This window comes from Coenobita brevimanus, chromosome 101, assembly GCF_032717465.1.
Source record: "Coenobita brevimanus isolate Jiangsu-jjx chromosome 101, ASM3271746v2, whole genome shotgun sequence".
Taxonomy (NCBI): Eukaryota; Metazoa; Arthropoda; class Malacostraca; order Decapoda; family Coenobitidae; genus Coenobita; species Coenobita brevimanus.
This window is the reverse complement of record NC_137054.1, coordinates 6,292,809-6,571,006: the sequence shown is the minus strand read 5'-3', so window position 1 is coordinate 6,571,006 and position 278,198 is coordinate 6,292,809. Positions and strand designations below refer to the sequence as shown.

Below are 278,198 nucleotides of genomic sequence, written 5' to 3'. Positions count from 1 at the left end.
GAAAATATAAACCATGTATTTAAGAGACTCCGACACTGAATGGCCCTGACCTGATGACCTTCACCTGCACCCCTGCATAGCGTCTGACCTCCATTCCCCATATTTGCCGCGGTCCCATCCACCTGCCACCCCACCCACAACCAAACATTATGGCAACAAAATATTTGCTGAGCGTGTTACCACAAGTACACACAGGCATTAACACCAAAAATGAATACCGGTATAGGCAACGCTCACCAGCAAACCGGTAAACTATATTTATTGTATATCTATAAGAGTGACATGCCTACAGCAGAGCAGAGCATGCACGCTCAACCTCCACTCTCCCCCACCCCCACCCACACCACCAGCGCCACATCGATCAGGTGAAAGAGACACGTGTGACGACACCATCCACTCCCCCTCCTCCTCTCCCCGCCACTGCCACCATGACTGGGACGAGGTGGTGCAGAAGCCGACCGCGCCTCCCGCCCGTGGGGCTCGCGCGGCCTGCTGGTGACGGCACCGCGGGCCGGGGCGGGGAGGTGTGGCGCAAGTGTCAAGGACAATGACACGACTGCCTCCCCTGGCAGCCAGGTGCGAGGCGGGACGGCCAGGTGCCTGAACCACACCTGCCCCTGCGCGACAGCCCTACCACCAGAGGTAAAGGTGTGGTGCGCCACACTCCCTGCCAGGATGTGGCCCGCCACCTATCCCCTGCCGTCATGTCCGGGGCGTCCTGACTCACCCTGCACCAGCTGCACTCGTAAGGTGGTCCGACCCCTTACCTCTAAGTTGACTTGGGGGGGGGGGGAAGGAGAGGCAAGAACATAATCATGCAGTGTGAGGGCGGGCGAGTGTGGAAGGGATGAGATGGAGGAGGCGCTTGAGGGACAAGCACGTCACAGGTAATGACAAGGATCATGCAGGGAAACCAGAGATCAAGAAAATGAGGAAGAAATGTGACGAAAACTTGAAGTACAGCACGGGGGAAATGTACTTTGATTGAGATAAACAGAATTTATGCCCGAAATTACAGTGTATTTGTCTCTCGTGATGGGTGCGCCCCCGAGTTGAGGGTTGGAACCCAATTTACGGCGGACACTAAAGTGGGTAGAGGTACTATGCTCATTCATATACTTGCATATGCTCGCATCCTGTCGGTTCTACTGATGGCATACATAAAAACACAGCCATTACAGTACTTCAACAAGCATCACTCTTCCTACCGACACCCCTTCCCAATGCGCACTTCGCCAGCATGGAGAAAGCGAATTCTGGCCATCCTTCTCCTCTCCCCAGGAGAAAGTCCGGTCCTGCGGTGAGTGACAGGGGTATCGCAAGTGGGGACTCTGGGGAGAGCGACGAATTGCAAGGTAAATGCTGGTGCTCTGCTATACTGGTGTGAGGGCTCTGGAAGGACAGGGACGGTATGAAGGGTGCGAGCGTCACTGCACAAGGTGGACTTATAAAGAGATAACCTACGGCTCTGATAATGCACAGTGTGGGAACACCGACATCTGCTCTCTCTCTCTCTCTCTCCTAAACCCTGAACATAATCCCCTCATACATAGCGTTCAGTTTTTGCATCTTCTCACGTGACTACCCTCTCCTTTTTTTCTCTCTCTCTGATTATTCTAATACGACACACTTCTTCATCCTTTTTTTTTTTTTTTTTTGGTGCACCGTAGGGATCAGTACTCGATCCCTTTACTATGTATATAAATAATCTAGACTTAGGAACCACTTATAGTATTACTAAACATGTCGATGGCACAAAAATTGGACATATCATTAACTTGGCTGATTACCGTGTTAACCTTCAATAGGACATCGATATATTGTCCAAATGGTCTGAAGAGTGGTAAACAGAATTTAACCTTGAAAATGTAAACTGCTTAACGTGAGAAAGACCATTGCAGATGCTGCATGACACTTAAATAAAAACAAAATCAGAATGCGAGAGATCACGGAGTCATGTTTAGTAAATACTTTAAACCACGTGAGCAGTGTATTAATGCGAAAAAGTAAATGAGGTCCTACCATTTATTTTGCAAAGCGTGAGCAATAGGACATCTAAAGTAAAAATACAACTTTATCTGACATTAGTATGACTAAATCTAGTGCATACGTAATTTTGGCGTCCGTACTGTAGAATGGATATAAATTCGTAAGAAAAATATATAGGGAAGAATGACAAAACATGATATTCGGAACCAATCCAATTGAAGACAGACTGAAAGTACTAAATCTGCACTCGATAAAAAGGTGTAGAGTAAGGGGAGACTTAAATGAGGTGTATAAGTGGACGAAGGAAATACGTTCTTAGTGTGAACATACAGGGCACAACTCGAACTATTGGTTTTAAACTACGTAAATTCCGTTTTAGTAAGATGACGGGTAGAAACTGGTTTGGCAATAGAGAAGTGGACGAATGGAATCTGCTATCTGTTTCAAGCATAAGCTAAATACGCATATGAAAAATAAGGGTTGAACAAAAAAATCTAAACATGCCAATTCATCTTTTTTTTCCTTTTCAGAGCTTAACTACGATAGTCCTCATTTCACTATTCACACTTTCCCATAAAATAGCCAAGTAAGTGTTTCTATTCTCCAGTGGTGTCCCTTCTCACCTTTTTCCTGCCGGTTTTAGCTGGAGGGCTTAGTGGGTGGAGAGAGCCTTCTTTGCTATCCTTGTCTTATTCTAGTAGTTTAATCACACTTGTAGGGACCTGCACTAGCCCAGGCCAACTGGCCTACCACAGTCATCCTCTCTTATATATTCTTACAAACCTTCTCTCATCTCTTTCCACTCCATCCTTTTCCCCCTCCACATCCACTTCTTTTCCAATCTCCATCTTTACTCTCCAGCACAGGATACATTCTCCATCGCTACTCTCCTTCACTGTTCATACCGTAACTCGTCTCACTCCCGCTTCCTTCCCAACAGCTGGCTTCTATGAGTACATCTTTGCTCCTTCCATACACCCTATTTTCGCTTTTCCCGCAACCATGCTTCCTCTTTCGCCTTGTTCTGGTCACGCTCCCTCTCCTCTTCCTTCCCCACGCTCCATCTTCCCTTCTTTCCCGCCCCCAGCACTCTCTCTCACTCACCTCTCTCTCTCTCTCTCTCTCTCTCTCTCTCTCTCTCTCTCTCTCTCTCTCTCTCTCTCCTGAATACTCGTATTCTGAGGGTAGGCTACATTTTTCTAACTCTTCAGGGCTTCCCTTTAAATAGGCTTTTCACTCCTACCACAGTCATACCTTCTCTTACCCACACAGTACGTCCCCCTATCCCCTCTCCGACATTCCCCTTTCTGCCTCTGCCTCTGCTCCTGCCTCCCCAAGCCAGATTTCGGATATTCAACCCGACCACTCCTGCCACCCTACACTAACGACGACACCGCCACCTCCCGCTTTGTCTCCATTTCTTGACTAAGTCCCCCACCCGGGCCACCCCCTACTTCTTCTCTATGCCTCCATCTACCCCTCCCTTCCCCCTCTTGTGTCTCTACTCCTTCCCCTCCTCTTCCGGATCACCCATAACCACCCTCCCCCTCCCTTTTTTTTCCCTCCCTCCATTTCCTGTTCTTCGCCATCCCGTCTCTCGTCCTCTCATACTCCTCGTGTTCGCTCTCCGATTCTCCTCCATTCCCTATTCATTATTTTTCACTTTTCTCTTTTTTCTTTCACCCTGTTCCTCTTTTTCCTCCTCCCCCCCCTCGGCTTTCCCCCCTTTTCCCTTGCCAAGAGCAGCTGGAGCAGCACTGCTGGAGGAAGTTAAAGACCCAGGAAAGTGGATGCGGGGGGAGGGGGAGGAAAGGAAGAATCACGAGCATAAAGCGAGAGATGTGTGGATTGTGGAGATGTGTAAGCTGGATGTAATGTGGGGTAAAAATAAAGACTGTCTATAGCTAAACAGAGAATTGCCAATCAGTGTCTGGTAGATTGGGGAGAGTATCAGGAAGTATGTGCATTATTTGAAGTAGAGATAGGCTATATAAGGAAGGAGAGAAGAATAAGGAACGCGAGAGAAAGGAGAAGAAGGAATAGTAAGGAATGGAGAGGAAGGCACGAAGAGGAAAAGTGGAGGGAAAAGTGAAAAAATGAAGGAATAGCAGAGGAGAAAGGATGGAGACAGACAATGGGGAGAAAGAAATGAAAGATGAAATGAGGCAGAAATGAAGGGAAAATCCATGAAGCAGGGAGGCAGGATAAGTTAATAAAGGAGATGAAGGAACAGTGAAGCAAGATTTAGGGAGCAGCAAACGAGAGGGTTGGGGAAGATGGAGGGGGGGGATGAAAGCAGCGTAGTTTTCATCTGCTTGGTACTGATGCGTGCTGCAAGTCCTCTTATACTTAACAAGTCATCGTTTTTTCTGCACTCTTTATGTAACGTCTTGTAGTCCCTGATTCCAGATTTTTTTTCGCACTTCCCACTTTTAATTGTTTTTCATAATGTCACTAAATATAATAAAGAGTTCATTTTTTTTTTTTTTTTTACTTCTGAGGGTTTCTTCTCTTTCACTCAACATTCTACTGCACCCTCACCCTTGTGTAACCCTTCATAAACTAAGCCCAAACACAGGAGATAAAGGCAGTGGCGTCACCAGCTTACACAACACAAGCATAAACGTGCGGAACGTATATAACTGCAGCGCACTCTAGTTATTTCCAGTGTTAAATCTCCATGAGGGTTTGTGAATATGAACTTACAGACAAGCTCTTCGTTCTCCAAACCTACTAACTGCAGTCACGAGAGGCTACTTCCCCGCTACAGTTTTGTGGGTGAAACTGACGTAACACTATATTTACCACGCCGGAGGAAACTCTGACAATTTTCAGTTACATTAATCTGACAGTGAGCTGGCTGCCATCCCGACAAGAACTGCGTGCAACAACCTTCCAAGAGGGATGCCAGTATGAGCTGGTGAATACCTGCCGTCTTGTCATACGATACTCCAAACAACATCTTTCATAAGATTTACACAGAAGTCTGAGGGTCAGACTATTTACGAGTATACTTTACAACACTGCTAGAGTAGATTTTGTGAACTAGCATTGAGATATTTCGGCTTTCTCCTCGTATATATTTATTGTACGATGTCCTTTCTTCTCATATCATAACATTTTTACAGAATATTCCTTTTTTTTTTCACTTTAAAGATTTTGAACTGTCCCATACCAATTATATCTTCCCCTATACACCTCTCCCTCGCAGAGCTGTTCACACCTCTAACTCTTTCCTCCTCTACCAAATCTCATTCCTTCCCTCTCTCAGGTTCGTCCCCACTATTTCCATTTCCCTACTTTCCCCATACAACCTTTTTCTCCCAAGGCAAAGGCAGGTGGGGAGACAAGGTGATGATCCAAGGTTACTGGTGGGAGATTACGCTGGGACTGGAAGGTGATGAGGAAGCATGAGGATGAGGGGACGTGGCAGGCGAGATGGTGAGAGGACGAGATAAAGGAAAAGGTAAGGCTCTGGGAAACAAGGCAGGTGGGCCAGGTAGAGGTAGAATGGAGTGGGGATGGGGGAACAAAAAAGGAGTGGTGATGGGGAGACAGCAGGTGAAGTTCGGTAGGAAGGGGGAGGGGGACAAAGGAGGCAGGTGGGATGGGACGAGATGCAAGGCAAGGGATGAGGGGGGAGGGGCAAGGCAGGCGGGGTAGGGGGTCAAGGTAGATGGGATGGAGGCACTAGGTAGGAGGGTGGGGGACAAGGATAGATGAGGTAGGGGACAAGGTGTATAGGTGGGGAGAGAAGGCATAGGTGGCGTGCAGGAAGAGACGACGTCGTGGCTACTGAGCAAGGTCAGAGCTACCTGAGACGCCTTGTGGGTATGAGCTGGCAGGTGGGCTGGCGTAGGTGTGGGTGTGGTGGAAGTAGGTGGGCGTGGGAAGCAGCAAGGTGATCGGGGTGTAAGTGGGTGTGGTTGGTTGTGGACCTGGCGGAATACGATAGGTGTGGCTGAATGTGGAGGATGTGGAATAATGGGTGTGGGTGTGGTTGACATTCGTGTAACCATCGTACAGCACTTAGGATGTAGCCAGGGTGTACGCTGTGGGTGTGTTCAAGTACTGGTGGGTGTGGTGTGGATCAGGCGAAAGTGGTCAGGATGCTACAGATTGTGCGTCCGCGAGTGTAAGTAAAAGGGTGAATCAGGCTATCAGTATCAGATTAGAAACGAAAACATCTCTAAAGACAGGTGAAGGCAGTTTAGTAAAAATGGAATCGCATCGTGGATTGGTGAATGGTATGGAAGGGACGTGTGGCGGTGTGATCTGGTGTGAAGCTGTTAAGTGTGGTAGGTGTGAAGGGGTTGTGGCATGGCAGTGTGATCTAGTGCGAAAGGTTGTGTGGTGGTGTGGATGGCTGTGGTTAAGAGATGTGCGGTTTGAACGTTTCTAAGTAGAATGGACAACGGCATGGCTGTGACGAGAGACAAAGGGATACGCCAGGCAATGGTAGGTGGTGGTTGTGTGATGAAGTGGCACGCGGATGGTGTGGATAACTTAACCCCTTCAGCGACATCTTTTTGTTAAGAGTATTGTTTCACTCGCAAGACGGATTGCTCTGCTTAAGGACGTAATGGAGCAGGACAGTGTCAATCAACCATACAATATGATGACTTATTTATTCCTCCCGCCATATAATTTATTCTATTTAGGACCGAAAATAATATCATAGTGAACGAGGTTAGAAGGAAACTAATATAATCCCTCACGCAATACGATGTTTTTTGTTTTCTTCATTCCTACCGTAAGGGTGATTATATTCTGCTGAGGGGATAATTCCTGTGACAGTGATGGGATTAACTGCTCTGTTGGGTGATGTGTGTGGCTGAGACTGGATTGAGTGCTGGGCCAATGAGGTGGAGTGGAAAGAAGAATATCAAGAGTGAGTGAGTTCTGGGTGGTGTGGATGGCTGTCTGTGGGAGTGAGTGGTACAACAGTGAGGTCGGAGCTGCAAATGACCTCAGACTCACAGTACAAGGTCACAACACACACACACACACACACACACACACATGTACACACACACACACACACGTATACACACACATACACATGTATATACACACACACACACACACACACACACACATGTACACACATACACACACACGTACACACATACACAATGCGCATGTCTAGGTCTGGCAATGGCGACATTTGCACTGTGGCATATTAAATAAGACGATGTTTACTGTGTGTGTGTGTGTGTGTGTGTGTGTGTGTGTGTGTGTGTGTGTGTAGTGTGTGTGTGTGTGTGTGTGTGTGTGTGTGTGTGTGCGTGCGCGCGCTTGGTGAAAGTGAGAGTGAGGAGTCGGCCACGCTTTCACTACTACGCCACGTGTGTGTGTGTGTGTGTGTGTGTGTGTGTGTGTGTGTGTGTGATGTGTGTGTAGTACTGAATGTATGTAGCCTAGTATGTATGTAAGTATGCATATATTATAGGATATGCATATTGTATATATGTTTACAGTATGTTGCTCACTGTGTACTCAAATGTGTCTCCTTTGGTGTAAATTTGTCCCTATATATAAGCATGCATACAGCGGCCTGTACCTGTGCTGCTTGACTGGCCTATGTGTGCTGCCATCAATGTGTGCGTCAGTGTGCATGCAGTAGAGTGGTGTGATGCGATGTGGGGTGCTGTGACGGTGAGAGGGAGGTGTGCTGTTGGGGAATGTGATGTGGTGTGGTGCTATGGTGAGTGTGGAATGCAGGCGTGGTGTGGAACGTGGTGTGGTGTGATGTGTAGTTGCAATGTGGTGTAGTGTGGTGGTGGGAGTGTAGTGTGAAGGTGTGGGACTGTGGTGAGGAGTCATGTGTAGTTCGGGGTGTGGTGAAGAGTGGTGTGGATGTGCAATGTGAAGGTGTGAGAGTCTGGTGTGATGATAAGTGTACTGTGGGGTGTGATGAGGTGTGGTGTGGGAGTGTGGTGTGAGAGTGTAGTGCGTTGTGGGGGTAGCGGCACGTGGATGGTGTACATAATTCACAACTATATTGAAACGTATCGCTCTGTGGTGGCACTGTGGAGGGAGGGAGGCAGAGACGGAGGATATATCTAAGGAGAGGCGATGAAAGGAGATGCTGAGCATTAATAAATCCGAAATGCGACAGACAGAGAGAATCGTGGTTCCGTAAAGACTTTAAACCAAAAGGCAACAGTGTAATAACGCAAAAATCAAAGCAAATATATAGGGTCTTATTATTTATTTCGCGCAGCGTGAGCAATGGGACACCAAAAGTCTCTCTCTCTCTCTCTCTCTCTCTCTCGTACCTCCATCCTCTGAGCTTGTCTTTCCATCACTGCTTACACTCCCAGCCTTGTCACACATACATCATCCTCTCTTTCCCCTCTCTCCTTGCATCACATCTCCTGTTCCCAACTCTCCCCTAAGAACATAACAAGAGAGGATAATTGCAACAGACCACAATTCGCCCATGCTGAGTGATCTCCTACAAGAGTAACTAAACTACTAAAATATGACAAGGGTTACAAAGAAGAAGACTCCCCCTTCCTTTAACAAACCCTTCAGCCGAAACCAGCAGGAAAAAGTGAGAAAAAACATCACTCAGTATAGAAGGGAGTGTGAGGTTTTGTACAGCAGAGGAGAATGCAAAGAAAGGGGTACAGGTGAAGTATGGCACGGAAGGGAGAGGAGAGATGCAAGGAGGCAGGGGATATGGGGTGGATACAAGAGAGGAAAAGAAAGTGGAAGGAACAGTGTGGAACGGTGAGAAGCAAGACAAAGGCAATGAGAAAAGGAATGGCAAGTGTGTGACAACAGGGGAACTCGAAAAGGAAGAAACTGAAGGAAATTACGAAAGTACAGAATGGAAAAAAACAATGAAAACTGGAAAGAATGGAAGGACTTTTGGAATGAAGAAGGAAGGTTTAAGAGACAGGCGATCCGTGGGTGGGGTGGCAGGAGGGGGGAGGGGCTGAGGCAGGGAGCGGCGAGCATGTGGAGCGCAGGTGGTGGTGTCCACGGGCCACCCCCACCACATCCACGGCCCGCCGGGGGGTTACTACTCCCACGCTAGGGTGCGGACGTGGAGTGGAGGGGAGGGGGAGAGGGAGTGGAGAGAGAGAGAGAGAGAGCCCGTACAGGGTGACTACAAACATATTGCCTCCACGTTGCCCTGCTGTCTGCCATTTGGCCGCCCTCCCTCCAACTCATACTCCCTCTTTCTTCATATCTCTCTCCACTCCATCCCTGCATATCATCCTTCTGTTTCCCTCTTCCTCTTTCTACCTGCCATCTCACTCCATACACACTAGAACTATTCCTCCTAATGCTTTCACAATCACATCAACATCAGCAGCACAACGCTTTTTCACCTCGTCATTGTCTCTCACCATGTAGCTACACAATGTCCTCACAAAAAAACTTATTTCTAGTGCTCTCTTGAATGTTGTCCTTCTGACAGGGTTCACACTTCATGCCCACACGTAAGAGTGGTATCACACTACTGTCTTGCAGTGACTTTTTTATTTCCTATGCCCCACTTCCCTATTTCTCATCACTGCTTTCATGCAGCCAGCAACATTTCTTCCCTGTTGTATTGTATCCTTTCACGTCACTTCACTCTCTAAACTTTCAACCCAGGTCCCGCCGATACCGTATATATATATATATATATATATATATATATATAGATATATATAATGAAGAAAAAAAACATAAATTTTATCTAGCACCTACCTAGTAAGGTCACATTTAGACTAGGACATGCAATTATGGTGTCCGTATTACAGAGTGGATATAAATTCGTAAAGAAATGTACCAAGAAAAAATAACAAAAATGATACATGATATTTGGAACTCTTCATATCACAGACAGACTAAAAAGACTAAATTTCCACACTTTTGGAAATAAACGTCCCAAGACAGGCTAGTGAAGGACAGAATAGAAGACACCAAACTATACCAGACAATTATGACACTGTATCGAAAAACCTAACCTACGGTTGGTCCTAACTTACCCTAACCGAACCTAACTCCCCCCCACCAACACACACACACACACACACACACACACACACACATAAACACGGAAATTTACCCGCCATACTGACTAGGATGTTGACACTGGTGGTGCGTATGTTTGTGAGAAAATCGTTTTGTAACCGGTTTCTTTCCTGCAAATATCACGACATAACTTTCCTGCATGCTGATGACTAGTTCCTCCACTTCAAATCACTGAAGCCTTTTTACAGATTATTTACGCCTAACCGTGATTGCATTTAGCTAACACGTGGGGATGTGGGGTTAAATATAGCTTTATGGAATTCTTCCACTACAAGAGGTCTTTTCTTGATCGAACAGAATCCTCCGATGGTCGGCTAATTAGATACAAACACGTCATTGTGTTTAACGTGTTGATTCATATCCAGAGTGAAAGTAAGAAAAAAATACTCCCGTACGAAACAAGAAGCGGTAATAATGCGTATAACCAAAGAATGAAAATTGAAACGTGACAAAGAATGGTGGATGTACGAGACAGAGAATACGGAAGAGAGAAAAACAAGGAAACAAGTATGTGACGGGTTACACGACAACGAAAGAGTACAAAGGAATACAGCAGCTAAAAAGAACTGGAGGAGGGGGAAGAGGAGAGAGGGACTTAAGGATAAAGATTAGTGGAAGGCAGGGAGATCGAGAGTAGGATGGGAGGTTAGTAGTGACGTCATCATGTTCTTGGAAGAGATTAAGAAAAATGGGAAGCAGGGAAGGACAACACTCTGGCATGGACAGGACACAATGAAGGCCTTCCTTTGGACAAGGCAGAGGCGAGGGCAATGGCAGGGAGAGATGTGACGGATGACGGAGAGGGAGAGGACACTGATAAGAAGGGAAAGGGGAGGGAGACAGACAAAATGGGAGAGAGAAACGAGGACAGGAATTTAGAAAGAAAGGAAGGAAGGCAGGTAAGAAGACAGATAGGGAGAGGGAGGTAGGGAGGGCAGCGAAGAGAGAGAAGGGGAGGGAGACGGGAAGGGATGGAAGGAGGGAGAGGTCACTATCAGATACATATAAGTGGGCAGAGCAGCTCGCGTCTGGCCCAAGGTGGACTTATCATGCCATCCTTCACCCTCGCCTCATTGTCTCCGGCAGGCCTAGTTTCAGAGGCTCTTCCCACAGTACGCGGCAGCTGCACACAAGGTCACCCTTCCCACCTATGTCGCAACCTTATATTTACACCAACACTTTTTTTTTTCTTTAAAGTCTGATACTAAAAAGATAGTGTTAGCTCTGAGGGTTCACAGAGGGTATAACGTTATCTCATTTTATCGCAGATGCCTTACCAATGCAAAACAAATACTGAGAGTAGTGTTAAACAGGCTACAGCGGTACTAGATTAAAGTGAAGGACACAGATAAACCACAGAGGAAAAAAGAGGAAAAGAAAAAGAAAGAAAAAGAGCAGAGTATGTACCACGGAAGTATCACAGATATTATGATGACAACTCTCAGTACAGAATACTTATATTACAAAGACACAAGTCAAACACGTAGCCTATCTGTTGGCTAGTACTGTAAATAAAGGGAAGGTAATCAACATAGTCTTTGCTGGCGGTCACTGGGTAACTGGGTAATCGGTGGACAAACTGGTTATTGACGGATCTATTGCAGGAGCTGCTTAGCCAACTATTAGCCTAGTACTGCTGTTTGTGGAGATACTAGGCTGTTGGTGGGGCTACCGAGCTACTGGCGGGGGGCTACTGGGCTACTGGCTGGGCTACTCGACTACATCCGCAAGGGTGGGGAGTGGAGGACCAACCACAACAAATATGAGTGTACGGTTGCCAGAGGAGGAGAGGGGGTGGAGGAGGAGGGGCGAGCGAGAAAGAGGATGGGAGGGAGGGGAGGGGAGGTGGAGGGGAGGAGGAGGAATGGATGGAGCGAGGTGGTGGGGAGGAGGAGGAGGGATGGGAGCGAGGTGGTGGGGAGGAGGAGGAGGGATGGCAGGGAGGTGAGGCGGAGAAGGAGGTGGACGTGGAGATGGTAATGGGGGTGATGAGTGCCGTATTACAGGAGGGAAAGGAAAATACTGTACGTGGCAAGGAGGAGAGAGAGAGAGAGAGAGAGAGAGAGAGAGAGAGAGAGAGAGAGAGAGAGAGAGAGAGAGAATCAGAAAAATGAGAAAAAAAAAATGGCAAAAAGACTTAAACATCCGGAGCAAGAGGCTTGGATGGGTGGGGGTGGTGGGAGGGAGTGGTCAGGGGGAGGGGTAGAGGGGAGGCAGAAGGCAGCGTGGGGGAGGGGTAGAGGGGAGGCAGAAAGCAGCGTGGGGGAGTGAAAGAGAATACGTGATATTAAAAAGTGAGAGCATGGGAAAGGGAGAGGAGGAAGGCAAGTGGACGATGTAGAAAAGGAAGATAAGAGGCGGGCTGGTGGGGAAGGGAGAAGGGGAGCAGGTAGAAGGGAGATGGTGAGATAGGGGTGTGGAGTGGGTCGAGGTGTGCAAAGGAGAAAGGGATACGGAAGAAGCATGTAGCTAGAAGGGAGATGATGTGATAGAGAGAGAGGTGGGAGCGAGACGACGGGCATGATGAAAAGGCAGATGGCTGGCAGATGCACGTGAAAGGAAGAGCAGCAAGAATCACAGGAGCGTAGAGGAAATGAGACAATGAGAGGATAAAACCTTCAAAACAGGACCTGAGGATGAGACGCACGAAAACGAGAGAGGATGGAGGTGCAAGAAGAGAACAGAATGAGTAGGGAGGCAGAAGACGAGAGAGAAAGAAGTGAGGTGAGGGCATGTGGCAGTGAGAGTAAGTGACGCTCCTGGAGGTCTGACGAGGCCTTGAACGGTGGGTGGTGTGGTTGTGTAATGTGGTAAAGTGTGATGCCGCTAAAGGCTGTAGTGCTGGGATGTGGCAGAATGTGACGGTAGCTAGTGGTACAGGATGTCGGCTTCTGGGTATGTGGGTATGGTACTAGGATGTGGTGGTGTGTAATGGTAGTAAGAGTGCAAAGGTGAAAAGTGCTGATGACGGCTGTGTTGTGTGGTGCGGTACGGAAATGTGGTACTGGGCGTGGTGGTGTAATGGTCTGTGTGGTACGGACACGTGGTAGCGCGGTGTGGCAGTGCAATGGTGGATACGTGTGGTAAAGGAAATAGTGCTGCGTGAGCCATGGTGATGTAACGGAGGACGACTGTGGCAACATGTGGTACAGGAAAATGTGGCATAAGACCTGTGGTAGATGACGAAAAATGGATGCCATGATTGGAGTGTACGATGGTGCTGGTGGTGGTGCAGTGGTGTAGGTGGTGTGGTGTGGTAATGTGTAGGTAGTCATGGTGGTCGTGGCAGGGGCTGTAGGTACGGAAGTGTGGTGAAGGTTGTAAGGGTGTGTGCCAAGGAAATACGGCGGGGTGGGTGAAGGCTGCGGTTGAAGAGGTGTGGTGGAGTGTGGTAGGTGCGCTTAACAGGATGCTTACAACAGCGGTGAAAAAAATGCTGTGATGTCCAGTATAGAAGATGATGTTTTAAAAGTGTGTTGTGGTGGAATGTTGTGGTGAATGTTGTGGTGAATGTTGTGGTGAATGTTGTGTGGTGTGGTGTGGTGTGGTGAATGTTGTCTGGTGTGGTGTGGTGTGGTGAATGTTGTCTGGTGTGGTGTGATGAATGTTGTCTGGTGTGGTGTGGTGAATGTTGTGAAGCGTGGTGTGGTGAATGTTGTGAGGTGTGGTGTGGTGAATGTTGTGGGGTGGGGTGTGGTGTGGTGAATGTTGTGGGGTGTGGTGTGGTGAATGTTGTGTGGTTTGGTGTGGTGAATGTTGTGGGGTGTGGTGTGGTGAATGTTGTGGAGTGTGGTGTGGAGAATGTTATGTGGTGTGGTGTGGTGAATGTTGTGGGGTGAGGTGTGGTGAATGTTGTGGGGTGTGGTGTAGGTGAATGTTGTGGGGTGGAGGTGTGGTGAATGTTGTCGGGTGTGGTGTGGTGTGGTGAATGTTGTGTGGTGTGGTGTGGTGTGAATGTTGTGGGGTGTGGTGAACGTGGTGTAATGTTGTGTGGTGAATATTGTGTGGTGTGGTGTGGAGAATGTTGTGTGGTGTGGTGTGTGAATGTTGTGTGGTGTGTTGGTGAATGTTGTGTGGTGTGGTGTGGTGAATGCTGTGTGGTGTGGTGATGTTGTGTGGTGTGGTGAATGTTGTGTGGTGTGGTGTGGTGAATGGTGTGTGGTGTGGTGAATGATGCGTGGTGTGGTGAATGTTGTGTGGTGGTGTGGTGAATGTTGTGGGGTGGCGTGGTGAATGTTGTGGGGTGTGGTGAATGTTGTGGTGTGGTTTGGTGTGGTAAATGTTGTGGGGTGTGGTGTGGTGAATATTGTGGGGTGTGGTGTGGAGAATGTTGTGGGGTGTGGTGTGGTGAATGTTGTGGGGTGTGGTGGTGAATGTTGTGGGGTGTGGTGGTGAATGTTGTGGGGTGTGGTGTGGTGAATGCTGTGTGGTGTGGTGAATGTTGTGGGGTGTGGTATGGTGAATGTTGTGGGGTGAGGTGTGGTGAATGCTGTGGGGTGTGGTGTGGTGAATGTTGTGTGGTGCTGAGTGGTGAATATTGTGGGGTGTGGTGTGAAGAATGTTGCGTGGTGTGGTGTGTGAATGTTGTGTGGTGTGGTGTGGTGAATGTTGTGGCGTGAAGTGTGGTGAATGCTGTGTGGTGTGGTGATGTTGTGTGGTGTGGTGAATGTTGTGTGGTATGGTGTGGTGAATGGTGTGTGGTGTGGTGAATGATGCGTGGTGTGGTGTGATGAATGTTGTGTGGTGTGGTGTGGTGAATGTTGTGTGGTGTGGTGAATGATGCGTGGTGTGGTGTGGTGTGGTGAATGTTGTGTACCGTGGTGTGGTGAATGTTGTGTACCGTGGTGAATGATGCGTGGTGTAGTGTGGTGTAGTGAATGTTGTGTGGTGTGGTGTGGTGAATGTTGTGGGGTGTGGTGTGGTGAACGTTGTGGGGTGTGGTGTGGTGAACGTTGTGGGGTGTGGTGTGGTGAATGTTGTGGGATGCGGTGTGGTGAATGTTGTGTGGTGTGGTGAATGTTGTGTCGTGTGTGAATGTTGTGTGATATTGAGTCGTGTGGTGTGGTGTGGTGAATGTTGTGTGGTATGGAGAATGTGTGGTGTGGTAGCGGTGAATGTTGTGTGATGTGGTGTGGTGAAAACCGGGTAATATGAATACTGTATGGTGAACAGTGTGGTGAAGGATGGTGGAAGGAGGTGACGGATGCTGCGTGGCGTGGCAGTGGTGAGTGCGTGGCGTGGGCCACAGCAAGATATTCTACGCTGCAACACAGATAGCGTCTACTAATGATGAGGTGCGGTTGTCCGTGGTGATATGTGTACCGGACGCTGGCATGGTGGTGGTGACGGGTGTGGGTGTGTGATGAGGAGGCAGTGATGCTCAACGTGAGGGTGGGAGGTATAATACACCCTATGGTATGGACTGACAGTAATATAGTAAGGAGTGAAGGTGCTGAACGATGTCAACAGCCAAGGTTACTGTGTGTGTGTGTGTGTGTGTGTGTGTGTGTGTGCGTGTGTGTGTGTGTGTGTGTGTGTGTGTGTGTGTGTGTGTGTGTGTGTGTTTTCATGGGAACTGCAAGGTGTGTGTGAGTGGCGACTGAGGTATAAAGAAGTGTGGCAATGGGTGTGTTTGGGGAAGGGGTGACGCGAGGGAGTGGAGGTGGTGGGGGAAGAAGAAAGGAGCATAACTGAGATGGGGTGGTGTGAAAGGTGTATGATGAATGGCAGGGGTGAGGCAATGAGGGTGTGTGTGTGTGGGGTGGCAAGGGTGAGCCAATGAGTGTGTGGAGGGTGGCAAGGGTGACGTAGTGCGTGCGTGTGGTGAGGCAGGGGTGAGGCAATGAGTGTGTGTTGGGTGGTACGGGTGATGCAATGAGTGCGTGCGAGGTGGCTGAGGTAGAAAATGGGTGGAGGAGGAGTGACTTGGCTAAGACAAGTATGTAAGTTGTGCCAGGGATGAGTTAGGACTGCTAGGGTGTGCGAAGGTGACAAGAGAAGGCAAAATAAGTGTGTGTGTGTGTGTGTGTGTGTGTGTGTGTGTGTGTGTGTGTGTGTGTGTGTGTGTGTGTGTGTGTGTGTGTGTGTGTGTGTGTGTGTGTGTGTGTGTGTGTGTGTGTGTGTGTGTGTGTGTGTGTGTGTGTGTGTCTGTGTGTGTGTGTCTGTGTGTGTGTGTCTGTGTGTGTGTGTGCGCTGGGGGTGATGCTCTTGGGTGAGGTGGCATGGTAGGAGCGAGAACACATGTTGCCAAGTCTGCTTGTGTCGGCGGGGTGAACCATGCTGTCTGCTGCCTCAACCCTTCCTCCCTCCAACCCCTTCCCCTCCCTCTGCCTCATCCGTCACCTTATCCTCCTAGGGCTGTTACTCCTTCTTTTCTCCCATGCTCACCCCTCTTCTCCTACCTAGCAACCCTCACCCCCTCCTCTGTCACTGAAGTCCCCTCCGTCATCTAACACACACACACACACACACACACACACACACACACACACACACACCACGGGTGGAAGGAGCGGGTGTGGGCAGTAGGGAAGATTGGAAAGTGAACCCAGTGTCCCACGACATACATACTACACTCCGTTCCCAGTAACTGAAAGAGTAGTGGTGTTGGCGGGCAGTGACAATGGGCATGGTGATAAAAGAAAACACAAGTGCTACTGTTACGAAAACACAGATACACCACACCTGTACGCAGGCTTAGCTGAAGGGTACAGTAGTTTATCTGTCTACTGTAGGTGGCTACCTACAGCCACGCGTTCCGTCGTAGAATTCATCCAGATGGCTGCGACAAAATCGTCACAAGCCTCCATCTACAATTCATTATTATTCCCTTTCAACAGCCCACGCCACCCACCATGTTCTGCACGATAGATCTTTATTTTATCCTTCCACCTCGCTCTATCATCAAGGGTTTTTCCCCTCCCCATTATTGCAAAACCTTGGCAAGTGATACCCACTAGGTCTATTTTTTTCAGCTAATCCTGGGACTAGCTATATATGTATATATATGTGTGGCAGCCAGAGTCAAGGACAGCCAAACTACACAAGAAACACGGAAAATCCTGTAGCTCCATGATCCCCGCTGTGACCTAGAGTATGACGTGGGCCAACGCTGAGCTCTGGGTGACGTCAAAGCCGTGACGTCACTCAGGTTTCCCGCCGGTTGTTGTGGCTTGGTCTGCTCCCTCCCGCTCTCCCCTCCTCCCTCCCTTCCGGCCCACACGCCCCTCACTCTCCCACCGGCCGATGGACACGCCTCCCCTTCCACGCCTGCCCTCCTCCCCTGCTTATGTATTCGCTAACAATGTCTCATCGTCACACTCCAGCTTCCTTCCCATGGCAATATGAATTTTCCCTGGCCCACCACCTTCTCCTCATCTCCGGCCACCACTCCCTGTGTATCAGCCAACATCCCCACCACATCCTCATTCCCTTCCTATCCACCTCTACATCCGGCCTAACAGTTACTGTACTTTCCCCGCCATAGCCTACACACTCCCTGGCACCAGCCTTCCCCCCTCCTCGCCACTTGATCAACCTCCACATATCCACTTTCCCCTCCACACACACCTCTCCACCCCATCAATGAACCTACAAAACTCGTCCTCCTCCTCCTTACATCAATTCTCTGTTCTTCCCTCTCCACTATACAGTCGTGGTTGAGCATCATAACTGAACTTTATGTATTAATGTTGGCAAAAGTACTATTTTTACCGCTCGTTCATTCAGCTCTTACATACAACGTCCAATTCATATTTTCCAGCAGTGATGTATAATTTGGTGTAAAAATTCTTATCAGTTGTGGGTACGGCAAAGGGTACAGGCTCAGTGATCTTATGCTTTCCTATCCCCCACGCTCTTATCACGCATTCTTCATCTTAACTGAGCTACGGTACCACTTTCTTCGACATTAACTGTGAAGGAACTAATTAAGGTTACATCTAACCCATCCAGTTCTAAAAGTCACTCCTAAGCTGAATGAAATCGTCTGGAAGTTGAAAAAAAAAAAAAAAACTGGCACGAAGTGGCTGCAAATGTCTCATGCTGGCCGGATCACCTCACCTCGCACCCCAAAGATCATGCACGGTAACCTGTGTATCTGTGCAAGTACCGTAACCTCTATCTTCACTACTCGCTCGTCCCTTCCTCATGCTCTTACCTTCTCCAAACTCTTCCTCTCTCCTTTTCCCTATCAGTATCTTATTCCAAACCCTCCACTTCCCTAGTTTTCCAGTTCCTTCCTTCCTCCAAACCCGTCACTTTCCTCCTTCCTCCAATGCCTTCCTCCCTCCAAACCCTTCACTTTCCTCCGTATTCCAGTGTCTTTCTTCCTCCTCTCGCCCCTAACCTAAACTCCTCTAACTTCTGACATGAGCTACAAGGAAGGTGGAGGCGAGGATGGACACTTCAGCATGCAGGGAAGGAACGGGGGGCTGGTAGGAAGGAAGCAATTGGAGAGAGAGAGAGAGAGAGAGAGAGAGAGAGAGAGAGAGAGAGGGGGGGGGGGGATGTTGAAAATGAGGTGGGGGGAGAGAGGGACAAAATACTGGATGAAGGGAAGGAGGGAAGGAAACGGGGAAAGTTTTGGAGATGGGGAAAAGAATGTTTTAAAATACTGGAGGAAGAAGGGCAGGGAAGAATGTTGGATGGATGTAGGGAAGGAAGGAAGAAGACAGGGAGGAGAAAATGTTAAGAAAAAAAAAATCCATGAAGGGAAAAGGAAAAAGAGAAAATTTACAACGCAGGGAGGCAAATGTAACAAAAGTGAAGGCTAGACAAGGCAGGAAAAAGGCGGGAAAATAAGTGTGTGACAAGAAGAGAGGAAAAGCTGGAAAGATGTAAGAAGAGAAAGGGAGAGAAAAAGAAAATGTGGGTGTAAGGAAGATACGAAGATATGAATCAGTAGCGAGTATCAAATAATGTTAAAGAGAAGGGAGCAGAAAGAACGTGGAGTATGGAGTACAAGCTTTGGAAACACACACACAAACACACACACACACACACACACACACACACACACACACACACACACACACACACACAAAGAGAGAGAGAGAGAGAGAGAGAGAGAGAGAGAGAGAGAAACGGAAGTGTACTGTAGAGAAGGCAGGTGGGGGAAGGCAACTGTGGAGGAGAGGCAGGTTGGTGCACGTGTGAGGAGAGGCGAGGCAGGTGAGACACAGGGAGGCCAGTGGCACCAGCACTGATAACGAGCAGCTGATGGCAACGAGGCAGGGGGAGCTAGGGAAGGGACAGGGAGAAAGAAAAGGGGGAGGCAAGGGATGGCGACTGACGAAAGGGGGAAGAAGGGTGAGGAAGGGGATGAGAGCTAACAAGGGGAGTGAGAAGAGGGAGACTGGGAATAACGACTAAGGTCCGAGGATGGGGAATGGGTGAGGTATGAGAGGAAAGGTGGAAGGGGAAGGGGAGAGGATTACGGCTGAGGTAAGGAGAAAGGTGACAAAAAAGTGGTAAGGGGAGGGGATGAGACTGAGAGAGTGCTGAAGGCAGAGAACAGATGAGAGGTGAGGTGGGGGAAGGGATGAGACGGGAGTAAAGGGGTGAGATGGCAGGAGGGGAAGGGGTGAGACGGGGGAAGGGGAGGGTGAAGGTAAGAATGAGAAGGGGAAACTCTTGAAGGACTGAAAGTGATTAAGAACACTAAGGTAGGGAGGAATGAAAATGGACAACGGAGGAGTGGATAAAAGAGAGAAAACGAAAGGGAGGGGAGGTGAATCATGACAAAGAGGAGGATGGGAGAGGGGGACAAAGATTAAGGTGGAGAGGAGTAAACAGGGGAGGGGGAGAGACAAAGAAGGCACGGGAAAGGGAGAAGGAGGGGTGGAAGGAAGGAATGCTGGGAGGGAAAAGGGGAGGATCACTAAAAAGGAAGCAGAGAGTGGGAGAGGGAAGAGAGAGGAAAAATTAAGGTTGGGAGGCATAGTTAAGACAAAGGGGAAAGGTGCATAGGACTAGACAGGAAAAGAAACGACTAAGGTAGGGAGGCAGGGGTAAGAGGGACGGGTAAGTGGAGGAAAAGAGGACAGACAGGGCGATGGAGCATGGGGAGAGGGGAGAAGATGGAAAAAGAAGACGTAAATGGCGGCAGTAAGGGAAAAAGGAAGGGATACAGCTGGGATGAGAGGAAGGGCAGGCAGGAAGAGGTGGTGGGGAGGAGGTTAATGCTCGGAGGTTGACTAAGAGAGGTGACAGAGGGGCGGGGGAGGGGAGAAAGGGAGAAAATAAGGGGAGCGGCAGGTGGAGACGGGTGTACAAGGGAATGGGGGGAGGAGGTGAGAGAAAGAGAGGCAGGTGGGGAGGGGGTGTACTGGGGAAGAGAGCGTGGTAGGTGGATGAAGGGTTGCAAGGGGGAGAAAGAGAGTGAGAGGCAGGTGGGTGGAGGGGCAGGTGTGGGAAAGTGAGAGAGTGAGAGAGACGAAAAATGTATGAGTGGATAGAGCAAAGAGGAACGGAGGGATGGTGTGAGGTAGGGAGTGAGGGAGGGATGGTGTGAGGTAGGGAGTGAGGGAGGGATGGTGTGAGGTAGGGAGTGAGGGAGGGATGGTGTGAGGTAGGGAGTGAGGGAGGGATGGTGTGAGGTAGGGAGTGAGGGAGGGATGGTGTGAGGTAGGGAGTGAGGGAGGGATGGTGTGAGGTAGGGAGTGAGGGAGGGATGGTGTGAGGTAGGGAGTGAGGGAGGGATGGTGTGAGGTAGGGAGTGAGGGAGGGAGGGATGGTGTGGGGTAGGGAGTGAGGGAGGGATGGTGTGGGGTAGGGAGTGAGGGAGGGATGGTGTGAGGTAGGGAGTGAGGGAGGGATGGTGTGAGGTAGGGAGTGAGGGAGGGATGGTGAGGTAGGGAGTGAGGGGAGGGAAAAAGATGGGTAGGGAGGTAGGGGAGGGATGGTGTGTGGTAGGGAGTGAGGGAGGGATGGTGTGAGGTAGGGAGTGAGGGAGGGATGGTGTGAGGTAGGGAGTGAGGGAGGGATGGTGTGTGGTCGGGAGTGAGGAGGGAGGATGGTGGAAGAGGGAGTGAGGGAGGGATGGTGTGAGGTAGGGAGTGAGGGAGGGATGGTGTGAGGTAGGGAGTGAGGGAGGGATGGTGTGGGGTAGGGAGTGAGGAGGCCAGATTGAAGCAAGAGAGAAAGGAAGGGATGCTGGGATGGGCTGGCTACACAGAGGTAATAACAGGGAAAAAGAAAAGATAGGACACGAAAAATAGATCAAGAAAAGAGGATCAGGGATGGAGTGATAAAACACATACACACACACACACACACACACACAGTTCTGTCACCTCTCTTTCCACCTCCCACACGGAATTACACGAGAGAGAGAGAGAGAGAGAGAGAGAGAGAGACTCGATTATTAAATATAGATTAAAAGCAGTGAGGTAGGTAAGAGGACAAGGGAGGAACAAGAAAAAAAAAAAACGTGAGGACGGAAATACAATGTGTGAGCAAGGCAGGGTGGAGGGAAACATGAAGGAGATAATGTGATAAGGGAAAGAAAATGGTGAGAAAGTAAGAGGGAAATGTAATAAAAGTGAAAGAGGATACGAGAGAGACGCGAGAACTGAAGGCCGGAGGGAAAAACTGGAAGGAGGGAGTGAGGGATGGATGGGAGGGAGTGAGGGATGGATGGGAGGGACGAGGGATGGATGGAAGGGACGAGGGATGGACGGAGGAGAGAGGGAGGAAGTGAGTGACGGGGGTGATGGGAGTGATGAGGTAAGGAGGAAACGATAGGATCATGGATAGTTTGGGCGAGGAAGGGATGAGGAAATGATGAGCGTGGGGTGAGGGACTGATAGGGGTGAAGGGGGGAGGGATGAGGGACTGATAGGGGTGAGGGAGGGAGGGGTGAGGGAACCAGCATAGTGGCGTCACTTACCCTTCAGGTGATCAGGTTACTTTACTGCCAGTGCTGGTAGTCACAGTTCCTCTCCCTCCATCACCTCTCTCTTTCCCCCTCTCCCCTCCCGCACACCCTCTCCATACTTTGTCTCACTCTTACTTCCCCTATCGTACTTCTCTCTCTCCTGCACTCTCCCCATTCTACTCCCAGCTTATATGCCTCTACCGTCTTTCAAACAACCCCTGCTTTTCTCCCATCCCTCCCGTTTTTCCCCTTACCACTCTTCCCCTTCCCTCCCTCTTTCCTCTAGTTCTCTCTTCACCCACTTCTCCCCAGTCCTGCTGCCATCTCCCACCCTCCCTCTGTGCCTTCTCTTACTTCTCCCATTTCTTCCCTGAACTCCACATCTCTCTTCCTTCATTTCTGTTTCCCCGCACCACATTACTATTCCGTATCCCTTCATCTGGAGTCATCCTGCTTTTCTATCCTTGTCTTTAATTCACTGAATAGCCTTGTTAGTTATAACCTTCCCCATAACAAACAGCTACTAAAGGACCAACAGGTCTGTTGTGGTTTCCTTTCCTTTGCATTTCATTGTTCTCCTTCCCCTCTCTCCTACATTCTCATCTTTCACTTCCATTCTTCATCTTCCCTATTCCTGCTTCCTGCATCACACTTTCCTAACTCTTCCATATTTTCAACAAAGTCACTGCTGCTCTTACCTCCCTATCCTTATCTCCTATCACCTCTTACTCTTCTCTTCTTAAACTCTCTGATCCTCCCCTAGGCTACCAGTACCTCCCATCTTTTCCCCAGCAACATATCCTGCATACAGCACCCCACAGCCTTATGCATATAGGCTACTCCCAGTCCCAATCCTTCTTTCCTCTAACTCTTTCAGTCCAGTGATGTATGTTTTAATTTTATTTTTGCTGCTAACAGACTATGTAAATCAGCCAAGGAAAGACTTATCGAACTGGTAGTTACCCGGAAGATGCAGGCTTCATTAACTTCATGACGAGATTTTTCCTAATTTGCATAAGACTCGATGGAAATACGGTAGCGAGAAAAAAGTACCATATAAGTCATCGCTTTGGGGGAGTTAAGTATTACTTCATCATTAGCATTTTTATTGTCTGTCATAATCTGTTTCCCACCTATATTTTTCCTCCTCTTTCACTTCTCTTCCCATCACAAACTCCCTTTCTAAATCCTCTTCCTTTCACATCCCACTATCTCTCTTCCTCCAACTCCCAGTCCTTCACCTCGTTTGTGCTGTACTCCCTCTCTCCCTTTCCCTCTCACATAGTCGTCCTCAATTATCCTTCTTCATCCCACTTTCTCCCCATCCTCTCCCATCTTCCCTCCTTTCCACTGCTTTCCAACCCTCCACCTCTTCCCTTTTATTTCACACCTTCCTCACATCTACCTATTTGTCTTAACTGTATCTCGCTGTTTCTCGCCCCTTCCCTTTCTATTCCACTTGCATCTTCTGCCTACTTTCCACTTATTTTGCCATTCACCAACCTTCCACTTTATCCCTCACTCCTTCACCTCTTCCTGTCTCTTCATTTTCCCAGTTCTTCCTGTCTTTTTCTGTTTCTTTTATCTTTTCCATCTCTTCCTCCTCACATTGCTCTTCCTCTCCCTCCCATATCCCGTCCCTCAGCATCACCACCTTGCCCTTCCCCCAACATCCTTATAAATGTTCCAGCCTTCTAACAAACTTTCTTCTCTCCGTCACAAACTTCCGCTCGTGTCGTGGCTGTATCCTTGTCCTCCTCTCTTACATATTCCCATTTCCTCTTTCTCTCTCTTCCCCCCTTCCCTTCTCTCTCTCTCTCTCTCTCTCTCTCTCTCTCTCAATCCACTCGTGGAGGAAAAAATATCTATGGTAAACAAAGGTCCCTGGTGCGTTTATCGGGCAAGGGGGCAACGCGGAACAAGATGATGGTGTTCACTTTTACTCGGCCTACGACTCCTCTGGGGCGGATGTGGGTCAGGGGCCGAGTGGGGGGCGGGGCGGGGCGGGGAGGGGCGGGGGGAACTGAAGGTAGAAAGGAGTAAAACGGCGATTGAAAACGGGGAGGGGGAAGGGGGATGGGACTGTACACACACACACACACACACACACACACACACACACACACACACACACACAGATGGAGGCGTGGCAAGATGGAGAATATGGTGCAATGCCTACGGTATGTCGCCAATCCCAATTTTTTTTTTTCTTTAATTGTGCTCACGCTAGTCAGTCTATTCAACTCACGCACGTCGGTCTGGGCGATGGTGGCTGAAGCGCATGGATAATTTTAGGAACGCTAAGTAAAGGTAAAATGGAAGAAAGAAAACATGACGCAAGGAAAAGCAATGAGAGAAATAAAGGCGTAGGCTATGAAGAGAGAGTGGACATCAATATGCAGCCAAGCACACCCACGTCTACATAACGGCCTTCGCTCGGTAACCTGTTTTGGGTCAGAGTTCATTCATGGGACGCGACCATGGGTAATACAATACCAGATTCTAACGACCAAATAACTCGTATGGCACCGTATACAACTATAAGTCAAAAGTATCTGATCACGGCTCTGGATATGGCAATTGGGTGGAGGGTTGGGAATGTTACGGTGACACACCATCAGTATACGCAGAGCCGTCATGGCCGCGGCCGAGGTGAGGTGACGCGACAGGGGTAATCAACGATGTCAGGAGGGAGGGTGAGGGCCGGGGGCGGGGCGGGAGTGAGGCCCTGGCCCACATCCCGCCTCCCTGACCTGGCTACAGTGGGGGACGCGGTCACCGCAATGCCTTGCAACTCTTAATGTCACAAAAATAAGAACATGAGATACGAGCACCTCCCGCCCTCTCCCTTCCCCTTCTTCCCAAACCCATATGAACTCTAGTCCCACACTCAAGGTCGATCGATCTCATAAGAGGTCAACTAGTCTGACCCTCAATTTGACCCACTGTCTTACCTAGAGTCCTAGACAATCATATTTACAGCCTCAGACGGATGTTGTGGACATCTTCACCGCACCAACATTATTAACAATACAGTACGCCATCGAACAACTACTATCCTTAAGCTATCACAACCGCCACACCCACGGAACCATAAGTATTTTCTGGGCTATGGTACATCAACATATAATAACGGACTGGAAACTAGGGATACTAGTAACTGCTGTTCATGGATTAACGTCATACTGAACAAATCTTTCTGCAATATATATATATATATATATATATATATATATATATATATATATATATATATATATGGTAGGTGGGAGCGCTTACCATCCGCTCACTCGATGTAGTGCTGCTCTCGGATGTCTGCCCGTTCCTCTCCTCCATCTTTCTTTCCTTCGATCCTCTTCTATCTTTTTTCCTTCATTCTTTCCTTGTCCTTCTGCCTACGGGTAACTTTACACTCCCTCTTCTGTCTTTCTTTCCTTCATTCTTTCCTCTTCCTTCAGTCTATGGGTGACTCTACACTGAGTGACAGGCCAAATGGTTTCCTGTACACCAGGAAACCATTTACTACGCTGGGTGGTAACCATATAACCAAATTTTGGCGCCTGGTGGTTTAGTGGATAATTATTGGGCTCCAATCGGATTAATCCGGTGAAGGCGTATATCCAAGGGGTGGTTGGGGTTTACTGCTCACGTAATGCCACTCAGGGATGAGTGAGGCTGGTGACACATCTTAAATGTCAGGACCAACTGCCTAGCCCCGGGCTCCTACACTCCTCGTGGGGAAGTGTAGGATTGGACCCCAGTGTCCACAGTATTGGACGGAACTGGGAATTTTCAAACCTTGATAAAGTAGGGAACCCCCGGGTAAGGACCTATGAGCTTCGCGACTATGAGCCGATAGGCGGAGGGCGGTACGCTTAGCACCCTCCCAGTGCGATGCCTCGCCCAGCAGCTCTGGGATCCAATGGGAAATGTACATATATATATATATATATATATATATATATATATATATATATATATATAAGACTGGACGGTTACTGGGCTAAAATCTTCTGTGATGAAGGTTGTGTGAAGTAGTTTGATGGCGACAACATGCCCACCAGTAGTCTGATAACGAGGTGAAGTGAGCAGCACGGTGGATTAAGTGGGTCACCAGTGCAGTGGGGACCTTGAGGCACCGCGTACCGGTACCCTCTCCCCCTCCCGCGCCCACCCCACCCCTCGTCTCGGCCTCTGCATAGCACCTCTCTCACCAATATACTGGACATCACGTCACAGCTAATCTATCATTCCCTACAACACTCCATAGTAATAATAAACACACCACGCCACACCTTACCATAGCAACACACTCACCACACCCCAAACCTACTTCGCAAAATAACGCAACCTCATCACGCACCACATCAGTACCTCTCTGCATCATCTAAAGCACACACACACACACACACACACACACACACACACACACACCAAAGTATCTATTCCATCCTACCTTTGTTTTTCAACCCTTGCTCTAGCATCTAGTGTGTGTTAGGTTTAAGTGTGCCTGTGCCAACTCCAGGACAGAGCATCCCCCTCGACCCTACCTACGCTGCTAGGAGAGGAGTCAATATTTCCTGTAAACCGCTAACCCACCCCGCCCACACGCAGGATTTACCGGGGAGCCACCTGTAGCGTGATCAATACTACTGCACCCGACACCACCTGCCCCACCCACACGCACACCACCTGTCACACACACACACACACCACCTCCACCACACCCAACTCAAACCCACTCACTTCCCTGCCTCATTCACACTAGGCTATACACCCCAGCCTACATTCACTTCCCTGGTCTACTCACACTACATCCCAGCTCACACTCACTTCCCTGCCCCACCCACACTGATACCACCTGCCCCCACACACCATTTCACATATCGTATCCCCCTTCCACCCCCCCACCTCCCCACACACACCACACCCGAGCTCACAGTCACATCACCTGCCCGTCCCACACTCTATCCTCACCCATATTACATCGTTTCTCTCTCTCTCTCTGTAGATGCGTCCGACTTTAGATGCTTAGCATCCCGTTCCCTCAGACCCTGAAGCACTCCTACTTGCTACACACATCCACACGTCACCACACCCCCATCAGCGCTCACTGTGCCTGTTACACTCAACAATGACGTCCACATTTTCACCCCGTGCCAAAACCGCGTTTATCAAGACACCTATATAAGGCAATACTTGTCCTATTCTGGTATTTACGTTCACACACACACACACACAGTCACTTGGAAAGTCTTCCAACTGTGTCACCGCCCACACCTCACAACGCTATCCCCGCCCTAGTGCCATGCCTGCCACAGCACACACCCAGCCCACCCACTGCCCACACCAGTCGAGAAGGTACGGTAGCTCGGCCACGGTAACCGGCGGTCCCTTACCCCGCTGAGGTCTCGGCAGGAGGAGGCGGGGGGCAGACGGCGGTGCACGAGGCCTCGGGCTGTGGTGGGGTTGGGGCGGCCTGCACCTTCCACCAAAGGTGAAGGGCGTACCCACCCACAACCTCCACCCACCACTTCCCGGCTACCTCGCTCTGGAACGGTGCGTGCTGACTCTCCCCCTCACCCCCCGCCCTCTTCTGCACACACCCTGCTGCTAACTCACTCCAACCGCTGTATACACACACACACAAACACACACACACACACCACTGGTGACACCTGGTCTGGCCGTTCAGCACAGCACACTCAGCCCAGTAACGCTGCGGGTGAGGAGAGGACAGGGAGGAGCGCCCCAGCGGGACTCATCACATCAATGCTTGAACAGTGCTTGTGATGCACGCTGGTATCGACCCCCTCCCCGCCACCTCAGCCTCCACCCCACGCCACCATACCCACCCGCCCTGCCACACCCACACTAAGCCCACCACCATACCACACCAAGCTCGCTCTGCCACTCAAGTATACCGGTACCCAGTCGTTAGGCCAGTCACTTTTCCTGCCACATCATCCAACCTCAGCCTCTCCACTATATCTTATATTAAATACATTTTGTCGTCCCGAACACATCAAACTGCCCTTAGTATACATTTGCACTTTATCCAAAACATTTCTTTCTTGTGATCACAATTCAACATCCATCCAACACTGCCTTACCCATCTTAAGAAAAAAAAAAAAAAACTCGTCCCCGACCTTCTACCAGGCCACCACACCCACTGAAAACTTCCCCACCCCATTCGACGCCACCCAACACCACCACACCCCATCTACCTTCACACATACACTACCTAGTCCATACCAACCCACAAATCAACACATCACAATCACCTGCGCTTCACTTCAACACAGCCTCCTGCCTACCACCACACCACAGCACTACACTCACTACAGGGTGATGTGCCTGGTGAGACGGGAAGTACGCACAGGGAGGAAGGAAATGAGAAATGCGGAAGGGTAAAGGAAGAGAGGAAAAGAGAAGTGCGGCAGGGTAAAGGAAGGGAAAAGAGAAGAGGGGCAAGGCTAAGAGAAGAAGAAAAAGAGAAGTGAGGAAGGGTGGAGAGAGGAAGGGAGGGAGAAATGAGGCACGGCAGAGGGAGGGAAAAGTGAAGGATGGTAGTGGAAGGAACAGATTGAGAAGTAATGCAGGACAGAGGAAGAGAGACAGAAAGGAGGGAGGGAGAAGGTGAGGCGGAGTAGAGGGACGGAGGAGAACAGAGGGAGAATGGGAGGGAAACGCGAGGCAGAATAGAGGGAGGAAGGGAGAGAGAAGTGAGACAGAGTAGAAGGAGGCAAGCCAGGTGATCGGCCTTGCAAGAACGGGAGGAGGAAGCAAATTTGGAGAAATGCCAGAACAGGATGGAGAGAGAGGGACGACGTGAGGAAGGACGGGGAACAGGAAGGAGGGAGGGTGAAGGCAGAGGTGAATAGTGAAGGAGGGAGAAAAAGATGGGGACTGAGGAGTAGACAAGAGAGATCCGAGAGAAGTAAGACAAGAAGAAAGGATACTGAGGAGGAGGGGCTGAAAAAAGAAAGGAGTGGAATGGGCAGCAAATGAGACAGGGTGAGGGGAAACATAAGGATGGCCAGAGAACGGGTGAGAAAGTGGGCTATGGGGAATAAGTGAGGAAGACTGAGAAAGTGTAGGAAAAATGGACAGGATGAAAAGGAAGAGGTGAGAAAATATAGGAAAATTGAATATGGAGGAGATGTGGAAAAAAAAAAAAAAAAAAGAAGGATGCAGTGAGGGGGATGGGATAATGAAAGACAAAGAAGGTAAAAACGGAGTATGAGAAGGGAAAGACAAACAAATCAGGAACAGGAGAAGGACGGGAAAGAGAAGAACAGAGGGACGGGAATGGAAGGCGTCAAGACGGATGGACAGTATCAGCTGACGACACTCATCACCCTCCGTCCTCACCCTACACACCCACTTACAACTCATCTCACCCACTACCCTACTCACCTTATCTAATCTGACCTATTATCATCCAATCAATCTCACATCCATTACCACCTCACGTACCAAATCTCACCCACCCCACTCATAGGCTAACCAATATTCACTTCGTCAACTTGCTTAACAGTCCTCATCCATCTTATCCACCTCCATTAGCTATTCATACTTCCACCCTCTACAGTTCAAACACTGACATCGTATACTTGTATCTCTCCCAATCCAGCCATTTCATCTTGCATGCCTACGCCCACACCTCCTCGCTCCGCCCACTTTCACCTCACACATCATCCACGCCACCATCACCTTTCCCAGCACACACCCGATCCGCACCCACCTTACCTCACCAACACCTTCCACTCATTCCCATCCTGTCACCAACTCCCGCACACTTTCACTCCAGGACCTACACACTCCACTACCTCCCACAGTCCCTCATTCCAACACATCCTACATACTCCAACTCCCATCCCACCACCACCTCCCACACACTCTCACTCCTACGTCCTCCCACCAACCACCGCCTGCCACCATCCTCTGCTCCCCATATACCTAGCATAACTATTGATTCTCAGGCGATATCAGAGGCATGTAGGGAGGCGAGAGGGAGGAAACGATGACTGGAGACGACACAGAATGTGTGTGTGTGTGTGTGTGTGTGTGTGTGTGTGTGTGTGTGTGTGTGTGTGTGTGTGTGTGTGTGTGTGTGTGTGTGTGTGTGTGTGTGTGTGTGTGTGTGTGTGTGTGTGTGTGTGTGTGTGTGTGTGTGTGTGTGTGTGAGAGAGAGAGAGAGAGAGAGAGAGAGAGAGAGAGAGAGAGTGAGAGAGAGAGAGAGAGAGAGAGAGAGAGAGAGAGAGAGAGAGAGAGAGAGAAAGATGGGACTTTCAGGAGAACGGCGAGATACTGAGGAATATAAATAACGTAATACAAACATTAGGGGAGGACAGGAAGAGAAATGAAAAAGGGATTAAGAGGAGGGAAAGGTGTATCATGACTGAGAAGGGACGGACATGATGGGCACGCAGTAATATATATATATAAAAAAAAAAAAAATGAACCTGAAAAAAACATGGGTAAATATAGAAAATGAAATCTGGCAGGAAGGCATGATAATAGCTTCGAAAAGACAGCAAGGGATGGTAAGGGAAGGGCAAGGGAGCTGACTGAGATGGCAGAAGATGGTATGGGGGAGGATGGAACGAGATATAAATGAAAAAAAATAGAGAGAGGAGAAAGGGAGCGAAGGGGAAACGCAAAAGGAACAGAAAGACAGAATAAGTATAAGGAAGACGACGAGAAGTCATGATTAAAGAACTGATGGAACGAGAAAGGGAGAAATTAAAAAATAAAAATAAAAAACAGGGAAAGATAGGGAGAGAAGAGGCACAAAATAAGACCGTGCGAAAGGGGGAAGGCATGGGACGGCGAGAGGCAGGGAAAGAGGAAGGAAGGGGTAGTTTGCAGATATTTAAATGTGATGGGATTATGAAGGTTAGAAATAAGGAAGTGGTGGAGAGACAGAGGGGAAAAGGAAGTCTGGAAAAGGTGAGGAAATGGAATGATGTGGGAAAGATTCCAGGAGATGAGTAATCTAATGGGAATGGAAGGGAAAAAGAATAAGACAGCACCAGATGGGAATGGGAAGGGCCAGCAGGAGAGGGGTATGGGGCAGGGGGGTGTGGCAGGAGAAGGGAGAGAGGACGGTCGGAGCCTCCATCAGAATCTCAGGTATCGACTGGCCCGAGTGTGGCTGCGTCAGGTGGTGGTGGTAGGCGTGGCAGGAAGGACACGCCCACCTTCACCTACCACTCCTTCCTGGCACGACCACCCCATCTGCACCTGCCACCCATACCTGCCACGCCCACAGCACCTTCACTTACCATTCTTGCCTACCACGCCCACCCCACCTTCACCTACCACCCTGTATGCCACGCCCACCCTTGCCTCACAACCAGGTTACATCCTTTGCACAACACCAGTCTCCCACCCCATAACACACGTCAGTCACAGCCTACACATACCCGGTGTACTTCCTACCGTTCCTTTATATAAACCAGTCACCTGCACCGGAACCACGACACCAGTCACCTGCACCGGAACCACGACACCAGTCTTGCACCTAATAACACCCACTTACACAGCCTCCTTTGCCTATTACCAAACCCACTGCCTTCAACCACAACCAATACCATTACATATTGTATGGCATGTACAGTATTTAACAAGCTACGTCCGCTGCTTCATTCAGCCTACACACAGCCTCGTTCACCTGGTTTTCACAGCCTACCAACCACGCCCTCTATACTAGGTTTGACTTGCATACCAATCACTGCTTTAATATTACTGCCACGCCCACATCACCCGTACCCCCCCACCACTGGCATATCACCCTTACCCCCACCACCCCCACATTAATCTTACCCCCACCACAGGTACATCACCCTTACAATAACCACGCCCATATCATCCTTACCCCACCAAGCCCCTATCACCCTTACCCCGACACCACGCCCACATCATCCTTACCCCCACCACGCCCACATCATCCTTACCCCCATCACGCCCACATCATCCTTACCCCCATCACGCCCACATCATCCTTACCTCCATCACGCCCACATCATCCACAACCCCACCACACCCACACCATCCTTGCTCCCGCCACGCCCATGATCAGTAACACTATGACCATGGTACCATCCGTCCTCAGCCCAACACCAGTAATTTACAGGAACACAGTATCACAGCTTTAGTTAAGCCAATACCAGCAACGGCCATACTGCTCAAAATTCGTTATACCAATGCCGAACAGTGCTGCTTGTTACTCTTACCATCACTGATCAGTTACCCACACCAGAAACAACAGCAAAACTACTGGTAAAAAGACGATCATCAGCATGACATTGCCACACACGCCCACTTGCTGGAAAGCCCGTGTGAACCCACGTTGGCCCTGCTCACACCCACAACGCCTTTCAAGTGCAGCGGCCCCTCAACCCGGAGACAAGAACTGCTGGTACACTACCGTACCTGCTCTTACCTTACATCGCCCCCCCCCCCAATGATCCCCCTAGTGTATCCACCTCCCACCAAGACTCTCTCATGTATCCACCTCCCAAGATGACCTTCCCACTTACCAATATGATATTCACGAACCTTCCTCGCACAACGATTATCACGTATCCACCTCCCACCATGACCCCCCCCCCTATCATCCAACATGAACCACACACAAAGGAGTACAAAGGAAAGCAAACAGAAACAGACTGGTCCTTTCGAGGCTGCTTGTTACAGACAAGACTATCACTATGATATCTAATTCTACAACTTGAAGGCAAGGATGGTAAAGCAAGAAGGCATTCTCTTTTCAGGTTATACTATGATAGTCTCTATTCTCCTTTCACACTTTCCTGTAAAATGTCCACGCCAGTTTTTCTATACGGCGTGGTGTTCTTTCTGACTTTTTCCTGCCGGCTTCGGCTGGAGGGTTTGGAGGGCGGGGGAGAGCCTTCTTCTTTGCTATCCTTATCTCATTCTAGTAGTTCAGTTACTCTTCTAGGAGCTGCCTAGCATGGGCCAACAGGCCTACTGCAGTTATCCTCTCTTCTTATGTTCTTATGTACTTGCTAAGGCCTAACCCAAGGTTTCCCTACCACATCAGTCATCCCATCTACTTTCAAAGGTAGGCATCACTTGCACCATCTATTACGCCACTCCAGATCCCTTTCTTGTTGCCTCTTTCCACACACACAAATCCTCCTAGGGTATCCATACTACTCTCTACCAACTCCATCCCATCCACATGCACCCCTGCAACTCAGCTGCCCTCTAATACAATCGCCGTGCGTAGCGTTGCATCCCACTGTAAGCATCCATATGGCGCACCCAAATTACTCCGCCTCCACATTACAGTAGTGACGTACCACTTCCCCGTCGCGGGTCCCAGGCCAGGTGACAGGTGGAGTGTGTGGAGGAGGGGGGTGGGGTGGGGAGGTGGCCATGTGGCTACATGGTGCAGCTGCCAGCTTTCACCCCGCACCACTTCCCCCTCCCCTTCCCTCACCTTCTCCCGAGGTAAAGAGCCCGGGAGCCAACCACCACCACCGCCCACCTACCTCTATTACCTACCACCCCTGGCCCTCCCCACCTTTCACTGAAAAAAAAAAAAAAAAAAAACACTTTCCTGGGCTACCTTATCTAACCCAATAACTTGCTTCATTCTTCACTCATCACCAAACCCTGCCCTTCCTTGCCTTACGCCACACTACAAAGTCGCCTCCCCTTCACCATTAATACTGCACCACAATTATTTTAAAAATGCAATCCCCGGAGGTAGTGTGGTGGTCAGTGTGTGGTGTATCCCACGGTAACATAGTGTCCGCCTCCCACCCTCCACCCGCCTCACTACAACACCATCCACCTTTACATAACCGTGGCGCCAACTCACCTGTGTGTGTCCTCAGATGCGCCTTCAGGTGTGAGGATTTGCCGTATATCTTGTCGCAGCCGGGAAAAGTGCAGGGATGGGCCCGCTTGTCCTCCACCTTGCTCAAGCTGCTACGGCCACGCCCACGCCGTCCACCCGTGCCCCTCGTGCCGCGCCCCCCGCACGCTTCCCTCCCCGCAGCCTCCGCCTCGCTTTTTCTGCTGTAGTCCAGAGGTTGATCCTCGGTGTGGACGGCAGGTGGAGGTGGGGGCGGAGGTTGGTGAGGGTATGGGTCCTCCCGCGCCTCTGGTCGCTCCGGCTGCACCCGCTTCAGATCCGCCAAGATGCGGGCGATGTGGTAAACTGTTTGGTCTGTCTCAGCAGGAGGGCAGTAGGAATGGTCGTCTGAGGTGGGAGTCTGGGGTGAGGGAGGCGTGGGCGGCTGATACATGTGGTGGGCGGGAGAAAGTGGAGGGGCGTGGTGTGTGTACTCAACGGAAGGAGAGTGTTCAGGGCTGGGGGCTGGTGTGTGTGTGGGCGGTGGGTCGTGGTAGGGTCGCTGTACTGGGATATTGGTCTTGATATGAAGACGTGGGCGTTGGCTGTGGGCATCAAAGGGCGCCCATGGACTGACACGGCCACCACCCTTCATAGCTACCAGACAAGCAGCAGCATGCAGGTCCTCCTCCAGTGTCGGAGTAGCCATAGTGGTCACTAGCACTGCTACAAGTATGAGGTCTCACTCTTAACTCACTACTACACGAGCACGAGGAGCTGGGTGCGCAACGAACCTTCCCCGCTGACCCTCACGGCTTAACTACGCCTTCACGTGTTCTGCTGCGTCTCCCCGGTATCAGCTGATGGCGAGGCGCACCATGTGGCTGCCGTCCCCGATCTCCCCGATTTATCAGGTTATTTTATTCACATGACGTTCCAAATATCTCATCTTTACACTTATTTACCCACTATTATGAAAATGTTTCTTTTTCACTGTTCTAAATATTATGTAGTTATTCAAAAGAGGGCCACGATAACACGCACCCGTTTAATGTAATAATTGGCAACACTACCTCGTCACAACGTACTTTGCTGGGAGACTGATGCACGACACACCGACAAGCTTTTTAAAGTCCCTCGCCTACCTCACCAGGAGAATATATATTTGTAGAAGCAATGTCTTTGTGGGAGACATAAGACTGTGTGGGGGTCGTGCCTGTGACGGCAGTAGGGGAGGCGTGGTTTAAATGGCGGAGTGAGAAGGCGAGAGGCGGCCGAGGTAGAGGTGGGAGGTAGGATGAAACCACGTGTTGTGTCGCAGAGAGAAACGTGGTCTCTCTGTACAAAGGATTTCCACAATCTCTCTCTCTCTCTCTCTCTCTCTGTAACTGCATCTATGGCCAGCTCCAGTCATGGCCTACTTAATCAGTTCATTGTGAGCTGGTGGGTACTGTAAGGGTGAAGGCGGATGTAATGAGGGTGCAAGTGGGTGTCAGGAGTTGAGATCTGACTGGGTAGGAAGCGGGAAACAGGATGCCAGGCGGATGCTGGGAGCGGCAGGTCTAGTGTTAGAGGATTTAAATGCAGACCAAATTATTGTTGTCTGACGCTTGCATGCTTGAAAGTCGAAAGTGGATGATGCTAGGTGGGTGTGAGTTGTTGGAATCTCTGTAAATTAAGATGTGTTGAGGGACGGCGCTGTTACCACGGCCAATACTGGATGCTAATAGGCTGAGCTAATAATCTATAGGGTGGGTTCAGGAGACCACATACTGGTCGGTAAAAAGTGATGTAAGTCGTGGTTAAGGCGTGCACATGTCAAGACAGCCAAAGTGTATTCGGTGGTTGCCATGGAGACAGGTGTCGTGGTAAATGGCCATCCAAATCTTCACTCCTGGTGTGGGTGGTGCGGTGTGATGTGAAATGGAGATGTACAGTATCGTACGGTGGTGAAATGTGGTATGGGTGGTGAAATGTGGCATGGGTGGCAAGGTGTAGTGTGAGTGGTGAGGTGTAGAATAGGCGGCGAGGTGTGAAGTGGGTGTGAGGTGCAGTGGGGCAGGGCTTGGCGGGAAGGCCACGTCTGCAGAGTAAGGGACAAAGCAGGTCGCTGCCCGCTGCCCACACCTCCACCTCCACCCTCAGGCCAGGAAGTGGGCGGCCAGACTCCCTGCCTTTCCCTCCCTTACCTTGCCATCCCTCCCGCCCTGCACATACACACACACACACACAAAGAGCCGTTGTTCAGTTATACTTCACTAGTTCATCCCCTTACATATTTACGAGTATTTTAGGAGATGAGAATTCTTACTACCAGCCATCATCATCATGTCTCTCTCTCTCTCTCTCTCTCTCTCTCTCTCAAATACAAGTATCAGTGTTACTTTCTCTGTTAAGCGAGGAAAAAAAAAATCTGAAGGCCTGCTCCTTCACACTAAGCTGCTTGTGTATAACTAGAATATGACACTAAGATTAGGGTAGCAATGAAGAAAGTTCTGTTCCTCCTACCGCACCCTTCAGAGATATGGATTGATCGTTACACCGGCCGCGCATTTTTCGATTTGGTCAGCCTACATTTCAAAACGGCGAAAGATGGTGCAGGAGTGTGGAGTGACTGAGTAACTGAGTGTATTAGCGAAGAATGAGCGAGTTAGTGAATGAGTAAGTGCGAGTGAGTGAATAAGTGACTGATAATGTGTGGAGTGGGTGAGTGGGAAGAGTGAGTGTGTGCAAAGGGTGTGAGTGATTGAGGAAAGTGAATACGTGAGTGAATGGGGCGTGAGCATGTCGGGAGGGGTTGAGTGGGAAGCAAGTGAATGAGTTGGAAATGCGTGGGTGAATGAGGAGTGAGTTAATGAGATAGTGGAGATGAGTGATTGAGGAAGTGGGAAGTGATGAGGAAATGAGTGACAGTGGGTGAATGGGAAGTGAATGATTGAATGAGGGAGTGGGGAGTGAACGACTGCGTGAGGGAGTGGGTGAGTAATTGAGTGAGTGAGTCAGCGGGGAGTGGGCGAGCATGTGTATAGTGAATATAGTGAAAGAAATAAGTTAGGAGCGAGGAAACAGTTGATGCAGGGTTGGACAGTTACAGTTACAATTAGCTACTTTCAGTTTTTAAAACTTACATTTATAATAACAAATACATTTGGGGATAGCAACTGCATTACAATTACAAGTACTGCAAAACAAAATCAATTACATTTCAGTTATAATTACAAATCTCCAAATTTGGGAAAAGAAATATTTTTGGATAAGAAAAAAAAAAACACTAATTTTGCACTGTAAGGATGTCCTTTATTTACAAACAGTGGCATAAACTAATTTGAACACAAATATTAAGGTTTAATTGTTGTAGTTGCTGATAGTAAATAAAAAGTTGGTAGTTTTTCAAATAATTCACTATTGCACTTAATCAATAACACTGAACGGAAAGAAGTGACACGAAGTTGAGCTCTGTTCGCAGTGAAATAATTTCCGGCAATGCTGAAAACTCGTCCCGATGGAGCAGATGTAGCAGTACACCAATTACCTCCCTGGCAAGGTTCCTCATTGGATGCAAGACTTGGTCTCGCCATTTCCGATTGAAGGGGGACAAGGAGCTAGGCCAGGTCCCATGAGAGAACAGACGTTCAGGACAAAGGCAGGAGAACTGTCAAAACGCAGCCTAGGTGGGTTAATCCTGGGGCATATTAATCCCATAATGACAGCATGGTATGGGGTTAACTTACCAGTGCCACTTTCCTCCCCTTTCACAATTACAATTAAATTACAGTTAACTTGTCACTTAATTACAATTACAGTTGATTATTTCAATTTCATTTTCAATTACAACTATAATTACAATTACAATATTTCTTTAATTAAATTTCAGTTAAATTGCAATTACAATTACTCCAACCCTGCAGTTGAGCAGGGATAGAATGAGTGAGGACAAGACAAGTGGGAGTGAGGGAAAAGAAAATGGAAATATGGAATAAGAACATGAGAAAGGACAACTGCAGTAGGCCAGTTGACCCATGATAGGCAACTCCAACAAGAGTGTGACTATGAAAAGACAGGAATAGCGAGGGAAAAGGCTCTCCCCCGCCCACCAAATCCTTCAGATGAAACCGGCAGGAAAAAGTGAGAAGGAAAAACACCCAGTGTAGAAAAACAGACGTGAAATTTTTACTAGAGAAGTGTGAAAAGAGAAGAGACTATTGTAGTGGAACCTGAAACAGGAAAAATGATGAATCAGTAACTAGGTGATTTTTATATCCTTTCCTTACTTGTCATAATGCGTATCTAGCCTATGCTTGAAATTATCAGTGGAAAGGACAATAACTGCATTACTAGGTAGCTCATTCAGTTCGTCCACTACTCTATTTCTTAACAATTTCCGCATATTTCCTTACTAAAACAGAAATTTATCTAGCTTCAAGCCATTAGGTCGAGTTCTATTCTGTATGTTCACTTTTAGTACCTTGCTAGTATTTCTCTTATTTATTCCTTTCCTCCACGTAAAACCCCAGTCAAGTCTTCCCTTACTCAACGCCTTTCTGGTGAGTACAAATTTAGTCTCTTCAGTCAGTCTTCATATGAGAGGTTCTGAATATCATGTATCATTTTTGTCATTCTTTGTACATTTACTAACAAATGTATATCCGTTCTACAGTACGGACACCAAAACTGCACTGCATCGTCTCTAAATGTGGCCTTACTCACGCTCTGCAAAATCAATCCTTGGACCCTATTTGATTTTTTCCTCGCATTAATACAGTGTTGGCTTCATATGAGGTCCTTACTAACCATAATTCCTAAATCTCTCTCGCAGTCCGATTAGTTAATTTCTTTAAGTGCGCGTCCACACGTGTACTTGAACATATGTTGGCAAAAAAGCTGGCAAGATGTTCGGGAACATGTTTGCAGCAGTATTTATGCAACAGGTCAACTCTGGAACTGTCTACCTCTGTCTGTATTTGCTGCTTCCTATGATCTCCAGTCTTTCAAACGCAGTGTCCAGGCATCTCAAAATGATTGGATCTTGAATTTGGCTCTCTCTTGTATTTTGTTTTTCTCATGGAAGGAACAGTTATTGCGGGCACGTGGCCTTTGGTTCCTCCTTCCTCGCATAAAAAAAAAAAAAAAAAAGATGGATGCAAACGTGTTTCAGTGCGGCTTCGAACACTAGCAGTAGAGGTGATGGGATAAGTATGTCCATACGAGGCAGTTGAGACTTCATCATGATGTTGTCAACATGATCTGGAGGCTGCTGCTCCCAACATGTTTGCAGCGTGTTCGTTACTGTGTTGTTTACATGCTGCCAGCACCAGGACCCATATATGGGTCCTGGCCAGCACTTGTTTGAGCACATGTGGACGCGCACTAAGATGTGTCTTGAATCGGCGATGGTTTTGCCCATGTTTAGCTCTTTTGAAGGTGGAATGATGTGAAGAGTCTGAGTGCAGAGAGAGTGAAAATGGAGGAAATGAGGTAAGTGAGAGGGAGGGAAGAAGTGGGGAATGAGTACCGGTAAGCAATAGGGTTGTATGGAAAGTTTTAATGGAGAGAGAGAGAGAGAGAGAGAGAGAGAGAGAGAGAGAGAGAGAGAGAGAGGCGTGGGAAGCAAACTGAAGCTCAGCTTTCCTGGAGGAGGGAGAGAAGAAGGAAGTGAGGAGGGAAAAGAGGGAGGGGGTGAGGGAAGAAAACGGAAGGAATGAGATGAGGAAAGGGTGAAGGAAAAGATGAGGATAGGAAGGGAACCAAAGAGTAAACGGGAGAAAGGATAACGAGAGGAAGAGGCGTGGAGATATGAGGGAAGATGTGACGGACTGAGATGGGAGATGAGGTAAGAGGAGGAAAGTAGGATGAGAGGACGAGGAAAGGGGGTGAGGGGTTAATAAGATCGAGAAGGTATGGAAAGAAAAGTAGGAGATGATGGGAGAAATGAGACATACGAAGTAGAAGCGTCATTAGCGTAAGATGACATGAGGAGAAAAGGGAAGTAGGAAGAGAAGTGGTGGGGGATGTATAAGATGGGGGAGAGTGGGGGACAGGACAGTGGTGGTAACAGTGAGGTGAGGGGAGGGGGAGGGATAATGGGAAACGATGTGAGGAATGGGAGGTAGAGAGAGGAGTGAAAGTCGGGGAGTGGAAGGGGGGACAGGACAGTAAATAAGAATGTAGAGGGGCAGAGGCGAGTAGTTTGTAGGAATACCCGCCTATCGTTTTATTCAGTACGATTTCGCTCAGATGGGTGTGTTGTTGCTCAATTTGTTGTATTGACAAAGCTCACCCCAAAACATAACATGGGAGGATTGTCGCAGTAGGACAGTTGGCCCATGCTAGGCAACTCCTACAAGAGTGATTGAACTACTAGAATAAGGATAACAACGAAGAAGGCTCTCCCCCACCCACCAAATTCTTCATCAGAAACCGGCAGGATAAGGTGAGAAGGAACACCATGCAGTATAATGCAAAACTGGCGTGGACATTTTGGAGGAAAATACGAAAATAGAAAAGAGACTATCGTAGTGAAGCTTGAAAAGGAAAAATAATTAATTAGTAACTGTTACTAGGATTTTTATTCAACGTTTACTTGTCATGTGCTTATCAAGCCTATGCTTGAAACTATCAATGTAAGGGGCAACAATTACATCACTAAACAGATTATTCCATTCGTCCACTACTCTATTCCCAAACCAGTTTCTATTTCCTTACTAAAGCGCAATTTATTCAATTTGAAACCATTACTTCTAGTTCTATCCTGTGTGCTTGCTTTACGTATCTTGCTAATATCTCCCTTATTTATTCCTTTCATCCACTTAAACACCTCAGTTAAGTCTTCTCTTACTCAACGCCTTTCTAGTGGGTGCAAAATTTAGTCTTTTCAATCTGTCCATATGAAAGGTTCCGGACATCATATAACATTTTTGTTATTCATCTTTGCACAGTTTTTAACGAAATTATATCCATTCTATTGTAACGTCACAAAAATTGCACAGCATAGTTTAAATGTGGCCTTACTAATACTAGATAAAGTTGCAGCACTGCTTTACATGCTCTCGCTTCGCGAAATCAGTCCTTGGAACCTACTTGTTTTATATCTCGCATTAACACACTGTTGCCTTGGTATGAGGTTTGTAGTTGTCATGATTCCGAGAGATAGCCTATCTCGCATTGCGATTTATATGTCTTTATTATCTACGTTGTATCAAGAATCTGCGATGGTCCTGCCCACGTTAAGTACTTTACGTTTTTCAACGTTAAATTCCATTTGCTAATTTACAGATCATTTGGACAATATACTGGTCTTTTTGAAGGTTAACACAGTCGTCAGTTAAGTTGATGTTACGCCCTATTTTTGTTTCATCGGCAAATTTGCTAATACTGCTAGTAATTAGTAAGTCTAGATCATTTGTATATACAATACATAATAAGGGACCGATTACTGATTCCTGTGGTACACCGCTAGTTATTATTATAGTCCCCAGTCTGACTTACTACCATTTATAAAGGTTCTGCTTTCGTCCCTTTAGTCAGGATTCTATCCATTTTAATATAACGCAGTTTTTACCGCGTGCTCGAACCTTCCTAACTAACCTTTCATGTACAATCCTATCGAAAGCTTTACTAAAGTCCAGATAAATAATATCGTAAGCTTTATCGCAATCTACCGCCTCACAGACCTCTGAGAAAAATTATAAGTTTTTGAGGCAGGGTCGTCCTTGCATGAAAATGGAGTATATAGTTAGGCCTGGGCTTTCGGGGCTATGGCCCTAAATATGTTACGAATAGCGCCGGATCTCAAATAGTTTTTTTTTTTTTTTTTTTCCAAATATAATGTGAATGTGTTTGAATGGATGAGTAAATGGGGAGTGTGTCGTCCTGTCTCGGCTACCTCCCTTTCCTTAGGGGAAGCAGCCTAGGTATATAGATAGATAGAGATAGATATAAGAAAAGCCCCGGCCGGGGCCAAAACAAAATTTTAGTTTCTTGTTGTTAGTTCTAGAACTGATATATCTCGTACGGAGAACATTCGGCTTGATCCCGTCCGGTTCACGTTCGTTCCTATCACGTATTCACGGCCACTCGCTTGTCGGCCATCAGTCACGCGGTGGAGCCAGCTCACGCACGCATGTTTTTTTTTTTTTATTATGTGAGGAAGAAGGAACCAAAGGCAATGAGCCCGCAATACTGTTCCAAGAGAAAAACAAAATACAAGAGAGAGCCAAATTCAAGATCCATTCATTTCGAGATGCCTGGACACACTGCGTTTGAAAGACTGGAGATCATAGGAAGCAGGAAATACAGACAGAGGGAGACAGTTCCAGAGTTGACCTGTTGCATAAATGAAGGACTGGGTGTAACGGTTAACTCTTGCATTAGAGAGTTGGACAGAAAAGGGGTGAGAGTTTGCTGCTAGACGGGTGCTACGCGCCCGTCGTAGAAGTGGAGGAATGCATGCAGACAGTTCAGAGGAACAGTGACCATTGACGCAGCGATAGAAAAAGAGATAAAGATGCAACATTGCGGCGAAGAGACAAAGGTTGAAGGGAGTCAGTAAGAAGGGGAGAGTTAATGAGACGAAAAGCCTTTGACTCCACCCTATAGAGAATAGCTGTATGTAGGGAGCCTCCCCATATGTGTGTAATTCACCGGGTCGGTCAGGATCACTTGATGGTCGTGATCGTCAGCTTTTACCCTCCCGGAAGGGAGCTGAGAGCTCATATAGTCCGATGTAAGGGCAAGGCTGTGACCTTCACAAACCCACACACCCGTCCCCTTGCTCAAGGGGGACAGTAACCACCCACTTCGTTACTGAAACTTTTTCGCAACCTGAGCGGGGCGCGAACTCTCGTCTACCAGATGACGAGCGAGAACGTTACCACTGCACCAGAGAGAGAGAGAAGAGCATAGGTTACAGGGCTTGTTGACAATTGGTGGTAGCTAGCAAGACATGAGGATATGGATAGCCTTAGGGGCACCATGGGCCAGGAGAGGCTCAATGATCTGGCAGTGTTGTCAATCGAGAGTTGGTTGGATGCCTTGCAATCAATCAATCATTTCCTGTGGCACCCCACGGGATGCCTAAAGCCTCGATGAACCCTCTCAACCAATATTTGTGTCTTGCCATCTCCTTCAGGTCGCACGAACACTCTCTTGCTTCTCTTTTCATTGCCAGGTTTCCCTCGGCCTACCTCTACCTCTTCTTCCTCTAGCAGTTCACTCTGGCACGTCCTGTATTAAACTTCCTTCTTTTCTATATAGCCTATGTGTTCCAGCCACCTCCAGCGAGACAGTCTCACATACTCATCAACTGGTTCCACTCTCGTAATATCCCTTACTCTTTCATTTGTAACTTTATCTTGCCAATTTACCCCAAGAATCTTTCTCAGTATTTTATTCTCAAATCCTAATACTTTCTGATCTGTTGCAATTGTACTGTACCAAGACTCATGCCCATATACTGAAACTGGTCTAACCATGGACTTGAAAATTTTTACTTTAGTATGTACCGAAACATATTATTCCAGACAGATTTCAGCATTCCAACAGCACGCCAAGCCAGTCTAATCCTCTCCTCAATTTCATTGTTTAATGATCCATTACATGATACAATCGTTCCCAGATATTTAAAGTTTTCTACATTCTTCACCACATTATTCCCAATTACACAATCCATTTGTTCTCCTCGTTCATATTAATAATTTCAGTCTTTCCACAATTTATTACCAATCCCACTTTTTCTCCTTCCTCCACCAGACAATAAAGCACCCTTTGCATCTCGTAAATACTTCCGCAAATCAGTACAATATCATCAGCATAGTCCAAATCCATCAGCTTCTTATTTTCTTTCCAGTTAATTCCTGCACCTGTTCTCTTTACAACCTTTCTCATAACATAATCCATAACCAAAACAAACAGCCATGGCGAAAGAACTTGAATCACTCCTGATCTAACTTCAAATGGATCACTCAAAGAACCACCCACCGTTACCTTACAAAAAATACCTTCATGCAGGCTTCTAATAATATTTACAAACTTTTATGGTATACCATAGAATCTCAGTTTTCAACATAACTCCACGTGAAACACTATCAAACGCCTTTGCAAAATCCACAAATCACATACTAAGTGGCATTTTCATCTCATTAGCTTGTTGCATTAGATGCCTTACAATAAAAATGTGATCATTACAACCTCAACCTTTCCAAAATCTCGCTTGTTCTTCTCTTAAAATTATATGAGTTACTGGCTCTATTCTCTTCAACAAGATTTTGGAAAAGACTTTTGCAACTACGGGTGTCAAAGATTCCCCCTCCAATTGCCACACACACTTAAATCTCCCTTATGGTGGTGTGGGACGCGGTAGCACAGTGGTAGCGCGCTGAGCTTGTGATCGAGAGGTCGCAAGTTCGAACCTCGGCCGGGCTACCGCTGCCGGGAGGGGTAGCTCTCTCCTGTAACCCCAGCGGGGATATATGGTCTTAGTTGCCTAGCTCGGGGAATTCATTTCTCCATTTTCCCTTTTTTGGTATTTTTATAATCACTCCATTTTTCCACTCTCCTGGAATTCCACCATTATCCCAAGCCACATTAAAAAGTTTCAAAAGCGCATTGATCAGCTCATCATTTTCCACCTTAAGCATTTCAGGAAATATTTCATCCTCTCCTGGAACCTTAAAATTCTTTAACTCCTTCATAGATTTTGCTACCTCTTCCAAGGATATATCCCCTGTTTCTATCTGCAAATCTCTCTCGGCTGGCAAAATGTCCTCTTCAGCTGAGATTGGTCTATTTAGAACAGATTCAAAATGCTCTTTCCACCTTCTTTTTATATCCAAATCTTTAGAAATCAAGTTACCATATCTATCTCGTACAGGTATTTCCTTCCTTCTCTTTATGAGGACTCCAGACTACTGATGCATACTCCAAGGTTGGTCTGATGAATTATCCTTCTTAGCATGTCTTCATTTATGTATGTGAATGCTATTCTCATATTTGCAAGCAGTGTATACATGTTCCGTACCTTCTCACTGATGTGGTCAGCCGGAGATAGTCTGTTATTGATAATCACACATAGGTCCTTCCCTCTTTCTGATGTGTGTAGGGTTTTATTTCCTAACGTATAATCCCAATCAGGTCTTTTTCCACTTTTACCAAACTTGATTACATGACACTTGTCCACATTGAATTCCATTTGCCATGTATTACTCCATTCATGAAGTTTATTTAATTCTTCTTGTAGCTCTTTACAAGAGTCTGTGTTAGTAATTCTCCTTTGTATTTTTGCATCATCTGCAAACATATTTAGATAGCTTTCATTTCCAGTGTTACTGTCTATATCATTTATATACACTAAAAATATGATTGGTGCTAGCGCTGAGCCCTGTGGTACTCCACTAGTCACTTCTTTCCATGATGAGTAGTTTCCCCTTAGTACTGTTCTCATTTCTCTTTTTATGAGAAAATCTTTCATCCAACAAAACAGTTTGCCTCGAATTCCTCCTTGATGGTACAGTTTCCATGAAAGTCTTTGGTGTGGTACTGTGTCAAATGCTTTCTTCAAATCTTAATAGATACTATCCACCCATCCTTCTCTTTCCTGTATTGTGTTTGTTACTCTGTCATAGTAGCTCAACAGATTAGTAACACATGATTTTCCTTTCCTGAAACCAAACTGTCTTTCTGTTATCATATTGTGTCCTTCTAGATGATTTACCCAAGCTTTTCTTATAAGCTTTTCTAATACCTTGCTTACAACACTGGTCAGTGATACTGGTCGGTAGTTGAGTGGATTTTGTCTGAATAAGGGGACAATATTTGCTTTCTTCCAAATATCAGGTAGTTTACCTTGACTCAAGGATTTCTTGAAAATTAATGGTTTACTTAATTCCTTTGCACATTCTCGTAATACCCAACATGAAATTTCATCGGGACCATTTGCTTTTCCTCTGTCTAATTTACTTAACTCCTCCTGTATTGCTTTTTCTGATATTTGTATATCTGGTAGTATGTGTGGGCATGCATGTTCCACATAATCCCTCTCAAAAATTTTTTTTCTTCTGTAAAAACTGATTGGAAATTCTCATTTAGTACTTCACAAATATCTTTCTCTTGTGTGTAGGTGATTCCCTCGTCCATAATGGATTGTATTATATCTTTTACTTTGGTTTTGCTTCTGATGTAGCTGTAAAATAGCTTCGAGTGTGGTATGTGCTTGGGGTGTCTATGGTACTGGATGGAGAAGACTGTTTGGCGGCCTTGGATAGTTGTTTTCTGTCAGGCATCTATGAGTTGTTCCTGTATGTCATGAATGGGGCACCTGTGATTGCATGCTGAAAACTCCCACAGGTCTTTGGAGATCAGGCAGGTATTTTCCTTAGGAGAGGGGTGCCTTTTGGTAGGGCACTCCCTGGGCATACTCAGTGGTGTTGATGAAACTGTGCAGGTGGGGGGGCGTCCGTGGTTTTGAGGGTTGTGGCCCATTCGTCAGAAGTCTGCTCACTGCGTCAATGCACTGTGGGGTGGTGCAAATGGCGAGAAGGTGTCTGACAATTTGAACATCCCTGTCAACGTCTCCAGTTGGGTCAAAGATCGTGAAGTGTTCTCTGATGGTGCTGGGGAGGATCCTCAGCAGGGTATTGAAGGTGTGTTGACCCTGGGTGGCTGCATTAGCCTCTGGGTAAGAGACGGTGACTAGTTGCCTGGCCTGGATGAGGGTGTCACCCAGGTTACCGTCGTAGGTGAGAGCATCTAGCTGGAAAAAGACAATGACTTTCCCTAGTGATGGCATGACTGCTTGGGTCACGATCTGTTTGAACTGTGCCCATGTCAACTCAGGGAAGATCTTCATAGCAATGCTGGAGAGTGGTTTTCCCAGATGTGGTAGGGTTACTGCAATTTTCGCCCTGTCGTGCTTGAATCCTATGTCTAATAATGGTTTGATCATGCACATGTATGTGTTTCTGTCGCACTGCTCAGGGTCGAATTTTGGCAATTGTACGTGTGGTTTGGCTGCCATTTTGTTAACTTTTCCTTTCGTTTCTCGTTGCTCTCTGATTGGATCTAGAACCACTGCTAGCCACCAGTGTTATGCTGCGTACTCAGAGTTCAACTTCTTGCCCTCTGAGTATGAGTAACTGACTTGGGTTCTTTTCAGGACCAGGTCTAGAGCATGCAACCAAAGGAACAGGGCTCAAAAGCAGGCTAGCCAATCTTACACGTATATCACTACAAACAATACAAGTGCAGGACACAGTACAAATGACATAGAAACAAACACAATATCCATACATAAGAACAGGAGTTGGACTACAGGAGACAAGGTAGTTGCAGGTGTTGCCCAGGTGTGGGAGGTGTCTCATCAGGTATGCGCTCTCAAGAGAGGCGCAGGTCCCTGGTCGTGTGATGGATTGTCTGGTGTGGGCTGTGGGGTGGCGTCAAAGGGAGGGTCCTCTCTGATGGGGCCTTCAATGTGTGTGGTGGCCCTCGGGATTGGGGCCGAATAGGGTGAGTAGGTGTGCTGCTCTGCACCTGCCTTTGGAGGTGAAGGATGGCTGGCTGGTTGGTGTTGGTAGGTCCCGGCCTGGAGTCCAAGGTACGTCCCTCAGCGGCTGGGGGCTGTGGTCTCACTGGCTTCGAGAGGCTGTTAGGGGCTGCCTGTGGCATCTCGTCCTCGGGGAGTCCAGCAGTGGCTGGTGACATCAGGTTGCCAGCTGTAGTGAGCGCACTCCCAGGCTCATGATGGGACCATTCCAGACACTCTCCAACAGGAACTCCACTGGGGAGCAAGCTCCGCCCCTAGGGGTGTGGTGGTAACGAGAGGGGCATCCCACTCGGCCTCTGGAGGAGTGAGGCAAGCAAGGGATGGTACCCTCGAAGAGAGCCACAGGGGTCACAGATGAGGGAAGTACAGTGGATGTTGCCACAGCCCTGCCCACGGTGGGACTGCAGACAAGGGAAGTATGGTGGACGTTCCCTCTCCAACACGTACGGTGGGTGCTGCCGCGGTTCTACTAGTCCCTGGGACGGCAGGTGAGGGAAGTACAGTGGATGTTCCCTCCCCAGCAAGCACGGTGGGTGCTGGCTGTAGTAAGCACACTCCCAGGCTCATGATGGGACCATTATTCTTTTTCTTAAAGAGCTCCTGAACTTGGGTTGGTCATGGTAGTCATTCATGAAAGCTCCACTGCCACCTTCATCCCTGAACACCTAACCCTCCATACCCATCCATCCATCATCCAATCCTGTGTTGCCCCATGAGGAGTGAAGGAACCCTGGGCTACACAAGTTGGTCCTGACATTTAAGATGAATGACCAGCCTTACTCATCCCTAAATGGCATTACGAGAGCAATAAACCCCAACTACCTCTTGGATATAAACCTATACAGGCTCAATCCGATTGGAGCGCCTCAATTACCCACTGAACCACCAGGTGCCATTATTTGGTCGTATAGTTACCACCTAAATATGGTTTCCTGGTGTACAGGAAACCATTTGGTTGTCACTCAGTGTAGAGTCACCCACAGGCAGAAGAAAGAGGAAAGAAAGAAGGAAAGAAAAACAGAGGAGGGAGTGTAAAGTCACACACAGGCAGAAAGAGGAAAAAATAAAGGAAAGAAAGACAGAAGAGAAAGGAAGAGAGAAAGTGTAGACACCCAAAGCAGCACTACATTGAGTGAGTGGATGGGGAGTGCCCCCACCTACGACAAAATCAATCAGTTCAAATGACATCACACTCTTTCTTATGGATTCCCCATCCTGAAACTGACCATGGTACAACTGATGTTCCTGATAAATCTGAAGCCAAATCAAGTTCCCAATCCCACTAGTTACTTCCTAGCAGATGCTGCAACTATAGGGGGTTGTGGGTGAATAAATAATCTGTGCCACTGTCAGTTATGATTCTATTTATCTGTGGCTGATTTTCCTGCCTAAGAGTGATGATTATGAAGCTGATTACCAAACTTGAACCCACATTTCACCCATGGTAATATCTTCCAGTGCTGAAGTTAACCATCTACTGTACTACCTAAAACCCAAGGCTCTACTAGCACTGTCCCCAGAGAAATGGTTCATATTCTGACATTTCAATTTAACTCATGTTCATGCAATTCATGGCAGATCAGAATCAACACAGCTTTTCTGGATGATCATACTTGTGATGATTTTCTGTGGGCTGGAAGATCAATTTTGTGCAGAAACCTTGAGAAAAATGTCTCACATACATTTCTTCTATCCATATCAAAGTAGTTTGCAAGTCAGTGGCAAGTATAATAGTATTTTAACAGTATATGGGTGCTGGAGAGGGACAACTACATTCAGTGGTAATTATATAAGTAGGTCATCTGACTACCATGCTACATCATCATCCTTCAACTCCCTCCCTATACCCTTAAAGGAAGATAGTTGACTGCAGGAGAAGGGAAACTTCAGCTTGCAGCTCACTGGGTTCACATTTATCTGAGCCTGGGATCACAACCACCATCACCATAAGGAAACAAATTAAAGAGCCAAATGGGAATGGAAATTTAATGAATAAAATTGTGCCTTGTCCCTTAGTAAACATGACCTCTTAACCTGCAGACAATGGTCAATAATCTGAGCTGCTTGATGTAGATGTCTCCCTCTTCTTCTTCTTTTTCTTTTTCTTCTTCTTGCTCTTCTTAGTCTTCCTCTTGGGCTCAGAATCAAAGTCTGAACTGTCCTCACTTTCACTCAGCTTCCTTTTTTTCTTCTTCTTCTTCTTCCTGCTTTCTCCTTCATCTGACTCTATATCATCCTCACTCTGATTAACCTTCTTCCTCTTCTTTTTTTTCTTTCTCCTATCACCTTCATCTGAGTCTGAATCATCCTCACTTTCAATCACCTTTTTCTTCTTCTTTTTGCTTCTCTTCTTTCTTCCCTCTTCTCCAGAACTGTCTGTATTGCTATCACTACTGTACTTTTTACTCTTTTTCTTTTTCTTCTTCAGAGCTTTTTTCAAGTGCTTCAGCATCCTCTCCCTTTCCTCATCATTAGTTAAATTCAATTTTTCTGCATTGAGTTCTCTCTTACTAAAATTAGGCAATTCATCTTTCCCTTCTTTCTGTCCACTGTGTTTCTGGTTCCATTCCACACTCTCTCTCCCCTGGGCATGCACTCCCTCCTCATGATCCCTATGGTAACTGGACATATGTCTCCTGACCTGAATTACATCTTCTCTTTGATGTGTACTGTCTTGCCGAATATGTCTTTGATCCAAATGATTGGAGTGTGCCCCTGAGGACTGATCACGTGCATGATTATTTCCCTGCCTGGGTTCACTTCCAGGGTCTTGGATGGGACTGTAAGCATGACCTTTTCTTCCATCAACTTTCCGTCCAGCGTCATCAAAGTACTCAACACCTCGTCCTTTCCCTCGCCATTTAATTTTGGATACTGACTGGCTGAAGTCAACGTGTATTCTTCGGTCATCAATTAAGACATTGTCCATCTTAAAATATGCATCTTCACATGATTTGGTTTCAGCAAATTCAATGAATGCATACTGTAAAGAATTATTTGTTACCCTGTCACGTATAACCTCGCAAGACTTAATCTTGCCAAACCTGCTAAAAATAATTTCTAAATCATCTGAAGTCGTGACTGGATTTAATTTGCAGACAAAGAGGACATTTTCTGGGGGGGCCATGTCAGAGTCTGGGATATCACCAACCATCTCCAGAATTGTTGCCCTGGCCTTTGCTTCTCTTTCTGCAATTTCTTCTTGTATTTCTGTCATTGATTTGCCTTCAGTGTCATCAACACTTTCATCTGCTGCAATATAATCTGACTCTAATATATCTACAGTAGGTCTTGGGGACTCAGCAGGAAACACAACTTCTTTTGGATCAGGGTAAGGGTCATCAAGAATTACAGTGTGGGTGATACGGATATCCTGATATGGTCGATTCCTTTCATCTGTCAGTGTCTGGTTGAATCTGCTTAAAACTTCCAGTCCTTCCACAACCTGGCCAAACACCAAATGCTCCACATCAAGTGAATCAAGGTTTTCACCAAGAGTTATGAAGAACTGTGATCCAAATCTGGAAAAAAAAAAAAAAAAAGTTAGGGCAATCCTTATTATAAGTAAGGGATGAGTTCTAAAATACAACAACTTTTTATGCATATATGCTGCTGAAAGTTGGGTGAAACTGGCAAATCAACTTTATTGGCAGCAATAAGGGGGGGGGGAATGCTACTTATACCAGAATTGCTTGTACCATTATGCAGATAATTGAGGATTTTTTTTTTTTTTTTTTTTTTTAAAAACCACAACAGAGGAAGGAAAAACAAATGCATAAAAAAAAAAAAAAAAACACCGATTACTGGTGTCCTCCATTCATAAAATATCTGTAAAAGTTGGACTTGAACAGCTGTAAGTTGAATTTTGGAGGGAAACAACTCTGAGGAAGCGAGTTCCAGAGAGATGCAGTTCGGGGAATGTAAGAATTCTAACAAGCAGAAGTTCTGGAATATGGCTGAGTGACATTTCAGTCATAAGCGCTACCTGATGCCCGTGTAGCTTGAGGGAAGGCATGGAGAGGTGGCACAACTGACGCAACTTCATCTGAGCAATTGCCATAAAAATATATGTAAAATAATGCAAGGGAGGCAACATTCCTGCTTACTTGTAGGGCAGGTAGTTTATTTGTAATACCAGGGTTATTAATAACTCCAGCAGCTTTGTTCTGAATTTTGTCTAGTTGTTTTAATGCAACCTCTCCACATCCACTCCACAAGAGTGAGTAAAATTCAAGCTGAGAGCACAAAATGACTCTCATAAATTATAGTTAACTGCTCATCAGTGAAGAAGTTACGGACTCTGTACAATAATCCATGTTTCTTTAAAGCGGTTTTAGCAAGTGATCTGACATGAGATGTCTAGTTAAGGGCACTGTTAAGTGAGATGCCGAGAATTTCAATACTTTGTAGATGGGAATATTAGTAGCATTGAGGGTACCGTAATATACGAATCTGGCAATATCTGTCTATCAGTAAATTGTATATATTTGATTTTACTAATACTAAACTAGACAAGGTTGTTTTGTCCCCATTCACTGATCACAGATAAGTTTTGATTTATGGAGATGGCTGTACTGAGTCGAGAGTTAGAGATATTGGACTTCGTAAATGAGTGTCTGAGTGTGAATGAAGTATGAAGTACTGAGCCATCTGCATATGAATGGATGGGATTGTGGGTGACAGATAAGAGATCATTAATATGAACCGGGAACAGGGTTCGCGCCAGAACTGATCCCTGTGGCATGCCGGCGTTAACTGAGTGGAAATTGGAATATACATCATGTACTTTTATTTTACTGTTGCTGTGATATGAGGAAAGCAGAGGAACAAAAGATGTTAGTCCATAGCAAGGGAGTTTGGACAGCAGGGAATGGTGCCATACTCTGTCAAAAGCTTTAGAAATATCATGAGCTACTGCATGAGTTTCTCCATGTAGGTCGATTGATTGATGGATAGCATGAGTCAGGAGACTGAGTATGTCAATGGTGGATCTTTCATGGCAAAAACCATATTGTCTATCACAAATTAAGTTATTGCATTCAAGATGTTTAACTATGTGCTTATTAATTAAAATTTCAAGTACTTTACCAAGAGAAGATGTGACAGCTATTGGTCTGTAATCAGAGGGGTCAGAGGAACTTCCTTTCTTTGGAAATGGGTGGATATTGGCTTCTTTCCATGAATTTGGGAATGAAGAAGTACGTATGCATAGTCTGAATATAGCTACAACAGAGGCAAATTCTGGGGAACAGTTTTTCAAAATGATTGGAGGAATTCTGTCTGGTCCTGGGGCTCTGTTGGTAGGTAAATTGTCTGGGATGGATTTTACGTATCTTGTCTGAATTTTAAGTGGAACAATTTCGGGACAGTCAAGTTCTAGTACTGGGACGTACTGGCTGACTTCCTCTACGGTAGAATTTCTGGCAAATGTACTGGCAAAGATATCTGCCTTCCCATGTAGGTCATTTGTAATGTTGCCATCTGATGATTTTAGTGGGGGAATGGATGATGACTTGCTAAAGTTATTATTGTAAGAATTAAGAGTTTACCAGAATGTTCTATTGTCAGTAGGGTTGTTAAGTAGTTTTGATGCTTGATTTTGAAGAAAGTTTGATTGAGAGAGATTTATTACAGCTTTTGTATGGTTTCAAGCAATTTTAAATTGCAAGAGTGATTCAGATGTTTTTTATTTTAAGTAAGAGTTATATGCTAATGACTTTTGGGCTGTTGCTCTGGCACAGCTGCTATCAAACCATTTTGGAGAGTTCGATCTTTTGGTGAACTATTGACTTGGTATGAATAAATCCATACCAGCTAGTATTAAGTCATAAATGTGGGACTGGGTAGAATTGGCCTCACTAGAGAAGAAAGACTGCCATGGAATGTCAGCAAGATAATTTCTAAGTCCATCCCAGTTTGCCCTATCCAAGTGCCATCGGATCACCCTGACAGGTTCAGAATGGGGAGGTTTGGAGGGGCTAACTATTGAGGCTTTGATGAGATTTTATTTAGCATAAAATGGTGGTAGATGTGGTGGGGGTGTTGATAGCTATGATGAGGATGAGGATGATAACAGTGGTGGTGGTGGAGGTGGTATGGTAGATGTAATAATGGTGACGGTTGCTGTGATGATGATGGTGATGGTATCTGTGGTGGTGGTGGCTGTGGTAGCCATTCAGAAATGGCTCTCATTTGGGCAGGTGCTTTGTGGCCCTGTGGCCCAAAAGGGCCGTAAAGCTTTGCTCCAAAGTAAAGGATGGTTCAGAGATGGCCTTAATTTGGATGAGTGTTGAGTGGCCCAACAGGGCAATGAGGCTCTTGCTGTTTACAATAATTTGTGAAGGACATGATAAAGATGAAACACATCTTTGTTGAATATACTATGTATACCTAACGTAACCAGAGGAGTTCAGGAGTTCCATGAATGGCCGTAAAAAATCAGGGGCTACATTCCACTCTGTAAATTTATGTTTTGGCATAAGACAATGTCATTAAATGAGCAAACATGTTTTTAAAAAATATGAAGTAACTTACAGATGACTTCCACAAGAAACCATGGAGACAGTGCCAAGTTGTGTGTGCTTCATGATGGGCAGTTTCTCTCCTTCGTAGAACTTGGCTTTATCTCCAAACATTTTGCTGTAGATGCATTCACCTGTAAAGATACACATACTGTATCAGTACCAGTATCAAATCATATAAAACCAAACCAAATCTTATGGAATCTTCATATTTAGCTACCATTCAGACTGGCCATGGTAGCTACAGGTGATATTTTCTATGGAACAGGAGCTGCAGAAAATGCCCACATCTGTTATTACTTTCCAGCAGCTGCTGGAAACTGTTGGAGAAGAAATCTAAGATGTGTAAAAACATCCATAACATTTCAGCTTTAATTCTGGCTCTTTATAACTGTGGTTGAGTTGCCTGCCTAGGAGTGACAACTGCAGGTATGGTACTTGCCAAGCTTGTGGCCACACTTTGCTCTCTTCACTGTTTCTTCCAAGGCTGATGGTAACAGGACTGCCAATTTAGCACTCTGAGCACCTCATTCAAATGAACCCATATTTATCCATGACAAAATATTACTTGCAGGTTGTGTGAAAAACAACAATGTTTGATTTATCATAATACAGTAATAAATTAGCAATAGTATAGTGATCATGGGAATTTTCCTGTTACAGATGAAATTTTGTGAACCTGGCAACAATTTAGCACTTCTTTTTATTTGACCCCTATTGATGGTACCCCACCATATACTATCTACAAATAAGTATATTCTCATGGGGCAATGTAGGATGATATATATATATATATATATATATATATATATATATATATATATATATATAATTGTGGTACGGTAGGTGGGGGCGCTCACCATCCACTCACTCGATGTAGTGCTGCTCTCGGGTGTCTGCTCTTTCCTCTCCATCCTTCTTTCCTTCCATTCTCTTCTGTCTTTCTTTCCTTCATTCTTTCCTCGTCCTTCAGCCTGTGGGTGACTCTACAATGAGTGACAGGCCAAATGGTTTCCTGTGCACCAGGAAACCATTTACTACGCTGGGTGGTAACCATATAACCAAATTTTGGCGCCTGGTGGTTTAGTGGATAATTATTGCGCTCCAGTCGGATTGAGCTGGTGAAGGTTTATATCCAAGAGATGGTTGGGGTTTATTGCTCATGTAATGCCACTCAGGGATGAGTGAGGCTGGTCACTCTCATCTTAAATGTCGGGACCAACTGCCTAGCCCCGGGCTCCTACGCTCCTCATGGGGAAATGTAGGATTGGGTGATGGATGGATGAATATATATATATATATATATATATATATATATATATATATATATATATATATACTGTATATATATATATATATATATATATACAGTAATCCCTCCACTTTCCAATGTAATAGAGCCAAAAGCATGTCCGGAAAGTGGTCCCATCCGGAAAGTGGGCCCCAACCTCCTGGACTTGTACTTATGAACCCTAACCTACCCTGACTCGAAAAACACCTATACAACTCCCGACTGGACATGCATAGCACCTATTTAAGACCCAAATCACACCAATAAGGGACATAAAAGACTGAAATAAATGCAAAAGAACCAGAGAATGAGGTTTTAGAGGTGAGTTTAAACAATATTAAACATTCTGGGTACTTACAACAAGTCCCTGGCTCCTGGACTGGTACTGAAGGACCCTAACCCAGCCTAACTTTAAAATCCACCTAAATAACTCCCTACCAGACATGCACAGCACCTATTTAAACCTATTTAAGACCCTATTCACACCAATAATGGACATAAAGCATGAAATAAATGAAAAGGAACCAAAGAATGAGGAATTAGAAGTAGCTAATGAAGAGTTGCGAGGAAAGATGGGACTGGAATTTATTGGTGTTGTCATGAGGAGGGGTAGGCTGAGATGGTTTGGAATGTTGAGAGGATAGAGGATGACAAATGGGTGCAGAAGGTGAGAAATGTGAATGTTGGGAGGTAAGGCTGCAGGAGGCAGCCAAAAAAAAATAAAATAAAATAAATAAATAAATAAATAAATAAATAAAAATGGAATGAGGTCACAGAGTGTGACCTAAGAGATAAAGAACTGCACAGGGAGGCTGCCAGAGATCAAGCCACGAGGAAAGCCACCATCATGTGACCAAGACTGTCGTGTGGAACCACGCTGGAACCATTACAAAAAAATACAATACAATACAATTACTGTATTCCTACTCTAAAAGCACCGGTCAAATAAAATACTGTTTTGTAACATGAAGCTACACCTGCATACCATATTAATGAATTATAAACAGCTATACCATTCTGGAAAAATAGATCTTATAAGGTATCATAACTAAAAATTTGTTCTCATTTATCACCTAGTTAAACAGTGCCAGCATGCAGCAACTAAACTGCAGTTTGCAACTGCAACATGTACAGTATTAGCAGGTACCATAACTTACCTCCTTTACCAGTGGCAGTTGGGTCACCCGTCTGAGCAATAAAGTTGCGTTCAACACTGAAGATCAAGTTAAAGTTGTAGTACTTCATTTTACACAGCTTAAGAAAGTTCATGCATGCTGAAATATAAAGGAACACATTAGTTTGATATATCAACAATGATTATACACATAGGTTATATTGTACAGTATTGTACTGTACACATTACTGTATATTAATGCATGTACAGCTGATAAACTAGGTATCCATGCACACTTACATGAAATATTCTGACACAATGGACAAAGACTTTTGAAGAATGCATGATAATTCCTCACAACAGTCTGAGGCCTCCCCTCTGGCATCAAGTACTCCAACTGGCATGTATTCCTATGGACGTCTGGGCAACTGGATCACCTCTAGTTACCAAGTCTTCTCTGTGAGTAACTGGGAGGACTCCTCTGACACCCTCAGAAGTGAAAGCCCTACTTCAACACCATGAACCAAGAACCAAGGAATAGGGAGGTGGTGGGAGTGTGGGGGGGCATCAGGAGGAGGGGGAAAGGGAGGGAATATGCCTGCCATACACAGCCAATATGGTCTAGAAGGGGTATAGGGGGTAGTTCAGGTGGGAAGGGGCACAAAGGGCAGGATCTAATGGGGCAGAGGGAGGTGAAGAGATGGCCTTGGAGGGGTGGGCCCCCACACCAGGGGAGGGGGCCAGATCATGCCTCCCACCACCAGATCTCTTAGTTTCCATTGGCTAGGTGCCATTTTACATCATAAAAGAGGTGGGGTTACAGGTCTCCAGTTTTATGTAACCTTATTACAGTCATGATACATACAGTAGGACTTCACGTACCAGGCTCGGAAAACAACAATCACGTACACAGAGCTTTATGGGTTAACCTCCCATGTATATGAACTAGGTAAATTTGAACTTGGTATGGTGGGCGGTGAAATTAGTGATGCTGACATTTCGCTATACCTTAACCCTTCTATTATCTCATCTGACGGAAGTGCTCAGGTACTGTGCTGTCCCTGTAACCTACTGAGTAAATTTTTACAAGTTGCCAATACACCCCCCAGGTAGTGCAATATATTTTTCTGGCAGTTTTTTTATGCGATTTGAATGTTTCTGACCTTCATTTTTGCCAGAAATGCCTCATTTCCCCTCTTTTCCAATCATGAACTTGATTGGACAAGTAGGTGAAATCAAGCATTTTCCTGAAAAATGAAGTAAAAAACAACTCAAATCGCATCAAAAACCACCAGAAAAATATACTGCACCACCGGTTACCTTAACGGAAGACGAAACCTAACCAAACAGACGTAACGTAACCTCACCAAATCCACTAAACCTAACCCTACATACCTAACCTATCCTAGGGGGCTTACCCTACTGTAGTGATACGATTGTCCAGGACGAGGGTCAGAAACACAAAAACTACACTGTACCCGTTTCTTGGTTTTTGCGTACTTTTTGTACCGACCACAGTACCACGGATGTCTGTCTTTTCTAAATTTACATAGTTCCTGACAGTCTGGGCAATAAACTTCCGAAGGTAATACACCGCGTCTTCTAAGAAACTCAATAGCCTCCTCAGGTTCCGAGTGGAAACGCTTAATCACCCGTAAATAATCAATATCACACCCGGAGCACACAGCAAGTCTTTCTTCTTCAAAGGACATACCGAGAAGGATTTGGATTTTCCATGCACAAGGAATCAAACACTGCGGTTCAAAATGACTGGTAGAATTCCATTATGTGACCTAAAGTAGGCCTTTGAGTGGGTGAGACAGACCTACAAGACGCATGTGCAGTTGAAAGGAAGAGAAACACACGTACGAACGCACGCATTTTTAACACAGACTGGCCGAGTGAAGATCCAAGGTATGTATTTTTTGGAGTTTTAATTTAAATTCATTATCTCTGAAAATATCAATTTCCGAATGGTGTTATGGTGGTTCATTATGATCCTTAGGGAATATCTATCTATCTACCTATTGCAAGATGCCATAATCCCATAAGGGGTGGCCATTTGACTTCGAGTTATTTGTTTTACGGAGAGGGGCACTAACCCTCCACCAACCCACTTGTTGACATGTAGGGAACACATATGGTTTGGTTATATGGTTACCACCCAGCAATGTAAATGATTTCTTGGCTTACAGGAAACCATTTGACTTGTCACTTAATGTAAAGCCACTAGTAAAGGGAAGAAAAGCAATAAGAAGTGACAGGAAAGAGGGAGAAATAGGAAGAGAGGAGGGGAGGCACAAAAAAAGAATGATAAAGGCTAAGAAAGAAGTAGGCAACACAACATCAAGTGAGTGGATGATGGTCGCCACCACCTACCATGCTATACGTTAATGGTGCTAAAATTCCTGAACTGCGTATTGGCAACTTGTAAAATAATACCACCTATCGGTAATTCTGGCTTACCGTACTGATAAAGAATCTGTTAATACGTAGCTTACCGATAAATCTGACAATGAAGATTATAAAAATAGTAAGGGCATATCACAGTCATGATGACATTCACTGACGTTTCTAATATGCATGTTTACCTTCAAAAATAAAAGAAATTCCACTTACTTTTTGGTCTACAGTCGGTGAACAAATCGACTGTTAAATCCCCCACTGTGGTCTCTATAACCACCGACATCCTAGCGACGATTTGCTTTTACTTAAGACGATAAACGCTCCCCTAATCCGGTCGCCATTGGCCAAACGTAAACATTAGTGCTTGAATTTGAATATGACTAGAAAATTTATCATGTTCTACATCAAATTATTTGAAAAAATAAATTAAAATCTTACTTAAAATAAAGATACTTTTGTAAATAGTTTTAATGGTTTGGAGTCAGTCATCATTTTAAGGTCGCATTCATTGCCTCGTTGAAACTTAATGTGTACTCTCCATCAAAACATATTGTAATATGGATGCAGTAAAAAATTCAGTCAAAAATATTGGTATAAAAGCAGTAATATATGGAATGTCAGTAGTGGCAGCTTTTAATTGAACTCACGAGTAAACACATCAGCACTTTCACGGCGAAGGGATCCAGGTTATACATCTCAGTTCTTGCCGATGAATCTCCGAAGGTTGTGGAAAATCAACAGATGAGTCCCGAAGTCCATGCCAGCTGTCATCTCACGCCCACTTGGTATGATGCAAATGTTCATATGTGTGTAAGAAGCATAAGTTACCTGACCACCAGCTGGGGTTGATGGTGGACCTCGTAATGATAAGCAGTTTCACCATGTGTTTTTATGCAAGGCATTACTGTTTGTGATTTGAATGTGACAGAATTTTAGTGAAAAGTATTCCTCACCTGTGAAATGACGGTATTAGTTTAGATTCAGTCCATGACGTTCATGGGCAAGAAAGTTTCTTCATTTTTATGCTGCCTCTCAGTAACTCAGTTCGGAATTATCCCTTGTCCTATGTTTATTGTCAAAAAAAACGTTTTTCAATGCATTTTGATCCTACCTACCGCCAGACGCCATAATTCCGTAAGGGGTGGCCATTTGACTTTGAGTTAGCTGTTTTAGGGGGAGGGGCACTAACCCTCCACCAACCCACTTGTTAACATGTAGGGAGCACGTATGGTTTGGTTATATGGGTACCACCCAGCGTTGTAAATGGTTTCTTGGCTTACAGGAAACCATTTGGCTTGTCACTCAATGTAAAGCCACCTGTAAAGGAAAGAAAAGCAATAAGAAGTGACAGGAAAGATGGGAGAAATAGGAAGAGAGGACAGGCACAGAAAAAGAATAAAGGCTAAGGAAGGAGTAGGCAGCACTACATCAAGTGAGTGGATGATGGTCGCCACCACCTACCACAACATCGATTTTGAGAATTTTGTTGCAACTGACTCACCCCTACAGCAGTGAAGTCGCAGAATAAAATCAACAGTATCGATCGAAATGCATTGCCAGAAGTCAGATTCGGGATGAAATTCAAATAGATCAGAAAGTTAAAAACCTATCTGAACCAAACCTGTCCTGCCCTAATTTAACTAACATATCATAACCAAACCTAACCTAGTTCTAATGAGGGGGGGGGGGCCTTTGTCTCCCAAACCATCCCACAGTGTCATTAACCAACACAAATTTAAACCAGCAGAAAAACTTACTTGTGATGGAAATGCCATAGAGAAGACTCCGTCTAATTTGGGGATATAATGTCGTAGAGCACACTGAAATACCTGACGGAAATGGGGGCAGCAGAGGAAAATTATTCCCTCAATTCAAGCAAGTTTTAAAATTCAGGGACAAACTGCAAGAGAATTCCCATTAATTTAAGATGAAAATTTTATGATGAGGATTTAGTTTCATAACCCTAAAATTCAGTTATCTGTGTGTAGCCAGAAAGAGGTGGCTGTTTGTCTTTGAGTTAGTTGTTTTATGGAAGGGACACTACCCGTCCACGTACTCACATGTTGACTCATAGGGAACATGTATGGGTTGGGTATTTGGTTACTACCCAGCATTGTAAATGGTTTCCTGGCACACAGGAAGCCATTAGGCTTGTCACTCAATGTTAAGCCACATGAAAAGAAAAAACTAGTAATAAAAATTGACAGGAAAGATGGGAGAAATAGGAAGAGAGGACGGCAGACAGAAAAAGAATGATAAATGTGAAGGAACTAGTAGGCAGCACTACACCAAGTGAGTGGATGATGGTCGTCACCACCAACCACTATATTCACAGTCCTTGTCCAGTCCCTGTTGTCCATGTTACTCGATGATTGAGTGTAATTTTGTAGATACTGTAATATATACTGGTATATCAGAGTACAACACAAACATCTTAACTTGTGGAATACTAGATGGTTACCATCAATCCAGGGAGGTTCTACGACAAGTGAAGTGTGACTACAAACATGGTAACTAGCTATACTGTCCTCACTCTTAGGCAGGAAACTTAACCAAAAATACATATACTGTAGTCAAATCCAAGCTGAGATTCTCACATTATCAATCTCATTACACACCTTAGATTTCATTTCCCACGGTAGTTTTCGGCAACCGTTCAGAAGTACTGACAGTAACTGACTTTGGCACCGGGTTTGGTCCCCAGTCCACAGAAAATGTCAGCTGTACCTTGACCAACCTCATTATGAGGATTTGTTAAGAGGAAACATGACATTTTATTTTTATTTATTTATTTTCTTCCACAGAAACTGATAATGGCTGAGGGAAGTCGAGAGAGGTACCCTGGGCAGAATGTCAGCCAGTACAATGATGGATACCCAGTGCCACCTTCACAGAATTATACCACGTCACAACTTCCCATGTTCCCCATACAACAAAACCTTTACATGCAACCATTCCCCAGGAGTGTACAGTTTCCTCCGTACCAGAACAATATGTATCCCTTTGCCCCTCAGGCTCAGGTACAAACCCGCCACCAGTATGAAAATGGACAATATTATACTGGTAGTCAGCACCAAGGAAATCTTCCCTTTGATAACAGAACAAACATGCAGTTTCAGCCTAATTATGTAATGTATGGCAATGTAAGGCCTCCAGCTAACATAACACCTCCAGCAGTGTATGATAACAGTTATATGCCTTTCAATGCCAATCGCTCATATGAGTTTTCTGGCAGAGAGTACCCTGTGGAGGGTGCAGACCCTCAAAACCAAGATTGGCAGAATAATAGACATAGACAAAATAAATTCCAAAGTGGGAATAATTCTGAGACAAAGTTTGCATCAATGGCTGAAGGGAATGCATCAAGAAATAATGTCCCAAGTGGAAAAGGAGGAAGCCCAGAAGCAAATGATGGGAACTCTCCTAAGACCAGCACCAAGGAACCTTCCCCTGAATATCTTACAAGTGAAAAGAAGAAAACTGAATCATCCAAGACTGAGCATTCCATCAACAACAGTGGGGCTTATGAGGGTAAAGAGAAGAAGAAGAATGATTCATCAGAGTATGGGCATTGCAGAAGTAGTGGTGCTTATGAAGGAAAGTGTGAAACTGGCGCCAGAACCAGGGATCAAGGTTGGGGTAGGGGCGGACGTGGAGGCAGGAGGGGTGGCCGTAGACACAATGACATGAATTTTAACAGCTACTCCAGATTTGACAGCCAGGAAAGTGCTGAGGAGATGAAACGTGAACGAGACAACACATTGGCAGAAACAGCTGCCTTCTTGAAAAACCTGAACTCTGGCTCAAAAAAAACTGAAGGAAATACAGTGCAGGATAGTGGAAATGACAGGATGGGAAGTAGGGGAGGAAGAGGAAGATATGACAGAGGGAGTGATGGGAGAGGAGGCAGCAGGGGGTACCAGCAGAGAGACTACCAGGGGGAAGATAAACAGGGAAAAGAGTGGACAAATAGACAAGTGAGAACAGAGAAGGAAAAAGGTTACTATGATATGCAAAACATGTACACCAGACAGAATAGGGGCATGACAACAAATCGTGGTGGACAGAAATATGAAAGAACTGGTAACAGTTACGAGCATGGAAAGTGGGACAGCCAAAACAGAAATGGAGGTAGAACTTTTGAGAGAGCAGATAATAAGGAATTTAATGTAAAGGAGGCAGAAGAGGAATTTAAACGAAGTGCACCTGTAGGATCGGGAGGTAGAATGGTGAGGGGAAGGGGGAGTAGAGGGAGGCCACAAGATGGGAAACTGTGGGATAACAACAGTGGGGCTTTGTTAGAGAGCAGCAGTGAGCAGCAAAACAGTAGACAGAGAGCCTCTGATATTTCCTCCCCAAACACATCCAGTGTGGAAGAGAAGGAGGCACTACAGGGCCCAAAGAAGCCTCCACAAATGCAATGCAAAAAGAATGTGGAAAGTTATAGTACCAAGCCACAAGCTCAAGGCAAAAAGAATGCTGAGAGTCAAAGTACTGAGGATGAAGAAACTCAGCGTGATCGACTGGCAGAACAGCTAACTAAGGGAAACTACGAATGTATGGTTTGCTGTGACCGCATCAAGCAACAGCAAGCTATCTGGTCCTGTCTGTCCTGCTTTAATTGTTTTCACCTTGGATGCATCAAGAAGTGGGCCAAGAGTTCTACAGGAGGTGAGCATAAATAGGGCATTCCATAATGTATTTTGTATTATATTCAAGAGAGAGAGAGAGTTTGACAGGAAATGAACATGATTCAACCCTTTAATATATTTTATATGTTAGCAACACTAAGTTAATTCTCTCTGCTTTAGGGAGTTGTATCTTGTTTTTAGAAGCGCATGCGTAGACTACATAACTATGCTCTATATCGTGATTTTTTTATTTTTTTATTAACATAATTTATGTACAAATTTAGTTGTAGGGTGAGTCAGGCTTCTGAGGACTTGAATTGTGAGTGAATGAATGTGTGGTTCATTTCAAAGGGTATGCTGTTGACATATTTCCTCATTCGTGTTTTCCCTTTCCTCGCTTTTTGGCCTAGCCTCACTCAATCTTGGGGTGGGAAAGAGAGACTTGAATGATGATGATGATGATGATGATGATTATAATGATGATATTTCAGATCATTACAGTTTTATTGTAAAGTGATGGTAATCAAGAGAGAAGGCAACTCCCAGTGTGATGTTACAGTGACTGGAGAGAGACTGGAATTGGTGAGTTCAAATACCTGGGTACAGTGATAGAAAAGAGAAGAAAATATGCAAAATAAGTGGAAAGTAGAGTGACACAAGGATGGAAAATAGCTGGTGCTCTGAAGGCCTTGGTAAGAAACAGAGGCTTGAGTGTTGCAGCTGCGAGAGGCCTACACAAAGGAGTGTTAGTGCGGACTTTAACCTATGGATGTGAGACTATGGTGTGGCATGAACATGAAAAGTCAGGAGTGAGAGCAGTGGAGATGAGACTGCCGAGGAATGTATGTGGAGTACAGAGAGTGGGTAGGATACAAAATGTGATTTGTGAAAGATGCAGAATGTGGAAGTCTGTGGACACCAGAGTTGAAGAGTGTACTGAGATGGTATGGTCATGTGGAGTGAATGGATAACAATAGAGTGGTGATATAGAGTGGTATATCTGAGAGAATTTGAAGCGGGGAGGAGGTGAGGTAGGCCAAGGAGAAGGTGGAGGGATATGGTGGATGAGTGTGTGAGGAAGAAAGGTATGGAAGTCGATGAGGCTAGGAAGCTGACAAGAGATCGAGCTGGCTGGATGAATGTTGTGAGAAGAAGTGCATTATCAGGGATTTGGTACTGTACCCCTTTTTAACGTGACGATGTTTGGCTTGACTCTATTGGATACGTTTATGTGAAGCTGCAGAGTGTGGTGAAAGCTTTCGGTGTATCAGATAGAGCCAGGACTCTGGGGGCTTGAATGATAAGTGAATGGAAGCATGGCCCATTGGATTGGGCAAGTGTGTGCTGTCTGGACGGTGCAACTCCTCATCCTGCCCTAGAGTGGGAAAGGAGGTCTGGATGATGATGATGATGATGATGATAATTTTATAATTCATTTCTTTTAGAGGGTGGTTGGAGGTGCCCAGCATGTCAAGGGTCCACTCCTAAGGTGCCCAGTGCCTACATGTGTTTCTGTGGGAAAGTACGTGAGCCTGAGTGGAACCGTCGTGACTTGGCTCACTCATGTGGGGAGGTTTGTGGGCGGCGGCGCAAGATTGAATGGTGCAAGCATAAATGTAACATCTTGTGTCATCCTGGCCCTTGTCCTCCATGCACTGCCTTTATTAAGAGGTATGTGGTAGCTGGGGATACCTGCCATCCACTCACTCAATGTAGTGCTACTTTTAGGTGATACTATACTGAATGACAAGCCAAATGGTTTCATTCACTCTAATGGTCACCTTTCATTATGGTGGAGTGGTTAACCTCATAGTTGATGTGTCAGTAATGACATATATCCAAACTTCTGTCAGTATACAGTAATATTTGGCAGCACCAGAGAGCATGAGCCTATGAAGAAACATACTTTGCTTGTCAGGACTTATGTACAGACAGTCCATATTATAATTGAGGGATATGAGCTGAATTATTATAATTATTATTATTATTATTATTATTATCATTAATGTATTATTATTATTTTAAATGTTATTATTATGATGATGATTATTAATTTTTCATTTCGTTCAGGTGGTGTGCATGTGGGGCTGTGTGTCGTGATGTGAAATGCAGCGTAACGGAACCATACCTCTGTGGTGGGACGTGTGGAAAGCTACTCAGCTGTCAGAGTCACAAGTGTGAGAAAACATGCCATGCTGACCCTTGTGGAGACTGCCAGCATATTGTTCAACAGAGTAAGCAGTCGCAATCTGAGAATTTTTTCATATTTGTTCCAAAACTAATTTGTTGATGTTAAAAAACATTCGTACCGGTAATAATACTTGCATAAGGGTGTTTAATGTCCTTATGGTGATGGCGTGTATGACAGACTGCTGAACTTCCAAGGCCATAAGTGTATGACGAGCTACCACGTCAGCCCTCGTGGAGACTACCAGTTTGTTTGGGAGAGTGAGCATTGTAGTCAATTTAACTGGTAATTTTTTTCATCTTTGTCTATGAAGCCTGGTGCTCCAGTGTGTTATGCTACTCCAGCAGTTGCTCATGCACCTGTAGGGATCTTATTCTGAGGGGTGGGTGGGGTTTATTTATTGCTTATGTAATGCCACAAAAGGGGCAAGCAATTGATCACTTTTTCAGTGTCAGGACTGAGTAGCGTAGCCCAGGCCCATACACTCGTGATGGGACAATACAGTACTGGATTGGATGTTTCAGGGTGAAGCTGGTGAAGTTAAAGAGCAGTAATTATCATGCCTTTTTAAGGGTGTGTGATGTTTCCCCAAGGTTCCTAAAATTTGAGAGGAGGGTGGAAAACGCTTGTCGTACAGCGTGTGAATGCAAGGTGGCAGTGCACACAGCCTTTGTTTGTTAGTGTGTCAAGTGGCAGTGTGTAGGGTGGATGCATTCACTGCATGTGTGTGTGTTTATTATTGTTGTGTTTGGGTTAGTTTGCAAATTTTGTGGTCTCAGAAATGGAGAATGTGAAAGAGCAACGTGTGTGCATCAAGAGTCGTGCGAAACTCAGGAAGAATGCAACAGAAACTTATAAAATGTTAAAACAAGCATTTGGTGACAATGCTTTGGGGGTTACACAAACCTACAACTGGTTTAAGGATTTTAAAAACAGACGAGTGTCAACAGATGACAATGCACATTCTGGTCACCCTACCACTAGTTCAGCTGCTGACATTATGATCAGAGTTCATGCAGCAATCCTCGAAGATCACAGGAGGACAATCCACAATGTTTGTGGCATTTTTGGCTTATCATGTGGATCTTGCCAACACATTTTGTCTGGTAACCTTAACATGAGACATATCAATGCCAAGTTTGTCCCGAGGTACCTGACTGACGAGCAAAAGCAGCATCGCGTGGAGGTCTGCACGAAGCTCAAGGAAATGGCCAGAATTATCTCTAACTTCCTTTCAAGTGTCATTATTGGTGACGAAAACTGAGTTTACGGATATGACCTGGAAACCAGACAATAATCATCACAGTGGAAGGATCCAGCTTCACCCTGACCAAGGAATGCATGTCAGGTCAAGAGCAATGTGAAGCCAATGCTCATCATTTTCTTCGTCATTGAGGGCATTCTTCATAAGGAATTCATTCCACAAGGACAGACCTTCAATACAAAGTTCTGTTGTGAGATGGCTCCGTTAGGACATGAGGTGAAAACATCCAGACGAGTGGTGCACAAACAAATAGGTGTTTCACCCTGACAATGCACCTGTGCACACAGTCCTCGTTGTTCAGCAATTTTTGGCATAGAAAAACATGCTGTCCCCCACCCCCCATGTTGACCACTTTTAGTCCCGTATAATTTTTTCTACTATCCGAAAATGAAAATCCAGCTGAAAGGATTAAGATTTTTCATAAGTGAGGAGATCCAGGAGGAATAACAGAAGATCCTGAACAAGTTGACATTCAGGGACTTACAAATCACCTTCTGATTGTGGGAGAAGCACTGGGATCAATGTCTTCATGCCCAGGAAAACTGCTTCAGAGGGGCCAGTGGTGATTAGGACTTGAAAGTTTTTTTTCCTCAAGTCAAATTTCTGGAACTTTTGGGCAGCACCTCGTAAATGTGAGAAGACCCTCCATGCCCACCCTTGTGGAGGTTTGTATCATGTCATCTACAGAGGATCCATCATGCTTACATTCATTGGCCTTGGTCACCTAATGGCGGCTCTCCCCACTGCTCACTATCTGGCAGCCTCCCTATTCAGTCCCTTATCCTTGTGGGCACATTCTCTGACCTCATCCCAGGTACTTTTTAGCATACCTGGCAGTCCACCCTTGACGTTCACATTTCTCACCATCTACGCCCGGTTGTCATCCTCCATCCTCTCAACATACCCAAACCATCTCAGTCTACCCCTCCTCATCACAACACCAATATATTCAAGTCCCATCTTCCATCAGTTTATTGAAAGCAGTAAGCACTTGCAGTTGTGTTCTGCTGTTGTTGCCTCAAGCTCATTTGACTGTGAACCCTGTGGACCACAGTCAGAAGTTGCGCTCTACTGGCTAGCATCCATCTTTCATGGGATAGGTTGGCCTTTGAGGGAAGTGTGTATACTCACAACCTGGTTATATTGGTGCCACAGCATGAGGACATCCCTTTCCAGCACCAAGCACTTGTGTGTTAATGCTTTGCTTCAGGATTCAGTTGTTGGGTTGATGACAGTGATAATGATATTCCATTTTCAGACTGCCCCCAGGAAGAGGAGGCATGAGATAGTCTTCACTCTGGACACATGATAGTGATGACAATAATGATGTTGATTATGATGATATTGTGTTTTCAGACTGTCTTATGAGTTCCTTGCGCACCAGATATGTGAAAATTAGTATTTGCATGATGATGATGATATTTTTAAATTGCAACTGTGGGAAGAGCAGTTGTGATGGTGATAATATAACATTTTCAAATAACTACTGTGGGAAGATAATTGATGGTGATGATGATGGTGATAGTGCCGTTACTGATACGATTCACTGAACCAATATATTGGCGATATTTGTTTTTTTTTCCAATACTGAGCCGATACCAATATTTACTGTCAATATTGGGATACTGAATATGGATGGAAGAAAAATTAAAATTACCTGTACTGAAGATTTTGTTCATTGTTTTGCCTAATTCTGTGTGAAAGTTGTTACCCTGACACTGTTTTGCAGCTTAGTAAAGTCTTACTGAAAAACACTGAAGGTTCAGAATAAGAAGTGGGTGAGTGGGGAAGGAGAAAAGGAAAAGAAAGACAAGAACTGAAGGTTGAAAGCTGCAAGTTGAAGATGAGATATACTGCGTACTCTTGGTGTGCAAGTGTGGTGGCCGTGTGAGTTTGCTGTATGTACGAATTTTTTTTATTATGTGAGGAAGGAGGGACCAAAGGCTGAGCCCGCAATACTGTTCCAAGAGAAAAACAAAATACAAAAGAGGGCCAAATTCAAGATCCATTCATTTCGAGATGCCTGGACACACTGCATTTGAAAGACTGGAGATCATAGGAAGTAGGAAATACAGACAGAGAGAGACAGTTCCAGAGTTGACCTGTTGCATAAATGAAGGTCTGTGAGTAATGGTTAACTTTTGCATTAGAGAGTTGGACAGAAAAGGGATGAGAGTTGTTGCTAGACGGGTGCTACGTGCCCGTCGTAGAGGTGGAGGGATGCAAGCAGACAGTTCAGAGCAGCAGTGACCATTGAAGTAGCAATAGAAAAGAGATGAAGATGCAACACTGCGGTGAAGAGAGGTTGAAGGGAGCCAGTAAGAGAAGGAGAGTTGATGAGACGAAAAGCCTTTGACTCCACCCTATTGAGAAGAGCTGTATGTGGGGAGCCTCCCCACACATGAGAGTTGTACCCTAAACAGGGGCAAATAAAACCCTTGTATAAAGTCAACAACTGTGCAGGGGTAAAGAAGGCACGGAGTCGGCTTAGCACACCTAATCTCTTGGAAACAGATTTTACAAGAGATGCAATATGATCTTTCCAAGTTAGCTTATACTCACTGTTGAAATAAGTGCAAACTGCTTGCACCCTTTACTTATTATATTCTTTATTTAGTCGCAGCATTTACAGTCATTCTCCTCATTGGAGTCTAAATAAAGAAGTGATTTACTGCATATAATAAGAGGCAGTAGATGGGGGTAATAAGGGGACAGTAACTCTGAGACAAGGAGATGAATGACATTGGGAACTTCGCTTGTAAGCTACTAGTGTTCGTGTGCGTAAATGATGCGCAGAGTAGAGTGTAACTTCATAATGAATATTCAGCTTGGCAGAAGACACCGTGACCATGAAGAATTGCTCACTTCAACCACAGAACCTTCAGTGCTAGCTTTTCAAAGCAAATACAGTAAGATATACCAGACTGAAGACTGTCTTTAAATCTAGAAAAGCATGACATTTTTGTGCATGTAATGTGAGCCAGTAGAGTACTATGTACTACCTGTATATGTGGTGGTATACACTGACTTAGTCATTCGTGCCTTATTTAATGGAAAGCAGTTAATCATGATACATATGAGGAGGGGATGGAGGGTGAAACACTGACGAAGAGAGTGTATGTGAGTGAGATGGAAGGGGGAAGTGGGAGGGGGAGGCCGAGGGTGAGATGGAGGGATGGGGTGGAGAGGTATATGAGAGAGGAGGGTGTGAGTTAGGAGCGGGGCAGTGAAATGGCGGGGGACAGAGCGACGCGGAGGCGATTTGTTTGTGGCCACTCCGAACGGGATTGAGGCGTCTAGCGATAGATAGAGTAGTTTTGAGATTTTACATACGGTAATTTCAGATATAAATGACATACATTATTTATTTCATATATCATTGATTACGAAGAGTTGGCATAGAGTTTGAAGTTAAAATTAATATTATGTTTACTATTTGTCTAATGATTGATTGTTGCCTTCTTTAAGGGAAACACAAAAGTTATGGTACCAGGTACGTGCTTTATTTTTCACATTATTTGGCCAGTGGCAAAGATGTTACTTATGAGTATTAACGTGTCTTGTTGATGTTTTAAAATACAAAGGCATAATACAGATAATGCCGTATAGCTTCTTTAGAAAAAATTTACAGCATCTTGAAAATAATAATTCAAATAGAAAAGCTAAAGGGATTGTGATATTTCGGTGTAGTTTAATATTACGGTCAACACTCACAGAACATGCGATCCTGTAGAGCGAAACTCACATAACACGGGAGTCAAATTTTATGTCCAAATTTAGTCACAACGCAAAAATGATAGACATTAAGTGGGTGGAGGAAGCTGCCCATTTTTTTGGACACCATAGTACACGGTGACGATAGACGTAACGTGACCAGAGGCCCCAAATTATGGTTCAAACAGTCATAACATGGCAAACTAGAGTCATAATGAGGTGGGAACATACACAACGCAGCCAGCGATAGTCATAGCGTGGGTTATATCGGCCTATGATATATTGCTATCACGTGTCTGCACGGAACGTTGTCACAATCCACTGAGCATTCCTGCCCCAGTTGAGCCTGCCCTTTCCCCTTGCTCTGGCTGCTTATGTGCTCTGTGTGATCTTTGCTCTTTTTTGGGGAGCATGGAACCTCACTCCACTGCCCCTCAGCAAGCCCACAACCTTTTCCAATGTTTGTATGTGATGAAGTCTGTAGTAGGTAGGTAAATGTCCTGGAAAAAAGCCCTGAAAACTGTCCCAAAAGGTGAACTTGGGGCTGGCTTGAGTACCATGAAACCCTTTAGCATGTAAACATTTGGCCCTATAATGCAAAACTCATAAAGTGGGAGCTTCTGGGTACAATATTTGTGCGTTATGTGGGCGCTCTCTCTATTATAATTGTTTAAAGTATCAGCATTTTTTCATGTTAGTCAAACAAAATTAGACTTGCAAGTAACAATCAAATTTAGCTCTAAATTCCATAAATCAAAGAAAGGCAGTGGTATATAAGCTGTGTATATTATTTAATTATGTACATTTTACTGAAGATTAATAGAAAAGTGAAAAGAAATTGAATCTCTGCTCTCAGCTCTTGTGCCATTGAAATTAAATATTAAGCCTGAGTCATACCATTGATGGAACACTGCCAGTGTGTGTGTGTGTACTGCCTCACTTGCAAGTTCCTACCAGTCCTCCACAGCTCCTTGACAGAAGACTGCTGTCTAGGTATTTGTGTTGACCTTCATTCTAACCACAGTAATATAATGTAATGGTCTAAATGTTTTAGCTCAAGCATTTTACCATTTAAGTTAGGTAGCAGAATTTGGGATACAGTCGTATATGAAAAATAATCATTATTACAGCCTCAGTTCACACCTGGAATGGTGGAAAAAGAAGTGCTAGAGTCTAGGGTCATTGGGTAAAACGAACATTAATATAATTTTCGTTTCCCGGCCGATTCTGATATGATTCCAATTATCGGATAATTTTTCTCTTCTGATGCTGATGCCAGTATTAATTGGCTTTTGCTTGCTGATTTACAGCACTAGATGATGATATTTCATTTTCAGCTTGCCATTGTGGGAAGAACAGTCGTGAAGTAGCCTGCAGCCCAGACACTATTGCTGTTAGCACATACAGTTGTGAGAGCAAGTGCAGTCGGGAGCTAGAGTGTGGGAATCATCAGTGTGAATCCAAATGTCACCCAGGAAACTGCCAGCCATGTCAGAGAGCTGTGGACATCATTACATGCTGTCCCTGTGGCAAGGTAAATGCTTTCTCTTATAATAAGTTGTCAGGGGCAGGTAGCTTGTCACTCTCTCCTTGACTATATATATATATACTGTATATATATACTGGTATATACAAAACTACCTTACCTCATCTTAGGGTGGAGAAAATGAGATTGAGGTGATGATGATAAATGGTTATGTAGAATGTGCTCAAGGACCCATCTTTTTCTGCCATCAAGCAGCAGGAAATTAGCTGCAAAGTGACAAAAACCTTCTGCAAGTTAAGGTGAACTGACTATAGGATTGATACCAGGGATCTGTACTGTAAATCACTGTTGAAGTATTGTGTTGTTTTGCTTTTTATGTATAGGTCCCACTGGAGAAGCTGTATGAACGTGACGGTGCCAAACAGCGGCTCACGTGCTCTGACCCAGTTCCGACATGTAATCAGCCTTGTCAGTTGAAGCTGCATTGTGGGGTACCAGGTGCCTTCCACCAGTGTCAGGCCTTGTGTCACGAGGGGCCCTGTCCACCCTGTCCCCTGCAAACGCCAGTTAGATGTCGCTGTGGCGCCATGGACTGTGACATCCCATGCTCAGAACTCACTACAAAAGCTGATGAAGTGACTTGTAAGAAGCCATGTAAAAAGGTATGGTAATAAATTTGTTCTTATCTTTAAATATGCAAGTGAAAGTTAATGGACCAGTTCAAGAAACAAGGTACAGACTCCCCCCCCCCCAGTCCTATGTTGCCCCATGAGGAGCATAGGAGCCTGAGGCTAGGCAAGATGGTCCTGACATTAAAGATGAGAGTGACCAACCTCACTCATCCCTGAGTGGCTTAACCCTTTAACCGCGGGTGTCATTCCAGAATGACATTGCAAAAACTGGACCAAACCGCGGGTGTCATTCGCGAATGTTTGTGAATATTTTGAATACCCCGCGTTTTTTCCGTGCGCCAATTGTTTCAAGGGAGAGTAGCTATTAAGTTCTTTCACTCCAGCCGACCCCCACCTTCCTCCTCCCCCCCCTGGGGCCCCACCTCCCACCCCCTGGGCCCCCCACCCCACCCCGGACCAAACACGCATCAGTATCTGTCCAGCTGTGTGAGTGACAACACTGCTGATGTGATAGTGAAGTGCAGGCAATTACAGTGCCTTTTACCTGCCTCAGTGAACACAGAGTGGGTGTTTATCGTATGTGCAGTGTTCATATATGTTTATAGTATTATTATCAGAATGAGGTTGGCATTTGGTAATGGTGTGTGAGTGAAAAATAGTGATTATAACACCGCTGATATGGCAGTGAAGTGCGGGCAATTACAGTGCCTTTTACCTGCCTCAGTGAACACAGAGTGGGTGTTTATCGTATGTGCAGTGTTCATATATGTTTATAGTATTATTATCAGAATGAGGTTGGCATTTGGTAATGGTGTGTGAGCGAAAAATAGTGATTACAACACCGCTGATGTGGCAGTGAAGTGCGGGTAATTACAGTGCCTTTTACCTGCCTCAGTGAACACAGAGTGGGTGTTTATCGTATGTGCAGTGTTCATATATGTTTATAGTATTATTATCAGAATGAGGTTGGCATTTGGTAATGGTGTGTGAGCGAAAAATAGTGATTACAACACCGCTGATGTGGCAGTGAAGTGCGGGTAATTACAGTGCCTTTTACCTGCCTCAGTGAACACAGAGTGGGTGTTTATCGTATGTGCAGTGTTCATATATGTTTATAGTATTATTATCAGAATGAGGTTGGCATTTGGTAATGGTGTATGAGCGAAGGTAATGGTGTGTGAGCGAAAAATAGTGATTTTAGATCGCTCACTTCTAATGGCACTGCCCATCCAGTGATAGTCAACGAAATCATAAAACCTACATCATTGCAAAGCCGAAGGTTAGTACTTTCTAATGGTACCTTATTTTTCGCTCTAGATTTGTTCTGTGCAGAGTTATAAAGGTTTAAAGTTTGTTTACATTTTGGTCGAAACCCCCGCGGGAGAGGACAGTCGGGGCAAAACAATGCCCGCGGTTAAAGGGTTAACTTGAGCAATAAACCCCAACCGCCCCTTGGATATACAGTAAACCTGCACCAGCTCAATCCAATTGGAGCGCCTTAATTACCCACTAAACCAGCAGGCCCCATAATTTTGTTATATGGTTACCACCCAGTGTAGTAAATGGTTTCCTGGTGTACAGGAAACCATTTGAGTGACAAGCCAAATGGTTTCCTGTACACCAGGAAACCATTTACTATGCTGGGTGGCAGCCATATAACCAACTTATGGTGCCTGGTGGTTTAGTGGGTAATAATGGCACTCCAATTGGATTGAGCCGGTTCAGGTTTATATCCAAAGGGTAGTTGGGGTTTATTGCTCATGTTATGCCACTCAGGGATGAGTGTGGCTGGTCACTCTCATCTTAAATGTCAGGACCAACTTGCCTAGCCCTGGGCTTCTATGCTCCTCATGGGGTGACATAGGATTGGATGATGGATAGATGGATGGATGGAAGTAAGAAAAAAAAAAAAGTATATATAGTACATGCTTGAAAAATGTGCATTTAAATTGTGCGATTTGCCAGTTATGTGGACACCATCCCAAAAAATATAATTAAATAATTTTCATATTGTGCGCATATTTTTAAATTGTGCAGGCACGACTGGGAAGACTGAGCCATTCCAACTACATTCCTTATTACTTTATGAGGCGGATGGAATGCATAAGGTGCCCGGACGGTTTGGTATTTCATTTTGTTTATCATAATTTCATAAAAGAAGGTCATGTTATAACTAACAGTAACTTTCTAAAAGCGGGAAATTTAAGATATGCACAAAAATCGGGACATTTTAGTTACAATTAAAAAAGTGGGACAGACTTTAAAAAAGCAGGACTCAGGTCATCTAAAGGCGACGTCACATTACACTAATAGTGGCTAACATGCGAGCAGCTTTTGTGAGGCAAAACGGCTAGCAGAGTCGAGACTCGAGTACCTGTCACACTTCTGTGTTTTTCTGAGCCAAAACCGCTAACAGTGTTGTCTGCCTTGGTGCCTCGTGGTCATTTGTAAACACCAACCACGGAGTACCCACTCCCTTTTCCTCAGTTTCTGCAGCCACCTCACGTACTTTAACAACTCCAGAGTCATTGCAACAACACAGTGCTTATTCATATGGAATGCTACCTAGCGCATTACATCAACAGAAAGGAGAACGAAAGAGTGTCGTTGGATGGGTATAAAATGATGAGTAAAATGTGGCAAAAATGTCCCAACTGGGGAGGATGTCGACCATATTCTATTTATTGCATCGTTTATAGTATTTAAATTATGTGCAGTTTCAAAAATGCGGTGTGCATTGTCGACCATATTTGCGCATAACTGAAGGTCTGAGTGTACTTTGTTTTCTTGAATTGGTCCATTGACTTTTACTTGCAACAACCAGTGTTAGCTTAACCCCATGGATGTGGCAGGTGGGGGCACTCATCATCCACTTTCTTATTGTACTGCTGCTTTGGGTGTCTGCGTTTTCCTCTCTTCCTTCCTTCCTCTTTTGTCTTTCTTTCCTTCATTCTTTCCTCATCCTTCTGCCTACGGGTGACTTTACACTCTCTCTTCTGTCCTTCTTTCTTTCATTCCTTCCTCTTTGTTCTGCCTGTGGGTGACTGTACACTGAGTGACAAGCCATATGGTTTCCTGTACACCAGGAAACCATTTGCTGCACTGGGTGTTAACCATATACCTGTAACCAAATTATGTCGCCTGGTGGTTCAGTGGGTAATTAAGCCACTCCATTTGGATTGAGCCTGTGTAGATCTATCTCCAAGGGGAGGTTGGGATTTATTGCTCACGTAATGCCACTCAGGGAAAAGTGAGGCTGGTCTATCTATCTATTGCCAGATGCCTCAATCCCGTTTGGGGTGGCCACAAACAAATCGCCCCCAAGTCGCCCTGTCCCCCGCCATTTCACTCCCCTGCTCCCAACTCACACCCCCCTCTCTCATATACCTCTCCACCCCATCTCTCCATCTCATCCTCAGCCTCCCCCTCCCTCTTTCCCCCTCCACCTCACTCACATACACTCTCTTCGTCAGTCTTTCACCCTCCATCCTCTCCACATGGCCAAACCACCTCAGTGTGTTCCTCATAACGCTGGTCACTCATCTTAAATGTCAGGACCAACTTGCCTAGCCTCAGGCTCCTACGCTCGTCATGGGGCGACATAGGATTGGATGATGGATGGATGGATGGGATCTGGAGTATGTGCATTTTGGTTTCTTCTTGCTTGAACCAGACAGTTTTATTCAGCTTAGGAAAGGCATCTTCTACTAAAAGTCTTTATTAGGGCTATATCGAACCTCACCACATCAAACACTCTATTCAAGCTGAATGAAATTGTTAGGAAATGGCAAGTGTAATGTGGAAAAGATATCCATGGGTTCAGTGTGATAATTCTGTTGTTTCCTGTTGTTACATTATCTTTATATACCACGCTCACTCTCAAACACTTCCCTTGTTACCCACTTACCAGTAGACTTCTCCACTCTCTTCCATGCCACATTAGGTCTCTTTTCCAGCATTACCATTGGTCATGTTTTCAAAGGCTTTGGCACTCTGTGTACATTTTTTGTATATATCCATAGTATCTATTTAGCAATTCCACATGTCACTTCTATTGCCTGCAGTTATGCCACTGTGAGCATCACAAGTGCAACACTAATTGCTGTATTTATATGAACCACCTGTTTTCACGATCAGGAGATAAGTTTATTTGGGTGAGACATTTGAAACTGGAAAGGTTAAAATTAATAGAGCCTTCGTTAACCTCTTCAGCATGAGATGTGTTTTTTAAGCTGAATGATAATCATTTGGTGTTAAAAAAAAAAAAAATGAAGTGAAGGGGTTAATTATAATATTGCTTATACAGTTACGTCACTGTGGCCGTCACAAGTGCAACACCAAGTGCTGTATTGACGTGGACCATCTGTGTTCACTGCCATGTGGTCGTATGCTGAGCTGTGGCCTTCACAAGTGTGAGGAGTCTTGCCATCGTGGAAATTGTCCCAGGTATACTCATACTTTGTTTATAATATAGCTGTTCTTTTGATTAATGAATATACCATTGAAATTTTGAAAGTTTTCATAGTTACCTTTTATCTTACTTGTAATATGCAGTGCTATGTGTTTTATATGAGGAAGCACTGTAAGATTATAATGTAACACATTTTAGATACTGATAGACAAGCTATGAAGAACTGATGTGCCTCTGTGGAACCAGTACTTAACTCTCCTGTGGCCATGTGGAACTAAACCTCCTGTGTGTTTTCATTGTAATATACAGTACTGTATCTTTTAAGAAGTGAGGAAACACAGTAAGGTTATGTTTCATGCAACTGTTGGGAAATAATTTGCAGCTCTGGTACTTGTTTTTGCATCCAGTCTGTTGAAAATATCAACTGTAACATGGCCAACCTCAGAATGGGGATTTGTGTACAAGGAAGCATGGTATCAAATGAACTGATTGATGTAAAATAATGCCTTATAATTTGATAGGTGCTGGCAGACAAGCTTTGAAGAACTGACATGCCATTGTGGTGCGTCAGTGCTATACCCCCCTGTGCCTTGTGGAACTAAACCCCCTGTATGTGACAACCCTTGCCGTCGGCCTCAACCTTGTCCCCACCCTGCCAGCCACTTATGCCACCCGGAAGAACCCTGCCCACCGTGCACCATGTTGGTTGACAAACCTTGCTTTGGAGGACATAAGGTTAGACTATACAGAAAGTATTTTTCAGTGTATGCGTAAAGTATTTCCCATTAATCATGCTTTCACATCATTTTTTTCCACCATATAGCAGTTGTTAATATAGGAAAACTTTTCACATAGCTCACCATTGTTAATTATTAACAAATCCAGGATGTGCAAGGAAGTCTTGAAGCTGATACAGGTCACAGTATCATTCATCTCAATATATCACTTCTTTAATTTGCCTTTGGACTTTAGCATTTAATGAGTTACATACAGATACATTGAATCACACCATTGGATATGTAGGTATCATTTGTAAAGACTCCAACATTCTTGCATGTGTTGTCCTTGGTCACCTAACGATGACTCTCCACACTGCTTGATCTCTGGCAGCCCTTCTGTTCAGCCCCTTATCTATGAGCCATTTGAAAAAGTGTTAGCTAAATGAAGTATTACTGAATGTCACCTTTTATGATATTTTTTTTAGCTGATTATTCTTCAGTACATTACAGAAAATTTACCAATGAAAGTTTCACTGTTATTTTTAAAATTGATGTTCTAGTTTCCCTCTGTTTACAAGTGCCATAGTGAGCAAAGAATTTAAGAATACAGTAATCCCTGTACTCTTTGGACACCCACTTTCCGGACACCCCACTTACTGGACATTGTGGGCCTGGACCTTCGGAACCCAAAAAAAGAAAAAAAATCCCCCCAAAATCTGAATTTTTTCCCACTCGTAATTTGAAATTGCGGCGCAGCACCGAACAGCTGTTTACACCATGGACCCTTCACCCCTTCCTTCCTCCCCCCTCCCTCCTTCCCTGTCAGGGTTGCCATTTGGTATTTTTCATTACCAAATGTGGGCCAATTTGGTAATAAAAAATTCATTTGGTAATGAATCAGAATAATGCATTACCAAATGGATTTTTCACATGTATGAGGATACACAGGATGGAGATGATGGATTGTCTGCTGTCTCTGATTAATTTGCTAGCCTACATAGCGTGAAAATAATCAACATGCTGTTAATTATTAGGAGAGTGATTACATAGAGAGGTGGCCTGCCGTTCTAACGGACCCAGGTTCAAATGCCCGCTGGAGCAGGGAACAGTTTAAGGATTTGAATTTCATTAAAATCAGGCTTTATTGATCTACCAGAAGACCCGCCGACATGTCGTAAAAATACCCCCGCTAATACCAATACACCAGTCCTGAATGAGACAGCCCTAGCATGTATTCAATATGGACGATGGGTGTTAGCGCCGAAGTGGTGACATGCAGAGGTGTATGATACGTAGGAGGACTGCTGGGCCTTGATAGCAGGCTATGAAGCCTATGCCCAGAGTCGGACACATTAAAAAAAAAAAAAAAAAAAAAAAAAAAATGTATTTCCACTTGTATGTATAATTAGTGAAGAATAAATGCTTCCTGTAAGAATTTGGTAATGAAAATTGAGGAGTTTGGTAATGTGGCTGAGTTCAGATCTGGCAACCCTGTTCCCAGTTACTGCCTAACCTTCGTTCAGGGAAGACCTCCATTGTAATCGATGCCACACGTGCTCGTTTTTTGTGAATAAACCGCAGTACCTCGCCACTAGACCACATGGGAATTTACAGTGTTGTGCAGTGTTATGAAATTAGAATTTAGAGTGCAAAGGATTAACTGTGGAATGAGTGTGGAGTGCAAAGTGGTGGTTGAAACTCATGTGGTTCAGTTAAGAAGAATGTGCAGTGTTAAACAATTATAACTCACAGTGCAAAGGATCAAGTGTAGCACAACACTGGATTACTGTATGTGCTCCAAGAGCATTTTCACAACTACTAGAGCCTTAGAGAGTTAGAGGAGGTGGCCACAGATGTTCTGTAAGTACAGTACAGTACCCTGTATGCTGCTAGGCCTAAGTATTTTCTATGCTCACTTCTAATTCCTCATTATTTGGTTCCTTTTCATTTATTTCATGCTTTATGTCCATTATTGGTGTGAATAGGGTCTTAAATAGGTTTGAATAAGTACTATGCATGTCTGGTAGGGAGTTATTTAGGTGGCTTTCAAAGTTAGGCTGGGTTAGGGTACATAAGTACCAGTCCAGCAGTCAGAGGCCCACTTTCCGGACATGCCTTTGGCTCTATTACATCGGATATTGGAGGGATTACTGTACAGTACTTCTGTGACTCATCTGACTTAGGTCTCTCTTCTAGGTGACATTGGATGCATCATACTACTTCATCCTTTGAAGTAAATTTTGCATAATCAGTTTTATACCATTTTCACACCATTTGCATCAGTAACATACAAGAGGATATTAAACCCTACGCACCAGCTGATGTGTATAGCCGTCACAATTCAGGACGTGGAGCACTGCCAGCTGACAGGATATGCCACAAGCACCTTCCCACCACCCTTTGAAATGACAACCGTAGGGTAGGTAGGTACCCAAGGTACCCCACTTACTCATGGCTCTGTCTGTACATGGCACTGGTTAAGTGTAGGGTGATGTCTTCCTTATCCTCCTTGTCCTATTCCTTCCTTCCATGCGCAGGGCCGATTACATCATGTTAGGGGCAGGGTAGTGAGAGGTAGACTGAAAAAGACCTAGGATGAGGTCATTGAGTGTGACCTTAGGGATAAGGGTCTGAATAGGGAAGCTGCCTGAGATCGGGCAGCATGGAGAGCCTCCTTTAGGTGACAAGGCCGATGCATGCAAGCATGTTGGAGCCTTCAAAAACGAAACAAAACGATGTTTGTGTGGCAACCCCCTGCCACCAGGCTGCCTTCATTCGAGGCCACACCACCACCATTAATATACTTGCCCACCCCATCCTATTACCTCATTCCCAGTCTCCCTCTTATTTGCTTGGTCCATTCCTGGCAGATAATGCGTCGCACGCTGTGTTACCTGAAGGCTGTATCATGTGGTGGTGTGTGTGGCAACCCCCTGCCTTGTGGCATCCATCAGTGCCAGAGGGTGTGTCATGAGCCACCCTGTGTAGCCCAGGAGAATGTCTGCCCTCAGAAGTGCATGAAGCCTCGCGAGTCATGTGGTCACCCCTGTGCGAACCCATGTCACTGCGGGCCCTGTCCTGATAATTCTTGTAAGGAAATGGTAGGTATCATGCTGTCTTAGTTGTATATGTGTTTGTCAAGAAAGTGCAGTGTTTATATATACTGTATATGTTGTGTACTGTATGTGTATGTGCACAAGCGCATGCATGAGTGTGTGCATGCTCGAGCAAGTGCTAGAGGGTGTGTCACGAACTCTCTTGTGTGACCTAGGAGAATGTCATTGCCCTGAATCATTTGAAGCATTGAGGGTCATGCCATCACCCCTGTGCAAGTCCCTGCCATTCTGGCCCCTGTCCCAATAACTTGTGCAAGGAAAGTGTAAATAAGATGGAGTCCTGAGTTTTCTGTGTGTATTTTTCATTCCGGGTGCATCGGTGGTGACTGAATGAGTGTAAGGCCCATTTCATTTGGCATGCTGTTAGTTAGTTCCCCATCTTTCTCTTCTGGCCTTCTGGACTTCATCACACCCCATTGTTAGGTAGGAAAAAAGAGGGTGGGATGATTTTTTTTTTTTTTTTTTTTTCCCCCCAAATTGTGGTTGGTGGGGGTGCCCACTGTCAATTCACTTGATGTACTGCTACCTTCATTTGGCTCTGAGCTAAGTGACTCGTGGTTCCTTGTATCACTGGAAACCAGTTACTGTTCTCATACCGGTGCTTACAAACTTTCAGAGTTTTTAAACTTTTTTTTTTTTTTTTTAATTGCTTTTAGAAAATATTGTTTTCTTTGTTTATGAGAGCTTAAGGGAAGTGGTACTGATGATCGTATTTACCTGAAGTGATTGCTGTGCCAGTGGTTTTTAGTTTCACCTCTGTTCATAATTATCACAAGTTAGTTTATCAAACATGGCTTCACTTTAATTATCACAAGTTAATCATACATGGCTTCATTATTAGTGGATTTTTGGGCTACAAACCAACTCTTGAAGCCAGTCATTTTCATAATTAGGTGGTCAGCTGTACTGCAAGTCTGTATCCTCTCAAATATTTAATAGATTATAGTCCAGGGTGGTTCATAGACTGTTCTCTTCAGTCTTGCATATTGCATGAAGATATTCTGGAAGCTTCATGAATTTACTAATCAGCCATACAGTCATTGGATGTAATAAATTGCCAGTGTAAAGTATGAAAAGGGTTATGGAAAGTAGAAATTGATGCACAGTAGACACTGGTAACACTGACTTAGCCATCCTCACAATACATGACAATTATGTTGCTTTAAATATGGACCATCCTGTATTTCGGGTTCGGTCTAGCATGTTGGTACATTGAACTTATTGCTGTGTATACCATGTATTTTAAAGATTTCATGCATGAGTCACCTCTTCAGTCCATTGATGCATTTATTTATTTTATTCAGGCTACATGTAGGTGATATTACTTACCTTAGGAGAAAGGTTTAGAACTAGAAGGTTTAGATTTGTCCTTCATTAACCCCTTCAGTCCAGTTATGTAGTTTGCCATTCTTGCTGTTTGTAGATGATTTTGTTGAATTTAGGAGAGCACCATGGTGCTGAAGAAGTTAATGAAGCTTTCATTTTACTGCAATCCTTCCAGTTGAAAAAGTTTGTTAAAAGGTAAATAAAGTTCTCTGGAAATAGCAAGAATATAGTACAAAATGCATCCTCAGATTGAAGAGGTTAAGCCCCTCATTTTGACAGTTCTCCATTAAGGTGAATAAAAGTATCTGTAGGTAGCTAAAATCCACATGGAATTTACCATTTGTCTCTGGTTCAGTGGGTTAAGAAGTTTGTATATCTATAGCTAGGTGCCTTAATCATAATCCCAGGAGTGACCACTAACGAAATTACCTCCATGATGCCTTAATCCCTAGGGTGACCACTGACAAAATCACCTTCATGTCTTCTTGTCCCCTGCTATCAGACTGCCTCTCCTCCAACTCACACCCCTCACTGACATACCTCTCCAGCTCATCCTCAGTATGTCCCTTCACCTCATTCACATACTCTCTCATTGTCAATTCTCCACCCTGCCATATCAGCACATCCATATCAGTACCAGAATGCACATTAACTCCATCACTTGACTGTCTGTTTCTCTGTGCAACTCCATAAGCTCCTTTATCAATTGGTGTTGGTGCTGATAATGATCATGATGGCAATGATGCTGATGCTGATGATGTTTGTGGTTACAGGTAAAGATATCGTGTCAGTGTGGGCTGAGGAAGACATCACTGCAGTGCTCTGAAAATGATCGTGAGTACCGTGCTGTGGCCACTTCTATTTTGGCCTCACAGATGCAGAGCCTCAACAATGGATGCACAGTTGACCTTTCAGAGATCTTCACAGCCACTGCCAGGCCAGATAAGCTGAAGAGGTTTGTTACAGCACATGGTAGCCTGCCATCTATAATTTCTCCTGTCATGTGCATTCTCCAAATTCATGATGGTCACATACAAGTTTTTTCCCATCTCTTGAGGCTTTTCCATTAATGACAGAGGACTTAAAGAAGAATGGGGAGGTTTTAGGAAGGGAAGAGGTTGTGTAGAGCAGATTAGTAAATGTTACTGAGGATAAAATGAGCTCCATCCATTATTTTTTTTACAGCCATTCCCAGCATATATCTATCCTTCTATCTGTGCCTTCATCTCTAGCTTCCTTTCTGGTCGTTCTATAGCCGCTGTTGTAGACGGCTATCATTCTTCTCCTAGATCTATTAACAGTGGTGTTCCTCAGGGCTCTGTCCTATCACCAACTCTCTTCCTTTTATTCATCAATGACCTTCTAAGCTGTACATCTAACCCTATCCACTCACATGCTGATGACTCCACCCTTCACCTTTCCATTCGATTCCCACAACGTCCATCTCAGCAGTTACTTCAACAGGCAAGGGATGAGGCTATGGCACACCTAATGTCTGACTTGGCTCGTATCTCTGACTGGGGTAAAAATAATCTTTTTTTTTTAATGCATCAAAGACTCAGTTTTTGCACCTATCAACCCAACAAAATCTTCCACAGGTATACCCACTTATGTTTGATAATACTCAACTTAATCCTGCATCATCATTGAACATGCTTGGGGTTTCATTTGCTCGGGATTTGTCTTGGAAAGATCATATTACATCTCTTGTAAAATCTGCTTCCAAGCGATTGGGTGTGCTAAACCAACTCCATTCCTTCTTTGCCCCTGCACAATTGTTGACTCTATACAGGGGTTTTATCCACCCCTGTGTGGAGTACAACTTTCATGTGTGGGGAGGCTCCCCACATACAGCTCTTCTCAATAGGGTGGAGTCAAAGGCTTTTCGTCTCATTAACTCTCCCCCTTTTACTGACTTCCTTCAACCTCTGTCTCTTCGCCGCATTGTTGCATCTTTATCTCTTTTCTATCGCTACTTCAATGGTCACTGTTCCTCAGAACTGTCTACATACACTATTCTTATTGGCAGTTACAGTCTGGTCACCTCATATAATGATATTAATAAAAGAAAGTGCTGGAGAGGGATGCTTTCATGTTAATGCATCAATATAACTGGGTGGATCTGCTGCCCAGTTATACATATGTCTCTGAAATCTCTGTCCATGCAGAGAAGGATGGTAAACTGCAAAAGAGCAACCCTAGTCTGCAGTCAGCCAGGCTCGCATTCAAGTGAGCCTGAGGCCACAACATAATCTGTTACCTGTACTGTTTTGTGAGAGGACTGTGGTATTGGACATCTAGCAATAGAGTATGGGACTGAGTGCTATCTATGTGGCTTGTTTGGAATTCATAACACCTGTTCATCATTTAATTTTGCCATTATACCTCAGTATCCCTTTGTATGTTAATGTAAACTATATCAACATTAAAACATCCATCCATCATCCAGTCCTATGTCGCCCCATGGGGAGCATAGGAACCCCGGGCTAGGCAAATTGGTCCTGACATCTAAGATGACAGTGACCAGCCTCACTCTTCCCTGAGTGGCATTACATGAGCAGTAGACCCCAATCACCCCTTGGATATAAACCTACACAGTCTCAATCCAATTAGAGCAGCTTAATTACCCACTTCGGCTCTCATATTTTGTTTTTCTTGGAAGGAATAGTTTTGCAGGCTCGTTGCCTTTGGTTCCTTCTTCCTCACAAAAAAAAAGAAAAGAAAAAAAAAGTGCCATAATTTGGTTATATGGTTACCACCCAGTGTAGTAAAGGGTTTCACAGTGTACAGGAAACCATTTGGCTTGTCACTTAGAGTAGATTTACCCATAGGCAGAAAGAAGAGGAAAGAATGAAGGAAAGAACATTAAAACAACACAAGAAAATTATGCAGTATAATGTTAAAGTGTAGTATATAAATGAAATCAGAAAGAGATGCTATGAAGCCTCCTGTGCCATGTAGCTTATGTCCAGATAGTGATGAGAGGACCTAAATGGATTTTCACGGCTAGTATCTGTACACTTCACCCTAGATGCTGGATATACTTGTGGTAGAGCATGCAGGTCAGAATGGGCTGTGGCTCACGTGCCGTGGTTTGAATTCTTTAGATGGCCAGAGGTTTTTCTGTCTGACGCCACCTTTGTTGATCATGTAATGCACTACCATGGGGATAGGATGGTCTTATGTCCTAAACTGTTCTGGACCATTGTAGTCTAGCCTAGGGCCTCTGTACCCTGAAGGGGGCAAATGGGATTGGCAGTTAATGATAATTACTATTTGTCTTCCACTTTCACCAGACTGCCCTGCAATGAAGAGTGCCAGATGGAGGAACGTAACCGCCGCTTGGCTCTGGCACTGCAAATAGAGAACCCTGAGGCCAGGGAAAAGTTGGGGTCATCCTCCCTCTACTCAGACTTCATGAAGGATGAGGCACGTAAGGACCCAAACCTGGCCAAGACTGTACATGCTGCCCTGACAGAACTTGTGATGAAAGCCAAGGAGGTACAGTACATGTTTAGTATAGCATGTGTGGGTGATTATGTCTTTGTGATGAATTCAGGATTCCAGGGGCTTGATTTGTTATTGTTGATCAACCCAAATCTGTCTAGCCAAGTGAACCCCTCAACCTCAAGCGAACACAAAAAACAGCTACAATTCATAATTTCACCGCCATCAGACAAGACCAGGCTGACAGCAGTGGCGGTGCACTCATCACCCTGGTACACCAATCCATCAAGTTTTCAAATAGTAGTACACACACAAAATCACTTCTTCCCCCACATGACACCACAACAAAAATCTATCTATCTATTGCCAGTCACCTTAATCCCATAAGGGGTGGCCACAAACAAATCGCTTCCATGTCAACCTGTCCCCCACCATTTCATTGCCCTGCTCCCAGCTCACACCCCCCTCTCTCATATACCTCTCCACTCCATCCCTCCATCTCATCCTTCGCCTCCCCCTCCCTCTCTGCCCCTCCACCTTACTCACACTCTCCTCGTCAGTCTTTCTCTCCATCCACTCCACATGTCCAAACCACCTCATTGTGTTTCTCCTAATGCTTCCTATCACATCACATCCACGCCACAACACTCCTTCACTTCCCTATTTGTCAGTCTGTCTATCCATGCAATTCCGCATGCTCATCTCAAATAACTCGTTTCCACTGCTCTCACTCTTGACTTCTGTCCCTCCAACAAGGTCCAAGCTTCACTTCCATATGTTAGAGTTGGTATCACAATACTGTCATGTAGTAACTTTTTCACTTCCATGCTCACATCCCTTTTTCTTACCACTTCTTTCAAGGAACCAGCAACCTTTCTTCCCTGTTGCACCCATTCAAGCACTTCACCCTCTAAACAAAAATACAATGAATTAAAATACGCACAGACAACAAAGCACATATAACAATTGCCAGTACCTACATTCCCCCCCCCCCAGTCATCCCCCACAGTACCACACAAGCACTCTCCACAAATACACCACATCACTGACATACCCAACATCATCCTGGGTGGTGATTTCAACGCCAAAGCGTCGTCCTGGCATGTCAACAACCCTGACCCAGACAGAGGGCTGGTACTACAATCCCAAACAGATAACCTTTTCAGTCCCAGCAATCTCCATCAACATACCCATATCCTACACCAAGCCCTCTTCCTCCCATCATCCCCAGACACCTCTTGCTTCCCAAACCATGCCTCCACAACATCCTGGAGAGTGGTCAAAACTCATGGCTCTGACCACCTCCCAGTCATCATCACTTCCAAAGCCAGAATCACCCCAGCTGGCCACAGACACACGTACACTAATTATAAGAGCCAGCTGGGAGGCCTTCACAGCTGAAACAGAACAACACTTTGAAACATTAAACAGTACATCCATCACAAACATCAACACTGCTGTGCTCACTTTCAATACCATTATTCAAAATTCAGAGTAAAAACACATCCCTAGCGGCAACAGAAATAGACACAATCCCAACTTCACACCAGAAATTCAAGGCCTTATCAGCCAACGCAGCACAGTACAACACTCCCCAACACCCCATACGCAAGACACCGTACTAAAAATACAAGAACTAAAAACTCAGACAGACAGTAAAATATCAGAGCAGCAAACACTAAATTGGAGTAATTATCTCCATCCACTCATTCAATGTAGTGCTGCTCTCAGGTGTCTGCACTTTCCTTTCCTCCTTCCTTCTTTCCTTCCATCCTCTCCTGTCTTTCTTTTCTTCATTCTTTCCTCGTCCTTCTGGCTATAGGTGTCTTTACAGTCCCTTTTCTGTCTTTCTTTCCTTCATTCTTTCCTCTTCCTTTTGCCCCTGGGTGACTCTACACTGAGTGACAGGCCAAATGGTTTCCTATATGCCGGGAAACCATTTAGTACATTTGGTGGTGACCATATAACCAGTTATGGCATCTGGTGGTTTAGTGGGTAATTAAGGTGCTCCAGTCGGATTGAGCCGGTGCAGGTTTATATCCTAGGGGTGGTTGGCGTTTATTGCTCATGTAATGCCACTCAGGGATGAGTGAGGCTGGTCACTCTCATCTTAACTGTCAGGACCAACTTGCCGTGCCCGGGGCTGCTACGCTTCTCATGGGGCAACATAGGATTGGAGGATGGATGGATGAACCTCCAAACACTTGATCACAAAACAAACACCAGCGTTCGATCCATCCATCCATCATCCAGTCCTACACTGCCCCATGAGGAGCGTAGGAGCCCGGGGCTAGGCAGTTGGCCCTGATATTTAAGATAAGAGTGACCAGCCTCACTCAGCCCTAAGTGGCATTACATGAGCAATCAACCCCAACCACCCCTTGGATATAAACCTTCACCAGCTCAATCCAATTGGAGCGCAAGAATTACCCACTAAACTACCAGATGCCAAAATTTGGTTCTATGGTTACCATCCAGCATAGTAAATGGTGTCCTGGTGTACAGGACTCAGTGTAGAGTCACCCACAGGCAGAGAGAAGAGGAAAGAATAAAGGAAAGAAAGACAGAAGAGGGAGTGTAAAGTCACCCGTAGGCAGACGGACAAGGAAAGAATGAAGGAAAGAAAGACAGATGAGCAAGGAAGGAAAGAAGGATGGAGGAGAGGAAAGGGCAGACACTCGACAGCAGCACTATATCGAGTGAGTGGATGGTGAGCAACCCCACCTACCACAAACTCTACAAAACACCAAACAGAGGTGGTGGCGATAGTGTGGTTGGCAGTGGTGGTAGTAAGATGACTTAGATGGTGGTGGTGAAAGGTGATGACAGGATGACTAAGGTGGTGGTGGTGAAAGGTGATGACAGGATGACTAAGGTGGTGGTGGTGAAAGGTGATGATAGGATGACTGAGCATGAGATGGGAAGATGGTGTGGAAGAGTAAATAATTGAGGAAGGTGGGACATGTTAGGAGAGAGTAGTGATTAGATAGGAAAAGGCTGATGGCATTTTTGTTATGACCAGGCTTGAAGAGCTTTCAAACTGGTATTGATATGGACATGCTGGAAGTGTTAGGAAGAATTCCCTTGAGATGGCTTGGCCATGTAGAGAATGGAGAGTGAGACTGACTGGGTGAGTGCATATGAGTGAGGCAAAGGAGGAGACTGAGAATGAGATGGAGAGGTATATGAATGAGAGTGATGTGAGCTTGAGGGAAGGCAGCTTGATGGCAGAGGAAAGGGTGACTTAAAAGTGCTTTGTTAATGGCCATTCCCTCTGGGATTACAGTAAGGCATCTTACTATAAATAGGTTGATAGATGTTGATGATGATTGGAGCTCTTCATATTACAACCTCATTTTAGTGTTATATACTGGTAGCTGTTTGATGTGTCATGCATCCCTCAGTGTAAGCCTGTATCTCCTACAGTCGAAGCAGAAAAGCTGCATCCATTCCTTCCCATCAATGAACCGAGAGAAGCGGCACTTTGTACACGAGTATTGTGAACACTTTGGCTGTAAGAGCGAGTCTTATGATGAAGAGCCAAACAAAAATGTGGTAGCAACAGCCGTGAAGGGGATGGTGAGTACTTCTTTGCTTTTATTTATGCAACCTTCATGTTAAGACATTTTGTTCCTATTCATCCGTGGAAAAAAAAATGAGAATGACAGTGATAATACTGTACGACAGACAGTTCATGTTACAAGTCTCCAACATGTTCCAAAATGTCAAAAAAATTTCCATTCATCTAATACTGTGAATTGGGGTAATCCGACAAATAAGTTTCATAGAGATTAGGAAACTTTTAATTGGCAATGTATCTGTTGTGTTTTGTTTACATAAGTGTAAAGAAAAAAACATCATTAAGAGTGGCAGTTAATGAGGACTTGTATTGTCTAGAACTTCTGGTGATGGAAATTAGCTTATTGTCGCTGTTGGTTAATCCTGATCTGTCTGAGCAAGCAGGTCTGTCAACCACAGGTAAGCAGCTGCATCTGTGGGACCATCCTACAGGTGCAGTGCAGTTCTATATTTACAGTACACCATGTATGAATCCAGCATCCCTACGTGGACGACAGTGTCTCATCGGGATTGAACAAGGGTCTTTGATACAGTGAGGTGTAGGGAAATAAGAGGAGGTTTGGGTCTCCTGTGCCATCAAATGTAAGCTCTTCATTAGCTGGCATATGAATATGACTAATCTGGTGTCATTTTATCTTGCCAAACTAATTAAAGCACATCTTACTATTACAGTGCACTTATGAAACATACAGCCATTTCTGGGTGCCCAAGATGATGATCATGATGATTTTATCTGGGTCATTTTTGTGGGTTTGCAGTTGATAGTTCTTTCTCTTTCATGTTTTCTCATTCATTGGTTTCTGAACCCAGTCTCACCACACCCGTATGTGGGGAAAAGCGGTTAGGATGATAATGGCATAGGAAGAAGAGGTGATGTTGATGATGATAACAGTGATGATGGCAATGATGTTGATGATCATGGCATGGGGAGAGAAGAGGTGATGCTGATGATGTTGATGATGATAACAGTGATGATGGCAATGATGTTGATGATCATGGCATGGGGAGAGAAGAGGTGATGATGATGATGTTGATGATGATAACAGTGATGATGGCAATGATGTTGATGATCATGGCATGGGGAGAGAAGAGGTGGTGATGATGATGTTGATGATGATAACAGTGATGATGGCAATGATGTTGATGATCATGGCATGGGGAGAGAAGAGGTGGTGATGATGATGTTGATGATGATAACAGTGATGATGGCAATGATGTTGATGATCATGGCATGGGGAGAGAAGAGGTGATGATGATGATGTTGATGATGATAACAGTGATGATGGCAATGATGTTGATGATCATGGCATGGGGAGAGAAGAGGTGATGATGATGATGTTGATGATGATAACAGTGATGATGGCAATGATGTTGATGATCATGGCATGGGGAGAGAAGAGGTGATGATGATGATGTTGATGATGATAACAGTGATGATGGCAATGATGTTGATGATCATGGCATGGGGAGAGAAGAGGTGGTGATGATGGTGGTCCATCCATCCATCATCCAGTCCTATGTTGCCCCATGGGGAACGTTGGAACCCAGGGCTAGGTATAGGAAAAAAGAGATTATGATGATGATGGTGATGATGATCTGTCTGTCTCTCCATAGGCAGACACCTCAGTCCTGTAAGGGGTGGCCATGACAAATTGCCTCATGTTGCCCTGTCCCCAGCCATTTCACTGCACTCCCCCCAGCTCACATCTCCCTTTCTCATATGCCTCTTCACTCCATCTCATCCTCTGTCTCTCCCTCCCTCTTCCCTCCACCTCACTCACATACACTCTCCTCATTAGTCTCTCACTTTCCATCCTCGCCACGTGGCAAAGCCACTTCAGTGTATTTCTCCTAATCTTTCCGTCACTTCCACACCCACACCACAATGTTCCTTCACTTCCTCATTTGTCAGTCTGTTTCTCCATGTAACTCAACATGCTTCTGCTGTCATGCTTGACTTGTGTCCATCCAACAAGGTCCAAGCTTCGCTTCCATACATCAGAGTTGGTATCACAATACTATGATGCAACGTCATTATTGTTTCCTTGCTCACTTCCCCATTCCTTATCACTGCCTTCAAAGAACCAGCAGCCTTACTTCCCTGCTGTACAGTTTCATGTACGTCATCCTTTCAACTTCCATCATTACTTATCACACTACCCAAGTACTTAAATGCACTCATACTGTATTTTCCATTTTCATCACAATCTAACCCCACTGTGTATTCAGTGGCATTTCTCACAGAGACCACAACTTTGCTCTTCCCAACATTCACCTTTAGATTCTGTTTCTAACATGCTCTCCCAAACTCATTCACCAAGTCTTGTAGTTCCCTTTTGTCTTCACTTAACATGCAGTATCATCTTCAAACATCAGAATGGGAAGTTTCCAGATGCCATCCTCTCTCATTAGGGCTGTTCCAACATCCACTGCCCTACCTTGTATCTCTTTTATAACTCCATCCACATACAGACTGAACAACCATGAAGACATGACGCATCCTTGTTTTAGGCCAACATTCAGATAAAAAAATTCACTCGGTTCACCATCGACATGCATTGCAGCCATAGCTTCCTCACACATACTCTTCGTGGCACTCAGCAACTTCCCACTTACACCATATATTCATAATATTTCCACATTCCTTGTTTATCCACTTCGTCATATGCTTTCTCCAGATCCATGAAGGCCACATACAACTTCTTTCCCTTTTCTAGAAACTTTTCCACTAAAGACAATAGGATGAGAATCTGATCTTCACAACTTCTTCCCTTCCTAAAACCTCCCAGTTCTTCAACTGATTCCTCTGTTATTTCCCAAACTCTGTCAATAAGTATCCTACCATATGCATTTCCCATTACACTGAGAAGACAAATGCCCTTATAATTACCACACACATCTTTTTCTGCTTTTCCTTTGTACAGGGTAATAATTATACCTGACTTCCAATCCTCCGGGATTCTACCTTCCACCCAGGCCAATCTGCACGTCTTCCATTTCCACTCGACTACTGTACTGCCTCTCCTCCATGCTTCAGCATTTCACCACACACTCCATCAATCCCTGGGGCTTTCTCCATTTTGATTTTCTTCATTCCTACCATTACTTCCATCAAACTGATCTCTTCCTCCCTTCTCATCTCCCTCCTCCTCCCAGGCATTCCCCAGTCACTTACGCTTGCATGACTTTCATTTTCAGCGTTTAACAGTTCCTTAAGGTGTTCTCTCCATCTGTTCACTTTTTCTCCCTTCTCCACCATCAATCTGCCATTTTTATCTTTCGCTCCTCTACTACCTTCTTCGTGACTCTTTCTAGCTCTCTTTACCTCCTTCCAGAACATTTTCTTACATTCCCTCCACTTTATACTCAAATTCCTTCCAAATTCCTCATTCACTCTCTTCTCACTCTTACTAACCTTTGCACCTCTTCTTCATTACATACAGCAAACCCTCGATATAACGAACCCTTTTATAGCGAACATCAGATATAACGACCCACCATTCCAGAGCAAACTTCTGCCGGATATAGTGACCTTTGGTCACTATATCCGGCGGAAGTTTGCTCCCTGGCATGGTAAGTGTACTGTAACAGTACTACATTACATTATAGACATTGTATTTATATGTACAACATCATACGGGATGGTATTTACTGTACATGTACTGTATAACTACATAAATCATTGAATTCTCCATGGAAACTTCATAGAGTAAGTTGTGGTTGCTCTTGTAGGACCAAACGACTCCACGGATATAGCAACATTGGGTCGGTAATCCCTCAGTTAATGATGACCATCGGATATAGCAAACTTTCGGATATAACAACCCACCCCTCGCCCCAGTTAGTTCATTATATCAAGGGTTTACTGTATAACTCTCTATTCCATCTCTCATCTTCCTCCATGCTCCTGCTTCCCATCCACCCACTGTATGATGATGTTGGAAAAAAGAGACTATGATGATGATAGTGCTGATAATGTTAACTTTATTGGTGTACATTGCAGTGCTACTTGCCACCAGTGAGTGTGTTAGAGCAGTTGCAGCGAGAGCAGGGTCAGAGGAAGGTCCCTGCACCAGTCTGGTCTCGCAAATCATCAGCCATGTAAGTTACCATTCTTGTTGGTTGTGGTTTAGCTTCATGCTCCTCTAGATATGAACCTGATAGACTGTAGGCTGAAATTCCCCTCCTCCTGCAATTAACCATTCTTCTTTCGGCAGATAGGGAGGGAGTTGAGGGACGTTTGTATGACTGGCCATTGGAGCCACGTGGATATGTTGGTGCCACTATGTTGAGGCATTCCTTTTCATTGCAGTGAAAAAATTTGTGTGTGTAGTAGACATGGTATTTCATATATTTTTCATGTCATTCCCCATGTGTTGCAGGGATGGCCTAATCAGCATTACCAGTATCTGCCCTGGATCATCATCTGTTTCCAATATCCCCTTCTGTGCCTTTTAGTGTCAGCTTCTTTGTGTCTACTGATTGTGTGTTTGATTAATAATTTCTGGAAGCATTGTAAATGGCAGCACTCCTCACACCAGCAGGCTGAGCTTGGAGCTGTCCACACTGCATTTATTATAGGAGGGTGAATTTATAGACCATCCTGTATACAGTATTCATCCATTCATCCATCATCTAATCCTGTTTTGCCTCATGAGAAGCATAGGAGCCTGAGGCTAGGTAAGTTGGTCCTGACATTTAAGATGAGAGTGACCAGCCTCACTTATCCCTGAGTGGCATTACATGAGCACTAAATCCCAACCAACCCTTGGATATAAACCTACATAGGCTTAGTCCAATTGGAGTGCCTTAATTACCCACTAAACCACCAGGTGCCATAATTTGGTTATATGATTACCACCCAGCATAGTACGGGGTAAATAGTTTCCTGATGTACAGGAAGCCATTTGGCTTGTCACTCAGTGTAGAGTCACCCATAGGCAGAAGGAAGAGGAAAGAATGAAGGAAAGAAAGACAGAAGAGGCAGTGCAAAGTCCGCAGATGGAAGAGGAATGAATGAAGGAACGAAAGACAGAAGAGGAAGGAAGGAAGAGAGAAAAGGGTAGACACCCAAAGCAGCACTACATCAATTTCCTGTAGCCCAGAAAACCATTTACCATACAGTGAAAGCTCAGTTATCCATGTTCAGAACCTCCGGGTTTCAGCATATCCGGACCGTGACCAAATGATACAGTGGTATGGTAATACATAAAATTATCAGTATTATAGCTCCCATTTAAACAGTGAACAACTGGTTGCTAGCAAATGAGCCACGTGTAAGCAGGAGTGAGTCTATCCCCGACCCACGCCTCCTGCTCACGACCTGCCTTGTCTGACTGGGTCACACGTGTGTGCAACCTTCACCATGGCAAGCACCTGTTGTTCCTCCTGCTGATCCACTGCTATGGCTGTGGATTATTTTTATGTTTGTGATGCTGGTGATGCCCTTCACCATCATATCCATGACACCACCACCAACAAAGAGGAAGAGGACTATCCTGATGCTGCAGCAGAAACTGGAAATGATCAAGAAACTTGAATCAAGTTGGAGTATCACCCACTGTGTAGAGTTTTACGGGATTGGCAGGCAAACTGTTTCGGACAATTGAAAGTCCAAAGCTAAACTCGTGGAATTCTCTGGTAAGATAGCTATTGACTGTAAAGTAAGTGGGTCTTTGTCTGCCAGAAAAAACATGAAAATTGCAGTGGATGATGTTGTGTTTTGTTTCCACCAGATTAATCATGATTTCAAACTATTTGGGCATCCTTCACACTGTATAGCCCAGATAATTGGGCTGTCAGAGTACTTCCTTGAGCAGTAATCATATAACCTAATACTGTAGGTGTCTGGTGGTCTAGTGGGTTAAGGCATTCCAGCCAGATATGGCCTAAAAGGTTTTACATCCAAGGGGTACTTTGGGTTTATTGCCTGCAGAATTCCAATCAGGAGGTGGCTGGTCAGTTGCTTTAAAGGTCAGGACTAAGCAGCCTAGTGTCATACTCCTGTACTGCTAATGGGAGAGTAAAGGAGTGGATGGTGATGATGGTATTGATGATGATGATATATTTATACATTATATTGGCATCTATAGTGTTTTTTATAATTTACAGTGAAAGCAGTCAAGGAATGCAGAAATTAGAGAAGACTCGGGCTGTGAAGAAGGAACCTTCTCCTGCTGCCTCCAAGTCTCCCCCTATTGATTACTTTGACTTTGAAAATTAATGTTGAGCATATTCTGATAGTCTGGTGAGTTAAAGTGTTCCTACCAGATGATGTCCATGAGGCTTTATATCTGAGGGATGGGTGTGGTTTATTGCCCACATAATGCCACTCATGGGTCATCAAGGCTGGTCACTTTTGTTTTAAATATAGGGACAGAATAGCTTAGCCTTGGGCTACATTACTCCTGTAGAGCGAGAGAGAGAGAGAGAGAAAGATTGGATAGAATAAATTAAGAATAAATCAATTTTGAGTAATTTCTTGTACTTTTTTCTTTTTAGACTCCCCCCCCCCCTTCTCATACAGTCTGTTTTCACCCATCTTAAGGCCATGTTCCATGTAGCATTGGAGTTCTTAGTACCATTTTTTTAATGATTAATTTGGTTTATTAAATCTTATTATTCTCACATAGGAATTTTGTGTTGTTTCAATGTGGGTATACGGTATTTTGTATGATTAACATACAAGAGGATATTGAAGTGCTATTGACAAAATGAACTGCCGAGCAGTGGTTGTTATGAAATGTGCACAGCAACTTAAAATATGACTATTAAGATTTGTTGGTAAGTAGAAAATGAGAACCGTGAGAAAGAAATATTTGATTTTAATGAGATATTTCTGAACCCTCTTTGTACATGTGCACTGCATTGTTGATGTTGTGGCCCCAAGCTTATGTTGACATGAGTCCAGTGAATTTCAGGTCAGAGTTGCCCTTCTGCATTCCACCATCGTCTGTTTGAGGGGTAGTGAGGGAGTTGAAAGGTATTTATGTAGCTGGGCATTGAAGCTGCATTTTTATATCAGTGTCACCACATGAAAGCATCTTTCCTGAACCATCAGGTAGGGTAGGAAGCAGAGACAGAGAGAGAGCACAGAAGACATTGTGTGTAAGAGTTCCCATACCTGTGTTCTTTCTATTTTTGGATCCAACCTCACCCAATCTCTTGGATGGGAATAGGGGCTTTTATGACAATATTATTATTATCATCATCATTATTATTATTTTTATTATTATTATTATTATTATTATTATTTATGATGATGATGATTGATGATGATGATGATGATAATGATGATGAATGAATGAATTAATTAATTAATAATTGTTATTTAGATATTAATGCCTGCCATCACTTACCTAACGTAGTGCCACCTTCAGGTATCTCTATATTCAGCGACAGGCCAAATGGTTTCATGTAGTTGCATTGGATGATATTCATTCATTTATAAAGGCTGCAACATGCTTGCATGCATCAGCCTTGGTCACCTAGTGGCGACTCTCCATGCTGCTCAGTCACTAGCAGCCTCCCTATTCAGTCCCTTATCCCTGAGGTCACACTCTGTGACCGTATCCCTGGTCAGTTTTGGTCTGCCTCTTGCAACCCTACCCCCAACATTCACACTTACTCACTTTCTGCGCCGAGTTGCCATCCCCCATCCTCTCGACATGCCCAAACCATCGCAATCTACCTCTCCTCATCACAGCACCAAAACACTCTAGTCCCATCCTTCCTCTTAACTCTTCCATCATAAACCTAGCCCCCCCCAGGCCTCATATTCAAGGACACACTGCCCATCCACCTAATCATTGTCATTTCCGTACATTTGAGCCTGGGAATATCTTCTTTCCCTACTGCCCAGGTCTTGCTACCCTACGGCTTTACACTCCTGACACATGCTGCATACAAAGATCCCTTAGCACAGAGGGAGACCTACTCATTATAAGGAGAGGCAACAGCTCCCTAAACTTCTTCCAACCACTCCCTACTCTAGCCATAGAGCTAGCTTCAGCCCCACATCATGTCTCCCAAGAAACAAAACCCTTCATGTACCCAAATAGATGCCTGATGGTCTAGTGGGTTAAGGCACTACAAACAGATGTGTCCCAGAAGAGTACTGTATACATCTCTTATTGCTCACATAATATCACATGGTAATGAAAGAATATATGATATATAGTTATTATTAGTAGTAGTAGCAGTATTGCCATATTATTGTGTATTACTGAGAAGGTGTAAGAACTGTACTGATGCCTGTGATGTAAATGAATGATTTGTTCTCTTTGAAACACCAGATATTGAATGATTATTGAAACAGAACCTCTTGACTTCCAGATTGGAGTATACAGCGTGTCCACAAACTGTTGCAAAACTAATTGCATGTAAGTGGCTTAACATGTTTATAAGATGCTCTTAGTTACCTCTTGAACAAAACCTCAGAAACTATTATTTCATAAGAAGATTGCATTTCGGTATGCCTACTGTTTCTTTCCAGTGAGGTAATTTTATATCATCCATGCCTTCTTCAGACAGTTTCATCTGTCCATCCATCATTCAATCCAGTATTGTCCCATCAGGAGCATAGTGGGCCAGAACTAGGCTACTCAATCCAAACATTTAAGATGAGTGACCAGTTGCTTTCCCTTGAGGCATTCATTTAGTTTAAAGTGATAATCAGGTTGTGATAAGATTATGGAATCCCTTCAGTTCAAGAAGTCTAAAGATGAATAAAATTGTCCTGAGGTAGGAAATAAAAATAAATTTGTGTCATTACATTGAAGAGCTAAACCATTTACATATACTGTAGTAAAATTTTTAAAAACCATCAGGACTTTATAGACACTCTGTATATCTTCCAGTTAACATTTGGCATCCATATAGTTAGAAATATTGATAGAATACAGATAATATGGGCATATAACTTTTTAATTGTTGTGATACTCAAACAGGCATTCTAATCCACTATAGTTCAGTTGCTCCTCTACTGTGAGCTTAACTGGTTCCAAGAGTTGGTTAATAACTCAAGAAATCTGTGCATTGAAATTTACTACCACGTGAGGCTTAATATGTAATTATAATTGGTGAACACTATGAAAACAGGTAGAAACTGAAATACCATTGTTGTACCAAATGCTTCATGTAAATTATTGAATTATATTAAAAACTTTAGCATTTTACTGGTAGGTGAGTGCACTCGCCATCCACTCACTCGATATAGTGCTGCTGTCGGGTGTCTGCCCTTTCCTCTTCTTCCTTCTTTCCTTCCATCCTCTTCTGTCTTTGCTTCATTCTTTCCTCATCCTTCTGCCTATGGGTGACTTTACACTCCCTCTTTTATCTTTCTTTCCTTCGTTCTTTCCTCTTCCTATGGGTGATGCTGAGTGACAAGCCAAATAGTTTCCTGTACACCAGAAAACCATTTACTATGCTGGGTAGTAACCATATAACCAAATTATGGTGCCTGGTGGTTTAGTGGGTAATTACAGCTTTTCAGTCAGCTTGAGCTGGTGAAGGTTTATATCCAAGGGGTGGTTGGGGTTTATTGCCCATGTAATGCCACTCAGGGATGAGTGAAACTGGTCACTCTCATCCTAAATTTCAGGACCAAATTGCCTAGCCCCAGGGATCTACTCTCCTCACAGGGCAACGTAGGATTGGATGATGGATGGATCAGTAGTTCTAGACAGTGTTTTGTAGACTTTATTGAAAAAGTAATTTGACAAATGCTTCCCTTAAAAAAAAGAAAATCGAAAGTTTGTAACTCAAAGAGTTCACTAGGGGAGGAAATGTATCAGAGCATTTACAAAGATATTACTGAGTTGGTAACCATATAACCAAATCATGGCGCCTGATGGTTTAGGTGTCAGAACATGACCCTGAGTATCCAAGTGTTCATGTTTCACTACCTGGTTTTGGCCTGTATTCTCTGCAGCGTAGGAGGCTTTGAGTGAATTATCTTGCAAGTTACACCATATTGATATGCATTTTACTTATATTTTTCTCATACTGGCATACTGTAAATTCCATATGGTAATCACCATACAAAAGAATGTATTTTGTTGTTTATGTAACCCCAGACTCATCTGAATGTGAACCTAGTGGCCTGCAGGCTGAAGTTGCCCTTCTCCCACTGTCCACCATCCTCCTTTCAGGGGATAGAGAGAGAGAGTTGAGGGGAGTTTTTATACCCAGGCAGCAGAGACATCCAATTAATTCAGTGCCACCATGTGAAGGCATCCATCTTCACCACCAGAAATGTATTCAGGTACCAGGTATAGGAATAACAGTTAAGGAAGAGGTGGTAGAGTTCCTTCTGAACTGGCCAGAATACTAAGCCTTGACATGAATTTGTGACATTATCAAACAGGGACCATATTGGCTGGGTAACTCCTACAACTGTATTTCAGTAGTTGATTATTTCTCATCTTCAATGTCAGGACCAACTTGCCTAGCCCCAGGCTCCTACACTCCTCATGGGGCAACACAGGATTGGATGATGATGATGATGATGGAACTGGGCTACTCCCACAACTTAGTTGTTGTACACTGAAATTCACTGAACCATATTTACAACTCTCCCAATTACTAGTCAAATTTGCACTTCAGTTTACAATACGTGGCTATCAACTGAGCTGAAAGATGGTTCGTAATCTCCATCAGTATAATTTATAGTAACCTCAAAAATTTTGTAACACCCTTTTCTGAGCAGTTTATTTTTGCCTCTTAACATCTGTTAATCCTCTCAAACAATCACCTCAAGAAGTCTGTGCTGCCAGATGTTCAGTGAAAATGGATTAATCCAGTATGAAATAAATATTCTTTACTTTCATCATGTCATGTCAGTAAATTAAATACATGATTTTTCTTGCTGAGAATTATGTCAAATGAGGCAGTTATATATTAGGAGGTAAGACTTTAAGTATTGTGAAGAGTATGTATGATGGTGCTAAGGCTGCAGTGCTTGTGGATGGTGAACTGAGTGAATTTTTCTCTTTGAAGTTTGGGTTGAAACAGGGATGTGTCATGTCTCCAAGGTTGTTCAATCTGTACATGGATGGGGTAATAAAAGAGGTAAAAGGTAGGGGAGTGGATGTTGGAGTGGCCTTAGTGAGAGAGGGTAGTGTTTGGAAACTCACTTTTCTGTTGTTTGCAGATGATACTGTGTTGTTAAGTGAAGACAAAGGGGAACTGCAAGGCTTGGTGGATGAGTTTGGGAGAGTGTGTAAGAAACAGAATCTAAAGGTGAATGTAGGGAAGAGTAAAGCGATGGTCTTTGATAGAGGTGAAGTCAGTGAATGTACAGTGAGGTTGGATGGGGAGGAAATGGAAAATGTGAGTATGTTTAAGTACTTGGGTAGTGTGATGAGTAAGGATGGAGGTTTGGAGGGTGAAGTGCTTGAAAGGGTACAGCAGGGAAGAAAGGTTGCTGGTTCCTTGAAAGCAGTGATAAGAAACAGGGAGGTGAGCATGGAAATGAAAAAGTTACTACATGACAGTATTGTTATACCAACTCTAACGTATGGAAGTGAAGCTTGGACGTTGTTGGAAGGACACAAGTCAAGAGTGAGAGCAGTGGAAATGAGTTATTTAAGAGGAGCCTGTCGAGTCACATGGAGAAACAGGCTGACAAATGAGGATATAAAGGAGCGTTGTGGTGTGGATGTGGATGTGACAGGAAGTGTTAGGAGGAACACACTGACGTGTTTGGCTATGTGGAGAGGATGTAGGGTGAGAGACTGACGAGGAGAGTGTATGTGAGTGAGGTGGAGGGGGGGAGAGGGAGGGGGAGGCCTAGGATGAGATGGAAGGATGGAGTGGAGAGGTATATAAGAGAGGGGGATGTGAGTAGGGAGCAGGGCAATGAAATGGCCGGGGACAGGGCGATGTGGAGGGGATTTGTTTGTGGCCACCCCGTACGGGATTAAGGCGTCCAGCAATAGATAGATAGATATAACACTGAGATACATATTCCAGGGATGAATTTGTAGTGTATTACTCTGCACAGCACAGTCCCGTGTTCCTGAAATATATGTATCCCATGTATTTTCAGCACAAAAGATCCCATAGCCTGGAGGGAGAGCTCTTTCAGTGTTGGAAGAGGCAACAACTCTCTGAACTTCCTCCAGCCACTCCTTATCCTAGCCACTGAGCTAGGTCCAGTCCCACCTCTAGCTATGCATATTACATTGATTTTTAAAATACATTTGGTATAAGTTAACATACAAGAGACTATCAAGTTGTAATAGAATGTATCACTAAGTGAGAGATTTATTTATGTAAAATGTCATAAGAGGTCACCAAGAGGTGACTGGAAGATTTTCAGTCACATAATTTTGTTAAGGGAAGTACGTTAGTCATCTCCTTTTAAGTACTGAGTTACAGTAGCTTAAACTCAGGCCCCAGCACCTTAAAGAGGGTACTGTGGGATTGACTGTTACCATTTCCATATCTCAGAGTTTCCATACATTGCTTAGAAATGAAGGTCTAAGGATAACATACTGTGCATAACATACAGTATATTTGGCTATAGTGAGTGGCGATGCCTATGAGGTGGTGTCACGATTCTGGGGACTTAAATGGCGAGAAAATGAAGAGTGGCAAAATTAGATGAGTGTAGTATTGGTTAGTTCAGTAAAATGCTGAGGAGGAAGTACTACAAAGCCTCCTAAGCCAAGCTTGAATTACACTAAGCCATAACTCACCCACACACCTGCCCATATTCCCTCACTTTCAGCTGCACCACCTGTAGTATAATTCTGATTGGAAATGACTGCAAATCAGAGCAAGTGAGTATGGGTAGGTGTGAGGTATAGCTGGTTGTGATTTTAATTTTGAATGGATTACTGAAGACAGCCTGTTACCCCAGGCAGTGAGTCACAAAACTCCTTCCATCATTCATTCAGTAAGATGGCTGTTCCAGGAATATAAGAGAATGTTATTGGGTCATACACAGGGTGTCCCAGGAAACATGAGATACTTCAAGAGGTTATTTTGGGGGTAATTTTGAGTTTTAAAAATGTAGTGTCAATATGGGTCCCATTGTCGTCCATTATAGAGCTGCAGGTAGTGTGTTTAAGGCTGAAGTATAAGAGATGAATGTTGCCCCGTAGGCCCGTCGGTAATTGTAGCTACAGTGGTTGAGAAGTGGACCCATGTTGATATAACTTTGCTGCTGAAAATAGCCTAAGAATTACCTCCTGAAGTTTCTCACATACTGTACTTCCTTGGACACCCTGTTAATTTTAATATTCAGATTTATTACAACATTTTCCTGTTGTGTATTTAAGTTTGCAATAAAAAATATTCTTTCTAATATGCTCAGTGGGTAGGATGGGCAGCAGAAAAGTATAATCAAATCTATTTTTATATAGATTTTAAAATTCATACAGATTCAGATTTAGAGTGAAAAAACTTTAGTAATTTGCAAAAAAATGTTGTAATGATAATCACTTGCATATTACAGTACTGTTTTGATAAATCCATAGCATCCATTACATTATACTTTGTCACACCTTGTTCAGTACATTCCTTGACAGTAATAAAATTTGTAACATGGGCATTATAATGTAGGAAGTTATTTACATTTGTTTAAGGAAATGTCTCTGTGCTTTGAAGATTATTTATCCTTTGCCTATACTCCAACCTCTGATGCTGCGGGTGTCTGCAGTCCCCCCCCCCTTTTTTTTTTTTTTTTTTTTTTTTTTTTTTTTCATGTAATGATGTACCATCAAGATGCATTTTTTTCCCACTGTAGTATGTATAGAAAAACCTGCATCCCAGTGTTTTAAGCCAATCACATTCAGTAATTTTTTGTAAGCCCAGGAGGACTAATATACAAGATAATTTTTTTTCTTTTTCCTGTATGAAAGATTAACTTTTTTTCTTGTCTTTCCAGTCTAATAAGTATGGAAAAAATTGCATCTCAGGGTATGAAGCCAGTTACATACAGTAAGTTTTTGTAAACCCAGCAGGGCTAACCATTGTATATTATTATGGGGGCTGGGAATGATGTTCCAGACTTGGGGGCAGGTCCAGAATATTTTTGAGGCGTTGCTCATATATCTTTCCAAGGTACTGATGATTTGGTTCCCTCTTTCTCTTGGTCAGCCAAGGTTGAGTTGTATAATATTTGTGTTGGAGAAACAAACACTGTACTGATAGCCAGCAAAAGATGCAATCTGTGTATGGTAGGTAAAAAATGTATACCAATGTAATGTGATAGACCAATGGTTATCTCCCCCGGCAGCATGGACAGTATCCGTGGTTCTGCCCATGAGTCTGGTATAAGCTCAGTTACTGGGTCAGCGCTGATTGTGATACATGAAGTGTAGTGTGATGGATGAATTAATTTTCAGTTTACTGTATTATTCACTGTTGGGTTTGCTTCATATAACAATAAATAGAATAATTCATCTTATATGAATATTGGGCCTCTTGGGCCCGACTGCAGATGTGCCAGATATCACTTGTTATCTAGTTATTGGTATTATTCTAAAACAGTAAAGACAAACCTTCCTTATATTTTCGCAAGATTAGCTTTCTTTTATTTCTTCAACACCATAAGTTAAGTTTGAAGGGTGAGCAAGTTATGAGAAACATTAAAAATTGTGTGTGTGTATATATATACAGTAAATATATATATATATATATATATATATATATATATATATATATATATATATACTAAAAAATTGGTTCTTAAAGGTCTTTTGTAAGTTTTTTTTTTTTTTTTTTTTTTTTTGTCTCCATCTCTCTCTCTCTCTCTCTCTCTCTCTGCTGGAAGAATTCCTGTTATAAAAGGCAAATTGGACTTCATATATGGTTTGCTCTACATACAAAGTGTATTATTTCTTGCCTGCTCATTGGTCCAGCAGTGTTGAAGCGTAGCAAGTATACAATGGAGTGAGAGGGATGAAGGCAACAAGCTTAAAGACAGCCCCCTCACCTACTTGCACTAACCTGCCATGGCCCCCTTAAAATCCTGCCAGGCCTCCTTTAGGGTCATGGCTCCCAGTTTGAGAACCAGTGCACTAGACTTTTCTACCACTAAACATACTTCCTTTCTTTCTCTTCCACTAAACCTCTTACTTCAGGGGAAAAAAAAAAAATCAATATCCAGCAAATCAGCCAAAGGAATGGGAGTTGAGCAATCTCACACACAATCTAACAAAAAACAGAAGCACAAACCTCCTGCACACTTTAATCTCCTACTTCCCTTCATCACTTGCCCCTCCATCCTCTTCCCTACACCCTTCTATCTAGGTAGGTCATAGCTAGCCAGTTATAGCTTACCATTCTTGTTCCCATTCCTGTTGCAAAAGAATAGTAGTAGTAGAGTAGCATTATTATTATTATTATTATTATTACTATTACTATTACTATTATTATTATTAGCAGCAGCAACAGCATCATCAGCAGCAGCAGTAGTAGTTGTATTAGCTGCAGCAGCAGTGGTAGTTGCAGTAGTAGTAGTAGTAGCAGCAGTAGCAGCAGAGGTGGTAGTAGTAGTAGTAGTGGTAGTTGCAGTAGTAGTAGTAGTGGTAGTTGCAGTAGTAGTAGTAGTAGTAGTAGTAGCAGCAGCAGCAGCAGCAGCAACAGTAGCAGCAGCATTAGTAGTAATAACTGTAGTTGTAGTAGCAGCAGCAACAGTAGTGGTAGGGTAGTACGGGCCACCACCAGATGAATTAATTGGGCATACGGGATGTCCTGTAATGGAGAGGTTAAAAGTCCCTGCCACACTGAATAAAACCATCTGAAGGAATCATATGTACATAATGAAAAGCACGTAATTGAACTGCGGGTGTCAGGACCTAGAGCGGTGGCGTCTTCATCATGGGTCCACCCCCAGAGGCTGTCGAAGCGGAGGAGGACAGCACGGGGACCAAAGCACCACAAACCCCCCTGGCCCCTCACAGGGTTGGATGACTCCATCTCTGATGCCTGTCCAGGATGCAACAGAGCGTCCCATACTATTAAGCACATTATGGAAGACTGCATTGCACACAATCGTTGGTGTCAACAACACAACATACATTCCTTGAGAGCTCTGTGGGAAAGCCCGGTCACAGCCATGGCCTTTCTTAGAGACTAGGGGCTGTTTGGCCATACTGCCTAGGGAACTACTACTATTACTGCGGGTGTCAGCATTACGTATATTATGCCTTACTATGCTCCTGTATGCCAATGATATTCTTAGTTTTCATGTCGACGTAGTATGCATCAGTAATTAACGCACAAGAGGACATAGCTTATAGATGTCGATCTACCTTTCTATTGCCAGACAGCATAATCCCGTAAGGGGTGGCCATTTGACTTTGAGTTATTTGTTTTACAGGGAGGAGCACTAACCCTTCACCAACCCACTTGTACTGTGCAGAATTAATCACCGAGGAAGAGGTGTTACGTCTTCAAAGCCATTTAGAATATATAGTCTGACCCCTTAATCTCCTAAGAGGTGGCGACAAATAAACTGTCTTCATGTCATCCTGTCGCTTTGCAACCAGCCTGTGTTTTCTCCTCACACATCTCCCCTTCCCCACCCCTGCACATATTTCTTCATCCATATCATTCTCAGTCTCCCAGCCAGTCCTTCATTCTCAGTCCTCTCCACATGGCCAAACCATCTAAGAGTATGGTAATTATTTAGCAGAAGTCACAACTGGAATTCATGTAGTTTGAAGTTTTTTCAGTTTATCACCATTAGCTGACACTATTCTTCTGTGACACTTCTGTTGCCGATTGACTCCTTCCCCTTGTGGTCATTATCTCCCCTAGGAGTCAGTAATGACTCCAGGGGTCATTTGCGATGGAAGTGTGTCAGCAAATTACAATTTCTTTTGCTGTAAGAAACTCTCCACTGAGCCCGTGAATCCAGCCGGGTGTCCTAGCATGTTTCTTGCGTGGCTACGTGAGGTGGACATCATATATGTGCTCTATAACCAAATTTTTGTTCCAAATTTGCCCCAAATTTATCTAGCCTTCTTTCAAATTTCCCCATTTTTTTTAGATGCTTTTGACAATTTCTGGTAAATCATTGCCCATTTCCACAATTTTACATGGAAATGAATATTTTTTTACATTCAATCTTGATCTTGTATTGAAGATTTTCTCAGGATTGCCAGGTCTTGTTGAATTTTCCTCCCTTTACCGGAACATCCTTTCGCAACAGTCCCTGTCATACTTTCCACCCAAGATTTTGTACATTTCAGCCATATTCCCACGTGATCCTCTGTAAGGCAATGTTGGTAGATTTAATATTCTCAGCCTATTTTCATATGGTAATTCACTCATCATAGCAGCTTGGTAGCCTGCATTGCACACACTCTACTGCCTTATAATATCACCAGATTTAGCCTTGATACTCTGGATCCTCATTTAAAGGGAAATAACAGAAGTAAGCTGGAGAACAGGGAGGTTTTAGGAAGGGAATTAAGAGATTATGTACAGTAGATCAAATATTCATTCCTTAAGTCCTTAGTGGAAAAATTTCTAGAAAAGGGAAAGAAGTTGTATGCGGCCTTCATGGATTTAGTGAAAGCGTATGACAGTGGATAGACAAGGAATGTGGAAGATGTTAAGAATATATGGAGTAAATGAGAAGTTGAATGTCGTGAATATGTACAAGGGTGCCAAGGCTGCAGTGCATACGAGTGTGAATTTTTCAGTCTGAATGTTGGATTGAAACGAATGTGTCATCTTCATGGTTGTTCAATCTGTATATGGATGGGGTTATAAGAGATACAAAGTAGGGCAGTGGATGTCTGAGCAACCCTAACAAGAGGGCAGCATTTGGAAATTCTCTACTGTTGTCTGCAGATGATACTGTATTGTTAAGTGAAAATGAAGGGAAACTGCTGTCCCTGGTGGTCGGGGAAGCCATCAAGAGTGGGCTGTGGCGTCGGCCTCCGTTGGGGTCCGTCAGATGAGGCCTCTCAGGGACCAGCTGTAGTGAGAAGAGCCCCGTGGTGGTCACGGGGCCTCTCCAGTAGTCATCTAGGCTGGGGCCTCCCCCTCTCCAGTAGTCCTCTAGGCTGGGGCCTCCCCCTCTCCAGTAGTCCTCTAGGCTGGGGCCTCCCTGTGGGTCATAGTCTCGTGTAGGGGAGTCAGCACCTGACGGAGGAGCAGCTACCAGCCGTCTCCTCTCGTGGGGCCCGGCTACTGGCCGTGGCCTTCTAGGGGCACGGCTACCGGCTGTCACAAAGGCCCGGCTACTGGCCATAGCCTGGGGAAGGGAGCGACTACAGGCTGACTCGAGGGCACCCTCGGAACGGCCACCGGCCGTCTCCTGGTTACCTCCGGAGCGGCTACCACCTGTCTCCTGCAGGAGGGCCAAGCAGCTACAGGCTGTCTCTGTTAGGGCACCTTCAGAACGGCTACTGGCCATCTCCTGACAAAGGTGGGAGCGGCTACCGGCTGTCTTCTGTAGGAGGGTCAAGCAGCTACAGGCCATCTCTTTAAGGGCACCTTCGTAGCAGCTTCTGGCTGTCTCCTGATGAAGGCGGAAGCAGTTACAGGCCGTCTCCATATTACCTCCAGAGCAGCTGCAGGTCGTCTCTTGTAGGGGGTTGAGCGGTTACCGGCTGTCTCCTGTAGGAGGTTTGAGCGGCTACAGGCCGTCGACTTTTAGGGGACCTTCAGAGCAGGTACCGGCTGTCTCCTGATGAAGGCAGGAGCAGCTACCGGCTGTCTCCTGATTACCTCCAGAGCGGCTACTGGCCGTCTCCTGTAGGAGGGTCGAGTAGCTACTGGCCGTCTCAGGGGTGCTGACTGGAGCTAGAGTAATAGCTCCAATCCAATCTTGTCGGTGGTCGGCTCGCCAGGAAGGTAGTCTCTTTTTCCTGCTATGGTGGCAGCGGACGAGTTCTGGATCATAGGGGCGCATGGCCCGGGCGGACTTAAGTTCTTGTTGCCCAGAGTCAGGTCGCGCTCGGTTCGCTCCTCCATAAGCTCGTCATAGGGGCGCACGGCCCTGGCGGACTTATGTCCTTGTCGCCCGGAGTCAGGTCGCGCTCGGTTCGCTCCTCCATAGGCTCCTGGGGGTGTTGGGATGCCCTCAGCCAGATTATTCGGCATTTTAAGGAGAAATACATCGAGGTGGTGTGGTCATGTGGAGAGGATGGAGAGCGGGAGACTAACGAGGAGGATGAGATGGAGAGATGGAGTGGAGAGGTATATAAGAGAGGGGTGTGTGAGCTGGGGGTAGGACAGTGAAATGGCGTGGGACAGCAACGTGGAGGCGTTTTGTTTGTGGCCACCCCTTACGGGATTAAGGCGTCTGGCAGTAAATAGATAGACTCTACAGTAGATCTGCCCCTACTGCTAATCTACAAAAAATAACACTTGTCACACTTTATTCTAAGAGAAAATCTGGAAATACGGCGTACTCGCCCCCCCCCCCATACGTTATACAAATTGTAATGTTGGCCAGTTGGTATACAGAAGAACGTACACCTACGTACATTTGTATCTGGCGGGTGTATTGAGGACGTGTAGGTGGCGCGTCAGGCTACAGCCAGGCGTACAGCTGGCGGCTGGCCTGCTGATAGTCAACATGACTGTGCTGACGAGGTTCATCGTATTATCCCTTGTGCCGTTCATTTCATCTAAGGAGTGGGACACACACGAGTATATGATAAGGGAACATTCCCTCATCAAACCATACCAGGGTATGTTCGTATTTTGTACTATTACAACAAAGGAATGGGAGAATGAGTGCTTGCTCGTGTTTACCTGCGATTATTATCATGGAGTGATTAAAGTTAAATTATGTTTCGTAGGCTTTGTTTACTGGGATGCAACTGTGCAAGAATATTATTTAGTTAGTCAAGTCTATCTGTCTATCTATTGCCACACGCCTCAATCCCGTACGGGGTAGCCACAAACAAATCGCCTCCACATCGCCCTGTCCCCTGCCAATTCACTTCCCTGCTCCTAACTCACATCCCCCTCTCTCATATACCTCTCCACCCCATCCCTTCATCTCATCCTCGGCCCCCCCTCCCTCTCCCACCCTCCACCTCACTCATACACTCTCCTCATCAGTCTCTCACCCTCCATCCTCTCCACATGTCCAAACCACCTCAGTGTGTTCCTCCTAATGCTTCCTATCACATCCACATCCACACCACAATGCTCCTTCACATCCTCATTTGTCAGTCTGTCTCTCCATGTAACTCCACAGGCTTCTCTTAAATAACTCATTTCCACTGCTCTCACTCTTGACTTGAATCCCTCCAACAATGTCCAAGCTTCACATCCATACGTTAGAGTTGGTATCACAATAGTCATGTAGTAACTTTTTCACAACCATGCTCACTTCCCTGTTTCTTATCACTGCTTTCAGGGAACTAGCTACCTTTCTTCCTTGTACCCTTTCAAGCACTTCACCCTCCAAACTTCCATCCTTACTCATCACACTCCCCAAGTACTTAAACGTACTCACATTTTCCAATTCCTCACCATCCAACCTCGCTGTACATTCACTGACTTCACCCCTCTCAAAGACCATCACTTTACTCTTCCCTGCATTTACCTTTAGATTCTGTTTCTTACACACTCTCCCAAACTCAAGTGCTAGAGTCAATTGGGAAGTGAGTTATTAGAGTTAGGACTAAATGTAGGAGAGCCCCACTGATGAATTACAAAAATTTTATACCAAGAATTAGGTTCCTTAATTCCGTAACAGTTTATGACCCAAATTCTGTGGAAACAGCAAATATGATACTAAGAGTAATAATAATAGGTTTGTTAGCAAGTCGTTCAGGTTAGGTTAGAATAAGTGGTCAGTTTGCAGTTTCGGACAACCATGGATTTGAATTAGGAGTGTATTTTTCCAGTGTTCTTTTTTTTGTTGTATGTGTGTGAATTGAGCAGATTACCCTTCAAACCTGTTTAGGATTGGCATTTTCTGTTATGCCTCTCCCTTCCCTCTTAGTGGTGGGGAATTGGGGTTGTGGGTAGGGGAGCACCCATAAAGACAATTTCTGATTAATGATTTACCAAAAGGGTGCAGGTCTTCCAAATTTCCCGTTTATTTGTCTTTCACAGGTTGACTAGGATAGGTCGGGTTAGAAGTTTAGTTCATATGGGACGGGGCTTCCAACCTTGATTTCAGTGACAGTCCTAGGTTGTTAATATCATAAGGGGTCCGGGGGACAGCCTTCCAGTTAGATTAGGTTTATGAGATTGTTGATGAACAAGATGCTGCAAGCGACCAGACAGCTTCCTTAAATACCCTAAAATGTGAGGCCACCTGTGCCACAACCAAGTGCCACCATGGCCAAAATCAGGTTTATTGCCTACATTACTTCACCAAACTTCTCACTATCAGATGGTGGCATTTAGCCAATTGTGGAGCTAACTCATAAGGTTGAAAAAATAAGGAGAATAGCATCAACGTATTTCCATATGGCCTGGGCCTGCTGCAGTCTGTGGTACTGGGTATCCGTGCCAAAGGTGGTCGAAGCAACTGCACACCTGTATTGTGCGTGGGTCAAGGATACCGTACTACAAGTGGGTTAAGCAACATGTCCACCACATTGTGCCACCCAATGGGAAGATGTGTATCTTAGTGGGAAGTTATGCACAGCCAGTGGGAGCAGGTGTGACATTCCACATACCAGTCAGACAGTGTTGCGAGTTAAAAGGATGCTCAGTTGTGTTCATCACGTGAAACCACCTGGCAGTGCCTATGCCAGGAAGATCCTGCTCAACCTTAATTCCCCTAATGGATACAAGTTGATGGCAGACTATGAGAGTGACAAGGGCAGTGTTGTGAAAGTCAGGCTCAGGCTGGGGAGGCAGAAGTCTGAGAAGAGGAGTTTTGATCTCATCACTGCCAGCCTTCGACCAAAATATTGTGGGTGGCTTCAACTTTCCCACGACAAGATGTAGGACCCCATCGCCTTGACAGCCATCATACCATTCTTCATGAAATTTAGCAGTACCACAGAGGCACTGCCAGTCTTGCTGAAGTGGTGGGTGGCAGGGAGGAAGAGGAGGATGCAGACAATGATGATTTTTAAATTTACTATCATCAGTAAAGGTGAAATTACAAAATAGTAAATTGCCAGATGCCTTAATCCTGTAAGGAGTGGCCACAAACAAATCGCCTCCATGTCACCCTGTCCTGTGCCATTTCACTGCCCTGCTCCCAGCTCACACACCCCTCTCTCACATACCTCTGCACTCCATCCCTCCATCTCATCCTAGATCTCCCCCTCCCTCTCCCCCCTCCACCTCACTCACATAATCTCTCCTTGTCAGTCTCTCACTCTCCATCCTATCCACATGGCCAAACCTCCTCAGTGTGTTTCTCCTGACATTTCCTATCACATCCACATCCACACCACAATGCTTCTTCACTTCCTCATCGTCAGTCTGTCTCTTCATGTGACTCCACATGCTCCTTTCAAATAACTCATTTCCACTGCCCCCATAGTTATTATTTCCAGGTCAGAAAGTATTAATTTATTTCAAAATCATCATTTGCTGTTTCCTGTAGCTATTTAACATGTTAATAGCATTTGACCATAATAATTTTCAGTGGTTAAAATTCAGGATCACTTATATTTACTAATTTTCACACACCATCGTATTTGCCTTTTCAAGATCTTCAGAAAACATTTTTGAAAATAAAGATTACCTGGTTTATGACTTATGCACTGTTTGGTGTTGCTAAACTTCAACAGCATTTTCTCATGTTTTTTTAACATGGCGCTTAGCCAGTTATTGCACGGGTAGCCACATATGTAAAATTTGGGTAACACTTTACCACACACATGTGGCAATTGCAACTCTCTTTTTACAGTGTCATGATCTTTAGGAAAGTAATTTTAGTACAGTATGTTACGCAACAGAGATACTGTAGTTATTTGGTTATGTTGTACTACAAAAGCAGAGAGAAAATAAAATACAGTACAGTACTGTGTACTGTACTTATCTTGGGGTATTTAAGGAAGCTACCAGCTTGCCTGTGGCAACCTATAACCAACAGAATGCAATGATTACTGGAGATCTTGCTGACAGGAGGCATCAGTATATCAAACATTCAAATCTATAGGAAACCTAATGTCCCAGTCAGACCTAACATTCTAACTGCGGATCTTTGCCTCCCAGACCGTCAGTTTTAGCCACCTAGGATTGCCACTTAACATTAGAGTCCCCAACACTACCTATCAGGCCAAATCTCAGTATATCGTAATGTATTAAACCTAATCTAATGTATGATAACCTAACTTATTTTAAGTCAGCCTAACCTCTGCTAACTTGAAATTATTCAAACCAAACATATCGATAGAGAATTTGAAATTACAGTAAACACCCAATTATTCGTTGTAATTCAGCCAAGCCCTATGCCAAATAATGTGAAACACTGGATATTGCATATCCGGCTCAACATTTGGCATTGTGCCAGATAATGTGATTCTATCCATTTTGACCCTCTACCCTAAAAACTTTACTGTGAGTAAAAGATGAAAACTAAACATATAAAAAAATACAATAATGATACAGTACAGTAATACAGTACTGTACATAATGTACTATTGGATGTACCCACCAAGTGTTGGCATCACTGGGCCGAACACCACTGGGGGGTTTGCAGTCGTAAACAGTACAGTACACTGTACAATCACAGTAGGACACTGGGACATGAGCACTGACAGGCCATTAGCGTTGCAATGCAGTACAGTACAGTAGCTCAAAATAGGATGCCACAGAATTTAGACAAAGCACCAGGGTTTGGCAACCACATGGTCAGAAGAGCGGAGTGGAGAGACACGTCATGACTATATGACATCCATGGGCGAGAATGAGAGCATGGTGGTATTCTTTGCGCTTCAGATAAGTCACAACCACAACGGATTCTGATTGGCTGATGCATAGCGGGCATTTTCATTCGCTCCTGAGTTTTGAGATTTCCCCTGGCACCAATTGGCTACCACTTATGAGCCAATTGAAATGCCTCAACACTTTATATTGCATTGGACCTCCTCAACACTGGATATTGCACTGGACCGCCTCAACACTGGGTATTGCACTGGACCGCCGGTTATGTCCTGTTTCGGTGCTGGATGTTGCATAAAATTAGCTGGATATTGCATAACAGAATTATGGTTGATTTAACGGAAATTCCATTATCTCGGACTTCCGCTACATTAGACTTTATTAAATCAAGCATCTATTGTACCGGTATTTGATATTTGCATCATAAAACATTTGTTTTTTTAAATGATGCAACCACTCCATCTATATAAATAATACACCATAAATAACACATCATTGTTAATGAGGAGACAAAATTCAACACTTCCGACTAAAAATAATAGGGAAGCCCATAGCATTTGTTTTGGTATTAAGCCAGTCTAACCTCACATAACCAGAGCTTAAGCTAACCATAATACCTCTTATTTTTTGTAGGAGGGACACTGGAAAATGATGGCCTCATTGCAAGAAGACAGCATTTCCATATTGTTCTATGTAAACAGGAGTGTAGGGGACTAGGGCTAGGCTACTTGGTCCTGAAATTTAAGGCAATGATGACCTGTCTCACTTCCCCTGAGTAGTATTATGCAAGCAATAAACCTCAGCTAAGGGAATGGAAACTAGTCCATGATGGTATTTTTAAAAATTGTTGTATGCATCAGACAGCAACAGGTTATGATCTGAATCTTTATATTTACCATTATTTGTCTCAGGTTTGGGTACATCCATCCCATATTGGGATTTCCTGGGGTCAACTATGGTAACAAACAAGTACATTCGACTGACTGGTGACGTCCAGAGTCAAAGGGGAGCTGTTTGGAACACTGTGGCGTGTTACCTGCACAACTGGGAGATGCAGATACACTTCAAAGTTCATGGCAGAGGGAAAGACCTGTTTGGAGATGGATTTGCATTTTGGTGAGTACAATCTGTTTATCTTTGTCATTTACCACAAAATAATGTTTTCACTGTGCCCCGTACAATCAGGCTGCCCTGCCTTCTGCTCACGCTGCTGTCATTTACACTGTAAGACTGATATCTCTCCATCTCATCCTCGGTCTCCTCATTTAGAGATGAATTTGCATTTTGGTTTGTAAAGTAACTCCCCTTCTTCAGAAACTTCCAAATTTTGGAGGTATGAATATTTTTATTTACGGGTATTGTTATTTTTACTGAAATAAACAAAAAATAGTATTAAAGCCATAGTTAAGCCTGATATACAGTTACAATTTACATAAATCTTTTGGCATTTCAGTTTCTACCTGTGTTCATAAAGTTCACCTGTGGTTTGTATGTACTTGGCCTCAAGCAGCCATCAGTGAATTATGATGTAAGACCTTTGAGAGAGAGAGGGTAACTATCAGTGTGATGTTATGGTGAATAGAAAGTAATTTGGATTGGTGAGCAAGTTTAAGTGCTGGTACCTGTTTGTAGTGATATGAAAAGGTAAATATGCAAAGGGAGTGGAAAGTAGAGTTTCACAGGGAAGGAACTTGACAGTTGCTAAGAAGGCCTGGATATAAAAGAGTGTTTTGAGTAAGGTAGTCATCATCATCATCATCATCATCATCATCCGGACCTCCTTTCCCATTCTGGGGCTGGGTGGGGAGTAGTAATGTCCAGACAGCCCAGATTTGCCCAATCCACTGGGCAATGCTTCCATTCACTCATCATTCAAGCCCCCAGAATCCTGGCACTATCTGATATACCAGAAACATTCACCACATTCTGTAGCTTGACATAAACATATCCAATAGAGTAATGTAATAAAAAGCATATATGTGAGTGAGTTTCAGGGATTTGGCATCCCATTTTTAACCTGACATTCATCAGGTTGACTCTGTCTGATAGGCATTTGTGAAGATACGTGTGAAAGGTGTGCTTGTGAGAGGAGCCATGATTCCAAGGGCATGAATTGTGGGTGAAAGGATGTATGGCCTATTTCATTATGCATATTGTCATTTAGTTCTCCCACTGTTGTGATGAGGAGGGGTAAATAGAGATGGTTTGGGTATGTTGAGAGGATGGAGGATGACAAGTGGGTGCAGGTGAGAAGTGTAAACACTGGGGGTAGGGCTGCTTGAGGCAGACAGAAAAAGATCTGGGATGAGGTCATAGAGTGTGACCTCAGGGATAAGGGACTGAACAGGGAGACTGCCAGAGATTGAGCAGCGGGGAGAGCTGCCATTATGTGATCAAGGCTGATGCGTGCAAGCATGTTGGAGTCTTTATAAATGATAGGATACAAACTCATATTTTTCCTCTTCCATGCTTTTTGGACCCTACCTTAACTCACCTGTGGGTGCAAAGGAATGGTGGGATGATTGACGAATATGATGGTGCTGATGACTGTGACATTGATGATTGATGTTGATGATTGATGATGATGCAGAAGAGGAGAAGGAGGAACTTTTTGATGTATGAACCAACTTTCAAAACCAGTTAGGTTTGTGAGTAGGAGAGAGTGTTTGTTTTGTAGTTTGAATGAACTGTTGATAATTGCAAGCATATGAGAGAGAGAGAGAGAGAGGGAAATAGAGTATTGGATCCTGAGATTGTTAATGAATTGTTGGGTGTTGCAGGTATGTGAAGGAGCCAATGCAGGATGGTCTTGTATTTGGAAGCAAGGATTACTTTACAGGCCTGGCTATCATCCTTGACACGTACAGCAATCACAATGGCCCACACAATGTAAGTCACAGTTTTATGGTACTCCTGCCATAAATACAAGCTCTGCATGCACAGGTTTCCCTTAAACAGTAAAGAAGATGGGGGGCACCCAAGGACCATACCTATTTGGAAATTGCCATTCCCTGCTGAATCAAGCCAAGTCTTATCTCTGTCCAGACTGTGAGAAATCTCACCCTAGCAGCAACCTCATGCCAGTCATGATGCTCTCACAATCCTCTGCATATCTCTCTACCCTGGCTTGGGAACCACTTGTGGAATGGTGACCAAGACCGGACCTGATATACGTGAGGACATGCACACTGTTGTAGCCATGTAACTGGTTTTACCCTATAGGGATTTGTTTGAAGCCCAGTGATTTCTAGGGGTTCAGGGTTAGGAACTAGCACTGTCATTGAGGAGTTGGAGGCACATCTCATCCTCATCTCCTTAGTCTCAGATCCCTGTTTGTTCAACAAGCCAGCCATAGTTATCTTGAAGGTGAGATTTTTCCCACTTACTCGTATTTATTGTTTAAAACCTCTTGAATGTAACAGTCTTATGTCTGCTATACCTCTGTACAGTTGCAGTGCTCCTAAGCATCTTATTTGTATGCAAGTTGGGGTCATAAGGGGCCTTTAGTAACCAAGGGTGAGCATTGAGGGTTGGCTGATGGATCATCCCTATAAGGGATGTAAACTGGATCTCTGTGTATTTAGTATCTACTTCCATGGCACCCCATACTATAGTGATACAGTACTGCAGTGCCTGCATAGTGGTAAGTGGGTGGTTAGGGTTTATTTCTCACGTAATTCCTGGTCTCTCTCATCTTAAATGTCAGGATCAGCTTGCCTAGCCCCAGGCTCCTCCACTTCTCATGGGGCAACATAGGATTGGATGATGGATGGATGGATATATTGTACAGGTATAGATTTCAACACAGTCACCTGTATGTCTGTGCTGTGTTGAACATTGGTAACCTATGATGATGATGTGTGTGTTGTAATTAATTTCATTATGTTTATGGTGTAGCAGTCTCTTGTGATGATGATGATATTTTGATACAAATATCATCACAGCCACTCATACATCATTGCTGTGGTGGTAGCCAGTGATGATAATGATGATGATGATGTGTTTTGTAATTAATTTCAGTGTGTCTGTGCATTGGTGAACATTAGCAGTGTGTGTTGATAGTATTTTAATATTAATTTCAGCATGGTCACCCATACATCTCTGCTATGGTGAACAATGGTAGCCTACACTATGACCACGATCGTGACGGGACACACACACAGTTGTCTGAGGGCTGTGTAGCTAAGTTCAGGAACTTGGATCACGATACCTACCTCTCTGTTAAGTATGTCTACGATACTCTTACAGGTGAGAATACACTTTAGTAGTAGTAATAGAACTAACATAGTATTTAGAGCTGTAAATCGGCAAGCAAAAGCCAATTGATATTGGTATTGGTATCAGGGGAAAAATTATCCGAGAATCGAAATCGTATTGGAATTGGCAGAGTACCGATGAAAAATATGTAAATGCTGGTTTTATCCAATGACCCAAGACTCAGGCAACTCATTTCTCCACCATTTTAAGTGTGAACTAAGGCTGTAATGATGATGATTTTTTAAAGATATGGTCGTATCCCACATTCTGTTGACTGTCGTACGGGGTAAAATGCTTGGACTAAACCAGAGGGAATATTTAGACCATAATATTATATCACTTTGGTTAGAATGAACCTCGACACAAATACTGTAGCGAGAAAACAGTCTTCTGTCAGGAGCTGTGGTGGACTGATAGGAAGTTGTGAAGCAGGAGGTGCACATACATATACTGGTGGTGTTCCATCAGTGGTATGATAGACTTAATGTTCAGTTTTGATGATAAAAGAGCTGTGAGCAATATATATATATATATATATATATATATAGGATTCCGAAGCTGGTAGTCAACCACCGATCATCTACATACAAAGAATCAGCTAATTGAGAAAACTACAGAATATTATAAACCACTGTGCGTAGGTTTTGTTTATTACGAAAAGGCTTTTGATTCAGTGGAGCACATAGCGATTATTAATTCACTGCGAGAACAAGGAGTGAATGAGAACATTGTAAAACTGCTCGAAAATATATATGAAGAGGGAAATGCTACAGTTACATAAGGACTCAGAAAAAATTATGATTGAGAAGGGTGTGTGTCAGGGAGATACAATTTCACCAAAATTATTTACAGCATGCCTTGAAAGTATTTTCAGAAAGCTAGACTGGGAAAATAAAGGAGTGAACATAGATGGAGAAAAGCTAAACCATTTAAGATTTGCAGATGACATTGTCCTAATCTCAGAAACAGCAGAGGCATTGCAAGAAATGTTAAATGACCTGAACAGAGGAAGTCTGAAAGTAGGACTGAAGATGAACTGGAGTAAAACTAAGGTAATGTTTAATCCACAAACACCAAAGAGCGTCATCAGAATATGCGATGAAATTCTTGAAGAAGTTGAGGAGTATAAGTACTTGGGACAAATACTAAAATTAACAAAAGATCATGATAGCGAAAAAAAATGATACTAATATATTAGGCTGTATCGATTTCTTTAGCTTTTCTACTTGGATTTTTATGTTAAAGAAGTTAAGTTGCAGCTGTGCGAGGCTTACATGAAGGAGTGTTAGTGCTAACTTTAACATATGGATGTGAGACTGTGGTGTGGCATGAAAATGAAAAGTAAAGAATTAGAGCAGTGGAGATGGGACTGCTGAGGAATGTACGTGCAGTACAGAGGGTTGATAGACTGATGTGCGTTGTGAATGTTTGTGAGTCTTGGGCTTGGCCCAGCCCAGACTCATAATAACAATGCTTTTGAGCCGAAAAATGTGCTATAATGGGAGGAATGTTGATTTTCATCTTGCAGTGATAAGGAAACCCACTATAATAAAGTGTGCAGTAACCAAGGGATCACTGTACTCAATAAAGCTGCATTGATAATGCACTCTCTGATGAATTTCCTATTTTCAGAGCAATTTGCTTTCAGCATCATGATTTACTGCTTTCTTTTTCTAGACTATTAGAAATGATTGTGGAAAACCATGAGAAAGTGTGAGGGATGAGACTTGACGGATAGTGACAAAGGAGGTAAACAAGAATCTGATTGTAGCCAGGTTTCAGGGGGTTTGAATAATGATTGAATTAGTGTGTGACCTATTTTGCTGGGTATGCTGTTGATTGGGTCACTGCCATCATGTTTTTATTATTTTGCTCTCTGGATCCTGCCTTACCTGGTCCTTAGGTGGGATAAAATAGTTTTGGATGAGGATGATAATTTTATATGTATGTGTTTGTTATTAATTCATCCACCATCATGTTGTTCTCTTTCTTTGTTTTCTGGATCATACCTCGCTCTATCCTTAGGCTGCAAAAAGAGATTGGTGTAATGATTAATTGATAAAGTAATAGACTCTGTTTTCATTTTCTTTCAGTTATGATGGACATTGAAGATAAAGGTGATTTCAAGCAGTGTTTCACGGTGGGTGGAGTGAAGCTTCCTGTTGGCTATTATCTTGGAGTATCAGCTGCCACTGGTGACCTCAGTGATACCCACGATATCATTTCTCTTAAAATGTTCGACCTTTCTTCTCCAGATGATGTAAGTTTAAACGAAATAGTTGTCTGCTATCTATCTGTCTGTCTGTCTGTTTATCTGCATATTTATCTTTCTTCTGTCTGTTTATTTATAAGTATTTGTTCTCTTCTCAAGATGGTGTAGCTTGAAAGTCAATAGTTGGCCATTTCAAAGTAAAATCTTTCTTTCCATATTCTGAGAGGCTTTGAAGGATATGTAAAACACATTCATAGGGATTTATTCTGCACATTATGCATCAGTATCCCTGCGTGTCAAGTGGGGTTGGTGGAGGATTAGTGCCCCTCCCTGTAAAACAATTAACTCTAAGCCCTTGACCACCCCGTTTGGGATACATGGCGTCTGGCAATGGATGGATGGATGGATCTTCTTATATGTTATTAACCCTTTTATGGTTTTCATACGTGTTTGATGCTATGATCTACTTTCCCCCTCACGGTTTTCATATGCATTTAGATGCGTATGAACCTCTGGATCATCATCCACTCACCCGATGTAGTGCTGCTCTCGGTTGCCTGCCCTTTCCTCTCCTTTCTTTCCTTCCTCTTCTGTTTTTCTTTCCCCTTCTGCCTCCGGGTGACTATACTTTGAGTGAAAGCCAAATGGTTTCCTGTACACCAGGAAACCATTTACTATGCTAGGTGATAATCATTTGACCAAATTATGGCTCCTGGTGGTTTAGTGGGTAATAAAGGCACGCCAGTTGGATTGAACCTGTGCAGGTTTATATCCAAGGGGTGGTTGGGGTTTATTGTTCACGTAATGCCATTAAGGGTGAGTGAGACTGGCCACCCTCATCTTTAGGTCAGGACCAACTTGCCTAACCTCGGGCTTCTACGTTCCTCATGGGGCAGGACTGGATTAGATTATGAATGAATGAATGAATGAATGGATGATGAGTCCCTGGATGAAAAAACATGAGAAAGAATGGGTGCATGATTGCTTTTATATGCATTATAGGCTAGCATGTCTGGCAGTGGTTTGCCTAACTGTAAACGTGTGGCTCTATGGTCCAAGTTGCAAGTGACAGTCCTTTACTTTCGTAGCTCATGGCTAATATATTATAGTACAATAAATCTCATTTTAATTGGGACCAGAAAATAGTACTATAGCAAATTTTCATGTACTGTAAACACTTATTTACTCAAAGGCCGCTTAATATATGCTTATATTACAATGGTGTCAGACAGAAGAGGGATTGTATTTATTATAATGATACTTGACTTCCTAAAAAAATTCCAATTTCTTCGTGAATGAACGCAATACAGTATTCACATGCTTTTTCCTACATAAATTTATGAGTTTACAAATTTACAGCCCAAGAACAAAAGAAAGCTATACCATTTTTCTTTCTTACGCAATAATAGAATAATTGGTATCTGTATTAGGGTCCATTCGATAATGAAAAGCACAAACTGCACTTTCAGCACGGTGGAAATTTCTGGGCTGAAACTGGGAGGGGGAGTAGGGATGCGCAGGCCAAGTTTCATGAGAGGGTTAATACAAACTTACAGTACAAGAGAATGTTAAGGTGCAGTATGCATATGAAGAAAAGGGATTAAAGGATGAGTGAGTTAGAAAGTGAGACAATGGCCATGAAGAAGGTGGAAAGATATGGTAAATGAGTGTGTAAGAAAGAGAGGTATTGTATGGAGGATGATGGGGCTAGGGAACTGTCAAGGTATGAAGTAGGTTAGATGGATTTTGTACAGAGAAGTGCATGGCAAGAGTTTAGCTTTTATCTTAAGGCAAACCCATGGGAATGAAGTAAGGACCAGGTGGAAAGAATATTTTGAAATTCTGATGAATGGGAATAGAGAGAGCAGAGTGGCTGGGAACATGATTGATTTTAGGGGTGTGCAGAAAAGGAATGAAGTGCCAGGAAACGTGACACTCGTGGAAGCAAAGAATGCTGTGCAACGGCCGAAAAATGGGAAAGCAGCTGGTGTTAATGTGGTGTAAGTAGAGATGATTAAGTGTAGTAGAGAGAGTGGACTGAAGTGCTTATTGGAGATATGTAAAAAGGCATGGATGAGTGAAACTGCCAGTAGAGTGGAAAAAGATTGTGATTGTACCCCTGTACAGAAATAGAGGTGAGCGAAGTGAGTGCTAGAATTATCATGGCATTAGTCTATTTGGTGTTGTAGGGAAGGTATATGGAAGAATTAGTATATAGAGAATGTAAGAGAAATATCAGAAGGCCTAGTGAGTGATGAACAGGGTAGCTTTAGGAGTGGCAGAGGATGTGTGGATCAAATATTTGCTGTGAGACAGATAGTGGAGAAGGCTTGTGAGATGGACTATAAGGTGTTTATGGCATTTATGGATCTGGAAAAAGCATACAACAAAGCAGGCAGAGAAGGATTGTGGAAGGTTTTACATATGCATGGTGTAGATGGTAATTTGCTAGGTGCCGTTGAGTTTTTGTGATGGTAGTGAAGCATGTGTAAGTGTAAATAGACATCTAAGTGAATGGTTCACGATTATTGTGGGCGTGTGAGAATGTTGTGTGATGTCCCCATGGTTGTTCAATATATATATATGGTTGGGGTGATGAGAGAAGTAAAAACACGAATAATGGAGAGAGGGATGATGCTGGTGATGGATGGAATGTCTCAAATTTGATGTATGCTGGTGATGCAGTACTACCTGCAAATACTGGAAAAGAGTTTGGTAGATTAGTGCAGAGTTTTGCAGATGTCTGTGAGCATCATGCCTTAAGAGTAAGTGTAGAAAAGAGTCAAGTGATGTTTATTGAGAGAAAAGGTGACTTCCAGTGTGATGTTACAGTGAATGGAGAGAGACTGGAATTAAGGAGGGAGTTAGAAAAGAGAGGAAAATGTGCAAAGGAAGTAAAAAGTAAAGTGACACAAGGAAGGAAAGTAGCTGGTGCTATGAAGGCCTTGATAAGAAACAGAGGCTTGAGTGTTGCAGCAGCACGAGGCTTACATTAATTGGTGTTAGTGCCAACTTTAACATATGGATGTGAGATTATGGTGTGGCATGAAAATGAAAAGTCAGGAGTGAGAGCAGTGGAGATGGGCCTGTTGATGAATGCATGTGGAGTACAGAGGGTGGATAGGATACGGAATAATGTGATTCGTGAAAGATGTGGAGTAAGGAAGTCTGTGGACACCAGAATCGTACTGAGGTGATATGATCATGTGGAGAGAATGGATAACAATAAAGTGGTGAAAAAGGTATATCTGAGTGAATCTGAAGGAGGGAGGAGGTGAGGTAGGCCAAGAAGGAGGTGGAGGGATATGATGAATGAGTGTGTGAAGAAAAGAGGTATGGAAGTTGGTGAGTTGAAAGGACTGACAAGAGATTGAACTGGATGGACAAATTTTGTATGGAGAAGCACATGACCAGGGATTTGGCACCCCTTTTTAACGTGACGGAGCTCAAATTGACTATCGGATAGGTTTATATGAAGCTACGGTAGGTGGTGAAACCTTTTGGTTTATCAGATAGAGCCAGGATTCAGTGGGCTTGAATGATGAGTGAATGGAAGAGTGGCCCATTGGATTGGGCAGACTTGGGTTGTTTGGACATTGCTACTCCTCACCGAGCCCTAGGGTGGGAAAGGAGGTCCTGATGATGATGAATGATGATGATGTAACATATATCAGTATTTTATCATTCTTGTATGTATGTACCGGTACATAAACTTAGTTAAATATTCTTCCCTTAAACTGGTATGCTCTTAGCATAGTATATCCATATATTCATCATCTACACCTGTGTTGCCCCATGAGGAGAGTAGAAGCCCTGGGCTAGGCAAGTTGGTCCTGACATTTAAGATGAGAGTGACCAGCCTCATTTATCCCTGAGTGGCATTATGTGAGCAATAAACCCCAACCACCCCTTGGTTGTGAACTGATACAGACTCAATCCAGTTGGAGTGCCTTAATTGCCTACTAAGCACCAGGCACCATAGTTTGGTTATATTGTCATATAATTTTCATATAATTCTCATTATAAAGTCAGTGTTGTTTACTGTTTGAATTGTCTTCTATTAATGTCTACATCTATAACAATTTGGGAGACATCTTATTTACCCAGGGGAAAACAAATGTTAGCGAGCAGATGTTTGTTGCTCATTCGTCATGACTCAGACGCTGTTGGAATGTCACGAATTGGCAGTGACTGGCTGTGTTCTTACCAGATCTGCTGAGGAGACTGTTTTATGTTTACACAGCATAGTCATGACATTGAGCATCACACACAAAAGAAACTCTCTTAGCTTTACCTTGAAAGATTGTGTGAGGGACAGAGAACAGCTAGACTCTGGGGGTTAACACAACTTGCTCCCAATAAGGCATCCAGTAGCAATACAGAGTCTTTAAGATTAACCTGAAATTGTGATCTGCAGGCCAACATCTCACAGCTCCACCAACCCACTTGTTGACATATAGGGAACATGTATGGGTAGGTTATATGGTTACCACCCATGTTGTAAATGGTTTCTTGGCTTACAGGAAACCATTATGCTTGTCACTCATTGTGAATTCACCTAAAAAGGAAAGAATGGTAGTAAAAAGTGATGGGAAGGATGTGAGAAATAGGAAGATGAGGAGGGCAGACACAGAAAATGAATGATAAATTGAGGGAAGAAGTAGACAGCACTACATCGAGTTAGTGGATGATGGTCACCACCATCGACGACCACATGAGTTACCAGGTACTGTTTTTACCCATAAAACTTCACATGAAGCTTTGGATTCAGTTTAACCATTAAAAGTCACTACATATCCACTTTAGAGGTGTATTGGAATGAATTGAAAGTTGGTGGTTTGAGTATTGGTGAAAGCAACTGTATATAATCTACTAAGAAGTACTGTCAGTAAGTAGTAATATGATTTGTACACTGGCTAATCTAATACTGTGAAGGTAATAATGTTGTTTTTATTTCAGGATATTCTGGAGAACAGAGAAAATATCATGCCATCAGCTTCGTACTTTGAGCCACCCCGGGGTAAGAGAGATTATTTTTGAGCTAAAGGGTGAGATTGATCTTGAAATAGGGAAAAAAATGACTTGCAGATAAGAGAAAGTGCATAATTACCTGTAGGGGTCAACATATAGCGTTAACCAGGTAGCTGAGAGGATATTAGAACATTTTATAATAGGCTGAAGATGAAGTAGTTGAGAAAAGATGATGTACGGTGGGGTGGAATCATTGCATCTTTTCATATATGCAGTACATCATTGTCCCATCAAGAAGGTAGAAGCATGGAGCTAGGCTACTAAGTCCAAACACTGAAGGCAATTTACCAGCTAGTTTTCCCTGAGTGGCAGTTTGTGAATAACAAACCTCAACCACATCTCTGATATAAACTTGTATGGTTCATAAATATGCAAACAAACATGGAATACATGAAAGGTGCTGAAGGAGTAGTAGACTATACTTTTGTGCTAATTTGGCCTAAAATTGCAACCCCTCCATCTTGAATGCTGAGTTGTAATGATTAACTAACACTAGAATATGATGTCTGTCATGAAGGAGTGCTGTGGAAAGGATGTGGAACCATACTATTATCTTTTCCTGCCATGGACCTACATGAAATAGGCTGCAAAAAGGTGAAGGTCTGGCCCAGGTTAAGGTAAACAGAGTATAGTTTCTTTGTATATAAGGAAGGGAAGGGTAGTAAGTAATGTGTAAAAATAACAAGGGATCTGTTACTGAACATACAAGGGAAGGGTAGTTTTACAGAGAGAATGCATAGCAATGCAGAAAAAAATAGTTGAGTAACTGGGAGAGGTTAGAAATGTTAGGGGCTTTTTGGCCTAGAGCTTTACAGTGGAGGTTGTGTTGTGGCCCTGGGCTTGTTTGTATGCAAACTCAGTGAACTGTAGGCTGAATTTGCCCATCTCCTTCAGTCCCCAGTCATTTCAGAGGATAGAGAGGGAGTTGAGGAATCTATAACCAGGCAGTGAAACTGCCCTGTTACATTAAAGCCACCCTGTAATGGCATCCCCCTCCAGAACCATAGCATTAACAGAAAACAAAATTATCTCCTGAAAATTATAAGAAATAGGCTGCATAAATTGAAAACTACATTATGATAATAGGTATATCTAAGCAAATTTGAAGGAGGGAGGAGGTGAGGTAGGCCAAGAAGAACGTGGAGGGATATGGTGGATTGAGGAAAAGAGGTGAATTGGTGAGGCTAAGGGACTGACAAGAGATTGAGCTGGATGGATGAATGTTGTGCAGAGTCCTTTTGAGGTTGCTTGTTAGAGAAAAGACTATGACTAGTGAACCTGTTTTGTGAGTCAAAGATAACGATGGCAAAGCAAGAAGACTCCAAGGAGAAAGGTAGGGAGGTGATGAGGGAGATGAAGAAGGAGAGGTGGAAGGACAGAGGACAGAAGAGGGAAAGGAAAAGGGAAACTAGGAGGGAATGGAAGAAAGGGATGAGTAGAGGAGGGGGATGGGAGAAGGAAAGGAATAGGGATATGGGAAGGAAAAAAAAGAAAAGACAAAAGGAGATGAAGGAGAGGGAGAAAAAGGGAAAGGAAGAAGAGGAAGAAAAGGGAGCGGAAGTAGAAGAGTGAGTGTTAGAATGAGAAAGGTAAAAAGAATGTGGAGATGACAGTGTAACTGCAAATATGTTTGGGAGTGCAGGAGGTGGGGTGGAGAAGAAAAGTGGAGAGAAGGAGAGAGAAGTGGAGAGAGGGGAGGAAGGGGGAGAGTGAGGGAATGAAGGGAGGGACAAGAGAAGAGAGAAGGGATGGAGAAGAGAGGAATAGAGGACAGGGAAATGAAAAGGGAGAGAGAAGGGAAGAGAGTAGGGAATGTGAATGGGGAGAGAGGTGGAAAGGGAGGAAGCAAAATGAGAGGGGGAGGGAGAGGTAGGAGAGAGAGAGAGGTGGAAAGTGAGAGAGTGAAGGGAGAGGGGAATGGAAGAGAGGAGTGAAGGAGAGGGGAGAGAAGCAGAAAATGAAGATGATAGAGGAGATAGAGAGGGAAACTGAAGGCTGGGGAATGGCATGGAAGTGTATATTATTATCGGGGAGTGAGAGAATGGGTGGAAGAGAGGAGTAGGAGAGAGGAAAAAGTGGGGAAAGGGGGAAGAGAAAAGGATTGTGGGCACAGAGTGGGGAAGGACAATGAGGGAGAGGGAAAGGTGTTAAAGGAGAAACGGTAACAAAGGGGCAGGGGAGGAAGAGGGAGAGGGGGAGGGAGGGGTGAGAGATCAATATAAGTCATAGAAATTATTTGTTACATGGAAGAAAGGGAAAGTGGAAGTTAAGGGAGGGAGAGGAGAGAGGGATGGAGTTGGGAAAAAGAAAAAGTTGGATAGGGAAAGAATGGCAGGAAGCAGAAGAGGAAAGGGAGAGAGAGAGAGAGTTGAGATGAGTTATAGAATCGTAGGTGTGTTTTTGAGGGCTAGATGTGAGGTGGAAGGAAAGAGATGGAGAAGTGGAATGAACGTATGGGGAGAAGAAGGTACAGAATCAAGGGTAGAGTGGGAGAGACATAATGAAAAAGGTAAAACAAATGAGAGAGAGAGAGAGAAGGGGCCAAGGGAGAGGTTCAGGAAGAGAAGTATATAGGGGAAAAGAGGGATGAAAATATAGAAATACAGAAGAACTAGGGAATGTAGATGTATGACGAAGCAACATATGTGAGTGAGGAAAAAATGTGGAAGGGAATTAGGGAAGAGAGAGGATGGATGGGTAGAGGAAGGGGAGAAAAAGAACGAGAAGAAGGTAGAAAGACCGAGTGTATAGAACTGAGATGTGCCGTACTGAGTTAGAGGGACAGAAGAAAGGGGTGCAAAGGAGCACAATGGTAAGAAAACAGCAACATGTCTGTTGGTTTCTTTGGGGTTATTTGTTTCTTAGGGTTGGCTTATGTAATTAGTTTCTCATAGTTTTGTTTTTGAAGGCTCCATCATCGGCCTTCGTCATCTAGTGGCAGCTCTTCATGCTGGCAGCCTCCATGTTCAGTCCCCAAACCTTGAGGTCACACTTATTGACCTCATCCTAGGTCATTTTTGGTTTACCCCCTTGCAGCCTCACCCCCTATTATTAATGCTTCTCACTTTCTGCACCCAGTCATCATCCCCCATCCTCTGCATATGCCCAGACCACCTCAGTCAACCTCTTCTCATCACAACACCAGTACACTCCAATCCCATTCTACCTCTTAACTCTTCCATAGTAAACCTAGCAGGCCATGCACTCAGGGACGCACTGCATATCCACCCAATCATTGTCATTTCTGTACGTTTGAGCATGCAAATACAGTATAAGCATTTACTTTAAACACGTAGTCGTCATTGTACATTCCACCATAGGCCTGTATCGTCTGTACTGAATACTTGCTCAGCTGCAGGGAGTAAGAATATTGTCATTCTTTGAAAGCAATAGTGGGATGCGTAAATGGAAATGAGTAGAGATGAAAGCAAATGACAGGCTACACAAGTTATGGAATACAAAGGTGACAGCTTGGAAAGAAAATATGCCCAGTTTGATTTGCTAATTCATATTCAACATCCACCAGTAAGTTGTGAAGGAGTATATATTTTTTGGTAAATTGTTTATTTAAAGTGAAAATGTGAATACAGAAATCTTTTACCGCTACCTTGCGTTCGCTAGCCGGTGATCAGCTGACTATTGCTTACAATCTGCCGATGTGCTTGGTGTGGTGCAATCACTCCATGCTCATGTATGTGCCTAATCTGTCCCACAGAATGTTTAGGGTAATGTTTATTTATGATAATGCACACTCATCTCAGTCTGCAGTATTGAAATCTTAATTAATAGTGAGGAAGGCCAACGAGTGATTTGCCTCAGACTGTTGGTGGCCATGGCTCTGATATTTCTTTGTTATTTTGACCGCTCTGGCAAACAGGGGTGTGTTATAATGTGATGGGTAAATTTGGAACCAGTATTTGGGGGGGGAATGTACTCATTATTTGGTGGGAAATTTGGTAACTCATATTTGTTCAAGTAACATGAAATCTGTCCACCCAGGTTTTTTGTCTGAGTTAGTGGGATCCAGGTTAGTGGAGTTTTACCATAATAATAGTAGCTATTAATAATGATGAATGATGATGAGTACTACTACTACTACTGCTATAACTACTACTACAACTACTACTATTGATAATAATAATAATAATAATAATAAAAGGTTGAATGTAGCATGTACTATATTTTTCAGATCACATTGATGACCCAAAACCATCATCGCTAACTACTTGGAAGAAGATTTTGCTGCTCATCTTTGGTGTTGTCGTCATTTGTGGCTGTGTCTTTATAGGTGGCCTCTTCTACACCAAGCAGAAGGAGCAGCAGCGCAAGAGGTTTTACTGAGTGACAGATTTCTTGACACTTCTTTAACAGATGAGCAATGCAGTAAAGAAACAACTGCAGGAGTAGCCTTCCCTATTTTATGCTGATTAGTGCAAAAGACTTTACTAAATGACATATTGCTTGAGACTTCTTTCAAGCTTACCTGGGGAGAAAGGAGTTGCCCAAGAGTGGCATTCCCCTCATTGCACTGATGTGAGTGTTCTGGACATTGGGGTTTAAAGATCAGAAGTGTTTGAATCTACTTAGGATTGTTCCAGATTTTTCTTCTGTTGTGTTGTAAAATTTAGACAGAGTGTCTGTTTCCCTTGTATATAAGATTTAGGTGGAGTTATTGTTGGAGGCATTGCTAGATTTTTAAAAAATGGGATGGCCAGGGGGGGTGGCCCTAGAGCTCTTGGGGGGGGGGGGTCCTTGGATATCTAGACATATTTTAGGGGTGGCCAATTCCACCTGCATGGCTGTGCTACTGGTTATTTTGTATACTGTATGCCTCAAGGATCAGCACTGACAAAGAAAATAACCTCACTTCCTATGCTGTGCACTATTACGTGTTATATTTCCCAGTTCCATCCTCTTCTGTCTTCCTTTCCTTCAGTCTTTCCTTGTCCTTCTGCCTACGGGTAACTTTACACTCCCTCTTCTGTCTTTCTTTCCTTCATTCTGTCCTCTTCCTTCTGCCTGTGGGTGACTCTACACTGAGTGACAAGCCAAATGGTTTCCTGAACACCAGAAAACCATTTAATACACTGGGTGGTAACCATATAACCAAATTTTGGCACTTGGTGGTTTAGTGGGTAATCATTGCGCTCCAATCGGATTGAACCGGTGAAGGTTTATATCCAGGGGATGGTTGGGGTTGATTGCTCGTGTAATGCCACTCAGAGATGAGCGAGGCTGGTCACTCTCATCTTAAATGTCGGGACCAACTGCCTAGCCCCAGGCTCCTACGCTCCTCATGGGGCAATGTAGGATTGGATGATGGATGGATGTTTCCCAGTTCCTTTTTACTTAGGGACAGGTAACCTGCCAGTTTACAGGTCTTACAATGAAAAGGGACACAGATTGTATAATAGTAAACATGTCACTCAGGGTTGTATTCCAAATGGCTATGAAGATTTCATAACATTTCGTAATAGTTTATTTTGCGCATTATACCATAGTATCCCCTTGTACAGTACGTTATTAAGTTGTAATATGCCAAATAAATTGCTAAGAAGTTCTTATGGAATCTCCAATGCCACTTATAGTTGAATTGCTTCCTAGTGTGTGTTGCACAGACAGTTACTCTAAGATTGGAGTGAGTCCTTTCACATAGGTTATACTGCTTGTGCTAACCCTTTGAATCTGGGTGATGTTCTCATTAGTTTACTTGTTGCTTTTGTGATACCCAACTCATCTGAAACATGAACCTGGTGAACTGCAGGTGTAATTTCCCTTCCCCTGCATTCCACCACCCTCCTTTCAGTAGAGGGAGTTGAGGGACATTGGTATAGCTAGGTAGTTGAGGCACCTGGTTATAGCAGTGTCATCACATGAAGGTGTCCCTTTCCAGCTCCAGTATGTCCCTGCGACTCAGAGTTTATGTTGCTTGTATTAATGTTAATAATTTTCCCATCATGGATGCTACAGACAAACAGTGTTCATTAGAAGAAGTCTTTCCTGACATCCCCTCTCCCCCCCCCTGGGGGCACGGTGGCTTAGTGGTAGAGCATCAGCCTCGTAATCGGGGGATTGCAAGTTCGAGCCTCGCCAGGGACTGCCCGTGCCAGGAGTGGTAGCGCATTCCTGTAACCTAGCGGGGCTATATGATCCAATACAGTGTCTAGCTTGGGGGATTGCCATTTCTCCCATTTTCTCCCCCCCCCCCCTTTTTTTTTAACAGTGCACTTTCAATATCCAGAGTTTAATGCTGTATGTTAGCGAGATCTGGGCAGTAAAGGAAGAGGATATTCCTAGGGTCAAACGTACAGAAATGACAATGATTAAATGAATGTGTAGTGTGTCCTCAAATACACAGTTGGGGTGGGGTGGGGGGTTAGGTTTGTGATTGAAGAGTTGATAAGGACAATGGGACTGGAGTGTATTGGTGTTGTGATGAGACTGGATAAGAGGAAACATGGCATCATTTGATTTGATTACAGTATTTGTTAATACCTGTAATAGTGTACATAATTAGTACACAAGAATATTGCAGAAATAAACAAATGGAGAAAGAGTTGCTAGGGATCCTCCCAAGCTGGTGAGAACATAACCTTAGTCAAATAGCAATGTTCGGTCAAGCTTCCTATTACCTTTGCCTAGATAACTTAGCCTGTATACAATCTCTTCCATCTATAAATAAGTGATGTGTTGCATTGTTTTGTTGTGTTATGCTATATTGCATGAAATCTGGCCCACTACTTTTATGCTGATTGCATTAAAGAGGCAGACCTTGTATGGGGTAGGAGAGAGTGAAGCAGTATATTGGTGAGAGGAAGGAAAGAGGAAGACAGGTGTTTGAGAGAATGAGAGGGATATGAGAAAATGAAGTAGCTAAGAGGTAGCTCTCTCTTGGCTTCCCCTGTTGGGTTCTCAGGAATTGGCAAGACATCAGAAATGACGGTGGTGGCATTTTTTCATTCAGGAATGTTATCCACATGTCTGTGTAACAAGAATTCTAAAGTGTATGGAATTATAAAGATCACATATACGTGTGTAACAAGAATTATAAAGTGTATGGAATTATAAAGATCACGTATACATTGCTTGCACCCATGGAATTGCATATTTGCTGAAAATTGTTCAGAGAACTACCCTGAGATGGTTTGGCCATTTGGAGAGAGTGATGAATCAGAGATTGACTTGGAAAATATATATGAGTGAGGTGGTTGGGGAGAGAGGGAAGGGGAGACGGACTGAGGTGGAGACGAGATACAGAGGTGTGTGATTGAGGGCAGTGAGAGTTGGAGGGAGGGCAGCCTGGTGTTGGGGGAAAGGGTGGCGTGAAGACAGTTTGTGCATGACCATCATCTCCAGGATTAAGGCAACTGGCTGTAGATAGACCTTTGTTTTATGGAATCACAAGGAACCATCTCAGAGGTTTGTGTTTGCATTGTTGGTCATTGGATACAGTTGCTGTACGCTGCCTTTCTCATTCTAAGAGCACTTGTTATTCGTGATCATCATCATCCAGACCCCCTTTCCCACCGAAGGGCAAGGTGAGGAGTAGCAACGTCCAGACAGCCCAAGTTTGCCCACTCCAATGGGCCATGCCTCCATTTACTCATCATTCAAGCCCCCAGAATCCTGGTAAGAATGAAGGTTTAAGCTAAGTCTAACACATTGTTACAAATCTTGTTACACATCAAAAGATTTCTCCCAGCAGTTTTCAGCAGCTGTTGGGAAGAAACTAGCTAGTTGTGGCATTTGGTTTAGCTCCCACTCTGTCGAAAACTTGAACTATATTTGGTCCATTTTCATTTTGAGGATTCCTGTTGAGGAAGCATTCATCTTGTTTCTTAATATTGTGAAACTTTTGTTGTTTCCAAGATACCATTGTTGTACTCTTTAATAACTTAATGTCCATGGTCATTATGGTTTCTTAGCTACTCTGGTAAATGGTTGGTGCTGTGAAATGCCATTACCAGCTCATTAAAATAATACATTAAGCGATTGACCTGGGGATGTTATTAATTTTATTCTTACTGATACCATCTTATGAATTTATGCAGCTTCAGATAGTTTGTTTAAAGCAGAAAGAGTAGACATAGGGTAAATAAATGTCTTCATTATGAGGTCATTCCCAAGTTGACTAATGTCATCATAGCAGCAAGAATAAATGTAAAAAATGTTATCGCATGGATTTTGTGCAGATGGGAGGAAAACCCTGTCCGCATACAGTATGTACGGACTTGGCAATTTAGGGTAATATGAGTTAGTCCCTATATATACGGACTTGGCAGTTTTGACACTGTTAGTTTGTCCTTATGTATATGGAAACAGCACAGAACGGGTTAAGTTGTGGTTGTGTGTTGTTGTATGAGACTTAGTTATGAGGTAGGAATGAGTCTCCTTGGTACTAATAAGATCAAACCTCCAGTCTGGTTACACTTGAAAGATATATTGGTAAGTTAGAATGGCCTTTAGTTTGATAAGAAAAATAATGATGTTTAGCAATCACAGTGTGTTAGTGCGTGTATTTCAGAAGTAAGCAAGCGCAAATTCATCATTAAAACTTCAACTTCTGTAGAAGGTTTGCAATCAGTAGAGGACAGTGTGTGCTCGTCTTCTCCAGAAAAGAAATTCCCTTTTGCAGTGGTGGTGGTTGCTTAACTCTAGTCTCTCTCTAGACAAGAACACCTGTCAACCATAGGCAAGCAACAGCTTCTGTAGGACCATTGTACAATTATAGTACATTGCATGCACTGTGTATGGATCTGGTGCCCCCCCCTTGCAGTGGACAGCACCTCACCAGCCTCAGATCAGGGTTCTTTCCATGGCAGGGTGCAGGAAAATATGGGGAAGTTTGGATCTAGGGTGGATGCTGCAGCTGCTCCACCTTGAGTGCACACCACCACCTTTTGTAGGCTCCTTGTCAGTGCTGTGCAGTAAGTGATACTACCTGAGTGTTTTCATCATCATCATCATCATCTAATCCTAGTTGCCCCATGAGGAGCATAGGAGCCCAGGGCTAGGAAAGTTGGTCCTGGCATTTAAGATGAGAGTGACCAGCCTCACTCATCCCTAAGTGGCATTATGTGAGCAATAAACCCCAACCACCCCTTGGATATAAACCTTCACTGGCTCAATCCGATTGGAGCACCTTTATTACCCACTAAACCACCAGGAGCCAAAATTTGGTTATATGGTTACCACTCGGCGTAGTAAATGGTTTCCTGGTGAGTGTTTTAATGAACATAATAAATTCAGTCATTATTTATATCAAACTTGGTGTGATTGATGGTGGTAATAGGAGTGGGATGCCTTCGTTTGGTGGTACTATACTCAGTTTTTTTAATCAAAGCGAAGATGCACTTGACAGGTTGGTGATGATTGGCTGAATGCAACATCCCTTCACAATCTCTTTACTCGTTAGGATTATTAATTGACAACATATATCTGAGGGGGAAATTTGGGTTAGTAAATGTTATTCGGACATGTTGCATTCAGCCAATCATCACCAACCTGTCAGGTGCATCTTCGCCTCAATAAAAATAAGTATAATGTAACTGCCCAGTAACAGTAACATCCCTCAGCTGCTCCCTTATCCCCAAAAGGAGGATGGTGGACTGCAGGAAAAGGTCAGTTTCAGCCAGCAGTCAACTGTACTCATGTTCAGCTGATCCTGGGGCTGCAGCTTCTGGTACATATTGCAGCTCTATTCATTATTTGCATTTTGTTACACATTTCCTTCACATACTTTAGCTTTGTCCTCTTCTTCTACTGTACAGGTATGCTGTAATAATGTACTGTATATTGATATTTTTATTTCCCTAATTTAAGTAGACAGCATTGGTGACTTTAGCTATATGACTACGGCCTGTGATGCATTAGCTTGATGTCTTTTCAATTGTTTATTTATTTATTTTTTTTTTTTCATGTTTGAAACTTGCTGCCATTATGTCATAATTTCAATTATACTCCATTTATCATTATACAGGATGCAAATATTTGGTATTAACATACATGGTTAACCCTTCAGTCAAATGAAAGTTTTCTATTTAATTCTTGAAAGTACAGCATGTGCCAGTTTATTCACTCTAGGAGAGACTTGAAGCAGGAGGAGTTAGATAACTACTTCAGTAATGTCTTCAACATGAGAGGCCTTTTCAGACTTGAGGGGGGGGGGGGAAATAGTCTGCGGGTAGCCAAGTGAAGTACAGTACAAATATGTCATGGTGGTGAAGGGGTGATTTTATATATATATATATATATATGTATGACGCCTGGGGGTTTAGTGGGTAATTACAGAGCTCCAGTCGGATTGAGCCGGTGAAGGTTTATATCCAAGGGATGGTTGGGGTTTATTGCTCACGTAATGCCACTCAGGGACAGGTGAGGCTGGTCACTCTCATCTTAAATGTCAGGACCAACTTGCCTAGCCCCGGGCTCCTACGTTCCTCATGGGGCAATGTACGATTGGATGATGAATGAATATATATATATATATATAAATCCATCAATCATCCAATCTTTCATTGCCCCATGAGGAGTGTAGGAACCTGGGGCTAGGCAAGTTGGTCCTATTATTTAAGATGAGAGTGACTAGCCTCACCTGTCCCTGAGTGGCATTACGTGAGCAATAAACCCCAACCATCCCTTGGATATAAACCTGCACTGGCTCAATCCAATTGGAATGCTTAATTAGCCACTAAACCACCAGCTGCCGTAATTTGGTTATTCAGTTATCACCCAACATAGTAAATGGTTTCCTGGTGTACAGGAAACCATTTGGCTTGTCATTCAGCCTAGTCACCCATAAACAGAAGGAAGAGTAAAGAATGAAAGATAGATAGACCGAAAAGGAGGGAAGGAAGGGGGGAAAGGGCAGGCACCCGAGAGCAGCACTACATCGAGTGAGTGGATGGAGAGCGCCCCCACCTATGTATATGTGCACATATATACAGTATATATATAGGATATATATATATATATATATATACACTGATATGCGCAAGAAAAAAAACGTGAAATATGCTGAGTGCTTTCATATCTTTGGGGGAGAGCTCTCCTCTGAAGATGTGAATACTGTACATGAAATTGCTCGGGATATTTCGATTTTCCCTTTTTTCCATATCTATGAACGTGTGATTTTTTTTGCATGTATATATATATATATATATATATATATATACTGTATATATATACTGTACATACAGTACCATAACACCTCACTATATCGGACTAAATGAGGCCAACTCCATTCCAAAAAAAAGCAAAATTCTGATAAAAGCGACATCCGGACTTCTTCCTGCCAAACTGTACTTTTTCTGATATATCAGACATAGTCCAGATTGCAACAACAGTTTTTAAACATTGCACTGCCATTGCAGTACTGTTCTGTATTATCCCTTCACTACAAAACAATACTGTACTGTACGCTTATAAACATGTCTTTTAATTACCTTACTGTGGTGAACATAGCTGAAGTGGTCAGGCAGTCCGGACTGCTTCTGGCTGTATTGGACTTTTTCCGATATACAGTATAGTAGCTTCTCAATTCCGATAAAAGCAAATTCTAGTCTACTGAAGTCTGTTACACCGAGGTTTTACTGTATGTGTATATATATATATATATATATATATATATATATATATATATATATATATATATACTGTACTGGGTCCTTTATATTGAAGTAGCTGTAAAGAGATAACCAGTTTGTTGTGGTTACTCATGGACTCATGGATACGTATTCTTGTTGGCAAAGGAGGCTTCCTTGTATTTCTTTGTTAGCTTTTAATTTTGTTTATTGAAGCTTACTAGCTTGTTTTTAGTATTAAAATAATTTTTCTGTCAGTTTACTTTCGTACGTACCGGTAATCTACAGAAAGCTGGTAACTAGCCAGCTGCAGAAATAAAACAGTAAGCAAGAGGTACTATAAAGCCTTGTAAGCTGACAAGAGTGTGATCCTCAAGCTGTGTCATCATTTATAAGAAAGCAGGATTTTATTCAGTGTGACTTTGGAGATTTTATAACACATTTTCCTTAACATTTTATTCTGCACAATGCACCTCAGTATCCTCTTGTATGTTATTAGTGCAAACTGTTAATTTTACAATGATATGCATAGCATGCAAGAAAATGTTAATGTTGAATATGCAAAATCAAATGACTAAGAAAGAGGTGCTGCAAAGCCTCCTGTGCCACCTAAAGTGCAGCCCATATATGTAGAGTAAGCATATATACTATGTCTTTCCCAACTTTATTAAAAGACATCTTCCAAGCTGTAAAATGCACTGGTTCATGATGTGTCAGAGTTTTCTATAGGCGACTTTTTAATTGTAAAATACCAAAATAAAGTTTTACATATCTTTTATTATGATTATTTTGTTCTAGTGCCTTGAGTTGGTTGGATGAATTACGTACAGTGTAGAAGAGCTTATGACAGGTTTGGCGCCCTATTTTTTACATGACTCAACAGACGGACTCCGACAAGCAATTTGTATTGTATTTATAAAGAAAACTATTCAAAAAATTTGTATTTGATTAGCTCTTGTGAGGTGGAACCAAGATTCCATTTAACGTGGCATGTTGTTGGCAGTTCGTGTGAGTACATTTGGAGACCATTGAGTGTGAGAGCATATGTAGATTCTGCCACCTGATGGCAGCTCTCCATGCTCTGCAATCATCAGGTATTTCCTGGCCAAGTTCTTAGCCTGGGAATGTCAACACAGGGCCTTACCCTACTTCTTTGGTCAGCATTTAGACATTCTTTGTACATTCATATGTGTGATCTTCCTCACTAAGTGAAATGCATAAAAAAAAAAAAAAAAAAAAAAATGCAGATGGTCAAGTTTCTGAGGTGGAACCAGGATTTCTAAGGCTTCAAAACTGTGTGAATGATTGTGATCCATTTCAATAGCCATGCTTTTGGTAGTACGAATGCCCTGTGAATAAAATGATCAGTACCTGTCGAGATAATGCTTACTGTCATGTGGTAGCACTTGACTAATTAATTTATGAAGGGATTGATTCTGGAAGGTAAGTGGGGGTGCTCACCATCCACTCACTCGATGTAGTGCTGCTCTCAGGCAACTGCCCTTTCCTCTCTTCCGTCCTTGTTTTCCTCTGTCCTCTTCTGTCTCTCTTTCCTTCATTCTTTCCCCTTCTGTATGCCTTGGGGCAACTCTACACTCCCTTTTCTGTCTTTTTTTTCCCCTTCATTCTTTCCTTTTCCTTCTGCATATGGGTGACTCTACACTGAGTGACAAGCCAAATGGTTTCCTGTACACCAGGAAATCATTTACAATGCTGGGTGATAACCATATACCCAAATTATAGTGCCTGGTGGTTTGGTGGATAATTAAGGTGCTCCAGTCAGATTGAGCCTGTGCAGGTTTATATCCAAGGGATGGTTGGGGTTTATTGCTGATGTCATGCCACTCCGGGATGAGTGAGGCAGGTCTCTCTCATCTTAAATGTCAGGACCAACTTGCCTAGCCCCAGGCTCCTATGCTCCACAACGGAGAACATAGGATTAGATGATGATGATGATTGGTGCTGGAAAGGAGCATCTTCCTGTGGTGGTACTATTATGACCAGCAGAGCTACTGTTCTGTGATAAAAATGTCCGAAAGGAGGATGGTAGACTGCAGGAGGAGGGCAGTCTGAAGTCCATTGTGCTCACATTCAGAGAAGTCTTGGGCCACAACAGCAGCAACATGAAGGTCTATCAATCTATTGCCAGATGTCCTAATCCTGTAAAGGGTGGCCACAAACAAACTGCCTGCATGTTGCCCTGTCCCCCAACATTTTCCTGTCCTCTCCCAAGCTCACACACCCTTCTCTCATATACTCCAGTCCATCCCTACATCTCACCCTCAGCCTCCCCCTTCTCACTGATGAACACTCTCCTCATTAGTTTCTCACTCTCCATCCTCTCCATGAAGCCAAACCACCACAGTGTGTTCTTCGAAACGCTTTCTATTACTGTACATCCACATCCACACCACAAAACTTCATTTCCTCATTTGTCAGTCTCTCTCTCCATGCAACTCCATATGCTCCTCTCAAATAACACATTTTCACTGCCGTCACCATTGACTTGTGTCCTTTAAACAAGGTCCAGGCTTTGATTTCATGTATTTGAGTTTGTGTCACAATACTATCATGCAGTGACTTTTTTACTTCCATGCTCACTTCTCTATTTCTTATCATTGCTTTCAAAGAACCAGCAACCTTTCTCCTCGCGGTTCCCTTTCAAGCACTTCATCCTCCAAATTTTCATCCTTACTCATCACATACCCAAGTACTTAAGTGCACTCATTTTCCACTTCCTCATCATCAAACCTCACTGTGCATTCACTGACATCATTTCTTTCGAAGACCATAGCTTTACCCGAAGTTCACATTTAGATTCCGTTTCTCACACATTCTCCCAAACTCATTCACCAAGCCTTGCAGTTCCCTTTCATCTTCATTTAACAGTATAGTATCATCTGCAAACAACAGAACAGGAAGTTTCCAAACACTGTCCTCTCTCATTAGGGTCACTCCAACATCCACTGCCCTACCTTGTATCTCTGTTATAACCCCATCCATATACAGACTGAACAACCATGGAGACATGACACATCCTTGTTTCAATTCAACATTAAAAAAAAAAAAACACTCAGCTCTCCATCTACTGTACATGCACTGCAGCCTTAGTACCCTCATACATATACTTCAGAGCATTCAACAGCTTCCCATTAACTCCTATATTCTTAATATTTTATACATTCCTTGTCTATCCACTCTGTCATATGCTGTCTCCAAATTCATGAAGGCTGCATACAACTTCTTTCCCTTCACTATAACTTTTCCTTTAAAGACCCAAAGATGAATATCTGATCTACACAACCTCTTCCCTTCCTAAAACCTCCTTGTTCTTTCTAACTAATTCCTCTCTTTCCCTAACTCTGTCAGTAAGTATCCTTCCATATACTTTTCCAATCACACTAAGCTTAAATGCCCCTATGATTACCACACACTTTTTTTCCCCCCTTTTTCTTTGTACAGAGAAATAATTATACCTGACTTCCAATCCCTTCATTGCTTCCACTACTTCCATCCTGATCACTTCCTCCCTTCTCACCTCCTTCCTTCTTCCAGCCATTTCCCAGCCACTTACAGGTATACTTTCATTACCTTCATTCTCCGTGGTTGACAACTCCTTAAAGTGTTCTTTCCATCTGCTCACTTTTCTCCCTTCACTTGCAATCTACCATTTTTATCTTTCACTCTCCTACTAACTTCTTTATTACCCTGTCTCATTCTCTTTACCTATTCCTAGAACACTTTCATACATTCCTTCCACGTTACACTCAAATTCCTTCCAAATTCCTCATCCACTCTCTTACTTTTCACCTCTCTTCCTCTCTACTTATAACTCTCTTCCATCTCTCAAATTCCTCCATGCCTCTGCTTCTCATTCACTCACTATACAGTATGCATTCTTCTTCTGCACCACAGCTTGTCTCACCTCTTCATTCCACCATTCTGTACCTTGCGCAGCTGCGCCCCTTTCTTCTCTTCACCCCACACACCACCTCACATGCTGCACAGATTTCTTCTGTGAATATCTTGCACACATCTTCCACCTCCCCCATCTGCTCCTAATCATATTTACCCAATTGCTCCTCCACTTCTCATATATTTTGCCTGTTTTCCATCCACTTGCAACCTTTCTACCCTCTTTGTATGGACTACTTCCTCCTGACCTTTGCTCCTGCTTTTCATCCATCGCATTTGTACCTTGCCTTTCACCACCACCACGAGGTAGTCAGAAAGTCCACTCCCCCAACCTCTGTATGCTCTCGCATTCATTATATACATCTTATTCGCTCATTCACACACATATAATCTGTCATTGCTGTCTGTTCATTCAGTTCACCATCCACCCTTCTCATCACTCGGTAAGTATAGCTGTGGATTGGCTATCACCAACCCCCTCCCCACATAAATGTCCACTAGAACACTGCCATTCTTATCCACATCTTCAGGTCCCTACTATTCCATTCATATCTCCAATCAAAAACCTCTCTCATTACTCTCAAACTTTTCCATGCACGCCTCCACATTTTCCCAGAACTTTCACTCTGCTCACACGGTCTTTCATGACACATACACACACAATGACCCATTTTTGTATTCCTACTTTCTTTCTTACCCACTAAATTCTAGAACCAACTGATCAATAATTTTATATTCTCTTTCCATCTCTTGCACACAACAATACATACACCTTCGTTTGCCCCCTAATACTGACCTACTTCCACATAAGTACCCCATCCATACTCCCACTCTCTCACATTCTCACCTCTCCATCTGTCAATCCACTTGTGTCCACTTTTGCACCATCAAGCACCTGGACAGTCTCTCTCTCTCTCTCTCTCTCTCTCTCTCTCTCTCTCTCTCTCTCTCTCATCTCATCACATCATTCGATCCCCTTACATCCCACGTTGAAATTCGCACCATGTCCTCCCTGGACATGGTGCAAATTTCATCCTAGGGGGTTCTTCCTGCCCTTCCCCATCACTCTCCGAGGTTGAGACTGTCACTGGCGCCAGCCTGTGCCTGTCCCACGTTGCTGTAGGTGTGTTCTAAAGGGCGAGGCCCTCGGTGTTTACGGCGACAGCTGCGTGTGGGAATTGCAGCACACACCCACACCCTTCGGTCGCCTGTAGCTGGTACTGAACTTCATAAGATACGAGAGCTTAGAAGTTCAGTAGATTTGACGGATATCATGTCTCAGTGCTGTCCATATTTCGCTAGTAGATTTACACCATTGACTGCGCCTTGTGTAGCTTAGCCATGAACTACCCACCCCAACGGGAGGCCACGGATGGGGTGGCACAACACCCACCCCGGGGAGGAACCACGCACAGGGTGTCGCAAGTCGCAACTCCCACCCCAAGGGGAGACCACAAGGAGGCACATAGGGCGCACGAAGGGCCCAGGCCAGACGGGCCTATACGTCCCCCCACTACCTTGCGCACCTATTCCCCTCAACAGAGCGAGACAGAAGAACGCTGCCCCGGCAGACTACTCTCCAGCCGGACAAGCACTCGCCAGGATCAGGTTGGGATTTGTACAGTCCCAGGTAGCACCGCAACGGTGGCCACCGTCTGCGTTGGGATGGAGTCGGCCACCGTATGCTTCTCAGCTACTATCCCCCACAGGACTACTGTGATGGATACCGTCCATGCTGTGGAAGGGTCGGCCATTGTACGCCTTTCACCTACAGCCTTCGCTGGGAGCAGCACTGTGGTGACAGCCACCATCCACACCGGGGAGAGATCGGCCACCGTACGTTTCTCGCCTGCAACCCCAGAGAAGGGCAGAACTGCGGCGATGGCCACCGTCCGCGCCAGGGAAGGTTCGGCCACCGTCCTTTTTCGTCTGCCACCTCCGCAGGGAGCAGGACCGCGTCGACGGCCACCGTCTGCGCCGGGGAAAGGTAGGTCACCGTACGCCCTTCATCTGCCGTCCGAGGGGTTAGTGGAAACGCAGCGACGGCCACCGTCCGCGCCGGGGAGGGATCGGCCACCGTACGTCCCTTGTCTGCTACCCCTGTGACGTCCCTCATGGAGGACGTCCCTTGCTTGCCTCACCCATCCAGAGGCCGAGTGGGACACCCTTCTCTCTCTCCCCACAGAGGCAGTCCCCCGGCGGAGTTGCATCTGGAGATCTGGCGAGGCCCTGTGGTGAGTCTGGGGATGCCCTGCAGCTAGCGCCCCTACAACACCCCTTGCTGTTGGACTCTCGAAGGAAGGGATGCCGCAGGCAGTCCCCGAGGCAGCTCGACCCGAGCGAGACCGCAGCCCTCAGTCACCCAGGGGCGCCCCCGGGACTCCAGGGGGGGGGGTGACCTCCCCAGCCCCATCGGCAAGCAGTCCTCCTCTAGGAGCAGGTGCAAACAAAGACGCCTGTTCGCCCTGTTCGGCCCCACTCCCAAGGGCCGATCTCACCGAGGCCCCACCAGGGAAAGGCCTCCCTCCACACTGCCCGGTAGCCCACTCCAGATGACCCGGCTCGTAGCAGTAGTCCCATGCCTCCTGCGGGAAGGCACACCTGATGGGACTCCTCCCACACCTGGACGACACCTGTGAAAGGCCCAAGTCCCCAGCAGTCCAACCAGAGTCCTCCTGTCTTATTGTGTATTTAATCTTTACAGCGTGTTGTATTAAGATTATATTAAGTACTGTGTTGGCATTGAAGCAATGTACTTGTAAGGTTGGTTAACCTGAGTTTTTATGCCCTGTTCCTCTAGTTGCATGCTGTAGTTCCGGTCTCGAAAGGAACCCGAGATCAGTCGCTCATGTCCAGAGGACAAGAAGTTGGACTCTGAACACGTAGCATAACAAGCCATATAGCTGCTAACGAATATACTTCTATAGCCACTGTAAGAGTAGCACATGAGTGTAGCCTTCCAACGAAGGACATTTAAAAATTAATAGGAGAGAGAGAGAGAGAGAGAGAGGGGGGGGGGGAAGGAGTGACCAATGTCATCACTCCTTGCATTAATTTAATACAACACATGGTCGGGCCACCTGGGGTCCTTGTAGAGTGACTGGACATTGAGAAACTCTTGAAGCCCAGAGATCATTGGCTGCCTTGTGAGCTTAAATCCCACCTCATGACCAGACTGTACAGTACACATATATTGTGACGGGTCTGTTGATGGCACCAGGTCTGGGTGTGGGCTGTTCATTAGGGTGTATGGGTCGCCCACACAGTACGTGGACACTGTCATTTCAAAAAGACACCCCGATCGGTGTTTTTGACATCGCTCACTGCCCCCCTACGACTGGTGATAGTGCGGTTTGTTCTCGTATCAAGGCAGGTGCTACTTGCTACTCCTTTCACCTATATACGTGATATATCATATGGATTCCTTTACATTTTATAATATATACTGTATCTACTAAATGAGTATTTTTGCATCTTTAGTTGCTGACGTGATGTGTTGCAAGACCCACCACCTCTTTGTTGTACACTGTATGCAAACATTTGTAACCACTGTGTACAACTGTATATTGTTGTGAGAGGTTTGTGACAAAACCCACCGTCTTTTGTTGTACATGTACTCTGTATAGCTTTACAACAATAAACATTTTAATCAATCATATAAGGCGAGTTTAGAAACTTGAGGAAATTCACATGTTCGGTGACTCACTGTTTATCCCATGTATTTGATATGCTAATTAATTTGTATGCAGCGTAATACATCATAGTAATATATTACTATTGATGTAATGCTTTTTAAATGTAACATTAATATACGAAACTGCTGAAATGATATCACTGGACACGAGTGTGATGATGCAAACAAGAACCAAAGTGCCAGTCCGTGACGCTCAGCTAGTAATGGCGGCTGGAGGTGAAGTACTGTGTTCTAACATCTAGACGCCTTGAATGTATTGCCTCTCCATCTTCTACTTGCTGCAAGAACCCTTTTTAAGCATCCTAGTAGTTTCTCCGTAGAATAGACTAAGGTAAGAAACCCACAGTACCAACAGTAAGTAGGTGAGTGTGAGAGAGCAGCGCCTGGGATGATCATTTGACAGTTCTTGATAATGACGCCGGTGCTAAAGGACTTGATAGTATCTATATGGTCGATTTGGGGACTTTGGAATATATTGCCACGGTGTGGCTGCTTGGGTGATGCCTTGAGGCGTTGTTCCTTTGTGTAAAAGGAAGGGATACTTATCCGAGGTTAGGGTGGAGGCAAGGCGGAGGTTGAGGTCAAAATCCTTAGGCTGATGGGTTGTCGGCCTGGATATTCAAGGTACCAGCCTCGCCCTTGAATATAGTTGGTTTTCTTTCACCAGACGGAACTGTTCCAATCCTAGGCATGAAATTCCTTGAGCCCTGGTTGTGAGGTAGATAAGAGTTCTTGCTAACCTCGTTGGTAAATTTTTATGACTATATTCATGGGTTTCACTAGTTTTAACAACTTCTGTAAATGTCTTGCCAAAAGAGGAAAATTTTATTCCATAAATTGTCTTGCAAAGCAATAATAACTATTTTAATATGGCATAGGTAACCTGTCTCTGGATGTGTTGGCATCCTTCATGTGGGAAACAATGGTAGATGTGGGAGAAGTTTGTTGGAGAAAAGTGTTGATTTTATAATAGATACCTGGTACTGTAGAAAAGCTGTAAAATCTGTGTATGTAGCATCATTTCTAATTTTCCTTATATCAGAAGCATTTATGGTCATGCATTTTTCAGTTGGTTCCATAGGTGGTCTGATTTTAGGAGTTCAGATTTATTGTTTTAGAAATGTATTTATTTTGGCAGATAATTTTTCTTTAAGCAGCAAAAGCACATTACTGAATTAGTTCTTCCTGATACAGTTTTTATCTATCTATTTATTGCCAGATGCCTCAATCCCATAAGGGGTGGCCACAAACAAATCACCTCCATGTTGCCCTGTCCAATGCCACTTCACTGCCTTGCTTCCAGCTCACACTCCCCTCTGACATATATCTCTCCACCCCTCCGTCTTAGCCTCAGCCTCCTTCCTCTCCCCCCCTCCACCTCACTCGCATACACTCTCCATGTTAGTCTCTCGTTCTCCATCCTCTCCACATGGCCAAACCACCTCAATGTATTTCTAACACTTTCCATCACATCCACCCCACAGTGCCCCTTCATTTCCATATTTGTCATGGGAAGAGGTCATTAAGTGTGACCTCAGGGTTAAGGGTCTGAACAGGGAGGCTGCAATAGATCATGCAGCATGGAGAGCCGCCATTAGGTGACCAATGCCGAAGCATGCAAGCATGTTGGAGCCTTTAAAAATGAAATGAAACAAAATGATTCATCAGTCTGTCTCTCCATGTAACTCCACATGCCCCTCTCAGATAACTCATTTCCACTGCTCCCACTCTTGACTTGTGTCCTTCCAACAAGGTCAAAGCTTCACTTCCATGTTTTAGACTTGGTATCCCAGTGCTATCATGCAGTGACCCCTTTTTTTTACTTCTGTTTTTCTTATCACTGCTTTCAAAGAACCAGCAACCTTTCTTCCTTGTTATACCCTTTCAAGCACTTCACCCCACAAACTTCCATCCCTACTCATCACACTACCTACTGGGGTAAGTACTTAAACGCACTCACATTTTCCATTTCCTCCTCATCCAGCCTCATTGTACATTCAGTGACTCATCTCAAAGACCAAAACTTAACTCTTCCCTACACTCACCTTTAGATTCCTTTTCTTATGCACTCCCAAACTCATTCACCAAGCCTTGCAGTTCCCCTTCGTCTTCACTGAACAATACAGAATCATCTGCAAACAACAGTACAGGGAGTTTCCAAACACTGCCCTCTCTTATTAGGGTTGCTTCAACATCCACTGCCCTACCTTGTACCTCTTTTATAACCCATCCATATACAGATTGAAGAGCCATGTGGAACTGACACATCCCTGTTTTAATCCAACATTCAGATAGAAAAATTCACTCAGTTCACTATCCACACTCACTGCAGCCTTAGCACCCTCATACATACAGTACTCTTCATGGCATTCAGCAACTTCTCATATACTCCATATATCTTTAATACTTTCCAAAATCCTTGTCTATCCACCCAGTCATATGCTTTCTCCAGATCTGTGAAGGCCACATACAGCTTCTTTCCCATTTCTAGAAACTTTTCCACCAAAGACCTAAGAATGAATATCTGATCTACCTAACTTCTTCCCTTTCTAATACCTCCCTGTTCTTCTCCAGATGATTCCTCTGTTATTTCCCTAACTTGGTCAGTAAAGTATCCTACTATATACTTTTCCTGTTACTCTAAGAAGACAGATGCCCCCATGATTACCACACACTTTTTTTTCCCCTTTTCCTTTGTACAAGGGAATAATTATACCTGACTTCCAATCCTCCAGGACACTACCCTCCTCCCAGGCCAATCTGCACATCTTCCACATCCATTTTACTACTATCTCTCCCCCATGCTTCAGCATTTCACCACACACTCCATCAATTCCTGGGGCTTTCCCCAATTTAACTTTCTTCACTGCTTCCACAGCTTCTATCCTACTGATTTCTTCCTGTCTTCTCACCTCCCTCCTTCTCCCAGCCGTTCCCCAGCCACTTACACTCGCATTACTTCCATCCTGTATGTTCAACAATTCCTTAAAGTGTTCTCTCCCTCTGCTCACTTTTTCTCCTTTCTGCACAAGTAATCTGCCATTTTTATCTTTCACTCCCCTGCTAACCTCACTTCCACCCTGTCTTACTCTCTTCACCTCTTTCCAGAACATTTTCTTTCAGTCCCTCCACTTTACACTCAGATTCCTTCCAAATTCCACATCCACTCTCTTCTTACTAATATTTTCACCTCTCTCTTTCTTTCTACATATAACTCTCTCTTCCGCCTTTCAACTTCTTCCACGCCCCTATTTCTCATCCATTCATTGTATGCTTTCTTCTTTTGTGCCACAGCCTGTCTCACCTCTTCTGTTCCTTGCACCCCCCTCCGTCTTCTCTTCCTCCCACACACCACATCACATGCGCACATATTTCGTCTGTAAATATCCTGCACACACCTTCCACGTCCCCCATCTGCTCCAATTCACATTTGCCCAATCGTTCCTCCACTTCTCTCTTATACTCTGCCTTTTTCTCATCCTCTTGTAACCTTTCCACTCTCCTTGCAACTACTCCTTCCTCTCGTCTTTGCCTTCTTCTATTTCTCCATCTTACTTGGATCCTAATTCTGGCCACCACCAAGTAGTGGTCAGAAAGTCCACTCCCCCAACCTCTATAAGCTCTTGCATCCATTACACATCTTCGCATCCTTTCATCCACACACACATAATCAATCATTGCCTTCCTTTCATTCAGTTCACCACCCACCTTTCTCATCACTCGCCATGTATACCTGTGGATCATTTTATGCCTGAAGAGGGTATTGGCTATCACCAACCCTCTCCCAGCACAAATGTCCACTAATGCACTGCCATTCTCATCTGTCTCAGCAGGCACACCCCACCCACCAACTATTCCATCCACCTTCACATTCCCTACTTTACCATTCATATCACTGATCAAAAACACTCTCATTCCTTTCAAACTTTTCCATGCACACTTCCACATTTGTCTAGAACTCTTCTCTAACTCTGCTAGCATGATCTTGCGTTGGCGCATACACACACAATCGCCCACATTTGTATTCCAACTTTCAATTTTACCCACACAATCCTTGACCCAAGTGATCCATACTGTCTTATGCTCCTCCATCTTTTACTCACAACTATACATACTCCTTCCTTTGCCCTCTCATTCTCACCTACTCCTGCACATATACCTCATCCATACTCCCATTCTCTCACATTTTCTCCTATCCATTTTGTTTAAGTTATTCCACATACATCCACTTTCGCACCCTCAAGCACCCTTAGTCATGTCTCAATATATTTTGGTGGGAGCGGTTAGGGCTCCGCTTTCCCATGCTGCCTCCGTGCGACCCAACATATCATACAGCCCTTACAGAGGGAAAACAGGGATGTCATAGATGAATAGTGTGTGAAGAATGATGAAGGAAAGATAGTGGTGAACAGTGGCGATATTAAAGATGCATGGAGAGACCATGACAACCATTTGTTGAATGAGGAGTTTGACTGGAACAGGGAAGGTTTGGAGCCAGCAGATCCATTGTTTGGCCCTTGGCATTTGATTGATGCAGCTACTGTGAGCAGGGCAATAGGCAGGATGCAGATGGGGAAGGCAGCAGGTGTGTCTGGGTTGACTGCTGAAATGCAGAAAGTGTCAGTGGGGTTAGTTACCATCTTGATAAATACAATAATATATGAGTGTCTTGTCCCAGATGAGTGGTTGAAGAGTGTAATTGTTACTGTATAGAAGGGGAAGGGTGATGCTCTGGAAAGCGGAAATTATAGAGGCTTAAAGCTCTTGGGCCAGATAATGAAGGTAATGGAGAGTTCTAGCAGATATGATTAGAGAAAGAGCGAATATTGATGAGCTACAATGTGGGCTTATGCCAGGGTCTACTGATGCCATATTCGTTGTTTGACAGCTCCAGGAAAAATATATAGGAAAGAAAAGGGATCTGTACTGTACTTTGTTTTTATTGATTTGGAGAAGGGATATAACAGGGTCCCTTGGGAGGTGGTGAAGTGGACAGTGAGAAAGCTTGGGATCAAGGAGTGGCTGGATAGGGTGGTTATGGCTATGTATGTGGGTGCTCGCACCCAGGTAAAGGTGAATGGAGATTTGAGCGATGAGTCATTTCCCTGGACATTGCCAAAGTCCCTAAAAAAATGCAAGTGCAAATTATAACTTCGTTGCTACTTTTCTAATAGGAAATGACTGTGAAGTTTCCATTTTTTATGATGATAATGGAAAAAAATGCACTGTTCTATGAGGAAGTTGTCATTTTCTGAGAAAAGAATGTGAAAATAATTTATATTGTTGTCTAATATTGCATCTATAGTGACTTGCATTACTCTCACTTTAAAATAAAATACCGTACATTTCAGAAACATGATCATGCCTGAGAACTAGCTTACCTTTTCACAAGAGTTCATATTATGAGGTACCGTATATGAGGTACAGTAGAGTCTTCATACAACACGAGATAGGTTATGCTGAACCTCGTGCAAAATCAAATTTGTGCTTAAATGTGACAAATATTTACATGTGAAATTGGGGGTTAGGTTCTAGGAGCCCTATATTTTTCGTGAAAAATATATTATAGATAGATTACTACAAGTATTTCTGCCTTAAGACACCCAAGACAGTGTGTTTAGATACAATCTCACTGACTGGACAAATCAGTGCATACTAGTACTGCATTCTAACCTGACCTAACCAATTAGTTTTGCCCCCTAATACTCCCTATAAAAATTTTAATCACCAAGGATTGCCACTAAGCCTCATGAAAGTCCTTATTACCAACCAAACAAAAAACTTTTGACCAAAACAACAAGTGAATAATGGCTGCCCAGCATTAGGCATATTTCGCCAAGAATCACTTTCGGCTGTAATTAAAAAAAGAAGAAAAAAAATGCAGTGTAAAACTATTTTTGAAAGCCATTAGTCATCAGCAATAAAGGGAAAAAAAAATGCTATAAAGAAGTCATTAGCATAGAGTGATTGTGTATTTCTCACTTCTCATATTCAAACGAATGCAGTCATGAATAATAAGCAAGACAGCCAAGCAGTATAAATTGTATGACAGTTTAATTCACAAGAACTGAACTCACAGAATTATCTTACCTAACTAGTATGTCAATACGCAGTGTCTTCACACATCGTAAGATCCGAATTTTCTCGACTGAAGACCGTCAGTTCATAACAAACATTGGACACAAAGCCCCCCTCTTTTTTTTTTCCACACTCGTTGCGGCCTTCATAGATTTGGAGAAAGCATATGACAGGGTAGATAGACAGGGATTGTGGGAAGTATTAAGAATATATGGAGGTGATGGAAAGTTGTTGATTGCTGTGAAGAGTATGTATGAGGGTGCTAAGGCTGCAGTGTGTGTGGATAGTGAACTGAATGAGTTTTTCTGTTTGAAGGTTGGGTTGAAACAGGGATGTGTCATGTCTCCATGGTTGTTCAATCTGTATACGGATGGGGTTATAAAAGAGATACAAGGTAGGGCAGTGGATGTTGGAGTGGCCTCAATGAGAGAGGGCAGTGTTTGGAAACTCCCTGTACTGTTGTTTGCAGATGATACTGTGTTGTTAACCCCTTCTTTACTGACCCCTCCCCCAAATGAAAACATTACGTTTACCCCCCATACCGACCTGATAGCTCCCCCTCCCGTAGTGTGAGGGGTGGTGTATATTTTTCGCCACGTTGAAACTATTCACTCTTTTTTATTTGTTCGTATACTGATGATCGCATAAACCCAGCATGATGTTGGTAATAAAAAAATATTATTAAATAAATCATTACGGTATATAAGTTTACATATCTTATGCTGAAGTACTGTTACCCAGGTAACTACTGTACAAACTGGCTTGAAAAAAAATGTCCTGCACAGATGGATGGCTTATTTATTTACCTTGTAAGCTGAGCATGAAGTATGTGGACACACGTGATGGTGATGACAACCTTGACTCACTTGTTGCCGAGAGTGCAACGTCACTAAGCTAGCTACTATTTTCCTCCTCCTTCCTCACTCACATCAACTTCACTATCATTTTCAGGATCACAGTCACCTACTGACATGTCAGACACTGCTGCATCATCATCTGATACATCTAAATAAGTATCCTCATGAGGAATAAACTCGTCACTATCGGAAGCTGCCAGAGATGCCATGAGAGAAAAATATCCTGTACACCCTCTCTCGTGGTCAAGTGCGTGGTAACTGACTCTCTCAGGCAGGCCAAGGGGTGTAAATTTTGCCGTATGTCAACAGAAAATATAGTACGATATCTGTAGTAGAAATTATAAATAAAATAATGATTGGTCTAAAAGAGGTTACATCACAGATGAGTGAGCAAGCCATTGGTGCCACCGCAACTCAGTCATGACGTATCTTATGATGTCAGAATTCGTCAAAACTTCGTCACAGTCTTCGTTGTCTAAACACAGAGCTGTTGCTAACATGAGGTCCTCAGAAACAGCCTTACCGGGCTCCCCTGAGGCCCATCAGCTGCCATTCATTAGAGGGTGTACCAGCATACAACGGTAGCGGTTCCGGTGTCTCACGGGTGTTTACTGGCGATGTACGGGGGTACATCAAAACACATTTTCGGTAAAGAAGAGGTTAAGTGAAGACGAAGGGGAGCTGCAAAGCTCGGTGGATGAGTTTGGGAATGTGTAAGAAACGGAATTTTAAGGTGAATTTAGGGAAGAGTAAAATTATGGTCTTCGAGGGAGGTGAATTCAGTGAATGTACAGTGAGGTTAGATGGTGAGGAAATGGAAAATGTGAGTACGTTTAAGTACTTGGGTAGTGTGATGAGTAAGGATGGAAGTTGGGAGGGTGAAGTGCTTGAAAGGGTACAACAAGGAAGAAAGGTTGCTGGTTCCTTGAAGGCAATGATAAGAAACAGGGAATTGAGCATGGAAGTGAAAAAGTTATTACATGACGGTATTGTGATACCAACTCTGACGTATGGAAGTGAGGCTTGGACGTTGTTGGAGGGACACAAGTCAAGAGTGAGAGCAGTGGAAATGAGTTATCTGAGAGGAGCCTGAGGGATCATATGGAGAGACAGACTGACAAGTATGTGAAGGAGTGTTGTGGTGTGGATGTGGATGTGATAGGAAACATTAGGAGAAGCACACTGAGGTGGTTTGGCCATGTGGAGAGGATGGAGAGTGAGAGACTGATGAGGAGAATGTATGTGAATGAGGTGGAGGGGGGGAGAGGGAGGGGAAGGCCAAGGATGAAATGGAGGGATGGAGTGGAGAGATATATGAGAGAGGGGGATGTGAATTGGAAGCAGGGCAGTGAAATGGTGGGGGACAGGGTGACTTGGAGGCGATTTGTTTGTGGCCACCCTGTATAAAGGATTAAGGCATCTGGCAATAGATAGATAGAGATAGATGAATTTTACTGCTCCTTCATCATTTATTTTTTTCAACAAAGAAAACTATCCACATCGTAAACACACCGGACTCGTATCTGTATGATTGTATGCATTTAAGCTCCCACACCACACGCCACATCGTCCGACAATTTTACATTTTCATTAGAATAAATGCTTTTCTTTTGTTTATATCACTTTCAGAATGTTTTGGCATAACTTAAGTTACTTTGGAACTGCATGCTCAGAATTCTGAGAGGAAATTAGAAGCAAGGAAATAAGGAAATAAACTTCTCATCACTGCGACCATCTACACAACACTGAGGCAGGCTGTGGCAGGTGGTATGGGACATGGGTGACGTGGGTCGGGTTGGGTCGAGGAAGCCAATCAGTGACTGACAAAGGCATAACACACGAGTTGTATCAGGAAATCCAATACAGGTACCTAAACGCACCCATTTCCCACGGTTTCTCTCGCGCAATTGAGTGGTATTACCGTACTATTAAGTAATTATGGGGGAAATTAAATGCCCTTGTTATTGTAAGATCGTTGTTTCGTTTTGTCTTAAATAGCAACTACTGTGTATATTATTATGAGGTATATATCAGTCATGTCACTAGCCATCATTTGGATTCATCTTGGGTAAAACAGATGCAACATGATAATCAGTATGGTTTTATATGAGCAGCCATGTGAATATTATGAGTATTTACATGTTTTTTCTGTATGCTTCTTTAGTGTGGTACTTCTCAAAACATGGTGTTTTACACAGTGGACAGTTGTTTGTCAGCTGTGGACTGTAGTTGCCTGACGCATTATGAAAAATAATTAGTACGGTAACCACAGTCTTTAGTGGAAAAGTTTTTAGGGAAGGGAAAGAAGTTGTATGTGGCCTTCATGAATTTGGAGAATGCATATGACAAGGTGGATAGACAAGGATTATGGAAAGTATTAGAAATATATGGAGTAAATGGGAAGTTGCTGAATGCTGTGAAGAGTATGTATGAAGGTGCTAAGGCTGCAGTGCATGTGAATAGTGAACTGAGTGAATTTTTCTCTTTGAAGGTTGGATTGAAACAGGAATGTGTCATGTTTCCATGGTTGTTCAGTCTGTATATGGATGGGATTATAAAAAAGATACAAGGTAGGGCAGTGGATATTGGAGCAGCCTTAATGAGAGAGGGCAGTGTGTGGAAACTGCCTGTACTGTTTGCAGATGATACTGTGTTAAGTGAAGACGAAGGGGAGCTGCAAGGTTTGGTGAATGAGTTTGGGAGAGTTTGTAAGAAACGGAATCTAAAAGTGAATATAGGGAAGAGTAATGTTATAAGCTTCAAGAGAAATGGACAGTGAGGATGGATGATGAGGAAATGGGAAATGTGAGTGCGTTTAAATACTTGGGTAGTGTGATAAGTAAGGATGGAAGTTTAGAGAGTGCAGTGCTTGAAAGGTTGTAGTAAGGAAGAAAGGTTGCTGTTTCTTTGAAAGCAATAATAAGAAACAGGGAAGTGAGCATGGAAGTGAAAAAGTTGTTGAATGGCAATATTGTTATATCAGCTGTAATACTGTATATGGAAGTGAAGCTTGGACATTGTTGGAGGGACACAAGTCAAGATTGAGGGCAGTGGAAGTGAGTTATTTGAGAGAAGCATGTGGAGTCACGTGGAGAGACAGACTGACAAATGAGGAAGTGAAGGAGCATTGTGGTGTGGATGTGGATGTGCAAGGAAGCGTTAGGAGAAACGCAATAAGGTGGTTTGACCATGTGCAGAGGATGGAGAGCGAGAGACTGACGAGGAAAGTGTATGTGAGTGAGGTGGAGGAAGGGGGAGGCCAAGGATGAGGCAGAGGGATGGTGTTGTGAGGTATATGAGAGAAGGGTGTGTGAGCTGGGAGCAGGGGAGTGAAATGGTATTGGACAGGGCAACATGGAGGCGATTTGTTTGTGGCCACTCCTCACGGGAGTAAGGCGTCTTGCAATAGATAGATAGATAGAGTGGTACCTTCTTTCTAGCACTGTGCTTGGCTGTAAAGTATTCCCTTGTATATTGTATCTGAAATGTTTCTGATCTGCACATCTATCAGAAATGGCATATTTTGCTGTTTTTCCCCCTGCCCCTACCCACACGATGGCAGAATAAGGCATTTGCAAGAAAATTAGTATTAAAAATTGATTGAAACATGTAAAGAACCTTCATAAAATCTTGATCTCTAACTGTGGGAGAAAGGGGCTTTACCTTATCATGACTTAACTATCCAGACCACTGCTAAACCTAACCATGAAAGCCTCTCAAATCTTACATAAGTTTACCATCTTTGGGCTATCCTAACTGTGAAATCACTTACCATAGGGAGAAGGTATGACTTCAGCCTTTTTAACAAACACACCACTCGTATGGGGATGTGAACTGCCTTAACTACCCAAATCATGTGTGCTCTTTGTCTTGGGGAGAAGGTACATACAGTGCCACAAATACAAATCCACCCTGTACCAGCACAAGTACCCCCCTTCAGACACTTACCTAACTCAGTAAAACATGTAATATAGTATTGGAAAATGCCCAGACTTGCTGTGTTATTTCAGAAACACAGGCTAATAATATCATATGGAGGAGGCCAGCACTTGCAACACAAGGTGATTTGAAATGACGCAGTACAGCTTTGCAGAAGGTAGCTCTCGGTCATCTTGTTATCTGTCAGGTTGTAAGCAGCTTCAAGTTGGAGAAAGCTGAGGTGTTGTCATTGGTATGGCAACATCTCAGCACCTTCATTGGCTGATTTACATCAGCTTCCAATAAGTGGAAGAGAAAGATTGATGGGGCAGCATTATTGAAACTCATGTTAAATCAACTGTTAGGGTCAAAACCTCTCCATACTTACAGAAAGTACTTTATATGAATAAAGTAAAACTCCAGTAAAGTACGCATTTCTATTGGAAATGCCGCAAAGACCCCATCAGAATACACAAGAAAAACTTCAGTCTGTTTTGTATCAGTGTCATTATTTATTCTACTTTATGTACAGCATAGACTCATTTTCATTTTTCATTTTTGAGGACTCCAACATGCTTGCACGGGTCGGCCTTGGTCACCTAATGGCGGCTCTCCATGCTGCTTGATCTGTGGAAGGCTCCCTTTTCAGTCCTTAACCCTGAGGTCACATTTAATGACCTTGTCTAAGGTCGTCTTTGGTCAACCCCTCGCAACCCCACCACCAGTATTAACGCTTCTCACTTTCTGGACCCAGTTATCATCCCCCATCCTTTCGACATGCCCAAACCACCTCAATCTACCTCTCCTCATCACAACACCAATACACTCCGGTCCCATCCTACCTCTCAACTCCTCCATTGTAAACCTAGTCCCCCCAGGCCTTGCACTCAGGGATGCACTGCACATCCACCTAATCATTTGTCATTTCTGTACATTTGAGCCTGCGGATATGCTCTTCATTTACTGCCCAGGTCTCACTACCATACAGCATTACACTGCTAACACATGCTGCATACAAAGATCCCCTAGCACATAGGGAGAGCCCCCTCAATGTCAGGAGGGGCAACAGCTCCCTGAAGCCAGCCACTTCTCACCTTAGCCACAGAGCTAGCTCCAGCCCCACCTCCAGCACATAACATGTCTCCCAAATAACAAAACTCTTCCACACACCAAAGAGACTCACCGGCAAATTAAATCCTTTAATGCCTGACAGTCTCCACCTGCTATCTCCCCAGCACACCGCACACATAAAATCAGCATTAACTCACAGTCTACCTCCAATACCACTACATCACTTACGCACCCACTTACAGTATCACAAACACTGCACAAGATGGAATTACTTCCCACACCCTTCTGGCAAATTGCACATGGCCACTCTTCCTTTCTTGGACAGTACCACCACCACCCCTAGATATCATCACTTTTGTTTTACCTGCATTTACTCCTGGTAGTTAACCAGTGGATTGCGAGCCACAGCTCAGGCTATGCTGGCCGTGCATCACCGTAAACAACTCGACCCCCATGCAAAGCTACGCATGGCACCATGCAAAGACAGAGAGAGAGATAGAGATTTTTTTCTTTTCACGAAATGATGCCATGGATATTTATCTTCAAGTTTATAATAAACAAGAACAAAAAACAACAACTTTTTTTACTTCATTTTTTCTGCACCACGGGGTGGGATAAAAAAAGGTAATTGCACAATCCACAGGTTAATTAGTCAGAGAAGCTTCTTTATTATTTCACAGCAAATGTACAATAAAACATCATGAGTTTCATGCAGCCATTGCACTTTATTCTATCTTGGCAAATTCATACACAGAACATTGTGAATTCCATGCAGTCATTGCACAGTATATTTGAAAATAAAAAAAAACGTGAGGGAGTAGGCTGTAGCACCAGCTGATCAGAGCGGTACTCCCAAGGAGGATGGGAATACTGGTGATTGGGAGAGTTAGAGCTCCTGTTTCACAGGCCATCAGGATATCCTGACCATCCCCTTCTGCCGATGTTTTTCACTGTGACACATAGATAGTAGGTAAGGGTACTCTCCCAAATGATATTTCCTGAGTATCTCATGCACTTCACTACGTGCATTGTACCTACCACACAACGTATCTCACTACATTATAGGGTTGATGCCAGCAAGGGCATGCAACCAGAAAACTGCCCCTACCACCTTGTGGCAGAACTGAGGGGTGGCAAAACACAGACTTCACCAGTACAGTCTTTGGGACCTGGATGGGATGGGGCTAGGACCTGAGTCAGAGGTTACAGGGCATTGTGATTCCCAGGCTGCCATTTCTGCCCTGTAGAGAGGAGGTCGATCCAAGAAGTAGCTTCCCAGGAGGCTGCTGAGTCATTGGGTGTATAATGGCGAGGCAGTTCCAGTGCCAAGGTGTGCTTGGAGGGTGTCACTGTGACTGTCATGGCCACAGCCAGTGCCCATAGCTGGTGGGCTGTGGATCCCAGATCCCATGCCTGGACTTGTTACTGTCTGGGTGGGAAGGAGGGACTGTAGGTAGCTGTAAGCTTTTTTGGCAGAGAAGCATAAACAGATATGGTGGTGTGACTGTGCTGGTTGAGGAAAACTGGGTGGAATGTGTCGTGAATGTAGTGAGAAAATGAAGGTTTCTAGCAGAAAGAATATTGTTTGATAAACTCATGATTTCATGTATATCATCCTATGCTTCACGAGCTGGCTTTGATAATGTAGAAAAAGATAGATTCTGGGATGGCTTGATACATGTGATACTGTACATGGTATGGAGAATGACGAGATTGTAGTTTTGGGAGGAAACTGAATTGGTCATATGGGTGAAGCAGCTCAAAGATATGAAGGGGTACATGAGGGAGGCGCATATAGTGCAGTACAAGGAATGTGGAAGGGGGAAGGATATTTGAATTTGGGGAGGGAATGAACATGATTGCGTGTGAGATGCGTTTTAGGAAAAGAGAGAGTAGGTTGATTACATATGAGTCTGGGGGAAATAGTAGCCAGATTGACCATTTCCTGGCCAGGAGGATTGATAGGAGGTTGGTTAGGGATGTTAAAGTTACAGGGAGCAAAGATTGTGTGCAGTAACATAAATAAACTGATAGACAACATGGTGCTGAAGGAGTGGGTGATGAAAAGGAGGACTTATGCACCTAGGAGGAAAATATGGAAGCTGAAAAACCAAGGAGTTAGGGATTTCTTCTATAGTAAGGTGAGTAGAAGGGAGAATCCTGTACTGTACATCAGAAGATGAGTAGAGTTTTGGCTTAACAGGGAGCTGTTGACATAGGTGTTAACAAATAGTACAGAGAGCTCTCAAGAACAGTCTCCTGAGAGTTATATACTGATTTAGTGTATAGATAGGCAAGGGACCCACCAAGACATAAGGTAACATGGTGGTGGGATGAGGGAGTAGAAGTTGCAGTTAAGTGGAAAAGAAAGCTTTTCTGGGAATAGAAAAGGGGTGGTAACAGAGAGGAATACTTGACTTGGCTGCCAAGTGTAGGAGTAAGTCTGAGTTTTATAGACTTTTACTGGATAACCTAAATAGTGTTGAAAGGGAGGGTGTGGTATTTAAAGTGGCAAATCAGATGAAGAGGGAAAGTAGGGATACCATAGGTGAGCAGTGTGTGAAGCATGATGATGGAAAGGTAGTGGTAGATAATGAGGATATTGAAGATGCCTGGAGAGGGTATTATAACTTGGCCATTGGCCTTTGACTGCTGCTGCTGCTGTAAGCGGTAGAGGATCTAGTGTTTGGCCCATGGTCTTTAATTGATGCTGCTGCTGTGAGCAGGGCAATTGGCAGGATATGGTTTGGGAAGGTGGCAGCTGTGTTTGGGTTGACTGCAAAAGTGCTGAAGGCCTCAGGAGATATGGGAGTGGGTTATATTACTGATTTGATAAATATGATTACAGAAATCTCTCAGTTATCCAGACATCCTGCATTTGGACATGCTCCATATCCGAACGTTAGACCTAGGCTCTGTTATGTCAGCATCTGATATCTTTGTCTGTATCCGAACATAAAATTTCCATCACTGCCAGTTGGGTGGCCTATAAATTTAAAAAATCGGTTGGGTGGCCGGCTGGCTTCTCTGGCTGCATGTGGGTAATAGACCCTGACCCACCAGCTGTGCAAAAATGGCCATCCGCCTCCTCACCAAACAGCCATAGTTGCCCGTCTGGCTGGCTGGCCTCTCAGTCCACGTGTGGGTAATACTGTACACCCTAACCCACCAGCTGAGCAAATATGGCTGTCTGCCCCCACACCAAACAGTCAAAGTTGCCTGGCCAGCCAACCAGCCTCTCGGGCCACACGCAGGTACAGGTATACCTCGATATACGATACCCCTAGATGCCATACTGCGGCTTAACAGCGGCAATGCAAGCTGAAATAAAGAACGAATGTTTCCAATTGGTTTTCACTAAAGAAAGAGATTTTTTGGAGGGGGAAGGAGTGACTAGAAATGTAGTGATAAAAGATACAAAAGTGGAAGTGCAAGAAGTGTATAACATACTGGAAACTCAAGATGTAAGGAAAACCCCAGTATTGGACAGAGTCTTTAATTGGGTACTGAAGGAGTGCAGAGAACAACTGACGGATAAGATTCATGGTTTAACTGTATGTTCTCTGGAAGAAGGAAAAGTGCCTTGGGAATGGAAAAGGGCCAGTGTGGTACCAATTTATATGGGAGGAAACAAGGAAGAACCCCTGTATTATAGACAGTGTCCCTGACCAGCATAGTCACAAAATTGTGCATGAGAATCCTGAAAGACAGGTGGATAAAATATCTGGATGAGATGAACATTTTGGCTGAAAGTCAGTTTGGATTTAGAAGTGGAAGGTTGTGTTTTTCCATCTTGTTCAGCTTTTACTCAAGAGCGATTGACGTGCTACAGGAGAGAGGCAGTTGGGTGGATTGTGTGTATTTAGATTTGGAAAAAGCCTTTGACAAGGTACTGCACAAGCGACTAATGCAGAAATTGGAGCACATTGGAGGACTGAAGGGAAACTTCCTGAAGTGGATGAGAGACTTCTTGAGAGACAGACAAATGAGGACAGTAATAAAGGACAGGATGTCTGGATGGAAGGCAGTAACAAGTGGAGTCTCACAGGGCTGGGTGTTAGTGCCAGTAATGTTCCTGATTTATGTAAATGATATGGTAGATGGGATGAACAGTTATGCAAGTCTATTTGCTGATGATGCAAAGATCTTGAGGAGAGTAGAAGTTGAGGAAGACTGTAAAATGTTGCAGGAGGACATGGATAAGATTCATGATTGGAGCTAGATGTGGGAAGTGAAATTCAATGCAAAGAAATGTAAAATATTGGATATGGGTAAAAGTATGAAGAGGCCATCACTGAACTATTGTTGGGTAATAACCAGTCACAAAAGCGAGAGAAGAAAGAGATTTGGGAGCGCTGGTCCAGGATAATTTATCACCTGAAAAACACATTAACAAGTTAGTTAGAGAGGCATATAATCTCTTGACTAACATAAAAGTACAGTAGAATTTCATTACATGGATGAGACGGTGAGAAAACTGATAGTGGCCATGATCTGCCACAGGTTGGAATATGCAGCAGTAGTGTGGACCCCACACAGAAAGAAAGATATAAACAAGATAGAGAGAATACAAAGAACAGCAACCAAGTTGTTCCCTAGCCTGACAGATGTCGTACAGAGAGAGACCGGAAAAGCTGGATTTTGCCTTCCTTAGAGGAAAGGAGAGAGAGGGGCGACATGATTGCGGTGTTCAGGGCCTTGATGGAATTAGATAAAACTGACAGAAAAGATCTGTTTGTATGGGATGGGAGAGTAACAAGAGGACACGGAATGAAACTGAAAAAGCCAGATCGCTTGAAGGATATCAAGAAATATTGTTTTCCATATAGATGCATAGACCTGTGGAATAGCCTGGACACACACACACACACACACACACACACACACACACACACACACACACACACACACACACACACACACACACACACACACACACACACACACACACACACACACACACACACACACACACACACACACACACACACACACACACACACACACACACACACACACACACACACACACACACACACACACACACACACACACACACACACACACACACACACACACACACACACACACACACACACACACACACACACACACACACACACACACACACACACACACACACACACACACACACACACACACACACACACACACACACACACACACACACACACACACACACACACACACACACACACACACACACACACACACACACACACACACACACACACACACACACACACACACACACACACACACACACACACACATTTAATTTTGGGCCAATAATCCAAAAACTGCTGGTTTGAAATAATGCACATGTTCCAGGTGTATGTGGGAGGGGTGGAGGGATTTTTTTTTTTCTTGGAATGTGATGGTGTTTACGGGTACCATTGTTTAATTCAGTATGCGTTATACATTACCTGCTACTGTCCTGAAATGAGGTACAGTAATGAGCACCATTACAAGGTGCAGGAAAGTCAGTTGTCAGTCTGACTAACATGTATGTTTCAGTTTTCTGTAGAACAGCTTGTGATGATGTCGTACTTCTTGGGTTAAGTCTGTTCAGGGTCATGCAGATTGGGTTAAAGGTCTATGTAGGGTCATGCAGATCAAGTTAACCCATACCACACTGGGTGAAAACGAAAACTGATCCCCCTCTATGCTGGCTGATTTTTTTTTTTTTTTTTTGCTAAATCGGCTTAATACATCAATATGTTGGAGTGGCCCTGGTGAGAGAGGATAGTGTTTGGAAACTCCCTGTACTGTTGTTTGCAGATGATACTGTGTTGTTGAGTGAAGACGAAGGGGAGCTGCAAGGCTTGGTGGATGAGTTTGGGAGAGTGTGTAAGAAACGGAATCTAAAGGTAAATGTAGGGAAGAGTAAAGTGATGGTCTTTGAGAGAGGTGAAGTCAGTGAATGTACAGCGAGGTTGGATGGTGAGGAATTGGAAAATGTGAGTATGTTTAAGTACTTGGATAGTGTGATGAGTAAGGATGAAGGTTTGGAGGGTAAAGTGCTTGAATGGGTACAGTAGGGAAGAAAGGTTGCTGGTTCTTTGAAAGCAGTGATAAGAAACTGAGAAGTGAGCATGGAAGTGAAAAAGTTACTACATGACAGTATTGTGATACCAACTCTAACGTACGGAAGTGAAGCTTGGACGTTGTTGGAAGGACACAAGTCAAGAGTGAGAGCAGTGGAAATGAGTTATTTAAGAGGAGTCTGTGGAGTCACATGGAGAGAGAGGCTGACGAATGAGGATATAAAGGAGCATTGTGGTGTGGATGTGGATGTGATAGGAAGCGTTATGAGGAACACACTGAGGTGGTTTGGCCGTGTGGAGAGGATGGAGGGTGAAAGACTTGAAGAGAGTGTATGTGAGTGAGGTGGAGGGGGGAAGAGGGAGGGGGAGGCCGAGGATGAGATGGAGGGATGGGGTGGAGAAGTATATGAGAAAGGGGAGTATGAGCTGGGAGCAGGGCAGTGAAATGGCGGGGGACAGGGTGACTTGGAGGCGATTTGTTTGTGGCCACCCCAAACGGGATTGAGGCGTCTGGCAATTTGTTTGTGGCCACCCCAAACGGGATTGAGGCGTCTGGCAATAGATAGGTAGATAGACATCAATATAAGATCCCTGGCACTAATAAAAGTAATCATCAAAGCCAGAAAGTTGGTTGAATCGAGACAGGTTGGTGCCACTCTACCTGTGAAATCTTCAAGGTTACTGAGAGCCGAGTGTCTGTGAACTTGTGAACCGATTTTTTTTTTCTTTTTTTTTTTTGTGGGTAAATGGGCTTAATACATCAATATGAGATCCCTGGCACTAATAAAAGTACAGTAAGCTCATCCTGAACATGTTGTCGCTGAACGCGCTTGCAATTATATGCGATAAGTGTGGGGATACGTATAAGACAATGTAAGATTAAAGAACCATTACGAAAACTATAAATTTACGCAAGAGAGGCCTTTGAAAGGCCAGACCTCGAACATCATGCAGATTGGGTTAAGGTCTGTTCAGGGTCATGCAAATCAGATGAAAGATCTCTTCAGGTGCAGTATTTAGCCTTTATTTTGGTCTGCACATGCAGTCTGACGTTTGTTCATATTCTGGATAGCAGAGTTGGCCTTGTTGCACCTCTTTTTTTTTTTTTTAATTATTTGAAATGGTATATGAAGCTATGTTATTTCTGCTGTTTTAATCTTGACGTAACCTCCAGAATACAGTTTGACCACCCCGTTTGGGATACATGGCGTCTGGCAATGGATGGATGGGATTACCTTGTTTGGTCCATTCAGGTCTTATTCTGTTCATTTTGGCCTAATCAGATTAGTTTTGCTGGATTATGTTAGGAGAGAACTTAGTTGCTAGGATAAGAAGTGGATGAAAAAATTGGGGAACTTGTCTCCTGAATTTGATGGGGATCTCACTTTGTGCCATGGTTCTCTCTGTTAAATGCGTTAGAAGTGTTTCGCTGTATGGCAGTGAGACTTGGTGTGTAGAAGATACAAGCAGACTGAAATGCACAGAAATGAGAATGTTGAAATAGATTAGCAGAGTTTCACAGTGGGACAGAATTGGGAATGATGTTCCGTGAAAGATTTGACTTATAAAATAAAGAGATGATGCAGAGTGATGTTAAAATGGTTTGAACATGAAGAGAGGAGGAAGGAGAATGAAATACTGAGGAGTGTTGCATTTGTGAATGATGAGGGAAGAGTGCCTAGAGGCAGACTGAGGAAGACATGAGGTGAGGACCTGTGTAGAGTATTTGAGATAAGCTTTCTTAGACCTGCAGTTGAAATGAAAAAAGAGTAAGCAGTAACAGGATGTATGAAAGTCATTAGATGGAGAAAAGAGCAGGTGTGCACTAGGATCACATGGAATGAATAACGAGAAACATAGATAAGAGGAGTAAGGACAGAAAAGCCTTGAAATGCTACATTCATGGCCACTTCCAGTGAGGGAATTTCCAGGAGGGAGCAGATGTCACTGAGCTTCACAAATAGGCTTGAAACTGTGATTGGTGGTTTTTTGATAAATGAGTTATAACTGATGATATGGTAAGGTATAGCTGCCAGTTTCATATGATAGTTGTAGCAGGCAAGGTTTAGGAGCGTTATGTCGTTACTGCTAATACTGTATAATGAGATTTAGTTGCAGGTTTAGTATGCTAATTGTACAGGTGGTATGAAGATTATGCAGTTGCAGATTTGGTATGATTGTGCAGTTGCAAATATGGTATGATGATTGTGCACTAGGAGGTTTGATATGTTTGTGTAGTTACAGGTATGGTATGATGATTTTGGTAGTTCGGTAAGCAGGTTTGGTATGATGAATCTGGTAGTTTGGTTTGCAGGTTTGGTATGATTCTGTTCGGTGAGGTTGAGGAGTGCTGATGTGTTGGTTCCACAGGTACCTCTCACAAAGATGGCGCAGGAGCAGAACCGGACGCTGTACGTGGGCAACCTGGACGCATCAGTCACGGAGGACCTCATCATGATGCTCTTTGGCCAGCTGGGTGAGGTGCGCAGCTGCAAGATGTTCCGTGAGCCTACCACCGACCCCTATTGCTTTGTAGAGTTTTGTGATCATATGACTGCTCTCAATGCTATTACCATGATGAATGACAAGGTGCTTCAGAATCGAAAAATGAGGGTTGACTGGGCCACGGGCCAGGGTAATAAGAATAAATACACTAAAGTAGATACAACTAGGCATCACCATGTATATGTTGGGGATCTTAGTCCTGAAATAGATGAACAGGCCCTCAGAGAGGCCTTTCAGGTATTTGGTGAGATTTCAGACTGTAAGGTAGTTAAGGACCCTCAGAGTTTTAAGTCCCGAGGCTATGGCTTTGTTGTGTTTGTGAAGAAGATGGATGCAGAGACGAGCATCAGTGCGATGAATGGTCAGTGGCTCGGCCGCAAGATGATCAAAACGCGATGGGCCACCAGGAAGCCCACCAACACTCCCACTGAAAATAAACCTGAACAGAAGAAGTTGAATTATGAAGAAATTTATAACCAAACAACTCCTACCAACACCACAGTGTTTTGTGGGGGCTTAAAGCAGGACATCTCGGAGGAAATGCTTCATAAATCATTTCAGCCGCATGGTCAGATTGAAAAAATTAAGATCTTCAAGGAAAAGGGGTATGCCTTTATCAAATATACAAATAAGGAAAGTGCCTGTCAGGCCATTGTTGAGTTACACAATTCTAACTTAAATGGTCAGATAATTAGGTGCTCATGGGGAAAGGACACTGGTGCAGACCAAGTGAATAACCCAGCTCAGGAGGCCAACGGAGCCCAACCCAACATGGCCAGCTTTCCCAATGGAGGAGGGTATCCCAACCAGATGGGTCAGATGGGTTACTGGCAATATTATCCTCAGCAGATGTCCTACAACCAAATGCCATATGGACAATACCCTTATGGTTACCAGCCGAATCCCGGGTACATGTGGATGGGGTGGGGCCAGCAGGGGTGGGGCCAGCCCGGGCAGCCAGCCCCCCCAGCCCCTCAGCAAGGGCAGCCCCAGCAGTGAGACCAAGCCACTGAGGGACGTATTCTAGGACTTTCAGTCTTGTCGGCCGTGGAGGCTTTCTACCACCTTATCATAAGGTATTTTGCATCTTAGACCTCAGTATTCTCTTATTTGTTATTTATATAACTCTGCGATCAACACAGTTTACAATGGTAACATACAGGGGAATGTCAGTATCAGTATACTTAGTGCAGAAATAAATTCATTAGAAAAAGTGCTGAGAAGAGCCTTCTTTACCACCGAGAATATGCAGCCAAGGGTAGTATTCGTATAGCTTAGGAGGAATACAGACACTTCTTCCATACTAGCTTTGTTTTGATGTGACATGTTTGATACCCTGCTGTATGGTATTTATCCAGGCTAAGTTGATATGAGAATTAAATGAATACTGCCTAAGAAATCATTTCTGCATAATACACAAAAAAAAATTAAGAATGGGTGCAGGAATGCCTCTTCAGCTGACAAGAATATGATCTTAGATGGCATAGGAGACTTTGCAGCAACTGTTCTTTAGCAGTTTATTATGCATATTATACCTCATCATTCTCTTGCAGGTCACTTATTTAAAAAAAAAACAAATTTGCATCAGTTAAATACAAGAGGATATTGGAGTACTAAGTGCAGATTGAATTGCTAAGAAAGATGGGTTACAAAACCATGAGAGCCTTGTACAGTATGAGCCTGACACACACACACACACACACACACACACACACACACACACACACACACACACACACACACACACACACACACACACACACACACACAGAGGCTTAGGAGGCTTTCTGGCACACTAAATAATCTGTGTAATCAGTGTAAGCTTGCATTATTACAAATCCATAAATAGTTACAGAACAGTAAGCTGCAGTCCAGCATGCAAAATATACTGTACTGCCAACGAAGAAGTGTGAGACAGCTGCCCAACCCCCACAAGAATGTGATATCAAGCCACTGAATGCTGTATTCATTGTGGCGTAGGAGGCTTCAGAGCACCTTCATTAGTGATTTGTTTTGTATGTTACACTTTAACAATCTCTTGTATGCTACTCATAAAATATTATTATGAGTGCATTTTGCTTGAGTAACAGACAAGTGGGTATTGAGGTGTAATATGTATATTGAATCGCCAAGAAAGATGTTTGGAAATATCCAAAGCCACCTATAGAACGAGCCTGATTGTGTGTGTGTGTGTGCACAAAACACACACACACACACACACACACACACACACACACACACACACACACACACACACACACACACACACACCAGAGGGAGGGAGAGAGAGAGAAACTCCCAGGTGACACTTAAGATAAGGTTTGTGCTTGGCCAGGAAGGGGGTGCTCAGATGCCGTGTGTCCATCTTTGTAGGGGTTGTATTTTGAGTGTCTTTGAAGATCTTGTAACACCTCTCCCATTGTGATTTATTCTTTACATTTCACTCCAGTATCCTCATGTTTGTTATGAAAGCTATATCGATAATGACACACACAGCATGCAGCAAAATGTTATGGTGTAGTATGTAAAATGTATTGCCAAGTAAAGAATGCTGCAAAACCTCTTATGCCCTTTAAAATACAGCTCTATGTGCAAGGACCCTCAGACCAATATAAACTATGTAAATAAATTACATAATTATTAGAATCTTAAATATTAGGGCTCTACTTAATTGTATTTTGTCCATAAGCACTATCGTGTAGAATTAGAAAGGAAAAGAGAAGTGTTCCTTTTGTAAGAAGAAAATATTTTGTAAAGTTTTATATCAGGAATACAGTGAATTGTATTTTATACTGTTTTCTGGACAGGTAAACTAATAGCTTTCATGGCTGGTTAATACAGATTGGTTATTGTAAATATTGTTAAAATGAAAATATCAGTTATCAAGCATAGAAGCTTTATTTCAGTAGGTTGATAGATTTTTTTTTTTATATGTAGGCCATGTAAGTAAATTCTTTATAAATATTTATGTGCCGATTTATTGAGTACAGTTTAAACAGGATTGAAGGAGTGAATGGAATCCTTGCATGTGTGAATGGTTTTTGAAAGGTGTCTGTATTTAGCCTACTGTATACCCATATAATTATTTCTTGCACAGGCTCATGAGTATTACTCTGTATAATCCACATTCCAAAAAAAAAAAAAAAAAGGGTTAATTGGAATTATTTTCCTATTGACAATTTAGTTAGTGAAACCTACGTTATATTATGTTTTGTGCCTAGCATGGAAACTTTTGTACACAATCCCATCCATGTACAGATATTCAGATATGAAAAATAAAGGAATGGTGTGCAAGTTACGTATCACGTTGTCATTTCCTGCTTCTACTACTATCCCACTAAATTTGCAATCTCTCTGTATTTCAGACCAAAGGCAAGGGAAGGTTTGATTCCACAAAATGTATGGTATACATAGGAGAAGCTTGCTAAGTAAACTGGCTGACGCGTTCCTCTCTTGTTGCAGGGGTTGCTGTGTTGCCTTGTTGTGCTATTTGAGTGCAACACTGCAGGTCAGTGGGTCACTCGTTTGTACTTGTTACTTGTTCTGGTTTTGTCTGTTCACAGTAGTTCAACTGCACAGAATGGAACCCACATTTCAGTGGCACAAAAAAGAATTTGCATATTCCCCTCCATACTGAGGGACTTGTGCCACTGAGATGCTTAGCAGTTGATGAGTTAGAGTGCCACGAAGGTCATACATTTACTTCATAAAGGATTCAAGGACAAGTACAGCAATGTTATGCCCTCGTACAGGCAGTTCATAAAGAATTTGAGAACAAGCAAAGTCAGGCCTTAATTTTACATTTTGGGTAAAGAATTTAAGGCAGGTTCAGTTATGTTAGGCCACATGCATTCATTTCATAAAGGATTTAAGGACAAGTAAAGTCACCCTGTTCAGTTCATAAAGGATTGATGGACAAATAGTCAGGCGTTCGCACATTCATAGAGTTCAGGCAGCAAGTGGGCCTTTGTAGAATTAGCTCATAAGGGATTTAAGGACAAAGCCACATCTTTATATACTTAGTTCATAAATGATTCAAGGGCTATCAGTAAATGGCTTTTATTTTGCTTCTTTGGTATGATTTAGTTGATTGTTGCACACATTTTGCCCATAATGGATTCAAGGACTATCAGTAAGTTTTATACGAAATTTCACAATGATATACTGATTATAAGAACTTTTCTTTTTCAGTAAAGTCATTGATACTGTAATTAGGAGCAGAATAAATTTTAATTAACACTCTTGTGACCAGTTCCATATTCTAGAGTTGTGATTGCTGAAGTGAGCATGAGTTTCAGTATCATAACAATTGAAAGGATAATTTAACTGTAAACTGTGACATTATGATTTCCCATCCCTTCTGCAGTGCATTGAAGAAAAATCAGTTTTTTAGGCTCATCAGACACCAGTTTTACTCATGCTCAAGGATGGATTTGTCGAATATTAAGTCAGTATCCTTCACTGTCATGATGTCAGAAAACTTATTTTTTTTTTCTTTTCTTTTTGTCAGTATTGATTATGATCAGATGAAAGAGCATCTTTTCAAGTGTGGGTATGCTAATCCAATTTGTAGGTCAGTATATACTGTTATATAGTCAGGGTGATTGTTTTAAGATTCTGGTTGCTGGGGGAACTGCATTAAAGAATTTAGTAGTTGGGGTTGGGGGTATGGGAGGGCAGAGTGGCCAATATATATATATATATATATATATATACACACACACACACAAAATGAATCAGCTGATTGAGAAAACAACAGAATATAATAAACCACTGTGCTTAGGTTTTGTTTATTACGAAAAGGCTTTCGACTCAGTGGAGCACATGGCAATTATAAAATCACTGCGAGAACAAGGAGTGAATTAGAACATAGTAAAACTGCTCGAAAACATATATAAAGAAGGAACTACTACAGTTAAATTACATAAGGACTCGGAAAAAATTAAGATTGAGAAGGGTGTGCATCAGGGAGGTACAATTTCACCAAAATTATTTACAGCTTGTCTGGAAAGTATTTCCAGAAAGCTAGATTAGGAAAACAAACCAGTGAACATGGATATAAATATATATATATACAGTATATATATATATATATATATATATGTCTCCAGATGATGTTTCAGGTCACTAGCTACCTATTCTAACCAAAGCAAAGCACGAGCAACTAAAATTTTTAGGTTGATCCAAGTGGTGTATGTTGCAGTTCTGGGGTTAAAAGAGTCATTGCTGTATTAAATATTTTAGTTCCTGAAGTGAAGTGAATGTGTGGCCAGGTGGAGGAAGACTCTTCAGCTTGCTAGAGGGGGAAGGCTGCAGGTAAGCCTTACTGCTGTTCCATTTCTTGTTTTGTTTTGAAAGTACAAATGGGATCCTGCCCCTGCTTGGAGAGAGGTATGTCCTGTTGTGCCAGTTTACCTTCCTGTACTGTTTTGTAGTTTGTTTTTGACAGTCATACTGCTTTTGAAATGGAATTTCATCTTACGAGGGAATAATAGTCTTCGAGCATATATAAAGCTTAAGATGTAATGAGAGAGAGAGAGAGAGAGAGAAATTTTTACAAGACAGGGGGGAGTATTGCTGAGTATATGAATTTTTACATTATGGAGAATATAGTAGTAAGCAATGGCTGGATTAACCTCTTCATCTGATGCCATTTTTCCGTTTTATTATTGCAGCTTACATATTTTCATTCAGTTTGGGAAAGACTAACCAGAGGGATTAGCTATAAACATCATTTATCCCTAAGCTATGAGGAGGTGCTTCTAAGCTAAATGACATAACATAATGGTGGTAAGATTTGTTTTATAAGTTGTCACTGCACTGGAGAGGTTAATCATAAGTTGAGTATATTATACTGCTGGCATTGCTAATGCTTTGCAGAACTTAGCGAGTCCCTTAAGTCATCCATGTCCTCTTGTCTTTCATCACCTGCACCTTGAACATACTTTCTTGTGCTGGAGAGGAACACTGTCCTGCAGTGGCATCAGTATAACTGTGTAGCTTTGATGCCTGAAGATACAAATGTTCCTCAGCATCCTCCCTATCCTCCTGCAATCCTGCAGGAGAGAAATGGCTTCAGCCTGCAATCCTCCATGGTCATGTCCAAATGGGCCTGGGGCAGCAATTGCAACATACCTCGCTCTTCATAGGTATTTATATTTTCTCAGGTTTAGATACATAGTTTGAGGTGCAGTCATTATCTACTGGTCGTATTTTCACCTGCAGTACATTCCAGTAAACCCTCAATATACTGAACTTTTTTTAAACAAATTTTGGTTTTAATGACCACCTTGAAGTGGCCTAGTGTTATGTTCAGTTAACAATTTTTTTTTTTCTACTTGATGTAGTGCTGCTCTCAGGTGCCTGCCTTTTCCTCACTTCCTTCCTTCTCTCCTTCCTTCCTTTTCTGTCTTTCTTTCCTTCATTCTGTCCTCTTCCCTTTGTCTATGGGTGACTCTACACTGAGTGACAAGCCAAATGGTTTTCTGTACACCAGGAAACCATTTCTGCCCTGGGTGGTAACCACAAGTCCAAAATATGGCACCTGGTAAGCCACCAGGTGCCATTAAGGCACTCCAGTCAGATTGAGCTGGGCAGGTGTCTATCCAAGGGGTGGTTGGGGTATTTTGTTCACATAATGACAGGGATGAGTGAGGCTGGTCACTTTCATCTTAAAATGACAGGACCAACTTGACTATCCCTGAGCCCTGACACTTCTCATGGGGCACCACAGGACTGGATGATGATGATGATGATGATGATGATGATTGGTAAAAGAACAGACGCATGGGAAACACTGACCAGCGGATGTGTACACACACACACACACACACACACACACCTCTGAGTGAATAACATCATGGGAGAAGCCATAATAGAGCATTTATTGAGAAAAAGCACCATTTAGACCTAGGTGTACATTGTTGTTTATGACTGTACTGCCAAATGATGCTCTGTATTTAACGATCTTAGTATGATAAAAGCTATGACACCTGGGAAATTACCAAACAGCATGGTGTTTGGCTTTAATGAACTGGTAGCTTTAGTGTCAAGGGTCTTGTACCAATTACTGTATATTGTTATATTGACGGTGTACTGTGTGTTAAGTTAATCATAAGGTATGCTTTTTTATCTTTTGTTTTATTTTTGCTTCATATTAACAGTTACAGTACCATGCTTGTTGTGTGTTCTCTAACTCGTGTTTATCCTTGATCAGCTTCATTTAATTTTATAATCTGCCTATTTCCTTCGCTTTCATTATCTGAACCCTAATTCTTTCATATATTGTGGGGCAAGTAAGAGTTAGAGAGAGAGAGAGAGAGAGAGAGAAACTGACAATCTATTATTTATGTTAGTCATACTTACAAGTTAGAGGATCATCTTGATTTTGTCTCAGATGCAGTCATTGGATAGTTAAAAGTTCATGATACTTGTTAAGTAGTTCTCATTATGGAAAATCTATCCATCTTGATTATTTCATGTCTAAATTCTCTGGATAAACTAACATTAATTCGATCAAACTTCTAGTGTTCTCTAGTACTCATCACATATACAGTTTATAACAGTTGACAGGTTGTTTGCATAGGGATGGATTTGTGTGGATGAAAATGTTGTAACCCTAACCCAGTGATGGGAGTTACCAGCTTGTCATATTTAGAAGTGCTTTTATTTCTGAAATGGTAAAATTATACACATCGTCATCATCATCATCATCATCATCATCTTTTTTCCACATAAGGATGGAAAATGGTTGGGTCCTAAAAGCAAGGGGAAAAAAAAATTGATAGGAAAGAAAAAAAAATGTGATAGAGGAAGACCTAATCAGTAGCATGCCCAGTGAAATGGGCCAGGCAGTCAACAAATCACCATTCAGGCTTCCCAGAATCCTGACTCCACCTCACAAGCATAACCATCCACACACATTTTTTTTGTGGTACTGGTCTACTGATCAGGTAGTCATTCTGATAGATGATTTTGGCTTTCTAAAAAAAAAAAAAAAAAAAACTAAAAAGATATAGCATACAGTAAATTTTTGATTATCTAGCATATAGCAGGAAGGGGATGATTGAAACTAATGAATATTGGTGTAGTACCGCCAGAGAGGGTCTAACCCCCAACAAAACCTTATACCTGTACTCTGTAACTGTTCAGACATAGAAGAACACCCATAAATACTGTAATATGCTTGACAAAATGTCATTGTAGTGTACTATACAAGGTCTGTCCGAAAAGATATTAAACTTTTTAAATAGCATGCCAACTAGTCAGTGCAGCCCTTTCACGACGGGAGCTCCGCATAGCAGTAACTTTGAGCATTAGTCCAACACTACCCATATCACGCCACATCACTTAGCCATCAAGGCACTTGCCCTTGAGTGAACATGTGTTTAGTGCACTTGACAGTTTGTTGTAAGGTGAACAATGAAGGATCTTGAAGAGCAGCATGTTTGCTTGAAATTGTTTCAAAATGAGAAAAACTTTTACTTTATGAGAAATGTCATAGCAAGTGATGAAACATGCATTACAGAGTTGGACAGAAAAATGATGGGAGTTTGTTGCTAGATGGGTGCTGCGTGCCTGCTGGAGTGGTGGAGGGATGCAAGCAGACAGTTCAGAGAAGCAGTGACCATTGAAGCAGTGATAGATAAGTGATAAAGAAGGAACAGTGTGGGGAAGAGTCAGAGGTTGAAAGGAGCCAGTACGAGGAGGAGAGTTAATGAGACAAAAAGCCTTTGACTCCACCGTGTTGAGAAGAGCTCTGTGTGGAGAGCCTCCCCACACATGAGAGTTGTACTCTACAGAGGGGCGTATAAAACTCTTGTATAAAGTCAACAATTGTGCAGGGGTAAAGAAGGTACGGAGTCAGCTCAGCACGCCTAATCTCTTGGAAGCAGATTTTACAAGAGATGTACTGTGATCATTCCAAGATAAATCCTGTGAGAATAGAACCCCAAGCTGGATATTGTTAAAAGTTAGAGGGTAGTCCTGTGGAAAATTTTGTTGGGTTGATAGATGTACGAACTGAGTTTCTGATGCATTAAAAACACGGTTATTTTTACCCCAATCAGAGATATGAACCAAGTCAGAAATTAGGTGTGCCATAGCCTCATCCCTTGTTTGCTGAAGTAACTGCTGAGATGGATGCTGCTGGAAGTGAATGGAAAGGTGAAGGGTGGAGTCATAAGCATATGAGTGGATAGGGTTAGATGTATAGCTTAGAAGGTCATTGATGAATAAAAGGAAGAGAGTTGGTGATAGGACACAGCCCTGAGGAACACCATTGTTGATAGATCTAGGAGAAGAACAGTGGCTGTCGACAACAGCAGCTATAGAACGACCATAATGGAAGCTAGAGATTAAAGCACAGGTAGAAGGATAGAGACCATAAGAGGGTAGTTTGGAAATTAAAGATTTATGCCAGACGCGATTGAAAGCCCTTGAGATGTCAAGTGCAATGGCAATGCTTTTGCCAAAGTCCCGAAAGGGGGATGACCAGGAGTCTGAAAGGTAGGAGAGATCACCAGTGGAGCATGCCTGGCAGAACCCATACTGACGATCAGAAAGAAGGTTGTTATAGGAAAGATGCTTTTAAAAATATGTTAAGAACAGATTCGATAAGTTTTGAAATACAGGATGTTGTAGCAGTTGGGTAATAGAGGGGTGGGAATGGTCACCCTTGTTTTGGACAGGTTGAATGAGAGCAAACTTCCAGCAAGAAGGAAAGGTAGAAGTTGATAGACAAAGATGAAAGAGTGTACCAAGGCAGGGTGTAAGCACAGAAGCACAGTTCTTGAGGACAACAGGAGGGACCCCATCAGGCCCATATGCCTTGTTAGTATTGAGGCCAGTGATGGCAGAAAATACATCAGATGAAGAAATTTTAATGTCAGTCATGAGGAGGTCAGAGGGGGAGAAGAGTTAGAGAGCATTAGAACGAGCGTGATGAGACTTTTTTTTTTTTTTTTTTTTTTTTTAGAGTATATGAGAAAGAAATGTATGCTTCCATGGCCAAGAGAATAACCTCCGTAATGCGCATGGCACACTCAGATGGCTCTCGGCCGTGGAAACAATAATCATTCCAGGGAAATCAAAGAAGTACTGCCTCAGGGCCTCCCAATCAGCAGCTCCAAAGTGCCACAACCGACGTTTCTTTGGGGGGTCTGCAGGCCATACTGGAGCAGTAGGACAGGTTAAGGTGATAAGGTTGTGATCAGAGGAGCCCAGTGGAGAGGGAAGATTTATAATGTAAGCAGAAGGATTAGTTATACAGAAGAGGTCAAGTATGTTGGAACTCTTTCCAAGGTGGTCAGGGATACGGGTAGGGTGCTGTAAAAACTGCACTAGGTCATTAAGGATAGAAAAGATGTAGGCTTGTTCACAAGGTGGATCAGTGAAGGGAGAGAAGAGCCAAAGGTGGTGGTGAACATTGAAATCTCTTAGAATGGAGATTTCAGAGACAGGAGAAATGGATAGGATGTGTTCCATTGTAGAAGACAATTTTTCATAGTCAGTAGGATAAATAAACAGCACATATATATTTAATCAGAGAACTACAGGAAAGCCAAAGCCAGAGAGTAGAGAATTCAGAAGAGTCAAGTCCAGGAACACAAGAGCAAGATAAGTTGTTGCGTACATATATGCAACAGCCACTTTTGGTTTTGAAATGAGTATAGAGAAAGTAGGAGGATTCCTCGAAAGGTTTGCAATCAGTTGCCTCAGACAGCTGGCTCTCAGTTAGGAAGAGAAGGTGAGGTTTAGAGGAGAAGAGGTGGTGCTCAACAGAGAGAAAGTTAGATGAAAGGCCACAAATGTTGCAGGAATGAAGAAGTGAGTTGGACAATGGTTCCAGACATCTCGGGCAGTTGTCAGCAGGAGAGGGGCAGATGGTGGGGGCATTTATGGTCCCCCTTCCCCAGGGGACTCAGGCTTGGTTAAATGACGCCATTTTGGTTGAATTTTGAATAGGAAGTGTAGTGGGTAATGTACATGTAATTTGAGTGTAATGTGCATGTAGTTTGGTGTTGACAGAGAAACTTGTATTGGAGAGGATGTTGGCCTTCTCTGTGTGTTACTGAAACACTGAAAAAGTTCAGCAAAGGGGGATGGTGAGCAACTAGTCCCGAGGGCTGATGAAACAGAAGCCTCAGCTCTCCCAGTCACCAGCTTTCCATCCACCTAGGGAGTACTGCCCTGCTCGACTGGTGCTACAGTCTACTCCCCTTAAGTATGGTTTTTCAGTACATATTGGACTGTTTGGTATAAAATTGTACAGTAATCTCTCAATTATCTGTCGTAATTCAGCCAACCCCCACAGCGGATATTGCATAGGTACCCCAAATTGGCCATGCAATTGGCGTTGAGTCAGATAATGTGTCACTTTAAGCTATCCATCTCAACCTTCTCTCCTAAAAACTTTCTTACAATATTACCTTTGATTAAAAGATTAAAATTAAGCATATAACACAGTACATTTGTGCCGGGAGGGGGTTGATGATAGCTAGTACACTCTTCAGGCACAAAATGATCCATAGGTATACGTGGCGAGTGATGGGAAGGGTGGGTAGTGGACTGAATGAACGGAAGGCAATGATTGATTGTGTGTGTGTGGATGAAAGGATGAGGTGTAGTGGATGCAAGAGTATATAGAGGTTGGGGGAGTGGACTTTCTGACCACCACCAGAATCAAAGTCCAAATGAAATGGAGAAATAGAAGAATGGAAGGACAGGAGGAAGTAGTTCATACAAGGAGGATGGAAAAGTTGCAAGAGGATGGAAAAATGGCAAAATATAAGAGGGAGGTGGAGGAGCGATGGGGTAAATATGGATTGGAGTAGATGGGGGACATGGAAGGTGTGTGCAAGATATTCGCAGAAGAAATCTGTGCAGCATGTGAGGTGGTGTGTGGGGTGAAGATGAAAGAGGGTGCGGGGAACAGCATGGTGGAATGAAGAGGTGAGAGAGGCTGTGGCACAAAAGAAGAAAGCATATACAGTAGTGAGTGGATGAGAAACAGGGGTGGGGAAGAAGTTGAGACAAAAGAGAGGAAGAGAGAGGTGAAAAGATTAGTAAGAGAGAGTAAGAAGAGAGTGGATGTGGAATTTGGAAGGAACTTGAGTTTAAAGTGGAGGGAATGTAAGAAAATGTTCTGGAAAGCGGTAAAGAGAGTTAGACAGGGTGTCAGAGAAGTTAGTTGGGGAGTGAAAGATAAAAATGGTAGATTACTAGTGGAGAAGGGAGAAGTGAGCAGATGGAGAGAACACTTTAAGGAATTGTTGAACATAGAGAATGAAAGTAATGCAAGTATTAGTGGCTGGGGAATGGCTGGGAGAAGGAGGGATGTGACAAGAGAGGAAGAAATCAGTAGGATGGAAGTTGTGGAAGCAATGAAGAAAGTTAAAATGGAGAAAGCCCCAGGAATTGATGGAGTGTATGGTGAAATGCTGAAGCATGGGGGAGAGATAGTAGTAGAATGGATGAGGAAGACGTGCAGATTGGCCTGGGAGGAAGGTAGAGTTCTGGAGGATTGGAAGTCAGGTATAGTTATTCCTCAGTACAAAGGAAAAGGAAAAAAGAAGTGTGTGGTAATCATAGGGGCATTTGTCTTCATAGTGTAATGAAAAAAGTATATGGTAGGATACTTATTGACAGAGTTAGGGAAATATCAGAGGAATTAGTTGGAGAAGAACAGAGATGTTTTAGGAAGAGAAGATGTTGTGTTGATCAGATATTCATTCTTAGTGGAATAGTTTCTGGAAAAGGGAAAGAAGTTGTATATGGCCTTCATGGATTTGGAGAAAGCATGTGACAGGATGGATAGACAAGGATTGTGGAAAGTATCAAGAATATGGAGTAGATGGGAAGTTGTTAAAGGCCGTGAAGAGAATGTATGAGGGTGGTAAGACTGTAATGTGTGTGGATAGTGAACTGAGTGAATTTTTCTGTTTGAAGGTTGGATTGAAACAAGGATGTGTCATGTCTCCATGCGTTTTTCAATCTGTATATCGCTGGGGTTATAAAAGAGATACAAGGTAGGGCAGTGGTTGTTGGTGTGGCTCTAGTGAGAGAGGGCAGTGTCTGTAAGCTCCCTGTACTGTTGTGTGCAGATGATACTGTGTTGTTAAGTGAAGACGAAGGGGAGCTGCAAGGCTTGGTCGATGAGTTTGGGAGAGTGTGTAAGAAACAGAAGCTAAAGGTGAATGTAGGGAAGAGTAAAGTGATGGTCTTTGAGAGAAGTGAAGTCTGTGAATATACTGTGAGGTTGGATGAGGAGGAAATGGAAAATGTGTGTGCGTTTAAGTACTTGGGTTGTGTGATGAGTAAGGATGGAAGTTTGGAGCGTGAAGTGGTTGAAAGGGTACAGCAGGGAAGAAAGGTTGCTGGTTCCTTGAAAGCAGTTATAAGAAACAGGGAAGTTAGCATGGAAATGAAAAAAATACTACATGACAGTATTGTGATACGAACTCTGACGTATGGAAGTGAAGCTTGGACCTTGTTGGAGGGACAGAAGTCATGAGTGAGAGCAGTGGAAATGAGCTATTTGAGAGAAGCATGTGGAATCACATGGAGAGAGAGGCTGACAAATGAGGATATAAAGAGCATTGTGGTGTGGATGTGGATGTGATAGGAAGCATTAAGAGAAACACATTGAGGTGGTTTGGCCATGTGGAGAGGATGGAGAGTGAGAGACTGACAAGGAGAGTGTATGTGAGTGAGGTGGAGGGGGGGGGGGAGGCCAAGGATGAGATGGAGGGATGGAGTGAGGAGGTCTATGAGAGAAGGGGGTGTGAGTTGGGAGCAGGGCAATGAAATGGCAGGGACAGGGTGACATGGAGGCAATTTGTTTGTGACCACCTCTTACGGGATTAAGGCATCAGGCAATAAATAGATAGATAATACAGTAACTGACACACAACGTATAGTACAGTAATACAGTGCATAATGTAAGCATAATCATACTGTACTCACTTTGTTATTGATGGAGGGTAGTGTAGTACACTATGCAGTACAGTGCACATAATCTCGTGTGGTCTAGTAGTGAATGGCCTCCACAAAGATTGCTCCAGCATGGGGGGGCCACAGGTTAAGTTACAGCACTAGGAGGTGGCCACCGTGTGGGTCACAAATGCACAATGCACAGATACGTCCTCACTATACTGCGTACACAGGAGAGACTGAGAGAGCAACAGTAGGTTTGGTGCATTAGGTGGGCCACTCCCACAACTTATTGTGATTGGCTGGCGTGTTGCTGTGTTTGCCCTTGTGCCAAATGAGTCCCATGACTGAGCCAGATGATACATCTCACTGCTGAAAAATGCATAGCACTGTCAATTGCTTCATGTTTCTAAGCTGGATAGTCTAATTTTGCTGGATAATGTTTTAATAAAGCCAAGCATAAAGTGTTGGATATTGTGTTGGGCTGGATGTTGTGATGATGGATAATTGAGAGATTACTGTATTCAGCTTAGGATAATCCTAACCACAATGAATTAGCTAAGCATCCCATGTAGAAACAGTCAAGCTTCACATTTGCTCATCTGTTTTGATACCAGGAACAGTAGTTTCATTTCCCAACAGAAACACTGAACATTCTGTCTTATTAATCCTTCATGATCATCCCAACCTCTTCTTCCCACCCAAGGATGTGGTCAGGAAGGATGCAGTTAACAAGAAAAATCCTGATCAATGGAGAGTCATTAAAAGCCTGGCCAGTTAAATGGGCCATACATGTCTAATCACCATTCAGGTCCCCAGAAACCACATAAATGTCCACACTGTGCCTCATTATGTAGAATGTGGCAGTTTCAGGTTTGCATTGTTAATATTCTTGCAGTCACCTTGATAAGTCTTGATGATGATGATCCACTGAGCCTGGAGTTGTTATTTTCATGTTACAGTATTCTTGTCATCTTAGATGATTTTACTTAGCTTTAGATAGACTTCTTGAACTGGAGAGGTTAGATATAGCATTAATAAACCTCATCAGTGCAAGAGATTTTTACTTAGTGGGATGAAATAATCTGTTAGCTGTATGAATAAACTAAAAAGGCGATGATGCCACTCAACTTGAAGGAATTAGCTATTTCTCTCTAATTATGTGTTTTGTATGTTATTATTGGCACCACCTAACAGTTTTGTATAGCTTCAGAAGAGATTTTCCCAGTTGGATGAGACTTAATACAGTAATCCTTGTACTATCCGGACACCCACTTTCTGGACACCCCACTTACCAGACATTGTTGACCTGGACCTTCGGATCCCAAAAATGGCCCAAAAAAGAAAAATATCCTCCCCCCCAAAAAAAGATTTTTTTCCCTCCCGTTATTTGAAATTGCCACACAGCATCGAACAGCTGTTTACACCATGGTCCCTTCACCCCTTCCTTCCATCCCCCTCCCCCCTCCCCTGTCAGGGTTGCCATTTGTTTTTTTTCATTACCAAATGTGGGCCAATTTGGTAATAAAAAATTCGTTTGGTAATGAATCAGAATAATGCATTACCAATGGATTTTTCACATGTATGAGGATACACAGGATGGAGATGGTGGATTGTCTGCTCTCTCTGATTAATTTGCTAGCCTACATAGCGTGAATATTATCAACATGCTGTTAATTATAGGGAGAGTGATTAAATGTATTTCCACCTGTATATATAATTAGTGAAGAATAAATGCTAGCTTTACGAATTTGGTAATGAAAAGTTAAATTTGGTAATGAAAATTGAGGAGTTTGGTAATGTGGCTGTTGCGATCTGGCAACTCTGTTTCCCCGTCACCAACACCAACACTCCAGCAGTTACTGCTTAAATTCGATTGCGAGTGGATGCTTATCGCATTGGCTGTCACACATGCTCTTTTTGTGTGTGTGTGTGTGTGTGTGTGTGTGTGTGTGTGTGTGAATAAACAGTGAATAAACTGCAATACCTAACCAGTAGACCACACGGGAATTTACAGTTTTGTGCAGTGTTAAGAAATTAGAATTTAGAGTGCAAAGCATTAACTGTGGAGTGCAAACTGGCAGTTGAAACTGGCGTGGTGCAATTAACAATGTGCAGTGTTAAACAATTATAACTCACAGTGCGAAGAATTACTGTAAGTGCAGCACAACACTGGATTACTGTACGTGCTTCAAGAGCATTTTCATTGCTGCCAAAGCCTTGAGAAGGCGGCCACAGACGTGCTGTAAGTTACCCTGGCTGAGGTACAGTCACTTCTAATTCCTCATTCTTTGGTTCCTTTTCATTTATTTCATGCTTTATGTCCATTATTGGTGTGAATAGGGTCTTAAATAGGTTTAAATAGGTGCTGTGCATGTCCAGTAGGGAGTTATTTAGGTGGCTTTCAAAGTTAGGCTGGGTTAGGGTACCAGTCCTGCAGGCAGGTGCCCACATTCCGGACGGGACCACTTTCCGGACATGCCTTTGGCTCTATTACGTTGGATAGTGGAGGGATTACTGTATAGCCTTTATTCCCCGTTTGCCCATAGAGAGCCTTTCTAAGTTGGTTCAAGTAGTCTGGTGGTAGCGAAGGTAAAAATTTGATTCAAGAGGTTAAGTGGATGATGCAGGTGATGTAGGGAGTTGCTGTAATATACAGTAGAGCACACTTTGTCACACCCTGACTTGTCTTCTCAAGCATTGCACAGTGAGCGTTTCCTCGTCATTGATCATCTTCATCATCATCATCATCATCATCATCATCGTGACCATTTTCCTTCTACCTAAGGATGGGGTGAGGCAGGGTCATGAAAGCAAGGGAAGAGAAAATGAAGAACTGACCAGAAGTATATTCAGTGAAATGGTCCACACACACATTCACTCACCTATCATTTAGGTTCCCAGTACCATGACACACCTGACCGGTTTGACCATCAGCTTTTTTTTTAAGGAGTGTAATGCTCTGTGGTAGTGACACCTGGGCAGTAAAGAAGATATTTATTGGCTCAGATATGCAGGAATTTCAATGATTAGATAGATATGTAGTGTGTCCTTGAATGCAAAGCCTTGGGGTGGGTGGGTAGGATTGAGATTGAATAGTCGAGAGGTAGGATGGGACTTGCATATATTGATGTTGTAATAAGGAGGGGTAGGTGGAAATGTTTTGGGCATGTTGAGAGGATGGAAGATGACAGTTGGGTGTGGAAGGTGAGGTGTGAACATCGAGGGTAGGATTACGAGAGGCAGACAAAAAGACCTGGCACAAGGGCATAGAGTACGACCTCAGGGATGAGGGACTGAATAAGGAGACAGCTAGAGATCAAACAGTATGGAGAGCTGCCACATGTGACCAAGGCTGATGCATGCAAACATGTTGGAGCCTTTATAAATGATACAACACAGTTGTGAGGATAGTGGCACTGTGCAGTTGGCAAAAGTTGACCTATTATTCTGCTGCATTTTTTTCATATTTGGGAAATGCTAGTCACTTTTTACTCCCTGTTGCATCATATCATCATCTGTTGCATGAGAAACATAACAAGGCTCTCTCAGTTTTGGTAAATAGTAGGTGAACCTTTGTCCATACAATAACTGTACATCATATTTAACTTTCATCATTTTTTCATATTGGGTCATTTATCTGTTGCTGAGCAAGGTTTAGCATATTGTTGTTTTTGATTGCTGTACTGTACTTTGTTTGGTAACTGAACTACAGGGTAAATGAAAATAGCATAATCCTTTCACTTCAGTTTGATGCTTTAAGGGATGTTGCTCAGGCCGCTGCAAGACAGTATTTTCAAGTACGGGAAATTCTAGTAGTCAAGTGGTTCATAACTCTTGATTTTATGTTTGGACTGCTTGAACTTACCTCATGTGAAACAACTGGTTTGGATCTGATGTGAATAAAAAAGCCTAAGTGTGTTTATAGGTTAATAACTTCTGCTATATAATAGAGTATGCTGTGGTTTAGTTGTGTGGGAACCAGGCATATATTTGGTCTTTAGTTTTCTGCTGCATCTCCTTGTACTATTACATTGGAATAATACCTTATCACTGCTGCATTATAATTTAGCACTAATAAGGACATTTTCACATTTCTCCCTGTTGCAAAACATTGGCAAGCTTCATCTCATTTATTACCATTGTACTGCAGTGCCAGGCTTCATATCATTTGTCAGATTTTCATCCTAGCCTTAAATGTTGAGATTGATAATCTAGCTTTAGGCCTCTGTGCTCCTTAAGGGGCAGTAAAGGTTTGAATAATAGATAGTTTATTTCTGAAAGTTTCATATCTCCTTCAGTCATATTTCAGTAAGACTTGTCCATGCTAAGCATTGCATTTCATAACATTTATATGGATATGAAAATAAAAGCTTGAAATTTGTGGCTATTTTTTGAGGGGGCAACTGTGTTGAAGGGCTGGTATTCTTTATGAGCTCAGAAATGTGGTAATGTATATAATTTCCTTTTGAGATGTTACATGTATCAGAGTATCTGAAATTAATAAGTCTCGTTTGCTTACTGCAGTGTAATGATACTATATATTTAATGATAACTTCACCAAGAACACTTTTTTTTTTTTTTTTTTTTTCTGTCCTCTTTGAAGCAAATACTACATTTGCAGCAAATGTTTGGTGTTTGCCATCTTATTACAGGAGAAAACTTCTAATTTAGTACAGGGCAATAAAACATTTGTTGTTGTGGCCCCAGGTTCATCTGCGCATGAACCCAGTTGACTGCGGGCTGAAGTTTCTCTTCTCTTGTAGTCCACTATCCTCCTCTTGGAGGATAGGGAGGAAGTAGAGGGATGTTAGTATAACTATGGATTGAAGTAATCCAGTTATACCATTACCACCACATAAAAGTGTCCCTCTCAACCACCAGTAGAACATCTGTAATATAGTATGATAGTGTGTTGTTAATAGGGAAAAAAGCAAAGCATCATGACAAACACAACCAAGAGGAGGAAAAACAGTCAGTTATTTAGCCCCATGAATCCTGTTGGTCTTTTTTTTAGTTTATTCTTTCTACTACCAGGTAATTTTATTCAGCTTGGTGAGGGCCTTCTGTATTGTATACAGTAGGTTTGTCAAGGCCATGTCTAACCCCCCCCAGTTTGACGAAGCTACCCTAAGCTGAATAAAATCAGCATAAGTTGGTAAGAATAATCCACAGAGGACCACTTAGAGTCTAAGGTTTAACCCCTTCAGTCTGGTTACATTATGTTCTTGCTATTTCTGGAGAGTTTTATTCAGCCTTGGAGAGACTTCAGACTAGAGAGGTTTGATACAACTTTTAATAACCCCATCAGTATGAGAGATCTATCCAAAGTTAAATAAATGCATAAGTACAAGGAATAAAGTTAAGTACGTCACCAGATTGAAGGGTTTAAGTGTGGTGTATTGTGACCAATGAATTTCTAGGGCAGCAGCATGGCAGAAATTTACCTTCAGTTGTATGAGTGACACAAGAAGCAGGGAATTCAACAGTACTGAGTGAGTACTTTGTTTACTGTATGTTGGATTTTATGAGCCTTAGTTCAAAACTTTGCACAATATATATCAGTGCAGTCTGATATTGCAGCTTTAAGAAGATGCTTTTCTTTTTTCCTTGTCAGTTTCAAATGCTGTAAGTTACTTCAGTTGTTTTTCAGAACCCAAGGTAAAGTATCAATTTTGAATTAACTTGCTCTAAGTCAGATCTTTATTAACTGTGGTCAAAGGATTAATGGTATTGGTAGATTGGTTGAGACTTGCTCCTGGGCCAAGATTCACACACAGTTACGATCAGTTCTCTGTCGTAACTAGGAATTCATTTTGAAGGAAGAACAAGAGATGAGAAGATTCTACACTCTTCTTTCCTTGCCTTGCCTGCAAAATGAAACCACCTTGGCTACAACAGGGAATAGACTGGAAGTTTGCTCGTGAATCTAGGCCTTGGCCATTGCTGTGCAAAATATATTCTCACATGCTCATACGATTCAGGTACAGATAAAATAAGTGCCTAGTAAATTGTTAAACTCCTGTTTTTAAAATGCATTATGTAAGTTACTTTGGTACTGTCAGTTGTGCTCTGAGTGACTGGAAATTTCATGACACTCCCTCTTTCTAAATGTTATAATTTGGACAGAACACCTCAGTATCCTCTTGAATGTTATTGATACAGGCTTTGTTGGTATTATAATTATGTAAGTGGCATACAAGGCAATGTTAAGGTGTATTATACAGCCCATTCGCATAGTACACAAACTTCTAAGATGCGAAATGCCTTGAGCACAACAGGGGAGGGGGTGAAAAAATTAAATGATCGGTAGTGGGTGAGTTGATTTTGAAAAGGTGAAATTGAGGTGACAAAGTTAGCCAAATCCAGCGTCACACCACGGAGCACAACCTACCCTTCTAGAGCGCATGAGGAAGTGGTGCAGGTTATGATGTCAGCACGTTGTGTGACGTAGTGGACGTCCACGCAGCTTTTCTCATCTGAGCCTGGGCAACCTCAGTGTATACAGTTCCCTCGTTTACACAAAGCCACGTTCCCTCCCCCCCCATCATCACCATGCCTTCCCTTCAATGGCAGAAGAAGCTCATCACCTACAAGCTTAAGATGGAAGTGGTAGAATAAAAGGAGAAAGAAGAAGGCAATTGAGCCCTTGGAAAGGTTGTAGGTCTGGGTGAATCAACAGTCAGGACAATAGAGTAAGAGGGATGTATTGGAATGATGGTAAAGTTATAATACATTCATACCTCAGTTTATTTATGCAATTGGTTTAGTAAAAACCGAACGCTAGGCAAGGTATCGTATCTCGGGGTAGATTTAATATGTAAAGTATAGGGATGCGTTTTTGAGTCTTGGGTTTCCCTCCCCTCCCCAAACAAATCCTAAACCCACGCAAATGAGTCCAGAAAAAAAGTTTAAAGCCAGTCTAAATGGCCCAACAGCTGTAAAAGAAGCTAACTTAAGCTTAAAGTCAGTGCCTGTCTCTCTTGTATCCCGTCAAGGTCACTCGTATTCAAACTCGGTAGAGAAGAAGCAGCCGCATTATGTACAATACCACCATCAGATGGTCCCGGGACAATTAAATAAACATCTGTTATGCATAAGAATAATGTATGAATGACACAGAATCGTCCCAAGGTGCAAATTGTTGTGACCGAGAATCACTGCTGTTTTGATGGGGAATTTTCTTCACAGGGAATGCGATCGATGAGCCTGTTCAAAGGCCCCTCTTTATGTTGTTTTTGTTACTCTTCTGGTTGCCGAGCTCCTTTATTTTCTTCTCTGTTATTTTCTGACATTTATTTAGAAATTCCTTTGTATTTTCAAAGTGCTTTCCCATGAACAACCTGAATGTAAACACATAATTTATCGATCAGGGTAGCATTTGCAACGGCTCGTCTTTATGTCGTTTTAGCTCCTGTTTTGGTTGCTGAGCTCTTTTATTTTTGTCTCTCTTATTTTCTAACATATACTTAGAAATTTCTTTGTATTTTCAAAGTGTTTTTCCTAGAACAGCCCGAATGTAAACACATGATTTAGCGATGTCACAGTTTTCATCAGTGCACGAAATATTTACTCTCTGAGGTTTCATAAATATTAATATTTATCAAAAATTATTATTATGTAGTCCATGATAGGTTAGAAGACAGTTCAGTGGTCAAACATGAAATATTCTTTGTTAAGTCGCCTAGTTGTCCACACTGTTTTGTACCTCATTTGTTGGGCGAGAATCCGTACCCTACATGACAATGATCACTCCACCTATGACTGAACACATTTATCTAAGTCTAAAAACAGATTATAAATCAACTTAAACACAAAATTTTAGTCTAAAATGTCATCAAAACCCAGATTTATGATGCCTCTAGATGCGATATCCCGGAATAGTGATGGAAGTAGAAATACCACCTTACCGCACCTAGAGTTGGCCTACCTCCAGTTTTGTGATGGGTTTTATTTTTTTTTTTTTACCCATTTTGATGATATTTTAGACTCAAATTTTGTTTAGGTTGAGTTATAAACTGTTTTTAGACTTAGATTAATGTGTTTTAGGCATAGATAGAATGAACACTGTCATTTGGGGTACAGGTTCTTGTCAGATGAGATACAAAGCAATGTGGACAACTAGGTGACTCAACAGAATATTTCGTGTTTGACCATTGAACTGCCATCTAACCTATCATGGAATACATAATAATAAGTTTAAATCAATACTATTACAGTAATCCCTCAAATATCTGACGTAATAGAGCCAAAGGCATGTCCGTGTATTGGCAGTGCCCTGATAATGAACAATATCCTTCCTACTATGCCCAGCCCCTCCCTGTACCCTACCTCCAGCCTACACAGTACCTATTTGTACAGTACCTAGGCTTACTTTGGCAGTGTTTTCTGGTCAGTCATGCATATTTAGACATCAAAACACACATAGGAATATCCAGAGTATTGCTAAACACCAAGGAAACCATGCAGAAAAACATTGAAACCAAGAAAACCATGCAAAAAAAAAAAAAAAATGAAAACCCAAAAACTACTGTATGTACAGTACCCTTCCTAATTTTGGCACCTTTCAGGTCAGTTTGCCATATTAATACATCCAAACACTCTAAGGAATATCCAAAGTAATGCTAAACACCAAGAAAACCATGTAAAAAAAAAAAAAAAAAACTTTGAAAACCAAATACATCCTACTTGTACAGTACCCGTCCAAATTTTGGCACTGTTTTTTTTAGGTCAGTCAGCCATATTTAGACATCAAAACATTCAAAGGAATATCCAGAGTAATGCTAAACACCAAGAAATCCATTAAAAAAAAAAACTTGAAAACAAAAAAACACCCATCCTGTTCACTACTGTACAGTATGTTACAGTACCCCCACTAATTTTGGCACTGTTTTCAGGTCAGTGTGCCATATTTAGACATCAGAACTCAAATAGGAATATCCAGAGTAATGATAAAGAGCAAGAAATCCATGAAAAAAAAAAAAAAAAATGAAAACCAAAAAACACCCTACCTATACACTGCTGTATGTATAGTACCCCTCTTAATTTTGGAACTGTTTTGAGGTCAATCTGCCATATTGGGATGCAAAAACTCTCGAGATTATCCATATTAATGCTAAATACCAAGGAAACAATGCATACAAGAAAAATCCACAAAAAACCTCAGGACGGTTGGGAAATCAGTTATCTGACACCAGTGTAGCTGTTCCTGGCCCACAAAAAAATTACACAGCCAAATATGCCACTGGAAATTGGTTAAATTGTTATAAATGGTATACCATTATCTTCGCTTGTGTTTATGCTAGAAGATAAGCTAATAAAAACATAGGAAACGGATGAGTAAAAGTACAGAAATGCAGTGAGAATAAAAGTGTTCAAGAGTAAAACTTTCCATCATGTAACTTCCCACCATCCTGTGCAAAATTTTGCCAGCACCTTCCAACAGCTAAGCACATGCCTAGATGCAGAATTCCTTGAACTTTCTTGTGGTCACTTCAGAATTTTGATACGACCAATAGTATTTGAATAAATTGTAAAAAATTAAAAAACTCACAAGTCAATACTGTCCGCGGGAATGATGGGAGGGACTGAGCGAATGAGGGGAGAGCTGGGAGGGTATGGAGAAGGGACAGGAGGGAGGAAGAAGTGAGACTGTGGGCAGGATTTTCACCCTTCTCTCATGAGGCGGGTGGGCGCTTTTACTGTACATTTACTTGTAGCCGGTGGTCTGTTAGACGCTGAGTGGCCATGCGGAAACACAACTCCCAGTGACTGGGCGGCTTTGGACGTTCAGTAGAGAGGTGGATGGCTGCTGTCACCGAACATGTACTTGTGGCTTGCAGTCTGTATTGCACTGTCAGTGGTAGTCAAGAAAGACTTGACCCGGTGGCCACACGACTTTGGACATTGGGTGGGGATGCGTATGGACGTTTTGACAGTGCTTATTGGTTACAGTCATATTATATGGGTGCTGGAGGTTCGTTGGGAGTGATCGGACAAGCATGCGACTTTGACCAGTACAGGGACGAACGGACATTTGGTTGTGGGTTACAGCCTACTTGCCGCTCAAGGCTCGAGCCCAGCAGCCACGATACTGAATGTTTGGAAATGTCAGCTGGCTGGCCGAAGTTGTCGGGGACTTTTTACATCAGGATAATAACAAGTAAATTCGGATAATGGTTTAATAGAACCAAGGTCCAAGCTTGGCTTGGAGGAGTGGCTGGTTAGGGTGGTTATGGCTATGTATGTGGGTGCTCACACCCAGGTAAGAGTGAATGGAGATTTGAGTGATGAATTTTCCGTGAATGTTGGTGTGCATCAGGGGTCAGTCCTGAGTCCCATGTTGTTTATCATGGTACTTGAAGCCCTTTCACGTGACTTTAGAAACGGACTCCCGTGGGAGTTGTTGTATGCTGATGATTTGATGTTGATTGCGGAGAACGAAAAGGAGGCGGAGGAAAGGTTTAGGAAGTGGAGAGATGGTATGGGGCACAAGGGCTTAAGGGTAAATGCAGATAAAACAAAAGTGATGATATCTAGGGTTGGTGGCAGTACTGTCAAAGACGAGGGAGAGTGGCCATGTGCAGTTTGCCACAAGGGCGTGGGAAGTAATTCCATCTTGTGCGGTGTTTGTGATAAATGGGTGCATAAGAGATGTAGTGGTATCAGAGGTGGACTGCGAGATAATGCTGATTTTATGTGTACGGCGTGTTGGGGTGAGCAGGTGGAGATTGTCAGACGTGAAAGGATTGAACTTGCTGGAGAATCTCTTGAGTGTGTGGAAGAGTTTTGTTATTTGGGAGACATGTTGTGTGCTGGAGGTGGGGCTGGAGCTAGTTCTGTGGCTAGGGTGAGAAGTGGTTGGAAGAAGTTCAGGGAGCTGTTGCCTCTCCTGAAATTGAGAGGGCTCTCCCTACGTAATAAGGGGTCTTTGTATGCGGCATGTGTTAGGAGTGTAATGCTGTATGGTAGTGAGACCTGGGCAGTGAAGGAGGAAGATATTCGCTGGCTCAGACGTACAGAAATGACAATGATTAGGTGGATGTGCAGTGCGTCCCTGCGTCCAAGGCCTGGAGGGGCTGGGTTTACGATGGAAGAGTTGAGAGGTAGGATGGGACTGGAGTGTATTGGTGTTGTGATGAGGAGAGGTAGATTGAGATGGTTTGGACATGTGGAGAGGATGGGGGATGATAATTGGGTGAGGAAGGTGAGAAGCGTTAATATTGGGGGTGGGGTTATGAGGGGTAGACCGAGAAAGACATGGGACGAGGTCATTAAGTGTGACCTTAGGGTTAAGGGACTGAACAGGGAGGCTGCAATGGATCGTGCAGCGTGGAGAGCCGCCATTAGGTGACCAAGGCCGACACATGCAAGCATGTTGGAGCCTTTAAAAACGAAAACGATATATATGTATACACAGGTATCTATCTATCTATTGCCAGACACCATAATCCCGTAAAGGGTGGCCATTTGAAACTGAGTTCATTGTTTTACAGGGAGGGGCACCAACCCTCAACCAACCCACTTGTTGACACGTAGGGAGCACGTATGGTTTGGTTATATGGTTACCACCCAGCGTTGTAAATGGTTTCTTGGCTTACAGGAAACCATTTGGGTTGTCACTCAATGTAAAGCCACCTGTAATGGAAAGAAAAGGAATAAGAAGTGACAGGATATATATATATATATATATATATATATATATATATATATATATATATATATTTTTCCATCCATCCATCATCCAATCCTACATTGCTCCTAGATGAGTGTAGGAGCCTGGGGCTAGGCAGTTGGTTCTGACATTTAAGGTGAGAGTGACCAGCCTCACTCATCCCTGAGTGGCATTACATGAGCAATCAACCCCAATCACCCCTTGGATATAAACCTTCACCGGCTCAATCTGATTGGAGCTCAATGATTACCCACTAAACCACCAGGCACCAAAATTTGGTTATATGATTACCACCCAGCGTAGTAATTGGTTTCCTGGTGTATAGGAAACCATTTGGCTTGTCACTCAGTGTAGAGTCACCCACAGGCAGAAGGAAGACAAAAGAATGAAGTAAAGAAGAGAGAAGAGGGAGTGTAAAGTCACTCATAGGCAGAAGGACAAGGAAAGAATGAAGGAAAGAAAGGCAGAAGAGGATGGAAGGAAAGAAGGATGGAGGAGTGGAAAGGGCAGACACCCAAGAGTAGCAATACATCAAGTGAGTGGATGGTGAGTGCCCTCACCTACCAAAAATATATATACCGCACACACACACACATATATATATATATATATATATATATATAGTTATCCCTCAATTATCCAACACAATAGAGCCAAAGGCATGTCCGGATGGGGGCAAAAGCTGGATACAAAGCAATATCCACTACTGTATCCATACCCTTCCTATACCCAACCTATATGTACAGTACTCCTCCTAATTTTGGCATTGTTCTCTGGTGTTTCAGCAGTATTTAGATATCAAATGACAAATGAGAATATCCTGTATAATGCTAGACACGAAGAAAACAATGCATAAACAGAAATCCACAAATTTCCTACCAATAATGTACAGTACCCACTCCAAATTTTGACCATGTTCTTCAGTCTTTCAGCTGTACGTAGACATCAAAGCACATGTGGGAGTATCCAATATAATCCTAGAAACTAAGAAAGTAGTGCAAAAAAAAAAAAAAAAAAAAAAAAAAAAAAAAAATTGAAGACGGCGGTTGCAGTAAGTGTTTGTAACCCGCTCGGGAACCATAAGTTTTCTAAAACTTTCTGGGAAAGCAACAGGGTGATTGCTGCTTCTGCGGCACAAAGAAAGCCTTTCCCAGGGCCAAATATGCCTGCGGCAATTGGTTATGTTGGTATAAATTGCATACTATTATCTTCGCTGGTGTTTATTCTATAAGCTAATAAAAACACACAAGACTCGTGAGTAAGAGTACAGAAATGCAGTGAGAATAAACTTGTTCAGGATCAAATAATACCCTCAAATAACTTCCCAACATCCTAGTGCAAACTTTTGCCTGCACGGTGCAAGAGCTAACCATACGTCTACATGCAGAAAATCATGAGCTTTCTCATGGCGTTTTCTAAATTTCAGTACGGCAAGTAGTATTCGAATAAATTGCCAAAAACTAAAAAATTCACTGGGGCGATGCATGGAGGGTGGGAGGCCAGGCAGGTGATGCTAGGGTGGGGGAAGCCTGAGGGACTGGGAGGGAGATAAGCCTGGCAGCAGTGAGCATGGGAGGGGACAGAGGAGGGATGGGGGGGGAGAAGGGCGAGCTTCTGGGGGACTTTTTACTGTTTAATGAGGAGATTGATGGGTGCTTTTGCTCTGCTGGTGGGTTAGACTCTGTTACACTTGCGAGACTAGTTCGTTCCCATTGATCCGGTCGGCTAGGGGACTCTGACCATTCGGTGAGCAGCCGGATGGACGTTTTCAGTCAGCTTGTGGGTTGCAGTCTGTATTACTCTGTATTACTAGTGTGCGGCTGTTAGCATGCAAGTAATCTGGGTGGCTGAGGGACTTTGACCATTCGGTAGGGATTGGGATAGCCATTTTGGCTCAGCCCGTGGGTTATGGTCCCTAACTCGCGAGTGGCCAGTAGCATCCAAGTGAACTGAGTTGGTGGGGGACTTTGACCATTCGGTAGGGATCCAGACAGTCATTTTAGTTCAGCTTGTGGGTTACGGTGTATTACCTGCACATGAACAGAGAGGTTGGCGAGCCACCCAACTGATTTTTAAAACTCGTCGGCCTACTGCTACGACTACTACTACTACTACTACTACTCCTACTACTACTACTACTCCTACTACTACTACTACTCCTACTACTACTACTACTCCTACTACTACTACTTCTCCTACTACTACTCCTACTACTACTGCCACTACTCCTACTCCTACTACTACTACAACTACTACTACTACTACTACTACTACTACTACAACAACAACTACTGCTACTACTACTACTACTACTACTACTACCACCACTGCTTTACTGTTCTATACTATACTGTACTGTACTATACTACTGCTACTACAACGACGATGATGATTGCTGCTGCTGCTGCTATACTACTACTACTACTACTGCTTACTACTTACTACTACTACTACTACTACTTACTACTACTACTTACTACTACTACTACTACTACTACTTACTACTACTACAACTACTACTACTACTCTGCTACTACTTCTCTGCTGCTACTACTACTACTACTACTACTACTACTACTACTACCACTACTACCACCACCACCACTACTGTACTTCTGCTACTATTACTACAATGACGACGACGACGACTACAACAATTACTTTTACTACTACCACTGTGACTAGCACTACTACTACTACTACTACTACTACGATTACGACGACGACTGCAATGACGACTTTTACAACTACCGTACTACTTTTGCTACCACCACCACCACCACCACCACCACCACCACCATTACTACTACTATTACTACTACTACTGCTGCTGCTGCTGCTGCTGCTGCTGCTACTACTATTTTTGCTCTTCTGCATGTGGTCTTTTGAAGCACAGTTGCTTCAAGATTCCCACCTTTTTCCATACAGTATTGCATGTTGCATTTTCTATGGCATCAAAGTACCCAATATAATGTAGCTTATTTTAAGAACCTGTAGACCATTAATAGTTTGGTCAAAACTTACGTTGAAAATCAGATGAGCAGCACAGTTAAATTCAGTCATCCTTGTATATCTTGCTCTTAAATATTACTTTTGCATAAGGTGACCTCTTGCTTTTTTACTGAGAAGTTTGTCCAATAACTATACTTGTACAGTACTGTACATGTGTATACAAGCTGTACTGTATAAGGTAAGAATGTTGAAAATTAAATTCTTACAGTTCTGAGGACATTTGACTACTAATTTGTACTCAGCCAGCATAGCAGGGTTAATATTGGCTGTCATTCTCCCTCAGAGAAGAAGGTCCAGTCCTGAAGTGGACCTTGTATGAAGTGATACAGATACTTGTAGATTCTTTCACCATGTATGAAATGTCATGGATAGGAGTGAACAGACATTGCTTTTAATCTGTTGAACCTGTAAAGTCTTTGCGAAGCTGAATAATATTCTTTGATGGTAGCCAGAATGCAATAAAAAGACATCTTTGGAATAGAAGATTAAGTGCTGAGTAGAGAACTGTTTCTCATTGTGACATAGATACAGTACAATACCAGGGTAAGAACTGGTAGAGAACATATATAGGGTATCTTGTGTAATATGTGACAAACTTGAGGAGGTTTAATGACTGCTGTATGAACATTGATCCAGTTCTCAACCATTGTGGAGTTGCAGCTACTGATGACTGTGACTGTGTGGGCATGTATAGCCCCTCAAAATTCACCTTTAAGGTGGTTAGTAATTGTAATCCTGTAATGGTGGAGAATAATATCTTAGTGATGTAACACTGACTCATATTTATCCCAAGAATAACCTGTTGATGTTTCTTGCATTTTTCCCTGGAATACCCTGCATGGAAAACTGAACTTTATGCATATAATTGCAAGGTGCCATGGAGTTTGAAAAGTCAGGTCAGGGAGTGCTTGTGTTAACACTGGCTTAAATCCAATGGCTGGTTGAAATAAAGCAAGGTTGCCTGTAATAATTTAGTCAAGAACATAAAAATATTTAATAGTTGTGAAATAAGAATGCCAGGTTTATGGTAGTTTTTAATGTGAAAGGTGTCAGGAGTGAAGGTAAAGGAATGGATGAAAACTTGATGTATAATGTGAATGTTCCTGTTGGAACTGAAAAGGAAGGGAAAACTAGGCAGGTAAGTTGCAGTGAGATAGGTATCTAATATTCTTAATTCCCTTTCTTTAGTTCAGCCAGGTTTTTGCATTTTTACGGGAGTTGTATTTACCCAGTTCTACTGTTATCCTTATGTTGGGTCATCTTCATCTAAACTTTCATCCAGTAAGGATGATGATGATGATTGCTGTTGTTGTGGCCCCAAGCTCATCTAGTGGGGAACCTGGTAGACTGCAGGTTGAAGATGTCCTTTTTCTGCAGTCCACTGTCCCATTTTGTGGGCATTGGGAGAGACTTGAGGGATACATCATGACCTTGTTTTACGATAAGGATGCGTTTCCAGAAACCATTGCATAACAGTTTTGTATGTTGAGTCAGTCATAATTTGTTTTAGTGGGAATATATTTTTGGCCAAGGGTCACCCACCCAGCAAAGTCTAAAAACAAGTTTCAGACTCTGAAATTGGCTATTTCACCTCACTGTGCTTCATTTACTGCTTACCACCAAAATAATTTTAAAAACTCTAAAAACAAGTTTCTAACTCCTGAACTGGTAATTATTTTACTTCACTGCACTTCACTTGCTGCTTGAACTCCAACGCTACATTACCAGTCCATCACAGGCACTAACACACTTGATAGTGATGAATGTAAATTCCATCTTGGAACAAACATATGACTGAAGACTTGCATGGGGGTGATTATACAAGCAAAATGGCAGTTGCGTATTTACTGGTGAGGGTTTATTTGGAGTCATAATCATCATACAAGTGAAAATTCTATCACGTACTGGAAAAGGGTCGTAACTTTTTCATCATACAGTATAAACAATTCACCGCATACCGGTTCATCGTATAACGAGGGTCTGTTGTATTTGTAAAATGACACAGCAAAGTGACAGTTAAATCAGTACCACTACATGAAGGCATCCCTCTCCAGTACCAGATGATGATTTACACCCCCACCAAAAACTACTTAAACACCCAGGTATAATGGATGTGCAACTGAGCAGAACATAGCTTGTTTTCTCAAAATGGTTTGAATGTTGGAGTAACACTTTGAGGTCAGTGCATTGGTGTGGTAACCATTACTGATTTAGATAAACATGAGGAGAGCAGTGTATAGATTCTTTGGTTATGTATTTCAAAATGCATAGTATTTTCACCGCTCAGATACTTTTTCGTGAGAATACAGTAATCAGGTAAGATCTGTCAGTTTATGTAGGGAGGTCTCCTGTGGCTCAAGCGATGAGGACGAAGAAAAGAGTAATGCTGTATGGGTTTGGCTATTAACGTATTAAGCCCCAGGGGTTTTAAACATTTTATTCTAGCCATATTCTAATTTTATTTAGTTCAGGAATCTGAGTAGTTAGACATGGCCTTGCTATATGTCTTCAGTATGAGAAGACCACTCCTAAGTTTTAAAAAATTATCTGGTACAGTTAGAGACAAGTTTGCTTAACATTTTGCTGTAATTATTTGTTAGTTATCTCTCATGGGTATTATTCCTGAGAGAAGCTTTTTGTATGTATGTCCTTGTATGATTCCCTTTGGTGTGATATATCGGGGAGAAAAGTGATGGCCATGCCTGAAATGTGAAGTAGATGCAGTGGAATAGTCAGCTAACCTTTTTCTTTGACAGCATCACCAAGATTATAAACATGTAAAAGAGGGGATTCAAGGGGTTAAGAACAATTGCATCCAGAGGGAGACATAGTAGTATGAAATTATCAATAATCATGAGATTAGAGTAGATAAATTGCATTAACTGTACAGTGTGGTTCAGGAAAAGATCACAGATAGAAGTGGTAGTAGTAGTTTTTATTAGCAGTGTAATATAAAAAAGAAAATACAGTAATAAAAATAGTAGTAATGGTTGGTAATCACAGTCGTTGGCATGTTTTGGGCCAATGGATTGTATTATGAGGGTTAGTGTTGTTAACCTTCACATTCCAGCTCCGAATGGTGAACTGTATTATGAAGGTTGGTTGTGATCTTCACAGTATAATTCCCAAATGGGTGGAGGTGTAGAAAAAAAAAAAAAAAAATGTAGTAGTAGTAGTACTGGTAGTAGTAGTAGTAGTAGTAGTAGTAATATCCTAGTTGCAACCCCAGCCTCATCTGGGTGAGGATCCAGTGGACTTCAACAGGGTACCCCTGGAGAACTTCTGTTAAGGTTATGGTGAAAGATTGTATGTTTTGTAGTAAGGACATGCATGAGGTTATGATGAAAAATTGTATGTTTTGTAATAAGGAAGTGCATGAGGTTATCTTGATTATATGATTTTGTTACCTTACTAGAAAACTAAACAGTTAATGAATGATCATATATTGAACATATCATTTGTAACATGGGTTCATTGGAGAAATGTTTCAGGACTTTGCCAACCCCATAAGGATCACTATCCCATCTGTGTAAACGTATGGGTTATAAGAATTAATCATTTGTATTTATTTAGAATTTACACCTGTGGTTTGCAAATTGAGAACAGGTTGTGTGTGTGTGTGTGTGTGTGTGTGTGTGTGTCATGGTGGGGGACTTGCATGCCCTGTAAATCTGGTTGGCTATACCAGTGGGGGAAAATCCCCCCCAAACTCAGCAGGAGGACAGGGTTACTTGTGCTAGTGGGGCCATCAGTGAGGGGGTCAGACTAAGTGTTCCCAGGTCCATTGCCTTGTGGATTGCCCTTGGTTGGGTCACGGAATTAAGCTCTGAATGAAAAATCCTTGAGTGGAATCCCACGGAAGGTGGTGCTCGACAAACAGAGTTCCTGGGAGACTCCTGCAACCCTGCTCGGTTGATGGTTGTCATGAATCTTCATGCCACTATCACAGGCTAGGAAGGGCCAAGTCACATGGTGGTAAGGACTGCACAACCTCACTATTACACCAAATCCATTCATTGTGCAAGCCCACTGCTATACTCACCTCCTTTCTCATCATGTTAGTGACTATAGCAGCCGTTGCTTCTGTAGTTGAGGGACAGCTTCTCTAAGTAAGTAGATTGTGTGTGCGTGTGTGTGTGTGTATTTACCTAATTGTATTTACCTAATTGTGATGTACAGGAAATGAGCTGCGCTCATGGGGTCCCATCTCTGTTTCTCAATAAGTCAAATTTTGTTTCAAACTCGTTGAAGTTTTTAGACTAGACGATCTCTTTGTCCAGGCTGCTCCACAGGTCTATGCATCTATAAGGAAAACTGTATTTCTTGATATCCTTCAAGCAGCTTGGCTTCTTCAGTTTCATTCTGTGTCCTCTTGTTACTCTTTTATCCCATGCAAACAGATCTTCTCTGTCAATTTTATCTACTCCCATTGTGGTCCTGAACACTGCAATCATGTCACCCTTCTCTCTCCTTTCCTCTAAGGAAGGCAAATCCAGCTTTTCCAGCCTCTCTCTGTACGACAGATCTGCTAGACTGAGGACCATCTTGGTTGCTGTTCTTTGTATTCTCTCAATGTTGTTTATATCTTTCTTTTTGTGTGGGGACCACACTGCTGCTGCTGCATATTGTAACCTGGGGCAGATCATGGCCACTATCAGTTTTCTCATCATCTTCCCATCCATGTAATGAAATGCTACTCTTATGTTAGTCAAAAGTTTATACGTCTTTCTAACTGTCTTGTTAATATGTTTTTCAGGTGACAGACTATCCTGGACCAGCACTCCCAGATCTTTCTCTTCTCTCACTTTTGTGAGTGGTTCATTACCCATCAAATAATTCAGTGATGGCCTCTTGGTACTTTTACTCATTTCCAATATTTTATATTCTTTGTGCTGAATTTCATTTCCCACATCCGGCTCCAATCATGTATCCTATCCAGATCCTTCTGCAGCATTTTACAGTCCTCCTCAACCTCTACTTTCCTCAAGGTCTTTGCATCATCAGCAGACTTGCATAACTGTTCACTCCATCTACCTTATCATTTATGTAAATCAGGAACATTATCGCCGCCAATACTGAGCCCTGTGGGACTCCACTTGTTGCTTCCCTCCATCCGGACATCCTGTCCTTTATTACTGTCCTCGTTTGTCTGTCTCTCAAAAAGTCTTTCATCCTTTCCAGGAGGTTTCCCTTCAGTCCTCCTATATGCTCTAGTTTCCACTTTAGTCTCTTAAGGGGTACCTTGTCAAAGGCCTTTTCCAAATCTAAATACACACAACCCACCCAACCCTCTCTCTCCTGTAGCACGTCAGTTGCTCTTGAGTAAAAGCTCAATAAGTTGGAAACACATGACCTTCCACTTCTGAATCCAAGCTGACTTTCAGCCAAAATATTCATCTCTTCCTGATATTTTTTTGTCTATCTGTGTGTGTGTGTGTGTGTGTGTGTGCGTGTATTTTCCTAGTGGTGATACACAGGAAATAAGCTACGATCGTGGGGTCCTGTCTCTGTTACTCAACCAGTGAGACTTTGATTTAAACTCATTTTAGTTTTTGGACTGAATGATCTTTTTGTCCAAGCTTTTCCACAGGGTGACCATTCCCAACCCTCTAACTGTCGTCCAATTGCTTTAACATCCTGTTTCTCAAAAGTTTTCGAGTCAATTCATAATAGAAAAATTTTAAAGCATCTTTCCTATCACAACCTTCTTTCTGATCGTCAGTATGGGTTCCATCAGGGACGCTCCACTGGCGATCTTCTCACCTACATTTCACTCCTGGTCATCCTTCTTTTGGGACTTTGGCGAAAGCTTTGCTATTGTACTTGACATCTCAAAGGCTTTTGATCGAGTCTGGCATAAATCTTTAATTTCCAAACTGCCCTCTTACAGTTTCTATCCTTCTATCTGTGCCTTCATCAATAGTTTCCTTTCTGGTCATTCTATAGCCGCAGTTGTAGACGGCCATCATTCTTCTCCTAGATCTGTTAACAGTGGTGTTCCTCAGGGCTCTGTCCTATCACCAACTCTCTTCCTTTTATTCATCAATGATCTTCTAAGCTGTACATCTAACCCTATCCACTCATACACTGATGACTCCACCCTTCACCTTTCCATTCGGTTCCCGCAACGTCCATCTCAGCAGTTACTTCAGCAAACAAGGGATGAGGCTATGGCACACCTAATGTCTGACTTGGCTCGTATCTCTGACTGGGGTAAAAATAATCTGGTTGTTTTTAATGCATCAAAGACTCAGTTCTTACACCTATCAACCGGACAAAATCTTCCACAGGTATACCCACTAGTGTTTAATAATATCCAGCTGAATCCTGCATCATCCTTGAACATGCTTGGGGTTTCATTTACTCGGGACTTATCTTGGAAAGATCATATTACATCTCTTGTAAAATCTGCTTCCAAGAGTGTGATAAGTCAACTCTGTTCCTTCTTTACCCCTGCACGATTGTTGACTCTATACAGGGGTTTTGTCTGCCCCTGTGTGGAGTACAACTCTCATATGTGGGGAGGCTCCCCACATACAGCTCATCTCAATAGGGTGGAGTCAAAGGCATTTCGTCTCATTAACTCTCCTCCTGGTACTGACTCCCTTCAACCTCTTTCTTTTTGTCGCACTGTTGCATCTTTATCTCTTTTCTATCGCTACTTCAATGGTCACTGGTCCTCTGAACTGTCTGCATGCATTCCTCCACCTCTACGACAGGCGCATAACACCAGTCTAGCAGCAAATTCTCATCCCTTTGCTGTTCAACTCTCTAATGCAAGAGTTAACCGTTACTCCCAGTCCTTCATTTATGCAACAGGTCAACTCTGGAACTGTCTCCCTCTGTCTGTATTTCCTGCTTTCTATGATCTCCAGTCTTTCAAACGCAGAGTGTCCAGGCATCGCGAAATGATCGGAGCTTGAATTTGGCTCTTTCTTGTATTTTGTTTTTCTCTTGGAAGGAACAATTTTGTGGGCTCGTGGCCTTTGGTTCCTTCTTCCTCACATTAAAAAAAAAAATAGTTTGGAAAACTGTATTTTTTAGATATTCTTAAAGCACTTTGTGTACAATATTTAAATTTCTTTCCATACCCTCTTGTTGCTCCCCCATCCCATATAAACAGATCTTCTCTGTCAATTTTGTCCACTCTCATCATGGCCCTGAACTCTGCAGTCATGCCACCCCTCTCTCTTCTTTCTTCTAAGGAAGGCAGAGCCAGCATTTTTAGTCTTTCCTTGTACGATAGATCTGCCAGGCTGGGGACCATCTTGGTTGCTGCTTTTTGTTTTCTCTCGATCTTGTTTATATCATTCTTTTATGTGGGGACAACACCACTGCTGCATATTCTGACCTGGGGTGGATGAGAGTCACTATAAATTTTTCTTATCATCTCCTCATCCACGTACTGAAATGCCACTCTTACGTTTGTCAAATGCTTATATGTCTCTCCGACAGTCTTATTAATGTGTTTTTCAGATGACAGATTATGCTGGACCAACACTCCCTGGTCTTTCTCTTCTCCTGCTTTTGTGATTGGTTCCTTTAAAATTGAGTAATTCAGTGATGGCCTCTTAGTAATTTTACCCACTTCCAGTATTTTGCATTTTTTTGCATTGAATTGCATTTCCCATACGTATGTCCAGTCATAATCCTGTCCAGATCTTCCTGTAACATTGTACAGTCCTCTTCAACTTCCACTCTCCTCATGATTTTTGCATTGTCTGCAAACGGACTTGCATAACTGTTCATTCCATCCACCATTTTGTTTACGTAGATCAGAAACATTGTGTGAGCCAGCAGTGAGCCCTGTAGGACACCATTTGTTACTTCCTTCCACCCTGACAGCATGTCCTCTATTACTGTCCTCATCTGTCTGTCTCTCATGAGGTCCCTCATCCACTGCAAGAGGTTCCCCTTCAGTCCTTCTATGTGCTCCAGTAGGAGCATTCGCAGTAAGGCACAGATACTACATGCTGCCAGGATTTTTAATTTCCTATTTTGTGGGCAATGCAGAATGCTCCCATATGGGAGTTTTTTCATAATAATATTATGTACAAATTTTTCTCATTTAAGTTGAATCCCTTGCCTAATAATCTGTCTATCGTCTGTAGCCAGACGCCATAATTCTGTAAGGGGTGGCCATTTGACTCTGAGTTATTTGTTTTACAGGGAGGGGCACTAACCCTCCACCAACCCACTTGCTGACACGTAGGGAGCATGTATGGTTTGGTTATATGGTTACCACCCAACGTTGTAAATGGTTTCTTGGCTTACAGGAAACCATTTGGTTTGTCACTCAATGTCAAGCCACCTATAATGGAAAGAAAAGCAATAAGAAGTGACAGGAATTACGGGAGAAATAGGAAGAGAGGAGGGCAGACACAGATAAAGAATGATAAAGGCTTAAGCCCTGTCCACATGAGCGGGCAATGCCCGCGGGCACAAGCGAGCAGTTTGCCTGTTGACGGGCTCACCGCTTGTGCCCATCAACAGGCAAACTGCTCACTTGTGCCCGCGGGCATTGCCCGCTCGTGTGGACAGGGCTTAAGGAAGAAGCAGGCAGCACTACATCAAGTGAGTGGATGATGGTCGCCACCACCTACCACTTTGCCTAATAATGAGGTCACGTGATATTTTTTTCATGTTTTCTGGTGTTGGCTATGTACGTCAAGGGATGAAGATTTACTGGTTTTACACATGTACAAATACAGTATTTCTTGATATTTAATTTTATTCAGCTATTCCCAATTGTCACCACCAAAAGTATTAAAAGAAAAAACTTTGTTTCACCAGAGTCTCTGCCTGCAGTATGACATGCTCTGCAGATCAAAACAGCCACATGTTTTCTCAGATGTTTCCCACACTTTTCTTCTTATTGGATCTTGCTTGGCAGATAGGAACTTGGTCTCAATTGGTCTCGAAGACCATAACTTTACTCTTCCCTACATTCATGTTTAGATTCCCTTTCTTAAACTCTCAAACTCATCCACCAGCCCTTGCAACTCCGATCGTCTTCACTTAACAACACAGTATCATCTGCAAACAACAGTACAGGGAGTTTCCAAACACTGCCCTCTCTCATTAGGGTTACTCCAACATCCACTGCCCTACCTATATCTCTTTTATAACCCCATCCATATACAGATTGAACAGCCATGGAGACATGATACATCCCTATTTCAATCCAACCTTCAAATAGAAAATTTCACTCAGTTCACTATCCACACACACTGCAGCCTTAACACCCTCATACATACTCTTCATGGCATTCAACAGCTTCCCCTTTAATCCATATATTCTTAATACTTTCCACAACCCTTGTCTATCCACCCAGTCATATGCTTTTTCCAAATCCATGAAGGCAGCATACAACTTCTTTTCCTTCCCTAGGAACTTTTCTGCTAAAGATCTAAGAATGAATATCTGATCTACACAACTTCTTCCCTTCCAAAAAGCTGCTTGTTCTTCTCCAGCAAATTCCTCTGTTATTTCCCTAACTCTGTCAATAAGTATCCTACCATATACTTTTCCTATTACATGAAGAAGACAAATGTCCATATGATTACCACACACTTCTTTTTCCCCTTTTCCTTTGTACAGGAGAATAATTATACCTGACTTCCAATCTTCCGGAACTCTGCCTTCCTCCCAGGCCAATCTGTACTGTACATTTCCACATCCACTCTACAGTACTACTATCTCTCCTTCATGCTTCAGCATTTCACCACACACTCCATCAATTCCTGGAACTTTCCCCATTTTAACTTTCTTCATTGCATCCACAGCCTCTTTCCTACTGATTTCTTCCTCTCCTCTTACATCCCCCCTTCTCCCAGCCATTCCCCAGCCACTTATACTCGCATTGCTTTCATTCCCATGTGTTCAACAATTCCTTAATGAATGAATGAATTGTTATTATTATTATAATTATTATTATTATTACTGTTATTAAAATTTACTATTATTGTACATCTCTCTGTCACTGCATAGCCAGACACCTTAATCCCATTGGGAGTTACCACAGACAAATTGCCTCCATGTCACCTTGTCAACTGCCATCAGGTTACCCTTCCTTCCAACTAATGCCAGTTTTATTTATGTATCTCTCCATATCTCTCCACCCCATTATTCCAACTCCTTCTCAGTATCCCCCTGCCCCTCTTCCCCTCTCCCCCACTTACTCACACTTTTCTAGTCAGTCTCTCATTCTCCATTCTTCATTTGGTCATATAAGTTGACTTGTAACACTCCAGCACATTCACAGCAAGACCTCAGTTCTTTTATCTTCCTTATCTATCTATCATTATGACAGAATATGTTTTATGGAATTTTCATTGAAGTATGCATATTACTGTGACAATGCTTCTCTTACAGTGTGACTAAGAGAAGCTGAGTTCATCAGTAGAAGCTGCCAGCTACCATGAACAGTGAGAGCCCAGAACTGTGGACAACTGAGGATGTTGGCCAGTGGTTGAAAGCCCAGGGTTTCAGCCAGTACAAGTTTGAATTTATTAAGCACAAGATTAATGGAGAGGCACTTCTTCTGCTAACAGAAAAGGACATTAAGGAGGATCTGAATGTTCGAGTAATAATGTCTACTTTTAGTTCTGCACTGAGCCATAGTATTTTTAGACAGGGGCTCTTGGGAAATTTATGAGAAACTTCAGGTTATCTTTGGGCTAATTTTTAATAATAAAGGCTGTATCAGCATGGGTTCAGTCTCAGCTGGTGTGGAGCTACAGTTACTGCTGTAAAGACTTTTGGACAAAAGTAGTCACCTTTATAAGTCATAATTCACCCATATGCTCCACAGGCAGGCTTCGATGAGATAGAGAAGGATATATTTTGGGATGACAATAAGTGTAGGAAATGGTATGGGGGATGGTGAGATTGTAGTTTTGAGAGGGGACTTGGTCATGTAGGTGAAGCATCTCAAGGATAGGAAGGAATACATGGGAGATGTGCATATGGTACAGGAAATGAGAAAGGGGAAAGGATACTTGAATTTGCAGGGGCAAAGAACATGATTGTTTGCAACACACATTTTAGGAAGGGAGAAAGTAGGTTGATTACATATGTCAGGGGGAAGTAGCAGCCAGATAGACTATTTCCTGGTCACGATGGCTGATAGGTTAGTGAGGGATGTTTCAGTTATAGTGAGTGAGGAGTGTGTGCAGCAACACAAGTGATGGTATGTGACATGTGCTTATGGAGCAGGTGAAGAGAAAGAGGACCTATGCATCTAGGAGGAAAGTGTGGAAGCTGAAAAGCCAAACAGTAAGGGATGCCTTCTATAACGAGATTAGGAGAGTGGTGGCTGAACAGGGAGATGCTGACAGAAGTGTTAATGAGCAGTAGAGTGCCCTCAAGAGCAACCTTTTGAGAGTTACTGGTTCAGCATGTGGATGGACAAGAGGCCCACCAAGACATTAAGTAACTTGATGGTGGGATCAGGGTGTAGAGGAAAGGAGAAAAGAAGACATTTCTGGGAATGGAAGTAGGGTGGTAACCATCCATCATCCAATCCTATGTCGCCCCATGAGGAGTGTAGGAGCCCAGACATTTAAGATGAGAAATAGGAATACTTGGCTGCAAAGTGTAGGGTTAGAAAAGAGGTTTGCAGGGGATAGTCTGAGTCACAGAGACTTTTACTTGATAATCTAAATTGTGGAGGATTACGATATTTATCCATCCATCCATCATCCAGTCTTATGTTGATTCATCCATCCATCCATCATCCAGTCTTATGTTGATTCATCCATCCATCCATCATCCAGTCTTATGTTGATTCATCCATCCATCCATCATCCAGTCTTATGTTGATTCATCCATCCATCCATCATCCAATCATGTGTTGCCCCTTGAGGAGCGTAGGAGCTCGGGGCTATGCAAGTTGGACCTGACATATAAGATGGGAGTGACCGCCTCACTCATCCCGGAGTGGCATTACGTGAGCAATAAACCCCAACCATCCCTTGGATATAAACCTGCACAAGCTCAGTCCGATTGGAATGCCTTAATTACTCACTAAACCACCAGGTGCCATAATTTGGTTATACGGTTACCACCCAGTGAAGTAAGTAAATGGTTTCCTGGTGTATTATACGGTTACCACCCAGTGAAGTAAGTAAATGGTTTCCTGGTGTACAGGAAACCATTTGGCTTGTCACTCAGTGTAGAGTCACCCATAGGCAGAAGGAAGAGGAAAGAATGAAGGAAAGCAAGACAGAAGAGGGAGTGTGAAGTCACCCATAGGCAGAAGGAAGAGGAAAAAATGAAGGAAAGAAAGACAGAAGAGGAAGAAAGGAAGAGTGGAAAGGGTAGACACTCAAAGCAGCACTGCATCAAGTGAGTGGATGGTAAGGTGGCAAATCAGATGAAGAGGGAGAATGGGATATCATAGGTGAGCAGTGTGTGCAAATTGAAGGAATGGTAGTGGTGAACAGTGGGGATATGAAAGATGCATGGAGATTGCATTACATGTGGTTGATGAATGAGGAGTTTGACTGGGGCAGGGAAGGTTTGGAGCCCATAGATCTAGTTTAGCCCTTGGCCTTTGATTGATGCAGCTACTGTGAGCAGGGCAATAGGCAGGATGCAGGTGGGGAAGGCAGCACGTGTGTCTGGGTTAACTGCTGAAATCTTGAAAGCTGCAGGAGATAGAGGAGTGAGGTTCATCACTGACCTGATAAGTACAATTATCTATGAGTGTGTTGTCCCAGATGATTGGCTGAAGTGTGTCATTGTAAATGTGTACAAGGGGAAGGGTGATGCCCTGGAAAGAGGAAATTATAGAGGCATTAAGCTTTTAGACCAGATAATGAAGGTAATGGAGAGAGTTCTAGAAGGTATGATTAGAGAAAGTGAATATTGATGAGATGCAGTTTGGGTTTATGCTAGGCAAATGGACCACTGATGCCATATTCATTGTTCAACACCTTCAGGAAAAATATATGGGAAAGAAAAGGGAACTGCTTTGTTTTTGTTGACTTGGAGAAGGCCATTGACAGAGTTCCTAGAGAGGTGGTGAAGTGGACAATGAGAAAGCTTGGAATCGCGTGGGTGGTTACGGTCGTTATGGCTTTGTATGTGGGTGCTCACACCCAGGTAAGAATGAATGGAGATTTGAGTGATGAGTTTTACATGAATTTTGGTGTGCATCAGGGGTCAGTTTTGAGCCCCATGTTGTTTATCACGGTCCTTGAAGCCCTCACACGTGACTTCAGAAATGGACTCCCGTGGAAAATGTTGTATATTCATGATTTGTTGTTGATTGCAGAAAAAGGAAAGGGAGGCAGAGGAAAGATTTAGGAAGTGGAGAGATGGTATGGGACACAAGGGCTTGAGAGTAAATGCAGGTAAAACAAAAGTGATGGTATCTAGGACTGTTGGCAATACTGTCAAAGAATAGGGAGAGTGACCATGTGTGATTTGCCACAAGAGCATGGGAAGCAATTCCATCATGTGCAGTGTCTGTGCAAAGTGGGTATTTAAGAGATGTAGTGGTATCAGAGGCAGACTGCAAGACAATGCTGATTTTGTGTGTGCGGTGTGTCCAGGAGAACAGGTGGAGATTGTCAGGCATAAAAGGATTGAACTTGCTGGTGAGTCTCTTGAGTGTGTGGAAGATTTTTTTATTTGGGAGACATGCTATGTGCTGGAGGTGGGGCTGGAGCTAAATCTGTGGCTAGAGTGAGGAGTGGTTGGAAGAATTGACAGGGCTCTCCCTCAGTGCTAAGGGATCTTTGTATGCGGCATGTGTTCGGAGTGTAATACTGTATGGTAGTGAGACCTGAGCAGTAAAGGAAGAGGACATTCGCAGGCTCAAATGTACAGAAATGGCAATGATTAGGTGGATGTGCTGTGCATCTATGAGTGCAAGGCCTAGGGGGGCAAGGTTTACAATGGAAGAGTTGAGGGGTAAGGTGGGACTGGAGTGTATTGGTGTTGTGATGAGGAGAGGTAGATTGAGATGGTTTGGGCATGTGGAGAGGATGAGGAATGATAATTGGGTGCAGAAAGTGAAGTGTGTTAATGCTGGGGGTAGGGTGCAAGAGGTAGATCGAAAAAGACCTTAGATGAGGTAATTGAATGTGTCCTCAGGGGTAAGGGACTGAATAGGGAAGCTGCCAGAGTTTGAGCAGCATGGAGAGCTGCCATTAGGTCACCAAAGGCCGATGCATGCAAGCATGTTGGAGCCTTCAAAAACGAACAAACAATATACGAGTATTTAGTGTGAAGTCTCAATTATCCAGCACAATTCAGCCAAGCCCTACGCCAATTAAAACAAAACACCAGACATTGCATAGTAACCCCTATCGGCTCATCATTCGGCTTCGAGCCAGATATTGTGTTGCTGTCTGTCATGACCTTCTGTCCTAAAAACCTTCCCAAAAGTAAAAGGTGAGGACTAATTATAAAATGCAATACAGTAATGATACAGTACAGTAATACAATGCCAGTTGGCTACTGCTAATGAGCTGGTTGATACGCTTTGATGATGGATATTGTATACAACTGCAGGTTACGTCCCGTTTTGGTGCTGGATACTGCATAATTTCATTGCATATTGCTCTAATAGAGCTGAGCCAGCAGAGTTGGATATTGTGACAATGGATAATTCAGAGTTTACTGTATTCATTCATTCATTCATCATATATATACATACAGTATATATATATATATATATATATATATATATATATACAGTAATCACTCCAATATCCGGATCAATAGAGCCATCGGTAGGTTCGGATATTGGTTTTGTCCGGATATTGGGCCCCAGCTTATGGACTTGTACTTACGGACCCTAACACAGAGAAACACCTATACAACTCCCTCCGGACATGCATAGCACCTATTTAACACCCAAATCACACCAATAAGGCACATAAATGACTGAAATAAATGCAATAGACACATAAAATGTGGGTTTAGAAGTATGTTCATACATTAATAAACATTCTGGTACTTATGGACTCTAACCGAACCTAACCTAACCGAACCTAACCGAACTCTGAAAAACCCATTCCTACTGCACATGCATGAGGTAAGTTTAGTATGGAAAGAAGTACAGTATGACACTTTCTGGTAAGTATAGTATGGGAAAAAATACAATATGAAACATTCTGGTAAATATAGTATGGAAAATAGTACAACATGAAACATTTTGGCTACTTACAGCAAGTCCCTGGCCACCTCGATGAATAACCGCCTCCTCTCGGACTCTGACAGTAAGAACGATTTCCTGAAGCACTTGCACTACACTCTTCCTGAAGTCTTGCACTGAACTTAGTCACTAACACACAGAAGTCCGTTCTTTTCACAGTGTTCACTTTAGTCCAAATAATGTTCCATTAAATTTAAGTGTTGCACATTAACTTTTTCCCAAGTTTTTTTAAGTTTCCAAAGCCAAAACAAAGAAGGTTAGTTACGTTAAATTTCTTTTCTACTTAGTCTTTTCTCCCAACTTGAAAACCTTAACACAACACACCGTTTTTATACTGCACAACACTCAAAATTCCCGTGTGGTCTAGTGGAGAAGTTCTTGCTGTTTATTCACTGTCAGAGCCCGAGAGTATCACTGGCAGGCGTCCAAGGGGTGCATCGGTGGGTAGTGGTGATGGCGTACCGACTACAGAAGACTCTGAAGACAGCCGCAAACTCACGTCGAGCGGTGACTCCACTGTAGCTGATGTGCTGGGCTGTGGCTCGGAGCATGAGGGCCTGTCTTGGGGAGGCAACGGAGTGGAACCAGGGCTTGGCACAGCGGGGGTCACGGGCCTGAAAAAACTGTCAATCGTTGACTGACGCAAGGACCGACGATTCTGGCGATTGATGATGCGCTGCCGGAAAGCACGCACTTCCTCCACGAGTCCCAAGGGCCCCATCTCCCTGTCGCAGTCCGGGTGTTCCAGGTAGTCTAGGACGAACTCTAGATGTTCCCGGAGTGCGCTCAGCTTGGGGATGGCTGGAGTAGTGTCCTGCTGGGCGGACTCTGCATCATCATCGCCTTCGTCGTCGGAATCTTCAAGTTCGGGACTGACACCAGCAACCGAAGACGCGATCTCGATATCAGACAACGTCTGATACCCAGGATCGCCCTCGTCGTCGTCCAACCACTCACGAACATCGTCCACATCAACATCGTCGCCGTGCGTACGTGGCCGTGCATGGAAGTCATCCACGTCAAACCCTAGGAAATCGTACTCCACATCTGTTCCGAGAAGCAGACGAGACCAACCATTTTCAAGAGTTTTCACAGGGACTTCCTTCCATGCACTAGCCCAGTTGTACAGCGCAGACTTGATGTTGTAGCGGCGAAAGGTTTTCCAAAGTCCGCTTGCCTCGAGTGTCACGTCCTTCCCTGCGCTCGTCCTCGTCCTCGAGAACCACCATCACCTCGTCCAGGAACTTCCGACGGTACAGGCGCTTTGTTGCCACGATCACTCCTTGGTCCATTGGTTGAATGAGAGCAGTCGTATTAGGTGGCAGAAACATGCACCTAATACGGCCATTCTCAGCAACCAAGTCCTTGTCGCACGGGTGGGCAGGTGCATTGTTGAGGAGAAGGAGAGCCTTTACCTGGTCGCGAGGAATTCCCAGTGTCTTCGTCTGGTAATGTATGACCTCCTTGATGAAGTGATGGTGAAACCAGTCTTTGAAAATCACAGCTGTGAACCATGCTTTCAAAGAATGGTACCATACGACAGGAAGGACATCCATCACCCCACGAAGGCACCGAGGCTTCTTTGCACGGCCAACAATAACGGGCTTAAGCCGGTGCATGCCGTTAGCATTGGCACAACACAAAGCAGATATCCGTTCCTTAGAAAGCTTGCGGCCAGGTACACGCTTCTCCGTCTCATCGGCGAGAGTGTTCGTTGGCACCGAGCGATAGAATAGGCCAGTTTCGTCAGCGTTATAGACTTGACCGGGAGTGAGGCCCTCCCTGTCGATCAAGCCTTTCACCTTGTGCCGAAACTCGCCCACCCATCCTCGTTAGCGTCCAATGCTTCGCCATGTGCTTTACGGTTAGTAAGGCCATGTCGCAACTTGAACGCGAAGAGCCAACCCTCGGATGCCTTGAAGTCTAGGGCGTCGTGAAGCCTTGCAAACTTCTCAGCAGCAGCCTTCAGCTCCGTTCCACGTACCATCACACCAGCTGCACGTTGCTGTCGATACCAAATCAACGTGGAGCGGTCGATCTCTGCATACTTGGGAGTAAACATAACCTTCCTCTCACGTTGCGTTTGCTTCTCGACGAGAAGTCAGCCGTGTACTGCATGAGCTTGTCTCGGGAACGCTTGATATCAAACAAAGTCGACCGGGCCAGGTTGAACTCGCGGAGAATGCGAGAGGAAGACCAACCCGCATCAACCTTCTCCAATATCTCCCGTTTCTTCTCCAGAGTCAACACCACTCTCTTCCTTTTCTCAGGAGGCGGGGCCATCATCACACACACTAAGAGTAGGGCAGAGAGCAGCAGGAGGCCTTGCAGCAAGTACGGCACCACCACAAAAGCGAGCACGTGGGCAGCCATGACGAAGAGCGTAGGTCTTGTCGCGGTGAGAGACAGGCGGGAAGTGGGGAGGATGCAGCGGCGCTCTATCGGACGTTGGAGGAATGACGAACCAAAACAATGCTCTCACGCGGCGCGCGCGGCAAGTTCAAATTACGGACGGCAAAAAATCGATTTTTTTTCCAATTTTTTTGGATTTTCGGACCATTTTGGGAATGTTTGATCCCAGGACGATAAGGTTCGGTTAGTGGGGATGTTCGGTTATTGGGCGTCCGGATATTAGAGGGATTACTGTATATATATATATATATTCCATTGGATCCCAGAGTTGCTGGGCGAGGCACTGCACTGAGAGGGTACTAAGCGTACCGCCCTCCGCCTATCGGCTCATGGTCGCGAAGCTCATAGATCCTTACCTGGGGGTTTCCTACTTTATTAGGATCCAAAACTCCCGGTTCTGTCCAATACTGGGGACTGGGCTCCAATGGGTTAAAGAAACTGATAGATTTGCCAGTCATTAACCCATTGGATCCCAGAGTTGCTGGGCAAGGCAATGCACTGGGAGGGCACTGAGTGTACCGCCCTCCGCCTATCGGCTTATGGTCGCAAAGCTCATAGGTCCCTACCCGAGGGTTCCCTACTTTATTAGGATCCCAAAATTCCCAGTTCTGTCTAATATTGGGGATGCTGGGCTCCAATGGGATATGTGTGTGTGTGTGTGTGTGTATATATATATATACACACACACACAGAGATAGCCCGATTATCCGGTCTATATAGTGTTAAGGGGTGCCCGATTAGTCCGAAAGCACGATTAATCCGGCGGAAACAAAACATACTGTACTGTTAGACTGATTTAATTACTGGTAAATGTACACTTTAAGTACCAGAAAGACCTTTCCAGTTCAATGTATATTCCTCCAGCTTGTTTCAGTATTTTTCAGACTACAGTATATTCAGTTCGGTAAATCACGTTTTCTTACTGAAAGATTTCCTCCCTGTTATTATCGTCACGTTCTAAAGCTGTACCTACGATTGTTTCCAGCACAATGGACGAAACTCATCATACTCAAATGTGGACTTCGTTTCCCAACTGAAGATTAGGTTAGGTTAAATCATTAGGTGCAGTTAAGCTAGGTTAGGCCAGGTTTAAACACTTAGATTAGAACAGTGTCTTCTGCCATTACGTTAACGAATCAAACAAAGAGTCGTCACACCAGAACAGCAAAAAACAGCGGGGAAACAGATTTAGCGAGAAATGTTTATTTACCAACCCAGAAATAATCAGAAAAATATAATAGACTATCAGGATGAACTGATTTGGTTAGGTGCTTTTACTGCTTACAGCAAAGCGTATGTTTACCCCGCTCAAATCCTCAGTGTTCGTGAGTTCAGAAATTTGTGTGCTCCCGTGGCAGACCTTGAAACCATTTTTTCAGGGTTATAAAGTCAGTTTCTTTTTCTTACAGATGTGAAAAGACTCGTCTGGTACACCTGTTTTTTTTTTCCCCTCCTTCCTAAACCCATTGTGTGATTTGCTATGATTCGTGAAAGAATTAATAAAATTAGGGGGCATGTTACATTAGCATTTAAACATAAAGTGTAATGCATGTTACTGTAGCATTGAAACATATCGGTGAAAACATCTGGGATGAAAGGACCGCCTAGCTGTTTGGGATGGTTGAGTAGGGTCGTGTAAACATACCAGTGACCTTTGTTCCCTTCCCATAATTGTTCGCAGTTTTTATGGCTCTCCCTAACTCAACATTACTGACACCGGTACAGTAAAGCATTGTTCAAGGCTGGCAGCCATGAAGGGGTTAATGGAATACATTATTGTTTGTATCAATACTCTCTCTTTCACAAATACACGAACAAACAAAAGAATGTGCAATAAATGTACACTTAACTGTAAGGAGCAGAAATAACTGTATGCTCTGTCGGTCCGAAATGTGTTGGGAAGCGACATCGAACAAAGAATGTGGAACTGAATGCCACCTTACGAGAACACGTGAGATGAAAGTATTTTTTCTTATTAGTAAACATAATTGTTCCATTTCGTCCCCTATAATTGTGAAACTCATAAATTTTCGTCCAAGCATACAGCCTAATAACCTTACCAATTCAATTCATATTGCTCTGGTTTGTTTTCTGAATTTTTCTGCCTATTTTGTGGGTGGTAAATTATGTTTGGCTGAAAGATTTCCTCTCTTATCATAACATTCCTTAAACGTACCTATGATTGTTTCCGGCATAATGGAAGAAACTTACTCATAATTAGGTTGCATGTTACATTAGCATTTAAACATATCAGCGAAAACATCTGAGACGAAGTAACAGGCCGCCTGACTGTTTGAGATGGTAGAGGAGGGTTGTGAAAACATACCAGTGACCTTCGTTCCCTCCCAATAATTGTTCACAGTTTTTTATAGCTCTCCCTAACCCAACATCCCTAACACCGGTACAGTAAAGCATTGTTCGAGGGTGACAGCTATGATAGGGTTAATGGGATGCATTATTGTTTGTATTAATACTCTCACACATACAATACAGTACACTTAAGAACGAACAAAAGAATGAACAGTAAATGTAAGAGGAAGAAATAACTGTGCTCTGTCGGTCCGAAATGTGTTGGGAAGCGCGATATCTAACGAAGAATGCAGAACTGAATGCTAACTTACGAGAACACATGAGGTAATTTTTTTTTTTTTTTTTCTGATTAGCAGACATTCTTGTTTCATTTCATTCTCTAAAACTAGGAAACCCATTACTTTTCGTCTAAGCGTACAGCCTAAAGACTTCACCAATTCACTTCATGTTCCTCCGGTTTGTTTTCTGTGTTTTTCTATTTTGAGGGTAGTAAATTACCTTCTCTTGCTGAAAGATTTTCTCTTTTATCATGTTCTTTAAGCTGTACCTACAATTGCTTCGGGCATAATGGAAGAAACTCATCGTATACAAAAGTGGATTTAGTTTCCCAATTTCCCAACTGGAGCCCAGGTTAGGTCAGGTTAGGTTAAATTAGGTTAAATTATTAAGTAGTTAAGCAAGGTTAGGCTAGGTCAGGAGTATCAGTTGCCTCACCAGACTCCATCCTACCACCCTTGTGATCGAGTTGTGAGCAGGTGTGGGTGGGGGCAGGGTGAGCAGACTCTGGCTTATCCATCCATCTCTCCCTAGCAACTGGATGCTTCCTGTTTAAACCGGAGCTATCGTACGGATAATTCTATGAGTTACTGTACCACTGAACCATTTGGTCACGGCCCAGATATACCGAAAGCTGGATAATCTGAGCCTGGATAATCGAGCTTCCACTTATATATATACAGTAATCCCTCCACTATCCGACGTAATAGAGCCAAAGGCATGTCCTGAAACTGGTCCTGTCTGGATAGTGGGCACCAGCCTCCAGGACTTGTACTTATGGACCCTAACTCAGAAAAACACCTATACAACTTCCTCTGGACATGCTTAGCACCTAGTTAAGACCCAAATCACACCAATAAGGGACATAAAAGACTTAAATAAATGCAAAAGAACCATAAAATTAGGTGTTAGAGGTGAGTTTATACAGTTTTTAAACATTCTGGGTACGTACAACAAGTCCCTGGCTCCTGGACTGGTACTTATGGACTCTAACTCAGAGAAATACCTCCCTACTGCACATGCATAGCACCTAATACCCTATTCACACCAATAAGGGACATAAAAGAGTGAAATGAGGTGTTAGAGGTAAGTACAGTATGGAAAATACAGTACAGTACAATATGAAACATTCTGGGTACTTACAGCAAGTCCCTGGCCATCTTAATGAATAACCGCCTCCTCTCAGACTCTGACAGTAAGAAGGATTTCCTGAAGCACTTGCAGTACACTGTTCATGAAGTCTTGCACTGAACTTAGTCATTTGCACTCAGAAGTCCATTCTCTTAACACTGCTCACTCTTGTCTGGCTTATGCTCCATTGTAATTTTATGAAATAAGTGTTGCACTCTGCACTTAAAGTCTTTGCACTCATAAATCCATTTTCTAAACATAACACACTCTAGTTAATTTTAGCTACATTGAAAGTACGTGGGTAGCCATGATGACGAGCGTGCACTCACGACAAGAGACAGGCGGTAAGTGGGGAGGATGCAGGGGTGCTTTAGCGGACGTCAGAGGAATGACGCACCAAAACAAAGCTGTCCCACGCTGCGTGCGCCAAGTTCAAATTACGGGCGGGAAAAAGTCGGATTTTTTCCGAATTTTTTGTGGTTTTCGGACCGTTTTGGGAATATTGGATCCCGGGACTATGATGTCCGGTAAGTGGGATGTCTGGAAAGTGGGCAGCCGGATAGTACGGGTATTACTTCTATATATATATATATATATATATATATATATATATATATACATATATATACACACATAAATTCATACAGTATTCCCCATTTATCCAGACATGCAGTCTGGACCTGTTCTTTATCCAGACACTGAACCTTGGCTCTATTGAACCATTATCTGAATTTACATGCTATTATTAGGATGTAAAAGTCCCAGAGAACTTTGGCCGAACAGCTGAAGTTCTTTCTTCCTCTCTACATATAACTCTTTCTTCTGTCTCTCAAGTTCCTCCACACCCTTGTTTCTCATCCACTCACTATATGCTTTCATCTTTTGTGGCACAGCCATTCTCTTCTTTTCCTTCCACTGTTCTGTTCCTTGCACCCTGTTTCGTCTTCTCTTCACCCAACACAGCACCTCACACGCTGCACAGATTTCTTCTGTGAATATCTTGGACACACCGTCCATGTTCTTCATCTGCTCCAAATCATATTTACCGAGTCGCTTCTCCACTTCTCACCTGTATTCTGCCTTTTTTCCATCCTCTTCCAACCTTTTTACCCTTCTTGTATGAACTACTTCCTCCTGTCCTTCCCTTCTTCTATTCCTTCATTTCATTTGAACCTTAACCTTCACCACCACCACCAAGTGGTGGTCAGAAAGTCCACTCCCCCAACCTCTATATGCTCTTGCATCCATTACACACTTTCTCATTCTATCCTCCACATGCACACAATCAGTCATTGCCTTCCATTCATTCAGTTCACCACCCACCTTTCTCATTACTCGCCACATATACCTGTGGATCATATTCGGTCAAAAGAGGGTATTGGTGGGGGCGCATACCATCCACTCACTCGATGTAGTGCTGCTTTGGGTGTCTGCCGTTTCCTTTCTTCCTTCCTTCCTCTTCTGTCTTTCTTTCCTTCATTCTTTCCCCCTCCTTCTGCCTGTGGGTGACTCTAGACTGAGTGACAAGCCAAATGGTTTCCTGTACACCAGGAAACCATTTTCTAAGCTGGATGATAACCATATAACCAGATTATGTCACCTGGTGGTTTAGTACGTAATTAAGGCTATCCAATCAGTTTGAGCCTGTGTAGGTTTATATCCAAGGGTGGTTGGGGTTATTGCGCACATAATGCCACTCAGGGATGAGTGTGGCTGGTCACTGTCATCTTAAATGTCAGGACCAACTTGCCTAGCCAGGGCTTCTACGTTCCTCATGGGGCAACATAGGATTGGATGGTGGATGGATGGACTATTATTAATATTATTATTATTATTATTACAAGTGCTCGTGGACCCTTCGGGCCCCTTGCACTTGCTTCTGTGGAGGGCTCTTGCGTTTATGTGCTGTTCTAGTGTAACATTGTCACTTGGATTTTTGCAGCTAACCAATTGATCGTGTTATTTGCAGCTTGAGGAATGGAACCCAAGTTGTCCGAACGCAAGTCCGAAATACTTTAGTTGTTCCTGTGGGCCAAAAAATTTAGCGAGATCCTATGCCGGGTTTTGGGAGCAGCGTTCCCCCCCCCCCCCAAAATATGATCGCTCATTAAATATAGTAAAAGTTCTTCAATCATTATGGGACAAAGATTTTTCACATCAGCGAATTTTTTACGATTTCTGTGCTAATTTTGGTGCGATTTGAATGTGTAGTTTCGGCTGCCCAAAACACACACACACACACACACACACACACACACACACACACACACACACACACACACACACACACACACACACACACACAGGGATGGGGTGGAGAGGTATATGAGAGAGGGGGGTGTGAGTTGGGAGCAGGGCAGTGAAATGGCGGGGGACAGGGCAACGTGGAGGCGATTTGTTTGTGGCCACCCCAAGCGGGATTGAGGCGTCTGGCAATAGATAGATAGATAGATATTATTATTATTATCATTATTATTATTATTATTATTATTATTATTATCATTATTATTATTCTACAGTGGTAGGTGGGGGTGCTCACCATCCACTCACTTGAGGTAGTGCTGCTCTCAGATGCCTGCCGTTTCCTTTCTTCATTCTTTCTTTCCTTCCTTCCTCCTCTGTCTTTCTTTCCTCCCGTCTTTCCTCCCTTCTTTCCTCTTTCTTCTGTCTATGGGTGACTCTGCACTGAGTGACAGGGCAAATGGTTACTTATGTGTCAGGAAACCATTTACTATGCTGGGTGGTAACCGTATAACCAAATTATGGTGCCTGGTGGTTTAGTGGGTGATTATGGCGCTCCAGTCAGATTGTGTTGGTGCAGGTTTATATCCAAGGGATGGTTGGGGTTTATTGCTCATGTAATGCCACTCAGGGATGAGTGAGGCTGGTCACTCTCATCTTAAATGTCAGGACCAACTTGCCTAGCCTTGAGCTTCTACACTCCTCATGGGGCAACACTAGATTAGATAATGAACGATGAATGAATGATTATTATTTTACTATTATTGTTGCTGTAATTGTTGTTGATGTTGCTGTTGATATTGTTGTTGGTGGTGTTTTTGTTGGTGGTTGTTGTTGTTGATGTTGATCTTGTTGTTTGTGATGGTGGTGTTTGTTGTTGGTGTTTTTGGTTGTTGTTGGTTGTTATTGGTGTTGTTGGTTATTGTTGTTGATATTGTTGTTTTTGTTACATGCAGATACTGGGTGATGCAAAACGCCTGTATGCAGCCGTATCAAGATTACAGCACTCCGCCTCATCCTGGGATTCCCCTAACTGCCATCCCAGTGTTCCTGTCAGCACTCCATCCTCCTCCTGCCACTCCCATCACCACCACAACAACCTTCACCCCCCCTCACCACACACACACTTGTACCAGCATGCAAGGGCAAGGTTTGAGCCAAGTGACAACCCTTATTGCTTGGAGTTTGCTATGTACATGTACAGTTGCAGTCAATAATTCTGCCCATTTTTTAGTCAAACATGTATGAAAAGTGCTGATGAGAAGCCTACACATGGTGGTGCTGTGCTCCCTAGATGGAGCTAAGAATCTGTGGCAGTCACCCAGGAGCCAAACTTCCTCATATTTCCTTGCACCCCTCTGTGGAGAAGAATCAATCTAACCCTGGTGAGGCATTGTCTGCCGCAGGGGGTAGCCAGTTCCCTACAGGATATATGTGTGTACTGTACCTGTAACTGGCCCCGTGGAAACAGCTGTTTACCTGCGGTCTGTGGATCTGCTCAGCCAGACAGACCGGGGTTAAGCAACAATAAGATATGTGAAATGTTTACGTAATATTTTGATAAGTCTGATGGACTTCAAAAATTGCATTATGGGTTTTAAAATGTAATTGCTCACTGTTTTGTTATTTCTCATGAGGAAGAGGATGAGTGTTACTATCTACAGCTGTACTGTAACTCTTTATCCATACAACCTCACTCACCTGAGAGGATATTTTAATCAGTATAACTGTTTTCCTATCAGGGGAGGTTTAGAGTCTTACTGCATCCTTCATTGCAGTGAGTTTGAGAATATATTGTAATTGGTACAAGAACAGTGTTAAAGTCAGTTTACAACTGTCATTGCTGTGAAGGAGATTTCCTCCCCCCCCCCGCACCCCATGGAGCTCTTCCAGAATTAAATCATCTGACTATACACATCAGTTAAGTTTGTTGAGTTGTTCTCTGTATTGTATCCCTTATTTGTTTCTGTTTACATTCTCAGCTTACTGTTTTTTTATATTATAGTACAGTCCCAGTTATCCGGTATCTAGATAACCAGAATTATCAGACATTCGTTCATTTCATTCATCATCTAATCCAGTGTTGCCCCAGGCAAATTGGTCCTGACATTTAAGATGAAAATGACCAGCCTCACTCATCCCTGAGTGGCGTTACATGAGCAGTAAACCCGAACCACTCCATGGATATAAACCTGCATCGGCTCAATCTGATTGGAGGGCCTTAATTACCCGCTAAACCACCAGGTGCCATACTTTGGTTATATGGTTACACCCAGCATAGTAAATGTGTACAGGAAACCATTTGTCTTGTCACTCAGTGCAGGGTCACCCTTAGACAGAAGGAAGAAGTTTCAGAGATTGAAGGAAAGAAAGACAGAAGAGGAAGGAAGGAAAGAAGTGAGAATAGGGCACCCGAGAGCAGCACTGCATTGAGCAAACAACCAAGAAAGTATATGAACCGGCAAACATAAAAATAATACAACAATCTGTGCCACTTTGAATCCCCGCCCCTGCATGGAAAAGCCAGGTATCGCGTGAGACTGGGTGAAGTCGTGCAGTGTAAAGTGAAGGCATTTCTGGTCAAGGTTGTTTCCTAGTTATTCCTGTTCTCAGCCCTTCTTCCCCTCTCTGTTTCCCCTCCTCTAATTTAGTCACCCTGCATACCTCCACAAATCACCAGTCAGCTTACCACCCCCAGTTAGTACAAGGACTCTTGCTGCGTGTTGGTAATGAAAAGTTAAATTTGGTAATGAAAATTGAGGAGTTTGGTAATGTGGCCAAGCTCAGATCTGGCAACACCGTCCCCAGTTACCACCTAAACACCGCCGAGTGTAGATGTTCATCGCAGTGGATGCCGCACGTGCTCATTTTTGTGAATAAACAGTGAATAAAATGCAATAACTTGCCACTAGACCATATGGGAATTTACAGTGTTGTGCAGTGTTAAGAAATTAGAACTTAGAGTGCAAAGGATTAGGTGTGGTGTGCAACGTGGTGGTTGAAACTGGCAGTTGAAACTGGTGTGGCGCAATTAAGAACAGAATGTGCAGTGTTAAGCAATTATAACTCACAGTGCAACGAATTAAGTGTAGCACAACACTGGATTACTGTACTACTTCAAGAGCATTTTTCACCACTACCAGAGCCTTAGAGGAGGCGACCACAGATGTGCTGTAAGTACCCTGTACACTGCTAAGTATTTTCCATACTCACTTTATTATTTAGGTGGCTTTCAAATTTAGGCTGGGTTAGGGTCCATGAGTACCAGTCCAGCAGGCAGGGGCCCACTTTCCGGGCAGGACCACTTTCCGGACTTGCCTTTGGTTCTATTACATTGCATAGTGGAGGGATTACCGTTTCACATACTCACAAAAAATCAGTAACCGGAAAGTTAAATTCCTCAAGCTTCCCTGTTAACAGGGATTGTATTGTATACCTGCATATGTTTCTCATTTCTCCTTCCTTTTCTTTTCCTCTTTTTTGGTGTTATGGATGTTTGAGGGTTACTTAACAGTAACTTATAGAACTTGTATTTTCCCAGCATTACCCGTATCACCTTGTATAATAATAACAGCATGGGCATCTGGTACCACTCATGATTCTGACTGTCACACTGCCATGTTGCAGAACTTCTGTCTATCACAATTCCTTTATTTCCCTAACTGCTTTCAAATTTTTTTACATGTATTTCATTTGTTTTCCCTTCCTCTGTTCATCTTCTGTCGAAAAAATAATATTCACATCATTTATGAAGGCTCCATCATGCTCGCATCTGTTGGCATTGGTCACCTAATGGCAGTTCTCCACACTGCTTGATCTCTGGCAGCCTCCCTATTCAGTTTCTTATCCCTGAGGTCACACTCTTTGACCTCGCCTGAGGTCTTTTTTGATCCATCTTTTGCAACCCTACCACCGATGTTCACACCTGGCAGCTTCTGCATCCAGTTGTCATCCTCCATCCTCTCAACATACCCAAATTATCTGAGTCTACCCCTCTTCATCACAACATCAATACACTCCAGTCCAATTCTTTCTCTCAACTCCCCAGGCATAAACCTAGTCCCCCCAGGCCTCACATTCAAGGACACACTACACATCCATCTGATCATTGTCATTTCTGTACACTTGAGCCTACAAATGTCCTCTTCCAGTACTACCTGGGCCCATGCAATGCATACATGAAATCAGCATTATCTCTCAGTCTATCTATGATACCACTACCTCTCCTATGCACCCACTTATCACAAGCAATGCACAGGATGGAGTTACTTCTCACACCCTTGTGGCAAACTGCACGTGGCCACACTCCCTCTTCTTTGACAGTACTACCACCACCAACAGGGATGGCCTGACCGGGGGTGGGTTGGGGGAATCACTTCCCCCAATGTGTGTTCTGAGTTCGTCAAAAAATTACTGAGTTGGTCAGAAATGGAGAGTGGAGACTTTTTTTTTTTTGTTTAACATAAAAGGAGAGGTCTCTAAGAAGACAAAAATTTTTTTTTACATACTTAAATGAGAATAAGAGTAAAGTGATGAAGTGTATGAGGTCGGTAGATGGTAGGAGGATGAATATAGTTTTGAATGGTGAGTTGCTTGAGGAGGTAGAGTGTTTTAAGTATTTAGGGTCACATGTTGCTGTGGATGGAAGAATAGATGCAGAAGCGAAGTTTAGAATGAATGAAGTAGGATAGGTGCTGGGAGGAATGAAAAAACTGTTTAGATGTTATTCACTTAGAATGGATGTAAAGAGAAGGCTGTATGAGGGTGTTGTGGTACCAACTGCGTTATATGGGGCTGAAACATGAAATATGGGCCTCTGATTTACAGGTGCTTCATCAAAGTGGTGGTGATGGTGGTGGTGATTTCTTGCTGTCTGGATGCTACATCCCATCTATGGTGGGGGAGGGAGGAAAAAGTTAATATGATGATGATAATATGGTGATGACAATGATGATTTTCATTTGCAGAAATTACTCATCAGACTCCCAGGCTTCTGATCTACCAGAGCTCCATCGAAGCGGTGGTGTTGGCAGTGGTGGTGGCTATAGTGGTGGTGGTGGTTTGAGACGACCCAGTGGTGTGGCAACACAGTTGAAACCTGAATATGTCAAGACTGTCATATCTTTCCTCTATATGTTGCTGGTCACTTGGATCACTGCCATTGTTATGGTCTTTGTCCATGACCGTGTGCCAGACAAGGTGAGACTCTGGATCATATGTTTGATCAGTTTTACAGATGTTGAGTTCAGTTGTGGACAAAAATATCAGTAAATTTATATGAATAACAAGACAGCATTGACTTTCAGATACTAGTGATGTGGTCTTTGGAGCCCTACAAACTTGTCAGTATAATTTATAAATGTGGAGCGATAATATTGTCCACAGTTGTATAGTGCAGGAAGCCTTGGGAAATGCATGGGACTTCAGGAGGTTATTCTTAAGCTGATATTGACTAAGAGTTGTTGTACCAGCAGGGATTCTTTTGCAGGAATTACAGAGCTGCAGTTACTGATGCCCTTATGGATAGAAGTCTCCCTCATTAATCACCCTCAGGATAATAAAAAGATTGTACAGTAGTTCTGTAATATTTGAGAATTGTACCCATGTTGAAGTAGCTCTCTCTCTCTCTCTTTCTCTCTCTCTCTCTCTCTCTCTCTCTGTGTCTGTCTGTTTGTTTGTCTGTCTGTCTCTGTCTTTGTCTGTCTGTCTGTCTGTCTGTCTGTCTCTCTTTCTCTTTCAGTTATCCTAAGAATATCCTGCTGAAGTTTCTCAAACAATTCTTGGGACACCCTAGATTTATGAATGTTCAGTCCTAGGAGATGATTGTAAGCAATTCTAAAAGAGGCATAGTATATGGAGGCAGAGAATTTTGTCAGTTTACTCATGTAAGATGTCATGTTCAGATTAGCAGCACTTGGCATGCCTTAAGCATCATCTTCATTATCTAAACCCTTTTTTCCTACTTCAGGTTTCGGTGATGTAGGATCCATCAAACAAAAAAGAGGGAGGACTATCAACATCAGATACTTATTCAAAAGCTATTCAAACCCATGGAATCTGGCTTCACCTCACAGGCTTCACCATGTGGACATAATTTGTCTGGGATTTTGACTTTTTAGATTTCATATAAAATAGATATACTGTATGTATATATTCCTAACACATGCCGCATACAAAGATCCCTTAGCACGAGGGAGAGCCCTGTCAATGTCAGGAGATGCAACAGCTCCATGAACTTCTTCCATATACTTATGTGTATATATATATATATATATATATATATATATATATATATACTGTATATACCAGTATATATATATATATATATATATATATATATATATATACACACATACACACATACACACACACACAATATATATATATATATCTATATATATATATATATATATATATATATATATACAGCTACCGCAAATTGACCTAGGACCTCCCCCCACAAGGTATTAAAAAACACAGAAATCATGGTACAGTAATCCCTCTAATATCCGAACGCCCAATATCCGAACATCCCCACTAACCGGACATAATCCTCCTGGGATCCAATATTCCCAAAATGGGCCAAAAACTGCAAAAAATTCAAAAAAAAATCTGACTTTTTTCCCTCCCATAATTTGAAATTCCCGCCTGGCGCCAAACAGCTGTTACACCATGGTCCCTTCACCCCTTCCTTCCTCCCCCTCCCCCCTCCCCTGTCAGGTTGCCATTTGGTATTTTTCATTACCAAGTGTGGGCCAATTTGGTAATGAAAAATTCGTTTGGTAATGCATTAGAATAATGCATTACCAAATGGATTTTTCACATGTATGAGGATACACAGGATGGAGATGGTGGATTGTTTGCTCTCTCTTATTAATCTGCTACCCTACATAGTGTGAAAATAATCAACATGGTGTTAGTTATAAGGAGAGTGATTACATGTATTTCCACTTGTATATATAATTAGTGAAGAATATATGCTAGCTTTACGAATTTGGTAATGAAAAGTTATATTTGACAATGAAAGTTGAGGAGATTGGTAATGTGGCTGTTGCGATCTGGCAACTCTGTTACCCCACCAACATCAACAGTCACAGCTTAACTCCGATGGAGAGCAGATACTCATAACAGTGCAAGCCACAGGTGCTTGTTTTTTGTGAATAAACAGTGAATAAACTGCTATACCTTGCCACTAGAACACACAGGAATTTACAGTGTTGTGCAGTGTTAAGAAATTAGAATTTAGAGTGCAGAGGATTAACTGTGGACTGCAAACTGGCGGTTCAAACCAGTCCAAGACCAAGGGACTTGTAAGTACCCAGAATGTTTAATATTGTATAAACTCACCTCTAAAACCTCATTTTATGGTTCTTTTGCATTTATTTCAGTCTTTTATGTCCCTTATTGGTGTGATTTGGGTCTTAAATAGGTGCTATGCATGTCCAGAGGGAGTTGTATAGGTGTTTTTCAGAGTTAGGGTCCGTAAGTACTAGTCCATAAGCTGGGGCCCAATATCCGGACAGGACCACTATCCGGACCTGCCTATGGCTCTATTGATCCGGATATTGGAGGGGTTACTGTATATCACAATGTTTGTTCATGAAATGCCATTCATTGATATGAAATCATGTTTCCTTTGTTTTTCATGACCAGTTGGATGTGTTTTGGCATGGAATCACTTAGATCTCTAAAGTAAGCTAAGGACATTTCTGAGCACCAAACATTTGTCATTTCAGTTTTGAGGTTGTCCAGATTGGGTGTCTTCTTCTCTGCCATGATTTTCTTCATCTTTGTCCAGCAGTTTTCTGTCGGATTTAGATCCGGACTGTTGCCAGGCCAGTTGAGGACCTCAATCCGATTATCCTGAAGCCATTTTGTCACCTTTCTTGGCTTGTGACATGGAACTGAATCGTGCATGAAAAAGTGGCACTCATGAATAGCAAAAAAGTTTAACAAATCATCTTTCAGAACTTGAATGTACCAGCCACCATTCATCATCAAGCTCTTAGGAAGAAAGTAGAGGCCTCCCCCTCCTATTTCACCTGAGAAACATCCCCATACCATTACTGATTGTGGGTGCTTAATAGTTGGCACCGTGTAAGCAGGGTCATATTGACTACAGGAGGCAGGGCAACGAACCTTGGCAGAATGTACCTGGAACACTTGAAATGTGCTTTCATCAGAAAACATAACTTTTCTTTACTCATCTGATGTCCAGTGTGCATACTTCTTGGCAAACTGAATGTGCTGCTTCATCATGCGGTCAGTGAGAAGTGGTTGCTTGACTGCGGTGCGGCTTGGCAAACCCAGCTCCTTCTCAAAGCGGTGTTGGAAATGAGATGCCTTGTAACAGCTGGGGATGCATTCTCTTTAATTCAGCTGCTGTCAGTCAAGAATTCTTGATTACTTCCCTCTTCAGAAGTGTATCTGTACCTCTGGAAGTTGTCCTCTTCTTTCCACTGCCATGCTTGTGCTCTGGTATGACATCAGGTGGCAGGCCGCGCACTGCAGCAAGAATCTTCATGACGGTTAACTTTGGGCATCCAGTATGTTCACGAATTGTGTTGATATATATATATATACATACAGTACCCTCGCGTCCAACACGCATTTGTCCAGCACGATTCGCGTCCAGCACGAAGAGCAAAAAATTAGTACGATTTAATATGATTTAAGTACTGTAAAACGGGTGCGTAAGCATAACATGGACGGAGCTCAGAGAAGTGGGCGAAATCCACAGAGTTCGCCTCTAGCACGATCACCTCTGGTTCAACACAGTCATACTGGACGTTCCCGTGATGCTGAGAGCCAATCAAAACTTCCGATCAAGTAGCCTCCCTCGCCCGCTATCGTGACGTGATTGTGATGTTGCCCAATGAAAAACACTTCTGCTGTCACGTGATGTTTTGTTTAAATTTCTCCCGCCACAGCGCCACTCAGTCGCATAATTCGCATTGGATGGTGCTTTTTTCTCGCTGCATTTTCTGCCTTTGTTACTGCATTTTACTCAGCTCACGATGCTTAGGAAGCCTTCTGAGAACCCCAAGAAGTGGCGGCACCTCCCTCAGGCTACCAAGCTAGAATTCATCGAGAGGCAGTAGAAAGGGGAGAGGAATTTCGAAGAATTTATGAGGGAAGTTGAAGAGGAGCAGCAGCCATTACCCGCTAGTGACGCCAGCAGCCATCCTCCGGGGACCCAGTAGGACTACCTACGGCCTCGGATACCACCTTCCATTCCCAATAAGCCCACCAACACTATCCTAAAAGGTTAGTTATCATTCATAGTACAGTACCATTCATTATAATTACAGCAGTACTAATATATGTATAGGTATATGGTAGGTATATAGGGTGACTTTTCCTAGGGTTGCTGACATAATTCATTTTTCTCCATAAGCTCTGTTGTTTGTCTAACACGTTTTTGGTCCAACACGGGAACCATGCATGACAAAATTACCGTGTTGGACACGAGGGTACTGTATATATATACATATATATATATACAGCATATATAATCTACACACACACACACACACACACACAGGTATATTCCTGTTTAACAATGCAGTTGGTTAGGTAAAGACCCATCGTTAGGTTGGATATTGTATGTCGGGGTAGTTTTAACATGTAAAGCAATGGGATGCATATTTCAGCTTTGGGTTTCCCCCCCAACCAAGTCCAAAACCCATCCAAATGAGCCTAAAAGCAAGTTTAAAGCCAATCTAAATGGCATAACAGCTGTAAAAGAAGCCAACCTAAGCCTGACACCTGTAAATTTCTCGCTACCAACAAATTAAATCTAAAAATTGTCAAATATAAGGCTAGAAAAAAATCAAGCTTACTAAACTATACCCCGAAATGACAATGTTCACCCCACCTTTGGCTAAAACATATTAATCTGAGTTTAAAAACTGTTTATAAATCAACCTAAACACAATTGTAGTCTAAAATATCAAAATCAGAAAAAAAAAAAAAAATCTAAATCCATTGTTGAACTGGGGTTTGGCAATCAGTAGGCAGGGTTGGTGGTATATATATATATATATATATATATATACACACAGACAGACAGACAGACACACACACTCACACACACGCACACACACACACACACAGTAGAGTCTTCATACTACATGAGATAGGTTATGCAGAACCTTGTGCAAAATAAATTTCATGCTAAAATGTGACAAATTTACATGTAAATTAGGGGTTAGGTTCTAGGAGCCCCATAGTTTTCGTTAAAAATAAATTTAAGGATAGGTTGATATAAATATGTCTGCCGTAAGACACCCAAGATATGTGTTTTCATATGATACTCGCCAACGTGACACATCGGTGCATTCTAACCTAATATGACTAACTAGTTTTGGCCCCAATGCTCCCCATAAAAAATTTAACCACCAAGGATTGCCACAAAGCCTCTTGAAAGTCCTTACCACCAATCATGTAAATACTTCTGACCTAATCAACACGTGAATAATGGCCTCCTAGCATCGTGCATATTTCGCCAAGAATCATTTTCAGCGCACTCATTTAAGAAAAAGTGTGAAACTGTTTTTGAAGGTCATTAGTCATCAACAATAAAGGGAAAAAAAAGCTATACTGAAGTTGTCAGCATGGACTGATTGTGTACTTCTCACTTCTCAGATAAACACAAATGCAGTAATCGTGAATAATAAACAAGTCAGCCATGCAGTATAATTTGTATGACAGTATACAATAATTCACAAGAATTGAGCTGACATCATCATCTTATCTAACTCTTTATGTCAGCACATAGTGTCTTCTCATACCATAAGAGCTGAATTTTCTTGACCAAAGACTGTCAGTTCATAACAAAGTTTGGGCACTCGTTGCACTAAAGGCGAAAACATGAATTTTACTACTACTTCATCATTAACTTTTTTTTTTTTCCCTGACAAAAAAACTATGAACATCGTAAACACACCCGACTCGTTGTATCTATCTGATTGTTTGCATTTAAGCTTCCACACCACACGCCACTTCGTTCAACAACTTTTTGTTTTCCTTTGGAATAAATGCTTTTCTTGTGTTCTTAGCACTTTCAAGGTGCTAAGGCCATCCATCCATTCATCATCCAATCCTACATTGCCTCATGAGGAGTGTATGAGCCCGCGGCTAGGCAGTTGGTCCCGACATTTAAGATGAGAGTGACCAGCCTCACTCATCCGTGAGTGGCATTACATGATTAATCAACCCTAATCACTCCATGAATATAAACCTTCACCGGCTCAATCCAATTGGAGTGCAATAATTACCCACTAAACCACCAGGCGCCAAAATTTGGTTGTATGGTTACCACCCAGTGTAGTAAATGGTTTCCTGGTGTACAGGCCACCATTTGGCTTGTCATTAAGTGTAGTCACCCAAAGGCAGAAGGAAGAGGAAAGAATGAAGGACATAAAGACAGAAGAGTGAGTGTAAAGTCACTCATAGGCAGAAGGACAAGGAAAAAATGAAGTAAAGGAAGACAGAAGAGGATGGAAGGAAAGAAGTATGGAGGAGAGGAATGGGCAGACACCTGGCAGCAACACTACCTTGAGTGAGTGGATGGTGAGCGCCCCCACCTACCACAAGTGCTTAGGCATAACTAAAGTTAGTCTGGAACCACATGCTCAGAGTTCTGAGAGGAAATGAGGAGCAAGGAAATAAGCAAATAAATGCTTCTCATCACAGTGACGATCCACAGAACACTGAAGCAGGCCATGGGCTGGCAGGTGGTATGGGACGTGGGTCAAGTGGTTTGGGTTGGGTCGAGGAAGCCAATCAGTGACCGACAAAAGCATAACACACGAGTTGTAAACAAACGCAGTCATCTGGAAATCCAGTACCTAAATGCACACAGTTTCTGCACAGTTGAGTGAAATTACCATACTATTAAGTAATTATGGGAGAAATTAAATGCCTGTGTTTTTGTAAGATCGTTGTTTCTTTTTGTCTTAAATTGCAACTCTACTATATATATATATATATATATATATATATATATATATATATATAGTGTGTGTGTGTGTGTACACAATTGTTGTGGCAGAAGTTGATTGAGTGTGGTAGGGAAGGTAGATGGAAGAATTATTGTAAAGTAAGTAAGAGAGAAGGGTGAGTGGTGAACTGAATGAAAGGAAGGCAATGATTGATTATGTGTGTGTGGATGAAAGGATGCGAAGATGTGTAAAGGATGCAAGAGTGTATAGAGGTTGGGGGAGTGGACTTTCTGACCACTACTTGGTGGTGGCCAGACTTAGGATGCAAGTGAGATGGAGGAATAGAAGAAGGGAAAGACGAGAGGAAGGAGTTGTTGCAAGGAGAGTGGAAAGGTTACAAGAGGATGAGAAAAAGGCAGAGTATAAGAGAGAAGTGGAGGAACGATTGGGCAAATATGAATTGGAGCAGATGGGAGACGTGGAAGGTGTGTGTAAGATATTTACAGAAGAAATATGTGCAGCATGTGATGTGGTGTGTGGAAGGAAGAGAAGGCGGAGGGGGGTGCAAGGAACAGCGTGGTGGACTGAAGAGGTGAAACAGGCTGTGGCACAAAAGAAGAAAGCATACAATGAATGGGTGAGAAATAGGGCGTGGAAGAAGTTGAGAGCGGAAGAGGGAGTTATATGTGGAAAGGAAGAGAGAGGTGAAAAGATTAGTAAGAGAGAGTAAGAAGAGAGTGGATGAGGAATTTGGAAGGAATTTGAGTGTAAAGTGGAGGGACTGTAAGAAAATGTTCTGGAGAGAAGTGAAAAGAGTAAGACAAGGTGGAAGTGAAGTTACCAGGGGAGTGAAAGATAAAAATGGTAGATTACTAGTGGAGAAGGGAGAAAAAGTGAACAGATGGAGAGAACACTTTAAGGAATTGTTGAACATAGAGGATGGAAGTAATGCGAGTATAAGTGGCTGGGGAATGGCTGGGAGAAGGAGGGAGGTGAGAAGACAGGAAGAAATCAGTTGGATAGAAGTTGTGGAAGCAATGAAGAAAGTTAAATCGGGAAAGCCCCAGGAATTGATGGAGTGTGTGGTGAAATGCTGAAGCATGGGGGAGAGATAGTAGTAGAATGGATGTGGAAGATGTGCAGATTGGCCTGGGAGGAAGGTAGAGTCCCGGAGGATTGGAAGTCAGGTATAATTATTCCCTTGTACAAAGGAAAAGGGGAAAAAGAAGTGTGTGGTAATCATAGGGGCATTTGTCTTCTTAGTATAATAGGAAAAGTGTATGGTAGGATACTTATAGATAGAGTTAGAGAAAGAACAGAGAAATTAGTTGGAGAAGAACAGGGGGGAGGGGGGTTTCGGGAAGGGAAGAGGTTGTGTAGATCAGATATTCATTCTTAGATCTTTAGTGGAAAAGTTTCTAGAGAAGGGAAAGAAGTTGTATGCGGCTTTCATGGATTTGGAGAAAGCATATGACAGGGTGGATAGACAAGGATTGTGGAAAGTGTTAAGAATATATGGAGTAGATGGGAAGTTGTTGAATGCTGTGAAGAGTATGTACGATGGTGCGAAGGCTGCAGTGCGTGTGGATGGTGAACTAAGTGAATTTTTCTCTTTGAAAGTTGGGTTGAAACAGGGATGTGTCATGTCTCCATGGTTGTTCAATCTGTACATGGATGGGGTAATAAAAGAGGTACAAGGTAGGGTACTGGATGTTGGAGTGGCCCTGGTGAGAGAGGATAGTGTTTGGAAACTCCCTGTACTGTTGTTTGCAGATGATACTGTGTTGTTGAGTGAAGCCGAAGGGGAGCTGCAAGGCTTGGTGGATGAGTTTGAGAGAGTGTGTAAGAAACGGAACCTAAAGGTGAATGTAGGGAAGAGTAAAGTGATGGTCTTTGAGAGAGGTGAAGTTAGTGAATGTACAGCTAGGTTAGATGGTGAGGAATTGGAAAATGTGAGTACGTTTAAGTATTTGGGTAGTGTGATGAGTAAGGATGGAGGTTTGGAGGGTGAAGTGCTTGAAAGGGTACAGCAGGGAAGAAAGGTTGCTGGTTCCTTGAAAGCAGTGATAAGAAACAGGAAGTGAGCATGGAAGTGAAAAAGTTACTACATGACAGTATTGTGATACCAACTCTAACGTACGGAAGTGAAGCTTGGACATTGTTGGAAGGACACAAGTCAAGAGTGAGAGCAGTGGAAATGAGTTATTTAAGAGGAGCCTGTGGAGTCACGTGGAGAGACAGGCTGACGAATGAGGATATAAAGGAGCGTTGTGGTGTGGATGTGGATGTGATAGGAAGCGTTATGAGGAACACACTGAGGTGGTTTGGCCATGTGGAGAGGATGGAGGGTGAAAGACTGACGAAGAGAGTGTATGTGAGTGAGGTGGAGGGGGGAAGAGGGAGGGGGAGGCCGAGGATGAGATGGAAGGATGGGGTGGAGAGGTATATGAGAGAGGGGGGTGTGAGTTGGGAGCAGGGCAGTGAAATGGCGGGGGACAGGGCGACTTGGAGGCGATTTGTTTGTGGCCACCCCAAACGGGATTGAGGCGTCTGGCAATAGATAGATAGATAGATAGAAGTAAGAGAGATATCAGAAGTCCTGGTGAGTGACGAACAGGGTGGCTTTAGGAGTGGCAGAGGATGTGTGGATCAAATATTTGCAGTGAAACAGATAGTGGAGAAGGCTTGTGAGAAGGGCTGTAAGATGTTTATGGCATTCATGGATCTGGAAAAAGCATACGACAAAGTAGACAGAGAATGATTGTGGAAGGTTTTGCGTATGTATGGTACAGATGGTAAGCTGCTAGGTGCCGTCAAGAGTTTTTATGATGGTAGTGAAGCATTTGCAAGGGTAAATGGGCATCTTAGTGAATGGTTCACAATCGGTGTGGACGTGCAACAAGGTTGTGTGATGTCCCCATGGTTGTTCAATATATCAATGGATAGGGTGGTGAGAGAAGTAAAAACATGAATAATGGAGAGGGGAATGGCATTGGGAATGAATGGTGATGGATGGAATATCTCAAATTTGTTGTATGCTGATGATGCATTACTACTTGCAGATATCGGACAAGAACTTGGTAGACTAGTGTAGAGTCTTGCTGATGTCTGTGAGTGTCGTGCCTTGAGAGTAAATGTAGGAAAGAGTAAAGTGATGGTTATTGAGAAAGAAAGTGACTCCCAGTGTGATATTACAGTGAATGGAGAGAGACTGGAATTGGTGAGAGAGTTCAAATACCTAGGTACAGTGATAGAAAAGAGAGGAAATGTGCAAAAGAATTGGAAAGTAGAGTGTCACAAGGAAGGAAAGTAGCTGGGGCAGTGAAGGCCTTAATAAGAAACAGAGGCTTGAATGTTGCAGCTGCACGAGGCTTACATGAAGGAGTGTTAGTGCCAGCTTTAACATGTGGATGTGAGACTATGGTGTGGCATGAAAATGAAGTCATGAGTGAGAGCAGTGGAGATGGGACTGCTGAGGAATGTATGTGGAGTACAGAGGGTGGATAGGATACGAAATAATGTGATTTGTGCAAGGTGTGGAGTAAGGAAGTCTGTGGACACCAGAACTGAAGAGAGTGTATTGAGATGGTATAGTCATGTGGAGAGAATAGATAACAATTAAGTGGTGAAAAAGGTATATCTGAGTGAATTTGAAGGAGGGAGGAGGCGAGGTAGGCCAAGGAGAAGGTGGAGGGATATGGTGGATGAGTGTGTGAGGAAGAGAGGTATGGAAGTCGGTGAAGCTAGGGAACTGACAAGAGATCGAGCTGGCTGGATGAATATTGTGAGGAGAAGCACATGATCAAGGATTTGGCACCCCTTATTAATGTGAGAGCGTCCAGATTGACTCTATCGGATACATTTGTGTGAAGCTACAGAACGTGGTGAATGTTTCGTTGTATCGGATAGAGCCCAGATTCCGGGGGCTCGAATGGTGAGTGAATGGAAGCGTGGCCCATTGGATTGGGCAAATTAGGGCTGTCTGGACATTGCTACTCCTCACCCTGCCCTAGGGTGGGAAAGGAGGTCTGGATGATGATGATGATGATATACAGTATATATGTTTTATATAATTTTTTTTTTACTTATGTTTTTATGTCACCAGTAAGCTACAGAAAAGATGCCTACTTAAGTTTCATTGCCAGTGATACAGCTGATTGGCAGTTTCCCCCATTTTATATTACCAGTTGTATGGAAGAGGTTGTGATATTTGAGAAAATATCCTTGTTGTATAACATAGACTGGTGCATCTGTGTCAAGAATGACTTCTTAAATGCTTCTGTCCATAGTTTAAGAGTGTGTAATGGAATGTGATTTTGTTTGCAGGAGCGGCACCCTCCCCTGCCAGACATTTTTCTTGACAATGTGCCGCACATCTCTTGGGCATTCCAGCTGTGTGAGATTACCATCCTTGTATTGACGTGTACCTGGCTGTGTATACTATTCATACACAAGCACAGGTATTTATTTATAGAGGCTTGGGTTTCACAACACTGGTATTTTTTATATCTAATATTCATAGTGGTAAGTGGTGGTGACCATCATCCAGTCACTTGATGTAGTGCTGCTTATTTCTTCCTTCACCTTTATCATTCTGTTTCTGTGTCTGCCCTCCTCTCTTCTTTTTTTCCTATCTTTCCAGTCACTTTTTATCTGTCCTCTCCAGGTGGCTTTGCATTGAGTGACAAGCCTAATTGTTTCCTGTAAGCCAGGAAACCATTTACAACACTGGTTGGTAGCCATCTGACCAATCTGTACACATTCTCTTCTTGTCAATAAGTGGGTTGGTGAAGGGTTAGTGTCCCTCCCCATAAAACAGCTAACAAAGACATGAGGCCAACCCATACGGGATTATGGTGTCTGGCTCTAGATAGATAGGTAGATAATAATCATACTCAGACACAGCTATTTTTTTACAAGATTCATGTACAAGTGCAAGTAAAATCAGGGACAAATATATGCCAATTTGTGTCTTCTGCTTCCCAATTTCCTCTGCTTTCTGATATTCTTAAGCTGAGAGTAGCCCATAGATTCAAAATTTCACTCACTACATTATATTACTTTGCTTATTTCTCACATCTCTGTGCTGGCTGATATTCTTAGGCTGAGAGAGACATAGTATGTTTCTTTGCCTGTAGATACAAAAGTTCTAATATTTCTTATCATCTTACTTCCCACTGCTGACTGATATTCCTAAGCTGAGGGAGGCCTTGTATGCTTCTCTGCCTATAAATTATTCTCTTTGTTATGATGTGTCTGTGCAAAAAGTGAAAGGCATGTCCAAAGTATAAAGTAGACTCACTGGAATAGGAAGAGAATTTTTGTTCCTGACTGTACAAACTTCAGTTTGTCCTAACAAATGGACACAGGTGAGTTAATACTGTACTAAAAATTCACTGTAAATGGATAGTAGTTAAAATGAGATCAGCTTAATTTTCAAGGTTAGATGTGTGTTGCAGTGACCTACATGTACTTTATGTTCCCTACTCTTGCCTTGGCATCATATTTTAAGTGGCATTGAAATTCTTTCTTAACATTTTATTTTGCATAGTTTATTTCATTTCCCTTGTGTCTGCTATTGATGCAAATTACCGTATGTCAGTAACGATGAACTAAATAACATACTAGAACATGTTAATGTGTAATGCCCTAAATAAATCACTGAGAGGTGCTGTGAGGCCTCTTATCCACTTATAATATGGACCTTGGATAAATACTTGAGGGTAGCCCATCTCTGTGGTATGTTATAAATAGCTTATTCCAAGTCTGTTGCCACTGGATACATGATTGTAGTTTTTCGGTTTTAGATATATGATGGTGTTTACATGCTTTAGTGTCCTTCTCTTTTCTTGGTTGGATACATTAATGAAGTTCTTCATTTTAGTCTGGTATGTAATAAGTAACTTATTGCAGGTCTATTGCCATAAGACGGTTCTGTGCATTGTCTGGCTCAGTATTTCTGCTGCGTTGTGCTACCATGTTCATAACCAGCCTCTCAGTACCTGGCACACACCTTGACTGTGCTCCTAGGGTGAGTTTCATTCAACTTTGTTAACTCCTTCAGAGAGAGACTCCACACGTGGTGACACCAATATAACTTTCATTTATACAGATATTTGTCAGATATCTCATTCCCTGTCCTGTGAATGGAGGATGGTGAATTATAGGAGATGGACAGCTTCAGTCTGCAGCCCACTAGGTTCATATTCTGATGAGCCTGGAGAAGAGAGAGTGAGAATGGTACAAGATATCTTTACCATGTTTTAGCCAACATCAGATAATTTATTGCAACTAAGGAGCCATGTTTCATACTTAACCTTAAATCAGATGCAGAACTAGAAGAGAAATTTCCTATTACCCCATCTTAGATGTAAAGAGATAGGATGGTAATGAATCAGCTGTATACTGTATCATGCAGTAGTTACCTCTTTTTTTTTCTTTTTTTTTAATGCAGGAAATAACATTTAATAATGAGATCGTGCATTGTTGATATCCCTCCTGCACGACAGCTAGATGAAAATCGGAACAGTTTAGCCATATTTCCTTCCAGCACTTCCCCCATTGTTTGCTGAATTAGGTGGTAACTGCTTGAAAAAAGGAAATCTTTGAAATATGTAATAAGATCTGTAAGGGTATCAGGCGTCTCAGTATTGACTTCGCCTCTGCATACATGAGACTGAATGATTTTGACTGAAAGTGATGAATGTTTCCAGTGTAAGCTGAAGCATACTGCAAAGATGTTGAGAGTGAAAATGAGTTCATAGTGAGATGATGGTGAAGACAGTGGAAGATGACGGACATGTCTGTCCCTTGATTATTTATGCAGGAAGGGATACCAATTATTGCTTTTGTGTGTACTGACAATGCCTTATTGTGGCCCACAGGATTTAAATGATTTAGGAGTAAAGCTGAACCAAGCCATGATCTTCACAGTGATATGGTAATCATTCATTCACCCAAAAGTCTCTGTTTTATGTGTTACTTATGCACACTGACACATATTTTGTCACTGATGCACTCAAAAACTTACTTTTTGCTACTGATGCAGTCCACCTTTGCATAGCCAGACACATTAATTTCAGAAGGGATGACCACAAATGAGTTGCCTGCATATCACCCTGTCCTGTGCCCTCTCTCCAAGTCAGTCATATTTTTACCCACAGGACTCAAGTGATCTGGGAGTAAAACTGAGTCAAGCCTGGATCATCTGGTGTGGGGGTGGGCTGAGCATTAAAGGAGTTCGGACATGTGGAGACTACATGTTTAGTGGTCACACCACTGCACTCACACTCCTTAATTTCTTCATTACTGAGTGTAAGTGTCTTTAGGTGGTGGCACTGATTTGCCACTTAGTTTTTTTTTCCACTCCATAGAGAATAGCTGTACAATGGCCAACCGTAATATGAGGTTTACTTAAGGGGAAGCATTGCATTGTTTAGTATCTTCTTTCTTTCCCCACAGACACTCCCAGACGACTGTATTACCTTCACATTGCCTCGTGGGTGCTTAACACATTTGGCATCTTCTTCATACTGGCAGCACATGAACATTACTCCATTGATGTGTTCATTGCCTTCTACATCACATCACGTATGTTCCTCTACTATCACTCGCTGGCAAATAACCGAGCTCTTCATCAGAGGGACTCCTTCAGGACTAAAATCTGGTTCCCTATGTTCAGTTACTTTGAGGCACATATCGATGGCATTGTTCCCAATGAATACTCAAATCCACTTAGTAAAGAAAATATTCTGTACTGGTGGAATACCTTGACAGTTATTTTAAAAAAGCTCTGTTTTGGAGTAAAGAAGAAAGAAAAACGTAAGTAATTATTCTTTCAATGCTTTGAAACATTGTGGATGACTGCTTTTGTTTGAGTGTTTGTATAATTATATATTATATATATATGGTACTCTTTGGTTGTGACTGCTCATGCTTTATATTAATATCTTTGTTATTATCCCATTGAATCTGGGTGATGTTAATTTAATTTAGTTGTGCTTGCATGTACCTGACATTTTTTATTTAACTTTGGACTGGCCTTTCATACTGAAGGGGTGTATTTAGGCTGTATCAAACCCCTGAGTTTCAAAGTTTGCAAAGGCTATCCTAAGCTAAATAAAATCATCAGGAGTTGGCAAGAAGAAAATGAAAAGACTTCCTGGGCTTTTTGATTAAATTGTCTCCTTATTTTAGGATGTTTGTGTGTGTGTGTGTGTGTGTGTGTGTGTGTGTGTGTGTGTGTGCGCATGCAAATGTGCACATGCATGTGTGTGTACATGCATGCATGTGTGCCTTTAGGTATAATGCAGGTGTATGATGTATAATACTCTTTAATTACTGTAAATGAGAGCCTCAGGTCAGTTATCACACATTCTGTTTAATTGAACTTGAGTTGGAATTGAAAAAAAATATGTTTGATGTGCAGCATCAGTCCTGCTACAGCACTGGGCTGTGCATAGTTAATGGAATTTAAGACTCCTGGAGTACAGTAATTGCTTTGTTATATAAATTATGTAACATGTAGAGTTTTGTTGATGTATTGTAACACACACAGTGTCCTGGAAAAGTGTAAACTTCAGCAGGTTATTCTTGAAGTAAATTTGAGTTGTAAATGTTAATTCAATATGGATCCATTTCTCTGCTGTTACAGAGCTGCAGTTACAAATGAACTTGGGCAAAATTGGTTTCCCTCACAACTCGTCCTTAGGGTCATTAGTAATTGTTGCTCTGTAATGGCTGAGAATTAGACCATATTGACTTATCATTAACCATTCAGTTGGACCATGTTGATTTGAACCACTCAAATTTAATCTTAGAATAACCTCTTGTGGTTTCTCACACATTTTCCAGGAAACCTCATGCAGATGTTATGCTAGAGCCATATTCTAAATGTCTGTCAGGATTACTTAATAGCCATTCCATGACAGTTTATTTAACACATCCAATTGTAATCTTGTATGTTGGTAGTGCAAACTATGTTTATATTAAAGTGACATAAATAATATACAGGAGAATGTTAAGGTGTAACATTCAAAATAAATCACTAATAAGGTGGTAAAAAGCCTTCTGAGCTGACAAGAATATGGCTCTGAGAATCACTCCTGCATGTAAATCAAAGCTGGATGCACAGTTCTTATTACAGGCATCCTTTTGTTTTTTCCAGTCATATTGCAGGCATCCTTTTGTTTTTTCTACTTCCATGGAATAAGAGACAATATATTTTGACCATGTAAGATGAATTAATCTCTTCACTGCATTGATGTATTTTTTTGTGTGTTCTTGCTACCTTCATGAGGCCTTATTAAGCTTGGAGAGAGAAATTGGGTTAATGAAGACTTTCTGACCCCTCAACTACAAAATCCAAATCTTGAAATTGTATGGAAGTAGCAAGAATAAAATCAAATATACTGTACATCTTGGGATTGAAGGAGTTAAGTGAGCCAAAACATCAAACAAGATATATGCATATCAACGTTATCTCGCAGTCTGCCTCTAATACCACTACATCTCTAACACACCCACATATCACAAACACTGCACAAGATGGAATTACTTCCCATGTCCGTATGGCAAATCACACACGGTCACTCCCCCTTATTTCTGATAAGTGCCACCCCCAGCCCTAGATACCATCACTTTTGTTTAATCTGCATTTACCCTTAAACCCTCGTACCCCGTATCATCTCTCCATTTCATAAATCTTTCCTCCGTCTTCCTTTCATTCTCTTCTGTCAAGACCAAATCATCAGCATAGAACATCTCCAATGGGAGTCCATTTCTGAAGTCACATGAGAGGGCTTCATATACCATAATAAACAACAAGGGACTCAAGACTGATCCCTGATGCATACCAGCATTCACGGAAAACTCCTCACTCAGAACTCCATTCACCTTTACCTGCGTGCGAGCACTTACATACGTAGCAATAACGACCTAAACCAGCCACTTCTTAATCCCTAGCTTTCTCATTGCCCACTTCCCCACCTCTCTAGGGACTCTGTCAAAGGTCTTCTCCAAATCAACAAAAACAAAGTTCAGTTCTCTATTCTTTCCTATATGTTTTTCCTGAAGCAGTCGAACTGTGAATATTGCATCAGCGGTTCCTTTGTCTGTCATAAACCCAAACTGCATCTCATCAGTATTCACTCTTTCTCTAATCATACCTTCTAAAACTCTCTCCATTACCTTCATTATCTGGTCCAAAAGCTTTATGCCTCTAATTTTGTCTTCCCAGAGCTTCACCCTTCCCCTTGTACACACTTACATTACACTTTTTAGTCAGTCACCTGGGACATCACACTCATATATAATTGTATTTATCAAATTGGCCACTAACCCCACTCGTATATCTCTTGAGGCGTTCAACCTTTCCTCAGTCATCCCAGACACATCTGCTGCCTTCCCCGTAGTTATCCTACCTATTGCTCCGTTCACAGCAGCTATGCCAATCAAAGGCCAAACACTTGGACAAACACTGGATCTGCTGGCTCCAAACCTTCCCTGTCCCAGTCAAACTCCTCATTCAACAACTGGTTGTAGTGCTCTCTCCAGGCATCCTTAATATCCCAACTATTCACCACAACCTTTCCTTCATCATTCTTCACACACTGCTGATCTGTGATATCCCTGTTTTCCCTCTTCATCTGATCTGCCATCTTTAATATCCTACTCTTCCTTTCCCCATGACTTAGGTTATCAAGTAAAAGTCTCTGTGACTCTGACTTTGCCCAGTCTGAGTCAAGTTTTTGTGTCTGCTACACCCTTTTTCCACTCCTGTAAAAGCCTTCTTTTCTCCTTAACTGCTGCTTCTACACCCTCATCCAAACCCCAAGTTACTTTATGTCATGGGGGGACCCTTTGTCCATCCACATTCTGAATCAGTAACTGTCAAGAGGTTGTTCTTGAGGGCTCTATACAGTTCATTAAAACACACACACACACACACGCACTCTCTCTTTGTCTCTGTCTGTCTGTCTTTCTCTCTCTCTCTCTCTCTCTCTCTCTCATTTTTCTTTATGGAAGCACTTCACAGGTTTGACACTTGCAAGTAGACTTTTGTTGCTTTCAACATTTCTCATCCAACAGTTCCTTCTCATTTGTATATCCACTGTCCATCCTTAACTGCTGTTTTTCTCTCTTACCATGCATCATCATCAGCATTGTCATTGTCATCACCTGAACCCCTTTTTCCCATCTAAGTATGGGATGAGGCAAGATCCAGAAAGTGAAGACAGAAAAACAATGTAGAGGGAGAACTGTTGAGCAGGTTGTCCAGAAAATTGGGCTGCACAGTCACTCACTCACCATTCAGGCCCCCCAAATTCTGACTCTGTACATGCATATTACATCTGTTCATTTCTTCTAACACATCTCCATTCTGATTGTATGGTTCAAATTCAGCTTTCACAATATTTTGTACTCTTGTCTTTGTGCCACTAAATACTCTTCTCGTAAGTACCATAACTTTACCGTGATTAGCATTTATATTAAGTTTTCATCATCATCATCATCATGATTTCCTACAACCATCTACCTCCTGACAGAACTGCCTCCAGGTTTCGCTGTCCTCACAATCCCCCCCTCACTCTCTGAAACACTCCTCTTCTCCTTCAGTCAGCTTTTTCCTCCTAAACAGATATTTTTTTATGTTTCTCCAGTAATCAGTATTTCTAAACCATAGAGTAATTATCAGCTTGGACTGGATGTTTCCATATGGATATGTTTAAAGGCTGACACAGTATTTAATAATCGTACTATGGTCTGGAAGGAACTAGATGAGTAATCTCTGCAAACCCCCCCCCCTTTTGTTTTTTTTAAATAAAGATGGACCCAAAATTCCTTCATGAAGGAGCTAATAAAGGCTACATCTGATACTTTCATTTCAGAAAGCCTCCCCATAGCTAAATATGATTGCCTCTGAGATAGCAAGAATCTGTCTATCTATCTATTGCCAGATGCCTCAATCCCGTTTGGGGTGGCCACAAACAAATCGCCTCCAAGTCGCCCTTTCCCCCGCCATTTCACTGCCCTGCTCCCAACTCACACCCCCCTCTCTCATATACCTCTCCACTCCATCTCATCCTCGGCCTCCCTCTCCCTCTTCCCCCCTCCATCTCACTCACATACTCTCTCTTCGTCAGTCTTTCACCCTCCATCCTCTCCACATGGCCAAACCACCTCAGTGTGTTCCTCATAACGCTTCCTATCACATCCACATCCACACCACAACGCTCCATTATATCCTCATTCGTCAGCCTGTCTCTCCATATGACTCCACAGGCTCCTCTTAAATAACTCATTTCCACTGCTCTCACTCTTGACTTGTGTCCTTCCAACAACATCCAAGCTTCACTTCCATACGTTAGAGTTGGTATCACAATACTGTCATGTAGTAAATTTTTCACTTCCATGCTCACTTCCCTGTTTCTTATCACTGCTTTCAAAGAACCAGCAACCTTTCTTCCCTGCTGTACCCTTTCAAGCACTTCACCCTCCAAACCTCCATCCTTACTCATCACACTACCCAAGTACTTAAACGTACTCACATTTTCCAATTCCTCACCATCCAACCTCGCTGTACATTCACTGACTTCACCTCTCTCAAAGACCATCACTTTACTCTTCCCTACATTCACCTTTAGATTCCGTTTCTTACACACACTCCCAAACTCATCCACCAAGCCTATAGCAAGAATAAAGATGGGAGGGAAAAAAAAAAAAAAATGATTGAAGGGGTTAAGACCAAGGCCAGTACCAATATACAATGAACACTGCTTAGTATATTTTTTAAGATATCTGGTTACTTTTGATAAAACCCATGTCATCTTCGTACTTGCAGTCATCCTTTCAGAATAGTTAGATAAGGAGCTTTTAATGTGAAAATCATAGCATACTTTTCATAAGTGATTGTCTCACAGTTTGTAAAACTAAAATGTTTTCAGTATTATTTAGTGACTGCTAATGACTAGCTGATATTAAACCCATTGAGCCAAAGGATATCTAATTGATTATATTCCTGCCATCCTCTCATGCTTGTATCTAGCATGAGAGAGATTCTTTGAACTTGGGAGTTAAATAAGCCCTGAATAAACTTCTTCAGTACAAGAGGCCTTTCTCAAGCTGACTGAAATTGTCAGGTAATAGTAAAAATAAACTGAAAAAGATGTCACCTAAATTCAGAGAGTTAATATTCTTGAAAGTAGTACAGTAAAAGGTTGATTAATCAGAATGCATAGGGATTCTTGCATTCCAGATATGGAATTTTCTGGATAATCGAATGTTACTCTTAGAAATTTTCTGGGAGGTCAAACAAACGAAATAGTACCAAACCTGGGACTTTATTTCATAAAGTACATTATTCAGTATTAGTTACAGTACACGTAAGATACAGTACAGGTACACTCACGCTCATTAATATCTACCCAGGGATGTCCCTACTTCAGAATACCCAGGGAAGAGGGGAAGGGGGCATGAAATGAACTCCACCCACCTCTACCCCAGCTCCCAACATCCCCCATACCCCTACCCAACCCCCCACCCCACCTGTCATTCTTAATTAGCAGTTACATCTCAAGCTGATCTCATGCTTAACACACTCCTGGTCCCACTATTAATACAAACAAAGAACATTAGGATATGTTAAAAGAATATAACTTATCAACATGTTGCAGCAAGAAATTAATGCATTATGACGTTGACAGTAAAACAAAAGCATTAACAACGGCCACCTCAGGCCTCCTGTGTCGGGTGCACTGCTTTGCAAACACACACACACACGTATGCACTCACGCACACACACACACACACACACACACACACACACACACACACACACACACACACACACACACACACACACACACACACACACACACACACACACACACACACACACACACACACACACACACACACACACACACACACACACACACACACACACACACACACACACACACACACACACACACACACACACACACACACACACACACACACACACACACACACACACACACACACACACACACACACACACACACACACACACACACACACACACACACACACACACACACACACACACACACACACACACACACACACACACACACACACACACACACACACACACACACACACACACACACACACACACACACACACACACACACACACACACACACACACACACACACACACACACACACACACACACACACACACACACACACACACACACACACACACACACACACACACACACACACACACACACACACACACACACACACACACACACACACACACACACACACACACACACACACACACACACACACACACACACACACACACACACACACACACACACACACACACACACACACACACACACACACACACACACACACACACACACACACACAGTACGAGCTTGACTCATTCCTGTAAAGATACAATTAGGTAAGAACAATTAGGTAAGAACAATTAGGTAAGAACACACACACACACACACACACACACACACACACACACACACACACACACACACACACACACACACACACACACACACACGGCCTGGGATGGCCGTTGTTAATGTTTTTGTTTTACTGTCAACGTTATAATCCATTAATTTCTTGCTGCAAGCATGTTCATAGTCATATTATATACGTTTTACATATCCTAGTGATTTATATTTGTGTATTAGTAATGTGACTATGAATGTAAAGTATGAGGTTAGCTTGAGATATAACTGCCGGTTAAGAGTGATGAGTGGGGGGCTGGGAGGGGTAGGTGTATGGGGGAGGGGACTGAACACAAACCAGCAAACATTATCAAAAATTATTCAAAGAAAAATTTAGCATATGTTACAGGCCAAAATGATTTTGAAAACTTGGCTGCACTACTTTTCCTGTACTGTACAGAACTAATCAAGAATTATAGGGGGACGACCGGTATCTGGAATAGTTTTAACCCCATGTCAGATCGAATTTGCGTTCCGGTTATACGGATGTGCTGATGCATTGGATGCCAGTTAATTGAGCTTTTACTGTAGTGTGTTTGTAAGGAAATCTGTCCGTGCACTCCTTGCCTTTTGTCAACCTGCCGTCCTTTCCCAGTCCTCTGTCCCTCAGGCCTGTACTCTCTTGGACTTACGGAGCTTTCTGTAGTCAGTTTGTGTTCACCTGATGGAACTAGGGCACACTTACAGCTTGAATACTGTCAGGGTTGTATGAAATTTATTTTCTTAGTTATTTTATGAGGTAAAAATGAATCTTCTGAGTTACTATGTAAGTCAATCTCTCTGTATGACTCTACTTGGCCATCAGCTAAGCTGAAAGGGGTTAGAGATCTTCAACAGGCTAGAACTTCCTCAGTTATTTATTTTGCATATTACAGTGTGACATCCTGTTGTATGTAATGTATGTTATTCATATTTGAAAGTAAATTGCAAAAATAACATAGAAAGTTAACAAAAGCAATTGTTTGGTAAGGTAGAGGTGCTAGAAAGCCTTTTGAGCTGACGAGTTTACAACACTATCGTCCACGTATGTGGTTATACCTGGGATGGAATTTCAAATATATTTATGGCTGAGTCCTTGTAATAATTTTAGACACAAGAAGATCTCGTATTCTCATGTTTTGTCAGCAGAAGTTATATATATATATATATACATATACTGTATACATATATATATATATATTTTGAATGTGGCCTTTGGGAAGACTGCACTCACCATTGCTTGTTCTTCCAGTAAAAACAAATACCTCTACTACTTACAAACAGGAAATGATTATACAGGTGCTTTCCTGTTTATATATATATATATATACTGTATATATATATATATATATATATATATATACTATATATATATATATATATATATATATATATATATATATATATATATATATATATATATATATATCCATCATCCAATCCTACATTGCCCCATGAGGAGCGTAGGAGCCCGGGGCTAGGCAGTTGGTCCTGACATTGAAAATGAGAGTGACTTGCCTCACTCATCCCTGAGTGGCATTACATGAGCAATCAACTCCAACCACCCCTTGGATATAAACCTTCACCGGCTCACTCCGATTGGAGCGCAGTAATTACCCACTAAACCACCAGGTGCCCAAATTTGGTTATATGATTACCACCCAGCATAGTAAATGGTTTCCTGGTATATATATATATATATATATATATATATATATATATATATATATATCTATCTATCTATCTATCTATCTTGTGGCTTCTCTTTCTCAATCTTCTCAACATGCTTTTTCAAGTGTGGGTTCCATACTACTGCTGCATAGTAATGTGTTGGTTTTATGAATTATGTAATTATCTTCTTTTCCATTCCCTCACTGATTTACATGAAGGCTACTCTCATATTCGCTAACTGGTTATACATGTTCCTTACTTTTTTATTTGTATGGTCGTCTGGTGATAGTCCGTTACTGATAAGTACTCCTAAATCTTTCTCCTTGTCAGATACTTGTAAGCTGTTGCTCCCTAGTTTGTAGTCCCAGTCAGGCATCTTTACTCTCTTTCTAAATTTTATTGCATGGCATTTTTCTGCATTAAATTCCATCTGCCATTTATGACCCCATTCTTTTCATATAATTTTATTAGATCCATTTGTAATTCCATTCCTGAGTTCTCTTTTTTTTTGTTCTTTGTATTTTGGCATCATCAGCAAACATATTCATGTAACTCTTTTGTCCGATGGTATCATTTATGAATACCAGAAACATGATTGGTGCCAACACTGAACCCTGTGGGACACCACTTACCACCTTTCTCCAGGACAAGTACTTTCCTCTTAATATTGTTCCCTATCGCTTCTGAAGTCCTGCATCTACTTCAGTAGGGTCGCCTGTATACCCTTTCATATTCAAGTTTCCATATTAACCTTTCTTGAGGAACTCTGTCAGAAGCTTTTTTGGAGTCTAAGTATATATACCCATCCATCTCTTTCTTGGATTGTTTCTGCCATTCTGTCATAGCAACTTGAGAGACTTGTTACGCATGATTTTCCTTTTCTAAACCCAAATTGCCTTTCTGATAATATTTCATACTTTTTTAAGCGTTCTACCCATCTCTTTCTAAATAACTTTTTTATTATTTTGCTTATAATGCTAGTAAGTGAACTGGTCTACAGTTCAGTGGGCATTGTCTTTTGCCATATTGATACAGAGGGACTATGTTAGCCTTTTTTCATATTTCTGATAACTTGCCGTGATTTAATGACTTTTGTAATATTATATGCATGGGGTTGCTTAATTCTTCTGCACGTTCTCTTAACACTAAATTGGATATTTCATCTGGTCTGTTTGCTTTCCATTTATCTAAATTTTTTGTTTCTCTTTTATCAAGATACAATATGTTTCCCAGTTTGTGTGGTGTTACTTGTATTATTTCATCCATTTCAAATGGACCTTCTTTAACAAATACTGACTGGATGTTATTATTTAGAGCCTTTGCAAATTTCTTCCTTCTTAACATACTTGCCACCTTTGTCGACTATACTCTGTATCTTGTTTTTGACCTTACTTTTGCTTTTTATATAGCTGTAAAAGAGTTTTGGTTGGTCCTTACTTTTATCTATAATATCTTTTTCAAAAATCATTTGAGCTTCCCTTTTGATCCTGGTGTAATCATTACTTGCCTGTTTATATCTCTCATATGCATGTTCACTGCTGTCTCTCCTGTATCTGTTCCATAGTAGGTCTTTTTTTTTTTTTCTTTGGCTTTTTCATACTGATTATTAAACCATTTATATAACCTCTTCACTGTCTCCTTCTGGTGGTGAATGTGCTTAATATTTTTGCTTTATAAATTTCACAAAATTTTAAGTACTGAGTGTCAACATCTGCTACTACCATTCCTTGTTCCCAGTTAACTTTTTCAAAACATTTCTATCGTTCTTTATAGTTTCCTCTTTTGTAGTTCAATAGGTTCTGATAATTGTCCATTTCATTATGTCATATGCCACAGTAAAATTATATTCAAGTAACACATGGTCATTCTTGTAAAGTGGAGGACTATAGGTTATGCTTTCAGTATCATCCTTTTGCCTTGTGAACACCAAATCTAATAAGGATGGTTCATCTAGTCCTCTCTTCCTGGTACTGGATGTTACATGCTGATATAGAAAAAAATCTTGAGTTAATTCTAAAGTCCTATTATCCCAGTGGTTTTTAGAACCCTTTGTTTCCATACTTTTGCTAGTTTACATTGCTTTGAAAATCTCTATTAGATTTATCCTCTATATTTTGCAGTAATGTTCTGATACTTTTTAATGTATTGTCTACCAACTTCTCTTATCCATCTCCCAGGTCCATGTTTGCTATAATTATGTCTCCCCCTTTTGCTTTTATTTCTAATGTGTGTGTGTGTGTGTGTGTGTGTGTGTGCTACATTTTTTTTTAAATAACCTAGGTAAATAGTATTTTGCACAGAGGTTACTTCCACCCCCAATAACATATATCTGTAGCAAGTTGGGATCAGTGAAGATCCCTATCTACACCTGGAACAGGAGTGAGGCAGATGTAGGTTATCCCACTCCCAGTATTCCAAGTTTACTGCAAACAAAACAGGAGCTACTTGAGTTGTTGGTTAAGGTGGGAGGGTAGTTTAAGTGAGAGGATGGTGTATGTGGGTAGGTAATATACTAAAAAGTAGGTGAGAAGTTGATGTATGTGGGTAGGTAATATAGTAAATAGTAGGTGAGAAGTTGGTGTAAATAGGTAGGTGGTGTAGGTGAGAGAATTGCATAAGTTGGTGGGTGATGTAACTCTTAACATTATTAACCCTTTCATGTTGGGTGGCACATCGACATGCCACTAAGGAAATGTTTTTAGCCATCGGGTGGCACGTATATGTTTTCTGGACTTTTTATACTTGTGTACCAGTACTGGGGGCCCAATAATGGTTCATTATCAGGTGGCAATACTGAAGAGTTGCTCTTGCTGGAGGAATTTTTATTGTCTATCATTTCCGTCACGTACAAGATGTATGTTGAGGTACGCAGTATGAGATGTTTTGCTGCTGCGGTAGCTTTCTTGGATCTGATGGAAGTGATGTCTAGTGACAGATTATGTTGTCAGATGAAAGTGAGAGTGAAGATAAAAGTGCTACATTAAAAAAAAAGTACAGCTTTGAGTTTATCATTATACTGAATGCCATACGTGGTGGCTCCAGCACCACAGGTTTTGACAGCTCAACTCACAGGTAGTTATTATTTTTAATTGTTTACATAATGTTACATATCATTTTACTGAGGAAATTATGGTCTATTTTTTTGTTGTGGAATATTTTATCATAACAATTATCTTTATATATCTCAAAACCCCCGTGTGTGGGACATCTAGCCAAAAAAACACACACCCGAAGTGAAAGTTTAGGGTAGGATAGTAGTAGAGGGATGATGAACACGTCCAAAGTTTTTCACCTTCTGAAACTTTCCAGAGAGATCTTCACTCCAACAAGTTGTTAGGTAGAATGGGACCAGTGAAGCTCCCTATATATACCTGGACTGGTGGGGCTTAACCCCCCCCCCCCAAATAAGAGTTTTATTCCTGGTATTATGTGACACCATTTACCCAAGTGGGTGGTGTAGGTGAGAGGGTGGTATAGGTGGGTGAATGGTGAAGGAAAGATGTAAATGGTGATGTAAATAGGATGGTGAAATAGGTCAAGAGGGTAGTGTTATGTTGGTGGGTGATGTAGGGAAGAGGTAGATTGAGCTAACATATCTGAAGAAAAAAAAGTGCAAGAATGGGTTGGGAGATAATAGAGGAAGGGAAGATGTGGAATGTAGAGATGAAGTACAGGACATTGCAGTAATTGGTTTTCACCTGACAGAGATCCCTGTCCCCTGTCAGCTCAGTTATTAGCCAATAGCGAGATGATCACTCTGGAGAGCTGATTTGACCAGGAACCAAGGATATTCCTATCCTTTAACTAAGACTCATTAAATTTCATGCAGCCACATCATAATACGAAATTAAAGTGTGGATGGTACAGTTGTCATATAAAATGAAATTGACCTGTGGTGGTGACAGTAACTGATTTTTTTTTACTTTGGAAAAAAATGCAGTGTATATCGCCACCTGGATTAAGTTATAGACAAGTTATAACTCCCATGAACCACCCATACCAGGGGAGGTAGGCTCCAAGGGCCCATGGCACTGCTGGTAAAGCTGTAGCTTTTTATCCAGACAATGCTGCTAGCATAATATAAAAATATGTCTTTGGATTGAAGTTAATAATGTTATGTGAATCCGGCTGTTATGAAGGTGCTCCAGTGTTGTGTGCTTTGCAACCAGTGATATTTGCTACTAATATTTTCAGTGTAATGATGTAAAGCATAGTTTGGTTATTTTGTCTAATAAAAGTGGAAAATAATTATTGAATGTATTATTTTTGGTTACATTATTATATTTGTATGTCATGGTAAAGTTTGGTCCTATCAGCAGGATTGCAGGTCATGATGAAAAGAAATGCTAAATAAATTTGCTAAATGGATATATGACCACAGGCCCTGCATTCGGACAATGCCCCTGAATTCACCGGCGTTGTCTGGGGGGAATTAGCCAATCTATTCGGCTACCGTATATCTCACTCCTCCCCATATTGGCTGCAGAGCAACGGAATATGTAAAAGGAGCCACCGCACTCTAATGAAATAAATCCGAGCCCAAATAGAAGAGACAAAGAATGAGGACAGGCCCGTCTACGTTAAGATCATCCAATGGGGAATGAACTCCTGCCCCAGGGAAGATGTCATTTCCCCCCAGGAATGCAACTGGAAAAAAGATAAGGCAATCAAACCATATAAAACCCATGAATTTCAATCCAGGTTTGGGCATGACTTGGATATAAACCACTACGGATAGAAAAAAAAAAATCAGTTTTGCTCGTTAACAGTGCTGGCTGTAGATGCTGTTTGTATTTACTGCCAGTTGCATTAATCCCTTAAGGTATGGCCATCTCGTAATACAAAAAAAAACGCCACTTCTCTAGTGCCTGGTGGCACTTGGCAGCCCCTGGTGGTGCCTGGAGGCCCCAGAGGGCCTCTGGTGGCCCTGGCAGGCCCCCTTGGAGCCCCTTGTGGCCCCTGGGGGCTCCTGGCGGCACAGGGGGTCCCCAGGGGGGCACTTGGTGGCCCAGGGGGACCTCTGATGGCCTGAGGACACTGGGGGACCAATGGCAGCCCCAAGAGGCCCCAGGTAGCCATGAACAGCCCCTGTTGGCCCCAGGGGGTCCCTGGCAGCCATGAACAGCCCCTGGCATCCCCAGAGGGCTCATGGCAGCCCAGGGGGGACCCTGCTGGCCCCAGGGGGCCTTTGAGATCCCTTTAGTTCCCTGGGAGGCACTAGGAGACCCCAGGGGCCCTGCAGGCTCCTGGGAACCCTGGGGAGCTTCTGAGAGCCCCTGGGGGGCTTTGGAGGGTCCCAGGTGGGTTCCATGGGGCCCCAGGAGGTCCGGGGGGCCCTTGGGGCTTCCTGGAGATTCCAGGAAGCTCCTGGAAGTCTTGTAAGGCCCCTGGGGGCCCAGAGGAACCCCAATGTGCCCGTGGAGGCCCCAGCAGGCCCCAGAAGGTTTTGGGGACTCCAGGGTGCCCTGTGAGACCCAAGGGGATCCCGTGAGTTTCCAGGCTGCCACAAGGGTCCCCAAGGTATTCCTGGGGACCCAGGAGAGCAACATACTGTAGATCCTTGGTGGGCGCTGGAAGGCCTTTGGGGACCCCAAGGGGCCCCAAGAGATTTTTTGGGGCCCTAGGGGGCCTGTGGAAAGGCCCTTGCAGGCCCTTGGAAACCATGACGGGCCTCAAGGGGCCTGGTAGGTCCCATTGTGCCCCAAGGAGTCTTGGGAGGTCCCAAGGGATGATTGGGGCTCTGGGGGGCGGGTTTATGAGAGGCTGGGCGGGTTTCTGACGGCCTGGGCGGCTTTATGAGGACTTGGGCGGGTTTATGAGGGCTATTGCGTGTTTATAAGAGCGTTGGCGAGTTTATGAGGGGCAGAGTGGCTTTATGAGGGCGGGGGCGGGTGTATAAGGGGCCGTGCGGGTTTATGAGGGGCTGGGCGGGTTTATGAGGGCCTGGGTGGGTTTATAAGGGCTTCAGAAGGTTTATAAGGGCCTGGGAGGGTTTTTGAAGGCCTGATTCCTCCGTTTCTGAAGACATTGCTACGTCATCGGGTGAACCTGAATCTACGTGGCCTGGGAGGCTTTGTAGACCTCTTCCTATTTCCTTCATTACAAAGTTTGCATAATAATTATTATTTGAACAGCTGATAATATATTCAAGAGCTTCTGTGCATAAAATTTTCCATTGAAAAGTATATAATTTTACGGGTGGATGGTGACGTCACAGGAGCATTGTGGGAGATGAGACGGAGCTGCTGGGGGATGATGAAGGTGAGCGATGACTGCATTTATTATTATTTATGGTGTTTCTTCGCTTATTTTTACGGTAATTATCATGTCTGTATATTTATTAGTATCTGGTGCCTTTATGGAGACTTGGAGTTGGTTGATATAGTGTATAATTCTAGTGCTTCACAAATATCCTTCTCTCCTTTCACACTCCTGTAAAATGTCCACACCAGTTTTTCTATACGGCGTGGTGTTATTTATGACTTTTTACTGCCGGCTTCGGCTGGAGGGTTTGGAGGGCGGGGGAGAGACTTCTTCTTTGCTATCCTTATCTCATTCTAGTAGTTCAGTTACTCTTCTAGGAGCTGCCTAGCATGGGCCAACAGGCCTACTGCAGTTATCCTCTCTTCCTATGTTCTTGTGTATAGGGGATTCCCTTGTCCGTAATGGATTGTATTTTATTTTTTACTTTGTGTGTGTGTGTGTGTCTAATGAGAGAAGAGGGGGAGGAAAGGGGGGGGGAATGGAGGGGAGAGAGGAGGTAAGGAGGGATGGAGGGGAGAGAGGAGGTAAGGAGGGATGGAGGGGAGAGAGGAGGTAAGGGGGGATTGAGGAAAAGTGTTTTTCAAGGAGGAGGAAGAGGGAAGGAAGATTGATGACAAGAGATGGAGGGAGAAGGAGAAGGAAGGAAAGAAAAAAAGAAAAAGAAAGGAGAGGTGGAGGAAAGATGGGGGGGAACTAGTGGGGGTGGAGGGAAGGGAGGATGTAAGGAGGGAGAGGGACAGGAGGAAGAGTGCTTTTCAGGGAGGAGGAAGAGGTGGAAGACAGAGGAGAAGAAAGGAGAGAGAGAGAGTTGGAGGAAAGAGGGGGGGGGAGAACTAGTGGGGTGGAGGGAAGGGAGGATGTCAGGAGGGAGGAGAATTGGAGGAAGAGTGCTTTTCAGGGAGGAGGAAGAGGTGGAAGGCAAAAGGAAAAGAAGGAAGGAAGGAAGGAGAGAGAGGTGGAGGAAAGAGGGGGGGGGAGAACTAGTGGGGTGGAGGGAAGGGAGGATGTCAGGAGGGAGGAGAATTGGAGGAAGAGTGCTTTTCAGGGAGGAGGAAGGAAAAAGAAAGACGAGGAGAAGGAAGGAAGGAGAGAGAGAGAGGTGGAGGAAAGAGGGGGGGAGAACTAGTGGGGGTGGAGGGAAGGGAGGATGTCAGGAGGAAGGAGAATTGGAGGAAGAGTGCTTTTCAGGGAGGAGGAAGAGGTGGAAGGCAAAAGGAAAAGAAGGAAGGAAGGAAGGAGAGAGAGAGAGAGAGAGAGAGGTGGAGGAAAGAGGGGGGGGGAAACTATTGGGGGTGGAGGGAAGGGAGGATGTCAGGAGAGAGGAGAATTGGAGGAAGAGTGCTTTTCAGGAAGGAGGAAGAGGTGGAAGGCAAAAGGAAAAGAAGGAAGGAAGGAAGGAGAGAGAGAGAGAGAGAGAGAGAGAGAGAGAGAGGTGGAGGAAAGAGGGGCTGTGGAGGGGGGGAGGAAACTAGTGGGGGGGATGGAGGAAGGGAAGGAATGTGGGGGTGGATGGAATGTGCCGGCTTTTGATCAGTCAGTCAGGCTGCAGCAGTCACAGGGGGAGGGGCTGCAATTTTGGTAAGATATTTTTCCTTTCTCTTTCCAGTAATTACCTTTCTCTCTGCTTCTGTGGTGATGATATTGATTTTAATGTGTATTGTAAACAGGCCTGAGTGTTTCTAAAGCATACTCATGATTGAAAGGCTAAGAGTGTATCATGACAGAGCTGGGTGTGAACTCTGGGGTGGGGTGTGTGTATGTGGAGCTTGGGGTGTGTATATGTAGTTTTTTGGGTATGTGTGTAGATTTTGGGTGTAGATTTGTATGTGGAGTTTGGGATATCTGTGTGTGTGGAATTGTGTATGGATATTTTGATATTTTTTGTGATTTTCTTGTGATGGCTTATAAGGAATATTCTTTTTCAGGAGTGTGAGTTGGGGAGAAGGCAGCCTGATAATGAAGAAGAGAAAAAAAGATCAGGAGGGTTCAGTAATTGGCTATGTAGCTGTAGAGAGACTGCTACCACAACCACAACTACCACAACCACAACCATCTTTGGGGGACATTTAATTGGATACTTACTAGGTGAATATGCCAGAACCTCAATTTTATTATTATTATTGTTATTATTATTATTATTTTATGCATGCTGCCTGGAGGGGTTAGGTATATAACTTTCCCAGCTAATTTATAAAAATAATTTGTGTTTTTAGTGACAGATTCCCAGCTTTCACAGTTTATGGCCAAGTGTAGCCTGATTGGGAGGGTAATTTTGACTAGTAACCAAGGAGACTCATTCCATACTCATGACCAGGGCTCTCTGTAAAATCTCTAACCCCTTTTCTGTTAATGGCCAGGTGTAGTCAGATTGGGAGGGTGATTTTGACTAGTAACCAAGGAGCTTCATGACCAAGGCTGTTCTTAAAGATCCCTAACCCCTTTTCAGTTACTTTTTGGCCAGGTGTAGTCAGATTAAATCATTCCATAACTAAGGTTCATAAAATTCCATGCAAAGACTTTGTAAAGATTCCTAATTCCCTTATAGTTGCTTTATGGCTGTGTAGTCAGATTGAGATGGTAATTTGGGCTAGTAACCAAGGAGACTCATTCTTTAACTAAGGCTAAAATTCCATGCTAGAATAATGTAAAGATCCTTATGCCTTTTTTCAGTTAATTTATGGCCAAGTGTAGAGATTGGAAAAGTAATTTTGACTATTAACCAAGGAGACTCATGACCAATGCTCTTTATATACTGTATTTATGACCCTTTTATTCAGTTACTTCTTGGCCAAGTGTTGTCAGATTGGAAAGGTAATTTTGACTAGTAACCAAGGAGACTCATTCCCTAAGACTCAAATTTCATGCAACAACTTTTCAAAGATCCCTAACTCCTTTTCAGTTAATGCCAGGTGTAGTCAGATTGATGCTTTTGATGCATATTTTGACTAGTAACCAAGGAGACTCATTCCCTAACCAAGGCTCAAATTCCATGCAGCAATTGTTCAGAGATCTCTAACTCCTTTTCAGTCAGTGGTTGGCCAGGTGTAGCTAGATTGGAAAGATAATTTTGACTAGTAACCAAGGAGACTCATGACCACAGCCCTGTGTAATGATCCCTAGCCTGATTTCAGTTACTTTATGGACAAGTGTAGTCAGATTGGAAGGGTAATTTTGACTAGTAACCAAGGAGACACAACCAAGGCCCTACGTATTGATCCTTAGCCTAATTTCAGTTACTTTTTGGCTAAGTGTAGGCAGATAGGAATGGTAATTTTGACTAGTAACCGGGGAGACTCATTCCCTAACTAAGGAATGGTAATTTTGACTAGTAACCGGGGAGACTCATTCCCTAAGGCTAGTATTCCATACAGGAACTATGTAAAGATCCCTCACCCCTTTTCAATAAGCTGATGGCAAGTAGTAGTCAGATTGATGGTAATTTTGACTAGTAACCAAGGAGACTCATTCCTTACTCATGACCAAGGAGGCTCTTCATAATTTTCAGTTAGTTTATGGCAAAGCTGTCAGATTTGGGGGTAATTCTGGCTAGTAACCAAGGAGACTCATTCTTGACTCATGACCAAGGCTTTGTAAAAATCCCTAGCCCCTTTTCAGTTAATTGATGGCCAGGTGTAGTCAGATTGGGAGGGCAGTTTTGACTAATAACCAAGGAGACTGTCACAATAGCTTTGCCCAGGTGTTCATTCCTTTGTATATTATTTCACATAGTGCACTGGCAGAAAAAAAGCAATGGTATGGCTGTACATTCATCCCATAGCACTTCTTTGTGACTAGCATCATGTTCTAGTGTTTATCTGATAACAATTCAGCATTCAGGATGGAGAGATGGCAATTTTAGGCCAAGGTAGAGTAAAAGCAAGCTAGTAACCAAGGAGACTCATAGCACTTGTTCAGGACTAGCATCAAATTTTAGTTGTAAATTGGAATAGTAACCAAGGAGACTCATCCCTGACTCAAAACCACAGCTCGTCAGATGCAACCACATCTTCGTATTTTGTGTTGGAGTGACCAGTCAGATTATAGTAGTTGTAAATTGGAATAGTAACCAAGGAGACTCATTCCTAACTCATAACTACAGCTCGTCAGATGCAACCACATCTTCGTATTTTGTGTGGGAGTGACCAGTCAGATTTTAGTAGTTTTAAATTGGAATAGTAACCAAGGAGACTCATTCCTAACTCATAACTACAGCTCGTCAAATGCAAACACATCTTGGTATTCTTTTGCAGGAGTGACTGATTCAGAAGTGGCTATAGGTATAAAAACAACTTTCACTTTGAATACCTGGCTTAGAATATGATGCTATGCCCTTCTTTTTTGGTTTAAAATATCATAGCATCATGAATTTTGAATTGTAACTGTAGATGAGTAGAATGTTGCTAGTCATGAAGAAGTGCTGTGGAAAGGGTACTCTATAGCATTACCTTGTTCTGCCACTGAACTGTGTGAGATGGACTGCGTAAGGCAAAATATAGGCCAAGTAGTAGTGCTATATACTGTATAACTGTCTACTCTAAATGTGAATAATTTGTATTATATTCCTACAATCATTGCAGTGGTGTTCCTGTGGCGGCCTTGGGTTTGTGTGGGTGTAAGTGAAGTACAAGAAAGCAGGGTTCCAGAGAGATGGCAGCGTGATGGCGGTTCAAGAGGAGTGAAGGGAGACTGCCTGGAGAACTCAGAGTAGCAGAGGGGCCACGACTGCATGGAGAGGTTGAAATCTGTTGTGATGAGTATAGTACTGTCTCCTGTCTCTCTCGTCTGTTTTTCCTGTCTCTTGTCTTTGTCTCTCTTGTCTGTCTCTCTCTCATGTCACTTCTCATGTCTGTCTGTCTTATCTGTCTCTTTTCTGTCACTCCTGTTTGTCTGTTAGTGTAGGCAGGTAACTATGGAGGGTTGAATTGAGCAAGGACACTCATTCTTACATTATAGCCAAGGATGAGATGGAGCGATGGAGTGGAGAGATGGGAGGGGGTGTTAGTTGGAGGGATGGAGAGTAGATACAAGTAGATATGGGAGAGAATGTGTGTAAGAGGGAGGAGTGTGGGTAGATATGGTGGAGGGAGGGTGTGAGTTGGAGGGATGGAGATGAGAGGGGTGGTGTGAGTTGGAGGGATGGCAGAGGACAGGACTGTGTGGAGGATATTTGTGGCCACACCTTACAGGATTAAGATGTCTGGCAATAGATAGATTAGATAGATACATAACTGAATTTCCATCAAGCACACTGTATTGATGTGGGAGTGGTAATGTCAAGTGAAAACATATAGTAACCAAGGAGACTCATTCCTACCTCCATAACTATAAAATTAATGAAACTAATCAATTCAGTACTAAATTTGTGAGAATAGGCCAGTTCCAGCAGGTGAAGGACAGACTACAGTATAGCTAAGTGGCAAGATTATTTTTTCCTTGGTTAAGAAATCTAAGTGAGATGGAAGCACCGATTTTAGCCCATAAATTGGTATAGCTTTTTGTCCTTTTGTGGAGGGATACAGCTTAATGCCAGATTGACATTACCTTGCCTGTACACCTTTCCCATAGCCCAGAGGTCAGCAACCCTTAAAGCTACAAGAGCCATTTGTTTTAAAGTTTCGTAAAAATGTAGTACTCTTGGAGCCGCAATGCAAAAAATTCTGAAACTGAAATCTGCAGTATTCTAAACAAAACATTACAGTGATACTGTTTGACCTACTTGTAGTATAGATCTTTTGTTTCATAAAAATGTAGTACTTTTGGAGCCGCAATATAGAAAATTCTCATAAACCGAAATCTGCAGTATTCTAAATCTAAACAAAACATTACGGTGATATTGTTTGATCTGCTTATAGTATAGATCTTATCAAAGCTGAATGGAAAATCTAATGTTGCCTTGCATGTGTAATATGATGCCTTTGTTCTGAAAGAATAAATGGTTATTTATGAAGCTCCTGGAGCCATAAAAGTGTCCTAAGAGCCGCGTACGGCTTCTGAGCCGCAGGTTGCTGACCTCTGCCATAGCCCTTCTTTAGCATAATGAACAAGTCATTTAGGTACAGGTGTTAGAGCAGTTAACAGACTATACAGTAGACTATGCAAGAAAGATTGGGGAACGGTTGGTACGTTATGACCTAAGTTTTATTCAGTGTGGGTGAAGGCACTGGTAAAGTATATATCTACAGAGGTGCAGTCATAGAAATTTACTGTCCATTGCATTGGGCATGTGGAGAGAATGAAGGATGGCAACTGGATGCAGCGGGGGAGAGGTGTGAGTGTTGAGGGTAGAGTTAAGGGGTAGATTGAGATGGTTTTGGGAGGCAGGATGGGGCTGGAGTGTATTGGTGTTATGATGTGAAGGGGGTAGACTGAGATAGTTTGGGAGGAAGGATGGGACTGGAGTGTAGTGGTGTTGTGATTAGGAGCGGTAGAGTGAGATGGTTTGGGCATGTGGAGAGGATGGGGGAAGACATTTGGGTGTGGAGGGTGAGAGGTGTGAACATGGAGGGTAAAGTTGAGAGGCAGACTGAAAGACCTGGTATGAAGTCAGTGTCCTCAGGGATAAAGGGCTGGACAGAGAAGCTGCTAGAGATCAAGCAGCATGGAGAACTGCCATTAGGTGATCAAGGCTGATGTATGGAAGCATCTTGGAGTTTTTATAAATGAATGAATGAAGGAAATAAGTTCCCTTTTCCCGCTCCATTAGGCGGGTAAAGATGTTGAGGTATAAATGTAAGTGCTTCCTCTATTATTTCTTTCCCTGTCCTTCCTTTCTGCACCCTTCCTCACTCCAGCATTAGGTGGAAAAGATCAGGATGAAGGAAAATGATGATTGTTCCTAGCTAGTTTGCTGTTTGCATTTACCTAACTTGAATAGGGAAGTAGCATTATACTGTATAGGAATAAATGCATTGGTTACTAGGCATATTTGGGTGTTAACATATTTCACTGAGAAACTTACTTACTAGAGCCCTTAACTCAGTTGTGGGTTCATGCTTATCTGGATATGAATCTAGGAGACTTCATGCTAAAATTCCCCTTCTGCAGTCCACCATCCTCCTTCTGAGAGATAGGTACATATGTGTATGGCAAGAATATTAACTGATAGACTCCTTGAAATGGCTGGTTTGATACAGCCTTCAGTATGTCCTTCAGCCTAAGATTTAACTAGTGTTGATGGTTGAGGTAGCACTGGCATTGTAGTTCAAGGGTGGAGTTGTAAAGCATGTTTGTGCTTTAGGGCAGTATGACGATGGCAGCTTGATGGCAGAGGAGGCCACCCCTGCTGTGGTGGGTGTCTGGTGGTAGACATCAACCACCATCACCACCACCACCACCACCACCACCAGTGATGAAGGGGAGCAACTTGGCTGGATACTACAAGATGAGTATATGTAAATATGTTATACATATTCACTTAGGTGCCAGTCTGTTGAAATAACCATTGATGGGCCAGTGGAGTGTTTCATACATAACGTATAGTTTTCTATAAATCTTGCTGTGGTGCTGCTTTTGTTAATTGCCAGTTGGTTGCAGAACTGGCCTCAGTAGGTGTTAGTCAAAATACACTGCAACTTGTGCTTAAATAGCTGAGGAAGCTAAAGTTGCAAGAATCATGCAGAACATTAAAAACTCAATTTTGCTAAGTGGAATTATTTGCAGTAAGTGTGCTGCAGTTAAATTGGCAGTGCTAACAACCATATCCCAGGAAATGATCACTGCCACCCCTTGTGCCTTAGGTTTCATTCTTAACTTTTCCATATAGTTTTAAGTCTTTGGAGACTTGCAACAGAAGACAGATAGCCATTGTTACCCCATCAGTAAATAAAATATCCCCAGAGCTGGATAAAACCATTGGCTGTGGCAGGAGTGAATTAACACACAACAGGAAGCTCCCTGACATGTCTCCTGTAATGATTTATTTTAGGGGTTAAACTTAAGTCAGTTGGAGACCCCTGCATTCAAAAGGAAGCTCCCTAACACCTCTTCCTTAGCTATTTATCTAGGGAAATCAGTGGTGTGATAGTAAAGCGTTGTCTTATATGCAGATTTCTAAGTTCCATTGGTACTTGTTCTTCTCTCAAATGCCTTGATTTTATTTTTAATGGAGAGTAACAGTTGGGTGCGGAAGGTGATAAGTGGCAAGGTTGAGGGTAGGGGTGAGAGGCAGACTGAAAAAGACCTGGGAAGAGGCCATAGGGTGTGACCTTAGGGCTAGGACTGAATAGGGAGGCTGCCAGAGATTGAGCAGTGTGGAGAGCTGCTATTAAGTTATGAACTCCGACGCATTCAAGCATGTTGGAGCCTTTATAAACGATATGATAGCTGTATTTCCAGAGTGTATATAAATGATACGAGAGCAATATTTCCAGAGTCTATATAAACGATACGATAGCTGTATTTCCAGAGTCTATATAAACGATACGAGAGCAATATTCCCAGAGTCTATATAAAGATACGATAGCTGTATTTCCAGAGTCTATATAAACGATACGATAGCTGTATTTCCAGAGTCTATATAAACGATACGATAGCAATATTTCCAGAGTCTGTATAAACGATACGATAGCAATATTTCCAGAGTCTATATAAATGATACGATAGCTGTATTTCCAGAGTCTATATAAATGATACGATAGCTGTATTTCCAGAGTCTAAACGATACGATAGCAATATTCCAGAGTCTATATAAATGATACGATAGCAACATTTCCAGTCTATTAATCCTGTATTTTTTTAACTGAAGATGTAGCCTTATTAACCCCATCAGAGCTGTAAGTCCTCCCTGAGTTTTAAAATGCCTGGTGGTGGCAAGAATAAAACAATAAATCAACAAGGAAGAGGTGTTAGGGGAGGTGCTTCAAGAGTACCAGCCCCTGAGTTGTAAAAATTGCCAAGTAGTAGCAAGAATAAAACCAAAAATATATCACTAAGGAAGAGATGTTGGAATTGGAAGTACTGTGTAAGTTTGAATTAATCTGACTTATTTTTAAAAAAAAAATGCCTGCGTCTTTCTCCTTCTGCCTGTGTCTTTCTCCCTCTGCCTGCGTCTTTCTCCTTCTGCCTGCGTCTCTCTCCTTCTGCCTGCGTCTCTCTCCTTCTGCCTGCGTCTTTCTCCTCCTGCCTGTGTCTTTCTCCTTCTGCCTGCGTCTTTCTCCATCTGCCTGCGTCTTTCTGCTTCTGCCTGCGTCTTTCTCCTTCTGCCTGCGTCTTTCTCCTTCTGCCTGCGTCTTTCTGCTTCTGCCTGCGTCTTTCTGCTTCTGCCTGCGTCTTTCTGCTTCTGCCTGCGTCTTTCTGCTTCTGCCTGCGTCTTTCTGCTTCTGCCTGCGTCTTTCTCCTTCTGCCTGCGTCTTTCTCCTCCTGCCTGTGTCTTTCTCCTCCTGCCTGTGTCTTTCTCCTCCTGCCTGTGTCTTTCTCCTCCTGCCTGTGTCTTTCTCCTCCAGCCTGTGACTTCTTTTCCTTTTACCAGTGACTGTATCTCCTTTCTCTCCCCTTCCTGTCCTCTCTCTACTGGTCCACCTTTTCTTGATAGTTCCATAATTCTTTTCGCCCTACATTTCCCCCCTACTATCAGGCTAGACATTTGGTATTATGCCATGGATAGTTTAAGGCCCTGCCATTAACACTGCCCCATCCTTCCTTCCTCCTTATCCTCCCCTTCCTCCCTTCCTCCCTATCCTCCCCTTCCTCCCTATCCTCCCCTTCCTCCCCTTCCTCCCTATCCTCCCCTTCCTCCCTATCCTCCCCTTCCTCCCTATCCTCCCCTTCCTCCCTATCCTCCCCTTCCTCCCTATCCTGCCTTCCTCCTTGTGCATTAACACCAAACTGTTTCATCACAAAGTGTCTTCATGGCCAAAGCTGCTCCCATGCCAGTCTTGGTGCCATGTAGCCAGTGTGACTTGGTGCTGGTTCCCTGGTGCTGGTTCCCTGGTGCTGGTTCATTGGTGCTTCCTACTGTGACATGCTCTTAAATGCAGTGGCCAGGCATCTTGCACTGAATGGTTCCCTTACTTTGTTCATTTCTTGTTTGGGAAGATTTTTTTGAACTGTAGTAGCTTCCTCATGTAATGCAGACTTTGAAATAGTCTCCAGAATTACTTCAGTAGATATAGATAAATAGATATATGTAGATGGATAAAGCACTCAGGGAGTATGGTGAATTATCTTTAGGTGTATTAGCAGTGGTTACAGTTTCTGCCATTTTTCTAAATCTGGCCATCGTCTAAGTCGTTCAGTGGGTTAAGGTGGTGTTGGCTAATGCTTTGAATGTGTCAGGTGGTTGTGCTGCTGTGTTTACTGTAGGTGCCTGGTGGTGTAGTGGGTTAAGGTGGTCCAGCCAGATGTGCTTTGGAATATTAATAGGTCTGTTCACCTGTGGCAAAGCTAACAGGTCTAGAAGTGGTACTTTTTTTTTCTCTCCAAGGAAAGTGTAAATATCTGCTCTTGGAGAACTTTGAGTGATTTTATGAAATACAAAGCTGCTCAGCCTGAACTTTTGTTGGTTTATCATGTCAGCCATTGCCTAAGCTGACTATTGGTTGCATTTGTTTGACTTTAAGGAAGCTTTGTAGTGGCTTATGAAATACAAAGTTGCTCAGCTTGAAATTTTGATTTGATTTGATAGGTCAGCTGTTGCATCAGCTGATTATTAAACAGTTGTCAGTTTTGGCCATAAGGAGGCATTTTAATACAAGTTTCACATTCTGAGTTTGAAAGAGAAACTTAAATATTGACTGCAGTCTGTGCAGATAGGCTCTTGTTGTTTAGGTACAGAATTTAAACTTGTGATCTTGAGTTTAGGTAATCCAGTTGGCTGGTGTTTGAAGGTTAGGTGTGTGTGTGTGTGTGTGTGTGTGATTAGGTCAGTGGGTGTAGGTGTAGAGTAGGTTAGTGGGTGTTGTAGGTTAGGTCAGTGGGTGTAGGTGTAGAGTAGGTTAGTGGGTGTTGTAGGTTAGGTCAGTGGGTGTTGGTGTAGATAAAAGCACAGCTAATGTGTTGTTGTATTTGCAGGAAACAGATGGTGTCCAACAAGATCTATGAAGATATCAAGATGGCAAGATGGAGCCAGCTGGGTAAAGAAGCCAGCTGGGTAGTGGAATATGCTATTGGTAATGTGTTAAAACTGCATCTCAGTCATTTTGCTTTAACTTGGCCTTAAAGTACCTTGCTAGTCACGAAGAAGTGCTGTGGAAAGGTTTCAACGACCTAAAATTACCATCTTTGAATCGTGTTTAGCTATAATGTATTAGATCAAAATTAGTGATGTTAGTCATGCAGTGTGGTGGAAAGGTTGTAGAGCCAGTGATTGTGTCTTTGCTACTGAACTAAGTTGTCATCTGTCAAAGGATATGTCTTGGCCAAGTTTAAGTGAAAGAACTGTAGTTGTGTGTACAGAAAGTCCTCGTTTATGCTAGTCATGAAGAAGTGCTGTTTTCATGTACGTTAAATCCGATTAATTGTCATTGTGTTCCCTGGCTGGTTTATATGGTAGTGCTGAAGTGATGTATTTTGTGGCCAGGAGAACAGGAACATGTTGGTCTGCTGGCTGCATTGGCCCTTATCCTGTAGTCCACCATTTTCCTTAATGGGATGATAGGGAGGTATTAGACTAGTAACCAAGGAGACTCGTGTACTCCACCATCCTTGGAGGATAAGGGAGGGCATTGGGGCATGTTTTGTTTGATGGCATTGTGAATTGAAGTACGTTGTTGATCAACCCCAGTCTGCCTGGCCAAGCAGACCCATCAACCACTGGCAAGCAACAGCCTTGCCACTTCATTTAGTGAACCAGTGTTCCCCTGTGGCAGACAGAGCCCTGCAATGGCAAGGTGCGTTGAATAGTGTGGAGGTTTGGTTCCTGGATGGATGCTGCATTTGCATAATCCAGTTAACGTGAGCACCATAGCAGGCCCCACATCACCCCATTATTTGGTGATATGGTTACCACCCAACATTGTAAATGGTTTCCTGGGCTGCAGGAAACCATTAGGCCTGTCACCTGGTGTAAAACCACATGAAGTGGAAAGAAGAGAAAGTGACAGGAAGGAAAGGGAGAAGTAGGGAGTGAGGACAAACAGAATGATAAAGTTGAGGGAAGAATAGTTAGTACTACAGTGCAGCCTCAAAAGTTAATAAATCTCTAAAGTTCAATTGCCATAATTTATGAAAAATGTCATGTTTATTTCCCAAACTTAGAAATAACCAGAGACTTATTAAAAAAAAACATTCCTAGCTACACCCATCTGGTGCTGATGACCTCACCATAAAGTATGTGGTCACCCATAATAATAATAATAATTTCCTTTCCTCCTCTTGGGTAAGCTCTTTCTTATTTGATTGTTTTATCATATCCAAATGTGACCATAATTGTGGCTTCAAACAGGTGTCCTGGCTTTACCAATTAGTGCAGTGCTGGGAACAAAACTGATGCAGTATAAGAATGCAGCCACAAGTACTTAGTGTGTGTGTTGTGAAATGATTGGTGATGGACACTACCATGTATGACCAATTTGACAGTTCTCAGTGCTGTACCAACTGAAACTAGAGTAAATAACTCATTGCAGGTGTTGTCAAAGATAGCAGTGGTGTTAAACCTGACAGTGTATGACATTACAAAGCAGTGTGATAAGGTTTTAAGTTTTGGAGTGGAATTATGGTAAATATTCCTTTATCACACAACACCATGCAACACCACTTGTCAGACGTCAACTGATTTTATTCACTTTTGACTGAAGCATGATTGTTGGTAGGCAGCAGTCTTAGTGTAATTCTAATAGATCATTTGCATCAGTGTTAAACCACTGTGCAATCTATTTTTGAGCAGATATAAACCACCACCATCATCCATTTTTTTTCACACACACACACACACACACACACACACACACACACGTACTTAAGTATTTCATCACTGAGATTGCAATATTTCTGCAAGATTATAGTAATGCAGACTGGCAGTAATTGTACATATCATAAAATAAACTGTGTAATCAGTGCACAATATGTGAAGTGTAGCATCACGTATGGGTTGGTTATATGGTTACCACCCAGCATTGTAAATGGTGTTCTGGCTTACAGGAAACCATTAGGCATTTACTCAATATAAAGCCACCTGAAAAGGAAGGAGTTATAAAAATTGACAGGAAAGATGTGAGAAATAGGGAGAGAAGAGGACAGAAACAAAAGTAATGGAGATAGTGGGCAGTGCTACATCAAGGAGTGGATGGTGGTTGCTGAAAGATGTAAATATTCATGTTCAGTACTGTAGTTTTTACGTAAATAAATGAATGCATAATTACTGTCCCTTGCAACTTACTGATTGATGTTAAATATGAATAGAACTGCTAAGTGTTTTAGAACAAGGGGACATACACAAGATGAGGAAAGGAAATGTGAAAGAATCACTTCATGGTTTGTAGCGTTTATTGTACTGATCCTTGAGTTAAGAGATAAATGGTAGTGTTAACAATGGAAAATAGGATGCCTGAAGCCAGCTAGTTAGCCCAGACAACAAAGCTTGTGTCAAAAGCATGTCTAAACCATGTGAATTAAGACAGCCACAGAAATGCTTTATTAAAAGTTCAAATTTTTCAAAAGTATCAAAAGGACACAAGAACTTTGAATTTAAGAGGTTGCACTGTATATCAAGTGAGTGGATGATCAGTCACCTACCACCTGCAGGACTAGTAACCAAGGAGACACATGAAAGCAAGCCTCCTGTACCTGTAAAGTGTATAGCACATTGATATGACTAGTAGCCATAACCAAGGAGACTGCCACCTCATGAAGGCAACTTTCTCCATTGTCTGTTAAATTTGTTATAGCATGTTATCAAACCTGACAGATCCCTGTTCCCTTTTGTCTCACTTTATGGCAGTGTGTAGTGTGATTGGAGGGTCGATACAACTAGTAACCAAGGGTGATGGTATCTAGGGCTGGTGGTGGCACTGTCAAAGCTGAGGGAGTGTGGCCATGTGTGGATTACCACTAGGGTGTGGGAAGGAATTGCAACTTGTTCAGTGTTGGTGAGAGGCTGTGTATGTGGTGTTAGAGGTAGACTGTGAAAAATGCTGTCATGGTGTGTACAGTGTGTGGGGGGGGAGCATATGGAGATTTCAGGCATGAAAGGATTAGTCTTGCTGTTGAGAGCGTAGAGGATTTTTTTTATTTAGAGGACATGCTATGTGCTGGAGGTGGAGCTGGTGTTAGCTGTGTGGCTAGGATACGGAGTGGCTGGAGGAAGTTCAGGGAGCTGTTGGCTCCTGACATTGAGAGGGCTCTCCCTCAGTGCTAAGGGATCTTTGTATGTGGCATGTGAGACCTGGGCAGTGAAGGATGAGGATGTTCATAGGCTTAAACATACAGTAATTACAGTGATTAGATTTGTTTGAATGACAGGCCTTGGGAAGGGTGTTAGGACTGCAGTTGAAGAGTTGAGAAGAAGAATGGGACTTGAATGTATTGATGTAGTGATGAGGATGGTATGGACATGTGGAGAGGATGGAGGGTGAGAGCTGTGATTGTTTAGGGTCAAGTTGTGAGAGGCAGACTAAAAAAAAGACTTGGGATGAAGTCAGAGTGAGACCTCAGGGATACGGGACTGGACAGGGAGACTGCCAGAGATCAAGTAGTATGGAGAGAGGCCATTAGGTGAGCAAGGCTAACTTATGCAGGCATGATGAAGCCTTTGTAAGCGATAGGAAAATAAACGAAGTAACCAAGAAGACTGTCATACCTCATAGTTAAGGACCATCAAACAATGCAACCCCTCTCCCACCCCTCTCCATTTTTATGTTGATAAGTGTTTCGGTAAAGCTTAGTCAGGGTGGAGACTTTGCCATTACCAGTTGTATGGTGGGACTACTGTTAGTTTCGGCCATACCTGTGGCTAAACGAGGACATCTGTATATGCACTGTACAGTATTTGTGGATGTGGGAGCATCTCTTGGCCAGTCAGTCAGACCATATGATTTTTCAGCAGAACTTCACTCGTGTAGATTTAAATATATTGCGGCCCTTCATGATCCCACATCCATTACTGATATATTTATGTGTGCTGACCATATTTTCTTTATTCCAATAAATGTATCTTTAATGTATATGCTTCTTTATTATAAATGTTTGAATATTTTGTGTAGTGGAGTAGAGTTTATCGCCTTTTAAGACTATTGAAAAACAGCTGGATTTTGACAAGACAGTCTTATAATTTCCGATATTTGAGAGGTAGTAAAATTAATTGTGCTTTTTAAATCTAACGTCAGTTGCTTTGCCAATGAGTGAAATATTGCTTCAACTTTAAAAATACTTAACACACAACCAAAGAACTGCAGCTAAAAAATAAATAAGTGCATGCTCCTGGTGCAGGCCAAAAATTATTTGAAACATCTGGACATATTGCATCAATGGCACATAGTGATGCAGGTTGCCAATTTTTATTCCATGTGACTACAACTGTTGCATGTTTATCTCATTTGTACTGCTGTGTCAATGGTCACTGCCCCTCCGAAACGTCTGCTTGCATCCTTCCACCACCCTGGCGGGTGAGTAGCACCTGTCTAGCAGCAAACTCTCATCCCTTTTCTGTCCAGCTATCAAATGCAGGAGTTAACCTTCATGTACGCAATAGGTCAACTCTGGAACTGCTTTTCACTCTTCCTACTGCCTATGACCCTCCAGTCTTTTTAATGATGTGTCCAGGCATCTCAAGATGAACGATCTTGAATTTGGCCCTTAACTTAGTTTTTTGTTGGAGGGAACAGTCGTTCAGGTTTTCTAGCATTTGGTTCCCTCTTCCCTGCATAAAATAATGATTTAAATTGTTGTGGGAACAACATTGCCTAAAAATTACCTGCTGTAGTGTTCATCTGTCATGTTGGACTAAAAGACCTGTTGCCTGGGTCTGAATGGCTTGGTAGGCCAGGAGCAGCAGTACTGATTTTATACATACAGTACTTTATTAGTTGCCTACTTGCACCAGACCATGAGCAATAGATTTAAACTTACAGCCAGTCTTGGTTAAGATGTGTGGCTGTTTATGACCAAGAAATTAACAAGGGTTATATAAACTGTAGAAGCCAATTCATAAGTAACCTTGTAATTTTTTAGAAGTGCTATTCCAAGGTTTTTTAAGGGAACAAAGTCTTAAAAGGCGAGAAATATTACTTCATTGCTTTTACAAATATGTGGCCATATTACTTTTTTTTTTTTTTTCAAAAATCTGTTATTGGTAGGTAGGTTATGGTAACATTTCATGAGTTTAGTAAGAAATCATATGTCATTTGGTTGTCTGTGCTCCATGAATTAGATATGGGAGACTGAGGGATGCAGTGGGAGAGAATTAACTAGGAGTGTATGTGAGTGAGGTAGGAGGGGAGACCAAGGATGAGATGGAGGGCTGGAGTGAGAGACTAAGGGCCAATTCACACTATACGGTTCGTCTTCGTAGGGTTACGGTTCATTTGCTATGTCACTGTTCACACTATATGTCCATGATCTCGTCAGTCTGCGTGCAGCTGTGGCTCCGACAAGAAGCCTCGGAAATTAGTGTAAAGCAGCTTGCTGCAACTTTCAATTTTGCACAACTACTGAGGTGACAATGCCACTGATGTTACAACCATGAATGTCATGAACAATGCAAGCTCTGTAGTAGACCTAACTAGACAGGGAGGAAATGCTCCACAAGGTGCATTCCTTGTAAAAGAAATTTAAAAGATTCTTGAAGTCCCACTGGTTCTCTTCCATGGAATTTAAAAGATTCTTGAAGTGCCATTGGTTTTCTTCCATTGGCGTAGAGGGTTGAGAGAGAACCTACCAATGGTTATGAACAGGATGTTGGGAGAACCAGTGAATGGTAATGGATAGGGTGTTAAGAGGTACCCTGTGAATGGTAATGAATAGGATGAAGGATAAAATGCTATTTTTCACAGTTATAATAAAATAGTGAAATATTTAAATATCTTACCCAATTTTTCCCCCTCTCCTATTAATTTCCATATTTTTTCTTTCATATGGTTATCGTTGTATTTTCTGTTGCCCCTGTCATATAGTTCCTCGTAGCCTCTGACCAGTTTTAATAACTTCTCATCACTCACGACTACTTATAGTACTGTTCACGGGCAAAAGCAGTGACAGGCTAAAGTTGTCCTCTGTTGTCTGTAACACACCGTGACTGATACGTATTGATGTTCACACTGATTGGTGGAGGTACGGAGCGTTTCCATACCTATACGTTTCGTTCGTTAGAGATTTCTTCCAAACGTAGGCGATCCATACGAGTGAAAGCCGCACGAAAGATGAACAATAAACGGAAAATATAGTGTGAACAGCCCCATTGATTTCGATAAAATAATTAACGTACGAAAGTCCGTGACGGAGACCTAATCCGTGTAGTGTGAATCGGCCCTAATGTGTGAGGTGGAGGGGGAAAGGGAAACTGAGGGATTGAGTAGAGGATGTTGGTAAATTGAAATGGGAAGGAGAGGGAAACTAACTAGGAGTGTATGTGAGTAAGGTGGATGTGGGGTAAGAGGGAGGGGGAGACTGAGGATGAGATGGAGGGATGAGTGGAGGTATATAGGAGAGGAGGATGTAAGTTGGGGGTGGAGTATGAGAGTGAGGTGGAGGGGTGGAATAGAGGTATGAGAGGGAGGTGTAAGTGGGGGGGGATGGAGAGAGAGACTAAGTAGGGGTTTGTGTGAGTGAGGTGGAGGTGGGGCAAGTGGCAGGGGGAGACTGAGGATGAGATGGAGGGATGGAGTGGAGAGGTGCATGAGAGAGGAGGGTGTAGGAAGATTCTGAGAGTGTATGTGAGTGAGGTGGAGACTGAGGATGAGATGGAGGGATGGAGTGGAGAGGTGCTTGAGAGAGGAGGGTGTAGGAAGATTCTGAGAGTGGATGTGAGTGAGGTGGAGACTGAGGATGAGATGGAGGGATGGAGTGGAGAGGTGTATGAGAGAGGAGGGTGTAGGAAGATTCTGAGAGTGTATGTGAGTGAGGTGGAGACTGAGGATGAGATGGAGGGATGGAGTGGAGAGGTGCATGAGAGAGGAGGGTGTAGGAAGATTCGGAGAGTGGATGTGAGTGAGGTGGAGACTGAGGATGAGATGGAGGGATGGAGTGGAGAGTTATATGAGAGGGTGGTGTAAGTTGGGGGAATGGAGAGTAGGAAACATAATCAGGAGGGTGTATGTGAGTGAGGTGGAGGGAGAGGCAGGGGGTGTAATCTGGGGGGAGGGCAGGTAGATGGTAGTGGACAGGGAGGAGATATGTACCCTCACAGGATGAAGGTGTCAGGCTATAGGTAGATATAGCATGTCCACACTTTCACATTGTTATAGTAATATGGCCATTATGTTTGTAGTTTTATTTGTTTGCTTGAGATTATACTCTGAACTTTAGCTTGGCCTAAAATTATAAATCTTTCCAGCCTGAATTGAGTTGTAACTTTCTTAAAACAGGATTGTAGGCACAGTGTGAAAAGGATTATGAGTAATAGCATTGCCTTTCTGTGCCTCGAGTTACTCTTATGTGACACAGCTGGAAAAGACTGAGAAATTGGGCCAAGTTAGTGAAGAGTAAATATTGTTCAGTGGAATGTGATTTTGTTGTTATTTAACATGCATCACAACCGTCCATGTTGGTATTTTTTAACCTCTTCAGTACTGTTTACATCATTTCTCAGTGTATTGTAGCTGTGTCCCAGATGATTGTATTCTTGCTGCTGCCAGACGATTTTACTCAGCTTAGGAAGGGGGTCTGATACTGAAGAGAGACTATGTCTCCTCCAGTATGAGATCGCACTCCAAGCTGAATAAAATCGTGTGGCAGCAGCAGGAATAAAATGTCCTCATACTGAAGGGGTTAATTGGCTCATGTCTTTGGTATACTGTGTCATGTTGATTAATGGTCCAACTGCTTCCGCTTTAACATGCCTTAGCAAACACAACGTTGCGTGGTGCACACCGTGTTTAGCAATGCATGTTAAGTAGCCCTTTTGATCACTCTGTTGTATGCCATGTGTTCTTGTATAGCTCTGCCTGGCATTAGCTGGGCAGAGCAATACAAGACATGGCATCTACACAGTGATTTGAAGGGCACGGTCTTGGAAGCATCTTGGGGTAGGGCGCAGAACCTATCTCGATAAATCGGCCACGAAAATACGGACTGGCAACCCTCCCTTAGGGTTCCCAGTCCTTATTTCTCTGGCCGATTTATCGAGATAGTTTTTTTTTTCACCTTCTTCACTTAAATGTATCTTAGTGGAAATAAAACCAATGTATTTACCATGTCTTTATTTTTTTCACCTTCTTCACTTAAATGTATCTTAGTGGAAATAAAACCAATGTATTTACCATGTCTTTATTATATATACATATACCTTTTTTGTATATTACTTATATATGTATAGTACTTATAATATGTATAGTACTTATAATATGTATAGTACTTATAATATGTATAGTACTTATATATGTATAGTACTTATATATGTATAGTACTTATATATGTATAGTACTTATATATGTATAGTACTTATATATGTATAGTACTTTGAAAAATATCAGAAAGAGAATACCAATAGACATGAATAGTATGAAGGAGACATCACTTCATACTATTCATGTCTATTGGTATTCTTTTTCTGATATTTTTCAAAGTACTATACATATATAAGTAACTTATAACATATTCAAACTTTAGCACTTAGAACTTAAAAGGACAATATAAAAAGACATTAAAGAACAAAAACATATATTATGAACTGAAAAGGACAATATACAAAGACATTAAAGAATATAAGAAACATATATTAAAAACAAACAAAACAAGACATGGAGCAGGACAGAGGAAGGACACAGCAGGACATAGCAGATGACAGGGAAGGACACAGCAGGACATAGCAGATGACAGGGAAGGACACAGCAGGACATGGCAGATGACAGGGAAGGACACAGCAGGACATGGCAGATGACAGGGAAGGACACAGCAGGACATGGCAGATGACAGGGAAGGACACAGCATAGATGACAGGGCAAGAACAGCAGGACATGACACACATGATGGAAGGACAGAGCATAGATGATGCAAGGGCAAGACAAGCAGGATACAGCAAAAGATGGAAGGGAAGGGCAGGGCACAGCAAGAGTGCAGATGACAGTGCATGGGTGTAGAGCAGGACAGGGGTGGCAGGGCACAAAGCACGACATAGCACAGATGATGGAAGGGCACAACAGAGCAGGTCATAGCAAGGTAAGACAAGCAGGATACAGCAAGAGATGGAAGGGCAGGACACCATAGGCAAGAACAGCAGGACACAGGGTAAGAATAGCAAGGAGGAGAGGACAGACCAAGGATGGCAGGGCACAGCAAGAGTGCAGATGACAGTGCATGGGTGTAGGGCAGGACAGGGGTGGCAGGGCACAAAGCACGAAATAGCACAGATAATGGAAGGGTACAACAAACCAGGTCATAGGAAGGTAAGACAAGCAGGATACAGCAAGAGATGGAAGGGCAGGACACTCTAGGCAAGAACAGCAGGACACAGGGTAAGAATAGCAAGGAGGCCAAGGATGGCAGGGCACAGCAAGAGTGCAGATGACAGTGCATGGGTGGCAGGGCACAAAGCATGACATAGCACAGATGATGGAAGGGCACAACAGAGCAGGTCATAGCAAGGTAAGACAAGCAGGATACAGCAAGAGATGGAAAGGCAGGACACCCTAGGCAAGAACAGCAAGGAGGGGAGGGCAGGACAGGGGTAGCAAGGAGGGGAGGGCAGGACAGGGGTAGCAAGGAGGGGAGGGCAGGACAGGGGTAGCAAGGAGGGGAGGGCAGGACAGGGGTAGCAAGGAGGGGAGGGCAGGACAGGGGTGGCAAGGCAAGGCAGGGCATGGCTGCATATTGCAAGGGTGTAGGGGAGGGCATGGCTGCATATTACAAGGGTGTAGGGGAGGGCATGGCTGCATATTACAAGGGTGTAGGGGAGGGAAGGAAAGTGCAAGGGGGGAGGGGAGGGAAGGAAAGTGCAAGGGTGCAGGGCAGGTAAGTGATGGCAGGACAGGGGTGGCAGGACAGGACATGGTTGACAGAACAGGGATGGAAGGAAAGGACATGGCTGACAGAACAGGGATGGAACGACAGGACAAGGATGACAGGAACAGCAAGGGTGGGGGTGGTAGGGTGGGTTGCAGGGTGGTGAGGTTAGGAAGAGGAAGAAAGAGGGGAGGAAGAGGAAAGAAGAAAAGGCAGAGAAGAACGAGGAGAAGAGGAGGCCTAATACAATAAGAGGAGGAGAGGAAGCCTAATACAAAAAGGGGAGGAGGAGGAGGAAGAAAAGAAAAGAATGAGGAGGAGGAGGAGGAGGAGGAGGAGGAAGGAAGAGGAGGAGGAGGAGGAGGAAGGAAGAGGAGGAGGAGGAGGAAGGAAGAGGAGGAGGAGGAGGAAGGAAGAGGAGGAGGAGGAGGAAGGAAGAGGAGGAGGAGGAGGAAGGAAGAAAAGAATGAGGAGGAGGAGGAGGAGGAAGGAAGAAAAGAATGAGGAGGAGGAGGAGGAAGGAAGAAAAGAATGAGGGAGGAGGAGGAAGAAAGAAAAGAATGAGGGAGGAGGAGGAAGGAAGAAAAGAATGAGGAGGAGGAGGAGGAAGGAACAAAAGAATGAGGAGGAGGAGGAAGGAGAAGAATGAGGAGGGGAAGAGGAAGCCTAATACAATACAGGGAGGAAGAGGAAGGAAGAGAAGAACAACGAGGAGGAGAAGAGGAAGCCTAATACAATACTTAACTATATGAAGTACTAAAACACACAGAGAATAAACACTCAACTTTGTTTTCCTTTGTAATATTAATGCCAGCAAGGGGTATCATTAGCTTAGGCTTCAAAAACTGCTTGTGGGTCAAATAATAATAATAATAATAATTTACTGGCAAACCCCTATCAGTAATTCCTCATTTAAGATACTTTCACTAAGCACAGTCTCTTAATGTCACTCAAAAATACACTTTTCACAAACTTCTTAATTAATCTCAAAGGTGTGCTGTGAAAGATCAATGTTAATTCATCTAAAAATATAATTTTTTTAAATTTAACACCAATAAATCTTGCTAGTTAGTTCTGTCTTGCATATGATCCTTAAATGCTGGAGAAAAAGTCCCTCTTGCTGGGACCCGACCCTAACTTCACGCAATCAGCAACTTACGGGAATATATATCAATTATTAAATGAGGAATTACTTACTGCTGGCATTATACACAAACAAAACTCACAATTTACACATATTCTGTTTTTAACTGTGTGGAAAATGTGCCACTAGATCTCAGATGATGTGTTTATATATACAGTATTTCAAAGCTATGCATATATATACTGAGGTGTACATGATGGGCCTGTAGAAACAGTTCAGTATTTTTATATCATTTGTATCGTACTATTCATGAAGGCTCCAACATGCATTCATTGGCCATAGTCACCTAATGGTGGCTGTCTATGCTGCTCAATCTCTGCCAGCCACCCTATGACCTTGTCTCATATTTTATTTCCAGTCTGCCTCACAACCCTACCCCCGAAATTCACACTCCTCACCTTACGCACCCAATTCTTATAAAATTGCGGTGCAGGGCAGACACCTTCAGGTGGTGGCACTGATATAACCAGGCCATGTCCAGTGAAAAGGACCAGATGCTCACTCACTGACCATTTAAGCCCCTGGAATCCTGACTACCTCACATATTTCTCCCTACATAAGTGCTTCAAAATTATCAACTCCAGGACTTTCCTATTCCAGACCAACACCACTACAATACCAGCTGGTGTTCTCAGTGCCAAAAATCCCTCGTGGCTAAACACACAGACATAGGACAACAAGGGGACTCTCAATGCAGAAAAACACGAACACATAAACCACCACCACAAACCAACAAGACCTCCACACAGAGTTATAAGGCTGCCTCCTCCCCCCAGCCTCACTATGTACCTCTTCATAATAACTAATCCCATGAAACAGTGAAATTTTTAGTACTGAGACAGGAATGAGTCTCCTTGATTACTAGTTCAACTGACCCTCCAGTCTGGCCCCACTTTGTCAGAGGAACATAAAAGCATTAGGGCCATTCAAACCACCAAGGACGTTGTACTAGACCTATTACTTGACCACTGCCCCAAATTAGAAAGTTACCTAAATCCAAATAAAAGGTGCAACCATTTCTATTTCTCCTCCTTTTTTTCTTATTTCCTTTTTTTTCTGTTAATAATTTATCCTGTACATACTGCCTACCTAGCCACTACAGCCATTCAAAGCCTATAACACTGCACGCCAGCACTACATTTCACAAGATAGAGTCAATATTTTATTTCTCGCCCCTAAAACGGCCCCCATTCAGAAGGAACTGTGCTGTGAAAATACATGGAATATCACAGTACAGGTCATCGGCTCCGACCACCTGCACTTGTCGCAGTCCGCCGATGGCTGTGGCCGTCAACCTCTTATTTTTTATTTTTTATTCCAGTACTTTATTTCAGAGTGTACACAGCTTTTTTTATAAATATATATATATATATATAGTACTCTATTTTTATCATTTCACACTGTACCTAGCTACCTATACACACAAGGCCACTACAGACATCCACAAATCTGCAGCCAAACAGGACCCTTCACAAACCATCACCAGACACCCACCCTTCACAAACAACCCTACCCAGAGAAACACCAATACACCTACTCTCTCTCACCCTCTCTTTACTCTTTGTCTAAAAATGCCTTGTGCTCTCTCTCATGGATCTATCTATCTATCTATTACCAGATGCCGGCCACAAATGTATCGCCTCTCTCATGGATGCTGGGTTGTAAGCATAGTATATAAACACTAAAATACGAAGCTGGTTATGAAGAAGAGCTATGGAAGGCAATTAATAAAAACTTGCATTACAGAAAGTACTTTTAAAAAATCTATAAGCCAAGAAACTGTTTACAATGCTGGGTGGTAACTATATATTCAAACCATATGTGCTCCCTATGTGTCAACAAATGGGTTGGTGAAGGGCTAGTGCCCCTCCCCATAAATAAAAGTCAAATGGCCCCCCCATATGGGATTATGGCAGCTGGCAGACAGACAGATAGATATTCTCATCCTAGACCCAACACTACAATTCACAAGGATACATATTTTCTTTCTCTACTTCAGATGGTACATAGCAACTACCTACATATACATGGCCACTACAGCCAAACAGAAGCCTTCAAAAACCATCATGAGACACCCACCCTTCAGACATAACCACATCCAGAAAAACACAACCTATACTCTCTCTCTCTCTCTCTCTTTTTACTCTCACTTGGTCTAAAAATGCCCTGTGCTCTCTCTCATGGATGCTGTATTGTAAGAATACAGTATATAAGCACTAAAATATGATGCTGGTTTGGAAGAACAGCTATGGAAAGCATGTAATAAGAACTTACATTACAAAGGGTACTTACAACCTATTCTCATCCTATACCCAACACTATTTTTCAGAAGGATACACATTTTTTCCTACCCTCTTAAAACGGCCCCCATTCCAAAGGAACTGTGCTGTGAAAAGCATAGGGAATTTCACAGTACAGGTCACTGGCTCCGACCATCTGCAATACCGCTGGCCTAAGTGCAGTCCAGCAGCCCAAGTGCAGTCCGCCAAGTGGCTGTGGCCGTCATCCACTTTTTTTTCTTTCTTTTTAAACTTTATTTCTACTATTTCAGACGGTACATAGCTACTACCTAGATATACAACAGAAACCTTCAAAAACCATCACCAGACACCCACCCTTCAGACTCAACCATACCCAGAGAAACACTACTCTAACTTGGTCTAAAAATGGCTTATGCTCTCTCATGAATGCTGACTTGTAAGAATACAGTAAACAGCCATTAAAATATGATGCCTGTCACAATGAAAAGCTATGGAGTGAATGCAGGTCTAATGTTTTGTTTATGCTAGTGGGACACGTTAAAAAAAAAACTACCAAAACATGAAAATTTGTGCCAAGTTAGAGTGAAATGAGTATACCCAGACTGAATTCAACACAATCATCATCTTTCTCTACTTCAATGCCAACACAATACACAACTCACACACAATGCACTATGCCCACAGTGTAATGCTTCCTGCCACACCACACCACACTCACATTTACCACAGTGTAAGGCCTCCCTCCCTCACCACAACACACTACCACAACAGACAATCCTTCAACATATACCTTACAAACACTCACCACATGTACCACAGTGTAGGCCGCCTCCCACACGCCACACCACACTACCACAACAGACAATCCTTCCACATATACCTTTGGGGCTGCCAGGGTTTCTGTAGTCAGTCAAGTGGGATTACAAGCCAAGATTTACTAATACATAGCAAATATTCTTCAAAACAGCATAATTTTGATATAATAGGTTTATCATCCACTGACAAAGGAATTCAATTTATCATGAGAATTAATTTGCTGGAAGGGAAGGTTATGACGGCCAATACAGGTGATAGGAGGGTCAGGGGCATGTAATGATTTTAGCACTACAACAACAGGGTCTCTCTATCTCTCATGACAGAAATATTTGAGGTGGCAGCAAAGAACAAAGAATAAACCAGCATTAATGGGGCCAACTATCAGTACCATGCCTAGTGAGGTGGACTAATCATCATCATCATCATCATCTTCGTAACCAATTATTTTTCAATCATCGTAACGATTTTTTTTTTCTTTTTCAAGCAGTCACTCCTAACCTGTTTATTTATTTTTTTTACACATGGACAAAATGCATAGGGCCCATAAAGCAAAGAGGAAACCCAAGAGAGAGTGAAACTAACTGCAAGTCCAATGAAATGGCTCATACACTCATTCACTTACCATTCAAATCCTACTATCTTACACACACACACACAAAACCATGGGGACATCACACATCCTTGCTCTCTCTAATCATAAACCACGACAACCCAACCCAACAGACATCAACACCATCACAAACACCCAAACGATACACAGACCAAGAAAACGCAACAATGAAGGAGAAATATCAACAGCATAGCCTAAGAATCAGCATAACGATAGTAATTCTATAAACGTATCAACCATTGGCTGTCATGTTGGAGACCTTGCAACTTTATACAACATCGTCTGCCATCATCCAATCCTATGTCACCCCATAAGGAGCGTAGGAAGCCAGGGCTAGGCATACTGCACAAAATTATCTGCTCAACACATAATACTGCTGATTTCTGAGATGCCCTGGGTTGAAAGACGATAGAGACCTGACAGGCAAATTGGTTCTTGCTCATGCTTAGGAAAATATGGCAAATGACTGTGTGATAGGAAGAGATATATCAAAATAGTTTAGTCTATGGCCACCCTAGGATCTTGAAAATATGGCAAATGACTGTGTGATAGGGAGAGATATATCAAAATAGTTTAGTCTATGGGCACCCTAGGATCTCTCCCTAACTATATATCAATCTATTTATAGCCTGACGCCCTAATTCATATAGTTATAAAATTTCAAACGCGTGGCACATTTCCCACACACCGATAACAGTATAACAAATTCCAATTCAACATATAACTATAGTCAGTTTATTTCCATCTGATAAAACAAGGGAACTTTTATCACTTCAGTACTAAATCACTGATAAAATTCAGTATGCCTTGGTGATGGGGTACAGATGAGTCTCCTTGGTTACTAGTCAAATTAACTCTCCAGTCTGACTACACTTGGCCATAAAGCTAACGGTCAGGTGAAGCAAACTGACTATAGAATAAATCAACAGAAATAAAGACACCAAAAAAACACTCCCACATCAATATATAAAACATCGTCAGCCACAGGAAAAAAAATATAACAAACATAAGCCGTATTAACGATAAATGTTCATATATATGCAGGGAAAAATCTTGTTAATCTCTCACCTAAATGAAGGGAATCAAGTGCTATGTTTAATGAGGGGAATAAACTCAGAAGGATTGTTATTCTTGGATATAAATGAAGGGAAACGACTCAAGTTGCTCATCAACCTTTGACATAAATGGTCGTTAACTAAGGATGCTTGTTAGTTTTAAAATCTCAGTGCTATTTAGGACAATACATTTTTCTTTTTAATGCAGAGAAGCAGAAACTGAAGAGTGCAAGAAATAATACACAAAAGAGAGCCAAATGCAAGATATCTTACATCTGAAATTCCTGCACACATTGCATTTACAAGACTGGAGGTCACAGGCAGAGGGAAATAGAGATTGAGAAAAATAAATTCAAGTTGACCTGTTGCCAATTACAATCAACCAAAGAAGGACAAGAGTACATATTTTTTTCAGCATATTTTTTCCTGTGGCTGACTGTGCACTACATCACAATGACATGGTAATAATAACAATGCAAATATAACAAGAAAATGGGCATAACAATTGGCGTACAAATACAATAGCCAACATCAACAGTTCAGGAGGGATAATATATACAAAACACCTATTTTTATTGCTGGGTAAACAAGCACGATGGCTTTCTTGCAGAGTCCTTTTATATGCCACAGTTATTTACGATCTTTTG

General features: G+C 43.0%; 6 protein-coding genes across 6 annotated transcripts; 4 read left to right on the top strand and 2 right to left on the bottom strand.

Annotated features, from left to right (window-relative positions):
* Positions 1-5,781: 5,781 nt before the first annotated feature.
* Positions 5,782-34,456, bottom strand: LOC145414903 (uncharacterized). Its single transcript, XM_080284319.1, has 3 exons — positions 33,763-34,456; positions 7,553-7,663; positions 5,782-5,927 (listed from the first exon to the last, which is right to left on the bottom strand). The coding sequence occupies exons 1-3, from the start codon at positions 34,445-34,447 to the stop codon at positions 5,782-5,784; spliced, it is 942 nt and encodes a 313-aa protein (XP_080140445.1). The 5' UTR covers positions 34,448-34,456.
* A 14,795-nt stretch (positions 34,457-49,251) lies between these two features.
* On the bottom strand, positions 49,252-58,948 carry LOC145414956 (peptidyl-prolyl cis-trans isomerase sig-7). Its single transcript, XM_080284366.1, has 4 exons — positions 58,818-58,948; positions 56,242-56,358; positions 53,807-53,927; positions 49,252-50,793 (listed from the first exon to the last, which is right to left on the bottom strand). The coding sequence occupies exons 1-4, from the start codon at positions 58,885-58,887 to the stop codon at positions 49,320-49,322; spliced, it is 1,782 nt and encodes a 593-aa protein (XP_080140492.1). The 5' UTR covers positions 58,888-58,948; the 3' UTR covers positions 49,252-49,319.
* Positions 58,949-61,932: 2,984 nt separating this feature from the next.
* Positions 61,933-95,500, top strand: stc (nuclear transcription factor, X-box binding stc). Its single transcript, XM_080284375.1, has 13 exons — positions 61,933-63,275; positions 64,681-64,906; positions 65,306-65,469; positions 71,739-71,935; positions 72,271-72,549; positions 76,826-76,965; positions 77,452-77,665; positions 80,520-80,750; positions 82,865-83,046; positions 85,388-85,592; positions 88,965-89,117; positions 93,121-93,218; positions 95,229-95,500. The coding sequence occupies exons 1-13, from the start codon at positions 61,949-61,951 to the stop codon at positions 95,338-95,340; spliced, it is 3,528 nt and encodes a 1,175-aa protein (XP_080140501.1). The 5' UTR covers positions 61,933-61,948; the 3' UTR covers positions 95,341-95,500.
* A 13,151-nt stretch (positions 95,501-108,651) lies between these two features.
* Positions 108,652-129,116, top strand: LOC145415117 (vesicular integral-membrane protein VIP36). Its single transcript, XM_080284534.1, has 7 exons — positions 108,652-108,781; positions 113,813-114,017; positions 115,682-115,790; positions 116,984-117,149; positions 119,252-119,418; positions 124,330-124,390; positions 128,591-129,116. The coding sequence occupies exons 1-7, from the start codon at positions 108,667-108,669 to the stop codon at positions 128,740-128,742; spliced, it is 975 nt and encodes a 324-aa protein (XP_080140660.1). The 5' UTR covers positions 108,652-108,666; the 3' UTR covers positions 128,743-129,116.
* Positions 129,117-143,790: 14,674 nt separating this feature from the next.
* Positions 143,791-167,375, top strand: LOC145415124 (cytotoxic granule-associated RNA binding protein tiar-1-like). Its single transcript, XM_080284543.1, has 2 exons — positions 143,791-143,923; positions 163,955-167,375. The coding sequence occupies exon 2, from the start codon at positions 163,970-163,972 to the stop codon at positions 165,086-165,088; it is 1,119 nt and encodes a 372-aa protein (XP_080140669.1). The 5' UTR covers positions 143,791-143,923; positions 163,955-163,969; the 3' UTR covers positions 165,089-167,375.
* Positions 167,376-203,118: 35,743 nt separating this feature from the next.
* Positions 203,119-236,020, top strand: LOC145415123 (sphingomyelin synthase-related protein 1-like). Its single transcript, XM_080284542.1, has 7 exons — positions 203,119-203,292; positions 217,203-217,396; positions 221,214-221,445; positions 232,518-232,651; positions 234,105-234,222; positions 235,355-235,505; positions 235,653-236,020. Exons 1-7 carry the CDS (start codon positions 203,128-203,130, stop codon positions 236,018-236,020), a joined length of 1,362 nt encoding a protein of 453 aa, XP_080140668.1. The 5' UTR covers positions 203,119-203,127.
* Positions 236,021-278,198: the final 42,178 nt, after the last annotated feature.

What these genes read in the sequence shown, in the direction of transcription:
- LOC145414956 (XM_080284366.1), bottom strand. Translation starts at nt 58,887, where the DNA reads ATGTCGGTGGTTATAGAGACCACAGTGGGGGATTTAACAGTCGATTTG. An exon ending in CACCGACTGTAGACCAAAAA is followed by an intron (nt 56,359 to 58,817) that starts GTAAGTGGAATT and finishes TTTATATTTCAG; the next exon opens with CATGCATGAACTTTCTTAAG. An exon ending in AACTGCCACTGGTAAAGGAG is followed by an intron (nt 53,928 to 56,241) that starts GTAAGTTATGGT and finishes GTATCTTTACAG; the next exon opens with GTGAATGCATCTACAGCAAA.
- LOC145415124 (XM_080284543.1), top strand. Translation starts at nt 163,970, where the DNA reads ATGGCGCAGGAGCAGAACCGGACGCTGTACGTGGGCAACCTGGACGCA.
- LOC145415123 (XM_080284542.1), top strand. Translation starts at nt 203,128, where the DNA reads ATGAACAGTGAGAGCCCAGAACTGTGGACAACTGAGGATGTTGGCCAG. An exon ending in ACCTTGACTGTGCTCCTAGG is followed by an intron (nt 234,223 to 235,354) that starts GTGAGTTTCATT and finishes TTTTACCCACAG; the next exon opens with GACTCAAGTGATCTGGGAGT. An exon ending in TAATTTCTTCATTACTGAGT is followed by an intron (nt 235,506 to 235,652) that starts GTAAGTGTCTTT and finishes CTTTCCCCACAG; the next exon opens with ACACTCCCAGACGACTGTAT.
- LOC145414903 (XM_080284319.1), bottom strand. Translation starts at nt 34,447, where the DNA reads ATGGCTACTCCGACACTGGAGGAGGACCTGCATGCTGCTGCTTGTCTG. An exon ending in GCATCTGAGGACACACACAG is followed by an intron (nt 7,664 to 33,762) that starts GTGAGTTGGCGC and finishes ATTCCCCAACAG; the next exon opens with CACACCTCCCTCTCACCGTC. An exon ending in AGGCCAGTCAAGCAGCACAG is followed by an intron (nt 5,928 to 7,552) that starts GTACAGGCCGCT and finishes GTATTCCGCCAG; the next exon opens with GTCCACAACCAACCACACCC.
- LOC145415117 (XM_080284534.1), top strand. Translation starts at nt 108,667, where the DNA reads ATGACTGTGCTGACGAGGTTCATCGTATTATCCCTTGTGCCGTTCATT. An exon ending in ACCTTTCTTCTCCAGATGAT is followed by an intron (nt 119,419 to 124,329) that starts GTAAGTTTAAAC and finishes TTTTTATTTCAG; the next exon opens with GATATTCTGGAGAACAGAGA. An exon ending in GTACTTTGAGCCACCCCGGG is followed by an intron (nt 124,391 to 128,590) that starts GTAAGAGAGATT and finishes TATATTTTTCAG; the next exon opens with ATCACATTGATGACCCAAAA.
- stc (XM_080284375.1), top strand. Translation starts at nt 61,949, where the DNA reads ATGGCTGAAGGGAATGCATCAAGAAATAATGTCCCAAGTGGAAAAGGA. An exon ending in CTTGCTTTGGAGGACATAAG is followed by an intron (nt 77,666 to 80,519) that starts GTTAGACTATAC and finishes CATTCCTGGCAG; the next exon opens with ATAATGCGTCGCACGCTGTG. An exon ending in CAACAGCCGTGAAGGGGATG is followed by an intron (nt 89,118 to 93,120) that starts GTGAGTACTTCT and finishes TGTACATTGCAG; the next exon opens with TGCTACTTGCCACCAGTGAG.